We start from the raw sequence: 243,259 nt of genomic DNA, 5'->3' as shown, positions 1-243,259 counted from the left end.
GGGAGGAAAGCTGTGGGTTGAGGAATAGTAAGGGATAAGTGAACTGAAGGGAGTTATTGCCCAGGAGAGAGAATTCTACAATGAAAGTCTGGAAGTACCATGTTTCCCCAAAAATAAGTCAGGGTCTTATATTAATTTGTGTTCCAAAAAACACACTAAGGCTTATTTTCAGGGAATGTCTTATTTTTTTTCATATACAACAGTCATCTCTCCCTTCCTCTCCTCCACCCCAATTCTTCCTCTTTCCTTTCTCTATCCCCACCCCCACCCCCCATGTGCAGCATCTTTCCTCGCCTCTCACCCATCCCCTTGTACAGCAGCTCCCGAGGCCTCCAAAAACAGCGGAGCGCTTTGAACAGGCTGCTTCACACCCTTCCTTACCGGGGCCGGGCTTTTCCTCTGCAGCATCATTCTATCCCTCTCTCCCATCCCTCTGTGCAGCAGAACCCCACTGACCCTCCCACCATAAGCCTGACATACTTCCACTCCCAAAGAATCCAAAACAGCAGCAGAGGGAAGGCCCCGGTGAGGAAGGCAGCGAAGCAGCCCTTTCAGAGTGCTGCCGTTGGTTTTGGAGGCCTTGGGATGGTTGAGAGGCAAGGAAAGATGCTACACATGGGGGTGAGGGAGAGAAAGGAAAGAGGAAGAATTGGGGTGGAGGAGAAGAAGAGAGAGATGATTGGCAAATCAGGCAGCACTAGTGTCAGGGATGGAGTCGGAGAGCGTCGGGTGGCTTCAGGGATCAATCTTAACTAGGGCTTATTTTTGGGGTAGGGCTTATATTAGGAGCATCTTTAAAAATCATGCTAGGGCTTATTTTCGGGGAAATAGGAGATGTAAGAGGAATAGGGACATGCACTGGTAATGAAGCTGTGGGGAGGGAAATCAGTAAATTGAAAGGGGTTGTTGACCGAGAGAGAAGTGTGCTGTGAAAGGCTGGAAGTAACAGAAAGGAGATGTGAGGGGGAGAGGGGCTAGGTGATGGAGACATGGAGCAGGAGTGGAGCTGTGGGGAGAAGAATAGAAAGGTCCAAGAGGGGGTGAAGGGGACTGAAAGGGGTTTATGACTGGGAGAAAGAAGAGTGTGGTAGCCCTATTAGTCCAATTTTAAAGGTAATAAATAGAAATAAAACAAAGGAAAGGAAATAATTCGAGAATATATATATATATATATATATGTGTGTGTGTGTGTGTGTGGGACGGTGTAAAACATAAAAGCATTCCAATGACGGTCTCATGGGGAGACAGAGGAAGGTGACAGATGGGTGATAACAGGGTGACAAAGCAGTTATAATTTTATGGTTTAGAAATGTGATAGGTAGCCCAGATGTTTGTTAAGTCTTGTCTGGTGGGTCTCAAAATATTTCAGAATTTTAACTTCAGAAATGATATGTTCCTGGATGGTTCTGAAGTTTCTTTCTAGTATTCTCACCATAAAATAATTCATGCAGTGCTCTGGTCTGGCAAAATGCTGTCCTACAGAGGTATCACCCTGGTAAGCACTGTGGTGTTTGATGTGGTGCTGATGTAAACCGAGCTTAGTCTTAATCATTTGGCCTGTCTCTCCAGTATAGTATCCTCCGTCACATTTTTTTGTATTGAATATGCACTACTTTTGAAGATGAGCTTGTGTAGGAACCTCTAATGGCTGATGTTTTTCCTATGTGGGGTATCCTGCAATATATGGTGGCACAGTTTCCAGCTTGGTATATTACAGAGATGTGTACCATTCTCTTTTTGAGCTTTTATTGGGCGTTTGCTTTTCACCAGTGGTGTAGTGAGGGTGAGAGGCACCTGGAGCGGTGGTGCCCCTCCCCACCCCACTCCTTCCTGACCTCCCCCCCATGCCGCGCATGCCTCCCATTCCCTGTACTTCTTTTCCAGCGCAAGCAGCATTACAAACTTGCTGCCCGCATCATGTCAGCTCTCCCTCTGATGCCACTTCCCAAGTGCGAGACCCGGAAGTGATGTCAGAGAGAGCCAACATCGACGTGAGCAGCAAGTTCGTGATACAGCTCATGCTGGGAATATTAAAGAGGTACGCCACTGCTTTTCACTAAACTTTGTTTCAGATTAGGTTGTCAGAAGGCCAGCATAGATGGAGCTGGGGAATATCTCTTTCAGGAGCCAATTCTCAGAATTTAAGGCTGACATTACACCTGATTAGCTCTGGACTAGCCACTGGCATTAATCTGCGCAGAATGTTCAGAAGGCTCCAGCACAGGAAACAATGTGCCCGCCAAAGATGGCTTGAAATTGTACGCAAACGTAGTGAAACAGAAAGCCATTTGCTATTTGGGCAGAGCTTTGGATTCTTGCCCAGAAATAGCTAAGAAGAAGAATAAAAAAAAAACCCAACAAATTTTTAGATTTTTAGGTTGGGCAGACTAGATGGACCATTCAGGTCTTTATCTGCCATCATCTACTGTGTTACTATGTTATTCTCTCCGAATGCTCAGAGAGCAGCGCACAAACCCTGCCCTTACCACTCGAAACCTACCACCAGCTTGGAGCTGGTTTGGGGTGTTTGAAGAAAGGATTTCCCTTGATGTTCTGGTTACAATCTGCCCGTTTTGATTTGGTCTGAAAAAGGAAGAAAGCCCGGGTAAGACTCTAAGCGCCGGAAGTGAGAAACAAATTATGTGAGCCCGAGAAAAAAACCCCAAAAGTGAAAGCACACATTGGCACCTGTTTTCTGCACTTAAATATAATAAGCCTTTCAAGTTAAAAACCAAAAAATTGAAAGGCTTATATTTAAAGGCACAAAAGAACAGTGTTGATGTATGCTTCACTTCTGGGTTTGTCTGGGCATGCACATTAGAGCTGCGCTTAGTGTGAAACTCCTGTGCGCATGCACCAAGTACAATCCTCCCCCTTTCGGTCTCACAGCATGCATATAAGAACATAAGAATTGCCACTGCTGGGTCAGACCAGTGGTCCATCTCGCCCAGCAGTCCGCTCCCACAGCGGCCCTCAGGTCAAAGACCAGAGCCCTAACTGAGATCAACCCTACCTGTGTACGTTCCAGTTCAGCAGGAACTTGTCCAACCATGGCGTTAGTGTTGAGCATTGGGGAGCTATTTTTCTGCACTGTTCATGCGGAATGGGTCTGGCGCTGTTTGTTATAGCACCAAATAAGAATCGGCCCCTCAGTAACTCATCCTCTTGGAGTAATGGCTGTAGTTCTTTTATGATTCTTCACAGTTTTTCCAGCTCTGCATTGTACCTCACTATAAGGGACATTTTCTCTGTGGTTTTCTTTTCTTTGTACTGCAATAGGTTTTCTCTGGAGATTATTTTGGGGTTGTATCCTTTTGTTTGAGGGATTCAGGATGCAGGGTTCCACATTAGGAGTTACTGCCCAGGAAAAGGATCTAGGTGTCATAGCTGAGGATAGATTGAAACCCTCAGCTCAAAGTGTGGTAGCAGCTACGAAAGCAAATAGAATGTTAGGAATTATCAGGAAGAATGGAAAACAAAAAAGAAAATGTCATAATGTCCTTGTATCACTCTCTGGTACAGCCACACCTCAAATAGTGTGTGCAGTTCTGGTTGCCATATCTCAAAAAAGATATAGCGGAATTAGAAATGGTACAGAGAAGGGCAACAAAAGTGATAGGGATGGGACGGCCCAGGGGTGATATGATAAATGTCTATAAAATACTGAGTGGAGTAGAGAGGGTAGATGTGAATCACTTGTTTACTCTTTACAAAAATACTAGGACTAAGGGGCATGAGATTAAGCCAGAGAAAATATTTCTTCACACAGCGTGTAATTAAACTCTGGAGTTCATTGCCGGAGAATGTGGTGTAACATAAGAACATAAGAGATGCCGCTGCTGGGTCAGACCAGTGGTCCATTGCGCCCAGCAGTCCGCTCACGCGGCGGCCCTTTTGGTCAAAGACCAGTGCCCTAACTGAGACTAGCCTTACCAGCGTACGACCTTGTTCAGTAGGAATTTGTCTAACTTTGTCTTGAATCCCTGGAGATTGTTTTCCCCTATGATAGCCTCCGGGAGAGCGTTTAAGTTTTCCACCACTCTCTGGGTGAAGAAGAACTTCCTTACGTTTGTACGGAATCTATCCCCTTTCAGCTTTAAAGAGTGCTCTCTTGTTCGCCCTACCTTGGAGAGGGTGAACAACCTGTCCTTATCTACTAAGTCTATCCCTTTCAGTATCTTGAATGTTTTGATCATGTCCCCTCTCAATCTCCTCTGTTCTAGGGAGAAGAGGCCCAGTTTCTCTAATCTGTCACCGTACGGCAGCTCCTCCAACCCCTTAACCATCTTAGTCGCTCTTCTCTGGACCCTTTCGAGTCTTAATATGTCCTTCTTCATGTACGGTGACCAGTGCTGGATGCAGTACTCCAGGTGAGGGTGCACCATGGCCCGGTACAGCGGCATGATAACCTTCTCCGACCTGTTCGTGATCCCCTTCTTAATCATTCCTAGCATTCTGTTCGCCCTTTTCGCCACCGCCGCACATTGTGTGGACAGCTTCATCGACTTGTCGATCAGAACTCCCAAGTCCCTTTCCTGGGAGGTCTCTCCAAGTACTGCCCCGGACATCCTGTACTCTTGCCTGAGATTTTTCTTACCGACATGCATTACTTTACATTTATTCACGTTGAATCTCATCTGCCATGTCGATGCCCATTCTTTGAGCCTGGTTATGTCATGTTGCAGATCTTCGCAATCCCCCTGTGTTTTCACTACTCTGAATAACTTTGTGTCGTCCGCAAATTTAATCACCTCGCTCGTTGTACCTATATCCAGATCATTTATAAAGATGTTGAAGAGTATGGGTCCAAGCACCGAGCACTGCTGCACCTCACTGGTGATGCTCTTCCAGTCTGAGTATTGCCCATTCACCCCCACTCTCTGTTTCCTATGTTCCAGCCAGTTTTTAATCCACGTGAGTATTTCTCCCTCGATTCCATGGCTTGTAATTTTCCGAAGAAGTCGTTCATGTGGAACCTTGTCGAACACCTTCTGAAAGTCCAGATATACAATGTCAACTGGGTCACCCTTATCTATCTGCCTGTTTACTCCCTTGAAGAAGTGCAGCAGGTTCGTCAAACAAAATCTGCAGTTATCTTTACAGGGTTTAAAAAAGGCTTGGCTAATTTCCTAAAAGAAAAGTCCATAGGCCATTATTGAGATGGCTTGGGGAAAATCCACTGCTTATTCCTAGGATAAGCAGCATAAATCTGTTTTACTACTTGGGATCTAGCTAGGTACTTGGGACCTGGGTTGGCCACTGTTGGAAACAGGATACTGGACTTGATGGGTCTTCAGTCTGTCCCAGTTTGGCAATTCTTATGTTTGGAAAGTTATCTTTTTCTGCAAAGTGGTCAATTGTGAATTTTGTGTATTTAAAAATTGTGAAATTGCTTCAGAATCTCTTGAAATCATAAAAATATAATCAATATACTGGTAGTATATTAGGGGTTTAGTCTGATGGGGAGAAAAGCTGGGACTAGCAGTTCTGCCATGAAAAGGTTTGCATAGGAGAGGTATAAAGGTGCCTATGATTAGTGGAAATATCTGTATATTATGTTTTATGCTGTTTCTTTTGTTTTTATCTTATGATTGTTTTTCTGTAATCTGCTTGGATATAAGTGGAATACAGTATAAGTTTTTAAAAATAAACAAATAACTATTAAAATGGAAATAGTTATGATTTAGAATAGAGTTGTTTAATTTTGTAAGTTTCTTGTGTATTTTTGTGGTCCAGGTTGGATGTTTTATCATGTGAAACTATACCATCTGGATGGGGGAATGTTACTGTAAAGTGATTCTACAGCCACTGTGACTATAAGAATAGCTGGTGGCAGCTGCTTAAATGTTTTCCAAATAAGTTGTTTCCAAATAAATGTGAAGGACTGGAAGAGGCAGAAAGGAGCTGTAAGGGGAAGAGAGTCTGGATGATGGGGACAGGCTGAGAGTGGAGCTGTAGGGAGAGGAATAGAGTTACTTATAGAAGAAGCAAAAATGAACTATAAAGGGGAGAAGGGCTGGGTGATCAGGACAGGCATTGGTAGGGGAAGTCTAGAGGGGAGCTAGGAAGGGGTAAAGGAAATTGAAAGGAAAAGGGTTATTGGTTGGGAGAGAGAATGTTGCTTTGAAGATCTGGAAGTGTCAGAACGCTGTCTCAGGTTTGTGAATAAGGTTCACCTGGGATGCCTGGTCCCTTTAACTCTACCTCTTTTTCCTCTCTCTTTTGTCCTGTGACACGGTGGGGGTGATACAGTTCATCTCTCCAGCACTCCCAGTGCCTGCAGCTGAAATATCCTATCTGTGCAGGGCTGGTGGGTCTGAATATCCAGCACAGTCAGTGCTGCACTGATCTCATTTGAGGATCAGTCCCGGAGCAAAGAGGAACCTCTCGAGGCTGTGATTCCTTTTGCTGACCCATGAAAACCTGGCACTATATAGGGACCCCATCAGCCCTTTCCTCTGAATGCATTCAACAGAAATCAGGCATGAGACACTGGAGAATATCAGGGGCTTGTGGTAGGGCTAAACCTTAGTCATATCACCTGACAGGATTAAAATGATTAAAGATAAATTATAGGCTACTGAAGCTCTGACAGGACACTTTTTATTATTTGTTAGAAAATATCATTCAATACAAGAGAGCTATCAACTTGCTGATGCTTGCATTATAGTAGCAGTCTTAAGTTTAAAAGCTAGAGTTGCATGTGGGACTTGAACCTGTTTTATTCCAGGACAAGCAGGCAGCCTATTCTCACATGTGGGTGACGTCATCCACGGAGCTTGGATGCGGACAGCCTTGCAAGCATACTTGCTTGTAGAAAACTTAGAAGTTTCGAGTCTGCCACACTGCACATGCGCGAATGCCTTCCCGCCCATCACAGGGCGCGTCTCCTGAGTTCTCAGTTTTCTGCGGAGCTGAGAAGTCTGTCTTTGATGCTCTGTGCTGAACTTAGTTTACTTTGTGCCTTCTCTTCAGCACGTTTCATGTTTTATTTCTTTATTACCAGATCGTTGTGTTTTTCTTTTTGTTTCTAAAAAAAAAAAGTTTTATTTTTCTCGTTGACTGACTGGCGGGGCCTGCCACACGCCCGCAGTCTGCGGGCTTCGACTTTGCGGCGGCTATCTTCCCTTCTATATCCCGGCCAGTCACAGGCTGCAAGAAGTGTAAACAGTGCCAGCGTGTGATCTCCCTCACTGACCCACACCACTAGTGTCTTCAGCGCCTGGGACCTGACCATTGCCTGGAGTCGTGCATTTGCTGTGCTACTCTTCAACCTGGAGCCCTCAAATTTCGTCGAGTTCAAATGGAGAAGATTTTCAGGATGGATTCTTCTGCTGCCCCCTCGACCTCGACCTCCGACTCAGTCAACCCTTTTGCAGGGTGTCATCTGCCTCCACTACTCCGACCTCGAGTCTCATCAGACCTTCCTCATTTGGATCATCCTTGACCTCGAGTAAATCTACCAAGTCTTCTCCTGAGCTTTCCTCAGGTCAGATACCTAAGCATATGGTTCCGGCGGTGGTCTTCAAGCTGTCCAAGCACTCCAAGCCAAAACATGCTTCCTCTGCCACCATGGAGACTTTAGCCTCAGCAAGTGGTCCAGTTTCAGACTCAGATCTACAATTGCAGGCTACTATCCAGACCATTTAAGAGCGGGAATTTGTTCAGTTACTGAGCAAATACAGTCCTGCCTCGACTCTGCTTCCTGCAGTCCAGCCTGGGCACTCAGCAGTCTCACAAAAGGTCAAGTCCTTGCCTGTGCCTTGAGCTGAATCTACACAAGGAGTCGAGTCTTTGCGAATGTCTTGTCTGGAATCCTCACACTCCCTACAAGGAGCCAAATCTTTGGGAGTGCTTCGAGATTCCTCGATCCAAGCCACTGAATCTATGGGGGTTTCGATCTACAGCTTTCAACCCTATACCCTCACCGAAGGCATTGCCCATTTCAAGACACAGGGCAAAGTCTCCTTGACCTCACACGAGACCTGCTTCTAGGCAGCACTCTTGCCGCTGGTCGGGGCCCTCATCGAGGCACAAGACATCTTCCTTGTCCAAGGAAGCCTTCCTTGTCCAAGCCTTCCAGTTCTTCAAGGCCTCCAACCCCTCAATCAAGGACCCCAATAGCAGAACCTGAGGACTCAGGTGATTTCAATGCCTCGTCCCAATCTGTCTATTCACTGGGATACCAATATTCTAGAGAGGCTTCACCATCTTTTTCTACTCGAGGCGCCTTGAGGTCTTCGAGTCCCTCTCGAGGCCATGCTTTGGTGGATCAACTCTCCTTTTCCTTTTTCCTCCGGCAAATGGCTGAGGATATGGATCTCAAATTGGATGCTGGTTCTAAGTACTCTAAGGAGTATTTAGAGGAAATGAGTATGCCTCGGCCTCCTGCAGAGTCTCTCAAGCTTCCTCTTAACAGACTTCTGTCTCAAACTTTCAAACGAAACCTCGAGACTCCTTATGCTATTCCTGCTGTTCCAGGCAAGTTAGAATCGAGGTATAGAACTCTGCATTGCAAGGGCTTGGAGAATTCACAACTATCTCATCAATCCCTTCTTGTTGAATCTTCACTGAAGAGAACTCATGCTTCCAGGGTCTATGCCACCATGCCTCCTGGAAGAGAGGGTAGGACCATGGACAAGTATGGCCGTTGCCTATATCAAAATTGGATGATGGCTTCCAGAGTCCTAAATTATAATTTTATTTTTACTACTTATTTCAAATATTTGATTGATATACTTCCAGGTTTTTCAAAAGACCTTGGTCAACATAGACATTTGGAGTTTCAGCAAGTCATTGCTACCTCGGCGCAACTCAGGTTGCATCTTCTTCAGGGTCACTGCATTCTCGGTAGCGATGTGCCACCTGGCCTGCCTTCGCACCATCAATATGGATCCCAATATTCAGGACTGTCTGGCTAATATTCCTTGTGAGGGCAATGACCTCTTTGATGAGTCCATAGAGGCTGTCACCAAGAAGTTGTCTGAATATGAAAAATCTTTTGCTTCTATCGTCAGACCAAACCCTAAGCCAGCTCCTGCAAAATCTTCTCGTCCTCTTCCATCCTATCAGAGGGGTTATCCTCCAAGGGCAGCTCCTTACACTCAAGCACCTCCCAAGAAACAACAACAGCAGAAGCAGCAAAAACCTCAGCCTTCTGCTGCACCTAAGGCTGCTCAGCCTTTTTGACTGTCTCACACAGAGCATAACCTCCATCGTTCTGCCTCTATCCTTCCCTCTCCCCATAGGAGGTCTACTCCATCATTTTTACCATCGATAGGAGACCATTACATCCGACCTCTGGATGCTGTCAATAATCAGAGAAGGATACTCTCTTCATTTCACTCAGATTCCACCAGAGCTTCCTCCAAGAGAGTATCCTTCCAATCCATCCCAGACCGCCCTTCTTCTTCAGGAAGCTCAAGCTCTGCTTCATCTCCATGCCATTGAGGAAGTTCCCCTGGAACAGCAGAGCAGGGTTTTTTACTCCCATTTCTTCCTAGTTCCGAAGAAGACGGGCGATCTGCGACCCATACTGGATCTCAGGGCCCTCAACAAATTTTTGGTCAAAGAAAAATTTTGCATGTTGTCCCTGGCATCCCTTTATTCCCTTCTAGATCAGAACGATTGGTTATGTTCTTTAGAACTCAAAGAGGCTTACACTCCCTATTCATCCAGCCTCCCATCAGTACCTCAGATTTCGGGTGGGGAATCTGCATTTTCAATACAGAGTGCTACCCTTCGGCCTGGCATCATCTCCCAGTGTACACCAAGTGCTTAGTAGTGGTAGCAGCAGCTCTAAGGAGCCATGACTTCAGGTATTCCCCTACCTGGACGACTGGCTCATCAAAGATTCAACATCTCAGGGGGTTATTGTAGCGACCCAATGGACTACGTGGTTCCTACAAATCTTGGGATTCAAAATCAACTTCCCCAAATCCCACCTTCAGCCCTCTCAGAATCTACAGTTCATCGGAGCTATCCTGGACACTATCCAGCTCAGAGCATTCCTTCCTCATCAGCGTCTGGATGCTCTTCTTCAATTGTGTCACAAAGTATCTTCCTTTTCTTCACTCTTAGCGAGACACATGATGGTACTACTAGGTTCACGTGACTCCTTTTGCCAGACTTCACCTCAGAATTCCTCAGTGGACCCTGGCATCTCATGAACGCAGACTTGCGAACCTCGACACATTACAATCACTCCTTCGTTGAGACAGTCTCTCCGCTGGTGGATGCTCTCTTCCAATCTCTCCATAGGTTTACTGTTTCAGACACCCCCTCATCAGAAGATCCTCACGACAGATTCCTCAACCTACTCTTGGGGGAGGGGGGTGGCTCACCTCGACAGTCTACGTACTCAGGGCCATTGGTCCAGCATGGATCGTCAGTGTCATATCAATCTGTTGGAACTCAGAGCGATCTTCAATGCTCTCAAAGCTTTTCAACATCTTCTTCACGACCAGGTAGGTAGTCCTCATTCATTCGGACAACCAAGTCGCCATGTACTATGTCAACAAACAGGGAAGAACAGGATCTCTCCCTCTTTGCCAAGAAGCTCTGAAGGTGTGGGACTATGCAATCCTTCACAACACCTTCCTGAAAGCTGTCTACATTCAAGGGGAGAAAAACTGTCTGGCGGACAAGTTGAGTCGTCTAATGTGACCTCACGAATGGACACTCAATTCCTCGCCTCTTCATTACATTTTTTTCTCAGTGGGAAACTCCTCAGATAGATCTCTTTGCATCTCCCCACAACCACAAACTGCCTCAATTCTGTTCCAGGATATATTCTCCTCATCGCCTCGAGGCAGATGCTTTTCTGTTGGAATAGATGAATCTCTTCCTGTATGCATTTCCTCCATTCCCTCTCATTCTTAAGACTCTTGTCAAGCTTAAGAACGATCATGCCACCATGATTCTGATAGCTGCTCGGTGACTGAGACAACCTTGGTACTCCCTTCTACTTCAACTCCCTTCTACCTGTTTTTCCATCTCTGCTTACAGAGTCAAGGATCTTCATCCCAAGCTGCAGTCTCTACACTTGACAGCTTGGTACCTCTCAACATAACTCCTCTTCAGTTAATATATGGGTAGGTGTCAAGGGATTCTTTTATATTTATATATTTTAAGGATTATAAGTAAGATTGTCAATTTACCTATGCCATTTACCTGTGCCTAACAAAAAAAAGTCTTCGCAGACTCCAGCTCATCCAGAATACTGCGGCCAAACTGATTTTTGCTAAACGCAAATTTGATCACGTCTCCCCTCTACTTACCAATCTTCACTGGCTCCCAGTACTTTCCAGAATTCACTTCAAATGCTCCTGCCTGGCTTTCAAGATAATTCATGGCATCCTTCCGCCACTAATCCCTCTATCCTTCCTCGCCCTAACGCCTGCTACCACCAGATCAGCCCACAGACATAAACTATCCTTCCCCTCTCTACATGGCATCCTCCATGCAGGTAAACTGGGAAGATCCCTCCTCTCCAAAATCACGGGCCTTTGGAACGATCTCACTATCCCGCTGCGGAACCTGGGCTCCCTCCAACTGTTCCGAAAACAACTCAAAACCTGGCTTTTCTTTAATATATAACATCTCTTCTCCTGTTTACTTCCCCTCTTTTCATATGCTCTTGTAAACTCTCTCTCCCCTCTCTTCTTGTATTTTTAAGCTTTGTAAACCGTGTCGAGCTCCACTCCGTGGAGATGATGCGGTATATAAACTTAAGGCTTAGTTTAGTTTAGTTTAGTTTAGTCAAGTGATTTGTTAAAATTTTTATGATTGATTATTATACACTTGCTGTAATATTTGAAAACGAATAAAGATTTTTTTTAAAAAATAATAACTCCTCTTCAGTTTTCTCAACCTATACAAGACATTTTAGCCTATTCCAGAAAGTCTGCCACTAGACAATGCTACCACTAAAAATGGACTAGATTTTCTATGTGGTGCATTTCTCATAACAAGGAACCTAGGGATTTCTCCTTGTCTTCCGTCTTGGATTATCTTTTGCACTTATCTACCTCTGGCCTCAAGTCTACATCTATTCGAGTCCATCTCAGTGCAATTGCTGCTTTCCATCAGCTTATTGAAGGGAAACCCCTCTCCGCTGATCCGGTGGTTTCCAAATTTATGAAAGGACTTTTCAGCGTCAAACCTCCTCTCAAACCGCCTCCAGTGGTTTGGGATCTCAATGTTGTTCTTGCTCAATTGATGAAGCCTCCTTTTGAACCAATGGCTATAGAAGGAGCCAGGAAAACACAGTAGAGGGTATGAAAAGTGTAGGGATACCCTATGGCTCCAGAAAAAGGAGGACGGATTAAGGCATCTGAGTTTTACTACCATTGAAAGCAATGGAAGTAAAACCCAGATGACTCAATTCATCCTCCTTTTTCTGGAACCATATGATAACCCTTTTAATAAAGTGTCCTAATCCTCTGAGTTTATATTGTATCCCAAAGTCTCCTTATTATTTCCTTCCATCAGAGGAAAACCTCTTGGTATCCTGATCTCATGTCAAGTTTGTTTTCAGAGCTGTGCTGTCCAGTCAAACTCATTAGCTGGAGTCTCAGTCCCAGGTCCTGAACAGATGAGAGATTTGAAGTAGAGGAGCTGGAATTAAAGGAGAGGAAATGCATTTCCTGCTTCCTAACCTTACAACAGAGCTGTAAAGCTACCCAGTTCTAGGAAGACTTGATAGCAAGTCATAGTTTTGAACTTATGTCCCAAGGCATTGTGGGACTTGTAGTTCCTGATCCTAAATCAGTACTGCAGGTCTCATAAGGTCAGGCAAGGCCCAAAATCTTGGAAACTCTGTTATAAATAGCTTGGTTCCAGGGGTGTCAAACTACAATAGCAGAGGGCCAGGAACAAGTCAGAGTTTCAAGATATCCTTAGTGAATAAGCTTGATTTATATTTACATTGAAATAAATCACCTTCAGAATCATTTGGGATATCTTGGAATTCTAGCTAGTTTGTGACTTTCCCAGACTGTAGTTTGACATCCCTACAACTCTCACCTCTGCTTCCAGGGCCAGGTTAACTGTTAATCAGCCTGGGCAATAAGGGCTGCTGAAGACTTCACAGGAGACACATGGAGCAGGTCAGGAAGGAAGTGCTTCCGTATCCTAGTCACTGTGCCAGTCTCTCTTTATAGCCTATTGGCTGGAATATCTGACCAATAGGCTACAGGAGGAAGAGAGAGCTTCTGGAAGCAAGGATAAGGCACTTCTTGCCTGCAGCTGTCAGTGGGGTAAGTGAATGGAAGGGGGATCATTACCCAGGAGAGGGAAAAGCTGGAAGGAACAGAAGAGGTAAGGGGGAGAGGAAGAGAAGGGGGGTCTCTGGCTGGGAGAGAGGAGGCAGCTTGAAAGAGCTGCAGGTGGCTGAGAGCAGCTGTAAGATGGGGGCAGAGGCTGGGGGTGCAATAGGAAGGGGGTAAATGAATCACAAGAGGTTATTTCACAGGAGAGAGAAGTCTGCAAAAAAGAAGAGGTGAGGTGTGATGAATTCATCCACTGGGAGAGGTTTAGAGGAGTTAGGAAGGGATCACTGCCTGGGTGTGAGAATGCTGCAAGAAACAGAAGGGGGAGAAGGGCTGGGTGACTTCTCTATGCCTGAGTCCCCTTGAAAGTATAGCTGAATGTTTTCTTATAGTTATGAAATTTTTTTTCTTATCTTTGTTTATTGTAAACAGCTCTGACCTTTATTTTGATAAAGGGGTCTAGCAAATGTTAAAACTGTAAACTGATCAGGACATGCGCTGGGAGTGGAGGAAGAATAGGAAGGGGTTACTGGCTGGGAAAAGGAAGGCAGGAGTTGGCAGAAAGGAGCTGTAAGGAGAAAAGAAGCTGGGTGATGGGGACAGAGGATGGGAGCTGTGAGTTAGAGATAGAGGGAGCAAGGAAGGGGTAAAGGGAACTGGAATGGATTATTGCTTAGGAGCCAGAATGTTGCTGGAAGTGTCTATAAGTTTAGGAATAAAGAAGGCTCACTATTACTACTATTAATTTTTTTCTATAGCGCTACCAGACACATGCAGCCCTGCACAGAATCACAAAGAGTAAAAAAACAGTCCCTACTCCAAAGAGCTTACAATCTAAATAGGCAAGACAGACAAACAGGATGTCATGGATACAGTTAAGGGGAATGGTTAATCAGCGGGCTGGGTTGGAGGGCAGAGGAGTAGGGTTAAGGATTGAAAGCTATATCAAAAAGGTGGGTTTTCAGTCTGCTTTTAAACAAGGGAAGGGGCTTGACGGACAGACTCAGGTAATTTATTCCAGGCATAGGGGGGAAGCTAGATGAAAGGAACGAAGTCAGGAATTGGATGTGGAGGAGAAGGGTAATGCTAAGAGTGACTTATCTGAGGAACGGAGTTCTCTGGGTGGTGTATAAGGAGAGATATTGAGGGGCAGCAGAATGAACACACTTGTAGGTCAGTAATAAGATCTTGAACTGTATGCATGACAGATTGGGGGCCAGTGAAGTGACGTAGTGAGTTGTGCAGCTAGGTTTTGCACAGATTGCAAGGGGGAGAGGCGACACTGAGGGATACCAGTTAGGAGTAGATTGCAGTAGTCTAAGCGTGAGGTCACAGGGCACCTCATCCTCTTTTTTTTTAAAAATAATTTTTATTGAGCAGAAAGTAGTGAACATACATAACAAGCAACAATGCACAGGCAGTATGTGGAGACAAAATTACCAAGTACACATCATACAAGCTAGAGAGAGTGAGGCCGAGGCCCCTACGTACCCCCTCCAGGGCCAGTCCCAACAACCCCAAGAGTAGAAAACCGGTGGCAAATAGCAGACAGAAAACAGACTGTTCAGTACCTTCCATTTTTAAGAGGGAGAAAAGAAACAGAAAAAAGTTCCTCCAAAATAGAACATCCAGTCAACCCATCCACACACATCCACACCCACGCATACAATCCCACTGAACCAACCCCCCCTTCCAATTCCCCCTCTCCCCTCCTGAGTGATTGGGCACAAGGATGTATCTATCACAAGGAACTGACCTCCAGCAAGGTCGCCTCCCAGAGAGACCGATAGAGGCGGTGGGAAGAGGATATAACCCCCCCTAGCACTACGAAGTTCCCAGCGGGCCACTTCTGCAAGGGACCGCTTCCATCCCAGCACCTCAGGGGCAAGTTCGTCCATCCACAGCCAGAGCACTCCCCACTTGGCAACCAACAGGGGAATATAGAGAAATCGCCAATGCTCCGTCCCCAAGCCTTGATCCAGCACCTCTCCCTCAGAGCCCAGCACAAGGAGCAGATAGGACCACTGGAAAGACACTCCCACTATCCGAACCAGTAAGCACTTAGCATCGGACACTCAATCATCATATGCGCTAAGGTCCCTTTCATACGCTTACACTTGACACACTCATCTGAATCCCAGAGGCCCGCCTTCACCCCCCGATCCCTGGTGAAATATGTATTGTGTAACAGCTTAAACTGTAGCTATTTTGGAGAAGCAAACAGCAGAGCCTCAACACTAATGGGCTCCCCCAGCTCTGCGGTCCACTTAGAAGCACCTCTACTTCAAAAAGCTCACTGGCTGCCAATATCATACAGGATTACATACAAAATAGCTCTTTTAGTCTTCAAGACAATAAAAACAAATACTCCTGCATTCATAGATAGGCTTCTGATTCCATATAGTTCGTCTAGAGTTCTTAGATCATCCTCTCAGTCTACTCTAAATGTTCCCTCTTTAAAAATTATCGGAACACGCCGTGCTTCTATCTTTTCGGTTACTGCCCCAACGATTTGGAACTCTCTTCCTTTATACTTAAGACTTGAACAGGATTTGCAAAAATTTAAGAAAAGTTTAAAGTGCCTTCTTTTTAAAGAAGCCTTTAACTGATAGTTTACTTTCTCGGAAAAATCTTATTGTTTCCAACCTCCCTTAACTTCAGACTACCAATATCCCTCCCTATTGACCTTTCTTCTGTCCCTAATTCTTTTCCTCATACCCCCCTAATGTACTTCCCTTTTATGTACTTTTTCTTTAAAAATTGTATTTCTTCCCCTCTTTCCTACTGTTTCTAGTGGTTTTTAAAGTTGTTACCCTTGTATGTTTGGTTAATATTACATTACATTACATTACATTACATTACATTACATTAGGGATTTCTATTCCGCCATTACCTTGCGGTTCAAGGCGGATTACAAAAGGTTAATTTAGAAATACAGAGTTACATTGATTGTAGATTTTATAAACATAAACGGGTTGTTGAGGGTGAGGTGGTTTGTAAGAGAATTAATAGTTGGTCATAGTGGAGGTTCTTTTGTTGTTGTTAGAGCAGTAATGGGTAGATCAGATGTCGGTTTTAGAGTTACTAAGAGGTCGTGATGTTATTGCTGTTTCAGGAATTTCTTGAAAAGTGTGGTTTTTATTTCTTTTCTGAACGTCCTATAGTCTGGAGTGGTCATCAGAAGGTTGGAGATCTGGTTATCCAGCCTTGCGGCTTGGGTGGCTAGGAGGCCGTCGTGTAGTTTTTTTCTTTTTACTTCTTTGATTGGGGGGGGTATGAATGGGGAGTGTGTTTTTCTGTGTCTGGTAGTGGGTGCTTGGATGAGGCGATTGTTCAGGTATGATGGGCTGTCTCCGTGTAGGGTTTTAAATAGTAAGCAGTAGAATTTGAATTGGATTCTTTCTTGGATTGGAAGCCAATGTGAGTTGATGAAGGCTTCAGTGATGTGGTCGTGTTTTCTCAATGAGTAGATGAGTCTCACAGCTGTATTTTGGATTGTTTGGAGTTGTTTAATCGTGGTTACAGGGCAGGGAAGGAAGAGGATGTTGCAGTAGTCCAATATACCTAGTATTAGTGATTGTACTATAAGTTGGAATTGTGTTCTTTCAAAGAATTTTCGGACTTGTCTCAGATTTCTCATGACAGCGAATGATTTCTGAATTGTTTTGTTTATCTGCGGTTGCATAGTGCAGCATCTGTCTATGGTCATGCCAAGTAGTTTAATGGTGGTTTGGATTGGGTATTTGATTGCGTTTATTTCTAAATTGGTTGTGGTTTGGACCTTGTCATTTTCGAGAAGGATGAATTTGGTTTTGTCTTGGTTGAGTTTAAGTTTGTGTTTTTCCATCCAGGTTGTGACTGTTTCAAGTGTTTGGTGAAGTTTGTCTGTCATGGTCGGTTTAGAGTGGTCAAATGGGATGAGGATGGTGATGTCATCAGCATAACTATAGGTGGTTATGCCCAAATTGTCCAGATGCGTTCCTAGGGAAGCGGTGTAGAGATTGAAGAGGGTAGGGGATAGTGGAGATCCTTGTGGTACGCCGCAGGGGTTTGACCAGGATTCTGACTTTTCTTTGTTTGATTTTACACTGTAAGTTCTGAGTTTTAGGAATCCTTCAAACCATGAGTATACTTTATCTGAGATGCCTATTGCGTCTAAGATCTGTAGAAGGATGTTGTGATCCACTAAGTCGAATGCTGCAGTAAGGTCCAGTTGTATGAGAAGCATTTTTTTCCCTGTACTAAGGTGTTGTCTGACGGTATCCATAAGGGAGCCTAGTAGTGTCTCTGTACTGAAGTTTGTTCTGAAGCCAGATTGCGTGGGGTGGAGTAGGTTGTGGTCATCTATGTAATTGGAGAGGAGTTTGGCTACTAGGCCTTCTATAATTTTGACATATAGCGGAATTGAGGCTATAGGTCTAAAGTTGGATGGGTGGTTTTGTGGTGCTTTTGGGTCTTTTTGGATTGGGGTGATGATGATTTCGCTGAGGTCAGCAGGGAATGTGCCTTCTGTGAGCGTGAATTGAATCCATTGTAGAATTATGGTGCGGAATTTTACACTAGAGGTGGTAAGGAGATATGAGGGGCAATGGTTGAGGTCACAGGAGGCATGGCTGTATTTTTTGTAGAATTTGTTGAATTCTGACCATTGTATGTTGGGGAATTGAGTCCAAATTCTGTCTGCTGCGGTTGCCTCTTTTCCTGTAGAGTGGATTGTGATTGCGTTTTGATGGGATGGGTTGAGGATGAGAGTGGCTCTGGTGTTGGTAATTTTGTTCTTGAAGTGTTCTGCTAAGAGGGTGGGTGATGGTGGAGGGGTGTTCGTGGTGGTAGTATATGGTTTGGTGTCTGTTAATTCTTTCAGGATTTGGAATATTTTTTTGGAGTCTTGGGTTTCCGTGCCTATGAGATTAGTGTAGTGGTTTTTCCTCTTTTCCCTTAGTAGATTTTTGTATTGTTTGTTGATTTTTTTCCAGTCGGTTTTTGTTTGATCTTGGTTCTTTTTCCTCCATTTTCTTTCTAATCTTCTACATTGTCTTTTGAGTTGGAGTAGTTCATTATCGAACCATTGGTCTGATTTCCTGCTGGTTCTGGTTTTGGTTTGTAGGGGGGCCAGGTCATCAAGGATGTTAGTGGATATCTTTTTCCAGTGGGAGATGAAGTTTTTTGGGTCGCAGTTTTGGATGGTTTCATCTACATTTGACCAAAAAATGGTTGGATCGATATGTTTGCGTGTGGTATATGTGGTTTTTTTTGATTGAGGTGTGTGTTCGGTCTTAGACCAACTGATGTTGAAGTTGTATGTGTAGTGGTCTGACCATATGGATGGGGACCATGTTCCGTTAGTAGTTTGGATTGCTGGATTAGATGGTTGGAGAGACATGAATGCAGCAATGTCTAGTTGATGACCTTTTTCATGGGTGGTTTGTGGGTTTAGGATCTGGAAGGATAAGGCTTTGAGGAAGGATAGGCAGTTATTTGCTGGTGTGGAAGTTGTGTCTTCTAGGTGTAGGTTTAGGTCTCCTAGGATGAGGTTATATTCTGCTGTTAATGAGTTTTGGTAGATGAAGTTTTCAAATTCAGGTCTCACTGTGGTCCAGTTTCCTGGTGTTATGTAGCAGAGTAAGCAGTTTAGTGAGTTTTGTAGTGTTGGGTTTGTGAGTTGACACGCTAGGAAATCCATTTGCGGAGTGGATGTTTTTTCAAGTACGTTTAGAGTTAGGGAGTTCTTGATTATTATTGCTAGTCCTCCTCCTCTTTTTTTTTCTCTGCAGGTTACTGTTATTTTGTATCCTGGCGGACATACTTCTTTTATTCTAGGGTCTGTGTCTGAGGTTAACCAGGTTTCAGTGAGGAATAGGCAGTCAAGTTTTTCTGTTTTTATCCAATTTTTTATGTTTTCTGTTTTGGGTCCTAGTGCTCTGATGTTGACATAGGCACATGTAAGGGAGGTTGTGTCGGTCTGGGGAATGTAAGTTGTTTCCGGGTATATGAGTGTTGAGGGAGTTGGATGTGATTTTGTTTTCGGGAGTGTATAAGTGATTTCTCAAAATCCTATTTTATCTTTTGTAAAACGCTTTGTAACTTGGAAAAGCGTTCAATCAAATAATATAAATAAACTTGAAACTTGAATGCCAAAGTTTGTAACTGAGAGTGTGCCCGCTACTCCCCGGCCAACCCATACCAAGTGGACAGAGAATTCAAAGAAGCAGGGAGGGATAGAAAAAGTTGGTCTACTTTTAAGAAGCTAGCTCTCAAAGGATTCCACACGCGGTGCGCGTCAAAGAAATGGCATAATTGTAGATAGGCAAAAAAAGGCAAAGCAGGTGGCGACGGAGATCATCATACGAAGGAAATATCGAGGCCCCGGTGGATGAAGGGAGACAGATATGACGCAAATAGAGACCAGAGCCAAAGTGCACTTCCACGCCTCGAGCCCCCCCAGGCCCCAGAGGGAACTCAGGGTTACCAGAGATATATTGGAGGGTCCAGTTATCCTGCCCCCTCCCCAGTCCGCCTTCTCCACCAGAGCAGAGCACGCTGCAGTGGGTCTAGCCACAACGAATTACAACCCACCTGAGGTCTCCTCCACTGTAGGATATCCAGGCACACCAGGGCACAGTGGGGAGCCAGCCACGAGTCAAAGAGACCAGCGGGGGCAAACCGCGAGCTGGAGGTGGAGAGCTCGTGCACCCAGCGCATCAGAGCGGCCACGTTATACAACCTGAGATCCGGTAACACCAGGCCCCCCCGGGCCCGGCTCTGAGTGAGCCTCCAGTAACTTATGTGCGCCTGTCGTTGGTGCCAAATAAAAGAACCGATAAAAGACTTATAAGCCCGCTCATCCGCCCCTTTGATGCAGTGCGGGATCATCTGCAAGGGATACAGTATCTTAGGCAATAGGACCATTTTGACTAAAGCTATCCTTCCAGAAAGAGACAGAGGAAGGTCTCCCCAACAGAAACAGGTGTCACAGAGCTGGGTAAGCTAAACGGTAATACCGAAACACCCTAGAACCCAAAAAATATATGGCACACAACTTTATCAAAAGCCTTCTCGGCATCTAGACTGGCCAGCAAGTCATCCCCTGCTCGGCCCCGTCCCTCACGTAGTGGCACCAGGGCTTTGAGGATGTTAGCGGAGGAGAAACGGCCAGGGACGAAGCCCACCTGATTGGAATGGATAAGAGCGGGAACCACCTGTGCCAATTGGCACGCTAGGATAGCAGTAAGGAGCTTCATGTCCTGATTGAGTAACGAGATAGGCCTGTAAGAGCCTACAAGCTTGGGGTCCTTACCTGGTTTGGGGAGCACCACCTCATGGGCATGGTTTTATTCCGGAAGAAGCCGGTCAGCGGACTGCATGTCCGCATACATTGCGCACAAAGCAGGCCCGACATGAGGTTGCAAAATCTTGTAAAACTCGGGCCCCTTGCTGTCAGGTCCTGCGGCCTTAGCGAGTTTCAAGGTACCGATGACCGTGGAAATCTCCTGACAGGCAATAGGCGCATTTAACAAATCCCGATGGGCCTCGGTGAGCTGAGGAAGAGCCAAGTCCTGAAAAAAGAGATTCCGGGCCGCAATGTCATATGTTCCCGGACTATACAGCAAAAAATTCACCCACCCCCGACGTTATCGTTCGTTATCTTTCTGCACTGCTCGAGGAGGCTTGCAATCGATGGAAGAATCACTGGTGACATTAAAGTCACCTCCCACAATAAGTTCATAGTTCGGCAACGCTATCAGATGAGCTACGATAGTAGAAAAGGAGTGAGAATAGACATTAGGGGTGTATAGGTTGCACAATACCACCTGTTTGTCAGATAATAAGCCCGCCCAAATGACATAGCAGCCATGGGGATCCCGGATAACCTTATGCATGACCGCAGTGACCCCCTTATGATTGAGGATTGCTACCCCCCTTTGCTTAGAGTTGTAGGAGGATGCGACCACTTCACCCACCCAATCTTGCGCCAGCTTTTGATGTTCGCTCACAGTAAGGTGGGTCTCCTGAAAGAAGGCCACCGAGACCTTTTCTTTCTTCAAGAAGGACAAAACATTAGTCCGCTTTACAGGTGAGTTAATACCAACCACTTTCAAAGTAACAGGTAATATCGGCCATAGCCATGGGAGGAACTAGCATGTAATATCAAAAGACTCCCAAGTCATCATACAGTCCCCAAGGGTCTCCCAGTTGGACCCCTGAAGGCACGCACAAGAGTGCCAATCACTCCCCCCATCCCCTCCACAGCCATACACCCCATACATTCACCGCACATGCATACCAACACCCAATAAAGCCACATAACAGCTAACACTCACACAGCCCCCACTTGCCAAAGCCCCGACCCTCCTCCCCCAACCCAAGCAGACATCCCCCAGATCCCCCCGCCACTCCCACATTAAGAACAAACCAATAAGATGCCCCCCTGACCCTCCCGCAAAAAAGAAAGAATAAAGAACACACCCACCCTCGCAACTCAACATCCAACATCCCCAATGCAATCAAGAACAAAAAAAATCAGAAGGGCACTTTGCAAATAAACACAGGCCAAAAGAATGTCAAAGTCATCACAGATCCAGAAGAATGGCCAAGGCCCAGGTTTTCCAGCACAAGGCACCCGCCACAGAGATCCCCTCCAGCCATGAAGGTACCACAACGATCTCCAACAAGGCAGACACCCGGCACAGAGGGCCCCATAGGCCAGTGGCAGAGCAGCAGCAGATAGTCCAAGGGCCAGGCAAAGAGATCCATCTCCGGGGAGAGAGAGACCATGCAGGGGCAAGCAGGGATAGCCAGTCCCTGAGGCCAAACAAGGCTGACAGCATTTAAGGCAGAGTAAGCAGGCCAGCCAAAAAATAGAGAGATCAGGCAATCCTGAGAGCCCCAGAGGCAGAGAGACAAAATCCTGGAGTCTCCGTCCATCAAAGCACTTCGGAAAGTCAGCAGCTGAACAATTCAGAGGACCCCAGCGGCAGCCCAGAATAAGGGTGCCGGAGCCAGAGGGGCCAGGGCTCGAACATAGGCCTGAAGAGCCTCCATGTCAGCACTCACCTTCAGTCCCCCGGCTTCAAGAATCCGCACCCGGGCGGGGTATTGGACCACAAACCGGAGACCCCGATTGCGAAGCTCTGAACAGTAGGGCGCCAGAGCGCGCTACCAGGCAGCCACCTCCGCAGAATAGTCATTAAACAAAAGCACCTTTGTACCCTTGTGCTTCAACTGGCCCTTTTTACGATACAGCGACATCAGTTGGGCCTTGTCAGCGAAGTTGAGAAACCTGGCGATAACAGGCTGGGGCCAACCATCTCCCTCCCTGCGGGGGCCCAGGCGATGGACCCACTTTACCAGGATCCGTGAGCCCGCAGGGAAGAAGCCCACCGCTTCAGGGAGCCACAGCTCTACAAGCTCCTGCAGCTCAGCCTCTCGGATGCTCTCCGCCAGGCCCACAAGGCAAATATTGTTGCGGCAGCCGCAATTCTCCTGATCTTCAAGCCGCTCGTGCAGGGTCGCACACTGTGCCTCTAAAGTGCAAAGCTGCGTCTCCATGGCCGACGAGCGATCCTTCTGGGCGGCAATGCGGGTTTCCACTGTTTGAAGCCACTGGCCATGATGCTCCAAACAGTCTCGAATGTCATCCACGGTGGCTTGGAGCTTAGTAAGCCTTTCATCTATTGCCGCGGAGATATTCATAGTAAGTTCCTTCACTGCGGCATCTTGCAGCAACACTCTGGGTGGTGGAGAAGGAGCAGACGCCATATTGGATGCCCTGTGCACACGCTGAGCCCAAGCCGGCTGCGGGGTCTTAATGGGCATAACTCGGTCAAATGCCTCCAAAGGGTAAAGCAGCTCAGCCCACTGGATCGCAAAGCTGTCAGCTCCGCCGGGATATGAGTAGGAAGCGGGATCAGCACAATTGAAAGGCAATAAAGCAAAAATTTAGACGCAAGAGGATCGGAGCCAGAGCAAGGAGCCGCCGCTTAGCTGTACGTCACCACGTGACCCCCCACTTCATCCTTTTACACTATCCTGTCTCCTTCTGTCTTGTGAGTCCCAGGAGGGTAATATGGTCCTTCTCTCCAGGACTCCCAGTGGCTGTTTGCAACTGAAATCTCCCATGTGCACAGAGCTGTGTCTAAATCTCCAGCATAGTCAATGCTGCAGCAATCTCAGATCTCATCCGCAGCCACCTTTCTCTTGTCAAAAGGAATTTGCACTTAGATACATTGAAATAGAAGTTCCGAAAAGCTCTTGATGTGAAAGCCTGGCTGGCTCAAGCGTTGAGTGCTGGGTTAGTAACAGGAGGTTGTGGGTTCAAGCCTCAGCTAAGGAGTAGGGGCTGATACTGCCCCATGTGAAGAGATGAAGGTAGTACTAGGAGACATTTTTGTGTCAACTACTAGGATTTAAGCTCAGAGAAGGATAAATATAAGTTCCAAAAAGCTATTGATGTGAAAGCCTGGCTGGCTCAAGGGTTGAGTGCTGCGTTAGTAACAGGAGGCTGAGGGTTCAATCCTCAGCTAAGGAGTAGGGCTGACACTGCTCCAAGAGAAGAGGGTAGTAACAGGAGGTTGAGGGTTCAAGGAGAAGAATGGGTTGATACAAGAGAAAAAGGTAATTTTATTCAAATTTAGTCCATTTTTCATTGTAAAAAGTAGCATAATCTCCATTCTGCTGGTGGCTCTTGCAAAAAGGGTAGTAACAGAGGTTGACAGTTCAAGTATCAGCTAAAGAGTAGGGGCTGATACTGCTCCAAGTGAGGAGAAGAGGGTAGTTTTACTCAAATTTAATCCATTTTCATAATAAAAAGCACAATCCCCAGTTGCTGATGGCTCATGTGGTAATTAGGTTTCATGCAAAAAACCTAGATTGTAGGTCTACCTAACCCCCTCCTTTAATCCACCCTCTCTATCCCCCCTCCTCCCAATCTAACCCCCTCCAACCCACCTGGTTAGTCTAGCCTCCTTCAACCTATCTGTTCCAGTCTTAGCTTGCTTCTGCCTAAGCTGGACTTGAACCTCTGATCTCCTATATTGAATCCAAGCCCTTTAGCCACTGAGCCACCAGTAAGCCAGACCCTAGGTGTTTTCGGTTTCTTCCCTTTATACCTTTCATTCTTTGATTTTGCTTAAAAATTCAAACATCCTGTCATGGGAGTTGAACCCAGGACTCTTTGATGGAAGGTAACAAACCTTTCCTCTAGTCCACCACTGGACAGATAAATACTAACTCACTTTTCTCCCCCTTATACTTCTCCTTCCTTGATGTGTATTTAAAATTCAAACATCCAGTCAGGGAAGTTGAAACCAGGACTTTTTTGGTGGATGGTAACACACCTTTCCACTAATCCACCACTGGATTGATGAAGATTGGATCACGTTTTCTCCTCCTTATACTTCTGCATCCATTTGGGTTTAAAATTCAAAAACCCTCATCAAGCAGAGGATTTAAACCCATGATCTTTGGGTACAGAGCATGTACACAACCACTAGGCCACAGGCTACTCCATATAATGCTTTTCATTTTTCTCCCTCTTCTACCTCTCATTCTGTGATTTGGCTTTAAAATTTAAACAGCTTTCCAGTTCTAGGAAGACTTGGCAAGTCCTGGTTTTGAACTTATGTCTCAAGGCATTCTGGGTCTTGTAGTTCCTGATCCAAAATCAGTACTGTAGGTCCCATAGGGTCAGAAATCCAGGCCAGGCCCAAAATCTCCCTCCTGGAAATGGGTATCTTGGAAACTCTGTTATAAGGAGCTTGGTTCCAGGGGTGTCAAACTACAATAGCAGAGGGCCAGGAACATCTCAAGGTTTCAAGATATCCTTAGTGAACAAGCTTGCTTATATTTACATTGAAATAAATCACCTGCAGAATCATTAGGGATATCTTGGAATTCTGCCTAGTTTGTGACCTTCCCAGACTGTAGTTTGACATCCCTACATATCTCACCTCTGCTTCCAGGGCCAGGTTAACTATTACTCAGCATGGGCAATCAGGGCTTTGAAAGCTCCACAGGAGACACATGGAGCAGGTCAGGAAGTGCTTCTACTGCTCCCGCCTCCCTTTATAGCCTATTGGCTGGAATATCTGACCAATAGGTTACAGGAGGAAGAGAGAGCTACTAGAAGCAAGGATAAGGCACTTCCTTCCTGCAGCTGTCAATGGGGTAAGTGAATGGAAGGGGGATCATTGCCCAGGAGAGGGAAAAGTTGGAAGGAACAGAAAAGAAGAGGTGAGGGGGGAGAGGAAGAGAAGGGGGGTCTCTGGCTGGGAGAGAGGAGGCAGCTTGAAAGAGCTGCAGGTGGCTGAGAGCAGAGATGGGGGCAGAGGCTGGAGGTGCAATAGGAAGGGATAAGTGAATTGCAAGAGGTTATTTCTCAGGAGAGAGAACTCTGCAGGGAAAAGCTGGAAGGAACAGAAAAGAAGAGGTGAGGGGCAGAGGAAGAGAAGGGGGTCTCTGGCTAGGAGAGAGGAGGCAGCTAGATGGGGGCAGAGGCTGGGGGTGCAATAGGAAGGGGTAAGTGAATTGCAAGAGGTTATTTCCCAGGAGAGAGAAGTCTGCAAAAAAGAAGAGGTGAGGCGTGATGAATTCATCCACTGGGAGAGGTTTAGAGGGGTTAGGAAGGGATCATTGCCTGGGAGTGAGAATGTTGCAAGAAACAGAAGGGGGAGAAGGGCTGGGTGACTTCTCTATGCCTGAGTCCCCTTGAAGGTATAGCTGAATGTTTTCTTATCTTTGTTTATTGTAAACAGCTTTGACCTTTATTTTGATAAAGGGGTCTAGCAAATGCTAAAACTGTAAATTGATCAGGACATGCGCTGGGAGTGGAGGAAGAATAGGAAAAGGAAGGGAAAAAGAAGGCAGGAGTTGGCAGAAAGGAGCTGTAAGGAGAAGAGAAGCTGGGTGATGGGAACAGAGGATGGGAGCTGTGAGTTAGAGATAGAGGGAGCAAGGAAGGGGTAAAGGGAACTGGAATGGATTATTGCTTAGGAGCCAGAATGTTGCTGGAAGTGTCTATAAGTTTAGGAATAAAGAAGGCTCACTATTACTACTACTATTAATTTTTTTTCTATAACGCTACCAGACGCACGCAGCCCTGCACAGAATCACAAAGAGTAAGAAAACAGTCCCTGCTCCAAAGAGCTTACAATCTAAACAGGCAAGACAGACAAACATGATGTCATGGATACAGTTAAGGGGAACAGGAGTGGAGGGGTTAAGGATTGAAAGCTATATCAAAAAGGTGGGTTTTCAGTCTGCTTTTAAACAAGGGAAGGGGCTTGACGGAGAAACTTGGGTAATTTATTCCAGGCTTAGGGGGAAGCTAGCTGAAAGGAACGAAGTCTGGAATTGGATGTGGAGGAGAAGGGTTACGCTAAGAGTGACTTATCTGAGGGACAAAGTTTTCTGGGAGGTGTATAAGGAGAGAGAAGTGAGGAGAGATATTGAGGGACAGCAGAATGAACACACTTGTAGGTCAGCAATAAGATCTTGAACTGTATTCGAAGGCAGATAGGGAGCCAGTGAAGTGACTTAAAGAGAGGAGTGACATGAGCGTAGCGAGTTTGGTAGAAGATGAGTCACGCAGATTGCAAGGGAGAGAGGCGACACTGAGGGATACCAATTAGGAGTAGATTGCAGTAGTCTAAGAGTGAGGTCACAGGGGCACCTCATCGCCTACACTGTCCTGTTTCCTTTCTTCTGTCTTGTGAGTCACAGGAGGGTGATATGGTCCTTCTCTCCAGGACTCCCAGTGCCTGTCTGCAACTGAAATTTCCCATCTGCTCAAAGCTGTGTCTAAATCTCCAGCATAGTCAATGCTATAGCAATCTCAGATCTCATCTAGGAATCAGTCCTGGAGGAAATGGGAACTTCTCTAGGTTGTGATTCCTTTTACTGTCCCGTGAAAAGCTGGCACTGAATAGGGACCCCATGAGCCTATTGATCTTAATACATTGAACAGAAATCAGCCATGAGATACCAATTGCCTTTGTAATATGGGGGTGGGGGACACACCAGACACCAGAACATATCAGGAGCATGTGGTAGGGATCATCCGACAAGATTAAAGAAGAGTTAGAGTCTACTGAAACTCTGATTATAGAAAGCTTTTTGCTATTTAATAGAAAAAGTCATGCAGTACAAGAGAGAAACAGAGACTAGAACCCACAACCTCTTATAGTTGGGCAAAGCACCTAAGTTGCTGGGCCACCAGTCAGCCAGTTACTGAAAGTCCTCTTTTTCATCCCCTTATACCTTTCCTTCTTGGACTCAGTTGCAAAACAGGTGTAAATGGGGGATTCAAACCTAGGACCTCTCCAACATAGAGGTTATTCACTTCTCTTTGAGCCACCAATCAGCTAAGTAAGATCAATTTACTTTTTCTTCCCTTTATACCTCTCCTTCCTGGACTTAGATATAAAAAGGTGGGTATGTGGGATTCAAACCCAGGTCCTCTCCAACAAGGGAGCTACATACTTTCCTCTGAGCTACCAGTCAGGTAGTTACTGCATGTCTGATTTTTCTTCCCTTTATACCTCTCCTTCCTGGTCCCAACTATAAAATACATGGGCATGTGGGATTCAAACCCAGGTCCTCTCCAACAAGGGAGCTACATACTTTCCTCTGAGCTACCAGTCAGGTAGTTACTGCATGTCTGATTTTTCTTCCCTTTATACCTCTCCTTCCTGGTCCCAACTATAAAATACATGGGCATGTGGGATTCAAACCCAGGTCCTCTCCAACAAGGGAGCTACATACTTTCCTCTGAGCTACCAGTCAGGTAGTTACTATATGTCTGATTTTTCTTCCCTTTATACCTCTCCTTCCTGGTCCCAACTATAAAATACATGGGCATGTGGGATTCAAACCCAGGACCTCTCCAACAAGGGAGCTAATACTTTCCTCTGAGCTACCAGTCAGGTAGTTACTGCATGTCTGATTTTTCTTCCCTTTATACCTCTCCTTCCTGGTCCCAACTATAAAATACATGGGCATGTGGGATTCAAACCCAGGTCCTCTCCAACAAGGGAGCTACATACTTTCCTCTGAACTACCAGTCAGGTAGCTACTGAATGCTTGATTTTTCTTCCCTTTATACCTCTCCTTCCTGGACTTAGATATAAAAAGGTGGGTATGTGGGATTCAAATGCAGGTCCTCTTCAACAAGGGAGCTACATACTTTCCTCTGAGCTACCAGTCAGGTAGTTACTGCATGTCTGATTTTTCTTCCCTTTATACCTCTCCTTCCTGGACCCAGCTATAAAACATGTGGGATTCAGACCCAGGACCTCTCCAACAAGCGAGCTATACACTTTCCTTTGAGCTACCACTCAGGCAGTTATTGCATACTTAATTTTTCTTCCCTTTCTATCTCTCCTTCCTGGACTCAGCTGTACCATAGATGCTATGACAGATTTTAACCCCAGGAACTCTCTGATACAGGGAGAGACCACTTTCCTGTGAGTCACCACTTATCCACAAGTAGAATTGAAAAGGGTTGGCTACCCTCAGGCCAGCCTTAACAACCCAATCTCAGCTCCCTAAACCTGGTGTGTTAAATATCTTCATGGTAGTTTATAGGTGACTGATATAGGGCGGGTACTTAGAAAACTAGGGAACCTTTACCAGAACCAGAAGTATAGATGGAGCTAGTGTGAATGATAAAAGTGTAGGCTAGGGTTACCATATGGCTCCAGAAAAAGAAGGACGGATTAAGTCTTCCGGGTTTTACTTCCTTTGAAAGCAATAGAAGTAAGGAGGACAAATTGAGACATCTAGGTTTTACTTCCATTGAAAGCAATGGAAGTAAAACCCAGATGACTCAATCCGTCCTCCTTTTTCTGGAACCAGATGGTAACCCTATTAATAAAGTGTCCTAATCCCCTGAGTTTATATTGTATCCCCAAGTCTCTTTATTGTTTCCCTAAATCAGATGAAAACCTCCCTAGTATCCTGAATTCACTTCAAGTTTGTTTTCAGAGCTGTGTTGTCTAGTCAAACTCATTAGCTGGAGTCTCAGGCCCAGGTTCTGAACAGATGAGAGATTTGAAGTAGAGGAGCTGGAAATAAAGGCGAGGAAATGCATTTCCTGCTTCCTACCCTTACAAGAGAGCTGTAAAGTTACCCAGTTCCAGGAAGACTTATTGGCAAGTCCTGATCCTAAATCAGTACTGCAGGTCCCATAGGGTCAGAAATCCAGGCCAGGCCCAAAATCTCCCTCCTCGATATGGATATCTTGGAAACTCTGTTATAAGGAACTTGGTTCCATGGGTGTCAAACTACAATAGCAGAGGGCCAGGAACATCTCAAGGTTTCAAGATATCCTTAGTGAATAACATTTAAATAAATCACCTGTAGAATCATTAGGGATATCTTGGAATTCTGGCTAGTTTGACACCCCTAAAATCTCACCTCTGCTTCCAGGGCCAGGTTAACTAACTGTTAATCAGCCTAGACAATCAGGGCTGCTGAAAGCTCCACAGGAGATACATGGAGCAGAACAGGAAGGAAGTGCTTCTGTCTCCTAGTGATTGCTCCCGCCTCCTTTTATAGCCTATTGGATGAGAGAGCTACTAGAAGCAAGGATAAGGCACTTCCTGCCTGCAACTGCCAGTGGGGTAAGTGAATGGAAGGGGGATCATTGCCCAGGAGAAGGAAAAGCTGGAAGGAATAGAAAAGAAGAGGTAAGGGGGAGAGGAAGAGAAGGGGGTTTCTGGCTAGGAGAGAGGAGGTAGCTTGAAAGAGCTGCAGGTGATTGACAGCAGCTGTAAGATGGGGGCAGAGGAATAGGTGGAATAGGAAGGGGTAAGTGAATCGTAAGAGGTTATTTCCTAGGAGAGAGAAGTCTGCAAAAAAAAAAAAGAGGTGAGGCGTGATGAATTCATCCACTGGGAGAGGTTTAGAAGAGTTAGGAAGGGATCACTGCATGGGAATGAAAATGTTGCAAAAAACAGGTGGAGAAAGGCTGGGTGACTCTTCATTTATGCCTAATTCCCCTTTAAGATATAGCTGAATGTTTTCCTATAGTTATGGAATTATTTTTCTTATCTTTGTTATTTATTTATTGTAAACAGCTTTGGCCTTTATTTTGATAAAGGGGACTAGCAAATGCTAAAACTATAAACTGACCAGGACATTTGCTGGGATTTGAGAGAGAAGAATACTGGGTTTACTGCCTGGGAAAATGAAGACAGGAGTTCGCAGAAAAGAGATTTAGGAGAAGCTGGGAATGGGGTCAGAGGATGGGAGCTGTGAGTTATTGAGGGAGGAAGAAAGGGGTAAAGGGACCTGAAAGGGATTATTGCTGTAAAGAGCTGGAAGTGTCTATAGGTTTAGGTATAAAGGCTCACAGGGACACCTCATCGCCTTACATTGTCTGTCTTGTGAGTCACAGGAGGGTGATATAGGCCCAGATTCAATGATTCAGTCGCTGTTGGCCAATTCTCTGGCCAATTTTGAAACAGCAATTGATTCACTATCTTGTTTGCTTGCAGATGATTTGCATGGAGGTGCAAATCATTTGCATGCAAACTCCCCAACTCAATCGGTCAGTGAGCGATTGAGTTGGGGCAGCCCTGACAGTAATGATAGGAGAAGCAGCTTCCTGTCACTGGTGTCAGGGCTTCTGCCGGGGTTGGTTTTTTTCATTATTTTTTAATGGCACAGATATTTTGTGTGTATTACACGCAAAATATCTTGCCAATAAAAGGAAATAGGGGAAAAAAATGCCCCGTGACAGTGCCCCCTCCCAGCAACTCAAAAAAAATTACTGGAGGGATGCTGCCGCTGCTGTCTACCCGTTGTACCCCACCACCGGTACCTTTACATATGGCAGGAGGAATGCCCACCTCCAGTGTCAGACTGCCCATTGGCACCTTTGGTGTGGTGCAGGGTTCCCCTCCAGCTAGCTCCTGTTTAAGGTTAGCCTTAGGGCATCTATAAAATAAGTGAATACATGGGATTCAAACCCTGGACCTCTCCAACATAGGGGCTACTTACTTTCTTCTGAGCCACCAGTCAGCTAGGTATGAGCTGTTCTTTTTTTCTTCCCTTTATACCTCTCCTTCTTGGACTCAGTTGCAAAACAGGTGGGAATGTGGGATTCAAACCCAGGACTTCACCAACATAGGAGCTAATCACATTTCTCTGAGCCACCAGTCAGCTAGGTATGAGCTGTTCTTTTTTTCTTCCCTTTATACCTCTCCTTCTTGGACTCAGTTGCAAAACAGGTGGGAATGTGGGATTCAAACCCAGGACTTCACCAACATAGGAGCTAATCACGTTCCTCTGAGCCACAAGTCAGCTAGGTATGAGCAGCATGCTTTTTCTTCCCTTTATACCTCTCCTTCTTGGACTCAGTTGCAAAACAGGTGGGAATGTGGGATTCAAACCCAGGACTTCACCAACATAGGAACTAATCACGTTCCTCTGAGCCACCAGTCAGCTAGGTACGAGCTGCTCTTTTTTTCTTCCCTTTATACCTTTCCTTCTTGGACTCAGTTGCAAAACAGGTGGGAATGTGGGATTCAAACCCAGGACCTCACCAACATAGGAGCTAATCACGTTCCTCTGAGCCACCAGTCAACTAGGTATGAGCTGCTCTTTTTTTCTTCCCTTTATACCTTTCCTTCTTAGACTTAGTTGCAAAACAGGTGGGAATGTGGGATTCAAACCCAGGACTTCACCAACATAGGAACTAATCACGTTCCTCTGAGCCACCAGTCAGCTAGGTACGAGCTGCTCTTTTTTTCTTCCCTTTATACCTTTCCTTCTTGGACTCAGTTGCAAAACAGGTGGGAATGTGGGATTCAAACCCAGGACCTCACCAACATAGGAGCTAATCACGTTCCTCTGAGCCACCAGTCAACTAGGTATGAGCTGCTCTTTTTTTCTTCCCTTTATACCTTTCCTTCTTAGACTTAGTTGCAAAACAGGTGGGAATGTGGGATTCAAACCCAGGACCTCACCAACATAGGAGCTAATCACGTTCCTCTGAGCCACCAGTCAACTAGGTATGAGCTGCTCTTTTTTTCTTCCCTTTATACCTTTCCTTCTTGGACTCAGTTGCAAAACAGGTGGGAATGTGGGATTCAAACCCAGGACTTCACCAACATAGGAGCTAATCACGTTCCTCTGAGCCACAAGTCAGCTAGGTATGAGCAGCATGCTTTTTCTTCCCTTTATACCTATCCTTCCTGAGCTCAGCTATAAAACAGGTAGGTTTTGAACCCTGGACCTCTCCAACATAGGGGCTACTTACTTTCCTCTGAGCCACCAGTCAGCTAGGTAATAGCAACATGCTTTTTCTTCCCTTTATACCTCTCCTTCTTGGACTCAGTTGCAAAACAGGTGGGAATGTGTGATTCAAACCTAGGATCTCACCAACATAGGAGCTAATCACGTTCCTCTGAGCCACAAGTCAGCTAGGTATGAGTAGCATGCTTTTTCTTCCCTTTATACCTCTCCTTCTTGGACTCAGTTGTAAAACAGGTAGGAATGTGGGATTCAAACCCAGGACCTCACCAACATAGGAGCTAATCACGTTCCTCTGAGCCACAAGTCAGCTAGGTAATAGCAGCATGCTTTTTCTTCCCTTTATATCTTTCCTTCTTGGACTCAGTTGCAAAACAGGTGGGAATGTGGGATTCAAACCCTGGACCTCACCAACATAGGAGCTAATCACGTTCCTCTGAGCCACAAGTCAGCTAGGTAATAGCAGCATGCTTTTTCTTCCCTTTATATCTTTCCTTCTTGGACTCAGTTGCAAAACAGGTGGGAATGTGGGATTCAAACCCTGGACCTCACCAACATAGGAATTAATCACATTCCTCTGAGCCACCAGTCAGCTAGGTACAAGGAGCTTACTTTTTCTTCCCTTTACTCTTCTCCATCCTGGATTCAGCTGTATGAATCAAATCCAGGCCCCTCTCCAACATGGGGGATACTCACTTTTATCTGATCCACCAATCAAGTATTTACCCTGTGTTTGCTTTTATTCCCCTTATACCTCTATTTCCCCGATTCAACTGCAAAACAAGTATAAGTGAAGGATTTGAGCACAGAAACGCTCTAAAACACATTAGGACCATGTTTCTCTGAGCCACTACTCCTTCGCTGAGAGAAAGTGATATTTTACTCCCCTTATATTTCTCTTTGCTGAGCAGAGTTTGAAAACAGACAGTAGCAGACATCCCATATGGGATTTGATCCTTAGAATTTAGCCACATGATAGCAGAGATTTGCACTTCTGGTTTGCTAGTGCTTTAAGGAGACAAGAGTCACATATACCATAATAACTGCAGTGGTTTAGTTAACCTCACACCAGCCTTAAACAGCCCAACCTCAGCTCCCTAAGCTTGGTGTTTGGTAGTCTGTAGGTGACTGATACAGAGCATATATTGAGAAAATAAAGGAACCTGCACCATAGCAGGAGACAGACTGATTCAGGAGAACACTTCAGAGCATAGTAGAGGGTGTGAAGTAGATTGCCCTAAACCTCCTGAGATTAGAGAGTATAAGGAAAACGGCCTTGCTAGAAGTTTTAAAGGAAAGTGTCATAACCTCCCGAGCTTAATATTCCATCCCTTGATACTGTACAAATTCTAATGGAAGAGAGGGGTTCAGGGCTGCCCAAGTCTGGTCCTCGAGATCTACTGGCAGGCCAGGTTTTCAGGATATCCACAATGAACATGCATGAGAGAGATTTGCTTGCACTGCCTTCTTGGGCAGCCCTGGCCCACTTTAAAGGGTCTCTTTAATGTTCCCTCCTCATGTGAAAACCTCCTCAGTATCCTGATCTCTATGCTATTTCTGAACCCACTCCAAGTTTTCAGATTTGTTCTGTCTATTCAAAGTCCTTAGCTGGAGTCCCAGACCTAGTCCCAGGTCCTAAACAGATGGGAGGTTTCAGATGGAGAAGCCAGAATTTTAGTCTCAGGATAGGAAGTCCTGGTTTTTGAAATGGCCTAAGGCAGTGTGGAATTTATAGTTCCTGATCCTACCCATTGAAATCAATGCTGCAGGTCCCATAATGCACCACAATAGGGTCAGAAATCCAGGACTGGCCCCAAATCTCCCTCCTGGGACTGTGTATCTTGGGAGCTCTGAGAAGCTTGGTTTCAGGGATGTCAAACTTCAATACCAGAAGGCCCTAAACCAGTCAGATTTTCAGTGAATATGCATCAATATATATAGTATTTGCACACAAATAAGATTCATTGTGCAATCATTAAGAATATCCTGAAAACTTGGCTAGTTTGCAGTAACTAGTTTGCAGTAACACTTCTACAAATCTTAACCTTCACTTCCAGTACCAGATTAACTGTTAATCAGATGGGTTGTCACTTAGGGCAGACCTTCTGAAACCTCTCCTAAAGACACTTAGCAAAGCAAGATGGGAAGTGGTTTTGTGTTCCAGTTAGTACACCCATCTCCCTCTATATCAGGGGTAGGGAACTCCAGTCCTCGAAAGCCGTATTTCAGTCGGGTTTTCAGGATTTCCCCAATAAATATGCAATGAAAGCAGTGCATGCAAATAGATCTCATGCATATTCATTGGGGAAATCCTGAAAACCCGACTGGAATATGGCTGTCGAGGACCGGAGTTCCCTACCCCTGCTCTATATCCTATTGGCTAGAATATCTGACTAATGGGCTTCAGAAGGATTGGCTCTAATTGGAGGAGAGAGCTGCTGTAACCTGCCTGCAGCTCCCATGGGGGGGGGGGAGCAAACGACACAACTTTATTGGCAGGACAGTTTGACATATGTTGCCACAATAGCAATTAACAGAGCTGCCAAGGGGACCCAATATTTGAGACAGAGATTTCAAGACATGGCCATGACAATCTCCCTCCATAATATATATATATATATTATTTTAAATAAGTAATGCACAGGTTACTACCATTTACAGGCAAAATACTTCAAAATGCTTTAACACATTTTGATGTAGTCTGTTGTTTTGCAGTAATCCTGCATCGAAGGTTTGCATCCATTAGTAAATGAATCCCTTAAGTAAATAAATGGAGTCTTATTTTTTTGGGCACTTCTTTTTGGATAGAGAGACGCCAACGCGTTCACAGAGCTTTTCAAGTTTTTCTATGGTGGACAAGATTCATTGTAGGAAATTGTCCCCTGAGGAAGGCGATGATATAGCTGAAACTTGGATCCTAGTTGGGACCTCATTGTTTGTTTTTGGAACTTTACTTGTTATGAAACTTTGATACAGGCTGTAAATAAAGGCTCAGGCCCTGATTCTACATAGTGCGTCCCGATTTTAGGCAGCTGTAGGCGTCCTACAGCTGTCTAATCAGCCAATCGGGATGCACGTTTTTTTAAAAAAATGCTCCCCCGGCAGGCTTTCTATATTGAAGGCGAGGCCCGCAAGACACCTAAGCTCGCCTTAGGCGAACCTAGGCGGCCCTACGCATCTCCCTAGTAGAGGAAGAGATACTTACAATGTAGACCAGCATTTTGTTGGCCTACATTGTAAGTAGACGCAGCCGCTATACTTATTGCGGCAAGGGATCTCTCTGCTGCTATAAGTATACCGACCGCCCCCCCCCCCCACACTACCGATCGCTGGCAGGAGTGTGCCCAATCCCTCCTGCCAGAAGATGCCCCCCCCGACACTACCGACCGCTCCCCCCCCCCCCCGACACTACCGATCGCTGGCAGGAGGGTGCCCAATCCCTCATGCCGGAAGACGCACCTCCTCCGCACCCCCCCCCCCCGCGCTAACAGCCCTCAAACCTCCCCCCAACCAAACTAACCTTTCCTTGTTGGCCAGACGACACTTGCCCATGCAGCCGGCAGGCCCGTCTCGTCGAAATGAGGCGAGCCCGCCCCTTCCCGGCCCATCCTTCCGAAGCTTAAGGCCTGATTGGCCCAAGCTCTAGAAGCCTGGACCAATCAGGCCTTAGGCATAGCGGGTCCGCCCATCCCCACTTAATCTAAGGTCTGATTGGCCCAGGCTCTAAGGCGCCTGGGCCAATCAGGCCTTAGACTTAGTGTAAGTGTCGGGGTGTGTGTGTAAGTGTCGGTAGTGTTGGGGGGGGCGGTCGGTATACTTATAGCAGGAGGGATTGGGCACCCTATGTTCGCCTAAGGCCCTTAGGCGAGCTTAGGTGTCTTGCTGGCCTCGCCTTCAATATAGAAAGCCTGCCTGGGGAGCATATTTTTTAAAAAAACGTGCATCCCGATTGGCTGATTAGACAGCTATAGGACGCCTACAGCTGCCTAAAATCGGGACGCACTATGTAGAATCAGGGCCTCAGTGTCCACAGGTCTCCAGTGCCTCTCTTTGATTTTGCTTTGCTTCGAGACCTGGTACCTTCTTTCCTCTTCCCCTATACTCTTATTGTGTGTCACATGTGTGTGTTTTTGCCGGCTTCGATTATGGATGCAGAATGGGAAGAAATTCAGAAAAAGCACCGGCGATAATGGAGGAGTCTGGTTAGTGTGTGGAAGGTCCATGGGGACACTCAGTTTGACTTATCACCTGCTCAAATTTGCAGACACCATAGTTTTGGAGTTAATGGATTGACACAGTGTGGCTTCTATTCTGTTTGCTCAGAATAGTGTCTCCAACTGTGGTTTTAAGAAGGTTTCTGAGATCATTTTTCCTCTCAGAGAGTGGTAGAAATCTGGAATGCTCTTCCGGAGGCTGTTATAGGGGAAAACACCCTCCAGGGATTCAAGAAAAAGTTAGACAAGTTCTTGCTGAACCAGAACGTGTGCAGGTAAGGCTAGACTCAGTTAGGGCACTGGGCTTTGACCTAGGGGCCACCGTGAGAGTGGACTGCTGGGCACGATGGACCACTGATCTGACCCAGCAGCGGCAATTATTATTCTTACTAAAACTTATTATATGTTGCATGGAAGATTTTATGTGCCAGTATAAGGGTTTTGAAAAGCCGTCCGGACGCACGGACATGCCCTGACGTCTGGTACACCTACAGGAGGTGGATAGCTGAGTTCTGCACTAGTTAGGCCCATTTTTAATAGTTTCTCTCAAGCAACCAGAAACTACATTTATCCGTCATCTATCAATCCCCATGGGTGCCGGTTAACTGAGAGTCTACTGTATTAGGTAGGATTTGGCAGTTCAGCTGATGCGCAAGGATAGTGGTAGGAAGCAGAGTTTAGGGAGGATTTGAAGCAGGAAACCAGGATCAAGGTGGAATACAGTTCTTGGTGTCAGGATATTCTCTTGGATAAAAGTGTGATAGCCAGAAATGTACCAAGCCAGAATCACACTCTGCCCCACCCACAAAGAGGAGGTAATGAACAGGTAGCAATTTTGTACCCCTACTTCCCTTTTGCTCTCTGTGGCTGCAACTCTTGCACATCCCTGGTGGTATTCAATTTAGTCCACTCAGGCAGGAATGTGTATTCAGCAGTTTGAACCTATAGCAGAAGGTTATCTCTCATTCCTCTTCCTCCCTCTGCATCTTGTGCAACACCCCTTGAGCCCATAGGAACACAGCTGAATGCATACTCGACATAATCACCTCATTTGCCAAACCAGCCATCTCCTTAACAAGTGCCCCCAGGAAATGCTCCGAGTACCTCTCAGCCCCCTAAACCAAGTGTTTGACTCAACAGGACAGCTTGTGTGTCCCAATTTTCAAAATCAGGGTTTCTAGCACGGTCTTTCCCTGAAAGAGTGTGTGCATGCAGACTAAGAAGTGAGAGAGGCTAGCTCAGGACACCACTATGTGCGATGGGCACTAGACCAAGGTTTTTGTTTGGGGGATGGCTATATCAGAATGTTTTGAGGCTGAGGGGGGCATTAAAAGGCTATAGCTTGTGGAGCAGATATCTATCAAAACAGCCCTTCACTGGTGATGGAGGAACTTTTATGGATATACCTAAAGCATGAATACAGTATGGACAGCAGAAGATAAAATCTATATTAGAGCTCCAAGCAGGCATCACGCTGAAAAATGTAAAACATGAATACAGTACAGGCAGCTGAAGAGCAGATTGTATGTAAAGCACGTATACAACAGCATAGACAACTGGAACTGATCTTTATTAGATTCCCATGCAGGCATCATTTTGTTTCCTGTATATTTTTGTCCTTCAATACAAAAGGAACCAATCAAAGATCGACCAGACAAAAGAATCCCAGGCAATAACTACTCATTCCAATGTGTTTAATCTATCTAGTAAAATTTTTACTAATGTAGAATTAGATCTTTTGGAGAAGGGCCTGGCATATGTCCCTGTTGTCAAATATAATCCTTTAGACACCCTTATAGGATTATTTAAATTCATTCGTAGACTAAAGTTGAAACATTTCTTCAGTTCTCAGCAAGAGGCATCAGATATCCAAGATGAGGAAGTGGGGCATAAACTACTCTCTAAGAGGCTCCGATCCAAGTGGTGTCCCCTGGGTCCTGTAGACCCACATATCAAAGTATTTGAACAGCTTGTAGAGAGGGATATCACAACATTGGAAACGCAACATACATTTATAAAGGACAATCTAACTGCAGCACAAAGAGTTGCACTAAGATCTCTAACAACTGATTCCAGCATAGTGATTCGTTCTGCAGATAAAGGGGGAGGGGTAGTAATTATGGACGCAGTTTCTTATGAACAAGAAGCTTGGAGACAGTTGTCTGATACAACATACTACCAGCCAATAGATAGAGACCCCACTGATGAATTACAGGAAGGCATTTCCCATATACTGGTACAAGCTTTAGAAGCAGGCACCATCACGGATGGCGAATATAAATTTTTGAGATGCCAACATCCTATCATTCCCGTGATTTATTTTGTGCCTAAAATCCACAAATTGTTGGAGGTGCCCCCGGGACGCCCCATAGTGGCGGGTATAGGCTCTATTCTTGAACCCCCTATCCGAGTTCTTGGATCTACAATTGAAGAATGAGGTTCCTTTAAGTATCTGATACGTGAAAGACACAGGCTCTATGATTAAACACTTGAGTACTTATCAGGATATTCCAGATCATGCTATGTTAGTGACTCTCGACATCACCGCGTTATACACAAATATTCCGCAGGAGGCAGCCATAGCTATTATTCGACAGCATTTGGAAAATATGGGATTGTCTTCTAAAGCATTGATTTTTTGGTTATTATTGCCCACATAGCTTTGAGCAAAAATTATTTTGAATTTGATCACTGGTTCTTTTTACAAGTCCGAGGCACTGCTATGGGAGCTAAGATGGCCCCCCACAGTAGCATGCCTCTATGTGGCTAGATTCGAAGAAAAACATCTGTATCCCTCTGTTCATTTTTCTAAATTACTTTTATGGAAACGATATATAGATGATGTGTTTGCAGTCTGGTTGGGCACGAAATCAGAATTTGATACCTTTTTGGTTTGGCCTAATCAAGAAGATCTCAACTTGCAATTCACAGCTCAATCTAATACTCAGTCCTTACCTTTTTTAGATTTTAATATATCTTTAAGTGACGGCAAATTCCATACTACAATTTATAAGAAATCCACAGATCGTAACAACCTTCTGAGGTATGAGAGCTACCATCCTAGACATCTCCATAACAACATACCTACAGGTCAATTTTTAAGACTTGGCAGGCTGTGCTCTTCCAGAAGTGATTTTGTGGTTAAAGCTGAAGATATGAAAGCAAGATTTAGAGAAAGGGGATATCCAACATCTATTATTAAAAGAGCTTATAAAAGGGCACTTTAGTCTAACAGGGATAAGAACATAAGTAGTGCCTCTGCTGGGTCAGACCACAGGTCCATCACGCCCAGCAGTCCGCTCCCGCGGCGGCCCAACAGGTCATGACCTGTCTGAATCACCCCTTGGTTTCTCATCGAAGTCCTATCTTCCCATCAAATTCTTGACCCTTTGTCCCCGCACCCCTTTCAGTACCCTACGATCCCTTTGTCCCTCAGGAATCTGTCCAATCCCTGTTTGAATTCCTGTACTGTATTCTGCCTGATCACTTCCTCCGGGAGCGCATTCCATGTGTCCACGACCCTTTGGGTGAAGAAAAACTTCCTTGCATTTGTCTTGAACCTATCCCCCTTCAGTTTCTCCGAGTGCCCCCTCGTACCCGTTGTCCCTCTCAGTCTGAAGAACCTGTCCCTATCCACCCTCTCTATGCCTCTCAGGATTTTGAAGGTCTCTATCATATCTCCCCTGAGCCTCCTCTTTTCCAGAGAGAAGAGACCCAGCTTATCCAGCCTCTCAGCGTATGGGCAGTTTTCCAGCCCTCTTACCAGCTTCGTTGCTCTTCTTTGGACTCATGTCCTTCTTGAGGTGCGGCGACCAATACTGAACGCAGTATTCCAGATGCGGGCGCACCATCGCCCGATATAGTGGCATGATGACTTCCCGCGTCCTGGTTGTGATACCCTTCTTTATGATGCCCAGCATCCTGTTGGCTTTTTTCGCCGCTGCTGCACACTGTGCGGATGGCTTCATTGATGCATCCACTAGCACACCCAAGTCTCTCTCAAGTCCGCTGTCTCCCAGCAGTGCTCCCCCCATTTTGTAGTTGAACAACGGGTTCTTATTTCCTATATGCATGACCTTGCATTTCTCAACGTTAAAGCGCATTTGCCATTTGTTTGCCCAGTCTTCCAGCTTGTCCAGGTCCCTTTGCAGGTCCTCACACTCCTCCCTGGTCCTAACTCTTCCGCAGAGTTTGGTATCGTCCGCAAATTTTATAACCTCACATTTTGCCTCCGTTTCTAGGTCATTGATAAATATGTTGAAGAGTAGCGGCCCTAGCACCGATCCCTGCGGCACACCGCTCGTGACTCCCCGCCAGTCTGAATATTGGCCCTTCACTCCGACCCTCTGCAGTCTACCTGACAGCCAGTGCTTGATCCATCTGTGTACATCCCCTCCCACCCCGTGGTTCCACAGCTTCTTAAGCAGCCTTTCATGTGGCACCTTATCAAAAGCCTTTTGAAAATCGAGGTAAATGATGTCCATGGGTTCCCCTTTGTCCACCTGACTGCTTATTCCCTCAAAGAAGTACAGTAGGTTCGTAAGGCATGACCTTCCCTTACAGAATCCGTGCTGGCTTGTTCGCAGTAAGTCATTTTTCTCGATGTGTTCGCAAATGTCCTTGATCATCGCTTCCACCATCTTCCCTATAACTGAAGTCAGGCTCACCGGCCTGTAGTTCCCGGGGTCACCCCTCGATCCCTTCTTAAAGATAGGTGTGACATTCGCCAGTTTCCAGTCCTCTGGCACCTCTCCTGTTCTCAGGGATAGGTTGCAAACATGCTGGATTGTGCCCGCTATTTCCTGTCTTAGTTCCTTTAGAACCCTTGGGTGGATCCCGTCCGATCCCGGTGATTTGCCGCTTTTTAGCCTGTCTATCTGTTTGAGGACATCCTCCTGACTTACCTCTATATGCTCCAATTTTTCGGCCTGTTCCCCCCTCATGAGCTCCTTTGAGTCCGGTATATTGGATGTGTCTTCGCACGTGAAGACCGACGAGAAGAACGTGTTCAACCTCTCAGCTACCTCTTTGTCCTCCTTAATCACTCCTTTCCTATCCCCATCTGTCGGGTAATAAACATAATGACACAGATGTAGTATGTGTTCTTCCACACTCCCAACATGCCTTTAAAATCAAACAAATCATCAGTCAACATTGGAGTATTCTACAATATCATGATGTTTTTCAAAATCCTCCAAAATTTGCTTCTTCGCGTGGGTGGAACCTTAAACAGCATCTTATCAAAGCCCAATACCATTCTGAGACATCCAACCGTAGTTCAACAGGAATTCATTCACCATGTTCTGCTTGCACTATTTGTCCATATAGTGTGAGGTTAACAGACATTAATGTCCCCGAATGGGTGAAGAAACGCAAATCTTTAAAAATGACCAACTGTAACACTAAGGGGGGTAGTATACATCATAGAATGTCCATGTTGGACATACCATGAGGAGTATTCGAATTAGAATAGGTGAACATATGAGCAGAATAGGCAAGGAGGTCTTAGAGGCCCCCTTGACCCACCATTGGATTGAAGCTAAACATCCTGTCTCCTCTTTGCGATTCTCCATTTTGGACGCCTCCACTCTTCCCAGAGGCGGCGAACTTAAAGCCAGATTACACTCTTTAAAACAAAGGTGGATTTACACCCTAGGTTCTTTGTCGCCCCAGGGCTTAAACAGCGAAATAGAGTGGAAAGCTTTTGTGTGCATTTTTGATACCTTTTCATTTTTTCAAGCTTAACAGCTCCTTTAGTGTTAGGTGTGACAGTGTGGTTAATAATATACATGCGTTTTAGTTTCCGGTTTTTTCCCTCTCTTGACTACCATACATTTTTTTTTTTTAATATACTAGCTGATACCCCGGCGTAGCACGGGTATTTAATTATAGCAATAACACTGTAAATGGATTCAAATAAAGATACTTTATAGTGGTGAATGAAAGTATTTTTTTACAGCTTAATAAAAAGTACAATATTCAAATTATAAAGTGAAATATTTGACAAAATGAATACAATACAACTAACGCAAAACGTGATTATAAACAACAATTTTAGTTTCACCTCCTGGAGCAAGAACATATAAATTCTTGGGTGAACCCACCCTTGGGCAAGCAAAATAGAGTTGTGGGCCGTGAGACCCCCAGAACATATCACCCCAGGTAGTGAGGGATCTGCATACCAAGTTTCGTTCAAATCGGTCACAGTGAGAATGGCAGCTTTTTACATTTTTTCCATTGACATGAATGGGTGAAATCTGATTTTCTGTTTGTAGCTCCGCCCACGTGTGCAGGAAGGCCGCGAGACCCCCAGAACATATCACCCCAGGTAGTGAGGGATCTGCATACCAAGTTTCGTTCAAATCGGTCAAGCCGTTTGTGAATTACTGTGAGAATGGCAGCTTTTTACATTTTTTCCATTGACATGAATGGGTGAAATCTGATTTTCTGTTTGTAGCTCCGCCCACATATGCAGGAGGGCCGCGAGACCCCCAGAACATATCACCCCAGGTAGTGAGGGATCTGCATACCAAGTTTCGTCCAAATTGGTCACAATGAGAATGGCAGCTTTTTACATTTTTTCCATTGACATGAATGGGTGAAATCTGATTTTCTGTTTGTAGCTCCACCCACGTGTGCAGGAGGGCCGCGAGACCCCCAGAACATATCACCCCAGGTAGTGAGGGATCTGCATACCAAGTTACGTTCAAATCGGTCAAGCCGTTTTTGAATTACTGTGAGAATGGCAGCTTTTTACATTTTTTCCATTGACATGAATGGGTGAAATCCGATTTTCTGTTTGTAGCTCCGCCCACGTATGCAGGTGGGCCGCGAGACCCCCAGAACATATCACCACAGGTAGTGAGGGATCTGCATACCAAGTTACGTTCAAATCGGTCAAGCCGTTTTTGAATTACTGTGAGAATGGCAGCTTTTTACATTTTTTCCATTGACATGAATGGGTGAAATCCGATTTTCTGTTTGTAGCTCCGCCCACGTGTGCAGGTGGGCCGCGAGACCCCCAGAACATATCACCACAGGTAGTGAGGGATCTGCATACCAAGTTTCGTTCAAATCGGTCAAGCCGTTTTTGCGTGTTCGCGGCACATACACACACATATACATACCTCCGATTTTATATATTTAGATTGTAGTCTGATTATTAATCATTTTGGTTAAGTAGGGATGTTTGTTATCTCCAGATGCCCTGTATATAAGGAGGGTGGTGTATTCCGGGGTGATGTCGGGTTTTACACTGACGTAATTACTGACAGAATGAGTGGGTTAGAAGTTTTAGTGTAATAGTCCTACGTGCTGACGTATCACGCTTTTTGGCGTGTGATAACCTTTAAATAGTTCATTCGGCATGTATTTGCCGTTTGCACCAAGAAGAAATCAATTTTGGACGGCTTGAGCAAAACATTTATTATCTTTAGTGGTGAGCACCTTCCTTTAGATTGAGTCATGCATAGATTTTAACATAATAAAGTGAGTTTTTTAACCATTTTTTGCACCAAATATCGTAGTTTTCATGCATACCTATTTTTGTTTCAGAGCTTTCACCTCCAGTTTAACTGCTTTCGCTTGTCGGTTCCCTGATGCAGGACCGAAATGTGGCACGTCGGAACCAGCTACTTTTCTAAGTTAAGTGAAAGATTTTTTGACATTCTACACTTTCCATCAAAGGCTAAGCATAGCTTTAGTAGCTAGCAAAATAACAGTTACATTTAAACCTGGAGCAATTCGTATTGAACACTGCAATGATTGGGTGGCGAGGCGGAACATTATGCCTCTGAGCAGAGTTTCATTCGATATGCATACTGACAAGTATTATGTATAAATTTCATGATTGATTTTCATGAAGTGAGTTTTTCATGAAATGACTTTCTCATACTCAAGTACTTTTCTTTAGTCACTCAACAGTATCAGTTTAATGGTTGAGTTAGTTACCCCTTCAGTATTTTTTGTATATTAATAAAGGCACTTGCCTACTGGTCATCCCAAACATTATATTGTCACTGCTGCTGATCTGCAGGGTTTCTCCCTTCTTTTTGTTTCTTCAAAAGTTTCAGGTGTGCTCTGTCTTTTGGCCCTGTCCATGGTCTTGTTATTTATTTATTTATTTTTTTTTTTTTGCAGGAACGTCTTGAGTGGAATTGCATCCTTTGCAACATGCTCCAGAAGACTCGAGGTGGCTGTACCACAGTGGACAGGACAGTTCTCTGGGACATGTTGCAAAGTGCGCAGTTCTGCTCAGAACGCTCTTGCAACAACAAAAATAATAAGACCAGGAACAGGGCAAAGAACAGAACACAGCGATTAAGCAAGCCTTAAACTTCTGAAGAAACAAAAAGAAGGGAGAAACAGTGACAGTAAAACAGAGGATGACTAGTGGGCAAGTGCCTTTATTACTTACTTAGGGAAAAAAACCAAAAAAGGATTAGGCACGGGGCCTGTGTCAGGAGTACAAACACAATCTGTCAAGGGACTGAGCAAATCACAGACCCACTGTGAGCAACCTAACCTTGTTTTATAACCTGAATCCCATCTCCCTCGTGTCCTGTGAGGTTGCACTGACTGTGGGACAGACCTGATTTTTAAACATAGTTTTCTGTCATAGTGTTGGTATACTTGGGTTGTTGAACGGATGAGATCGCTCTTCTCTCTGCTCCTAACACTTGTGCGGTTTAAATATTATAATTTCTTTTTATTCTTTTAGCATATTTGTTGTGTAAACTGCTCTATTATGGTCCTTAGCTTGAAGAATGGGATATGAGGGTGGTTTGAAAAGTTTGGTTAAAAAAAAAAAGCAAGTTAGTATACACTTAAGAGTCCTTTTACTAAGGCGCGCTAATCGTTAGCACACACTAAAGTGGTTAGCACGCCTTAGTAAAAGGACCGCTAAGTCCAGTGAGTTTCCATTTTTTCTATGATACAAAAAAAAACCTGGAAACTCGCTGGGCTAATAATGTACTCGTGTTCCTTCTAGTCAAACTGGGTTACTATACCGGGCCTACTGTGGTTCTTCAGGAACTTGGTCTCCAGCATTTTCACCTTCTCCAGGTAGGCAGCCAGTTGGTCATTCATGGTACAGTGATTTTCTTATTGATAATGAAGCTGTTGTCGATGCCAAGATGACCTGAGCCAGGACATAATTGTGCTAGAAATAATGGAACTGTGGTGGAGGAAGGAGATTAGGGCCACCAAGTAACCTAGTTTCAAGAAGGCAGACATTTTACCCTGGCTTGATTTTGAATCTACATCCCAAAGCACTGTGGGAATTGTAGTCTCTGATTCCACCTTGAAATCCAGGACTGCCAGCAAAACAGCCCTTTATATTTTTCATTTTGAGCATTAAATTTCTATCTCAAGACACCTGTATGCAGCTCTACTAGGCTTTCCTATAGCAGGTTCTGATGTTCCGGAGACAGGTATGTACGTTATTATTCTGATATTCGTGGCAGTGTGAGGGGGTCAATGATTATTGGGGCAATGTGTGAGGGTCTTTACATTGTCTCTGGTTATTTTAGATACCTTTTTGGCACGTATACCTGTTTTTACATCGTCTTAAGTCACAACGTATAAATTTCGTACAGGAAGTCTCGTGAAACATTCAATTATCCTTGCTGGACGACTAAGTCTAGGTCTGCCCACATCCCGCAGTAAAAACTCCTCCAGATACGCCCCTTTCAGCTCTGGGCACACAGCAGCATTCAGAGGCCTAAAAAGTCCCTGGATACATCCAGAAAGTTGGTTTGATTATCGGCACTTGGAAGACCTGTCTTTAGTTCGTCCAAGTGCTGACTTGGACAGGGTTTTTAGATGTGTTTAAGTTTCAATTATGAGCCCCATATTGTATATACACATACCAAAGCCAGGGGGAACACACAAAAACACACACCTAAAGAGACAGAAAGGAAGAGACACACACAGAAGGATACGTACCTAATGAAAGAGACAGGAGGGATACATTTTCCAGTACAATATTTCCAGTGTTCAAAGCAGCCATGTGTCAATGAATAGCCCATGGTTATGGCATTTATTAGGAAAACACCCCATGCGTTCTCCTGTTAACTACAATTTTATTAAGAACAGAGACTTTACAGTTTTAAAAATCTTATATGCCATGTTTGAATCAACAAGACTAGAACGCTTTCTGTACAAAGTTGTCTGGAAAATCTAGTTGTTTAAAACAGATATTCAAAATAATAATAAAAAAAAAATAAAGTGTATTAAAAAAAATAATATATATATTTATATATATATATATATATATTTATATATATATCTAAACTTGTCCTAGTTAAGAATGGTCAACTCAATGGATGGCCCATCTCTCACATTGGTAAAAACATCGCTAACAGAGGATACAATTAAAAAATTCAAAGGAAAACATTTTAGTGGATAAACTAATTTCCAGCCACAATGGTTTCCTTCTCATTACTACAATATATTTACACAAGAGAACCCATTTACAATTCGGCAATTCCTTTTTTTTCCACTTCAGCTGAAATGTACAAAAAGTTATCGCAGAGTTTTCATTGCTTAGAAAACTGCAAGGGGAAAATATAACCAAACATTTAAAACAAGAAAATAAAAAGGTGCCCTTCCCCCTCATTCCTTACCTTTCAAAGATCTCAAAAACCATCCACAAGCATTTCAGTCTTCTGTATAGCTTCAACCCTTAGAGTGGGGCGGGGGAATGTTGGCATGTTTTCTTGACGAGAATTACCGAATGAAGCCAGTCATGAAGGTAGACTTTTGTCCGCTCCTGGGTTTAGAATTTTTGAATGGGGATGGTGGTGGGGTGAGGGAGTGCATCAAGAGATATAAAAATAGCAATGTCTTCATTTAGAGTCATTAGCGAGACCCCCTACATGGAAAAGTGTGGAAGTGGTTGTAGGGTAAGCGTATTCAATGGAAGTAAAACCAGAACTGGATACGCATGTCCCTGATGACTTGGGATCATTTAGTAACCTTAAGACAAGGGCTACCACTATGGTTCGGGGAGTACAATGCAAATCCTACCCCCAGAGGCGTCAGGAACTTAAAATATGCTTGGGGGAGAAAAGAAAAAGGTTGGGGTGGACTATTAGTCATGCATTTGCCAGCTGGATTCAGATTTGCTTGACAGGATTGATCCAGTCCTTGGTCTACCCCATTGCATGCAGTGGCTTATGGTTCCGATTTCCCCATTGCAATTTCCTAAGAAAAGCAAGACAGCGAGTCCCTGCGCGCAGTAGGGTAAACCCAGGACTGGATCAGCCTGGTTGAGCAGATCTGAATCCAGTTGGCAACTTTACTGGCAAGCCTCCATGAGAAAAGAAATGAAAAGAAACTCAAAAGATGGAGTCCGGTCAGGGTTAACCCTTTGGCAAGCTTTAGGCACACAAGTACAATGTTCCTGCCCCCCCTCCCCAATTGTAATATAAATAGGATTCTGTGCTTCCAACTGCAGAAATAATCAAAAAATGAACACAACTCAAAAAAAGAAAGAAAAGATGTCAGTACTTCAAATGTCCCCATGTCCAAAACTCATGGCTTGGTTTCAAGGACACAATGGGGAACAAGGGTTATCGTCATAGATCAAAAACCCCTTCTTTTTTTATATTTATATGTGTGTGTGAAATTAGTGAAAAATATAATTTCTAATCTTTAAATAATGTTCAACTAGTTCACAGAATAATTCTTGTCACAGTCTAAAAATTTTAAAGGCTGCATTAATATAGAGAAAAAAAATCCCTAAAGCAACAAAAAAACACACAGGAACTCAGTCTCAAACAAACCGTTCCATCAGCAGAAATGAAGAAATTGTTTCAACCAGCCATGGAATAATGAAAAGCACTTAGCTTATATCCCAACAGAGGCCTTTAACCATTTCACCCATCAGCTTCTTCAGGGGATAACTTAAGATGCTGGTAGTGGAAACGCTGACAAAAGAACCACATATGTATTGTTCTGGAAATATTTTGATCCATTGAGCTGGTTAATCAAGACGGCAGAGTTTTTTTCTCAGATTCGTCTATCCCCTGAGAAAAAACTCTGCTGTCTTGATTAACCAGCTCAACGGATCAAAATATTAATTCAGCCTTTCGAATTTTTAGACTGCGACAAGAATTATTCTGTGCACTAGTTTTCTTTTTTTGAGTTGTGTTCATTTTTTGATTATTTTTGGTGGACACAACATTGCCTTCACTTCTTCCAGTGTCTTCTCACTGCAGAAAAATGCTGACAGAAGAAGAAGAGGCTGCTTGCAGCTACCACTACCCCCTGCTGACTGGCAGTGCACAGGCGCTAAGGAATACTGATTTCTGTGAGCAACAGTGCCTTTGCCCCCTCCCAACCCAACTACCTCGCTCTTCTTTCTGCTAACATTATTCGGTCTTGGAAACCACTGATCTTAGCACATCTGAAAAGGCCCCCTCTAAACATATATGCCCTTGGCCTAAACCTTAATCCTGCCATGACATGCTCAGGAATCAACCTTTATTGGGAGGGTGGGAGGATGTCTAAAATATTCATTAAGAGAGACGAGAACCAGCTCTGTGTCACCGTTTTTCTCGCCATCACCTCCCTTGGGAGCACATTACAGGTACAGAAAGGATGGTGGATGCCCGGAATGCGCTCCCGAGGGAGGTGGTGGAGAGAGAAACGGCAAGAGAGTTCAAAAAAGCATGGGATGAACACAGAGAATCTCAAATCAGAAAAATTTAAGGCCAGTACTGGGCAGACTTGCACGGTCTATGTCCGTATATGGCTGTTTGGTTGAGGATGGGCTGGGGAGGGCTTCGATGGTTTGGATGGGCTGGGGTACCAAGCAGAGCTTTGGTTTCTGGCCCAGAAATAGCTAAGAAGAAAGAAAATTCTTGGGCAGACTGGATGGACCATTTGAATCTATATCTGCCGTCATCTACTAGTTACTATGTAAGTCAAGCATGCTTGGGACAGACACAGAGAAAATGAAAAGGCAAGAGAGAGAGGAAGACAGCCCAGAGATTGTGTTAGACTTGCAATAATACAGTAAGACAAGAGTAACTGGGTGGGCCGAGAGCTCTTTGTCTCTGGACATGGGAAAGGAGGATTGGGGGTGAGTCAAAACTCAGGAATGGACAAAAGTCTCTTAGTATAAAGGAGATGGGTGTAGAATGATGTCCTCAAGGCGGGGTGGCGTGTTCCTCCCCTTCTCCCTGCTGGAATGTGGCGCTGCCTTTAAATTGTGCAGCAGAAAATAACAGCATGACTTTTGGAGTATGGTATAGTCCCCTGGGAAGATAGGGAAGCCAGGAGAGACCCCCGTTCTCCAATTACAAAAAAAAAATCTCCCCGCTTGATGCTGCATTATGCCAATGCTTCTGACATCTTTAATGCAAGCACCTAAAATCCAAATTCTACAGTATCCACTTAAACTATGCCATTCGTTTCCACTTGAACCAAGATGATTTGTGAGCTTTGTAAATTAAAAAACAAAACCACCCACTCTGAAAAACTGATACATGGAATTTACTGATCTTTTGAAAGAAAGGCAACAAACAGTTTCAAAACTGACATAAGACAGAAACTCTAGTTTCTTATGTTAAAGGGAAATCTTTATACATTTTTACTTTAAACGTCTCTGGTTTTCCCCCTTTCTAAGTGAATAAATTACATTTTTTGGAATGTGTTGAAGTGCCCAAAGAGATACTTAGGGAAAGGAAAGGAGTGTTACAAAATCACAAATGCTGTGATCATTTTTAAGCCTCAGGATCCTAAAATACAGAGGACAACATTTATATATATAGATATATATTTATATGATCAGTTACAAAAAGAAATTAAAACAGAATGGATGAAAGTCCACAATGGCAACATTGGCCGTAATGGTCCATTGATCTTTTCTCTCAAAGTATGAGTCCATGGTGGAATCTCCTCTGCAATGAAATTGGTCAAATGATGGCAGTTGAGATCTCTGGCAAAGCGAGGGTGAATTTAGCTACTTCCTTAACTTTCCTCTCAATGAGAGCAAGGAGGGAGTCAGCAGGGGCTGGTAGCCTTGCCAAACCAAACCACAATTGTCCAAGGGTCCTTCCACAGGTCATGTGATCCCGTACACTGGAAAAACCCTTCTTGTTGACATTAAAAGTCACTTACCAACACGTATACCTAGTACACAACAGAACATAACAAGGGCGCAACAGCCTCTTCAAACATACTCCACTGTCTACCAACATGGTTTGACCCATTGCTTCCAAGCAAGCACCAGCAGAGACACTTCTCGGCTTGATATTGCTAGATCTTGAAGCAGTGTGGGAAGTCCTCCTGGCCTACCTACATTTCACACTTGTAAATTATACATTTGGTGTACACAGGAGAGGAGGGGTTGGGGAGAGGTGCTAGGTCCTGCACTATGGCACTGGATTCTGTACTAGATGGCAGGGAAGGCAGCATTGAGAATTTGCAATTTCGGAAACTGTTGGGATTTCCCACCTTCTGTTCAAAGTGGGAGAAAAGTGCTTTCAAATTTGTAGCAGTTGCTATATAACTGGCACATTTAATTGTGCATTTTAGGTGAGTGAGACACTACAAGGGACTTACTCAAGGTTACAAGCGCCAACAGCAGAGCCAGGGAATAGGAATGGAGACATAGGTACGTCAAGAGATTTAGATCTTGGTCTACAGCCCAGGCATTCTGAACTCCAACATACGATCTATAATCCTTATTACCTGTTGCAGAAATCAGGTCAGGATGCCTTGTCTTTGCTGGACAGGAGCCAGGATGATTAGAGGTACAAGAGTGTCAGCAAAGCTGTACTCAGGAGAGCAGGAACTGACTTTGGCAGTAATAACCGGGAGATTTTTGGCAGGTCAGCACTCAGCAGGCACAGTTTGAGCACTTGTGAAGCAGCTCCCGGCAGGCCACAAACTAGATTTCTGGAAGGAACAGCCACAGACTCCCAGAAGTGCCTGTCAACATGGGCTCAATAACAAAAAACCTCAGAGCACCCACCCCCTAACCAAAAACCAGCATGACAAGAGCTTTCATTTATCGAATATGTCCTCTCTACCCCTCGCTCCTGCTGTTTCGATTCTTCGTTGTGACAGAACCTGAAGACTACAATTAAATTTACCATTTGTTAAAACAGCTTCTTCTTTGATGAAAAACATTTTCTGTAAAAGTTTTAACATATATATATATATATATACACATAAAAAAGTATAACCACGAAATACATGTTTTTTTAGAATTCCAACAAAGAACGTGATTGGGAATCTCCAGGCATTTTCTTTACACACTGGCTGGTTTTATCACTCATCTCCGGTGGAAAGAAGGGGGGGTAGGGGGAAGGGCAGTGTGAAATCACTGTTTTAAGACAGGGTCTCCCCCCCTCACCACAGCCCTTCATCTTTCTCGGTCCCTCTTCAGAGAGTCTTAACTTCATGCTCAAAAGGAAATTTAAAAATATATATGTGTCCATCTTCAAAAAAATACTCCTCTACAACAAAAAAGCCTTGCTTTACTTCCTTTGTGTGTGTGTGTCCAAGGAAAGAGCATTTTTGTGTTTTTTCTTTCTTTCTTTTTACATAATATAAAAACAGTACATTCATAGTTTTTCTTCTTCAAAAGTTTAAGCCTCCAGGTCAATAAACTTGGGGTGTCTAAAATGATCGTTTTACTTCATGAAATACCTTCTTGGAGATAAAGGTCAAAAACATTCTCCTTTAAAAAAAAAAATCAGTTTGAAAAAGAAAAAGAAACATATCTTTCTTGCAGCTGGGAAGAAGGATTTTGTGTGAACCCCCCTTTCCACTTCTACAAAAAGCTCAAAAATTGGAGTCCATCGTGAAAGAAGAAGAGGGGTGATGCTGTTCTTCTTGCGCTAGGGCCTACTTCATGCAAAGACCTGCATTTTGGCAACCTGCTCTGGCAGATGTGGAATCTTCGTCTGCGAGGGTCCCACCACAGCTGGACTAGGGGTGGAATCTGACCAGTCTGACATGGAATGGGGTGAGGCTGGGCTGCACCACTGCTCTGGGGACTCTGGGGAAGGGGTCAGGTATGGATGTTCATTAGGCACATGCCGACAGTGTTTGGGAGTGCCATCTTGCGCTGGTGCATAGCTGTGCTGAGAAGGGGGTGTGGGATAATCTTCCATTCCCTGGTTACCACCACCACTCTGTGGCTTGTAGTACTGCTGTCGGGGTCCTTGTGGCTCCTTGGGTGAGATGGGCTGACTGCTGTTTCTCTCTGGTAGGCAACTGATGTTTTGCTGGATGGGGTGTGTGCCGGCAGGCGGGGGAGGTGGAGGCGGGTGCATGGGTGGGCCCAGTGCCACAGGCGAAGGCTGAGGCTGCTCTGCTATTGGTGGCTGTGCCTTGATGGGACTCTGCTGAGCCACTACTTGGGATCCGTGAATCATGGAGAGGTGGTTTTGAAGCAACAAACTCTGCTGGAAACTGGGAAGCTGCTGCTGATGGAGGTTGGGATGGGAGCCCCCTGGGTGTACCACATTCAGCACTGGATTGCACTGGGATGTGGGGATCCTGCCGTGCCAGTCAAAGGGCATACTGACTGGGCTGACCATGCCCAGGCTCACCCCCAGGCTGCCTGCGTTGACAATGCAGTTGGGCTGGTGGGCGAGGGTGGACATGGAGACGCGGTTTTGCAGAGCATTCATTGACAGAATGGAGGCAGCTGCGTTCTGGGCCTCGTTCAAATCGCTTAGATGGGCCAGCGACACAGTAAAGGGCCCGTCCATCATGCCACGAATGATGGGCGTGGAGGGCACAGACATAGATGGAGCAGCAGGGTGAAAGACTCCTGGTGATGTCATGATGGGGGAGGTAGGGTTGGTCACATAGGCACTCCGAGGAGAATCCAGCGAGTCAACAGGTGAGAGGGTAACCGAACTCTCAATCAAAGATCCCTGGCAATCCAGTGCCAGCTTCTTGCTGCGTCCCTTGCTTTCCTTGGTCTCCCTAGCGAGGCTGGCCGTGCTGCCTGTCGCACCATTCTTGGCACCAGGCCGCCGATTCTTCTTGCCTTGCGGCGTCTGCTTCAGGTTGGACATGAAGCCATTGGGAGGACACATGAGAGGGGAGAGGGTGTGGCCCCCAATAGAATTCCCAGGCCCTTGGGGGCTCCTGACAGTGTTGTATTCGTCAAGCAACTGCACAATATCATGGTGCATGCGCTCCTGAGCAATGTCCCGTGGCAGCCGGTCCATGTGGTCCGTGATCTCCCTGTTAGCAAAGTGATCCAGTAAGATTTTGGCTGCTTCGTAGCTTCCTTCTCTGGCAGCCAGGAAGAGCGGTGTCTCCTCCTGAAATAATATGAAGAAAAAGCGTTAAGTTAGGGATGGGTTCTCACTGGGGAATGTGCAACACAGTAGTGTAAGCTTCCCTCAAGCACATTACCCGGCACAAGGTACAATTTATCTCTCACCCCCATCAGGCCCAATATTAAAAGGGACAGGGATGGTGCCACTAAAAGGTCCAGAAGATGATAAAGTGAGGACAAATGGAAACAACCACAGCGACTGACATCCTCACTGCTCGGATTCAACACCAGGATGGCAACAAGGCTTTCAAAGTCATTAATGTCAAAGCATCCACAACTGTACGTCTGGCTTCAGCTCATTTCATTGCCTCCTTGTGTGGTGTAGCTTGTCTACTTTTGTATTATTGATCCAGAAATAAAAACTAGTAGACAGCATAAATTATTTTTATTTATCGTTTTATTGTAGTGTCTCTATAGCATGCCCCGACAGGACCCGTTTCGCCCAAAAGGCTTTCTCAAGGGTTCGTGGAGGAGCTCTAAATAATACAAAAATGTTGTTTATATAACTAATTAAAACATACACCACAAACATCCAACAGACTGTGTTAAAAACTTCCAGTACCATAATGTGTAACAATCAATTTAAATACTGTAAGTATATTTCATACAAAACATGAAATTTTTTTTAAAATCCAATACCATAATATATAACAATTAGTTTGAATACTGTAAATGTATTTCATACAAAACATAAAACATTTATTATTAAACTTCAAATAATTAACTTATTAGCTATATGTTCACTATCAATACACAGATATATAGATCATTAAATAATTTCAATGAAATGTTCAATTTAGTAGGCTTTACTGAATTATTTCAATCTTATAAGATATAAATAAATCCTTAATTACCAATCGATTAAAATCTTAATTCTCAATCAATTAAAACCTATTATCTAATAATGAAATATTCTTTAACTTTATAGACACCCTAATTACCATAAACTCATACTTTAATTAATAAACCTTTAAATAAAGACTACTTTTTTAAAAAAACTTTGAAATGATGGGACTCCTAGTGATAAATTATTCATGGCACTGACATACAACAATTAATATAACACACAATCATTCATACCCATTCAGTAATAAATTAACATGAATGCATCTTGATAATTAAAAACTTTCACCACATGTGCTCTCAAGATTATATTAGTTAACTAAATATTCAGCTAAAACATGATTACATTAATTCACAATTAATAGTTCTTCATTTTTGTGAATACTTTTTAATTAGCTTAAAATTTCTAACTTGTACTGTCTAAAACTGCGTTTTTTAACTTTCAAATTCAAACAGTGATCAAACCAAAAAATGAGCAACTGATTATATGTATCTGACTAACTAAAGAATGAGTTAACTATTTTATGAGAAATCCTTCATGTTTTAAAACTAAATAAAGTCAAATTAATCACCACATTTTAAAACTTATTTCTCTTAAATAAAGGGTTGGTTACCAAGTTTTAAACGCTTCTTGCTCATGCGCAAAGAGTTAACTAATCGAAATCATTACAAAACTCTTAAGAAACCTTATTTAACCAGTTACATCTTACTCATTCACTATTTATGTAATTTAGAGTAAAATACTCTTAATTCTATGCTGCTCTCCTCATAGTTTGACTTACCTTTCTCATTTGGGGTTAGAGCAAAACTGCTTACCCACCATACTTATGTTACGTCTTTTTATAGTCATTGCACATGCGCAAACTTTTAAATTGAAGCACAAATTTAAATGTTTAATTTATGGTTAAAACAACCTTATCTTTTTACATGAATGATTTATTTAAAGCCTATCAACTATATTAATTTCATTGATTTGAATTTTTATTTTATAAAGGAAACGCTAAAGATCGTGAAAATTAAGCGCATGTGCGCTACCCCTTACTTGGCCCATATGTGAAGTATACTAACCATTCATTCATATACTATCAGGATTTAAATTATTTGAGCTTCAAAATACTATATTGCAAGACAGTACAATTCATTTCACCAGTCTACAGTGCAGTTCTAACTCGTTTGTACCTATTCTTGAACTTTATATTGTAAGCACATCTTTATATATCTATTGCGCATGAGCTAAATTGGCGGATCAGACATTTAATCTACTTTTAGAATCATACTCTTTTCTTAAAAATATCCAACCTCATTACAAAACCTATCGACTTATTTTGACTTATGTAATATACACGGAAAATTATGTTACTAAACACCTTGGATACCAAATACACACGCATTCAAGTTCATTTAATGAGTTTATGGTAATTAGGGTGTCTATAAAGTTAAAGAATATTTCATTATTAGATAATAGGTTTTAATTGATTGAGAATTAAGATTTTAATCAATTGGTAATTAAGGATTTATTTATATCTTATAAGATTGAAATAATTCAGTAAAGCCTACTAAATTGAACATTTCATTGAAATTATTTAATGATCTATGTATTGATAGTGAACATATAGCTAATAAATTTATTATTTGAAGTTTAATAATAAATTTTTCATGTTTTGTATGAAATATACTTACAGTATTTAAATTGATTGTTACACATTATTGTATTGGAAGTTTTTAACACAGTCTTGGATGTTTGTGGTGTATGTTTTAATTAGTTATATAAACAACATTTTTGTATTATTTAGAGCTCCTCCACAAACCCTTGAGAAAGCCTTTTGGGCGAAACGGGTCCCGTCGGGGCATGCTAGAGACACTGCATTAAAATGATAAGTAAAAAGAATTTATAATAATAATAATAACTTTATTCTTCTATACTGCCACTATCTTGCGACTTCTAGGCAGTTTACAATCAAGAGTCTGTCTACTAGTTTTTATTTCTGGATCAATAATACAGAAGTAAATAGACAAGCTACACCACACAAGGAGGCAATGAAATGAGCTGAAGCCAGACGTACAGATGTGGATGCTTTGACATTAATGACTTTGAAAGCCTTGTTGCCATCCTGGTGTTGAATCCGAGCAGTGAGGATTTCAGTCGCTAAGGGGATAGTGCCCCCCAAGTATCTTGGCAGAGCAACTCAGCACTATCTGGATATTGGGTGGAGCATGAGCAGTCCTCAGAGTTATCTGGAGTTTATAAAATCAGAAGTCTGAGTGGAGTGCAATGGGTAGACTTGGATTGCTTGTTTACACTTTCCAAACATGCTAGGACCAGGGGGCTTGCAATGAAGCAACTAAGCAATAAATTTAAAACAAAGCAGAGAAAATATTTCTTCACTCAACGTGTAATTAAACTCTGGAATTCGTGGCCAAGAGAATGTGGTAATGGTAATTAGCTTAGCAGGGTTTAAAAAAGGATTGGATAACTTTCCTAAAAGAGAAGTCCATAAGCCATTATTAACATGGATGTGGGAAAATCCACCGCTTATTCCTAGGATAAGCAGCATAAAATCTGTTTTACTCTTTTGGGATCTTGCCAGATGCTTGTGACCTGGGCTGCCCCATTCTAGAGATGTTTACGTTCGTTCTTATGTAATGATTGTGGATGTTCTGTGCTGCTCACAACCCAGAGAATGGTGCCAAATAACCAGATTTTATTTAAATACTACAGCTGCATTTTAAGTATTGACCTATATGTTTTCAGTAACTATAGTGCCCACCTCCAGCAAGGACATGTTTATCTGGGAGCCCCGCCCTTCCTCTAATCACGGGATCAGGCTAACTTCCTTTCCACTTGATGTGTGCAAAGGGGCATGAACCTATGGGTGCCTATTTAAGCCTTAGCTTTACCGTGAGCACCCTCACTGCCAGCTTATATTGTGAATTATGTGGGGTAAGTTGAGAGGGTACCTTCGCCGGGATATAGTGAACTGTGGTAGTGTCTATACCCACTGTCACATTCCTTTACCCCACCTGCCCAAAAATAGAAACCAACGAATATCATCTTTATCATAGAAATACCAAGATAATGCTTCAAAAAAATAGCTCATGATAAAGATGATATTAGTTGCTTTCTATTTTCAGTGAAGTGATACAGAAAGCCAACCAAATGATTGGTGACAAAGTTTAATTGATTTACCTCAGCTGCAGCATCTTACCTTGCTGTCCTGCATGTCCTTGTTCGCTCCGTTCTTGAGCAGCGCAAGCGTGGCTTCGATGTTGTTCACCGCTGCCGCCCAGTGCAAGGCTGATTTCCCTGTAGTGAAAGATGTCCACAACTCAATATGAAAGATAAACCAGAGTATCCTACGTGGCCGCAGGACTGGCTGTGAGGTGGCAGGGGGGGTGAGCAGTGTTCCCCACACGGTACTGTTCCCCCAAGATAGAGAGGGTAGGTTGAGGTGTTTGGAGACTCTACAGCACTCCAGGTTTGAGCTGTGGTAAGTCGAGTTGTTAGGAAGTCATCTGACGCTCAAGTCTAAGGTCGATTCATTGTGGCTGTTTCAGCGCTGAATCAGCCGCAAATGACTCGTCCTACACCCCAGCACGGAATGGGATGATTCATGCCTCATTTGGGGGGGACAGTGCCCCTCTCCCAAATCAAATCTTAAACCCCACTGTCCCCCAGCCAGGATCGGAGCCCGGGACCCTGCAAAAGATGCCACATCCAGCAGAACAGGTCGTTTCAGCGTGGCTGCAATGATACGTCCCATGATAAAGTGGCTGAGATGAATCATCCCATTCTGATGACGCTCCTAGTTCGCTTGTCCTGTAGGTTTCCTGGGCAACCACCCTGTTCACCCTAGCCTAAATCTACACTTTGTCTTTACCATACTAGCTATTTTTTCCTACATCCTACTGCTTTTAAAGCCAATGGGCTGCCTGCCACACTGAGTATACGGAGGGATACAATGCTAGCCTTAGATTTTTTTTAATGAATTCTCCTTTCCATCACCTAGTGGAACTTTCTGTGTAATACTCAACTGTATTTTCATATGCCCATGATAATCTGTGAGTAGTGGCAGTGACCATACAATGAATATAACAAGGGCCTCAAAACTCATAAGGAACTTTCACTCTATAATGGGAACACTGTTTCCCTTAATGAGTTTGAATTATTCTCATTAGCCTGTTTTTTCCCAAGCTATTGGGCCAATGAGAATAATTCAAACTCATTAAGGGAGACAATTTTCTCATTATAGAGTAAAGGTTCTTTATGGACAGTACATTATCCCAGGACAAGCAGGCAGCATATTCTCGGAGCCTGGTGCAAACAGTCTGACAAGCAATCTTGCTTGATGAAACTTTCAGAAAGTTCGCAACTGCCACACTGCGCATGCGCGAGTGCCTTTCCGCCCAACGTAGAGCGCACGTCTCTTCAACATCTCCTCAGTTCTAGTTTTTCTGTGGAGCTGAGAAGTCCCTACTTCAAGGCTCAGCGTGTTAAATTAGTGCCTTCCATCCACAGCTTGTGTTTTCTTGCTTGAGTTCTTCTTGAATTACGTGAGTTTTTTTAGTTTAAAAAACAAAACAAGCCAGTTCGGTTTTTTTTGTCCCGTTGCCTTTTGATGGCAGGGCCTATTCCGCGGCCTCAACCTTCGGACTTCAATTTGGCTGAGGCCATTTTTCCCTCAAAGTCCCGGCCGGTATCTGGTTTTAAAAAGTGCACCCACTGTCAGCATACCATCTATATTACTGACTAGCATAAGTGGTGCATACAGTGCCTGGGGCCAGATCATCGTCCCGGTTCCTGTGTCTGCTGTGCTACCTTACAAAAGCAGTCTCTCAAAAACTGGCAGGCCCAGCAGGAGAAAATCTTCAGTATGGAGCATGCCTCCTAGAAGTCTTCATCACCGGCTTCGATCACGACATCGGTGAGGAAGATCTCGACCAAGACATCGTCCTCGGGGAAAGCTCCCACATTGAAGACATTGACATTGAAGTCGTCTTTGTCGCCCGTTGTCACCGACTGCAGGTAAGCTAGCTAAGAAGCCACCAGTTTTCCAGTTGGAGTCTCTGGCCATTCAGGCATCGAGTGAAGTCATGCCGGCCACCAAGAGACCATTTAAGCGGATTGCCTCCACGATTCGAGGTGCCTCATCTTTGAGGTCACCCTCGCTGGAGCACACCGCAGTACCATTGACACAGGCTGTATCAGCGGTATCGGTACCTGATTTGACTCAGATGATGGTCAACATTGTCCTGAAGGAATTGGCCCAAACTATTTCCTCATCGGTACCTCTATCAGCAGACCAGGCTGTGCATCGTGCTTCTTCAAAGAAAGGTAAAAGTCCTCACAGCAGTCTTGACATCGATCCTCTTCAACTCAAATCACACATCAGAGATCTGAGTCACTGTCGAGGCAGTGTCAATCCTCGAAAAGGCATTATCTTATACATTGAGGATCGCAAAAGAGATCGACATCGCTTCGGCATCGAGGATCAAAGCAGAGATCTACATCACCTCAGCATCGAGGCTTGCAGCATAGATTGACATCGCCTCTGTACCGGGGCTCGGAATGGGAGTTGACATCACCCCAACATCGACTATCAGGGTGCGAGGCCCTGTCCTCCAGACATAGGTCTTCTTCGACTGACCGTCGCAGATCCACATCGAGACCTCGACCATCAGAGTTCAAGTCATCTTCTTGATTTTCCTCAAGACAACAAACTCCAGTCTCGCATGTAGAGTGCTCTCAACAGTTGGGACGTGAGTCATCTTTTTTACCTCATCACTCTGGCAAGCAGATTTCAAAATCAAGGCATTCTTCTACAACATGATCTCTGAAGAGAAAACATTCTCAGTCCACTGTCACTTCAACACCGTAACGTTCTAGGGGTCGATGGTCATCTTCTTTACCTGAAGACTCAGAGCTTCATTTTCAATATGACCCTGAAGTTTCTCCGTCTTATGAAATGCCAGAAGGTTCTCCTAGACGAGAAGAGTCATCTTTTGATTTAGTATCTTTCACCAGATTTCTCAATCAGATGACTAAAGATCTACAAATTGCACTTGAATATGATTCTAAATACACTAAAGAATATTTAGCTGAGTTGGAGCTACCTCAGCCTCCTAAAGTCTCTTAAGTTACCTATGAATGGTATTCTTAAAAATACCTTTAAACAAAATCTTAATACTCCATATTCCATCCTGGCAGTGCCATCCAAAATGGAATCTCAATATAGAATGGTTCAGTGTAAAGGTTTTGAGAAACCACAACTCTTACATCAATCTCTAGTGGTTGAATCTTCACTCAAAAAATCCAATCCTTCTAAGATATATGTGGCAGTTCCTCCTGGTCGTGAGGGCAGGACAATGGACAAGTTCAGATGTAGAATCTATCAGAATTCCATGATGGACAGCAGAATTCTCAACTATAACTTTGTTTTTACATCTTACATGAAGTACTGGATTAAGACCATGCCTTCCTATTTTAAAGATCTACCCTCTCATTGTCTGGACAAATTTAAACATATGCACCATACCCTACAATAGCTTAGAGTACATATGGTCAAGGCAGCGTATGATGACTTTGAAATATCCCCCAGGGCCACAGCATTCTCAGTGGCTATGCGAAAGCTGGCATGGTTGCGGTTGGTGGATATGGAGCCTACTTTACAGGACAGATTAGCAAATATTCACTGTCTAGGTGAAGAAATGTTTGGGGAATCCATACAAGAGGCCACCAAACATCTCTCTGACCATGAGAAGCATTTTGCCACACTGCTTAGGCCAAAACCCAAACCTTTGGCTAATAGGGGTTTTAAGCCTTCTTACCAGAGGCGCTACCTCCCTAGATCTACTCCTTATTCAAGACTTTCACCAAAGTAGGCCCAGCAGCAACAGCGTCAGCGAAAGCCTCAGACACCAACTACAACAAAGCCTACACAGCCTTTTTGACCATCTTAGTCAGAGCATAACAACTATCTGCCTCTGCCTTCTCCTCTTCCCATCAGAAGGCGCCTTTATCACTTTTATCACTGGTGGAAAATCATCACTTCTGATCTCTGGGTACTTTCTATCATAAAAGAAGGATACGCCCTTCATTTTCTACAGATTCTACCAGATCACCCTCCAAAAGAGTGTCCAAGTGTCCAAGTCCCTTCTTCTCCAGGAATTACAAACTCTGCTAGCTCTCAATGCCATCGAGAGGGTTCCTTTGGAACAGCAGAGTACGGGGTTTTTACAACCTTCCTTGTTTCGAAGAAGATGGGATCTCAGAGCTCTCAACAAATTTCTTGTCAAAGAAAAGTTTTGGATGCTCTCCCTGGCATCTTTGTATCCCCTTCTGGATTGCAAAGATTGGGTATGCTCTCTAGATCTCAAAGAGGCTTATACTGTACTCATATCCCCATTCATCCAGCCTCTCGCAAGTTCCTCAGATTTCGGGTGGGAAATCACCATTATCAGTACAGAGTGCTACCTTTTGGCCTTGCGTCATCTTCCAGAGTTTTCACCAAGTGCCTGGAAGTGGTAGCAGCAGCTTTATGAAGTCATGGCCTTCAAGTTTTCCCATACCTGGACGATTGGCTCATAAAGACTCCATGTTCCAGAGGGTTAATGTAGCGACGCAACAGACTATTTCCTTCCTACAAAATTTAGGATTCGAAGTAAATTTTCCCAAGTCTCAACCGCAGCCGTTCCAGTCTCTGCAGTTCATTGGAGCCATCCTAGACACTGTGCAACTCAGAGCATTCCTTCCCCAGCAACGTCAGGATGCTCTCATTCACCTTTGCCAAAAAGTGTCTACCCTCTCTTCACTCTCAGTGAGACACATGATGGTTCTTCTAGGTTATATGGCCTCACTGTTCATGTGATTCCTTTTGCCAGACTTCACCTCAGAATTCCTCAGTGGACCCACTCTCTCAACACATTACAGTGACTTCTGCTCTACGGCAATCTCTTCAATGGTGGATGCTTTCATCCAACCTTTCCAGAGGGTTGCTGTTCCAGACGCCTCCTCATCAGAAGGTCATCACAACAGATTCTTCAACCTATGTTTGAGGGATTCATCTAGGTCTCTGTACCCAGGGACATTGGTCCGCCATGGACCGTCGGAATCACATCAATCTGTTGGAACTCAGATCGATCTTCAATGCTCTCAAAGCTTTTCAGCATCTTCTTCACGATCAAGTAGTGCTCGTTCGTACAGACAACCAAGTAGCCATGTATTACATGAACAAACAGGGAGGGACAGGATCTCTCCTTCTTTACAAGGAAGCTCAGAAGGTTTGGAATTGGGCAATTCTTCACAATGTGTTTCTCAAAGCAATTACATTCAAGGAGAAGAAAACTCCTTGGCGGACAAATTGAGCCATCTTCTGCAAACTCACAAATGGACACTCAATTCAACATCTCTCCGTCATATCTTTTTCTCAGTGTGGGACTCCTCAAATAAATCTGTTTGCGTCTCCCCAAAACTACAAACTGCCTCAGTTTTGCTCCAGGATTTACTCCTCTCACCCCCTTGGAGGCAGATGCTTTTCTTCTGGAATGGACGACCAAGCTCCTCTATGCATTTCCTCCATTCCCTCTCATTCTCAAGACACTGGTCAAGCTCAAGTACGACCATGCCACCATGATTCTGATAGCTCCTCGGTGGCCCAGGCAACCTTAGTTCTCCTTTCTACTTCAACTCAGCAGCAGGGAGCCCCTACTTCTACCAATTTTTCTATCTCTGCTTACAGAGTCACGATTCTCTTCTTCATCCCAATCTCCATTTCCTACATCTGACAGCTTGGTACCTCTAGAGATAACTTCAAATCTACAGTTTTCTCAATCTGTCAGAGACATCTTAGAGGCTTCCAGAAAACCTGCCACCAGACAATGTTATAATTAGAAGTGGACTAGATTTTCTGCGTGGTGCACTCTTCATCACAAGGAGCCTCAATCTACCTCCTTGTCTTCAGTTCTGGATTACCTACTTCATTTATCTCAATCTGGCCTCAAGTCAACCTCCATTAGGGTCCATGTCAGCGCAATTGTGGGGAGCTGCAAAGAGGTCTACATCTGTGGCATTCCCCACTGTGAAAAAAATGTGACGAAGAGGCGAGGAATGGAGAGTCCATTCGTGAGGTTGCAGTAGACGACTCAAGTTGTCCGCCAAGCAATTCTTCGCCCCTTGAATGTAGACAGCTTTGAGGAAGGTGTGGCGGATTGCCCAGTCCCAAACCTCCAGAGCTTCATAATAAAGGGAAGCAGCCCTGTCCCTCCTTGTTTGTTGACATAGTACATGGCGACTTGGTTGTCCGTCCGAACAAGGACTACTGTGTCGTGAAGCAGATGTTGAAAAGCATGGAGAGCTTTGAGGATCGCTCTGAGTTCCAACTGATTGATATGACACTGATGATCCGTATTGGTCCAGAGGCCTTGAGTATGGAGATCATCGAGATGAGCGCCCCAAGCGTAGGTCGAAGAGTCTGTCATGAGGACCTTCTGATGAGGGGGTGTTTGAAAGCACAAGCTTCTGGAAAGATTGGAAGAGAGCATCCATCAATGGAGAGACTTCTTCAAGGAAGGAGTGACTGAAATGTGTCGAGAAGGAGGGTCGCAAACTTGCGTTCATTGAGATGCCAGGGTCCACTAAGGAATTCTGAGGTGAAGTCTGGCAAAAGGATTCACGTGTACTGTGGAGGCCATGTGACCCAGAAATACCATCATGTGTCTCACTGAGATGGAAGAGCGGGAAGACACTGTATGACAGAGTTGAAGAAGAGCTTCCAGATGTTGCTGTGGAAGGAATGCTCTGAGTTGGACAGTGTCCAGAACAGCTCCAATTGGCTGGCCCAGAACTTCCTCTCCGACATCAGAATTGATGTCAGAGGTGAAGTCTTGTGGGTCCGGCACTTGTATGTGCCTGGCCTGGCTTGGGGAGGAAGAAAGAGCAAGATCGCAAAGGCAACGCAATCGACTCACGTTGCCTTTGCGATTTACTGGTCAATCGTGATTGACCATTTGGGCACTCCGGAATAGAATATTGTTTCTTTTTATACTTTAAAAAAATAAGTTCAGTATAAAACTATTTGAGGCTTGTGTGGATGGGATCAGATGTAGAGAATGACAGGGGGGTGGGGGCTGTCTTTCTTTCTTTCCTCCGGAGTCCGGTTGAGCTGATCACAAGGGAATCCACAATCAGCTGAGCCGGCAAGACTTCGCGAAGCTGCAGGCGAAGCAGTTTGTGGCTTCCCTTGTGATCAGCTCAACCTGACTCCGGAGCAAAGAACGCGGTTGAGTATGCAGTTCTTTCTCCTGTATATCCATTAGGGATACCTTAAAAGCTTTACCTGTTTGCAGTCCTGAAAGACAGAACGTGTACCCCTGCTCTAAGTATAATTATTAAGATAAAGAAAACAGGCTCTGTGTACTTAGCTTATTTTTCTGTCTCTCTGGACTGTGCCTGTGCTAGGTAAAATCATATTTCAAGGAAGGAATAAGCTAAATATTGCAGTACTGAGGCTTGTATGGATGCTGCGGGGGATGGTGGTCACGGGGATGGGTCGGTGACAGGGACGGTGGTTGCGGGGATGGGGACAATGGTCATGGGGACGGGGTGGTGACAGGGACGGTGGTCGCGGGGATGGGGCAGTGATGGGGACAAATTTTTTCCTGTGTCATTTTCTATGCGGTATATAAAAATTTTAATAAACATAAATTCATTGCATGATCACTAGCACTACTCACAGATTATCGTGGGCATATGAAAATAAGGTTGAGCATTTAAATCGATACCTAGTTCTCTGTTATTTTTTTTGATATTTGATACTTTCTGTGTAATGTCAGACTCTCTCTTCTAGCAGTCCTGGATAACTGGAACTAGAACAGGAACCAGTTCCTCCTCACCCCCCCTCCCCCTTAGCGACCATCAGACCATGCCTGGACCACCATCTAATCCTAAAGTTAGATGCAGAGATGTTAACAGGGAGAGAAAAGAGACGTACCCAGCTCATCCACAGCATTCACGTCCGCGTGGCAGGCAATCAGTTCCTCCACCATGCCCTCTACCGCTAGCCGAGCAGCCAGGATCAGTGCTGTGGAGCCATCCAGCATGCGGGCATCCAAGTCTGTGGAGCGGTTCCGGATCAGAATCTGAACAAGGGCGAGGGTGGGGGAAGAAAAAGGGGAATAAATCATCTTTTTGATGAATGGTTGAAGTCAAGCACTGAGAACTCACCCTCCCCCCTGACATAGCATCTTCCCAGCCATGGTTACCTGGCACATAGGATTTCTACCTTACTTCCCTCCCTCCCCTCCCCTCCTCCCTGTCTGTGCAAGATTTGGTTTGCATGGCTAAATACTTCAGAATATTTTCTTTTCCTGGAGAAGCAGAAATTAAACCTTTGGTGGGGGGAATGGCTATATTTTGCTTCTAATTCAGACTCAGCTCTAAATGTGACTAGCTCCAGCGGTAATGCAGGACTCATTTAAGCTGAATTGTTTCAAGCAACATCAATATAATTCCATGCTTATTAATAACAATGAATATCCAGTCTTCCCGGGACTTAGGATTTTAGGGTTAAACTTAGAGAGAAACTTATCGCTGGATCCTCATGTGAATTTAGTACTAAAAATCATATACAATACAATACAGTGTCTTATACAGAAGAGCATGGCACAGTGGTTAGAGCTACAGCCTCAACACCCTGAGGTGGTGGGTTCAAATCCTGTGCTGTTCCTTTTTTTTTTTTTTTTTTTTTAAATTCTTTATTCATTTTCAAATCAAAACGACAAGTGCACAAAAATACATCATACAAGTAATTCCAATATAGCACTATAATATCTAACACATAAAATCTAATAGTGTAATAACCCCACCCACCCATCATCACATTTTCAACTAAAATAGAATATACACATGTTATATACCATATTATAACATGTCTTGTAAAATTACTCCCCAACTCCACCCTCTCCCTTGAGTGTGCTAAATACAGCTAAGAGAGAAAAGGAAAAGAAAAGAACTGATGACTATTCATCGCAATGTAGGGTCATGAAATAGTTAACTGTTGTTTAAAATATTGCTCTGGCCTACATAGCTGAAAACAGTGTATAATCTATTGACTGCATCTGCCTAAAATGTATGTCCCTACCTTACCACATTGTAAGCTGAATAGATAAAGAGTTTGAGCCATGATGTACCCTGCCCTTCTGTACATTTAACTGCAAGAGTTAGATAGGTGTCCTGCTAGTGACCTGCTAGTGTGAGCTTAGAACCAATGAGTGTTAAGAAAAGTAACACGTGAAAAGCTTTTTCTAGAATTCAGTTGTATAGCCAGAAAAATGAATAAATATCTCTGTAACTTCCTGGTTTCGGCACTTCTGAGCCAGCTTGAAGCTCAGGGGTCCAACATGCATGCTGTGAATAAATTTCTTTTACTTTCTTCACGCCTCTGACTTTGTGTATCCAAGTGACCTTTCATTTGGCGCCCGAACAGGGACTTGAAGGTCTCTTGACCACTGGTTACTCGATTGGTCACTTGTTTCTGGTCCTACGGCTGATATGTCTGCTTAGCCGGCTGCCTTCCTTTTGGGGGGTTGGCAGACCTCAGGACGTTGGACCGCTTCAACTGACTTATCTAGTCTCAGTTTAAAGTACAAGAATCTGTATCTGTATCTGTATCTGTACCTGGAGTGGCCACTATCTGGTAAGTGGGGATTGATCATCCCTATCCTGTCTCTCGTCTCCTGCCTAGTAAGCCACGTGATCTGTCGCTGAAAAGTTGTGGGGAAGGATTCTAGGAACTGTTATTTTCTGGTTGAGTAACTGAACTGAAATCTGTTGTGTTTTGTGTGTTTGAGAGTGTTTGAGACGTCCTTGAGGACGAAGCGAGTGTGGACCTGTTAGTACTGCGTTTCCCTAGCCCGGAGACGGGCGGGGCCAGGAATACAGGGAAGTGTTTTTGTCCTCCATTGCACAATGGGGGGATGTCTGTCTACCTGTGGGGATCCCTTGATATGTTAGCTAATTTTAAAAAAGGAATTTGTCTTTGATTATACTTAACAAATCAACCCTTATTTGTCTGTGCCAGTTAGAATGGCCGATATTTGGTGTGGGCTGGCCCCCTCTGGCTCCCTGGAAGAGGACATAACTCGTCAGGTTTTTATGCATTCGTTTGCTGTCAGTTCCTCTTCCAGTCAGCCAATTTTGCATTCCAATGGGAAAACCCTTCCACTGGACAAACCTCCTAAGTAACCTGGACCCGTCTACCCCAGGGCTTTAAAAATTCTTCCCTTCATCTGATTCCCAAGTCCTGCAGTATCCCGGGTTTTTTATGAGTTCTGTCTGTCCAAATGTATTAGTGAAGTTTAAACTGTCAGTTGTTCACAGCATGAGAGGAGAGTACTTTTCCTTTTGTGCTGATAAGGGCCATGAAGTGTGTAGCACTTCCAATGTGGTTTCTCCTGAAACAGATAAGTGGTTTTGCATTTGAAGTTTTTGGCTATGTTATAAAATGTATATGCATATTCAGAAATGCATATAAACGAAAAATATGATTTCTGGAACTTATATTCCATGCTAAAAAGAAGTTCTTTGTCCAAATTTAGTAGTTATTTGTCTAAATTTAAAAGTTCTGAAAAGGACTACATCTGTAATTTGATCTCTTTGATCTTTAAGCAACTCTCTCTCCTTTGTGAAATTCTGTAGGAAGGGGGAGTAAGTCTCTACTGAGACCCATGTTGATTGTAAAAAAAATTAAAAATGAACAATGTTTAAACTTGTGAGTACAGTAAAACTTTGGTTTGGGAGCATAATTTGTTCCAGAAGTATGCTTGTATTCCAGGGCACTAGTGTACAAAAATATACATACTTGTATTGCAAGCCCTTGCTCGTTTGGAACAGTCACTGCATTCCTGCAGCGTCATATAGAGAGGAACCATTGGCTCAGTTGTGAAAATGTGATGCTTCTATACTGTATGTACGTGTATTGCAAGACGTTGCTGGTATAGCAAGTTAAAATTTAATCATTGCTTGTCTTATAGAACACTTGCAAACCAAGTTATTTGCAATCCAAAGTTTTACTGTATATTCCAATCTTTGTTTTGTATTTCTGTATATAAAAAATGTAAGTTTAGGTATAACAATGTAATTTTTAGGAATGCTTTTGTATTGAAGTAAATATTTTTGCCAGTCAGCTGATAGTGAAGGGACTGCTGCTTTAGAGAGCGCTTGTGTCAGACTACCCTGCTTAGTGGGTGGATCCAGAACTGCATTTAGCTTAATTTTATAAGTCAGCTCTTTGGGGTAGGAACCTGATATAGAATAGGGATTGAGAACAATTCTTATGTGTTAGTACACATCTTAAGTTCAATTATTTTGTACCTTCTCTAATCTTTTGTAAACCACATAGCTCTTCACGGTATTGTGGTATATAAACTGTTATTATTATTATTTATCTGAGTCTTTCAGATAGTGGGTCTGCCTTTTAAATTTTCCTGTGGCCATATTTACATTGATTTCAAGTATGCCTTCCTCGTGTCACCTACCTTGGCTTTCAAATCCAGGTCCCTTCCTACTCCGAGGTCTAGGCTGTCTGTAGTCTCCCTGTCCCTGATAACTGCAAGGCTCTGAGCACCTTTCTCAGTATTGCAGGATACTGTCCCATCTGGATCCCTGATTTCTCTACTATTGCTCGTCCTCTGTATGATTCCACCAAAGGCGCTGACTCAGCCCCTTTTGTCTGGACCCAACTTCAGGAGCGGTCTTTTCGCTGCCTCCAAAAACTTCTGACTCAGGCCCCTGCCTTCTGGCCCTTCTGCCCAAGAAGCTGAGCTTTATGCCCTCACTTCTGCCCTGCGCCACTCTGCCTCTCAGTCTTGCAATATATATATACTGACTCCAAATATGCTTTCCTTAACTTGCATTCCCATAGGGCCATCTGGAAACATCGAGGTTTCTTTATAGCCTCCGGCCGCCTGATCCATCATGCTTCCCTCATTCTTGACCTTCTTGAGGCCATACAACTACCCTCATGTGTTTCTGTTATGCACTGCCATGCTTACAGACGCGTGATGGACCTTGTCTCTCGTGGCAATGCCCTTGCCGACCGCACAGCCCGAGCTGCCAGTCTCTGCCCCCTCTTTCGGCTCCTCTGTATACAATCATTCCTTTTCTGGATTCCCTTACACCCCAGTACGCTTCTCAGGAACAGACTTGGGCATGCATTATTTTGGGCTAGTCTGTCCTGAAAGGGGGGTGGATACAAAATGCGCCAATTCAAGTGCCAATCCAGACCCACACACTGATACTTCAAACGCAAGCACAGCGGGTACCCTCATATTCATTCCTCAACACCTGGCCCTCACGATTGTCAAAAGATGCCATGATCTGGCACACTCTGGAGAACCCGCTATGAAAATTGACTCTCAAGAGACATTTCTTTATCAATCACCTTGATCAGCTAGTCCGGAATATGGTCCGACAGTGTGTTGTTGGTTCTAGAATAAAATTCCCAATCAGATGACTGCCACCTCTTGGATACCAACCTATTGGAACATATCCAATGCAGGTTCTGTCTGTAGATTTTACCCACATGCCCATTTCCCGTTCCCTCAGTCACTTCCTAGTCTTCACAGACACCCTGACTAGATGGGTCAAAGCCTTCCTTACTTGCACTGAACGCGCCAGGGAAGTAACCAAACACCTCCTGAATAATTCCGTGCTTTGGTCTCCCTGTTTTTATAGGCAGTGACAATGGCCCTGCTTTCATTGCCGATGTTGTCCAACAAATTGCTCAGGCCCTCCAAATTGAATAGAAATTATATGCTGCTTACCATCCTGAGAGCTCTGGTCAGGTCGAAAGAATAAACAGAACTCTTAAGACCCTTCTCACAAAATGAATTGAAGAAACTAATCTGTCCTGACCTGTCCTGCTGCCTTCTGTTCTTTTTCAGATTAGATGCATCCCATCTAAGCCCCATTTGAGCTCATGTCTGGCCGGCCACCACCCATTGTGAACCCAGATCCTGGTTCCTTTGCTACTCTGGGATCAGATATCCTCCAGAGTCAGGTCCAGTCTTTAGCTAAAGCCCTTTAAGAGCTCCACAAATGGGTCCTGGAAAGGGCCCCACTATCGATAGCTACACAAGTCCATGGGTATGTCCCTGTAAATACAGTATGGCTAAAACTTGGAAGTCAGATCCCCTGAAACCTAGGTGGATAGGTCCTTTTACTGTCCTAATTTCTTCTCTTACAGTTGTAAAGGTGTCCGGACATGAAACTTGGTTCCACTACAACACGGATCTTCAGCTGAAGCTTTCTAAGACCTCAAAAGTTCTGAATATTTACCACTGTACTTATCAGGTGTTCTGAATATAATTCTTTATAAGTGTTTGAGTTTAATTGACTGCCTGTGGTTCACACTGCCTTTAGCAAGTGTCTTGAGTATAACTGTTTGAAGTTTTCTAAGTTGTGCCTGAAAGAAAAATGAGCTTCCTATGTTAGTATATATAGATATGATATTTGTGTTGCCCTCACTTATGTTTCTTTCTTCTGTATTTTGTACTTAACAAGTGCCCCTAGCCCTTTGCCTGATGTTTGTTTGCATGAAGGAGTTAAGTACAGAAAGTGTCAAACATTTGAGGGTATTTTCTGTTTCCAACCTACTGGTGATGAAGTTTAAAAGTGGGCGGAAATCTGCATTGATGATGTTGAGGGTCCACTTATCAACTAGACTCTTATTGTAGACCCCACTCGCCCGGTGTCTTTGTATTGTGATACATGTGTGCTATTTGATGTTTCTCAAGGTCATGGTACTACCCCTAATTCAGTTTTGTGTGGCTCCCTAGATTGACAGCGTTATTATACCAAATGTGCTAAGTATATAGGTCTGTATAACCTGATGCCTTTAAGAACTGCCCCTATGAGGAAACCTTCACTAATGGTGGAGCCTGTCCTTTATGAGAAAGAATACCCCATCTGCCTCCCTTACTATAGGTCCTAGCTCCAGCCCCTTGTGTACTACAGGCTACTGTAATCCCATGGTTTTCACTATCACTGACCCATATAACTGGAATGCCAATGTCCAAGTCCAGAAGGCCAGAGACTGCATGGCATTGTATATTGATGGTAAAAGGTGAGACTCAGGTACTGATGTATATGTCCGAATTGTATCCCACTCATGTGCTCCTGTCTATCACTCTGTGGTGTTTCCCCAGTTTTATGAAATTATGAAAGTAGATACTGATATCCTGTAATCACTAGAAATCTGTTTATATAGTTTGCTGAAACTATAGGTCAGACTCTTAATGTTAGCAATTATTTTGTATGAGGAGGGACTGGTATGGGAGAACAGTGGCTATGGGAGGCAATGCAGCTGGACATGTTAAACCTGACTTCACAGACCCTCACTTTTACGTTAGGTCCACGACCTTCACGATGGGCCTTGTGAACCTCCATTGTTGCTTCCCACTGTCTTCAGCCCTTCAGACACTGCTTAATGGAACTTCCTATGAATTATGGTCAGCTCCTGATAGTTGATATTGGCTCTGTGATCTGTTTGCCTACTCTTGATTGCCTGCTAACTAGACTGGTACATGTGTGCTTTGCATGATCCGTCCCAGCTTCTTCCCGATGGTGAACACCTGGGAGCCCCTGTATTCAACACTAGAGGTCGCCAAAAGCAGTCTACTTCCACCAATTCCCTTAAAATAGGTGAATGGGGTGATGACTGTCCTGCAGAACGGATCATTGCTGCTTATGGACCTGCCACATGGACCGAGGATGACACCTGGGGCTATCGGACCCCAATCTATATGCTGAACTGCATTATTTGTCTATAAGCTGTACTTGAACTGATAACCAATGAGACCTCCCGAGCTTTGAGTACCATTGGCAGAGCGAATGCTAAAATGCGCACTGCTATTTATCAGAATTGTCTAGCTTTGGACTATTTACTAGCTGCTGTGCCTGTGATAAATTGAACCTCTCCAACTGCTGCCTTGAACTTGAGTAAAGTGATTGAGAACGATGTGGATCGTATCACCAAACTGGCTCATGTTCCTGACCAGACCTGGCGTGACCTTACTGCAGACTGGATCTCTGGTACCTTCAGCTCCTGGTTGCCCTCTGGTTCAGCATTGAAGATCATCTTGCTGGTTGCTGCCCTGTCTTCTCTGCTCCTTTGCTGCCTGCTCTGTATGGTCCCCATAGCCATAAAGCTGCTCCACTGAACTATGGACTCTGTTGTCAAACGTTCCACTGCTGCATTGGCCCTCTCCCAGTATCGTCCCTTACCCACTGGGAACCCCGACTTTTCTGACCCCTAACTTTATTTTGTCAGGCTTGGCTCCTTAGGTACGCCAGCCTGAAAGGGGGGAATGTAGGGTCATGAAATAGTTAACTGTTGTTTAAAATATTGCTCTGGCCTACATAGCTGAAAACAGTGTATAATCTATTGACTGCATCTGCCTAAAATGTATGTCCCTACCTTACCACATTGTAAGCTGAATAGATAAAGAGTTTGAGCCATGATGTACCCTGCCCTTCTGTACATTTAACTGCAAGAGTTAGATAGGTGTCCTGCTAGTGACCTGCTAGTGTGAGCTTAGAACCAATGAGTGTTAAGAAAAGTAACACGTGAAAAGCTTTTTCTAGAATTCAGTTGTATAGCCAGAAAAATGAATAAATATCTCTGTAACTTCCTGGTTTCGGCACTTCTGAGCCAGCTTGAAGCTCAGGGGTCCAACATGCATGCTGTGAATAAATTTCTTTTACTTTCTTCACGCCTCTGACTTTGTGTATCCAAGTGACCTTTCAGCAATACTTTGCCAATGGCCCCCATATCTTTACAAAGTTATTATATGTCCCTTTTTGTATCACTATTGCTCTTTCCATCTTATAAATATGGCATAATGAATATCACCAGAATGTGTGATTAAGATTCTTGTAATTTTTCCAATTATTGGTAATATGTTGAATGGCAACCCCTGTAATGACTAATAAAAGTTTGTTATTATACGGTAATATTTGACTCTTCTTTCTCATAGCCATTCCGAATAAAACAGTATCATAGGAAAGCGCAACATGGTTTTCCAATAAAGAGTTTACTTGAGACCAGATTGAATTCCAAAATAACTTGATATAGGGACAATAATAAAGTAGATGATCTAATGTCCCTGGTTCCTGCGCTGCTCCTTGAGACCCTGGGCAAGTCACTTAATCCTCCACTGCCCCAGGTACATTAGAAAGATTGTGAGCCCACTGGGACAGAGAGGGAAAATGCATGAAGTACCTGTATGTAAACTGCTTTGAGTGTGGTTGTAAAACTACAAAAAGGCGGTACACAAGTCCTAATCCCTTTCCCCTTCCCTATCTCACAATTCTCTACAAGCTATGTAGCTTACAATAAGAATTAGATCAAGGTTTTTGAAGTTACATTTTTTGGTCAGTTCTTGTGGTCATAAGAACATAAGTAATGCCTCTGCTGGGTCAGACCTGAGGTCCATCGTGCCCAGCAGTCTGCTCTCGCCGTGGCCCAACAAGTCCTGGACCTGTGTAGTAATCCTCTATCTATACCCCTCTGTCCCCTTCTCCAGCAAGAAATTGTCCAATCCTTTCTTAAACCCCATTACCGTACTCTGCCCTATTACGTCCTCTGGAAGCGGATTCCAGGTGTCCACTACACGTTGGGTAAAGAAGAACTTCCTAGCATTCGTTTTGAATCTGTCCCCTTTCAACTTTTTCGTTAACGGGAATAGGTGAGAGTTTCAAGTTTCTTAAAAATTTGATATACCACCTTATCATGGATTTCAAGGTGGTTGTAAAAAGACTTCCAAACAGGTACAAAAGGGAAAAAGGAGAACTACAATGTAATTTTAGGAAAGAGAAGAGGTTAGGGAAAAAAAACAAGTGGGTGGGGTAACAACGTGTAGGTCCAAAAGAAAAGGACCAAGAAAAGTTTAAAAATTCTTATAAGGACAGTCAAACTTGAAAAGCGTTCTTAACGAGTTTGGGTCTGAATTCCAAAGGGTGGGAGCAACCACAGAGAAAATAGTATTTCTCCTAGGGCTCCTTTTATGAAGCCGCGTTAGCAGTTTAACGCACGTAACAGCGCGTCAGAGGGAACATGCTACCATGTGGAGAGCGGCCTGCGAGGTTCGTTACAGCCGGCCGCGAACTTCAGCAGGCCGCTTTGAACAGGAGCGGTAGCGGTTGTTGCGGGAAGGGGGGGAGTTTTAACAGGATTAGAATTTTAACAAGAGGAGTCGCCGAAAAAAAACCTTCAGCCGCAGCAGGCCAGCACATGGGAAGAGAAGGGGGAGGGGCCGAATGGAGCAGGGCAGCTCACGGTAAGAGAAGGGAATGGGGGTGGGGGAAAATGCTTCTACTGCTTTTGCAGGGACCTGGAGGGGAAGGGGCTGCTGCTTCTGCAAAGAAAAGTGCTGGGGGGAGAGAAGGGAATGGGGGGGGGGGGGAAATGCTGCTACTACTTCACAGGGATCTGGAGGGGAAGGGAAATATCACTGCTGCTTCTGCAAAAGAAAGTGGGGGGGAGAGAAGGGAATGGGGTGGGGTGGGGGAAAATGCTGCTACTGCTTCAGCAGGGACCTGGAGGGGAAGGGAAATACCGCTGCTGCTTCTGCAAAGGAAAGTGGTGGGGGGGGGGGAAGAGAAGGGAATGGGGGGTGGGGGGAAATGCTGCTACTACTTCACAGGGATCTGGAGGGGAAGGGAAATATCACTGCTGCTTCTGCAAAGGAAAGTGGGGGGGGGGGGGGGAGACACAGAAAGAAATACAGACAGACAAAGGAGGCTAGGGAGAGAGACAGACAGAAATAAAGACAGACAGGGGACCAGAGAGAGACAGAAAGAAAGACAGACAGACAAAGGGTGCCAGGGAGAGAGAGAGAAAAATTGCAGGAGGGAGAGAGACAGAAAGAAAGGAAGAAAGAGACAGGAGCAGGGAGAGAGACATAAATAAAGAAAGACAGACAGCCATATATTCTAGCACCCGTTAATGTAACGGGCTTAAACACTAGTATTTAATAAAGCTTCATTGTTTCTAACAAGCCAAAATATGGTTTAAATTCTTTTGCTTAAAATTCATCATGGAGAATCACCGATTTACATGACTTGTTTACTTTGCTTTGTGAGAGGAAGCTCTTGTTACCTCAATCAAGCTCTCCATTCCAATTCCCAAAGGTGAGAAGAAAGAAATATATTAGACTATTTACTGCAACTTTTGCATATCAAGTGGCAAAAATCATAGACAAATTTGCCAAATATTGTTACCTCTGAGCCTAATTATGGCCCTCTTTTTCTAAGCCGTGGTAGAGGTTTCTTCCGCAGCCTGAAGCGCTAAATGCTCTGATGCTCATATGAGAGGGTATAAGATTTTTTGAAAGTTTTAGGGGGGAAGGGGAATTGTATACAGCCTTTCTGTAGCTTTGGTATTCAAAGCGGTGGGCACTGGAGGATTAATTGACTTGCCTAGGGTCACAAGGAGCAGCACAATTAACAAATATGGTTTTAATTTTGTTATTCTGGAGACTGTCTCCACTTTTATAATTTGTAAACTGCTATGAACTTGCGAAAGGTATTTGTGGTATAGAAACAATGACTGTATATTGTATTGTGAGAAGAAGGGTGGTCCTCTCTGCCCAACTATAAGCGCATGCTCACCTGGAAGACACCCTGTGCATCGGCAGCTACAGCTGCATGCAACGGGCTACGCCCCGTGTTGTCCTGCGCATTTGTGTCAGCTCCGGCATCCAGTAGGCGTTTAGCTGCGTCAGCACGGGCATAGCGGGCAGCCAGGTGCAGCGCCGTCTCCCCCGTACGGTCCGTCTGTGCCCCGAGGTTGGCGCCCTGGCAGATGAGATCGGATATGATGCTGGCAGAGGAGTCCTCGGCCTCGTCATCTTCATTCACATCCAGCTCCATGCCTCCACCACAGAAAGAAGCCAGCATCAGTGGGGTGAAACCATCTGCAGAGGGGGCAAGGGGTGAGACCGGGGCAGAAATGAATCACTGAAAAGGGATAAGAGACAACCCTCCACAGGGATCCTTTATTAACAAAAGGGGAAACAAGGCAAGTACATCAAACACAGGATCTGTCATCAGAAATCATTTCTGTTGTTCCCTGGCTGCCATAGAGATGGTCAACTGTAAAACGAGAGCTAGAGGGGATGCATGCAGTGGCTTAGCAAAGATGAGGCGTCCCCCCCATCCACTCCTTCCCAGTCCCCGTTCCCCCGTACCTCTTTAACGTTCCTGGCTCTTCCTCCAACGTTACTTCCTAGACGCGGGTCCAGGAAGTGATGTCAGAGGAAGAGCAGATGCTGGCTGCTCGCGCCAACAACGTAAGAGAGGTTTGGGAAAGGGAAGGGGCACATACATGCATTAGTAGGGGCAGGGAAGGATGGGTACTGGCGCCTGGAGTGGACCACCTCCCCCTTACTATGCTACTGGATGCATGCCGGTGCACAGACATACCACAGAACAGCTACATGTGCGGTTACATACCGGGGCCACGGACATTTACATCCATCCCATCCGTATCAAACTCCCCTTGTGGAGGGGTCAGTGCCATGGATGGGGGCATTCGGATATCAGCTGCAGCAAGGTGATGCTGGGTCCACTGGCGACAATCCACAGGGTCTTCACTATCTGATACGCCGTGTTCTTCCACCTGTAGTGGGAGGGGTGGGGAAAAGGGAGGAGAAGAGCCAGACCTACCATGAATCCTGCACTCTACGTCACAATCTCCTATCCATCTCTTTGAACCTTCCAAACTGGACAAGCCAACCTGTAAATATCTGATTCATTTCCACAATCAAAAATGCCAGATCTCACCCTCACCATCGTTAGGACAGGGCTATTAGGAAGCTGTCTGTAGTGCGATGCCAGAAGAATGGATATAGGGGCGAAGGGGAAAAAGGTCTTTACCATGTATGTGTTTACTTGAGGATGCCAAGAAGACCTGGGGAAATCCTCCTTCCCCAAATCTATGAACCCACTAAGACTGGACAGGAGCTGGCATTAAATACTCAGCACAAAAAATGTATAATCTTTTGGACAATGTTAAAGCCAATAAAGTCCAATCACTGGTTCAGAGATCCAACATGGCCGCGGTCGTGGTTTACTGAGCAACCGCCCGCAAGCCTTACCTGCTAAATATTTCCTTCCGGCGGTTTTTCACCGTTGTTGACTGTGATTATGCTGAAGAGGAGAGGAAAGGGAGCCTTTGCAATCTCGTGATGCTCTGGTGCAGTCTCCTCCGGCAACATTGAGGAGTTGCTGAGGCGGATGCAGGGCGCCATTGGAACGTCGGCGTTGCCACTGCCTGAGACGCTTCCGGGAGACGGAATGGAGGCGTCGTTTCGGGCTCATGAGATCTCGTTGAGCTTCGACGTGAGAGTCCCTCCTCCCAATCCTCGTGCCGCCAGTTCCCCGGGGGTAGAGAGGCAGTCGGAAGTTGGCATGCTGTCTCCCCCTGAGGTTGCTGGGGACGGCAAGATAAACAACGACTCAGGCTCCCAGAGTTTGCAGCAGAGCCTGAATGTACACGAAGATGGTACAACGCTGGGGTCAGTCCCGACCCAGGAGGAACGGGGAGGAGAAGGTCCTTTGGTTGGTGAGCCTAATTTTTCACTATCAGATTTGCAGACTTTTAATATTGTAAAGCCCCAAGAAGTCACATTAGAGGCTTTGTGGGATCTGACTGCCAATTTGGTCAGAACAGTGAACACTAATTACTTTCAGATTGAGGGGAAAATAAAATCCCAGAAGGAAGTTCTTCAGATAAAACAAGACTTGGGTGAATCAAAAGTAGACATTCAGAATATTAAAGATCAACTTAAGTCTTCCAAATTGCTTCAGGAGATATTAATTAAGGACAATGTCAATTTAAGAAGGAAGATAGAGACATTTAAAAATTTCTCTAGGAACAATAATCTTAGATTGATTAATTTTCCCCGAATTTTAACAGTTACTCCAAGAGAAATGTTAAAACGCTATTTGTTGGAGATATTGGAAGTACCGGAGATTCATTGCCTCCTTTCACTCAGGTCTATTATTTACCGAATAAAAATCAAGATTACCAGGAAAGAAACCAAGGACCAATTGATGTATCTGCTTTACTTGAAGGTTATCATGCCGCTGTACTGGGCCATGGTACGCCCTCACCTGGAGTACTGCGTCCAGCACTGGTCGCCGTACTTGAAGAAGGACATGGTACTACTCGAAAGGGTCCAGAGAAGAGCGACTAAGATGGTTAAGGAGCTGGAGGAGCTGCTGTACAGCGAAAGATTAGAGAAACTGGGCCTCTTCTCTCTCGAACAGAGGAGATTGAGAGGGGACATGATCGAAACATTCAAGGTACTGAAGGGGATAGACTTAGTAGATAAGGACAGGTTGTTCACCCTCTCCAAGGTAGGGAGAACAAGAGGGCACTCTCTAAAGTTGAAAGGAAGTTCTTCTTCACCCAGAGAGTGGTAGAAAGCTGGAACGCCCTTCCAGAGGCTGTTATAGGGGAAAACACTCTCCAAGGATTCAAGACAAAGTTAGACAAGTTTCTGTTGAACAAGAACGTGCGCTGGTAGGGCTAGTCTCAGTTAGGGTGCTGGTCTTAGACCAGAGGGCCACCGCGTGACCAGACTGCTGGGCATGATGGACCACTGGTCTGACTCAGCAATGGCAATTCTTATGTTCTTATGTCTGATAAAGAAAACGCTATACCTGCAACATTGATTGTGACCTTGGCTATTACACTGGATAAAAATTGGCTTCTGAGATTATTCTTCAAAAATAAAGAGAAAAAGTTTCTTGACTTTAAGATACAAATGTTCCCAGATTTGGCAAAAGATACACAAAGGCGTAGAAAAGAGATTCTATTATTAAAACCTGGAGTTTTGGCTCTTGGGGGAACTTTTTACCTTCGTCATGCCTGCAAATGTATAGTACAATATAATTCTCAGAAATATGTTTTCTTTGAGCCAAACCAGCTGACGGCCTATCTTTCTTTGTCCCTCCTGGAGAAGGGAAAGAAATGAGGGCTTTAAGATATTAGACGCCTGAATATCAGTTAACCACGTACCACATATCTTTAGTTAATATTTCCTTGTTATTCCATTTATATTACATCATGGATCTTATAGTGGACTTGAGAGATTATGCAATATTTAGTTCTTATACAAAATTAGTGAGATTTTTTGTTTTCCTTTGCTGTAATCACTTTCTGTACAAGTGTATCTTGATTTGTTATTTGAAATCTATAAATAAATAAAAATAAATAAAGTCCAATCACAAATCCAACCTATAATTGGCTAACAACCTTAATCCCTTGGAGAGAATGCTTGAACTAGGAAAATGCAACAATTACTAAAGTTCTTTAAATAATAGACATCAGTATGAGCCCTTGGTATACAAACGAGGGAATATGGGCAGGGAATATGAGCTTGGGTAGTAACTCATAGGTGACCAGCACCATACTTAAGTCTAAATGAGAACTGCCCCATACATCATTTAGTCCTTTTTGATATTATCAATCTAATCACAATCCCATTTAAGTCATAGTCCAACATTCACACCAGGGGAAAAAGGAAAAAATACAAAATAAATAAATTCCCGAGAACCATTACACCAGGGGTGCCCAATAGGTCGATCGCGATCGACTAGTAGATCGCCAAGGCAAAGTGAGTCGATCGCGGAGCCCATCTCAGGCTCCGTGTTAGACTCACTTTGCCTTGGCGATCTACCGGGCCGATCAGCCTTCCTCTCCCCGACGTCAATTTTGCTGTCGGAGAAGTTCGGGCCAGCCAATCGCTGCCTGGCTGGGACGGAACTTCCTCTCTGACTGCAGAATTGATGTCAGGGAGAGGAATGCTGGTCGGCCCGACGCAGGAAAGTTTGGGGGGCGGCGGCTTTGGGGCCTGTTACCCGATGGCGGCGGCGGCTTAGGAGCCTGTTCCCCGATGGTGGCAGCAGTGGCTTGGTGGAGGGCAGGGAGAAAGAAAGAAAGAAAGGGGGCAGGCAGGGAGACAGAAAGAAAGAAGAAAAAGAAAGGGAGGCAGGGAGAAAGAAAGGGCAGGGAGTTGGGGGAGGGAATGAAGTCTGGAGGAGAGGAAGCATACAGGCTGAAAGAAGGGAAGAAAGATTTGATGCACAGTCAGAAGACGAAAGTGCAAACAGAGACTCATGAAATCACCAGATAACAAAGGTAGGAAAAATTTTTGTATGGTTGTTACTGAGGTGACAGTGCATAGAGTCACATTTCTTGACCTCTTTGAAAAAAAACCCAGAAAAGGAATGATAATTAACATTTTCTATGCGTACAGTGTGCTTTGTGTTTTTTTAAAATTTTATTGTTGGTAGATCATTTTGACTTGGTCATTTTAAAAGTAGCTCGCAAGCCCAAAAAGTGTGGGCACCCCTGCATTACACTATCACAGTATCTAAAATAATTTGGTGTAAAGTGCAGAGTGCAAAAGTAAACATTTTGGAAACTAACTACTGTATTTGCCGGCGTATAAGACGACCCCCCAACTTTTACAGTTAAAATATAGAGTTTGTTATATACTCGCCGTATAAGACTACCCCTTCTTCCGCACACCTTCTGCACAACCTTCTGCCTGCCTGTCCCCCCCTTGAAGGTCTGCACCCCCCGAAGGCCTGCACCCCCCCGAAGGCCTGTCCCCCCCCTTGTAGGCCTGTCCCCCCCTTATAGGCCTGTCTCCCCCTTGAAGGCCTGCCTGCCTGCCTTTCCCCCCTTGAAGGCCTGTCCCCCCTTGAAGGCCTGCCTGCCACCCCTCCCCCTTGAAAGCCTGCCTGCCTGCCCGCCCGCCCCACCCTGAAGGCCTGATGCCCCGACCCACCCCGAAGGACCGCTCGCCCCACTGACCTTCCTGCACCACCTGTGAAGCAGCCCGCAGCAGGATCGCGAAGTCAGCGTCAGCGATCCCTGCGCTGCTTCCTGCGCCACGGTCCCGCCCCTCCTCTGACGTCAGAGAAGGGGCAGGATCGCGGCGCAGGAAGCAGCGCAGGGATCGCTGACGCTGACTTCGCGATCCTGCTGCGGGCTGCTTCACAGGTGGTGCAGGAAGGTCAGTGGGGCGAGCGGTCCTTCGGGGTGGGTCGGGGCATCAGGCCTTCAGGGTGGGGCGGGCGGGCAGGCAGGCAGGCTTTCAAGGGGGAGGGGGTGGCAGGCAGGCCTTCAAGGGGGGACAGGCCTTCAAGGGGGGAAAGGCAGGCAGGCAGGCCTTCAAGGGGGAGACAGGCCTATAAGGGGGGGACAGGCCTACAAGGGGGGGGGGACAGGCCTTCGGGGGGGTGCAGGCCTTCGGGGGGTACAGACCTTCAAGGGGGGGACAGGCAGGCAGAAGGCTGTGCAGAAGGTGTGCGGAAGAAGGGGTAGTCTTATACGGCGAGTATATAACAAACTCTATATTTTAACTGTAAAAGTTGGGGGGTCGTCTTATACGCCCAGTCGTCTTATACGCCGGCAAATACGCTACTCTAGACTACTTTTTCTTGTCAAGTTTATACATTATGCATTACATTAACTGTTAACTGAGTCGAGCTCCTTTTGCTTGATGACCCGGTCTATAAAATTAAGTTTTAGTTTAGTTAAGTTTAGTCTACTAAACCCTTTTTTTTGTTCTCTGGACTCTCTGTCCTGAAATACTATTGGTAATTATGGATGAAAACCAGTTAATCAAGATTAATTCAATACCTAAGTGCTGTGAGGAGTGAGATGTGATACTATTTCCTACCAACCTTGAGTCTTTTGGCCTCGGGGCAGTCTGTATCCAGCCAGTCCTCAGAATGATCACCAATCAGACTTTCACCCTTGGATATACTCCTGGGAAACAAGCAAGGGGCACTGGTTAGAACAGGCAGGGATGGACAATTGTATGGCATCACCCTCCCTTTGCATGGACATGTTGACAAAGTACCACACATAGAAACATAAAAACAAATATGATGACAAATAAAAGCCCAATGACCCATCTAGTCTGCCCATCCGCAGCATCCACTATCTCCTCCTCTCCCTATTGGCTAATGCTCTTTACAACTGCATTGTGAGGTCAACTACAAACTACACTTTGCACTAGAAACAGTGTCAAAATGGATGAGAGACCACAAATTAAAACTGAACCAAGACAAAACCAAATTCTTATTTCTAGAAAGAAATAAAACCCCAACCATAACAAACCTAGAAAGAAACTCCATCACATATCCCTTACAACCCAACTTAAAACTTCTAGGAATAATGATAGCCAAAGGCTGCACCATGCAACTTCAAATCAGCAAAACGATTGAGAAGGCATTCGCAACCATGCGCAACTTAAGACAAGTCCGAAAATACTTCAACAACGAACAATTCAAACTCATAGTACAAGCGCTAATCCTAGGACTCTTGGACTACTGTAACATACTTTACCTGTCATGCCCCACCAACATGCTAAAACAATTACAAACAGTCCAAAATACAGCCCTAAGATTAATATGCTCGCTGAAAAAAATACGACCACATTACCTCAGATTTCCAAGACTCACACTGGCTCCCCGTACAAGCGCACATACAACACAAATTCTACTGCATCCTATTCAAAGCCCTAAATGGAAATGGACCAAGCTATCTGAACAACCGCCTAATCAGAAAACACACATCAAGACCAAGGAGAACTCAAGCACACTTTACCCACCCCTCAATCAAAGTTATGCAAAGCAAAAAAATATATGACGGTCTACTAGCTACCAGAGCAGTAAAAATAGACCACCACCTCTAAAATCTGCTGACCACAACGCCCAACTACAAAACATTCAGGAAAGAACTGAAAACCATACTATTCAAGAAATTTGTCAAATGATCTAACCAAACTGTATCGACCATTCCCAGATCCCAACACATACTATAGCTGTCAACCTTGTAATCTCCCTGGGAATGCCCAGGCTAATTTCTTGTTGTAAAACGCCTAGAACTGAAAGGTATTGGCGGGATAGAAGACATCAATGTAATGTAATGTCATAATCTCTCTCTTTAGGCTAAGGCTCTTTACACTTGCTTTGTGAGGTCATAGAGCTTTATGGTTATGGAAACATGACAGCAGATAAAGGCCAAATGGCCCATCCAGTCTGCCCATCTGCAGTAATCAATATCTCTCCCTCTCTACGAGATCCCACATGCTTATCCCAGGCTTTCTTGAATTCAGACACATAGTAACAGTACACACATGGATTACACACATAGCAACAAGAGAGATCAGAAATGCCTACAGTACTAACAGACAGACATCCCACGCACAAAGGAAGATGAAAACAGACAGTCTCTCTCACTGGGAGTTGGCTCTTTCCTAATGACTGGGCATTTTAGCCATCTGGATAAACTCTTACTTCATCCCAAGTGAGTCCTGACCCAGAGGCTCCCGGCGACTCTTCTTGCTGCTTGCCTTCTTCAGGGTGAACCCTTCAGGGAACCAGAGGTGGCTGTTCTCACGCTTCCGACGAACTACCAGCACGCCCAAAACCAAGATGACGAGCAGAATGACTGCCGCCACCACCACCACCACGGGCAGCACGTTTGTGGTGTCCGGTTCAAAAGGCTCACCTGTCCAAGAGAACAAGAAGCAACTTAAAAATCCCTCTTCCCCATTGACGGACAGAGAGATCTCGAGGCTAGATACAGAAATAACCCTATCAACACATGCAATCAAACATGAGACAAAACCCAAAACCTCTTTCACTGTTCATGGCAAGTCTTCATTCACAGAAAACTTGTATTTCTCTCTCCCTACTACATCCTTGTTGCGGCCCTTTCCCAGAAGACCTAACCAGAGCTGGGAATGAAGTCCAAGTTCCCTGATCTCAATAGTTTCCCTAATATGGGAAGCTGAATCCAGAGCTTGGAATGGAACTCAGGACTCATAACCTAAGCAGTGCTCCCAATCTGAACAGCAAGAGCCACAGCTGAGAATGGAACCCAGGTTTGGCATGATCATTCCCTTGCTCTCCCACACTGACTCACCACGGACTTCTCTAATGGGATAGGGGAATTCCAGCCTCTCCACGGCAGACAGTGCTGCCAGGTAATCTGCTGCACTTTCAGCATCAGGGAAGCATTTGTCCGAGGCCTGAAAGCACAGGCGGTTGTCAATCTCCAGGTTAACCGTGGATCTGAAGAGAAAACAGAGAGCGAGAGTCAAGAGTCAGAGGATAACCGAATTCAGAGAATTCTTCACACAACCAAAATAGAAGCACCACCCATTTTCATCTCAAGCCTTCTCCAATGGTCATGGGGTACGTCCGATCTTCCAGGCTCTAGGTTTGGCAAAGATCATACCCCCTTCTACCATAAGCCAATATAATTCACAAATCATGATCCCCCTTCCCATAATTCCCTCCTCCAAGACTTCCAATTACAAGGACCCCTTCACTTGTCTGAAAGGTTCTCACAAGTCATAGCCCACAAGTGCCTATCCCTGGACACAAGTCTGCACCAAAGAGTGTGGATCCCACCCCCCTCCCTGTCCCAAAGAATATCTGACACAAGGTTATCTCAAAGTCCCCTCTCCCTAATTTAATCTAAAGTTGAACAAAGGTTATAGCTGCCTTCTTTTCCAAATTCCCTAACCAATGTGCTGTGTGATCCTTCGGAAGGATGTGGGTTAAGGGTGTCTATGTGTTGCCCATGATCCCCCCAGGCTCACCCAATGACCTCTTTGTCCAGCTCCCGTTTCTGCAACCTTGAGGTGGGACGATAATAGGGGTATATCATGTAGTTGCCTTCCTTGTCAATGCGAAAGCGCACGGAAGTGTGCAAGATAGCACTCAGCTTCTGTAAAAAGGCTGCACCCGTCCGCAGCAACTCTTCAGGGGGCAGCAGCACCACCAGCACCAGCACCCCCTTTGCCAAATGCTCCGGCACCTCGCCAGCACAATCCAGGCCATCCCATCCACACTCCTCATTGTTACAGCCCTGGTCGCACCGTCCATCCTGGAAGTGATCCGTGCAATATTTCTCGTACACAGGGCTATTCCAAAGTGGAAAGGAAAAGGAGAAAAAAGATGAGGGCAAGGGGCGATAGGGAAATAGAGGGAGATAGGAAGAAAAAGCAAAAAACACACAAATTAAAAATCTACAAATAATACAAATTACTGTGCAGCTTCAGGCCTCCAAGGCTGAAAAAAATCACAAGAAAACACAGTAGTATACTCTCACTTGAATCTCTTCACCAGGAGGACATGTTCAGCTTGTAACCAATACTGCTAAAGCTAAACTCAGAGGCTGGAGTAAGAGAAAGATGAGGCAGGGATAGAGCTCAGGAAGCCACTGAGAATCAAAGAAAAATATGGTTGAAAGGGTCCTCAGAAGGTCACATAAAGTTTTAGAAAGACAAGGTTGAAAGGACCTCAAGTGGTCATCTAGAGTCCGAGATGGGATTGGGAGGAATCTAGAATCAAAGAGGTACAGATTGGAAGAGCCTCAGAAGACAACTACAATTATAGAAAATTAGGTCTGGATGGGAGCTTAGGAGGTCTTCTACAGCCAGAGATAGGTCTGGGAGGTACATTATGAGGTCTACAGCCAGAGAGAGATAGGACTGGGTGGGACTCATGACGTCTTCTACAGTCATAAAGAGATAGGGCTGGGTGGGACCTCAAGAGGTCTTCTACAGTCATAGAGAAAGGGTTGGGAGGGACCTTTTATAGTCAAAGAGAGATAAGGTTAGGAACGACCTCAACAGGTCATCTAGTCCATCCCCTACCTTGAAGTTGGAAGCCCTGCTTCTAATTCATCCCAGATAGAAGTGTGCCCGTCCTACTCTTGAACCTTTCAACCATGGAGATTTTACTTCCTCCCAGGGTAACTGGTTACTTCACTCTCAATATCTAACTTAAGTCTTGCCTACTGTAAATTAAACCCAAGGAACTGCTAACCTGTCTCCACTTTATATATCTGAAGGAAGTTATCAGTTCACCAACCTGTCTTCCCTTTCCCTGGTTAAATAGCCTCAATTCTTTCACCACAAACCAGATCTGAATCTCTCATTTTTGCTGCTTATCCCTGGACTTCTCCAGCCCCATGAAGCAAAGGACCCAAAATAGAGTGTTCTGTGGAGCAAAGTCCACTCCACAGTGTAGAAAGCCTGATACACAGATTAAGATGATGCAGAGAATGGGCTCGAGGCTGCCTCATCATTCTATGCATTATTTGGCCACATATCCTTCTCCAGACCCTTCCATGCCACCTAGAGGCACTCACTTGCAGCTCTTCTCTTGGCTCTTGCAGTCAAAGTTGTCGTACAGGCACTCAGGAGTGTTGCAGGCCTCATCACAGCGGCTGTTGTTGAAGAAACGCCAACACTGCAGCGCCTCACACTTCTTCCAGGGGTCATCCACAGTCAAGGAGCAATCCCCACCATCCCACTGGCAGGCCGGAACATTGCATTCACGGTCACAGTAACGGTCACCTGCCTTGGTCCTGCAATCCTCCCGTAAGCAGTGATGAGGTGCTTCGGGAGGCAACGGTAAAGGCGTGGGGCGGATGAAGCGCTCACAGCGGCCACCTGTGAAGGCCCGGTGGCACGAGCACTGGAAGTAGGGGAAGCGCTGGGTCTCCCGACAGGTGGCACCATGGTAACAGGGCGCAGAAGCACAGCTGCCATTGGAATGGAGGCGGCAGTCAGAGCCCAGAAACCCTGACGGGCAGGTGCAGTGGGCGCCCAAAGGAGTTTGGCGGCAGGAACCACCATTGTGGCACATCAGCTCCCTGCAGGACAAGGCATTTCGCTCACAGTTTGGGCCAAAATAATTCTAGGAATAGCGGGAAAAAATGGAAGAGGTAAGAAATTACTCTAGTGTATTTATGGTACCTGAATGTACATCACTTCAACAACTTTGGGCTTCCAGGTGGCGTATAAGAAAGAAAAACATTTCACAAAATTTTTATCCCACGCTATCTATAAAACTTAAGTGGCTTATAATCAAAATATGTATAAACTTAAAACAAAATAAAATCACATGTCATCAATATAAAAACAAATCATCAAAAACAATACATAAATAAAATTAATAGATACCGTGTTTCCCTGAAAATAAGCCGTAGCATGAATTTTTTTAAATGTTCCCAATATAAGCCCTACCCTAAAAATAAGCCCTAGTTAAGATCGAGCCCGCAGCCCACCCTGAATGTCCCTGACACTTCCCAACTCCATCCCTAGTTTAAAAAAAAAAAAAAAAAATCCAGGCTTCTATTATTTCAGGGCTGCTGCCCACCATCAGAAGTAGGAGGGAAAGACAAATGCTTACCAAAAAAAATCAGACTCATCGATTCAGCGACCCTCACCCCGGTGAGACCTGACATACCTCCACTCCAAGGCCTCCTAAAGCAGCAGCGGCAGCAATGCTTTGAACGGGCTGCTTTGCGGCCTTCCCCCTGCAGCATCTTTCTATCCCTCTCTCCCATCCCTCTGTGCAGCAGAATCCCACTGACCCCCCCCCACCCGTGAGATTGACATACCTCCACTCCGAAGCTTCCAAAAACAGCAGCGGGGGCAGCGCTCTGAACGGGCAGCTTAGCAGCCTTCCCCACCGGGGTCTTCCCTCTGCTGCGTCACTGATGACATCATTAGTGATACAGCAGATGGAAGGCCCCAGTGGGAAAGGCTACGAAGTGGCCTGTTCAGAGTGCTGCCGCTGATTTTTGATGCCTCAGAGATATGTCAGTCTCATGGTGGGAGGGTCGGTGGGATTCTGCTGCACATGGAGATGGGAGGGAGGGATAGAAAGATGCTGCACAAGGGGGAGGGGAGGCGCAAAAGGAAAGAGGAAGAATTGGGGTAGAAGAAAAGAAGGGAGATACGATTGTTTTACATGAAAAAAAGATGACATCTCCCGAAAATAAGCCCTAATGAAATTTTTGGAGCTAAAATTAATATAAGACCCTGTCTTATTTTCGGGGAAACACGGTACTCCCAGAGAGGGCTGCAGGGAGTGCGAGACCCTCACACAAAGACCTGGTAATGAAAGTGAAAGCTCTGAGTGTCTAACAGTATATTTTTGTCCCCTCCCTGGAGAACTTACCGAAAGACACCTGCAAGCATAGCCCAAGGGTGTGTTCACTGCCACCTTGCACTCCCCGTTGTTCTGACATGGCTGTGATTCACAAGTGTTGATGATGCTCAGACACTGGCGACCTGTGGACAGAGAGCAGAGAAGTCTGCATAAAAAGTTGGAGGAGGGGGGAGTTATGTACAGCGCCCTCTCTAGTCCTTCCTGCATTCAGATCTTAGCACTGGGTCTTTACACGCACACAAAGGTATTTGGATGTTTGCCGCTAAAGGTCTTCTATGTCCTACTCCTATATACGCGCTCAAACACACTTAGGCAATTATCACTGTCTTCTAGCCACAATCTAGCTGATATTCAAAACAATTTAACCAGCTGGAAACGGCCACTGACCGGTTAAATTGTTTGTCCGCGGCTATTCTGTCATTTTCGGCGACATTTAACTGGTTAGTTTTGCTGAAATGACTGGTTAGCGCCAAATTCAAAGAAGCTAATGTGGACATTCCAGGGACGGAGTCAGGTTAAAAAACGATATTCAGCCCCTCACCACATTGGAGGGGAGGAATGGCTAGAGCTGCTGCCTCAGCATCATGAGGTTGTGAGTTTGATCTCAGCCTGCTCTTTGCGACTTTGGGCACTTAACTCACCATTGTGAGCCTGGTGGGACAGATAGGGGAAATGTTTAAATGCACTGCAAACTGCTTTGGTCAAATCTCTTCAAGTTTCAAGTTTAATGGAGATTTGATTAATCGCTTAATCATAATTCTAAGCAATGTACATAATAATAAAATTACAAAATGTGGGGAACAATACAATAAATAATAAAAATCAGGTCTGACAAGAAAAGGCAGTCAATAAAGCCCAATAAATAGTTTCAAGTTTATTAAATAAGTAAATTAAGCTACATAAATAACAATTCTGTCTTTAAGCGACTTGGATGTCCAGAAATAGTGCTCAAAAGCCACCACTAAACCAGATTAATGTCTTAAAGTCAAACTCACTTATAAATAATGACTACATTGAATAAACAATTGTCTTATTCTGAAAATCTTAAATCTTTTTGGAGCCCTCACAAGTGGCACTCTTAACGTAAAAACTCTCCGTTTGCATAAACACTTCTGTACTTCGTCATCGGCTCAATTTTTAACCTTTTCTTCAAATAAACATCTTCAACACATCTTCATAATTCCTTGGGGGGTTTTCCTGTCATATTTAAATTTAGATAGCTTTCTTGTTTCCAGGAATTCAATGGATCTACTGATTTTTGTGATGTGTTTTCTATTTTAGTTCCTGGTCTTTTGCTATATTTTGCTTCTCAATAATAATTAAAAAAAGGTTTGAAATAAATATATCTATTCAGAGCGGTTGCACAAATAGCAGCCATAACTTTAGAGAGACAAATTATCGGCTTATGTTTAAGATTAAATACCGGGCATAAGGATAAGTGGATGGATTGCCTGCTTCTCTTATTGCGGGGATGGCAGCGTGTCTGAATATTGCCTCTGAAGTTCTCTTCCCCTCACCTGTAAATCCCGACTTGCACACGCAGTGGAAGTCATTAGAGAGCTGCACACAGTCCTGAGAGTTCTGGGGGTCACACGGGTTTGGGGAGCACTCGTTCACGTCCCCCTCACAGCGCTCTCCAGTGTACCCTGGCGGGCAGGTGCACCGATAGCCTCCCACCTTGTCCACACATGTCCCGTTGTTCAAGCACTTGGGGGCCCGGTTGCCGGGGGTTGTGGTGCAATCGTCTTCATTAATTTCACATAGGACTCCTGTTGGAGGGAGAGGAGAGAACCCAGGAGAATTCACTGCCGGTGCCACAGGAAAGTTACCAGGACTGGAACAGCTCACCCTGCAGAGAGGGAAGCTGACAGCGGATACACTCCCCAGCCCTCACAGAGTTGGGACCAGTGGCAGAGTAAGGGGGGGTGCTGGCACTCATCCTCCTCGCTGCCCCTTCCCACTCCTCCCCCTGCCACACGCACGCCTTCACTTCCTCTCACTGTACCCTCTAGCTCTTCACCGGCGTGAGCAGCAACTCCAACCTGCTGCCTATGCCAGCGTTGGCTCTCCCTCTGACATCACTTTGGGTCCCGTACCTAGGAAGTGAGTGATGTCAGAGGGAGAGCCGATGTGGGCAGCAAGTTGGTGATGCTGTTCACGGTGGGAAACTTAAAGAGATACAGAGAAGGGACACACGCATGCGGCGGGGGGGGGTGGGGGGAGGAGCAGAGAAGAGGGTGGGGGAGGGACGCCACTGCCCTGGGCACCTCTCACCCTTGCTACACCACTGGTTGGGACTGTCCTAAACTCACCAGGTCAGCCAGTTGAAGACCCTGTATTGCTGGGAAAGGCTAAGGGGGCCAAGTCTACTCTATATCAAGCCTTCTCAATCCAGTCTTGGGACATACCTGGCCAGTCAGGTTTTCAGAATACCCAAAATGAATACGCAGGAGACAGATGTAGAATGGAAGTAGTATATGCAGATTTATCTCCTGTCTATTCATTGTGGATATCCTGAAAGCCTGACTGGATGGGTGTGTCCCGAGGACTGCGTTGAGATCTCTAGACTAGGACTTTATATTCTCAAGTGCTTATTAATGTATCTGTCCCATCTCTGTCTAAGGCAGGGATGGGCAAACATGGTCTTCGAGAGCAATAACACAGTCGGGTTTTCAAGATTGATTTGCGTGTACTGCTTCCACTGTATGCAAATAGATCTCATGCCTAGTCATTGCAGAAAATGTGAAAATATGCCTGGGTTGTGGGCCAGTGGTGAGGGTTTTGAGGAGATTCTGTGAATCCTCAGCTCTACAGCCCTGCTTTTTTTTTTCATTTTTCTGTTTACTTTTTGCTTGATGCAGTTTGATTAGTTGAGTAGGCAGCCTGCTCAACCAGTCAAACTGCATCAAAGTCCCAAATACCTAGCTAGATCCCAAATAGTAAATCAGACTCCACGTTTCCTATCCTAGGAACAAGCAGGGCTCTTGGGCTGGGGATTCTTTGAAGCTCCTGAAGACCCTGACAGTACTGATTTGGATTTGATTGGCTGAACAGCATCTGTCTGTTGCCTGTTGAACCAATAAAATTCAGAGCAGTGCCCTCAGGGCCTTTAGAGGGTGAGGCTGGTCTACAGCATGGTTGCATTATTAGTTGTGAAACAGGTTTTTTTTCCTCTTTGCTCCAGTATTGCGGAATGCATTGCCCCTTTAATAATAGCACATTTGTAACCCACTTAACCAATCACATAGCTCAAGGCGGGGAACAAGCAAAACAAGAATACATAAAGAATACTTTGCCTTACAAAACAAATAAATGCATTCACAAGATCAATAAACAAGCAGAAAATAAAAAAAAGAAATGCACAGATAGTAAAGATAATATTATAAATTACAAAATGACATTTCTTAAACAACTAGGCAGTGACATAGCGAGGGTGAGAGGCGGCCCACCCTTGTCTCCACCCTCCCCGCTCCTTCCCCATTCCCGCCTGCTGTACGCACCCTTCCCTTTTACCTCTAGTTGAAGTTGTTGTTCTTGGCAGTTAACAACGTGCTCTTCGTAACCTCATTAGTTCTTCCTCTGATGTCACTTTCTATGTGCAGCATAGCGATGGGGTTGTTGACCGCTGCGAACAACAACTTCAACTAGAGGATGGGGGAAGGGAAGGGGGAGGAATGGGAAAAGGGAGGGGAGGGGCAGAGAGGAGAAGGAGGGGTGCCGGTGCCCCCACCAACATGGCACCAGGGAGGACCGTCCCCCCATACTTACTATGTCACTGTAACTAGGTCTTCAGAGTGAAACTGGACTACAAAAAATGTAAACATGGACTTAAAACTCATTTTATCCCACTGGTGTTTCCAGAAGATGACTATTAAGAATAATCTTTTTTGTAGGTTATTTTCATATTGTAAACCACTCTGGTTTTATGAAGAATGGTTTTAGCATCATAACCATAAAGACAGGAGGCAGAGAGATGCACATCTGGCCTGCTTGCTTCTGCACTACAATCCCATGACAATTTAAATGATGCAAATACACCTCCAGTTAACATCTCTTTAAGACTTGAGCCAGGGCTTACCCAGCGTTCCCGGTGGGCAGGAACACATGTAGCGCCCGATCAGGTCAACACATGTGCCACCATTCTGGCAGGGCTGGGATTGGCACTCATTGATGTCATTTTCACAGTTCTTGCCCTCGAAGCCTGGCGGACACTGCGAACAAGAAAAGGCAGAACCAGGAGAAGAGACAATGAGACAGGAAATAGTACTTTATAGACCCCCCACAGGAATACACCCTGGGGTCTTCAATCCACTCTTACACCAGTGAGGGCAAATTACACCCTCCAAATGAGTGCAGACTGCCTGATCGTGGATGTAGTATAGGATCGCAGAACCACTTGGAAGGAGATAAGCTTCCTTTTACGATCAAGTTGCAACAGTGGTCTCAAACTCGCAGCCCGGGGGCCACATGTGGCCCGCCAGGCCCTGGGCATATTTATCATAATCACAAAAGTAAAATAAAAGTTTCTTGATCAAATGTCTCTTTAGCTATAAATGACAAAAAGAAAGGTTTATAAACTATAAAGAATTTTACCTCATGCAAAATTGTCATTTCTTAAATAAGACATTAACTATTTTTTTCTGAGGCCCTCCAAGTACCTACAGATCCAAAATGTGGACCTGCAAAGGGTTTGAGTTGGAGACCACTGGGTTACAAAGAAGCTGAAATACAGAGTTTAAGCTCCTGAATTGAGAGATGGTCCTAAATTGACCTTGTTAAAAATTCCTAGAGCTGAGTGCCTCAGTTTAAGCTTCTGGATATGTCTAAAAAAGTGGGTGACAAAAGGAGAAGATTTAGTGCTTGGGAAAAAACATTAGAGGCTCCCGAGCTGGCGTTAGTTTTTGGCGCGTAACGCGGGGTTAGCCCTGGGTGTTTTACATCAATTTTCAGCACTAGGTTCATAAACCTGGGAAATGAATGACAGGCCTAATTTTTTAAAAAAAATTTTTAATATCAAATCTCATGAACTAGGGTAGGGTTACCATATCTAAAGCTGTAAAATCCCAGATGCATGGCTCTGCCTTGTTCCACCCCCCCAGCCCCGCCCCATTCTGCCCCCAGACAGCCTCGTCTCTTCTTTCCCACTGGGTCTGGAGGGCCTTAAGAGCATACATAGATGCATGTGATGTCATCCGCACATGCTCAGAGTCCCTCCAGACAAGGCGGGGATTTCCAAAACCCGGACAAACTGCCAGGTTTTGGAAAGTCTGTCCGGGCACCCAGAAAGTCCCAGACATCTGGTAAACCCTAAACTAGGGTAAACAAGGGTTACCAGACATCCGGATTTAACCAGACATGTCTAGATGTCCGGACAGCTTTCTACACTGTCCAGGATATGCTCCCCTGTCCCCACCTACCTCCTCCAAATCCACTGAAATTTAATCTTCAGGCCAGCTAGCAGCAGCAGCCTTCTCTCTGGAGTGATCCTATTTCTGCATACCTGGCCAGCTAAACAGCGCTATTGGGTGGATTGGGTCCAGAAAGGCAGAGCTGAGCTGTGCAGACCCCACTCCCCTTGCAATATCCTGGCCAGTGGGGAGGGCAGAGGGCTAAAACTGAGCTGGGTGTAATCTGCACTCACCTCACACAAGTAGCCACCCACATAGCCGCGGCAGGTGGCACCGTTTCGGCACATGTTCAGCTCACAATGGTTCACCTCCGTCTCACAGTAGCTGCCTGTGTAGCTACCTTTGCAGATACATTTGTGTGTGTTGCCGACGCTGATGCAGGAGCCCCCAAAGCGGCACAGCTGGTCCACCCTCACCCCTGTCCCCAAGAGAAGAGGGAGGGACAGAGAGAAAGAAAGAGTGAGCTTTGTTAAAACAGAAGTCCCCAAAATAAGGCCCACTGACCCATTTACCAGGCCTGACAAATAGTTAAGCTGTGGAATACATTGCCAGAGGTTGTGGTAAGAGTGGATAGGTAGCTGGTTTTAAGAAAGGTTTGGACAAGTTCCTGGAGGAAAAGTCCATAGTCTGTTATTGAGAAAGACATGGGAGAAGCCACTGCTTGCCCTGGATGGAATGTTGCTACTCTTTGGGTTTTTGCCAGGTATTGGTGACCTGGACTGGCCATTGTAAGGCTATTCTTATGGTTTTATATCTAGAGTTGGCAATGACCAAGTGCCACTGCCAGAGCGCACCACCGAGTTATGTACTTGTGGCCCCGTGGCAGTCTTGTCACTGTCTTCTCTCAGAGCAACAGCTTCCAAATTTCAGCACAACGGCTGCAGGTAAAATGGCAGGCAGACGGAGTACTCAGGGACGCACCCTTTCTGCATCCTTGACACACACTGCTCCTAGAGGTTGGGAAAGGAAGCAACGTGATAGTGGCTGGGGGTGAAGAGCTTTTGTGCACAAAAGAGGTGTGATCACATGCAGTGACCTTTAAGTGGCCAAACAACTAGTAAAGTGAGTGGTAAAAGCTAGAAGGCTACTTGGGTGCACGGGGAGAAGAATGGCCAGTAGGAAAAAGGAGGTGATGATGCACCTTCCAGGATGGAGTCAGTTCAGAGGGCGGCTATTAAAATGGTCAGTAGTCTTTGCCGTAAAGCTTTTGGGGACAGATTTAAAGATCTCAAAATCTGTAAACGAACTGGGGTCCATAAAGCTCTATGCAACAAAAAAAACCAAGTCTGTCTCATAGATGCTGCCCTTGTAGTTTTTATTCTCCAAGATCAAAAACGTGGCCATTGAGAGGCAGAAATTTGGTGCCCAAGCTCAATGCTCCAAATATCCCTAAGAACAGTTTTTTGTTTTTTATTCAAATATCCATATAACAATTTATACCACTGTGCGGCTTGGTGACCCAAGAAATCCGCCTGAAAGCACAGGAATTCCAAACTATACTGAGAATTAAGAACTTTCCATTCAGGGAACCCTTCTTGAATAGCCTGCTTCAACTGCAACCATTTAAAACTTTGTGATTTATTTAAACCAAATTTATGTTGCAATTGTGAAAAACTAAGCAATGATCCATTTATAATCACATCATTTAAAGTCCGTATACCTGCAATAATCCAACGCTTCCAAACGATTTTAAACCCGCCAAATTTGATCTTGGAGTTTACCCAAATGGATTGATTTAACGATTTAGAAATTGGGTCTGGTGATAAATTACTAATATAACGTAAAGTCTTCCAAGTATCCAACAAAATTCTATTATTTCCCTGAATGGAAAGTTCTTAATTCTCAGTATAGTTTGGAATTCCTGTGCTTTCAGGCGGATTTCTTGGGTCACCAAGCCGCACAGTGGAATAAATTGTTATATGGATATTTGAATAAAAAAACAAAAAACTGTTCTTAGGGATATTTGGAGCATTGAGCTTGGGCACCGAATTTCTGCCTCTCAATGGCCACGTTTTTGGTGTTGGAGAATAAAAACTACAAAGGCAGCATCTATGAGACAGACTTGGTTTTTTTTGTTGCATAGAGCTTTTTGGACCCCAGTTCGTTTACAGAAGTTCAAGGATAGTTCAAGGTCCAATAGATGCTGGCATTGTGGTTTAGAGGCTGGGACATTAGATCATTTGATATTTTTCTGTCCCTATATAAATACCTTTTGGAAGTTAATTTGGCCCCAAATTAATTCTTTGTTAGAAAATAATGTTGGCCTTTCATATGATACTGTATTATTTGGTACATCAATGAGATTTAAAAGCCAAATTTCAACGAATAATAATAAACTTTTATTAATATTAACAGGGGTTGCCATTCAGCAGATTACAGGAAATTGGAAAGATTATACTAAACTAAATTATATTTTTTGGTGGAATTCAGTATGCCATATTTATAAAATGGAAAGGGAGCTTGCTATGCAACATGGTAATTATAATAAGTTTAAAAAGATTTGGGGGCCATTGATTATTTATTCTAATGATCAGACATCTTAAAACACCAGAATATTGGATAAGATAAGGGGGGTGGGATTATGAATGATAATAATTGATAATTGTTAATTATTAGTATATGGGAGGGAGGGGTGGGATTCTTTTATATTTATGTATTTGGAAGATTACAAATAAGATTGTCAAGTGATTAATTAATATATTTCTGATGGATTATTGTACACTTGTTGTAATTTTTGAAAACGAATAAAGATTTATTAAAAAAAAAAAAGAAAAAGATCTCAAAATCTGTACTTTGGAAGAAAGGTGGGAGAGGGGAGACATAAGAAGGGGCATTTAAATATCTCGGTGGCATAAATGCACAGGAGACAAGTTCTTACTTCTCTGAGCAGCTGCAGTCTCACAGGACACGCTAGGGATGTCGCAGTAGGACCCGGTCCAGCCCCCAGGGCACTCACATTTGAAAGTGGCACCTGTCTGATGGCAGCGACCCCCGTTCTGGCAAGGGGACTGGCTGCACCAATCCAACAGGTTCTGCAATGGGAGAGGGGGAGCAAAGCACATGGTTAACGCCAAGGCTACCACACCCACCCCGGCTGCTGTCCTCCTCCCCCCTCAACTCTGCAGACAATGCAGCAACACACCGACAACCCTCAAGCATACCCTTGTGGCCCCCTCCCCCCCAAATCACCTAACACAGATCACATTATATCTTTTATCCCAGGACAAGCAGGCAGCATATTCTTGACTGATGGGTGACGGCACCGACGGAGCCCCGGTACGGACAATTTTAGAGTGATTGCACTCTAAGAACTTGGAAAGTTCTAGTAGGCCGCACCGCGCACGCGCGAGTGCCTTCCCGCCCGACAGAGGCGCGCGGTCCCCAGTTTCTTAGTTTCCGCGGAGCTAAGAAGTCGCATTTTTCAACGGCTGTTGAAAACTTTTCTTATTCGCCTTCCCGCTCGCGAAACCTTTTTGGGAAAATTTTTTCCTTTATTTCTTTTCTTTTTTCTAAAAAAAAAAAAAAAAAAAAAAAACCGAGTATTTTTCGTTATTTTTCTTCATTTCGGTTTTGCACCGGCGGGGCCTGCTGCCACCATCGAGGCCTCGGCCTTCGATTTGGCAGAAGCCGTTTTTACTTTCATGCCCCCCCCAGCCAGGTTTTAAAAAGTGCCAGCGGTGTGCACGGCCTATATCCCTCACGGACCCGCACAACTGGTGCTTACAGTGCCTAGGTCCTGAGCATCAGGCTTCCACCTGCACCCACTGTGCCACGTTAAAAAAAAGTACCTTAAAAAATCGCCAGATACAGCAGCGCTTGCTTTTCGGTGCCGATATGTCCGATCATGCGGCATCGACACCGGTATCGGCCCCATCTCAGTCGGCACCCACTTCGTCGACACCACGCGATACTGCGCCGGCGTCGCAACACCCAGGTAAGCCGGCTAAGAAGCCTTCCCCGCTGGAGCGCCCTCTGGTCTCGATTGCAGCGAGCCCAGTCCTGCCGACCCTGAGGCGCCAGCGGAAGCGCTCCGCCCCTATCGAGGTGAGTCCCTCGACTTCGGGCTCCTCATCTCCGGGGCGTCGAGCGGCACCGCAGGTACCGCAAAAGAAAAAGGCGGTACCGGTGCCTTCTTTGGATGAGTGCATTGCAGCCGTCCTACAGGTGCACCTCAAGGAGCAGTTACAGCAACTCCTTCCTGCTCTATTGGCACCGAGCCTTCCAGTCCCGGTCCGGTCTGAGCCACCGGTACCGGCAGTGGAGCAACCTCTATTGTCTGCATCCACTGCTTCGGTACCGGTGCACTCTGCCTCATCGATATCGATGCCACTCCTCGCACCGGAACCGAGGGCCCAGCATCAATCGGTGCAGACTTCGGCACCGTTACAGTTGGTAACATCACCCGGTACCGTATCTATGCGGTCTGGTAAGTCGGCTCGCAAATCCCGACACCTAGAACCATCTACTCCGGAGTCTCGAGACCGTAGCTCCCATATTAGGGACCCTGATCTGTGGGGTGACTCCGAAGAGCCTTTTCTTTCTGAGGGTGAGTGTTCCTCGGATGAGGATGATCCTGCTGCTCCAGATCCATCCTCAAAACAGGATTCTACATCTTTTACTTCCTTCCTGAAAGAGATGTGTGAATCTCTTTCCATTCCTTTGGAGGCTGAGTCTAAAAAATCCAAGGCCTTCCTTGATGCCCTTGACTTCGATCAGCCTCCAAAGGAATTTTTGAAACTCCCTCTTCATGACATCCTGAGGGAAACTTTCTATAAGAACCTAGAGACTCCTTTGACCATCCCAGGAGCTCCCCGTAAATTAGATTCATTATATAAAGTAATCCCTATTCCTGGATTCGATAAGCCACAGCTTCCACATGAATCTCTGCTTGTGGAATCTACACTTAAGAAGTCCACGGGAGCCAGTGTATATGCTTCTGTCCCTCCTGGCAGAGAGGGCAAAGCCATGGACAAATTCGGTAAGAGGTTATACCAGAATGCAATGTTAGCTAATAGATCTGGTAATTATGCTTTTCACTTTTCTTTTTATCTCAAGCATCTCCTTACCACCATGGCTTCCTTTGAAAGGTACCTTCCTCAGCGGAAACGACAGGCTTTCCACCACTGCTCGTCTTCTCTTTTCCAACTCCGTAAATTTATGGTAAGATCAATTTATGACACGTTTGAGCTTACCACTAGAGCCACGGCCATGTCTGTGGCCATGCGCCGCCTTGCCTGGCTTAGAGTATCCGAGCTTGATGTCAACCATCAAGATCAGTTGGCTAATGCCCCATGCCTGGGGGATGAGCTCTTTGGGGAATCCATGGACTCAACCACCCAAAAGCTCTCCGCCCATGAGACTCGCTGGGACACTCTGCTCAAAACGAAAAAGAAAGCTCCACCGGCACGACCTTTCAGACAGCAGTCGGCCTATCAACGCCGTTATGTGGCTCGTCCATTGCTATCAGCTCCCCAGCAACCTAGGCGTCAACGTCAGCAACAACAACAGACTCCTAGGCCACAGCAACAGCAACCTGTGTAGCCACCTCCACAGCAAAAATCTACGCAGCCCTTTTGACTTGATTCTCCAGGACATAGCCAGCGTCCAAACATCTACCCACCTACCTCAACCTATAGGTGGCCGTCTCACTTTTTTCCTCATCCGGTGGGAAGTTATCACTTCGGACCAATGGGTCCTCAACATCATCCGCCACGGCTACTCTCTCAACTTTCAGACCCTGCCTGCCCAAAGTCTACCAAGAGAGTCTGCTTCGAACACTCCTCAGTCTTCCCTCCTTCTCCAGGAGGTTCAATCCCTCCTCCTTTTGAACGCCATAGAGGAAGTTCCTCTAGATCAAAAGGGACATGGATTCTACTCCCGTTACTTTTTAGTCCCCAAAAAAACAGGAGATCTCAGACCAATTCTAGATCTTCGCGATCTCAACAAATGCTTAGTCAAAGAAAAATTCAAGATGCTTTCTTTAGCCACTCTCTACCCTCTTCTCAATCAAGACGACTGGCTATGCTCCCTCGATCTCAAAGAGGCATACACTCACATACCGGTCAATCTGACCTCCAGACAGTACCTCCGTTTCATGATCAATCACTGTCATTACCAATACAAAGTGCTGCCCTTCGGCCTTGCCTCCTCTCCACCAAATGTCTGATTGTGGTGGCGGCCTTTTTACGCTCTCACCACCTTCAGGTCTTTCCTTACCTGGACGATTAGTTGATAAAGGCCAATTCATCTCAGACAGTACTCCTGGCCACCAACCAAACCATCCTGTTTCTCCAACTTCTGGGGTTCGAGATCAATCTACCCAAATCTCATCTCATCCCCACTCAGAAACTTCAATTCATTGGAGCGGTGTTAGACACAGTCCTCATGAGAGCGTTCCTGCCGTCCAACCGTCTTCAAACTCTTCAGTCTCTATGTCAGCAGGTGCTTCCACAACGTTCCATCTCTGCCAAGCAAATGATGATACTCTTGGGTCACATGGCCTCCACAGTTCATGTCACACCCTTCGCACGTCTTCACCTGCGCACTCCTCAATGGACCCTAGCTACCCAGTGGTCCCAAGCGACGGATCCCTGCTCACGACACATATCTGTGACATCGTCTCTTCGTCAGTCTCTACAATGGTGGTTGATATCCTCAAATCTCTCCAGAGGTCTTCTGTTCCATCTACCTCCTCATCAACTTGTCATCACCACCGATGCCTCCCCTTATGCCTGGGGAGCTTATTTGAACGAATTCCAAACTCAAGGACTTTGGACAGCCCAGGAAATGAAGCATCACATCAATTTCCTGGAACTCAGAGCGATGTTTTATGCCCTCAAGGCCTTCCAACATCTTCTCTTTCCTCAAGTCATCCTGCTGTGCACAGACAATCAAGTTGCGATGTACTACATCAACAAGCAGGGGGGGACAGGCTCTCGCCTCTTGTGCCAGGAAGCCCAGAAGATTTGGGCTTGGGCCACAGATCACCAACTTTTTCTGAAAGCTATCTACATTCAGGGAGAACAGAATTCTTAGCAGACAAGCTCAGCAGAATTCTTCAGCCTCACGAGTGGACACTCGATCCTTTAACTCTACAGTCCATCTTCGCTCAGTGGGGCACTCCTCAGATAGACCTCTTTGCAGCTCCTCACAATCACCATCTGCCCCTATTCTGCTCCAGACTCTACTCTCCTCACCGTCTGGCAGCAGATGCATTTCTCCTCGATTGGTCCAATCTGTTCCTGTACGCTTTCCCTCCTCTGCCTCTCATGTTGCGAACCTTGTTCAAGCTCAAGAGGGAAAGAGCCACCATGATTCTGATTGCTCCACGGTGGCCCAGACAACATTGGTTCTCCCTTCTACTTCAACTCAGTGCCAGGGAGCCTTTTCTTCTTCCGCTGTTTCCTTCTCTGCTTACGCAACATCAGGAGACACTTCTGCATCCCAACCTTCCGTCTCTGCACCTGACAGCTTGGTTTCTCTCGGGCTGACTTCTCATGATACTTCTTTGTCTCAGCCCGTTCGTTCCATTCTGGATGCCTCCAGGAAACCGGCCACTCTGCAATGTTACCATCAGAAGTGGACACGATTTTCTTCCTGGTGTCTTCTTCATCAACATGATCCCACTTCCCTTGCTGTGGAGACTTTGTTGGATTATCTACTTTCTTTGTCTGACTCTGGCCTTAAGTCTACTTCCATCAGAGTCCACCTTAGTGCTATTGCTGCTTTTCATGAGCCAGTTCATGGAAAACTTCTCTCGGCTCATCCCTTGGTGTCCAGATTCATGCGGGGTCTTTTCAATGTGAAACCACCTTTTAAAGCCCCTCCTGTAATCTGGGATCTCAATGTGGTTCTTTCCGCCTTAATGAAGCCTCCATTTGAACCTTTGGCTACCACTCCTTTCAAGTTTCTCACTTGGAAAGTACTTTTCCTTATTGCTCTTACCTCTGCCAGGAGGGTCAGTGAGCTACATGCACTAGTTGCAGATCCACCTTTTACGGTCTTTCATCATGACAAGGTGGTTCTGCGTACACATCCAAAGTTTCTCCCTAAGGTTGTCTCTGAATTCCATCTCAACCAATCCATTGTTCTGCCTGCCTTCTTTCCGAAACCTCACTCTCATTCTGGAAACATAGAAACATTGAAATAGACGGCAGATAAGGGCCCACGGCCCATCTAGTCTGCCCACCTTAATGTCCCTCCCCTACCTTTGCCCTGTGAAGAGATCCCATGTGCCGATCCCATTTGGCCTTAAAATCAGGCACGCTGCTGGCCTCAATCACCTGTAGTGGAAGACTATTCCAGCGATCAACCACTCTTTCAGTGAAAAAGAATTTCCTGGTGTCACCTCGTAGTTTCCCGCCCCTGATTTTCAACGGATGCCCTCTTGTTGTCGTGGGACCCTTGAAAAAGAAGATATCTTCCTCCACCTCGATGCGGCCCGTAAGATACTTGAACGTCTCGATCATGTCCCCCCTCTCTCTGCGCTCCTCGAGCGAGTATAGCTGTAATTTGTCAAGCCGTTTTTCGTATGGTAGATCCTTGAGTCCCGAGACCATCCGGGTGGCCATTCTTTGCACCGACTCCAGTCTCAGCACATCCTTGCGATAATGCGGCCTCCAGAATTGCACACAGTATTCCAGGTGGGGCCTCACCATGGATCTATACAATGGCATAATGACTTCCGCCTTACGACTGACGAAACCCCTTCGTATGCAGCCCATGATTTGTCTTGCCTTGGACGAAGCCTGCTCCACTTGATTGGCAGACTTCATGTCCTCACTGACGATTACCCCCAAGTCTCGTTCTGCTACCGTTTTTGCTAGGATCTTGCCATTAAGGGTATAAGACTTGCATGGATTCTGGCTGCCCAGGTGCATAACTTTGCATTTTTTGGCATTGAAGTTGAGTTGCCATGTCCTAGACCATCGCTCCAGTAGGAGTAGGTCGAGCTTCATGTTGTCGGGCACTGAATCTTCGTCTGTTGTGCATTTGCCCACTACATTACTCAGTTTGGCGTCATCGGCGAATAATGTTATTTTACCTCGAAGCCCTTCTGCCAAGTCTCTTATAAAGATGTTGAATAGGATTGGGCCCAAGACTGAGCCCTGTGGTACTCCACTAATCACCTCCGTCATTTCGGAGGGGGTGCCGTTCACCACCACCCTTTGGAGCCTACCTCCAAGCCAGCTCCCAACCCATTTCGTCAATGTGTCACCTAATCCTATAGAACTCATCTTGCTCAGTAACCTGCGGTATGGTACGCTATCGAATGCTTTGCTAAAGTCCAGGTACACGATGTCCAGGGATTCCCCAATATCCAGCTTCCCCGTTACCCAGTCAAAGAAGCTGATCAGGTTGGATTGGCAGGATCTCCCCTTAGTAAATCCATGTTGTCGGGGATCCCGTAGATTCTCTTCATCCAGGATATTATCTAATTGGTGTTTGATTAGAGTTTCCATTAGTTTGCTCACTATCGATGTTAGACTCACTGGTCTGTAGTTTGCTGTCTCCATCTTTGAGCCTTTCTTGTGGAGTGGAATGACGTTAGCCGTCCTCCAGTCCAACGGGACGCTGCCTGTACTAAGGGAGAGGTTGAAGAGCGCGGACAGTGGCTCCGCCAAGACATCACTCAGCTCCCTAAGCACCCTGGGGTGCAGGTTGTCCGGCCCCATTGCTTTGTTAACCTTGAGCTTTGACAGCTCACCGTAGACACTGCTGGGCGTAAACTCAAAGTTACTAAACGGGTCAACTGAGCCAACCCTTGTCTGTAGCTGAGGGCCGAGCCCTGGCGCTTCTCGGGTGAAGACTGAGCAGAAGTATTCATTTAATAGTTGGGCTTTTTCCGAATCCTTTTCCACATAGTCTCCGTCTGGTTTCCTAAGACGTACAATCCCGCCTGAGTTTTTTCTTCTATCACTGATATACCTGAAGAAGGATTTATCTCCCTTCTGGATGTTCTTTGCTAGAGACTCCTCCATGAGGAATTTAGCCTCCCTGACTGCTGTTTTGACGGCTTTTGATTTGGCCAGGTAGTCTGCTCTAGAGTCCTGCTTCCCTGATTGTTTGTAAGAGATGAATGCTTTTTTCTTCTCCTTGATCAGGTCTGAGATCTCCGCAGTAAACCACTGTGGCTTATTGTTCCTTCGCCGTTTACTTACTGATTTTACATAGCGGTTTGTTGCTTCTTGTATGGTTGCTTTCAAAGTCAACCACATGTCTTCCACGTTATCGGTTTCTTCTTGGCTTTGTAGCGCCTGGTGAACGAAGTCTCCCATTTCTTTGAAATGGAGAACAGGCTCTACATACTTTGGACTGTAAGAGGGCTCTAGCTTACTATTTAGAGCGTACTAAGCCCCACAGATCAGCTCCCCAACTCTTTCTGTCCTTTGATCCGAATAAATTGGGACGTCCTGTTTCTAAACGTACGTTGTCTAATTGGCTGGCAGCGTGCATTTCATTCTGTTATGCTCAGACCGGACTGACACTGGAAGGTTCTGTCACGGCCCATAGAGTTCGAGCTATGGCAGCATCTGTAGCTTTCCTCCGTTCCACTCCTATTGAGGAAATCTGCAAGGCTGCCACTTGGTCCTCAGTTCATACTTTTACATCTCACTATTGTCTGGATGCTTTCTCCAGACGGGATGGACACTTCGGCCAATCTGTTTTGCAAAATTTGTTTTCCTAATGGCCAACCTTCCCTCCATCCCTCTTTTTGTTAGCTTGGAGGTCACCCATCAGTCAAGAATATGCTGCCTGCTTGTCCTGGGATAAAGCACAGTTACTTACCGTAACAGGTGTTATCCAGGGACAGCAGGCAGATATTCTTGCGTCCCACCCACCTCCCCGGGTTGGCTTCTTAGCTGGCTTATCCTAACTGGGGACCGTGCGCCTCTGTCGGGCGGGAAGGCACTCGCGCGTGTGCGGTGCGGCCTACTAGAACTTTCCAAGTTCTTAGAGTGCAATCACTCTAAAATTGTCCGTACCGGGGCTCCGTCGGTGCCGTCACCCATCAGTCAAGAATATCTGCCTGCTGTCCCTGGATAACACCTGTTACGGTAAGTAACTGTGCTTTCTGGCAACCCTCTCGATACTGTTCTTCTGACCCCCCCCCACCCCCAGCTTACACCCCTCTTCCCACACCTGGCATTGGGTGCCTGTGTAGCCCTGCGGGCAGGTGCAGCGGTATGTCTCCACGCCATCTATGCAGATACCACCATTCAGACAGGGTCGGGATTCGCACTCATTAATCTCGTGCTGGCAGTTGAAGCCGGTGAAACCAGGCTGGCAGCGGCAGACGTAGGTGTCTAGGCTGTCAATGCAGGTGCCACCGTTGAAGCAGGAGCTGATATAAGTGCGAGACACACGAGAGAAGAGGGTTAGAGGCACATGTGAGAAGGGAGAGTGAGAAAACACCAACTGTGGCACTAGTTCAGGTTAATATGACCGACACAGTGCAAATCACCTCCCTCTACCTTCTCATCCTTACCTATGGAAGGCAGATATTCAAAGAGCGGGTTTTAGATGGGCAAATCTGCATATTTTAATGAGCTAAAGCAGTGCATTGCAAACTGTGTGCTGTGTGAGATTTCAGGTGTGTCGCAAAACGCCGGGGAGGAGGAGAGGCACCTACAGAACATGCCTCTCACGGTCAGCCATCACCAGTGCCTCTCCTCCTCTCCGCGCCTCTTCTTTTACAGCAACCCCTCACTGGCGGCTCAGGGTCCCGTCTGGAGGGTGTCCGTGCATGCGCGTACATCAAAGTGATGATGTCACATGTCCGCACACTTCCGGGTGCCCTCAAGCCATAGCCACCAGTTTAGTGTGTTGCAGCTTGTAAAGTTTGCGAGATACTGAGCTAAAGGCTTAAATTTTCTCTTGAATATATGTTAATTTTATTTTATACTATTCATGAGTTTTTATATTTTGTTGTTGTGTATTTTATGCATGTTTATATTATATAGTTATATTTCGTATGTTTGCATTTTTATTTCATGAGAACTTATCCTTATGTCCATTACACTCTGAGTGAAATTGGCAGACTTAGCCAGATATGCAAGTGACCCCCCCCCCCAAACCAACTGGCTGAAATCTGCGTAAAAATAATTAGGTTTCAAGTTTTTATTAAGTTTTGATTGCTTATTTTATTTTAGTAAGTAAAATACAATTGATAAAAAAGCATAAAAGAGACATAAAAATTATAATATGAGAGTAATCCATAAGATGAACCAAACAGACATACAGACTAACTGGTAGAAGGGGTAGAGCTACAATCTGCTTTTTAGAGGTAAAAGAGGTAACATATATGGTGAGCACGATAAGGATAGGGTGGGAAAAAAACAAAAAAGCGTGAAATGTTATCTTTTTAAAAGAAATTATAAACTGTATGCATCTTTAAATAAAAAACTTTTCCAGTTATTTTTGAAGCGTGTCAAATTTTCTTCCTCTCTAAGTATTTTGGCATAGCATTCCAGAGCCGCGGCGCAGTCACGGAGAAGACGTTTTGTCGTCATGTCCCTATTATTTTTAGAAAAGGGACTGTTAACAACTTTTGATCCATAGACCAAAGTGAACGCGAGATAGCGTACGGAATGAGTAATAAATTGTGGTTCTTTTGAGGACAGAGCTTTGAATGATAAAAATAAAATTTTGACTGGGAGCCAGTGAGATTTTTCTAATGTACCCAGTTTCCTTTACATGCTCAAAGGACTTTGGAGATTAACTAAAGTCCTCAACAAGGGAAAAATCCCCACCACCCATCTGTGCACAGTCTGAGGGTGGTGCTCGATACATAATGCCCAGGAATGTGTGTTGTGGGGAGAGGGCTCACGTGTACCAGACCCATCACCCGCCACAGTACTTGAGCGAGAGGTGACTGACATGCACCAGCTTCATCAACCATCCCCTCGTACACTGGCGCAACGGCTGCCTTACCTCTCTGTGCAGTCCTGAATGTTCTTCTCACAGTGGATGCCTGTGTAACCAGCCTGGCAGGTGCAGGTATAGCTATTCACGTAGTCCGTGCAAGTGGCGCCGTTGCGGCAGGGGCTGCTCAGGCACTCGTTGATCTCTTTGGTGCAGCGGGTGCCCGTGAAACCCGGCATGCAGGTGCACTGGAAGGCATCGATGAGGTCCTTGCACGTGCCTCCATTTCGACAGGGATCTGCAGCGCAGAGGCGTGAAGAAAAGAAAAACAGTCACAAGCTGGTCTTTGAACTGGCTAGCCCCCAACTATGTGCTGTGGTCCTCGAAAAGCCCACTGTTGACAGTATAGGGCATTTCCCCTTCCTTGACACCCACCACCCAGGAAAATCCTAGCCCTGGCAGCATGGGCACCGCACTCACTGGGAATGCAGTCATTGAGGTCTGTCTCGCAGTTGATACCGGTGAAGCCAGGGCGGCAGGAGCAGGTATAGGTGCCAGGACGGTTCGTGCACGTGCCGCCATTCTTACAGGGGTTCAGATCACACTCGTTAATGTCTGTGCTGCATTTCTGACCTGCGGTGAGTGAGAGATATGGATGTGAGTACAAAAGGGGTGCAGTTGGCACACTGGAATGAGGGCGCAGACATGGCAGTAGAGGGAGAGGAGTGTGGAGCACAGAGGGGGGAGAGAACAAGGGAATGGAGGGAGGAGGATGTAGGTGGGGCAATCAGGGACAGGGAAGGTGGGGGGAGGGGAGCAATACGGCAGGGGGACAAGGGGATGGAGCACAAAGAGTTGAGGGGGAGAATGGGGAGTCCTGCGAGGGCCTGGGAGGCTCTTGGAGCTTTTAACAGAAAGAAAAGAACTCTTCCATCCCCTCACCCCATAGCATGCAGACTGCACTAAGGCCAGATGCAATAAGAAATGAGATAAAGAATGGGAAAAAAAAAAATCCCCAGGTCCTGATCAGATTCTCTTCGGTGGAAAAAACTGAGGGCTGCAGCAAGGCTTCCCCATGGATTAAATTCAGAGAAACCTATTTGGGAAAGGACCAGAATTCTCTCTCTGTCTCCCTGTAACTCTAGTCCACCAAGGCAGATGGGACAGATACAGTCATCAGCCACCAGAGGGTGCTAAATTCAGAGAAGGCACAGCAAAGTGGTGCTGACGTCCTGTGGTGGTGGCTTCTTCCCCATCCCACTCCCTAAAGAAAAGCTAGTAGCCAAAACAGAACAAATGACTCCAGTACTTGTGCGCGTGTGTATACAACACCAAATCCAAATCCTTCCATCCCTCATAAGAGAACCATTACACCTGCCGGACATCTCCTAATTCTGTCTCTTCCACCATAACATGCATGGCCTCTCTCCTAACTCAGCCTTCTCTGCCTCCCAACAGGGGAACCAACGCACCCCATGGCTTCTCATCTTCCTCCAATACTATCTGTTACATTGTCACAAAAAAGCAAGGTCAGACATCCTCACCTTGCCAGCCAGGGGCGCAGTTGCAGATGAAGCTCTCATAATCTGGTGTGTGATCACAGGCTCCACTGTTCTCACAGGGGTTCGGGGAGCAGGGGGTTAACACATTCTCACAGTTGCGACCTGTCAGAGAGAAGGAGGGTGACAAAAGAAAAGGGGGGGAAAGATTGGTGGAAGCTTATGCTCAGATTATATTCAGACCTCACCTCCACTAGAGACCCCCCCAGACATGACACCCCTACATTCATGCTTCACCTTCATTAGACTCCTCCCCACCAGCCATGATACCTCTACACTCATGCCTATCTCCACTAGAAACCCCCCAACCCATCAGCCACAAGACCCCTTCATTATGCCTCATCTCCACTAGAGACCCCCCTCCACCCCAGCAGATACAACACCCTCTGTACCTGTGTAGGGAAGGTTGCATAAGCAGCTGTATCTTGCTATACCATCCACACAGGTGCCCCGATTCAGGCATGGGCTGGACAGACAATCGTTCACGTTGATCTGGCAGTAGGTCCCTACAGAAAGGAAGCAGAAATAATGGATGAAACCTTGCAGAGAGCCAGCTACACCTTTTAATGCAATACAAGACATTTGTCAGACCACGATACTGAAAACCTCAGAATGCTGTGCCAGAGAGGACAGGAAACCAATGAGAAAAACCCTGAAATTAGCGCTTACTCTCTCTTCAAAGCCATCTCGTTCAACACTAAGATACAGTGCCAGGAGAGGCTGGGGGTGCCAGATGGGATAGGGACTCCTGGTGCAATTCTGCACAACTGTGCAACGCAGAATTTTGGCGGAATTGCACAGTTGTGAAGAATCCCCCTTTTCCCACGCATAATCTCCTTTTGCGATGGTGTCAGCTTCATCAGATCGCAGTATCAGAATCAATTCCCACATGCTGCCTGCTGCTAACTCCAAAGCCTCTCCGTGGCAGAGGTGAGACTTCCATAGTAGTGGCAGGCAGCATGTGCGAATCACTGCCAAAACCGCAACCTGCTGAAGCAAGACTTAGAAAGAGAAACAGAGTAAATGGGAGGGGTGGAAGGAAAGATGCTGGCACGGGGAGGTGAGGGGTGAGAGGAAGGAAAGAGGCTGGCATGGGGGAGGGAAGGGAGACATGCATGGTGAGGGGAGAGAGTTAATGTTGCACATGATAATGCTGGAAGTGGTGTTAGGCAGCCTAAAGTGCCTTCGTAAGTACGATTCACATCATAAATAGGCACCAGAAATGTTGGCCAGGAAAATCCTGGCCTACATTTCCGGCACTTACCTTTGTCGGAGACGCGATTCTGTACACGGTGCTGTCTCGTGATTGACACGATTGGCGGCCGCCAAACATGGCGGAGGTTACAGAATTCGGGCCTTAGTGCTTTGATGGTCCGAGGGGATATTCAGTGGCGCTTTCCAGTTTAGTACTGTGAAATATCCGAGCATGGCCAGCTCAACAAGGATTAATTGGGCAGAAGCCTCTCCTGCCTAATTAAACCCTTTAGACCCCCTAGCTTTTAAGCTTCTAAATTAAGATGAATTTTCAGCTGAAAACAGGGCACAAAATTTAGATGCATACATTTAGAAGTTTAGCTCTTTTAGAATACTGTATAAGGACTCTTTATTCCTGCTACAAGCGAGTGAGGTTCTTCCCTAACTCCACCCCTCCCCAGTGGATTCATTTTCTTCCAAAGCACGTATGGCCGTCTGCACAGTCTGTTAAATTAAATCCTAATTCTGCAGTTTAGGGTTGCTCTGGTTCAACTACAGTGGTCGTGAAGAGTGTGAAAGACAAACATGAGGGATCTTCACCTTTATTTTGTTAAACACTATTTATTAAATATCTCAAAAGCAAATTGCATCACTACCTGCAAAGTGAGCCAGCTTGCCTGACTGACCAATCACATGACATTCTACGACATGCCCTCTTACCACTTTTCCCGCCCCAACCATTTCCCTCTTCCATTACCAACCCTAGCCCACACACCAAAGGGTCACAGACCCTATCGGACCACTTCTTACCATGGAAGCCGTCTTTGCATCTGCAACGGTAGCCATTGACCAAGTTGGAACAGGTGGCCCCATTCTGGCAGGGGTTGGATTCGCACTCGTTCTTGTCCACAGCGCAGTTGGGGCCAGTCCAGCCTGGCTCACAGTCACACTTATACCTGTATGGTGAGAGTAAGGGGATGGATAGCAGTGAGATTTTTTTTATTCTATATGGAGCTCCAGGAGAGGGCAATGCTGGAGACAGAGCATGCAGGCCAAGGAGGAGTGGATGAGTTACGCAGAGAACAAATAGAACTTGTAGTCCTGGATTCTACAATCGCTGGAGTTGCCCAGTCTAGTTCAGGATGAAACAAGAGTCCAGCAGGCCCGCATCAACTATGTGAAGATCTCACTCTGCTCATCTAATTATGTTGTAGTGGTGGAAGGGGGGGTGAAATGGGATTCCTGCAGCTGGGAAAGGAGATGGGTTGAGGAAGGAAGAAGGGGAGGATCCTCAATATGTGGGGAGGGGAAGCATGAAAATGTGGGGGTCGAGGATTGGCAACGAGATGGGGAGGGATACCTAATGAGTCTGTATAGCTTGGATGCCTTGATGAGTCGCGGTGAAGGGAGAGTTGGGCAGATAGCAAGGGAACGGTGGGGAGCGGGTGAACTTGAGGTATACACGAAGGGGAAGAGATGTTCATAGACGAGATGGAGAGGAGAATCATACGTGAGGTGGGATGGGGGGGAGGGGCATCCATGACATGGCTGGGGAAAAGCAGGGGATATATACAAAGTTTTCTGTTGGTTACTGTGATGAGGGTGATGTGGATCCCCTCTATTTCCTTTGATGGAGCCGACTACGGTGAAACCGGGATCCCACCTGGGTTTTTGTATGGTGACACAGAGGACTTTGTATGCTATAAAGAGCACCCAGGATACATTGCAGAGACTCTTAAGCATAAGAGGAAATGAGAGAAAAGACAATTCAAACCGATAAGTGCACTTTATCCTCTTTACGTCTTTTTGAGATGATTTGGAATTGAGATCTCAAAGAGTGACATCGTGGATTGAAAATGGGTGCTTCCCTTTATTAGTAAAATAAGCTACTTTGGCAGCCATTTTCTGAGCAGTATATATAATCACGAAGTTTTCATTATTTAAAAAAATATATATATATATATTTTATTTACAATTAAGAATGTTAATAAATAAGTATTACGAAATTTTAAAAAAATCAATCCAGGCATGAGAGATTTGTGATACACAGAGTTGCCAGGAATGGCCAGAGGCACAGATGAGATAACCAGAAAGCAGTGCTGGGTGTATGAGGTGGCTAAAAGCAATGGGGGGAGGGTGCAGAAGGTGGGTGGGGGTGAAAGGTGTCCTACATTGCTACTATTACCCGTTAATGTCATCCCTGCAGGTCCCGTGCACGCAAGGGTTGCTGCTACACTCATCCACCTCAGAATAGCAGTGGGGGTCATGGAACCCTTCAGGGCACAAGCAGGTAAAGCCGTTCTCCTTATCCACACAGGTACCGCCATTCTTGCAAGGGTTTGAGGCGCATTCGTTGATCTCCACATTGCACAGTGGCCCTGGGGTGGACGCAGACACAGGTCAGGCAATGGAAGAGTTGAGAAGGCTAAGAGACCATCCATCACCTGCCAAAATCTCCAACAGTGTGCGACCATCCCACCCCCCTCCCACTGGCCAACGCTGAATCTAAGCTCTTAACAGCAGATGTATACAGACAAGCACCACACCGTAACTTACTCCCCAAGAAAAGAACTGAGCAGGGCAATAGCATCTGACGTTCATCGTATGCAAGTCAAGAAATCCAAACAAAAAAAGAGGAGTGGGGGAAGGGACAGATACGTTTATTGAAAATCAATTTTTTTTTCAAATTCTTTATTCATTTTTCCATCTTACATCAAGTACACAATATTACATCATTAAAAACTTGTACATATTACTTGAATTTCTTTCTTTATCATCTTAAATACATAAATTGTATACATATATAAATAAAACAAAACGTGGCAGGCATGTAAAGTCGTTTGATCGTGTCTGTCTATCCATATTATGCTAGGCGGCAGGCATCTTTGTGAACTTTTCTACAAGTAAACTCAGTTTGACTTTATGTCATTTGGCGCCATCTACTGGGCTACTTTTACACCCCTGAGGAAGGCCCCTGTGACCAAAACAGACAGTCAGAGAGGCCAAGCTTAGAATAGAAGAGAACCTAGCAAAGAACATTAAGAAAGGGGATAAATTCTTCTTTAGGTATATTAGTGATAGAAAAAGAAACACAGATGGGATAGTACGCCTTAGGAAACCAGACGGGGATTATGTAGAATCGGATTCCGATAAAGCCGAACTACTAAATAAATACTTCTGCTCAGTCTTTACCTGCGAGGCGCCAGGGTCCGGTCCACAGTTGCAAGCAAGGCAAAGCTCGGAAGACCCGTTTTTGAATTTCAAGTTTACACCCGGCAGCGTCTACTGCGAACTATCAAGACTCAAAGTGAACAAAGCCATGGGACCGGAAATCTACACCCCAGGGTGCTTAGAGAGTTGTGTGATGTTCTGGCAGAACCGTTATCCGTACTCTTCAATCTTTCCCTGAGTACGGGAAGAGTCCCCTTGGACTGGAAGACAGCCAACATCATCCCACTCCACAAAAAGGGCTGCAGGACGGAGGCTGCGAATTACAGACCATCCATAGTGAGTAAACTCATGGAAACACTAATTAAACATAAAATAGATACGATCCTAGACGAGGAGAATCTACGAGATCCCCACCAACATGGATTCACCAAGGGAAGGTCCTGCCAATCCAATCTAATTAGCTTTTTTGACTGGGTAACAAGAAAGCTGGATGTGGAGGAGTCCCTAGACATCGTGTACTTGGACTTCAGTAAAGCTTTTGATAGCGTCCCACACCGCAGGTTATTGAACAAGATGAAATCGATGGAATTAGGAGAGACATTAACTGCATGGGTCAATGATTGGCTAAGCGGTAGGCTTCAGAGGGTGGTGGTAAACGATACCCTCTCCAAAACATCAGAGGTGATCAGTGGAGTGTCTCAGGGCTCGGTCTTGGGCCCGATCCTATTCAACATATTCGTAGGTGACCTGACTCAAGGACTTAAAGGTAAAATAACATTATTTGCTGATGACGCCAAACTATGCAACATAGTAAGTAAAAGCACTTTGCCCGACAGTATGACGCAGGACCTACTTCTATTGGAACATTGGTCCTCAACTTGGCATCTAAGCTTCAATGCTAAAAAATGTAAGGTCATGCACCTTGGCAGCAGAAATCCGTGCAGAACTTACACACTAAATGGGGAAACCTTAGCTAAGACTAAAACAGAACGTGATTTAGGAGTGATAATTAGTGAAGACATGAAAACTACCAATCAGGTGGAGAAGGCTTCATCAAAGGCTAGACAAATGATGGGTTGTATCTGTAGAAGCTTTGTCTGCCGGAAACCCGAAGTCATCATGCCGTTGTACAGATCCATGGTGAGACTTCATCTGGAATATTGTGTACAATTCTGGAGGCCACATTACCAAAAAGATGTGCTGAGAGTTGAGTCGGTTCAACGAATGGCCACCAGGATGGTCTCGGGGCTCAGGGATCTCCCGTATGAGGAAAGGCTAAATAAATTGCAGCTGTACTCACTCGAGGAACGTAGAGAGAGAGGAGACATGATTGAGACGTTTAAATATATCACGGGCTGTATCAAGGTGGAAGATGATATCTTCTTTCTTAAAGGACCCTCAACCACAAAAGGGCATCCGCTAAAAATCAGGAGCGGGAAATTTCATGGCGACACCAGGAAGTATTTCTTCACCGAAAGGGTGGTTGATCATTGGAATGAACTTCCACTGCAGATGATTGAGGCCAGCAGCGTGCCAGATTTTAAAAGTAAATGGGACACGCATATAGGATCTCTAGGGGGGTAAAGTCGAGGGGGGTGGGTCATTAGAGTGGGCAGACTTGATGGGCTATGGCCCTTTTCTGCCGTCATTTTTCTATGTTTCTAGACCATGTTGGGGTCCAGTATATGCTCTATTATCATAAAGGACTTTACAGGCCTACCACGTTTTGTTTTATTTATATGTATACTTGTGCAAATTTTAATTGATTTTCAATATTTTCAATGAACGTATCTGTCCACACAGTGGTTTGACCAATGTCCCTTCCCTACTGCTCTTGTTTTGTTTTTATAGTTTGCCCGTGGGGTTGTATTTTCCCTTTGTATTGTATGATACAAGTCAAGAAATTCACCATGCCTCACCCATTCTCCAGCCAGTAAAGAAGTAATAATAATAATTAATTTTCTTATATACCGCCCAACCAGAAGTTCCGGGCGGTTCACAGCAAGAGAACTGACTTATATCAATTAGCGAAGACACAAAATACAGTAAAATTCAGTGAAATACAATACAGTACAATACAATACAATGCAATGCAATATAATACAATGTAAAATCCTCGCATAGATTTACCAAACAAATATGCTTTCATTGATTTTCTGAACTCATAGTAAGATTGGGATTGGGCAATTAGAGAACACATCCAAGAGTTCATTTTCTCTGCTTGGCGAAGCAAGGGTAGAAGGCGTCCAGACCAGTGGTACCCCCCTCTATCAACTTCTCCACACCCCACACTGCCACACACGTAACATAGAAACAGAGAAACATAGAACTAGACGGAAGATAAGGGCCACGGCCCATCCAGTCTGCCCACCCTAATGACCCTCCCCTACCTTTACCTTGTGAATAGATCCCACGTGTCGATCCCATTTACCCCTTGCCTTACCCCATACCTCTTTTTCACTAGCATGAGTGTCCAGGAAGTGACATCAGAGGGAGAGCTGAGGCAGGCGCGAGCAGCTGACTGGAGGTACTGCTCGCACCGGCAAAGAGTTAGAGGCACAGGGGGGTAAGGGAAGCCACGCACCTGGCAGGAAAGGACCAGGGGGACTGAGAGGAGGGGAGGTGCTGGCGGCCCCCACCAAGACGGTGCTTGCGGAGGTCCACCTCTGCTCCCTCTTACTATGCCACTGGGCTCCACAAAAAGAAAGGTGAGAGACTACAGCAGCAGGGGAACCCAGGAGAGATGGGGTTGGCACTCACCGGTAAAGCCTGGCTTACAGATACAGTCATAGCGGTCAATACCATCCCGGCAGATGCCATAGTCGCAGGGGTTGCTAGCGCAGTCATCATGGTTCACCTCACAGTTCACGCCTTATGAAAAAGGTACAGAAAGCAGACAGTTACACAGTGCAGAAACAAGGAAACATAAATGAGGCCCCTGGAATTGGGTGCAAGAATGCCTCTAAATTCCAATCTTCCACCCCCCCCCCCCCATTTACAAGAACTTACACACAAGGAGAATGGTGAGGTAACAGTTTAGGGTAATATTTAAGTTTAAAAGACAATAATTTTTTTTTTTTTAATTCTTTATTCATTTTTACATCTGACATCAAGTTTATAAATAATTGACATTTAAAATTGAGTACATCACTTGAATTTCTATCATTTTAACATTAATGTATAAGATTTAATCGCTTCCCTCCCCCTCACAAAACATGTGCAATCAAATATATCATATAAGTATTCTTTTCAAATGCAATAAATACTTAATAGAATTTAGAATTCCCCCACCCCACCCCTCATTTACAAATGTACTTTTAATGGAAAATTGTATCTAATCATTATAATAGTTTGTCAATGGCCCCCAGATCTCTTTAAATGTATTATAATTCCCTTTTTGTATAGCTATTATTCTTTCCATTTTATAAATGTGGCACGAGTTCAATACATTTAAAAAAAAAAAAATTGTACAGGTTTTGGAAAGCCCTGGCAAGCTCCAGCCGCACCTGGAGGGCCTCTTAAGCATGCGTGGATGATGTCATGCATATCCACGCTTGCTCCAGGCCCTCCAGACACGGCAGGAGCTCGTCTGGAAGGAGAGAGGAGGCTTTGTGTGGGGCGGGGCTTGGGGGTGGAATGGGGCGGGGCTGAAGGTAGAACAGGGTGGGGCTGGAGGAAGAATGGAGCAGCAGGAGAATTGCGCCTCCATAGGCAGTTTAGGCCGCCTAACGGCACTGTGGGCATGGCTTAAAAACTAAGTTGATTATATAATTCTTTAAAAGTTTTTACTATCGAAAAATAGTAAATGAAATAAAAAATTTATATGCATTTATTTGAAAGTAAAAGTATAAACGTGTTGATTGAGCAAAGAAATATTTAAAAATAATTCACACACGATATATAGGGGGGAGTCAGGAGTGCTGCCACACTATGAAAATATCATCAGGGTGGCATTCTGAGAACCCCAGAGTGTGGAGAAGAAGAAAATATATTCAGCATTATGTGGAATATGCTATAGTAACGCTGGAAGTGGCATTAGGCGGCCTAAAGTGTCTAGAGGCGCAATTCACATCAAAGGTAGGCCTGGAAAACTCTGGCCTACCTTTGCCAGCAGTGCAATTCTGTACCCGGTGCCGTCGCACCATTGACATTTGATTGACTTCTGCTTTTAAGGCGGGCACCAGTTAGAGATTCTGGGCCGAGTCGGTGAAAAACGGAGATTGGGGGAGGGGGGCTGCAGCTCGCAAAGGTTTGGGAGACTGTCTATATTGGGGTGGGGGGAGGGGGGACAGGTAAGAGCATACCCGAGGTGCCTCGCTGGCATTTGCAGAGGTACTTGTTGACGAGGTCCATGCATTTGCCCCCATTCTGGCAGGGGCTGCTGTGGCATTCGTCGATCTGGTTTTCACAGCGGTAGCCCGTGTAGCCAGGAACGCAGGAACAGGTGTAGCCAGCAATGCCATCTATGCAGGTGCCGTGGTGGCAGGGGTCCGGAGAGCAGTCATTGTGGTTCTGGTCACAGAGGGGCCCCTCAAAACCTAGGGGAAGAAATCAGGGGTGGGAATAAGAAGAGCATCACCATTGCACATCTTTATCCAACCTCCCCACCCCCCCCAACATGTGTTAAGGTTTTGCAGAGGCCTTTGGGAGAAGCCAGTAATGGGACTGACCTCCCATAACTGGATGTTCCTTCGCTAGAAAAAATTTCTAAAGCTGTTTTGGGTCAAAGAAAATAACATCTTTTCCACAAAGCATTTCAACACAGCAGGGACACAGGTAATGTAACTTAACAGCATCCTGCACGTTATGCAAATAAGTGCGACCCCCTCTGAATTACCACCCCCACTTCCCAACCAGTCCCCAAAGCTTCCCATACTGGGGCTGAAAGTTCAGAGGTTGGTTCCTCAGGCAGAGCAGTCTTGGAGGGGCAGACCCAAAAACCGAAATGCAAGTTACATACCACTGGGTCAGCCTCCCCCTTTGCCACACCCCAAAAACAGAATCCACAGGGAACAAGCAGAGGTGGCCACAGCTAGTGAAAGGTCCAAAGGTGACAATGCAGTCCCCACCTCAGAAGAAAATGGTGAATGGGCAGTAACTGGAAAATGTGATGAAAGCAGTTAGCTTAGCAGAGTTTAAAAGAAGGTATGGAAAACTTCATAAGACTCCATAAGCAATTACTAAGGTGTGGGTAAATCCACTGCTCATTCCTAGGATAAAATATGTTTTCCTTGGGATCTTGCCAGGTATTTGTGAACTGGGCTGGACTCAGTTGGAAACAGGGTACTGGGATTGATGGACTTCCAGTATGGTAGCTCTTATGTTTTTATGGAATGGCTCTTTGTTACCTCTCCCCACCCCACACACAAAACAACATTTCCTCAACGGGAAGTACTCATGTAACCCAACCAGCGGCTTGGCACATTTGGACAGATACAGGAAAGAGGGGATGTCCAATGACTGAGAGGGGAACTTTTGTCTCTCCCTGCTGAACCCTCTCATCCTTCGGCCCCACCTCTGAAATAAGTGCGTTAATCAGGGAGATTATCAGGTCTGTATTCAAACAAGACTTCTCGTTGCACTGATCTCGCCCTCCGCCCCCTTCCAGACTAGGTGGGCCACTCACCTTCTGCACAGCGACACTCGTACCCATTGGGACGGTCCACACACTTGGCACCATTCTGGCAGGGGGTGCTAGCGCACTCGTCCACATCGGTCTGGCACATGTTGCCAGTAAACCCTGAGAAAAAAAAAAGACAGAAGGGGTTAAGGCGGGGAGAAGGGGGCACTGGGCTAGGCCACAGCTCAGTGATGTCCAGTGGGAGTGACGTCTAGATACCACCAGCACCGACTAGCCCTGGCCTAAACATGCACAAACACACACATGTTAATATAGGGAGTAATTCTGATGAGATTTCCTAAAGTGAGTGCACTAAGTGTGAATTCTATTATGACACATAAGTCAAATAGTAAAATACTGCTTCTACAAATTGCGCATGATCAGGTCATTAGCAAAGGTGTTGGATCCGCCAGCTGTTAAGATTCTTATTCACTCCCTCATTATTTCAAAACTCGATTACTGTAATTCATTGTTAAAGGGCATTATTCAAAAACAAATGAGACTACAATTAATCCAAAACACTGCAATAAAAATCATAACAAACTCAAAAAAGTATGATCATGTAACACCGCTTCTAAAAAATGCTCACTGCTCGTACAAAATTGCATTACTATCATTCAAGATCCGCCAGGCTAATCTTCCCACTATCCTAGAAAGACTATTGATACCATACACTCCTTCCAGATCCCTGAGGTCAACTGTACCTTCCCTACAGATTATCGGCACGAGACAGGCATAGATTTTTTTGGTCATCACACCACAGTTATGGAACACACTCCCTGGATATATTAGAGAAGAATCTGTACTAGACAGGTTTAAAAGTTCATTGAAAACTTTTCTTTACAAAGATACTTTTGAAAATTAAAATCTTTTTCTCTGACAATATTACTGCAGCCCTCCTTTCTACTTTTTTATTTTAAACACTCTGCTCTTTTCTTTCTTCCCCAGCCTACTATATTACCCTTCTCTAAAATTTTGTAGTTCTACCCTCTTCCATCCTGTTTCTGTAAGTTTGTCCGCAGAATTTGTCTTTGTACGTATAATTATGTGTTTTTTGTTTCCCTGATTTTATTATATGTAATTCGCTTTGAAATTAATATTATAAGCGTTTGCATCAAATTTGAATAAACAATAAACATTACAGTTAGATGCCTAATTGCCGTTATAGAACACCAGTATAAGTTTGCAGTTCCATGCCTAACCCTAGGCGAGTTCTTATGCTAGCTTAATGGCTAGTGTAAATTCTCACGCTTAACAGTTGTCAGGAGCCTAGCTGGCAGTAACCTATAACCTTAGCACGTAAGTGCTAGACACGCCCTGCCCATGCCCCTTCCACATCCCCACCCCTATCAGTTGTGCGCTAAAGGAATTAGGCGCTAAGGTTACAGAATCCCAAGTACAGTTGCACGCATAACTTTAAATCATCACCAATTAACTTTTGATTCTTAATGCCAGTTACTGCCTAATTTAACAATTAAGTTATGCTCGTTAATGATAGTATTCTATAAACCATGTGTGAAATTTTGCACAATAAGTGCAGAACTGGGCTTGCAAGAACGAGGGCGATAAGATGCCGTATTCAAAAACGGTTAGGTTGGTACCCCCTGGGGCTAAGGAAATACCTTCCACACTTGAACGTAACTCGCTCTGAACTACCAGTGGGAGGCACGAGCTAAATACTAAGACCCGTATTCTATAAATGGTGCTGGTTTTTAGGCACCGAAGCTAGGTGAAAAATGCCATTTAAATGACAGTTTTAAATTTATTTTCAAAGTGCCTATAAGATAGCACTGGAATCATACCTCTGTCAGCGCTTTATGGCCTCTAATGCCACTGTAGGCGTAAAGCGCCTATGGAGACACAATTCACGTCAAAAGTGGGCGCCAGAAATGTAGTCCTTTAAAACCATGGCCTACATTTAACTTGCACTGGTTGGGATTGTCCAAGGTTACTCAGATAACGCCGGGGTGGTCCAACGGCAGAGAGCAGTCGCAATTAGGATATTCAGTCCACCAATCACATAACCCAGTGGTCCCCAAACCTGCCCTGAAGGACCACCAGCCACTCAGGTTTTCAGGATAGCTCTAATGAATATGCATGGGGCAGATTTGCATGCCTGGCACCTCCATAATGTACAAATCTCTCTCATGCATATTCATTAGGGCTATCACGAAAACCTGACTGGTTGGTTGTCCTCCAGGACGGGGTTGGGGGATCACTGATATTACCAACTGGATGACACGAGGACAGCATAAAAATTCATGCTGTCTGCGATCAGAATGGTGGCTCAATATCACCATTAGCTGGACAGCGACGCCAGTCAGTAATACATTTGGATGTTAATCACCAGCCACCATCTAGATACTGGTGCTAATATTCCGATATATTTCAGCCTCGGCAGCTGGCGCTTAAAGCAAAATGTTCACTGCTGAGGCTGAGGCTGAGCATCGGTGGGACAGATTCTAGAAAGAGTCTGTTTATAATAGGCATGGTCATACCGCAGAGATATGGGATATCAGACCTATGACCCTTCATCCTTTATACCAGTGTATTACAAATTGTGTCCTGTGGCGAGATTCTTGGTGTGCTACAAGGCGCCAGCACCAGCTGACTGCCTACAGAACGTGTCTCCCAGCGAGAGGCAGTCAGCCGGCACCCACGCTTCTCCTCCTCTGCTCCAGCACCCCCCATCTGGAGGGCCTTCGCGCATGCGCAGACGTGATGACGCATGATGTCATCACATCGACATCCATGCATTTCCAGGTGCCCTCCAGTCGCAGCCCGGAGTTTACTATGCCGCTGAGTCAAAAGGTTTGCGGGACACTGCTTTACACATCTGAAAAACACACACACATACAAGCATATTCATTCACACCCAGAAGCACACATTCATAGACACCACACACACATACAGTATTTATGTACAGAAACATACACCGATATGCACAGAAACACGCCCACATTCCAATACACACACACACATAGAGCAAGAAGCATACAACCACATGCTCTCTCCCTCTGAGTTGCTAGCTCTGTGCGTTTGGCAGAAAGAGCTGGGAAGTCTGTACAATACACAGGGCAGGATTATGTTCTGCCTGCTGCACGGTGTCGGCTGAGAGAGCCCGAGGACGATCCCAGCACGGCACTTCTGAAGTTCGTTGGGAAGGAAACACAGAGCTTGGCCTGGGAACCTGGCGCGTCTCCGACATTTTTGCAGGTTCTCAGGTTGTTTGTCTTAGGAAGGTCGCTGCGCTCACGGGCGACAACAGCTCTAACCTGTAATCACATGGCGGGAGCCCAGCTCATGCCAAGAAATCAGCCCTCTCCCCACAGCACCCGGTTCTCATCAGGGACATATCCCACACAGCCCTCTCCCCACAGCACCCGGCTCTCATCAGGGACACATCCCACACAGCCCTCTCCCCACAGCACCCGGCTCTCATCAGGGAATCATCCCACACAGCCCTCTCCCCACAGTACCCGGCACTCATCAGGGACATATCCCACACAGCTCTCTCCCCACAGCACCTGGCTCTCATCAGGGACTCATCCCACACAGCCCTCGCCTCTCATTAGGGGATCATCCCCCATAGACCTCTCCCCACATCTGAGTCTCATCAGGGAATCATTCTACACATCCCTCGCCTTTCATCAGGGGAACATCCCACACAGCCCTCTCCCCACAGCACCTGGCTCTCATCAGGGGATCATCCCATATAGCCCTCTCCCCACAGCACCCGGCTCTCATCAGGGACATATCTCACACAGCTCTCTCCCCACAGCATCTGGGTCTCATCAGGGAATCATTCCACATAGCCCTCTCCCCACAGCACCCAGTTCGGATTCAGCCAATCAAAAAATAGAAATTAAGAGTTCTGTACAGAACTCTTAGGACGCCTAATGACATTTAGGCCCTCCAATGTCTAATGATGCCTGAAAAGTAGGTGTGGCTAGGGGGTGGCGAATAGGCATGGCTGACTCAGGCATCTGAGATAGGCACCGGTAAATTAGGCCAAGTAAAACCTGTCCCAATGCTCCAATAGCTACCTTTAGGACGCCTAGCTAGGTGTAGGCGCCGCTAGGCATGATTCTATAAGCGGCACCTAGCGGTTGATTGACAACCACGCCAAGCGGAATTGGCGCTATTTATAGAATCTGGCCCTGTGTGCTTAATGTTGTTGTTAGGTGCCATTGACTCATGCTCGAGTTCTAGTGACTTGATGAATTGTGGATTTTTGATGAATTGTGGATCTAAAAAGAAATCGGTTGTGTGCTAGTCCAGAAAGGTCCTCCAGCATCATCCCCATGGTTGTTATCAACGTGTCCAGCCATCTGGTTGCAGGTCATCCTCTTCGTCTGGTTCCTCCGATCTTCCCAAACATGAGGTCCTTCTCCAGTGATCTCTCTCTTCTAACAGTATGACCAAAATAAGACTTCAATGTTTGGGTTTCGAATGACAGAGCCGGTTTGATCTCTTCCAAAATTGATTTGTTAGTGCTTCTGGTGGTCCACGACATGCATAAAATCCTTCTCCAGCATCAAAGCTCAAATGAGTCAATCCTCTTTCTGTCTTGTTTCCATAGTGTCCAGCTTTCGCATCCGTAACTGACCAAATGAATGCATGGACAAGTCTGATCTTCGTTTGGAGTGTTACCGCCTTGCCTTTGAATACTTTGTCAAAAGCCTTTGTGAAGAGCGACCAAGTGCTATTCTGCAGAGTATTTCCTCCCTGCTAGTTGCTTCTTTGTTTACGAAAGAGCCCAGGAGATTGAAATTCTTTACAACTCCTGTTCTATCACCTTCAAGCTCAAAATTTCCCGTGTTCATGATCTTCGCCTAGTTTATGTTCAGTTTTAATCCCATGTTATGACTTTTGGCTTTGGCTTTTCTCAGTAGATACAGCCATGTCTTCTTTGCTTAATAAGTCAGCGATATCTTGTACAGTTGTGGTGTTCTCACACATGTACAGCGATGGTTCAATCGGAATTCTGAAACACGCAGGTGCTACCACCTCCCCACTTGCATTTGCAAGAACACAGACACACACATGTATGAAAAGGATGCAAAGCACAGTTACTTACTGTAACAGGTGTTATCCAGGCAGATATTCTCTACATGTAGGTGACGTCACCGACGGAGCCCCCTAGCGGACGTTTTCGCAAGCAGACTTGCTTGAAGACCTTCAAGCTTGGGATTGGACTGCGCATGCGTGAGTGCCCCTCCCACCCGACCTAAGGCATGCGTCTCCTCAGCATGGCCTCAGTTCAGATAGCTAGCAAAGAAGCCAATCACGGGGAGGTGGGTGGGTTGCGAGAATATCTGCCTGCTGTCCCTGGATAACACCTGTTACGGTAAGTAACTGTGCTTTATCCCAGAACAAGCAGGCAGCATATTCTCTACATGTGGGAGACCTCCAAGCTAACCAGAATGGGATGGTGGGAGAGTTGGCAATTTAGGAGAACAGATTTTGCAAAACGGACTGGCCAAAATGGCCATCACGCCTGGAGAAAGTATCCAGACAGTAGTGAGAGGTGAAGGTATGAACCGAGGACCACGTGGCAGCCTTACAGATTTCCTCAATGGGAGTCGAGCGGAGGAAAGCAACAGACGCCGCCATCGCTCTGACCTTGTGGCCTGTGACTCAACGCAGGGGGAGACCAGCCTGAGCATAACAGAAAGAGATACAAGCGGCCAACCAGTTAGAAATGGTCTGCTTAGAAACAGAGTGACCCAAGCGATTAGGATCGAAAGAGATGAACAACTGGGGAGCAGAACGATGAGGATCGGTGCGCTTCAAGTAGAAGGCCAGCGCACGCTTACAATCAAGAGAATGCAGAGCCACTTCTCCAGGGTGAGAATGGGGCTTCGGAAAAAAAACAGGGAGAACAATGGATTAGTTGATATGAAAATCCGAAACAACCTTAGGCAAGAATTTAGAATGGGTATGGAGAACCACCTTATCATGATGGAAGACAGTGAAGGGTGGGTCCGCCACCAAGGCCTGAAGCTCACTGCCCGATGGGCAGAAGTGAGAGCAATAAGGAACACAACCTTCCAAGTGAGAAACTTCAAGTGAGTCCGCGCCAACGGCTCGAACGGGGGTTTCATCAAATGAGCAAGGACCACGTTAAGATCCCAAACCACAGGAGGAGGTTTAAGGGGCGGATGAACATGGAAAAGGCCTTTCATGAAGTGGGAAACCAGAGGATGAACAGAGATAGGCTTCCCGTCAATAGGCTGATGAAAAGCAGCAATGGCACTAAGATGAACTCGAACCGGACTTGAGTCCAGCGCCAGACAAGTGTAACAGATAATCCAGTACAGCAGATAAGGAGGCAGATAGCGGCTCCTGCTGCCAAGTAGCACATCAGGAAGAAAAGCGGGTCCACTTCTGATGGTAACATTGGTGAGTGGACTCCTTCCGAGACGCCTCCAGGATGGCCAGCACAGGCTGGGAGAACTGGAACGAGGGCATTAAGTCTTGAGGAACCAAGCCGTTAAGTGCAGAGACTGTAGGTTGGGATGAAGTAGAGAACCTCGACTCTGCGTAAGCAGAGAAGGAAAAACAGGCAGAAGAAGAGGCTTCCTGGAACTGAGTTGCAACAGAAGGGAGAACCACGGCTGTCAGGGCCACCGAGGAGCTATCAGAATCATGGTGGCATGTGTGGACTTGAGCCTGCCGAGAGCCTTCCGAATCAGAGGGATTGGAGGGAACGCATACAGAAACAGGTTCGTCCAATCCAGCAGAAAAGCATCCGCCTCGAGCCTGAGACGGGTGTAAACCCTGGAGCAGAAGCGGGGCAACTTGTGATTGAGGAGGGACGTGAAAAGATCGACATCCGGAGTCCCCCAACGAGCAAACACCTGACGCAGGGCCAAGGAATGGATGGACCACTCGTGAGGCTGCAGAAGACGACTCAACTTGTCCGCCAGACAACTGTGCTGGCCCTGAATGTAGACCGCTCAAAGGTTGCGGCGGATGGCACAATCCCAGAGCCGCATCGCCTCTTGGCACAGGGACAGGGATCCCGTGCCCCCTTGTTTGTTGATATAATACATGGCGACCTGGTTGTCTGTGTGGACCAGCACCACTCGGTCGCGAAGCAGGTGACAAAAAGCTTTCAGGGTGAGGAAAATCGCTCGAAGCTCCAGCAGATTGATGTGACAAAGGCAGTCGGCACTGGACCAAAGACCCTGAGTGTGAAGACCGTCCAGATGAGCCCCCCCAAGCATAGGCCGACGAGTCTGTTGTGAGGACCTTCTGCGGAGGAGGAGCATGAAACAGAAAACCTCTGGAAAGATTGGAAGAGAGCATCCACCAACGGAGAGACTGCTTCAACAAAGGAGTCACGACAATGAGTCGAGAGACAGGATCCTGATCCTGGTTCTATTGGGATTCTAGAGTTCATTGAGGAATACGGAGGTGAAGTCTGTCAAAAGGAGTCACATGAACCGTGGAGGCCATGTGACTTAGTAGGACCATCAGGAGCCGAACCGAGCCGGGGCCAAGGACAGATGGGCCACCCTCTGGCATAAATGAACAAGGGTCTCCTGACGAGGCCGATGCATGAAGGAGTGGAGACAAACTGTATCCAGGACCGCTCCGATGAACTCTAGAGACTGGGACTGACAGAGGTGAGACTTGGGGAAGTTCACCTCGAAGCCGATACTCTGAAGGAGCAAGATGGTTTGATTCGTCGCTCGCAGAACTTCGTGGTGAGAGAACGCTTTGATCAACCAGTCGTCGAGGTAGGGAAACACCTGCAGGCTACGGAAATGCAGGGCCGTAGCCACAACGATTAGACATTTCGTGAAAACCCTCGGAGAGGTTGCCAGGCTGAAGGGAAAAACACGATACTGGAGATAGAGATCCCCCATTCGGAATCTCAGATTCTGGCGAGAGGCCGGGTGTATCAGAATGTGCGTATACGCCTCTTTGAGGTCCAGCGAGCACAGCCAGTCCCCCTCGTCCAAGAGGGGGTACAACGTAGGAAGGGTGAGCATTCTGAACCGTTCCCTGACCGTAGAGCATCAAAGACAGACTTCTCGGCTCTGCGGAAAACTGAGAAGACTCACCCTGTGCTGGGCGGGAAGGCACTCGCGCATGCGGTGCTGCAGACTCGAAACTTCTGAGTTTCTACAAACAAGTCTGCTTGCGAGGCTGTCCGCATCTGGGCTCTGTGGATGATGTCACCCATATGTGAGAATAGGCTGCCTGCTTGTCCTGGGATAATCTTGCTTCCTCTTTGAGATTCTGGAATGTTGCTACTCTTTGGGGTTCCGGAATCTTGCATCCTCTTTGAGATTCTGGAATGTTGCTACTCTTTGGGGTTCCGGAATCTTGCTTCCTCTTTGAGATTCTGGAATGTTGCTACTCTTTGGAGTTCCAGAATCTTGCTTCCTCTTTGAGATTCTGGAATGTTGCTACTATTTGGTTTTTTGCCAGGTACTAGTGACTTGGATTGGCCACTATGAGGACTGGCTACTGGATCTTTGGTCTGGCCCAATAAGGCTATTGTTATGTTCTTAACATTACATCTGCTCTCAAGCACACGCAATGTCCGCACCTTCAATCCAGGCATGATTTCTGCAGGATTTGTAAAACAGTAACCTAGTCATTACTGCATCGGGCTGAGAATCTGAGAAACTGGGTTTGATTCCCATTGTGACTCCTTGCATCCCTGAGCAAGTCACTTAACCCTCCACTGCTTTGGGTACAAAACTTAGATTGTGAACCCATTAAGGATGGAGACCCTTAACCTCACAGGTGTTTCTGTGTCTTTGTATAACAGATAAGAAAGAGGCACCTTTCTACCCTATTAACCCGTATGCTCTGTTATAAAGGTAGCCTCAATTTCTCCACAGCAACAGATGGACAAACAGACATCTCTCACTGCTGAAAGAAAAGCAGACCTAGCCAAAGCTGCTTTGATCCTGCTTGAGTGTGAGAACTCCTCTGAAGGAAGCTGAAGTGGATTTTCTATATATCTGGATTTGTACAGCCAGGAGGGGGAAATCTCTCCCCTCCTCCATCCCAAGGAGCATGCGTCACCGAGCTTTTCGTCTGCACATTTCACAATGGGAAGAACTTAACAAGCTTTCCAATAGATTAATTAAACTTTTATTTATAAAGATGCCAGTTTGGCAGAAGGCCAGGAACAGCACCTATTGTTAGAGGGAGTCAGCCAGCGTGAGTCTGAGAACACCCCCAGCTGCTCCCCCCTCCCCTCGCTAACTCCCCCCTCCACTCACTAACTCCATGGGAAAGCAGGTGAGTCCAGCCCACAGCAGGGATGGCCTCCCCTCCCCGGGTGACAGAAGCCAGTTTTTCAGGGGCATGTTACATTTCTCTTCTGCACTGCGACAAGTTGTTCCACGGCCAAATAATCAAAAATTCTCTCAGTCAAGGGCAGAGAGGGTGGGGCAGATGCACTCAGGGGTCTGTGGGGAGGGGGATGTTAACATTAAGAAGAGACAGTGGGACTGCAGAACTCCTAGACCCACCCTCTTGCTCTCAGCAATGCTGCCCCCCAACACACACACTATTATCTGTACTTAGAAATGTGCAGAGACCAATAATTATGTCCCTAGCAGTGACATTTTTACAAGGAAGACCAGCAGCATCTCCCCACCCCAAAGCTGTTCATATCTGTACAAGGCTGGGCGCCTCCCCCCCCCAAGATACTATTCCTACTTATATAAAACATTTATAGACATTCAGAAATGTGAAATCTGGCAGGACCTGGTGTAATCTTCAGCTTTTCCCTAAAACAGTGACCCTGTGTACTTCTCCCAGGAACTGGCCGTCCCCCACCTCCTCTACCAGAACACTGTCTCATGTATACTACCTCTTCCCCCCCACAACTCATGGTTCATTCTGCTGTAATTTCATTTACTTTTTCATATTCCACTCCACCTCTCTTCAGACAGCCCACCCAACAATCCTGACACAGCTGGTGTGAGCAACAACGGGCTCCTGTACTGCTTCTGCCCGCTCCCAGGGTTAATTCGCCTCCTTGATTCTTTCATTTCTATCCACCTAAAGTCTCCTAGGGATCTCTCCCCACCCCTCTCTCTCAAACCCAAGGCTGGTCAGGGCCTTAGCATATGAAAGGAGCAAACTGTATGCATGGAAATTGGGAGGGGATGGGTGAAAGGGGGGTTGCTGACATTTGCATGAAAGAATCCAAACTACATTGTAATATTTTAAAAAAACACCAACCTCTGGGAAGAGACTGTGGTGGTGGAGGTGGGGGGGGGGGGGTTAATGCTGGGCAGTGCATAAGAATGTGGAAGCAGGCACAACGCATCTGTCTAGGAGAACCATCAGGGACTGGGGGGAAGAACGGTGTCACTGGTCTACTCTAGGTCCCAGGAACTCAAGAAAGTGAAGAGGGGCTCTTAGGGCTGGGGGAACCAATGTCTGCCCCACATGTAAATCGGGTTCAGAAGAGCCATTCAAGGAAAACTTTCTTCTCAGGAGGCCTGGGGGGGGGGAGATGAGACTAGAAGGTAACAAAGGACATATTGTTTCTGGATTCAGCAGTGAGAGACCAGGCTGCTCTTTGTTAGCTGCTGTAGCCCCTTTTCCTTCTCACCCACCCCCAACCAAGGGAGAGCCTTCCTCAACCAGTTTGAAGAAAGGCCCCTGACCCCACCCATTAACCCTTCCCAGAGGAGGATAGTGGGGGAGTAGGACAAAGCTCACAGGCACTCACACAAGTACAAAAACATATACATATGTGTATATACACAGATACACAAAGAAACAAACACATGCACACACAAATGTACACACAAACACCCAAAACACACACACACGAATGTACACACAAACACCCAGACACGTGTACATACACAGAAACACACCCCATGAAAATAATAAAAAAATCTCTTACTCCCTCCTCCCTTTATCTTATCCCGCATTATTACAGAGGCCAAGAATCCAGTACAAAGCTTTCTCCAAATTGCCAGCTGTCGAAATGGAGAGGGGCGAGGCAGCCATACATGGGAAGGGGGGGTCCTTCCACCGCTAGAGCTGGAGGGAAAAGCTGCAGTTGAAGAATGGGGGGAAGGGCTTGTCCACTGCCAAAGTTGAAGGAAAGTATATAGCTAAGGGTCGCCAGCCTACACATGGGTCAGCAATAATTTCATAACACAATTCATGTGCGATGAGGTATGGAAAGGTGGTTCAGGTTTTCCTTCTGTGCAGCAGGTTTGGCAGCTTGCAGGGTTTAAGTCTGGTGAAACGAAAATCCCATGTTAATGTTCTACATACATCAGCTATATTGGAAAATGGAACTTTGTCTAAATGTAATTATGAACGGAAGGGAGCACAACATCAAAAGGCCATTTAACCCGCTATCTGAAAACTGTCTTTTTGTAAAACGCAAACATTTGTTTTTGAAACTGGTGCAGAGGCCGAGGGTAGAAAGAATGTGGAGTCTTTCCCCACCTCTGACATTTTGAAAATGGCACCTGTAATGTATGGTTAACAGAGAAAGGATGAAATTTCAAAATCTGATGGGGTTGATATTCGAGTGGCTCCTACTCAAGTATGCACTGGTGCCAGCTATGGATTTTTCAAGGGTATTATCTGCTTGAAAATTGCCCCTGACCACCTTAGTTAGGTACTGGTACTGGTCTGAATGTTGCTGGTACCAGATAAACGCCAATGCTCACTTTATACCTGGATATTCAGTTCAGAGCCAAATATTTAGCATTAAAAAAACATGGCAACAATCACTTTATAGAACTCTGACTGCTGTGGCCTGAATATTGGAAGGGAGGTGTTTTTAGGGAGCAGATTATATATATTGTTTTTTGTTTTTTTTTTAGAGACCATTTCTTGCCAGGGCACTGCCTCTCATGCAAAACTGCCTGCCAGGAATCTGTCTCCTAATTGATCACCACATCTTGCACCAAGCCTGCTTCCTGCCAAGGCCCCGCCTCCTGCTACAGCCCCACATCTAGCACCAAGCCCGCTTCCTGCCAAGACCCCCACTTCCTGCTAGAGCCCCGCATCTCATATCAAGCCAGTTCCCTTTCAAGACTCTGCTTCCCATCCCCTTTCCACTTGCCAATACTAGATCTCCGAGATTCCTGCTCTCTCCTCCTCCGGCCCACATTTCTGAGCACCCAGAACAACGTGAGGCTCACCAGAGGGGCAGCTGCAGGTGAATCCATTCACAATGTCCTTGCACAAGCCTCCATTCACACACGGATTGCTGTCACATTCATTGACGTTGATCTCGCAGTATGTGCCTGTGAAACCTGCAGAGAGAGTTAAAAAAAAGTAGCAAGTGTGAGTCAACACCTCATGCGGCTGTTTTGGGAAAGGTGTGGACTTTGCCCCTCTCCAGTGCCCGGAATCACTCATCAACTTTGAAAAGCACAAAAGCTGATAACTCCCCCAAAGTCTTACCTTTGCACCTAGGCCTGATGGAATATCGCACTGGTTGGAGGACCAAAGCATACCAATCTCTAGCCCTTCCCTCAGGTTCTCTAGTTGCCAGTACTATGGTGGGTAAAATACTGGACAGCGCAGTACCCCACCTCATTCTACTACTCATGTCTGCATCAGTTGAAGCTGCTGCCCTCAGTGACTCCCTAGCCTGGCTTCATGGTTGAGCTATCCCTGGTGGGGCCAGATTCAGCTGTTCCTTATACACATTCACTATGATTTCATAAGGTTCTCAGTTCTCTTTATTTTGGATTCCTCGCACAACTTTTCACTGGTAGCTCAAGTCACCTATTTTCAAGTACATAAGGTATTTCCCTATTTCCAGAGGGTTACAGTCTACGGCTCTGATCACTTTCTTTACAGCTAGGTTTACTAGGATGAGGGGGTAGCCTGATGGTTAAAGCAGTGGATTGAGATTACTAAGAATTAGACTTAGCAATGTTGGTAAATCTAATCCTGAGATAAGAGAAGGTGAAATTACTTGCTCAAGGTCAGAACAGGCTTGGAGTTCAGCACTTGGTAACCCAGGTGCTTGCCCAGGGCACTAGATTTTGAAGGAGCCAAACAGCCAGGCCAAAGAGCAGCCTTCCCCCACCTACTTAAGAACATAAGAATAGCCATACTGGGTCAGACCAATGGCCCATCTAGCCCAGTATCCAATCCAGGACACAAGTACCTGGCAGAAACCCAAATAGCAGCAACATTCCAGAATCTCAAAGAGTAAGCAAGATTCTGAAACCTGGGCACCGGCACCCTGAGGCTTCAGAAGTGCTCCGTTGGGCTCTCTAAAGCCTTTTTTTGCTCATAACATTTATCAGTTTTCAGTGGGGCCTGAGGCACCTCCGAGTTCAAATAATCTCCTTTTACTAAGAGTTCAGAAAAATGTATTGAAAGAAAGATGCTCGACTTCGAGCAGGATGGCATTCTACCTGACCTCTCCCCATCCAATACTGCAAACCATCCTGTGACCCCCCACTTACAAAAATATTCACAAGTTTATCCCCTCTGTATGCCATGCTCACTTTTCAAACCGATTTACAACAAAGGGTAGCCATTTTCTCTCCATCTTTCCACAACCAGGAGGGAGCAGAGAGAAAAAAGAGGCAGAACTGGGGGAAGAAATGACAGGAGGATGGGTAGAGTTTATTCTAAGTGTTTCACCCCCCCCCCCCCCACCCGCAGTCTTTAGATTTTTTTTTTTTTCCACAAAATTAATGAGGGGCAGGAGAGATTTCTATGCCTTGAAGAGAAGAAAAGCACTGTACCGGGACCTTCTGCACCGGGGACATTAATATTCCAGACACAGCGTCTGGGAACTCAAGCTGTCTGCAGCTTGTTACAAAAGTCTGCTCCTCTCTTCCCCCAACCCTAACTTTCTCCTGAAGTGCCCATCTGCAGGGCGGTGAATCAACTTTCAGGGCAGCTGGAATTTCCTGGCAGTACTCTCCCACCCACCCTCCCTAACTTGCTCCCCACCCACAACCTCTATACACAGCACCCTGGTTTAGGAGATGCCTTATCAGTACATATCCTGACACAAGTTTCAACAATACACTAGGGTCTGGCCTGTATTGATGTGCGAGATGTCCCACAGAGCGTTCACGTCCCTTTGTGAACATCTGAAGCAACTGTGGGACAGATTAATGCTTGGAAGAGGGAGTGGGCAAGAAACCGAGGCGTGTTCTGGGTCGCTAACAGGGACCATGCCGATTTTCTTGTAACGAAGGGCTTCCCAGGTAGAGGAGAGGGAGAATATTTAGCAAGGCAATCATGTGCGCCCTTCCTTGGCACAGTGTATATTTAATCAAAGGAACATCAGAAACAGAAAGGGAGGTACCTCAGTAATAAGCTTTTTGGGAGTGGAGGAGTAACTTGGCAGTTAGAGCACCAGCTGCCACCGCTAGTCCCTGGTGATCTTAGGCGAATCCCTTAGCCTTCCATCGCTTCAGGTACAAACTAAGAGGAAATAAACCTATAACTAGGCACCACAATGAAGCTTGCTTCGTGTCAGTTCTAACACATAACTTAAGCTGTTAGAGAATAAGGGCCTGACTCTGCAAATGCATGTCCTGATGGTAAGTGGTGGAAGGCGTCCTTTCAGCCAATCGGGACCCCTGTTTTAAATCTTTTTTTAAAAAGGGGGAAGGCATGTGTCACGCGTCTATGGAGATGCATAGGGATGCTTAAGCATGCCCAAGGCGGGGCGTGGTTTCACCCAGAAGTGGCCTTGGGCATGCTTAAGCATCCCTACACGTCTCCGTAGGTGCAAGACAGGTGATGATTTGGTGTAGGATTGGCCTGGGGAGGGCATCGATGGGAACTCCACTAATTTGGAACATGAGGATGTTACTGGCCAGACTTTAGAGAAGATATCTTGCAAACAGGATGGTTGGATAGGCTGGAGAGAGCTTGGACGGCAACTTCAGCATTTGGAACCTAGGACGAAACCAGGTGGACTTTACAGTCTTATGACCCAGAAATATCAAATAAGAGACAAGTTAATCTAATCATGTATTTTTAATGGGTTTAACTAATGGGCAGACTGGATGGACCGTTCAGGTCTTTATCTGCTGTCATTTACTATGGAGTCCTTTTACTAAGGCGAGCTAGCCGATTCATCGTGCGCTAAACGTTTATAGAACATAATGGCACGCTAAATCGGCTAGCACGCCTTAGTAAAAGACCCAGTATGTTACAAGCCCTTTGTAAATTTTGTGTAACAGCTGAGAGTGTTCGAGAGAGAGAAGAGGAGAGAAGGAGCGCAGGCAGGGTTGCGGGTGGCAAATGCCTCACCTGACATGCAGATGCAGGTAAACTCCCCAATGCGGTCCAGACAGGTGGCATCGTTCTGGCACGGCATGGACATGCATTCGTTGATATCCGACTCGCAGCGGGGGCCGGTGTAGCCCTTCCCGCACTGGCACTGGAAGGAGCCCTCTGTATTCACACACTTTCCAAAGTGCTCGCACGGGTTGGCGCCTGGGGGTGGGTAGGGAGAAAAAACACATAGAAAAAGCTGACATCAAATACTTCTGTCAATGCCTCAAAATGGCACTACCACAATTGTCGAAGAGGCAAAGGATAAGATGCATGGAAACTCCAAGAAGGGAAACCGTCTTCTATCAATTAATGAACTGCCCAAGATAATACTGATCTAAGGACAGGACCCCTCCCCCCAACAAATATTCTTTGAAAGAGTCCATCATTTCCCCATGATTTCAGGAAAAAAGGGGAAGAATTTCATGGAAAAATATTGTGCAAGAAACCCTCCCCCACCCAAAAAAATAACCATGCATAAAGAGAGCTCAGGCAACTTTTGCTCTCAAGGATGAAATTTTAAAGAGAGGGTAAGTCAGCCAAAAACTAGCGTTACCTCTCTCCAAACACTGAATCAGCTGAAAAATCACACCACTGCAAAAATGCACTTCCAGAGTCCTGGCATATAGTTACTTAAGTTCTAATTTCTACTGGCAATGGGTTATAGACTGGGGCTTTGTTCTTAGGAGATTAAATCCTGGTTTTGATAATTGCTTTGTACTTGAATCTTCTCTCCCTCTTTGCTCCTCACCTACCCATCCCGTTTCCAACTTTGCTTATCAGAGCCATTAGACAACTGCAGAGCACAGAGCTTCCAACACAAATGTAATAAGAAAGCTTTGCCCATCAATGCAGTAGGCTAATCATATCCAAATTTGAAGTGTGTGGAACCTGTGAATTAATCTTAGAAAGACTGCCAGATGCATGCGCCATGGGCAGCTAGTACTATGTATTATGTCTTCACCAAAATGTCTTGCACTAATCAACTACAGTCGATTCAGAACTCAGCTGTTAGACTGACAGTGTCCGCCTGCACGACATCCTGCAGCAAGAACAGATAAAGAACTGGGAGCCTCCTCTCTTTGTGTAGAGTCCAAAAGGCTCCGGAACACGAGAAACCTCATTTGGCTCAGCCACCAATCCACGGTGGTTGAATCTGCTCTCAAAAAAGCCAAGAGTTCTAGAACTCACACCTCGGCACCATTTATTGTAATACGCTGTGCATGCATTTCCAAATTTATTATTTTCTGTGGCACACTTCTCGCATCACATGGCCATTAATGCACGGATGTCTTACTAGGCTCACGCTTCTACCTGTGCTAGCTTAGATGGAGAGTGACCTAATTCCTGCAGCTTAACCCACCCGAGTTTGTTCTTCCAAAACCTGTCTTTAATAATAATAACTTTATTTTTTCTATACCGCCATAATCTTGTGACTTCTAGGCGTTTTACAGTGAAGAGAGCTGTACAATCAGCGAATTACAGGGTAAGAATAGGTAGGATGTCACTGAGTGATTACAGGGTACAAATAGGTTACAATATAATCTTAACATGTTACATCGAAGGGGCTGGATGGTCAGCGAATTACAGAATACAAATGGTGAGGAAGACACTGAACAGTCGAGTGAAGAACAGAATACCGTTAGTGAAGAAGCGTAATAACAGCATGAAGAGAAAAGCTTTCAAAAACGGGGGGGCGTTGTCAGGCTAGGAAATAAATCTATTGAACAGAGCGGTCTTGATTTCTTTCCGAAAGGCACCGTAGGTTAACCTGGCTCTGTCAATGAAGTTGCCTAGCCAGGTTTTCAGCTTGAAACTTAAAAGTTCTATCCAGAAAGGTTCTGTATTTGCAACCTATGATCTTCGGGTAAGCAAAGAGGTTGCGATTTCTGGTTGTCCTTATGGGGGTGTAAAGTTTGAAGTGAGGTAATAGATAAATTGGGGCCATTCCCCACACCAGTTTATAGCAAAAGCAGGAGAACTTGAATAAAATCCCTGCCTCAATTGGCAACCAGTGTAGCAGTTTGTAGTAGGGACTAATGTGATCACTTTTCTTTAGTCCGACTATTAGTCGGACGGCCGTGTTTTGCACTATTCTTAATTTTCTCACGGTTTTTTTAGGAATACCCACATAGATGATATTGCAGTAGTCCAAGGTGGATAGGATCAGTGACTGTACCAATAATCTGAAAGATAGAGGCTCGAAATATTTTTGATGGTTTTTAATTTCCAAAGTGTGGAGAAGCACTTTTTAGTCACCGAGTTCGTGTGTTCGATCAAGGTCAGGTGGGTGTCTAAGGTGACTCCTAGTATTTTTATAGTTTTAGATACTGGATGATCATGACCATTTAGGTGTATTGTTGTTGTAGTGATTATGTCTTTTGGGCTTGCCATGAAGATTTTTGTCTTTTATGAGTTTAGTTTCAGTTTAAAATTAATAGTCCATTGTTCGATTTCGGTCATGATATGGGAGATTTGTTTTGAGGTGTCATTGGTCATGTTGGTCACTGGGATTAAGATAGAGATGTAATCGGCGTATATATAGTATATTAGGTTTAACTGTTGTAAAAGATGGCCTAAGGATGAAGTATAGATGTTAAATAAGGTGGGAGATAGGGTGGAACCCTGAGGAACTCCCGATGGACTTTTCCAAGAATTAGAGTATTTCCCGTCGTAGACCACTTGATACGATCGTTTTGTTAAGAAGCCCTGGAACCAGGTCCAAACTCTTCCCGAGAGGCCAATTGCGTCTAGGCAGTTCAGCATTAATTCATGATCCACTAGGTCAAATGCGCTGCTGAAGTCCAGTTGTAAGATCAGGGCACTGGTACCTTTACTGAAGAGATCATATAGGTGGTTGAGGATAGAACCTAGGACTGTCTCTGTGCTGAATCCTTTTCTAAAACCAGATTGATGTTCGTTGAGAAGGTTGAATTTATCTAAGTGATTTACTAGTTCCAGGTTGACCAACCCTTCCAGTAGTTTGGTGAATAAGGGGGTACTCGCTATGGGTCTATAATTGGACGTCAATGCGATTGAGTTCTTCTGGTCTTTGGGGATGGGTGTGATCAGTATGCGTCCCATATCTTCATGGTAAGACCCACTTATAAGAGTGGATGTTGTCCAGTTAAATAGATCCCTTTTGCAGCTTGCAATACTCTAATTCAAAGCCTTTTACATGTATGTTGTCTGCATGTCACTGGTGGTGTGCATGAAAAACAAATTGTGGTTTGTTATGGGACCATTTTGGGATGTTTTAGATCGATTGGTTAAATATTTTTCAGCTCATTTTAAAAATGTGCATATTTTCTTTTTTTTTAATTAGAAAATGGTTTGGGGTTTTTTTCCAATTCTTTATTCATTTTTTCATTCTACACCAAGTGAACAATATTATATCATTTAATTCCTATACATCACTTGAAAATTATTTCATATTATTATTTCAATACATATTTTAAATCCCTCCCACACCCACCCTCAATGCAAATCAAACGTATCATACATGTAATGTGTTCAAAATAATAATAAAACAATAATGAATCAATATATCCCCCCTTCCCCATTATTCTAAATATACTTTAGTGTACAAAGGTGCCTACTCATTACAATATGTTGTCAATGGTCCCCAAATTTTTTTGAAATTGTTATAATTTCCTTTTTGCATGGCAATTGTCCTTTCCATTTTGTATATATGGCATAACGAGTTCCACCAGTAATTAAGTCTGGTATAATCTTTCCAATTTCTAGTAATATGCTGAATGGCAACTCCTGTCATTATTAATAAAAGTTTATTATTATTAGATGAAATTTAACTTTTTTTCCTCATGGACGTTCCAAATAGAATTGTATCGTATGATAAAGCTACATGATTTTCTAATAAGCCATTAATTTGGGACCAAATTGATTTCCAAAAGGCCATAATACAGGGACAAAAATAAAGTAGATGATCTAGAGTCCCTGCTTCCAGATTACAATGCCAGCATCTATTAGACTTAGAGCAATCCAGCATATTTTCATTAAACGCAAGCCTGGAAGGGTCTAGTAAAGACCAGGCAGAAAATAATCCAGGGATTATACCATTCCACCTTTAAGGTATGGTACCCTCAAATGCCTTCCCTTGATTCAAATATCTGGTGTTCACAGTGGGGCACACTTGTCTCACACTGATCCCTAACAAAGCAGTACCATCTGCCCCCCCCTTACCAATTGAGCACTCATCTACGTCCTGGTCACAGGCGCCACCAGCAAAACCTAGGGGGCAGGTGCAGATGGCCCGTCCGTTCACCGGGTTGGTGTCGCACATGGCATCTTCATGGCAAGGGTTACTGACACATGCATCGTCAAGATGGCAAAGGAGACCTAGAGAGAGTGAAAGGAAGGCGTTAGAGAGAACAGCGTAGCGGCTTCTTCACATCCAGAGAAAGCAGGGGATGGGAGTCAAGGAGATCGAGAGCAACTTCACACTGCCAGGATCCCCCTGCACCCCTGAGGGCTTCTCACCAGTCTTTCCCATAGGGCATTCGCAGTAGAAGGAGGCTACACGGTCGTGGCAGGTGGCGCCATTAAAGCAGACAGCGGTGGCGCAGTCATCGATGTTCTCGCTGCAGCTCTCGCCTGTCCAGCCATTCACGCATATACAGGTATGTCCGCCAAGAACGTTGAAGCAGGTGCCTCCATTGTGGCAAGCGTTTGGCTGTAGCTGGCACTCATCCACGTCTGTCATGCAGAACTGACCTTTGGAGGCAGGAAGATTGGAGATATTAAGTTTCTCTAAGTGGTGAAGGGATGATAAACTCAAGGCCACCAAGAGACAAAGACAAGCACAGGGCAAACAATCACATCCCCCCCATGCCTCCCCTCTTGCTTGAGACAGTAGTTTCCGTGTAAATTAAGTTGAAGATAAAGTTCGCTAGTAGCTGTAGCTGACTGCTCACTCAGTCTCCTGCTCCTGGGCTGGTTATTGTGTTAACTGTACTGCTGACCAGGAGTAGGGTTAACATATTTGGAGCCTCACGAACCCAGATGCATGGCCCTGCCCCATTCCCACCTTGTTACGCCTCTAGCCCCACCCATCCCGCCCCTCAAAGCCTCTTCTTCCCCAATGAGTTCCGGCCGTGTCTGGAGGGACTCGAGCATGTGTAAATGTGTGCAGTGACACCCGCCCATGCTCAGAGGCCCTCCAGATGCAGCCAGAGTTCGCTGGGGCTTTCCAAAACCAGACAGTCTTCTAAAAAGAAGCATGTCTGGGTTTTCTTAGACATCTGGTAACCTTAACCAGGAGTCCTTCCAGCTGCGCCACCTCCCTCCTAAGAGGAAACAGGAAATACTTCATACAGAAGGCAGGATGCAACAGGAAGAAGGACCCATGGGTACCAGCAGAAGAGTTAACACGATAACTGGCACAGGAGCAGGAGACCAATCCAGTGGAAGCCTGAAAAAAGCGACTTTTCTGTTGACAGTGACAGGCTCCCCTTGGAGGCTTGGTCCATAGGAATTTTGCCCCCCCACTCCCCTTTTAGTGGCTCTGGATAAACTAGGAAAAGCCCCCAAACCCACCACTACCTTTAAAAAACTCAATGGTGTAAAAACATATAGCTAGAAATCAAATCATGGCCCCTGTGAAACAGATTGTGTGTGGAAGGATTACCCCCTTCCCTCTCCTCCCTTGCAAGGGCACGCTCCCTCCCCCCTTTGAAATTTCTCTGTGTTTGACTGCCTCTGTATCTGTGCCAAATGTAAGGTTTGCATAAAAATAAACAAAAATCTCCATCTTTCAACTTTATTTCTTGATTGTGCTTGATATATCTCAATGGGTCAAAAACTAAACATCTATTTAGTTTACACAGAATTCATTACATTACATTACAGATTTCTATTCCGCCATTACCTTTCGGTTCAAAGCGGATTACAAAAAGAGTTATGGAAGAAGGATTACAACGTTAGATCAGAGAAGGTTTCCAAGAGAGGGAAAAGTAGGATCTGGGGTTAGGGAGGGGATGGTAAGAGGGGGGTTAAGCTTTATCATGGTATTAAGCTTTATTAAGGGATTTCTTGAAGAGTGTAGTTTTTATTTCCTTTCTGAACATCTTATAGTCTGGGGTCGTTATTAATAGGTTGGAGATTTGGTTATCTATTTTTGCTGTTTGAGTGGCTAGTAGGCCGTCGTATAGTTTTTTCCGTTTTACTTCTTTGATTGGGGGGTAAGTGAACGGGGTGTGTGTTTTTCTATGCCTGGTAGAGGTAGTTTAGATGAGGCGGTCATTCAGGTAGATTGGGCTGTCTCCATTTATAGTTTTAAATAATATACAGTAGAATTTAAATTGTATTCTTTCCTGGATTGGAAAGAGGTAGGAGACCTGAGGGAGGATTTAAGAGACCTTTTTTCTTTTTTTAAAACATCCCAAAAAAAACCCACAAGAGTGATGTGGCTCATTTGAGGCTATCCATTTCTGAAATGGTGCAGGGTTTTGTCCACCATGAAAACCATGACAAGAACACAAAATCCAATGGAGAAAAAAAAAGAACAGTGACCTTGGTGCTGAAATGCTCCTTTGTGAGGGTGCTTTGTAAGGCATTACTGAGCGGTCATCTGCTGTCCAGTTACAGTCATAAATTGTGGAGTTGGCAAGAAATGTTTCCTTTTACAGTTTTAAACACTTTTATTGATGACAGATACATTGCACAAGAAACAAAACATCTCAGTGCGAAAACGATCCAATTACGGTAACCCAGCAAGGAGATCGAAATCAGAAGTCATCAAACATTTTAACCCACCGCCCTGCTTCCCACCTCCCACAAATTAACCCTCCTCCCTAAACCCTAGATCCAGACCCCACCAAGGACTACACCACTGGCTTGGTGTGCCCCTGAAGACTGAGTTGAAAACCCCTGAACTAGTGCATGCAAACTGATCTCAAGAATATTTACTGTTAGTACTCAAAAACCTGGCTTGTTGTGGGATCCTTGGAAGGTGCTTGGGAAACTAGACTCTAGATAGAAGACTTTGCATTATCTGTTTGTCTGTCTTTCTCTCTCTCTCTGGATCCCCCACCCCACCCCCTCTTTGTACCTGTCCATTCCGGGGGACACTGGCAGTTGTACGTGTTGACACCATCCACACAGGTGCCTCCGTTCGCACACTTGTTTCCTGGGCAGTCGTCTATGTTGATCTCGCAGTTGTGTCCCTCAAAACCTAGAAAAGGAGAAGAGGAGGAGAATTAGGCCACTGCTTGCGGCCCCCGGCAAAAGAGGTGGAAGCAGGAGCTCGCACAAATTAAGTCCCTGGCACGAACGGGACTTGGCCACTCTAGCAGACATGGGGCTGGCGCACTGTCCCGCACGCCACCAGGGGTTCCATGGCCAGAGTTTGTATTCTACACAGCTGTGTGCCAAGGAGGATACTTAGACGACCTCAAGCCAGAAGTGGGTGAGAAGGTAGTGGAGCATGCAGAAATGAGTTTGCTCTCATCAAGTTCATAAATTTCTTTGCAGCTCAAACAGGACTCTGAGAGACCCTTATGGTGACAGAAGTCAGCCCGTACAGTCCCTCCCCCCTCCCTGACAATAACAATTTCATTCTCCGTGCCTCTTTCTTTTCATTCAGTCCCACTAAAACTAGTCTAAGTAAACTAGAGATAGGAAGTGGTATAATAAGGGAGGGCAGACCGCCTTGGGCACCATCTTGGTGGGGGTTCCAGCACTTCTGTGCCCCCCATGCCATGCTACCCCGTAGGGCAGCTCTCCATTGGAACCCCATGCCAAAGTATGAATACAGCACAGAGAACTGAAGAGCTTGTATCACTGCCTCAAAAATTAGCAGCAGGAGGAAGCATGCAACAGATCACGAATGCGCTTAAAATGAGAAATAATGAAGCATTGACTGCACTGAAGCAAATCATACGTGATTTAGCAAGACAGCACTAGTTTGGTGAAAGGAGATCCTCACTGGGAAGGTATTATAACATAACATAACACATTTATTTGTATATCGCAATACTCTGTTTTTTTATTTTTATTTAAAAATTCCTATAGTTCTGTGCAAGTTACAACAAAATTAAACTAAACCACAATGGAGCATAAATGTAATATTACAAGAATTTGACAAATCAATAAGTTTTCAAAGATCTCCAAAAAGTGCAGTCGTCTTGTCTCTTTACCGCATCTTTATAAAGTACATCAGAACGAATCTAAACAATGTCCACACTTTATGTCAAAACTGAATATGTATTTGGAATAGGATTATGGGCGGTGTTTGGCCTGCGATTGGTAGTGAGTCATCCCTGGCAGCATAAACACAGTTATTACAATGGTGGACCTTTCCTCCGTTATAAATTAAACAACAACGCTGAATTTGAAATACGAAAAATTAGATACGTCGTTGGGGCAGCATCCACTGTCTTGTCTGGTTGAGAAGTTACCAAGTTTTCACCTCCAGGATCTTTTTCTGGCCATTTTGGCCCTCACAGCACTTCAAAAAGTCTTACTTTCAAAATTATTTTATTGGCCAAACTAAGGAAACCAAACACATGTGCAAAACATTAAAAAAAAAAAAAGTCTTAATAAAACCCCCATTATCCCACTGCACAGTGAGGTTAGTAGTCATACTACCCAGCAAATCAGCCAAATTTAGAGATTTCTAATCTGGAAACAGGTTCTCCTATACTTTGTTGCCTCTTACGTTGGGTTTGATTCTGAGTCTCCCTTTAACTGGTTTCAGTGGTCCCAGCATTCACCCTCTCCTCAGTGGGAAAGGATTCCTGGCGACAGATAAGGTGAACACTTTTAAGCATGAGCAGTCTAAGTTGTCTTATGACGTACCCGCTGTCAGTGGCTTCCATGGCACAGCTGGAGGGGGGAGGAGGGAGGGGTGCAGCCTTAAAACTGGCCCTGGTGCTTGCAAAAGGCTGGATAAGCAAGTTAAACCAGTGTGAGTCACAGTTCTTGGAGGGAGTGAGGAGGAGAGAGATCCAGCAAGGCAGAGACAAGAAAGGGGGAGGGGGGGAAGTCCTTTCGTAACCCAGAACAGGAGGATGAAAAAAATAAAAGCAAATGTTTCCAGAGCCCGAGTTGCATCTGAGACACAGATGTTCTCAGCAGCAGGAAATGTGTTATAGTTAGCCAACAAGTTATAATTTGGGAGGAATAGCAGTGGTGTGGTTAGAGAGCAAGGATAAGATGAGAAAGCCTCAGAAAGAAACACTGCTCCTCTGCTAAGGGCAACTTGGCCCAGGACTAAAAAGCCCATTTTGAAGCTTCCATGCTATCCCCCATGAGCTCCCACAACTGCAGCACTGCTTGCTGACTCAGCTCTATCAACACACCTCATTCCTACCCTAAGGCACTGCCTGCTATTCCAGTACCAAGGCCACAGACACATGTCTACCAGTGTAGTGCACTCTGGCTCTACAGTGTAATCTACAGGCGAGGTGAAACGTCTTTCCCCATCACAGACTTTAGGGCTGGTCCACACAGCAGCACTGTGTCTTACTGGGTCAGACCAATGGTCCATCAAGCCCAGTAGCCCATTCTCATGGTGGCCAATCCAGGTCCCTAGTACCTGGCCAAAACCCAGAGTAGAAACATTCCAGAATCTCAAAGAGTAGCAACATTCCATGCTACCGATCCAGGGTAAGCAGTGGCTTCCCCCATGTCTTTCTCAAAAACAGACTATGGACTTTTCCTCCAGGAAATTGTCCAAACCCTTCTTAAAACCAGCTACGCTATCCGCCCTTACCACAAACTCTGGCAATGCGGTCCTGTACTATAGGAAGCTGTCGTCCCAAGACTTTCTTCCAGATAAATGCTGAGGAAAATGTCCCAGGTGGGCACCACTGGAGGTAAAAAATCTTCTGCGTATCCACAAATCAGGAAAATATGCCAATTAAGTTTAAGATAAGGTCTTTGCACAGTCAACCAGTGAAAGTTAGGGAAGAGGGCACGGTGCCAGGGGTCAATGACTGCAGGAGAATTTTTGATCTAGCTGTAAGGGTCCCAACACGTGTGCTAATCTAATTATCTGAATTGTTTCCTTCCTGGCTCCAAAGCGTTTTCTCTGGGGAGGGCTCCAGGAAGTCCCTTCAGGCTGCCGTCCCGGCCTCTGGCTTTGCTGAACATCCTATGAGTTTCCTGTCACAGCTGGCGTGGTGTCCAAGTTGAGAGAGGGGCATAAGCGGGATAAAGGGCCAGGCAGAGTAAGAAGTTTTACAGCGCCAATATCAGGACCACAAAAAGCTCTCCCGCACATATGCATCAAAATTTGGGGGTTTCCTTGTCCCTTCCCTTATCCTCACTCCAGCACTTTTAGGAGTTGAAGATTTTACAGAAAAGCAGAGGTCAGCCAGGCTGGGTGAGATTTGCCACCACAAAGAAGGTTTCTGATTTGATCCTTCGTCAAAAATTCCACTCCCAGGTATTTGCAGGCCCTGGGGTTTAGGAAAGGGGAAAAGGAGATATGGGCCTTGCCCAGGGTGGCCGTATTCAAGGTCCACAATGGCAGGAGAGAACCTTGGTGCTAAGTCATGAATGAAGGCTAGTGGTGCCAGATCCCGGCTAAGTACAGAAGGAAAATAAAAAATGGCAAGAGACAGAATCCAGGGGAACATAAACAGGACCGGCTCAACACATTCCCAAGGACCTGGATCGGTTTGCGACCTCTTTGTTACCAGATTTCCCTCCTTCACTATTCACTAAGGCCTATAGAGATCTGATCCCAATCCTCCCATGCAAATTAGTAAAACCCCATGCAAAATAGCCAAGCGATTGATTCACTAACAACTGCTTAGCTATTTTGAATTGGGTTTTACTATTATCAAACCCAACTGAGTTACCGACAGGTCTGCAGGTTTTTTGACAGGCCTGCCTGTCTTTTCATTTTTATTTTTTTTTATGGGGCAGATATTTTGCCCCATTAAAAAAAAATATGAAAAGACAGGCAGGCCTGTCAAAAAACGACCGAGGGCTCCCCCCCAACAAAGGTGATCCTACCCCGTTAACCCACAAATAGCAGCCCACGCAAATATGGCAGGAGGGATGCAAACTCCCTCCTTCATTGCCACCAACTGAGTCACCCTTTCCCCCCCCAAACACACGAGTCATCCCTTGGCCCAGCCCACCCCCAGACCGGGCTACTGCACCACACCACCCCGACACCTCCCCTGTACCTAAAAGTTGTGAGCAGGAGGGGTGCTCAGTCCCACCTGCTCTTTAGGTCTCCAGCACTGATGTCTTCTAGAACAGGAGGAACCGTAAAGTCTGTGAATGTGGTTTTAGGCCCCGCCCCGGTGCACATGTGATGGAGCCTGAGCCAATCAGGGCCTTAGGCTCCTTCCTGTGCAGCACATGTGCACCAGGGCGGGGCCTATGGCCCACATTCAGGTGCGCAGGAGGAGGAGAAGGAGCAGGAGGACTTTGCAGTTCCTCCTGCTCCGGAAGACAGCAGCGCTGGAGGCCTAAGGAGCAGGTGGGACTGAGCACCCCTCCTACTCCCAACTTTTAGGTATAGGGGAGGTGTCGGGCCAGTCCAATCAGGGGTGGTGCGGTGGGCTGGGCCAGGGGGTGACTTGCGTGCCTGTCGGGAAGGGGGGGGAAGGGGTGACTCAGTTGGTGGCAGGGCAGGATGGAGTTTGCATCCCTCCTGCCATATTCACGTGGGCAGGGAGGGCAGCGTCAGGTGGTGGCAGGAGAGAGTTGGCATCCCTCCTGCCTTTTGTGGAGCATTGGCGCGGGGGGGCATTTTTTAGGGGTTTCAGGAAAGATGAGGCACTTCGGGGAGGGAGGCTTTTTTATTTTTTAACCGAGCAGCTATTTTGTGTGTGTAATACATGCAAACTATCTGCCCGATTTTTTTAAAAAGCCAGCAGAAGCCCTGACAGCAGTGACAGGAGGCTGTTTCTCCTGTCACTACTGTCAGGGTCTACGCAGGCTCCAAGATCGCTCTGTAGCAATCCGTGCAGTGAGTGTGGGGGGGGGGGTCAACGATCATCCCCATTTGTGAATTCTTTGGCTTGCATGCAGTCCGGAATGGCTCAGAGACACAATTGGGGTTTAGTGAATCTAGCCCAATAGTTGTTTAACTGTGAGTAAGATGACAACCCCTGTTTTGCCACCGCAGCCCCTCCTAAACTATATGAGGGAGAGCTCACTACAGGAACTTGATAATCAGGGTGGGAGCCTACATGGTAAAATGTGGGCCCAGGCCTACATTCCCACAATGCACCATGACAGAGGGACCAGTCGCTACAGGAGATGCCTGTGTGACTGCAGCACTGCGTCCTAAGGGAGACATGGCGAGGGATGCATTAGGAGGGGAAGAGAGAGGCGTCGAGGGGCTTCTGATAAAGCCAAGCTAGGCCAGGCCCAGAGAGGCTGGACTGATGACCCTATCACCATGGCAACGCTCCATTCTCACTCTGCCCTGGGACGACTTTCTGACCTTTGCCCCCATTGGGAAAGGGAGATGGATGTGTTTCGATGGCCTATCCCACCAGAAGCCTATGCATAAAACAATGAATTCCAATACTCACAGCCCCCCCTCCCCACACACACTTACTGCCCCGAGCTCAGTCAGCCTCTGACATTTCTCCCAGACATTACCTGCTTACTTTCCCTGCCATTATAATACTTGGGGACCACACACAGAGCTGACAATGCACCTCCTGCCTGTACGACAGCATTACTGGCTAATCCTGAACCCAGATGAGCCCCTCACCCCTCCTCCACCTTAAAGCTCTATCAATGTACCTCACTCCTACCCTTTAGCACTGCTAGCTATTATAATATTGACACCAATGACAAAAATGTACTAGTACAGCTCACTCTTGCTCTATCCTACAGGATTGCACCTGCTACACATATAGCTCTGACAAAATACCTTATTCCTGCCCTGCAGCACTGCCAGATATTCCAGTACAAGAACACCCATGCACACCTCATTTCATACCACAAGGACACGAAAGAGATGTGCAGCAGCATTTTTGACAAGTACAAAGGGGACTTGAGTTATCCAGGTTGGGACATCTCAAGTTCTGCTAGAACCTTAGATGAGGATCTACAGGGAAAAATGGACTTTCATGTATGAGCTACATGAGGCAAAAATGTCCTTTTCAGAAAAATACATAGCAAAAACATCAACAGGACAAAACAGGAAACATGAACAAACCTCTGGAAGTTCACGCTCTGAAATGACAATAGAAATGTTTATGTCAGATGTTTTAGAAACTTAAACGTTTATTCTTCCCGAAGGTGTTAAAGAGCCCTAAGAATGTAAGAGCTGCCACACTGGGATAAGCGAAGGTCCATCAAGCCTTGCATTCTGTTTCCAATAGTGGCCAACCCAGGTCACAGGTACCTGGATAGATCCCAGGTAGTAAAACAGTTTCTATGCTGCTTAACCTAAGAATAAGAAGTGGATTTTCCCCCAAGCCATCTTAATGATGACCTATGGACTTCTCTTTTAGGAAATTAGCTAAACCTTTTTTAAACCCTGCTAAGCTAACTGCTTTCACCATATTCACTGAATACTAATTCCAGAGTTTTAATTACATATTGGGTGAAGTAATATTTTCTCTGGTTTGTTTTAAATCTACTCCTTAGTAGCTTCATCGCATGCCCCCTCCTATTTTTGGAAAGCCCTATATTCCTTGCCTGTTTCATGAGCCACTGATGGATTACCAACTATAAAGATGCGCATGTAAATTCAACTTATTGTCAATTAGCACCAAGTTGATGGTTAGCACCCAATTACCAGCGCCAATTGGGCATGGGTAATTTTGTGTGCCATATATAGAATTAGAGGATATGAGTTTAATTGGCAGTTTATAGACATCTAAACATGAATTAAGTAAGCACCACGGAAAGAGATGGAGCAGGTGGGACGAAGGAGGAGACAAAGAAAAGAAAGCTAAATAAACTAATACTTCATAGTGAATGAGTACAGGTCTCCCTTCATATTCACAGGTGTTAGGGGCACTGCTCCCTCACGAATATTGAAAAATCACAAATAACTTTAGGGTCCCCACTCTGACTCCCTTCCACCTCACCTTTAAAGCCCTGGCGGTCTAATGGCGATTTTCCTATGCTCCTGCCCTGTGCAGATCCATTATCAAAAATGGCTGCCTCAAGTTCTCACGAGACCACAGGAACTCATGAAATTGACGTGGTAACTTGAGGCAGCCATTTTTGATAGCAGATAGCTCCTATCCCGCTTCAACATTAGTCCACCAGGGCTTTAAAGGTAAGCTGTGGAGGGATCTGGGAGGCAGGCATGGTGGTAGAAACTCACGAATAACCAAATCTGTGAACCCTAAACCTGCAAATATAGAGGGAGTGTAGTAATAAAAGTTACCCCATCTCTGATTTTATAGTACAAAAAGGGAGTATTAAAATGTGAAGTTCAGACCCTGCTCCCACCTCTCCTCGTGGCAGGACACAGTGGTGCTGAAGTTCGTACCTGGTAGACAGGCGCACTCGTATGTCAGGTCCCCAGTCTGGCGGCAGGTTCCCCCATTCAGGCACTGGGAGGGGGCACAGGGCACATACAGATTCTCACAGAGGGGTCCGGTGTACCCACTTTCGCACTGGCACTTGAAGGAGCCGGGGGTGTTCAGGCAGGTGCCACCATTCTGGCACATGCCGGGAGTCCGGCACTCGTCCACGTCATTCCGGCAGTTCCGGCCCTGGTAGCCCAGCGTGCAGGTGCAGTTGTAGCGGCTGTTCCAGTTGGCACAGCGGGCGCCGTTGGCGCAAGGGTTGCTGGCACAGGCATCAATCAGGGAGCAGTCCTGACCTGAGCAGCAGAGAAAAAGAAAAGTTACAATGCAAAAAAGAAGAAGGTACGAGTGCGACAGGTTGCAAAGCACAATTGTTATCTGCCTTCTATCAATGCACAACACAGACACACACACACTGTCTCGCTCACACTGCCCCACCACACACACACACCAGGAGAAGTGCAAGTTTCATGCATACACACGTGCTACACTTTCAGATTGTCGGTCTGAACTTTGATGTTGGAAAACTTAGACTACTGTAATATCATTTATGAATGCTGCTCAAAAACATACGATTAAACAACTGCAAACTGCACAAAAATACTGCAACCCCTCTGATCTATTCGGCTCCTAGACACAATGCAGTGACCCCTTTCCACGTCCAATTGCATACCACTCTCTTCAAAATTCCATATGGTACTGCTTCTCCATATTTAATTAATTTAATATTCCTTTTTCTGCAGGGTAATTGTTATAACACACGTAACCAGCTTTAGTTACGTGTTCCGGCTATTTATTTTTTTTTCCAAATCTTTATTCTTTTTTATTTCTTACATCAAGTGAAATATATGTAATACAATCAGTTATAATAAACACTTGAAATTACTAATAAATGTTCTTTCATTGTAAATTAAAGAAATCCCTATATCAGAATTTTATTACAAAAATTTTTCCCTTCCCATCCCCCTTATATGTTCTATACATGTGTTATGATGTCTGATCTTTAGAAAATTTAGTCAATGGTCCCCAAATTTTATTAAATTTATGAATGTATCCCTGTTGTAATGCCATCACTTTTTCCATTTTGTATATATGACAAATTGAGTTCCACCAGAAAGTGTAATTTAATTTAGTGTAATCTTTCCAATTCTGAGTAATTTGCTGAATGGCGACTCCTGTCAATATTAACAAAAGTTTATTATTGTTTGCTGATATTGGACTCTGTGTTCTCATTGCTGTTCTAAATAATATTGTATCATATGAGAGTCCAACATGATTTTCTAATAATGTGTTCCGGCTATTAAAAAAAACCATCCATTAGGATTTTGAACTCATGTTTTATCTTGAAACGCTTTACCTAGTATCATAAGATTGATTAATGGCGACCAACTGCAAATGCTTTAGTGTGATAGATATTCTGAATCATATAGAAAAGTGTTTTCTTTTTATTATCAAACTTGTATGTACTGTCCAATATTTATGAATGTTGTTATGTAAACTACATAGGATTTAGACTGTATATACATTTTTAAATAAAGAAATAAACTGTTTTGTAAATAACTTAAAACTTTTCTTTTTTAAACATATGTACTTCAGAAGGAGTGACACAGCTTGTCGTATTATAACATTCACTTTGTTAGTTCCTGGTGGTATCGTTTTAACTCGCTGAAAAAGACTAACATAACATAACATCACATAAAACACAGCACAGGTAGGAGAAGTGCAAGATTCACAAACACACAAGGCACACCCACCCACACCACACCACCACAGAACAGTCCCTGCACAGGAGGGAGCAGTGCAAGATTCACATTCACACAGCAATGTCTGTGCTGCCTCTGAACGCGACTACACCGAGTGCTTACATAACTGAAGCCTGAGGAAATGGATCCTCTTACACTACGCACACAATTTCATCTCGAACAGGCGGCAATTGCCCTGAAGCCTAGTACTGGTTTATAACCGGCGGAAATGGCAAACACCCTGCCAAAAAGTAACAAAGCACCAGGCCCTGGCTCCACAAGCAAAAAGCTACAAACCTTGACACCTTCAGGCTTAACTCCCTTCAATTTAGAATTGCCCACAGCTGACCCAAAGGCCTCTGGAGCAGCCGACTCGTCCACATTCCTTTCTGCTCCGCACAGCCTCCCTCTCCCCCCATAAAGTCAACAGGGGCTTTTCAGAAATAACACAGCTGCTTCACTTCCACAACTGGAGATAACTTCTGACAAATCTCTCCACCAGATCCACCCTCCCACCAGTCTACTTTTCTCTGGTCTCTCCGGCAGGCCACAGCCATCCTCAGTGGGGATGTAGGCACAAACTCCAGCAGGCCAAGTTCACTCAGCTGCTGAAGCTCGTGCTGAGAGAGACCAAGGACAGCCTGGCCCCCAACCAGAACTTCAGCGTCAGAGTGAATCCTTCAGCATGGGAGTTGTAGGACATGTTCTATAATGATAATTGGATCAAGGTTGGGTAGCTTGCATCCTTACTCAAGTGCAAGAAAAATGGCCGGCTCACAAGGGCTTGTCACTATTTTCTCAGTGGTTTGAACTGGAGGAAGATGGCTGATGCTACTCTTGGCCACCACTTGTGGCCAAGGAGTTTAACGTAGGAGCTTAAATTTAGGAGCTCACCTTTTTCCAATATGGCGCCCTATGCTTATAAATTTAGGGATGCCTTTCATTTACAGAAATCCAGGATCCTAGTGCTCAATATTTAAAAAAAAAAAGCTGATGGGTTGATATTCAAAGTGAGTTAACCAATAAGAAAAGGCGCTCATTGTTTCACTCACACTCACCAAGCCCCGAATGGAATATTCAGTGGCAATTACCTGGCTAGTACTGCTGAAATCAGCTATTGTGTGGGCAGAGTCAGTTCGTAACCAAACAAGTGCCAATATTCAAGTACTGCAGAGGAGAGGACCAAAGTCCACGACAATAAAAGAAAGGCAAAAGAGCATCAAGGGCCGTCAAGTATGGGATAATCTGTAGTCCTGCGTTGGTAAACCCGACACGGGCTGTGTTTCAGCGTCAGAACGCATACATTAGGGGTGAAAACAGCATGGATTATTGGAAATCCACATTACATTAGTGATTTCTATTCCGCCTTTACCTTGCGGTTCAAGGCGGATTACATCAGAATTGTTAAGATATTAAGAAGTACTTAAAGAATAGTTTGAACATTATCTAATTTGCTAAGGAATAGTTGGTAATTGCAGGAGGAGTTCGGAGCATGTTTGGTTGTGTTATATTGGTTTTATGTATTTTTTGAAGAGTAGGGTTTTTGTTTCTTTTTTGAAGGTTTTGTAGTCTGTGGTCGAAGTCAGCAGATTGATGAGTTGTCATAAGAACATAAGAAGTGCCTTCTCCGGATAAGACCTTCGGTCCATCTAGTCCGGCGATCCGCACACACGGAGGCCCTGCCAGGTGTACACCTGGCGTAATTTTTAGTCACCTATATCCTTCTATGCCTCATAAGAACATAAGACATAATAAGTTGCCTCTGCTGGGTCAGACCAGAGGTCCATCGCACCCAGCAGCCCGCACCCGCGGCGGCCCAGCAGGTCTATGACCTGTCAGGTGTTGTTCCTTGACTTAGCCCTATGATCCCCCTTTTTCTTTTATCTATACTCTTCCTAACCTATCTCTACTTTTATCTGTACCCCTCAATCGGTCCAGTTTCGCTGGAAGAGTGAGAAAGCAAGCAACACAACATATGTGGGGAAGTGAAAGTTGATAAAGCCCTGAAGAAATGGTTGTATATCATGAAACATTGGCTAGAATATTGTATTACTTATACCTTCACAACATAAAAAGGCAGCTAGTCATCTCAGTCCTGCACATAAGTTTTTTGCCGATGATATGGGTGGAGGAGGTTTGAGCATTCATGCTCTACCATGATAATTGGAAAATTGGATGCTAGACCACAAACTGAAGCTCAACCTGGACAAAACAAAATTTCTATTGCTTGAAAAGGACAAAACCCCATCTATAATCGAGTTAGAAATAAAAGCCACCAAATACCCCATACGGCCCATTCTTAAACTCCTCGGAGTTTTTCGTCAAAGATAAATACAGACTCATAGTCCAAGCCCTAGTCCTGAGTCTAGTGGACTACTGCAATATCCTCTTCCTACCATGCCCCACATATTTAATAAAACAACTACAGACTGTACAGAACACAGCCCTCAGACTGATCTACTCACTTGGAAAATTTGATCACATCACCAATGCCTTCCTAGATTCACACTGGCTACCTATACAAGCCCGCATTCAATTCAAACTATACTGCCTACTATACAAAGCAGTAAACGGAACTGCACCCACCCACCTAAATAACCGCCTAAATCGGAACCTCTCATCCAGGCAAAGGAGAACCCAATCTCCATTCACCTTCCCCCCTTTCAAGGGAACTCAGTGCAAAAAGATGTACGACCACCTACTAGCAACACAGGCAGCAAAACTGGACCCCTACATCTCCAACCTGCTCATAGCAACAACTGACTACAAAACGTTCTGAAAAGAAATCAAAACCCTGCTATTCAAAAAATTTATCCAGTTAGCTTAACCCCCTTCTCCTCCCCTCTTGCAATCTCCCCCCTCCCACCCTCTACCTGTATTATCCCCCAAAGACTCAACAATGTGACAGTTTCTACTCTTTAACATCCTCGTAATCTTCCAGCATCATCCGACACTTTTCCTATTCTCTCTACCTATCTGGTACCCTCGTCTCAAAACTTTATTATGAACCAGCTCCTTAATTGTAACTTTTTCCTGGAAATGTCCAGTTATCTTCTGATGTAATCCACTTAGAACTGCAAGGTACAGGCGGAATAGAAGTCAGCAATGTAATGTAATGTAATAATACCTGAGGCTTTTTCTTCCGTTGAGATAGTTCTCTTAAATTAATAAGTGGAGCAGTCTTATTTATTAATATTTATTTACCCACTTCCACCATTTTAAATAGATTCCCATTTTCTTTTACAAATTAACGGCCATGTGCTAATTTTGACATTAGCCCGTGAGCTTCTACTACTGTCTGTTATGTAGGTGGTAACGGCTCAGGTGATAAGCACACGCTAATCGGGTCGCACGCAGCACAGATCATGGCCACCGTCCACCCCAGACACATCTCCTGTGCCAAAAAAAGAATAAAAATTTTACTTTTTATTACATGGGTAGCACGCGTACATCCCCAAATTACAACAGGATGCCCCAGTGCGCCCCGAAATACACCATGTGTTAATGCAGCTTAGCCCTTAAGGGCTAAGATTTCAGCTGAAAATTCGCCTTAACTTAGGAGCTTAAAGTTATGTTTATAAATTAAGGTCTAATACCAATCGGGGTGAAAATAAACACATCCTTATTTAACAGGAGGAAAAAGCCTCAAAGACCCCAGTGCATTGCTCACTCCCCCTCCCCCCGTTTACTGAACCGCAATAGTTCAAGTTCAATTTATTTAATATACGACAAATATAAAACCAGAAGGCAAATCTAAGCGATTTACAATAAAAACTGTAAAATTAAAAAAAACAAATTAAATAGGGTAAGAACAGAAAGAAGACAAAACATAAAGGACAACAATTGAGAACATGGGGAAAGAGGGAATCAGGAATAAAAATAAAAAAGCTGGAGAAAGGGATGAACAATGTGGTAAGGGAGGGAACAAAAAATTTAAATCTGTACCTTCCCTTTACTAAACCACAATAGCGATTATTAGCGCAGGAAGCCGCGTGGAGCGTGCTCCTCCTGACGCTCATAGGAACTCTATGTGCGTTGGGAGCTGCGCGGAGCTAATAATCACTATCGCGGTTTAGTAAAAGGTTATTTTTGTTTGTCTCATGCACTACTTAGGGACTAACTTTCATTCATTGGCAAAAAATCTCCTGACAATTCAAAACAGTGTATAGTATATTCACTTTGTACACTGTTTTGAATCATCAGGAGGAATGCGCTTCCAGAGGGCGTAATAGGGCAGAGGACGGTACTGGGGTTCAAGAAAGGATTGGACAATTTCCTGCTGGAAAGGGGGATAGAAGGGTATAAATAGAGGATTACTGCAGGTTGATTTATTACACTTTTGGTTTAATGATACTTTTAGCATTGTTGTTTTAGTTTGGTTATGTTATATGTTTGTAAGTCATTTTATTATGTATGTTAGGCTGTTACCCGCCTAGAATTGTGGGATATGCGGGTTATACATTTTTAAATAAATAAATGATGATATCAATTCACCAAACAAATTACTGAAAAAGTATTTGTTTTATAAGTTAAAATATGGGAATTGAAGCTTTAATATAATTGTAGGCGCTGGTTGCTGAAATGTTTTGTTTGTTTGATTTGTTTAATTGTATGTGACTTGATAATATTATGTAAGTACTTTTTGGAACCGGCTTTGTATAAAGTGGGATAAAAGCCAATAGACTATAAAGGCCTGGCGTGTTGTAAAAGAAATATTCGCTTAGCGCTGTTACAGCATAGAAGTCAATTCTATTGTTACACCACCTCTCAATTGGATTGATTGGCTGCAAAAGGTCATCATTTTCTGCTACCATTTTTACTGACTTCTATGTTTTTTATGTGAGCTTCCAGTTCATCTACTCCACTTTGCCATTTTTTTTTTTATTTCTGGCTTTTTGTTTTGTTAGAACATTATTATACGGTGTGCCCATCCCACACAGGTAACTCACCTCGGAAGCCCCTAGGGCATGTGCAGCCAAACTGCACGGTGCCATTCTGAAGAGAGGTTGTGCAGACTCCTCCACTGAAGCAGGGTGAGCGGTGACAAGGGTCCTGGAACTGGCATCGGTCTCCTATCAAGCCCGGGCGACACCTGGAAGACAGAAAGAGCACCGAGCAAACGTTAAAAAGCAGAGGTGTGCTGCATTCCTTTGATCGCTCAGAGTCTTTGGGATGAACAGGCCTCTTGCTTTCGTATGCGTCAAACACAAGGGCCACTGTAAGCCCCTTATCCTACTGCCTGTACCTGCTCAATTGCCAGCTGTACCAATTCAATTCTCATAAGAAAGTCCCCAGGCCTGTTGCTTTCGGCTGCATTAGTGGGCAGGTGTTATAATCAGTTGTCCAAAGTGGGAATCAAGAAGCACAGAACTGCAAATATTTTGTCCTCTTTATAAGACTGAGCGCTTACGGTGAAGTTAACATACCAGTGGTTAAAGCTACAGCCTCAGCACCCTGGAGTTGGGGATTCAAACCCACGCTGCTCCTTGTGACCCTAGGCAAGTCACTTAATTCCCCCCCCATGGCCCTCAGGTACATTAGATAGATTGTGAGCCCACCGGAACAGACAGGGAAAAATGCTTGAGTATCTGAATAAACTCATGTAAACTGTTCTGAGCTCTCCTGGGAGAACGGTATAGAAAATTGAATAAATATAATAAAAATAAATAGTTGCCACATACCGCGATACTTAGTTATGCAATAAAAGTATACAATGGTGTGTCAATATGCAAGAAGGTAAAATTGAAGCATATTGCGTATTGACACACCATTGTATACTTCTACTGCATAACTATCGTGATATGTGGCAGCTGGATCCCTGAAGAAGGCGTTCAAAGCCAAAACATGGACCGTTGCAGGGTCCGCACCACATTACATTGACGTTTGTTGTATGGATTGACATTGTCTGCACCATTTTGAATATTTGTGAAGAATTACTATAAGAAGGGAATGTATAGAAAACTGGAAAATAACTGGAATATTGCAGAACAGAAAAGGAAGAGGGATTACTCAGCCAAAAACTCAATGCTGCTTTAAAGACACAGAATTTGGGTAGCAAAAGCCCACCAGCTACCTGATATCCAAAAAAGACTTTTCAGGAACACATCCTGAGCTTTATACGTCACTTTCACTCTGCAGTAACCAAGTGCATTACAAAATCTGAGCTCCTAAATTTGTGCCCTTTTTTTCATCCTACTTAGGAGCCTAAGGGGCCCTTTTACTAAGCTGCACTAGAAACCAACGCGTGCCTAAAAATTGACCTAACATGGGACAAGCTAAAATGCTCTGCATTAGCTTTGCCATTTGCGTGCACGATAATTATTTTGCCTTAATTTTTTATGAGGGAGCGTATCAGGAGCAGAGAGTGGGCGCTCCTCTGCCAACCAGCTGACGCAGGAGCCCTTCCCACATCCTAAACAGGTTTATTTATTTTAAAAATTTAGAACTCGCACTTATCACAGCTCAAGGCAAGGAACAAGTTAACATACACAATTTTGTTTCAAAAGCATCATTTGACACGCTCTTTACGTTCTGCTGATAAAAATGGTACTGGAAGTAAAATCCTTTAAACTTAATCGACGATCAATGTTCTCAATCCGGGGCGTTTGTCTGTGGAATGCTTTGCCAATGGAAGTTAGATCGCTTTCTGGGGTTTTGCAATTTAGAAAACTCTTGAAAACAGTCCCTTTTGAACATAGCTATCAGTAAATTTTATATCTGGAATTTATCATTTATTTTGTTTAATTAGGTCTCATCGTGTGATTTACCCCACCCCTTTTACAAAACACTGAATGCTCTGCGCTACTCTGACGTTCAAAGGACCATTGGAGCCACGCAGAGCATTCAGTGCGCCGGCTGGCGCTAAAAACCTCTTGCACCGTTTTGTAAAAGGTGGCGAGGGTTAATGTATGTTTAATTGTATCCCACATAGAACTGGTGAATGTAGCAGGCTATAGGTTTTAAAATAAATAAATAATTGCTACAATAAAAAGCATACAATACAAAATGCAGAAAAAGAAGTGCACCCATGGTATTTTTTTTTCACGGCCACCTGCCAATGCTAACATTAGCAATAGTCATATATTGAAAGGTCGTGGAAGAAATGGTCAGAGTGGGACACAAGAGACAAAGAAATGTCACCTTAAGCTGCACTTTTTCTAAAAATAAAAAGCAGTTAACTTTCTGGGTTCCAAGATCCTGGTTTTTCTTGATGTATCCAGAGCCTCTCGGCAGTTGCTTTTTCTGGCTCTGAGATCAAGAGTAATTGATTGCCTCAGGTGCTACTTTTGCATTGAGATTGTCTCGTTTGTGTTTGGTAAAGATTAATGGAGTGAAATATATACTCTATGAATTCAAACAGATAAATAAATTCCCTCCAACACAGAATTCTGCTTTGTCTCAACCGTCATCTGAACGTTACCTTCGGTTCTCATTTTATTTCCTTCTTGCTGACACCCACATTTGGGGGGGATTATAGAATGGGGGTATTTACACGACTGCTGTTCTTATTCCAATTCCTAATCCTAGTGTCATCAATGAATTAGTTATTTAGAACTATTTTAAAGGCGACTCTGTAACAAGGTGCTCATGACTGCACATCATCACTTGTGGAAAAGTGCATACTTTTGCAGATGAAGCAGCATTATATAGTCAGGGCTCACGTTAAGTGACACGAGAGGGCAGTCTGTAAATAGCGCTGAGATTTTGGTACTAGAAAATAATTGGCATGGACCGCTATTCTATAAATTGCCATTGAGTGCCATTAAAAGAATAGCGCTTAAGAGCCCAATTCCAAGCTAAAAGCTGGGCTGAAACCGGGCATTTTGGCATGGAAATGGGGCTATTCTTTAACCTTGTACACAACTTTTAGAAATGCTCAGCCACTCCCCTGACCACCCCTTTTGAGTTGCGAGCAGTGGCATAATAAGGGGGGGGGGGAGTCCACCCCAAACACCGTCTTGGTGGGGGCGCTGGCACCCGTCCTCCTCTCCACCACCCCTGCTCCTTCCCACTCCCCTTCTGTCATGCACGTGCCTTCACTTCTCCCCCACCACACCTCTAGCTCTTTGCTGGTACGAGTAAAATCTCCAACCTGGCGCTTGTGCCAGCTTCGGCTCTCCCTCTGATGTCACTTCCGGGTCCCGCACCTAGGAAGTGATGTCAGAGGGAGAGCCAACGCGGGCAGCAAGTTCAAGATGCTGCTCGCGCCGGGAAGCTAAACAGATACAGGGGAAGAGAAGGGGCATGCATGTGGCAGGGGGGGGGGGGGGGGCACCTCCCACTCTCGCTAGGCCAGTGCCTTTACCTATTCAAGGTCAGATTACAGTACAAGAGGTTGGGTCAGTTACCCAGAAAGTTCCAGTGGACAGTCTGACACAGACATCCAATATGGTTGCTAGTATAGGTAGGTCAGTACAACTAACGTGTCCATTATAGTTAGCGTTTAGCGTGAGCTAAAACGACTAGCACGCCTTAGTAAAAGGACCCCCTAAGAGGTTATAGTTACAAATACCTAGTTATAAGGTTGTATATATAAAAGATTCCTTGAAAGCGGGTAAATGGAATAAGAGTTTTGATTATGACTTCCCCTTCTTACCAAGATTTTAGAAAATCATTGAAAACCTATCTGTTTGGTAAATTTGTATAATGTCTTGTGATTTTATTAATAATGTAACTTGATGTATCATTGCTGTAACATAGTAACATAGTAACTGGATAACCAAATCTCCAATCTTCTGCTAACAATCACCGACTACAAGTTGTTCAGAAAAGAAATAAAAACCATACTCTTCAAGAAATCCCTGAAAAAGTCTTAACATCATGAATACCCTCCTTCTTCTTATCTTTTTCCTGACTCTCTGAGACTACCTGACCTAATCTTTTGTAATCCGCCTTGAACCGCAAGGTAATGGCGGAATAGAAATCTCTAATGTAATGTAATGATGGCAGATAAAGACCCGAATGGTCCATCCAGTCTACCCAACCTGATTCAATTTAAATTTTCTTCTTAGCTATTTCTGGGCAAGAATCCAAAGCTTTACCCGGTACTGTGCTTGGGTTCCAACTGCCGAAATCTCTGTTAAGACTTACTCCAGCCCATCTACACCCTCCCAGCCATTGAAGCCCTCACCAGCCCATCCTCCACCAAACGGCCATATACAGACTCAGACCGTGCAAGACACAGACACAGTTTGTATTGTGGTCTACAAATAAAGTTATTATTATTATTAAGTATAGTGTGGAGTGCCGATTTCAGTGCCCAAATTTGGATGCAAAAACATACCTGCTGAAATCGGGATAATTCCCACTTTGGATGGGCTTCGCCATTACTCTAGAAAACTGCATGCACATTAGGAACAGCCCTGGTTTATTACGTTACCTGCATCACTGGCAGTATTCTATAACCAGTCTGGGCATTCTTGCAGGCTAAACCAGGATTAAATATTGGTAGAAGCTAGAGTCCTTTTTAAGTTTGGAGGTATTAAATTTAAAGTACTGCATGGTGCTCCAGAATTGTTCTTTGCATAAGACATCTTTTTTCAAATTCCCTGCAGTTAAAAGTTGTTCCCAATTAAGATTTAGAAATCTAGCAGCTCTACTACTACTATGAATTATTTCTAGAGCGCTACCAAACATACACAGCGCTGTACAGAGTCACAAAGAAGACAGTCCCTGCTCGAAAGAGCTTACAATCTAAACAGGGTGTCATTGATATAGTTAAGGGGAACGGTTGGTCCACTTGTTAAAAAGTCTCCTACTTATATGGGTTTCAGAAAGTTTTTAAAGACTTATTTGTATTCTAAATATGTTTGAGATTTTGCGACTTTTTTTAAAGTATTTTATAGGTAATCTAATTGTAATTCACTGATATTGTTCAGTTATTTCTTATTGTATATCACATCGAACCATAAGTTATTGTGATTCAGAAATAAATGGTTATGTTATGTTATCCTAACCCTTTGCTCTAACTACAAAGCCACTTACGCTGCAAACACAAGAGATAACTTAAATTCCCTCCCCCTTCCCCCCCCCCCCCCAAAGTGCATCTGTTCATGGTGAATTTAAGAGAGGAGGTGACCCTATTCTCATGTACTCTTTCTCCAGAGGATAGGGAAAGTAGCATTTGAGGCAGAGTTGCATGGGTCTAGGATGGTTTGAAGGTGTGGAGGGGAGGGGTGTCAGATCCTGTAAGGGTGGGTGGGAATGAAGAACAGGGATCACGATAGACAGTAGAGAATGACATGGTAGACAGTAGAGAATGACAAAATTCATCACCATTCCCGTCCCCGCGGATAACCGCGGGAAATAATCCCATGCCATTTTCTAGTGTCTATTTCAACCTCAGTCCTTCTACACCAGCATTCTTCAAAGCAAAGCTTGCGGGTCAGTGGTTGTGGCCATTCATACTCTGATTCTTCCCTCTCTCCTTAAAGAATGACATGAAGATGGGGACGGGAACGGTGATGAATTTTGTCACCGTGTCATTCTCTAATAGACAGTAACCAGAATGGTGAAGACAAGAAGGGGTAGAAGATTTGAGCTTTAGGAGAGATGGAGATAGAGTGTGTGGGAGCTGCACTTAGAGAGGGAGAGGGGAGGATTTGTAGCTTCCTGAGAGACAGTGATGGGGGAAGAAAAAAGAGAGAGACGAGATGGGAGAGGACAGAGTAGGAGGGGAAACAGAGTTTGCAGTTATGGGGGGACAGTAGGGGAAACAGGTTACACATCGCAAGTTTAAAGAACTTGGATTAGAATAAAAAGGGCTGCAGGGAAGAGAAAAATGAGATAATTAGTAAGGATTTCCTCTATACTTGACACCAACAGCTGAACTAATTTGGAGATTAACCCGGGCCTTGCAGCAGAAGTGGCAGGTGCAGAGCTCAAATATATAAGCACAGAGTGAGACTTCCAACAGGGAAAGTATAAGAAGTGCAAAACCAGGCTGGGGCCAAAGAATCCATCAAGCTCAGTGATACTGGCTCCAACAGAGGTGACTGGGAGGGGAGGGCAGCCAGCAGGAACTCAGAGCAGGGATCTAATCATCTAAGGCAAGACAGTTGTTAGGTTGCATCCGCAGGAGTTTCATCAGAACCATGGTGAGGCCTCATTTGGAATACTGTGTGCAATTCTGGAGGCCACACTACCGAAAAGATGTGCTGAGAGTAGAGTCAGTGCAACGGATGGCCACCAAGATGGTCTCGGGGCTCAAGGATCTATCGTACGAGGAAAGGCTGAAAAATTTGCGGCTGTACTCACTCGAGGAATGTAGGGAGAGAGGAGACATGATCGAGACGTTTAAGTATATTACCGGCCGTATCGAGATGGAAGAAGAGATTCTCTTTCTCAAAGGACCCTCAGCCACAAGAGGGCATCCGCTCAAACTCAGGGGCGGGAAATTTCATGGCGACACCAGGAAATATTTCTTCACCGAGAGAGTGGTTGATCCTTGGAACGAGCTCCTGGTGCAGGTGATCGAGGCAAACAGCGTGCAAGAATTTAAGAGCAAATGGGATGCCCATGTGGGATCCCTTAGAGGGTTAAGCCAAGGGAACCTGTCACCAGGAGTGGGATATAGACTTGGGGGTGGGTCAGTAGAGTGGGCAGACCTGATGGGCTATGGCCCTTATCTGCCGTCATCTTCTATGTTTCTATGTATATCCCTCCTCCCTCCCAGTATCCTGTAGATATGGTTGAGGGGTGCACTGAGCCCAGAGGTTTAGTAACCTGTAAATGATCTACAGCAGTGTTTCTCAACTCGGTCCTGGAGTACCCCCTTGCTAGTCAGGTTTTTAAGATATGCTCAATGAATATGCATGAAAGAAATTTGCATATAATGGAGGCAGTTTATGCAAATTCAGTGTGGATATCCTGAAAACCTGACTGGAAAGGGGGTACTCCAGGACCGAGTTGAGAAACACTAATCTACAGTACCTTTTCCCTCCATAAGAACATAAGCAATGCCTCTACCGGGTCAGACCTGAGGTCCATCGTGCCCAGCAGTCCGCTCACGCGGCGGCCCAACAGGTCCAGGACCTGTGCAGTTATCCTCTATCTATACCCCTCTATCCCCTTTTCCAACAGGAAATTGTCCAATCCTTTCTTAAACCCCAGTACCGTACTCTGCCCTATTACGTCCTCTGGAAGCGCATTCCAGGTGTCCACCACCCGCTGAGTAAAGAAAAACTTCCTAGCATTTGTTTTGAATCTATCCCCTTCCAATTTTTCCGAATGCCCTCTTGTTCTTTTATGTTTTGAAAATTTGAAGAATCTATCTCTCTCTACTTTCTCTATGCCCTTCATGATCTTGTAGGTCTCTATCTTGTCTCCTCTGAGTCTCCGCTTTTCCAGGGAGAAGAGCTCCAGCCTCTCCAATCTTTCAGTGTATGAAAGGTTTTCCATGCCCTTAATCATTCGTGTCGCTCTCCTCTGGACCCTCTCAAGTATTGCCATATCCTTCTTAAGGTACGGTGACCAATACTGAACACAGTACTCCAGGTGCGGGCACACCATTGCCCGGTACAACGGCAGGATGACTTCTTTTGTTCTGGTCGTAATACCATTTTTAATAATACCCAACATTCTGTTTGCCTTCTTCGCGGCTGCTGTGCATTGCGCCGTTGACTTCATTGTTGTATCCACCAGTACACCCAAATCTTTTTCAAGGTTACTTCCCTCTAATACTAATCCCCCCATTTGGTAGCTGAACATCGGGTTCTTTCTCCCTATATGCATGACCTTGCATTTCCCTACATTGAATTTCATCTGCCATTTATTCGCCCACTCCTCCAGTTTGTTTAGGTCCCTTTGTAGGTCCTCACACTCTTCCGTAGTTCTAACCCTTCTACAGAGTTTAGTGTCGTCCGCAAATTTTATAACTTCACATTTCGTCCCCGTTTCCAGGTCATTAATAAATACATTGAACAGCAGCGGTCCAAGTACAGACCCCTGCGGAACTCCGCTCGTGACTTTCCTCCAGCCCGAGTAGTGACCCTTCACTCCAACCCTCTGTCTCCTGCCTGCCAACCAGTGTTTGATCCATCTGTGTACGTCCCCTTCCACCCCGTGGTTCCACAGCTTCCTAAGTAGCCGCTCATGGGGTACCTTGTCAAAGGCCTTTTGGAAGTCAAGGTAAATATAGAGCATCTGAATCCCTATTTCTACAGCTCAGTAAACCTCTCCAACAACAACAACAACAAAAAAAGACAATTGAAAAAAAAATCTTAAATCAAAAAATAATTTTAATGGATCAGCTTTAAATATGTCTGGCAAGTCTCTCTAGCCCCACTCCTTCCTGCAGCACGGAAGAAAGTCAATGCCCACTGGCCAGATAAAGAGGGGCGGGATCCTAAAGAAGGAGGCAATGCAGCTGGCTCCAGGTCATCTGAACAAGCTGGGCGAGCCTTGTTCTGGTTTTAACCCCCCCCCCCTTAAGAGTAGCGCATCTCCCTGCATGCAATGGAGAGATGCGGAGGATGAGGTTTAGAACCCTTGAGTGATTGGACTGGTTAAGGGGTGCTTTGGGATGGGATGGGAAGGAGGGGAAATGGAAACAAATGAAGGGAAAGAGAACCTGAAGAGAGGAAGGGGTAAAGCACCAAATAAAGATATTAAAAAGAAGACTTTATTTTTATATACCGCCATACCACAAACAGTTCTAAGCGGTTTACAAGGGAAGAGACTGTATACAGACAGCGACATTACAGCGAACTTTCGAATTTACATTAGCTTGTTAAGTTTAGTCAGGTTTATCTGGAAGTGTATTGAAAGTGCATCAGGTTGAGGTGGGGTCAGAGAAATTTGTCAAAGAGATAGGTTTTTATTGACTTTCTAAACGTTTGGTACGAGAGTGCGTTTGAGATGAAGTCGGTTAAACATTTGCTCCATTTGACTGCTTGGAATTGTAGTGTTCTGTCGAGGTATCTTTTGTAGGTGCTGCCCTTTAGGGATGGAAAAGCGAACAAGTAGGTACTGCGTGTATTAGTTGTGCCTGGGAATTCGAATTGGTGAGACAGATAGGTTGGGGATGAACTTGTCATGGTTTTGAAGCAAAGGCAAGCAAACTTAAAAATGACCCTTGCTTCCACAGGCAGCCAGTTTAGTTTTCTGTAATATTGGTTTACATGGTCTGATTTCTTGAGGCCATAAATGAGACGGACATTTTGGACGACTTTCAGTCGTTTGATGGTTTTTTGAGAGATCCCAAGTATATAATGTTGCAGTAGTCTAAGGTACTTAAGATCAGGGATTGAACCAGTAGTTCGAAAGGAAAAGAAATCGAAGTATTGTTGTAATGGTACGAAGTTTCCATGGAGTGAGAAAGCATTTTTTGACTTGAGCATTAGTGTGATCTTCAAACGTCAGGCTTCGGTCCAAGGTGATGCCAAGGATTTTGGTTGTGGGATTAATTGGGTAGGCTGATCCGTTTAGTCTCAAGGAGGTGTTCACGATCTTGTTATTGGGACTTGCCAAGAAAATCTTGGTTTTTTTGGGATTTAGTTTTAGTTTGGAGTGCATAGTCCAATGTTCAACCTTGGTAAGGACGGATGAGATGAGTTGTTCTGTCTCTTGGGTCAATGAGGTTATGGGAATAATAATTGTTATATCATCCGCGTAAACGTACGATTTCAGTTTTAAGTTGGATAACATATTTCCCAGTGATGCCATGTAGATATTGAAGAGTGAGGGGGAGAGTGGGGAGCCTTGTGGCACTCCGCAGGGATTGGACCAAGCTTGAGAGTAGGTTCCTTCGCTGTAGACCTGGTATGTTGTTTTAGGAAACGCTTGAACCAATTTAGTACCTGTTTGGAAATGCCTATGGAATCAGGGCACCTAAGCAGGAGGTCATGATCGACAAGGTCGAAGGCACTGCTCAAGTCGAACTGCAGTAGCAGTGTACTTTTTCCCTGGGAAAACAGATGGAAAAGATAGTCAGTCATAGAGGCCAAAACTGTTTTGGTGCTGTAATTTGTTCGGAAGCCAGATTGGAAATCATGTAGGATGTTGAACTTCTCTAAGTATTTTGTGAGGTCGATGTTAACCAGACCTTCCATCAGTTTAAGAAAGAATGGTATGTTGGCAATGGGTCTGTAGTTGGCCGTCAAGGAAATGGACTCCTTTGGGTTTTTGATAATAGGAGTCACAAGGATATGCCCGAGATCCTCCGGGAATTTACCAGTATGCATGCATGAAGAGACCCAGCTAAAAAGTTCAGCCTTGAAGGAGATAGGAGCTGTTTTCATAATGGTTGGTGGGCAGTTGTTCAATAGGCAATTGGATTTTACATATTTTGAGTAAAACTCGAGGAAGTGGCTCCAGTCTGGGTTTTCAAAGTGGTTCCAGATCAGGTCAACAGCTGTACCTTCTTTGTCTAAGGCAGTAAGCGTGATAGATAAATCTATGTTTGAACTTGTAAGGGACAATCTCAATTTGTGGATTTTTGTAGCGAAAAAGTCAGGTAAGATCACTGCAGAGGGTGGGGAGTCTATACTGGAGCGCTTATGGGATTCAATATCAAACAAAGAATTGACTATTTTGAAAGGTTCGTGACTGTTTAAAGTAGGAAAATTATTTTTTTGTGAGTAGTGTTTGCTACGCTTTTCTTTGATCATTTTGTATTCTTTAACCTTTAGTCGCCAAGTAAGTCTATCCTCATCTTTCCCTGATTTGCACCATGTTCTTTCCAATTTGTGTAATTCTCACTTTAAGGCCATTAAGCTGGTGTCGTACCAGCATGTCTGATGAACGTTGTCTTTTTTATGTTTTTTTAAAGGGGCTATGTCATTTAAGATCTGATCAGTAAAGTTTTTCCATCCTAAAATGAAGTTAGGGTCAAAAGTTGGGTTAGAAATTAAGCTAGACTGCGTCCATAATTCTAGTGGGTTCAGCTGTCCTCTTGTGCAAATAGTTTTCTCTTTGAAGTTGTTCCTTGGTTTTGTTTTAAGTTGTCTTTTAATCCAGCATAGTTCAAAGTTGCATAAGAGATGGTTCGACCAGGGAGTACTGGACCAGGTTTCACCTTTGAGACTTATACTGGGGGTCGTTGGGGCATTAGAAAGGAATGTGATGAGATCTAGGTGGTGACCTAGAAGGAGGTGTGCAAGAGCTGGAACGGGTGGGAAAGGCAGAGCGAGAGGGGGGGGGGGGGGGGTTATTCGCACTGCAGCAGCAGCTTGTTCTCATCCTGCCTAGTTCGGGCCAAGGACAGCTCCTATTTCAATCCTGAGAGGAAACCAGGGGGAGGATTTTCCCACATACAGTCTTAATCTCATTCTCCCCCTCCTATCCAGCCGCCACCAGAGGTTCTCACAGGTTGTCTGTCCTTCCTGCCCCTTTATCCTGGCACCTACTAAAGCATCATACCAGCCCTAGAGGTGTGAGATGGGGAGTGAGAGGGGCAAGAGAGAGCAAGGACAGACGGGAAGGACTGAAGAGTTAATGAAAGAGGCAGAAAGAAAGGGGGGGACACTAGAAAAATGAGGGAAAACAAAAGGAAGGAGCAAGAAGATATAGGGTATAGGGAAAGACTGGAGAGGATGAGAACACAACAAAGACAGAGGAAAGTGCAGGGCAAATGAAAGCGAGTGGAAAGGCATGCGAGAACAGCACTCTAGTCCAATGGTTCCCAACCTTTTCCTAGAGGACACCCAGAGCTACATATAATGGAGGTGCCAGGCATGCAAATCTGTTCCATGTATATTCATCAGGGCTAGCCTAAAAACCTGACTGGCCTGGGGGTCCTCCAGAACAGGGTTGGGAACCACTGCGCTTTACCCCCGAGCTGATCAACTGCACAGTACCAAAATCCCCGAGCCCATGACGTAACCGTCAACTAAAGACAAACACATCCTCAGCTTTGTAAGTCACTTTCGCTCTGCAATAGCTAAGTGCATAACAAAATTAAGCAAAGTGAATCACCGGTAAATAGAGAGACGTCAAAACAGGAAGATTGTAGATGGTTTTTTCCAGTGCCATTAAAGGCATGCGGTATTGATCAAACAGCCTGTTAAATGATGCAAAGAACAGATGCACTATTGGAGATCAGGGTGCACAACTAGCAATAGTGAACATTAATGGGGAATAAGGTACACTAATTGAAAGGAAACTCCAGAGTGAGAGAGTATGAAGTTAAGAGGTGATAGGCTCGGGAGTAACCTAAGGAAATACTATTTTACAGAAAGGGTGGTAGATGCATAGAATAGAGGTGGTGGAGACAGAGACTATGTCTCAATTCAAGAAAGCACGGGATAGGCATGCGAGATCTCTTAGGGAGAGGAGGAGACAGTGGATGATGTGGATGGGCAGACTGGATGGGCCATTTGACCTTTATCTGCCGTCATGTTTCTATTGAGAGGGGGGGGGGGGAAAAAAGAATAAAGCTAAAACTCCTTAAAAGGACACAAGAAACTAATCAAAGTCAGACAGTTTTGGGGTGTATACTTCTCTTTACACAGGTAAGTGTTTTCAGCCCCTAACAGGATGTAGTGACAAAGGCGATGAGGTGGACCTGTCATCCTTATCGGTACAGTACAACCAGTGTTGGTTCCATTGTGAACTAAACTGGCTGCATGGTCACTGAATCGTTTCCTTTACCAGAATAAGTTGGGGGAAACGGTGCTCACAGACTGACAAGTCGTCGCCACTTCCCCTTCAATCTGATCCCCACAGGCTGAGGGGAGAAAATGATTCCACACTGAATTGGTTTCGTTAGACAACTTATGTACAGCTTTATACAACTAAACCTGCCAAGGCGTGAGCAATTCTTGGGACCAAGAGAAACAGTGGAATTTATGATCAAACAGAGACATTTCAGCAGACAATGTTTCTATGTTGGGGAAGGTTTGAGGGCTTCCTTCTTAACCTCACATGGTTGACTAAAGTGAATCTCAGCACCCAGTAGAACCTGTAACGTCCTGGGCTCTCGACCAACCTAACATTAACCGTCTTCCTTGGTGTGAACAGGAGATCTTTACACACAGCCTGAGGCTGCACCAGCCCTCTATCCTGTGCCAGCCTTTCGGCACCTCCACACCTCCCCATCTGACTCTCATATGCAGCCATTGTGCGTGGGAGAAGGTTCTAGTACACCCTGAGACTCACAAGAAATTCATTCATTGCATCCAGCCCTTTTCAGAACTTTCTGGACATCCCCTTCTCCCAAATTCCCATAATCTCCCTCCCTAAGTGCAGCCCGAAGCGTCCTTCTAACCCTCCCCCAATCTTATTCTCAAAAATCCCTCCGGCAGGTATTGCAATTAAATCTCGCTCCACTGTTACAGAACACGCTTCACTAGGTCTGAAGGTCATGCATCCTTAATCACTCCAGCCTGTCCTCTCTCAACACCCGCAGACATCCAGTTCTGCACAGACTTAAATAATTACACAAAATGTCACCATCTCTCAATACCCCCCTCCCCTTCTCACACACACTGAACATTCCCACATTCTCAGTAACCCTCCCCCCCCCTCCCGGCCCAGAGTAGGATAAGCACACTGATTTCCTTATTAAAAAGGTCGTTGCCATAAATTTGAAAGGGGAAACTGAAATTTCCTGCCTCTCTTACAGGGTAGCAACGCTTTAAGGATTATGCCTTAGACCACATTTGTTTGGGCCAACAGGAAAATGAACCCCAACAAAACCAGATTCAGTAACTAGCACCATGTCATAAGGAAAGACTAAGGCAGTCAACAGACACCCCCCTCCCACACACACATCTTTTCTGATCACATTCCTCAATTCCTTCCAATAGTCTTGAGTAAAGTGGGAGATTACAAGGATGCAGACGGGCTGGCATAGTCCCCATCCACACAAACGGGGCCTGCCAGTGACCGAAGCCCAGGCTGAAAGGAATGCTGCCTCCCGGCCGCCATCTTGGGAGGAGGAACACTTCTCCCATGGCAACCCCTGAAGCGAAGGATCAAAAGGTCACCTCAAGAAGATCAATAAGCATGTCAGCAGAGCAAAGAGCCAAAACCCTCTCCCTCTATCCTCCCTTCCCTCCCCCGCCAACTATTAAAAAGACCTTCCTGGCCTTCTCTGGCCCCATTTCAAATCTCCTCTTCCTCCCCCTTCCCAGTCAACGCCAACGTCAAGAACAGCAGAGCAAAGTTTTTCTAGGCCGCAAGCCCTGTAGTCATGACAACGTCACAGGCGACCAGGCTGACCTGACAAAGCTACCAATCAAATGCAGTAAACGGGGGATGGTGGGGGAACGGCTGCAAAGTTTGGTCCCTCCACAACTATTTATCTTCCCATCATCCTATTGGGTGGGTTTCAAAACCATACAATGTCTGGAATTTGAACATTTTCAAAATCCAGAAGCTGTGTATGGAGCGGTCGGTAGAGAGGCGCTGGAAAGCGAGAGAAGGGGGGAGGACAGGACTTGGCCTGTGTACAAACCACCAGGAGATCTGTGGTAACCTAGATATATGGGGAAAGAGGGCGATCAGATACTCCCTCCCCCTTAATAAGAATATCTCCTCTCTACTCCCTGTGTTCCTATGAGTTGGAGTGAGAGAAGAAGTGATCTTCATTAAGACAAAGTTCAATGTATAAAAATGCTTCCGTCTTCTCTCCCTTCACACACCCATATACTCACCCACAGTCCTTTAAGAAATACAAAGCGTGCCACTGAATATGAGTGCAGACTCAGAGCCCTCTACAAGCAATTAAAGCGTAATTCCTTACTACTTGAGCAGCGGGTTTAGATTCACCCTTTTTGGCCTGTTTGTCCGTCACAAGTAGATTGTAAGCTCTCTTGAGCAGGGATTGCATCTTGCACATTAATGTACAGTGCTGCATGTGTCTGGTAGCGCTATAGAAATACCTAATCGACCAGGAGCTTTGAACATCAACCCCATAGCTTTATTTAGTGTAGACCAAATGGAGACAATGTTCATAAGCCATTTAGATTAACTGTTCCCCTTAACTGTTTAGCTAATATAACTAGAATGTAGGACTAGATTAGGGTTTTCTACTAAGCCCTATGCTTTAACTTTCTGTTTTTTATTTCTTCCCCCTCCCTAATGTTGTTTTGCCCTTATATGTTTCCTTTACTATTTTTTAAAATTGTATTTCTTTACCTACTCCCTTCCTTCTGTATCATTAATTTGTCGTCAGTCGTATTTACATTGTCTATTTCCCTTCAACTATTGTAATTTAATATTTTATACTTTGTACATCGCTTAGAATGTTAATAAGCGATTAATCAAATATTTAATAAACTTGGAAACTTGTCTGTTTAGATTGTAAGCTCTATCGAGCAGGGACTGTCTTCTTCGGACCTCCTCAGAGATGTCACAATGGCTTGATTGTCCTGTACTCCTCTCTGCCCTCCAACCCAGCCAGCAGATTAACCGTTCCCCTTAACTGTATCTATGATATCCTATTTGTTTGCCTGTCTTGTCTATTCAGATTGTAAGCTCTTTGGAGCAGGGACTGTCTCCTTCGTGACTCTACAGCACTGCATACGTCTGGTAGCACTATAGAAATATTCATTAGTAGTAGTAACTGAGTAAAATGGGATATTTGGAAGCTCTTACTCTCCCTGTGCATAACAATACATGATGGTTCTTTGAGATACCAGGGCCACCAAAACCGCAGCTTTGCACAGATCGCAACTACTGTAGAATCCAGCCCCTCTTCATAAGAACATAAGAAATGCCTGCACCGGATCAGACCTGGGGTCCATCCAGTCCGGTGATCCGCACACGCGGAGGCTCAGCCAGGCGTACCCTGGTGCATAGTCACTCGTATCCCTCAATGTGTCCTGCAAGAAGATGTGCGTCCAATTTTCCCTTAAATCCTAGAATGGTAGTTTCCTCCACCATCTCTTTCGGGAGAGAGTTCCAGGCGTTCACCACTCGCTGTGTGAAGCAGAACTTTCTGACATTTGTCCTGGCCGTGTCCCCTCTCAGCTTCAGGCCATGACCTCTGGTCCTAGTCTGGGTCTGGGTCACATTCGCCAATGTGAATAAAGCTATTTCTTGCTCTCTATCCTTTCCCCCTGCTGGTGAGTGAGCTTGCTCCATTTTGTCGATTCCTTTTAGCAATTTAAAAGTCTCTATCAGATCCCCTCTCAGTCTTCTCTTCTCAAGGGTGAATAATCCCAGTTTTCTGAGGCGATCCTTGTAGCTCAAGTTCTCCATACCTTCGACTAGCTTCGTCGCTCGCCTCTGCACCCTCTCCAGCAGTGTTATATCCTTCTTCAGGTATGGAGACCAGTGTTGGACACAGTATTCCAAGTGTGGTCTGACCATTGCTCTATAAAGCGGCATTATGACCTCCCTTGATCTACTCCCCTGATCTACTTCATTCTCACACAATGCTCCAATAGAGCTGAGGAAGGTCACATCATCCAGGTTTCAAAGCATGCCATAATTCCACCCTTCTATTCTGTATTTTCTCAGATATGTCACCAATTTAGAAATAACAGCATTATTTTGTATAACATATATGCATTTGGTGCCAAACTTCTGTATACTGTTATTGTTACATGATGTTCATTATTTCTGGTTTTCTCATTAATCAATAAACAAATTGAACTAAAAAGAAATCACAGCATTAAAAAGCACCACAGGCCTCTAGGACAGCGATAGCAGACCTTTATTATGAGACCCAACATGGGCCGTGTTTCGGCATATGTGGCTGCATCAGGAATCAATTTAGTTTAAGCCACTCGATACACAATTTGTATCCAAAAATAGAACTGCAGCAAACCAATATGCAACATTAATTGAAATTGCATTTTTGTCAGGTTTGGATTTAACTCGCTGCTGACAAACGCCTGAGCAGCGTGACGCCTTGATGCAATATGGGTTTGCTGTAATTCTGTTTTTCAATAACATTTGTGTACCAAGTGGCTTAAACCACACTGACCCCTGACACTGTCACATATGCCGAAGCATGATTCATGTCAGTTCTCATAAGTCCTGCTATTCCTATTCGGGAGGACCTTGGAGATTTTTCACTGATATTCTCTACCATGTGCTTTGTTCTCCTTCTTTTTACCGATTCAGAAATGTCATGTTCAGCTTCCTGAAATAGGATTTTCTTAGGGGGAGGGGCGTGTGATACTTTTGGGAGGTTTTGTTTTAAAGAATGCTTATGAAATCACAATTACAAATAAATAAATAAAATAAAAACAAACCACCCCCCAGTAAAACAATATGTTTATTAAAAACTTTATATACCGCATAACAGCCTTAAAAGGATCCAAGCGGTTTACAATTTATAATTAACATTCATTAAGAAAAGAACTCCATTTAAAAACTGGACAGGAAAGAATAAGAGCAAAAGTTAATTTCTTTTTTTTCATAAAATACTATAACAATCAAATTTCAATAAACCATAACTAATACATACAACTAAAAATTTCCATAATAGAAATTAATCATTGCATAAATACAGATTACAGTCCCAGACTCAATTATTCAATTTGAGAAACCCAATTGAAAAAAATATGCTTTTAAAGGTCTTTTAAAATTTATATATGATTCTTCTTTTCTCAAGCACAGTACCGGGTAAAGCTTTGGATTCTTGCCCAGAAATAGCTAGAAGAAAAAATTAAAAAATTTAAATTGAATCAGGTTGGGCAGACTGGATGGACTATTCGGGACTTTATCTGCCGTCATCTACTATGTTACTATATTTGCAAGTTATTCCATAGACGCGGAACTAAATGAAAGAACGCACAATCTCTAGTTGAAGCAAGATGTGCCTTCGAGATATGAGGAATGATTACCCTATTGTTATTCAAAGATCGTCATAAACGCCTTGGGGCATAAAATAACACCACGTTAGAAAGATATGAAGGCTGTAGCTGAAATAATGCTCTATGTGCCAACATCAGGATCTTAAATTTGATCCTAAATTCCATTGGTAACCAATGGAATTTTAAGTACAAAGGTGTCACATGATCACGAATATATACACGGTTTAATAATCTAATAACAGCATTTTGCACTGTTTGTAAGCACTTCAGCTGTCCTGACCCAATACCTGCATATACTGATCATTACACTTCCCCTCTGCCCCATATCGTAATGGAAGAACATGAACGTATACAGCAGAAAGAAGAGTTGAAGAACAGAAAACCAGAAAAAAACACCCTTTGTATTTGTTCAATAAACTTTGTTCCAGAGGAGGCGTGCTCAACCAGTTAAGCCAGGAACTCCCACCCCTCTTCCCTGATCCAGAAGCAGCTTCCAAATTTCTCCAACACTGCAACCGTTTTCTTGTTATGTTTGAGTTAATTACTCCTGTGCTTACGTATTTCTTACCCACTGGATCCAAGAGTCCCGAGGGGGTACAGTAGGACTGTTCCAATGATTAGTAACGTCTGCTGCTACCAGTGAATGGATACCTTTTTTAACTGGAAAAGGGACCCGCCCCTCTACGTACCCCACATGTGGCATTCAGGGCAGCTTCTCTGCCCTGGAGATCTAGGGCAAGTGTTCCTAATCTTTTTTGGTTCCTGCACCCCCTTTAGCGATCAATGAAACCCCTTTGTAAACCACATGTCCACTAGTGACTGTTAGACTGGGCGTGTTTCTTTTCCACCAGTCTGGGCAAAGTTTTTTCATTGTGACGTCAGTATTTTAATCTTTGATACTGAACTACAAAACTTTCTGACCCCTGATGCAGGTGGAGACGCTGAAACACGGCCTGCGTTGGGTCCATTATTAATGCAGAATTGCCCAGAACTTGAAGGCCCTTTGTGCTTTTTTGTGTTCCTCACTAGTGACAACTGACAGCTACATACTGTTAACCACCAACATTTCACTATAATTACAGCAGTACACAGTTACACTGCCAATAACTGTCTTAATAGCTTCATTTACTCAGGTTTAAGACACTACATTACATTAGTGATTTCTATTGCGCCATTACCCTGCGGTTTAAGGCGGATTACATCCAAACTAAAACAAAAATTGCATTCAAAATTTGAAGGAATAGAATAAGCGATGACATAGAATTTTTAAGGTAATATATGTTGGGTAAAGAGTTACCAAAGGGAAGTGGAGGTCTTTAGGAGATAAGAATAGGGTGAAATTATGGGTTTTAGATAAGGTTTGGTAGATAAAAGAGTATTAGAGAGATCTAAGGGTAAATAGAGTGTTGGATATTGGGTTGGGATTGGTTGTGCTGGATAGGTTTTATGTGTTTTTTGAAGAGTATGGTTTTAATGTCTCTCCTGAAGGCTTTGTAGTCTGTAGTCGAAGATAACAGAGTGGTAATTTGTCTGTCCAGTTTAGCTGCTTTGGAGACTATTAGGTTATCCTAAAGTTTTTTTCGTTTGACATCTTTGGATGATGGGTGAGTGAATAGTGAGTGGGATCTTCTGTGTCTGGAAGACCCTTCTCTTCAACCTGTTTGACTTGTTTCCTAAATCTTGTGTCCATATTTTGCCGTTAGCTGCTGACAGTGCTAACAACTAACACATTGTTAAAATTATAGTGGTACAGTTACACTACCAGTAACCATCCTTATAACTTCCTTCACTCTGTCTAGAAAATTTCTTTTTATCGGAACGAAATGCTTTTTCAAAAGATAAAGTCACAAATATGAACAAAGAACAGAGCAGGAAGAAAGGCAATCAGGTGAGCGCAGAAAATTCCCACCCCCAACTCATCAAAACCCCAAGCTGCTTCTCTTACAACAAAGATCTTTTCCACACTTTCTAGCAGAGCTTGCCAACTTATGATATTTCAAAGCTAGTAGTTTATAGAGAGTCTAGAAAATTTCAACAGACTTAAAGATCCTTCTTGGCATCCCATTTGACCTCTTCCCATATCACTGGATAAGAACCCTGATCCAGCGCAGTGGTTTTCAACCCAGTCCTCAGGGACCACCTGGCCAGTCAGGTTGTCCACAATGAATATGCATGAGAAAGATTTGCAGTACATGCCAATCTTATATCCTGAAAACCCGTCTGGCTAGGTGGGCCCTGAGAACTAGTTTGAAAACTACTGATCTAGATGAGCAAGTAGTGCTACTCTATGTGATATAAGGTTAGGGTTGCCAGATGTCTGGGTTTTCCCAGACATGTCCTCTTTTTGAGGGAAGCAGTAGCAGAAAGAAAGCTTCTGGGTCACCGAAGGCAGCATGTTTGCTTCACTCACGCTGCCTATGGCCAGAGAGTTAGAGCAGCACCACTGGGAGAATGGTGAGCAAGCACTGGATCCCACAGTCAGGGGTGGGGGTGGGGAGGAATAGCTTGGGGAAGGTAAGAGATGCTGGACCGCAGGGATGGGGAGGAAAGATGCCAGACCTCCAGGGCAAGAAAGGGAAGGGGCTGATAGAGATGCCAGACACGGAAGGGTGAGGAAGGGAAGGAAAGAGATGTTAAGACCACCTTGATGGTTAAGGGGGGCAGGGGGAAGAAAGAGATGTCAGACCAGGAAAAGGAAAGAGAAGGGAGGGGGAGGGGAAGAGAAAGACAGAGATGCCACACCAAAAAGGGGGGAGGAGGGAAAAGAAAGAGAGGAGAGAGTTGCCAGACTAAGGGAAGGAAAGGATAAAGATCCCAGACCATAGGAGAGGGAAAAAGGGAAGACAATTGTCAGACCAAGGCCAGGTGTTCTGGTAGAAATGTGTCATGGCCCCAAGTAGGAAGATATTTGTTGGCAGTTTGTCCAGGTTTTGGAAGGCCTTGAGCTCGGGCCTACGTCTGGAGGAACCTCTGTGCATGCATGGATATTGACATAATATCATCACACACGTGTGCGCATGAGCGTGATGTCATTGTTTCAACGTCCATGCATACACGGAGGCCCTCTATACATGGCCTGAAGCTCGGGGAAGAAGACACAAGGTGTGTGTGTGGGCAGGGCTGGGATGGAACGGAGAGGGCAATGTGTCCTCTTTTTTAAAGGTCCCTCTGCCACCTAGGCTCAAACAAGAATAAGGTTTTTCACCTGCCATCTACTTAAGTCTCCTAGAGCTACAGTATTTATTTGTTCAGATTTAGATCACACTTTTTTGTGTGTAGTTCAACATGAATTATATTCAGATACAGTAGGGATTTCCTTGTCCCTGGAGGGTTTACAATCTAGCAGGGCAATTCCACAACTGGGCAAGTGCAGTTACATGTATTTTGCACATGTACGTTGTATTGTACTTGACATTTATGCATGGATAAACTACATGCCATTCTGTAAGACAGTGTGGAAGTGCCTTAGTGCATACTGCAATAGGGGGGGGGGGGGTTACATGGAAATAACTTTAAAAGAAACAGGAGGAAATATTTTTTCACTCAATGAATAGTTAAGCTCTGGAACTTATTGGCAGAGAATGTGGTTACAGCTGTTAACGTAGTTGGATTTAAAAAAGGTTGGGACAAGCTCTTGGAGGAAAAGTCCATAGTCTGCCATTGAGATGGTCACATGGAATCTTGCTATTCTTTGCGATTCCGGAATTTTGTTTACTCTTTGAAATTCTGGAATGTTGCTACTATTTGGATTTCTGCCAGGTACTTGTGACCTGGATTGGCCACTGTTGGAAACAGGAAATGGATCATTGGTCTGACCCGCTACAGCTATTCTTATTTTTTATGTTTGTATACCTGGGCAGAGCATGGGAGGGACATGGTTGTCTCCAGTTTACATATACAGTGGTACCTCGGAATCCAAATGCCCCAGAACTCGAACAACTTGGAATCCGAACTAAAAATTCAAGCAAATTTTGTCCCAGAATCTGAACTCTGCTTTGGAATCCAAACGTCCTGCACCGACTCCGGGAACTGGCAGTATTTCTCCCCCCGAGGCCACCGACACTGCTCCCTTCCTTCATGATCGCCTCCTCCCCCCACTGACTGGCCCTGTCCTTACCCGTGCGCTGCCGGTGTTAGAAAGAGCCTGCCGCTGGTTTTCTGCTGGGCCATGAGTATCTGCGCATGCTCAAGGCCTTCTGGATCTCACCCTCTCCAAAATTCTCGGTGAGGGTGAGATCCAGAAGGCCTTGAGCATGCGCAGATGCTCAAGGCCCAGTAGCAGCCCAGCAGAAAACCGGCGGCGTACAGGTAAGGACAAGGCCAGTCAGTGGGGGGGGAGGGGGTGGAGGATGAGGCGATCGCGAAGGGAGGGAGCAGCACCAGTGGCCTTGGGGGGGGGAGCATGGGAGTCGGGGTGAGTCCGGCAGGAGTGGGCCAGCACCTGAAAGTCCCGGTGGAGGGAGGGTAGTGGCATCCAGGGGAGGGCAGCGTCTGGGAGCGGCAGGGCCAACGGTGCCTATCTGGGCTCAGTGACGGCAGCAGCGGTTTGATTTACAGCTAGCACCCTGGAGCTGGGACGCACCATCACCACCCGCAGTGACATGAGCACCCTGCAGTACAGCCTCCACCAAGGTACCACTGTATTTGTTAATCTTGTACCTTAAAATCCAGTGTATTTCTGTTACAATTTCCGTTTGTGGGACCCAGGAACGGATTAATCCAGTTTCTATTATTTTCAATGGGAAAAATTATCTTGGAACTCAAACGGGGTTCTGGAACAGATTAAGTTTGGATTCCAAGGCATCACTGTATTCCGCATATTGCATAGCATGCTTAAGTGTACCCATTTACACCTGTTATTGACCTGGTATAGTCACAACTAAATGTAAATGTGCCAGTTTGGTTTTCGCTAATATTCTCAGTGATTGTCTGACTTCTTCCAGCATGATCCGCACTGAACCATGGAATTTGGAAAATGTGGAATATAAGAACCACATTGTATTGTACCAAAAGGCTGCCACCCCCTCTCCAATTCCATTCAGCAGAGTCTCATTCTATTTCTAAGCAACATTAGTTTGGGGATTAGTGACCCATTTGATGGATAAAGTAGTTTTGTTGCCATGTTAATCTATTTAAAGGTAATAAATAGAAATAAAACCAAAAAGGAGAATAAGGGGATACCTCTTTTTATTGGCCTAACCCAGGGGTAGGCAATTCCGGTCCTTGAGAGCCGGAGCCAGGTCAGGTATTCAGGATATCCACAATGAATATGTATGAGATGGATTTGCATGCACTGCCTCCTTGAAATGCAAATCTATCCCATGCATACTTATTGTGCATATCCTGAAAACCTGACCTGGCTCCGGCTCTTGAGGACTGGAATTGCCTACCCCTGGCCTAACCTAATATATTTTTGACAAACCTGCAAAAGCAGATCTAACCTGATGAAAAGGGCTGCCCTTCAAAAGCTTGTCAAAAAGTATATTTTGAAGTTAGTCCAATCAAAATAGTATCATCTTATTTTCCTTTCATTTTATGTCAGTGGTTCCCAACCCTGTCCTGGAGGACCACCAGGCCAGTCGGGTTTTCAGGCTAGCCCTAATGAATATGCATGAGAGAGATTTGCATATAATTGAAGTGGCAGGCATGCAAATCTGCTCCATGCATATTCATTAGGGCTAGCCTGAAAACCCGACTGGCCTGGTGGTCCTCCAGGACAGGGTTGGGAACCACTGGTTTATGTCATTTGAAGAGGCAGTGCTGGATTTCAGGCATGGACAGACAGATGGATGGATGGATGGACAGAGAGGGGGGGGGGAATGTGTCTACAGCAATGGTAGTGGATTCTGATTAACATAGCAGAACACACAGACCTTTGGCAGGCAGATTGTTTGATCTGGCAAGGGATCTCTGGCCTGCAGCCAGTTCTCAAAATGTACTGCAGCATAATTGCCTTCCAAACAAAAATAAATAAATAAACGAACAAACATATAAAGAACTTTTTCTCTCAGAGCCAAGATGGTCCCAAGCACTGGAATGGGTGGCGAGATGGAAGATGGCTGAAGCCAATTTAGGGGCTTACCTACTAAACGTTTCCCCCATTCCATGTTTATGGGAAAATGTTTAATTTGGTGACAATAGCAAGACAGGTGAGGACAGCAGAGAGGGTGGGAGGGGATAAGTGTAAACCCAAACAGTACCAATAGCCTCAACCGATCAGTAATCATCCAAGGAGTAGAACGTGTCAAGTTTCAAGTTTATTAGGATTTTATATACCGCCTATCAAGGTTTTCTAAGCAGTTTTTACAATCAGGTACTCAAGCATTTTCCCTCTCTGTCCCGGTGGGCTCACAATCTATCTAACATACCTGGGGCTATGGAGGATTAAGTGACTTGCCCAGGGTCACAAGGAGCAGCACGGGGTTTGAACCCACAACCCCAGGGTGCTGAGGCTGTAGATCCAACCATTGCACCACACACTCCTCCATGTCGGGTACCATCAGGGCAAAGCTACCCTCACTTCTCATTGATTCTTCGGGGTTTCACATGCACATTGTCCCACCAGGCTGCTCCCCTACCAACCTGACACCACACAGCACAGCAGTGCAAACTTCCCTCATCACATGATAGGTATAGCACGGACAGGAGCAGTGCAAGTTTTAAGCACACACACACACAGTAACAGGTGTAGCACAGGCCACAGACAGCAGCAGTACAAGCTTTCCCTCACACTCAGAGACAGCTACAGCATAGGCAGCAGTAGTATAAGCTTGAAAGGCACCTCTCTTCTGAGCAGGAACATCCATACTGAGTGGCTCATGAAAATTGTCAGCCCCGTTTAAAGCCAGAGCCGTATAGTCGTTGAAATCCTGTATCCCTGTGCCAGACCTTCCCAGTACTTACTCCGAGCAACTACAGTTCCCAAGCTAATAGTCACATATCTATAAAGAGCAGCTGTGTGTGAGTTGGAGCCCACAGGCAGGACCACTTCAGTCTTGCTCAGGTTCATGGATCTTTGAAAACAATGTTTGACCCTGGAGGAATTCAGATCGATATCTGGAGGTGTAGGGAGGGAGAAGTGATTTATTAATGCACACACACAGTCTCGCAGTTAGATTAGATCCACGGGACACATCTAACCAGTCAGGTTTTCAGGATATCCACAATGAATATGCATATGAAAGATTTACATAAAATGGAGGTACTGCATGCAAATCTACCTCATATTTATTCATTGTGCATATTATGAAAACCTGACTGGCTGGGAATGCCGCAAAAACTGGGTTGAGAACCTCTGGATGAACAGTGAAATCCCTGCATGGTCAACCCTCCTAAATGCTCACTCCAGAACCTTCAGTCAGTACACCTACATATTGGGTTTCCAATTGACACTCTAGCAGGTGGTGGATTTCAGGGTAATCTGTTAGACAAACGTGCACATATTTATACCAAGCATATAAGTGATGAATATTCATTGAGGATGTGCCGAATGCCAGACTTGTTAGTGGCTCTGGCTGAGAAATGCCTGTCACTAAACCCAAAGACTCAACACTACCTGCACTAGAGACTTAACAGCTGGGGGCTGTAAGAGGAAAGGAAAATAAGAGAGAAACTGAAAGTACCCCCCCTAATCAGAGAAAAAGAGGAGCATCATGCCCACACATGTTCTTGGTGATACACCATCAAGCTTTGGGCTCAGTGCCAGTCTGGGTCAGGCAGGGGAAGCAGTACACTCCTCTCTGACTCAAGATTGAGGAATCACCTCGAACCAACAGCGTCAACACACCATCATAGAGCTTTAATAATCACCACCCAGCTCGGCTCCCTTCTTCCTCCATCCCTGCCTTCCTACTCAGCAGCATAAATTTGGGACTCCTGGGTCCAGAAAGGGTGAGAAGGTGCCACATAACATCCATAAAGATCGTGTCGAGGGCTAGAAATGGGCATCTCTCTCCTTCTTCCTCTCCAACCCCAGGGCAAGACCAACAGAGCACAATGTGCAAAGACCACATAAAGATTTCCATAACAGTCTCATGTCCCCTGAAAACTTCCTGCCATGAATGGGCAGAACTGTGAAAAGTTGGGTGTTCCATATACCACATTTTGCGATGCCTAGACATGAGGAGACGTGCCCCCGACCCCCCCACCCCCCAGTATCAATCCAAACCAGGGGACAACGAGGGCCATTTATTCCCACCAAATTACAATCTAGATTTTGGATCTAGGCCTCAGCCACGAATGGTTGAATCAGGGCTGCATGCCGGTTTCTTGGAACCTGACCGAAGAAAGTGGGTTTTCAAAATTTTCTTTTTTTCTCTCTCTCTCTAGATTTGTTTTCTTTCCTAGTGGGAGCTGGGGAGTGGTGGTGGTAGGGGATCTCTCTTTCCTGAAAGCAATGCCAGATCGATGTTGTAATTACACTAACAACCCTCTCAGATGACGGTCATGTATGCATGGGAAGAGGGGGTGCTCCAAGAGGTGGCTTTTTTGTTGGTTTAATTGGAAGAGGTGAAATTGTTTTTTTTGTTTTGTTTAGTATCATACAAATGATAAAAACCCACAAAGTCCCTGAAACATCTGCCATGTTCCAGGGATGGCACAGCCAATTCACACCACACTGCTCGTTTCGATGCTAATAAACTAACAGGTTTGGCTTATAACGAACTCTTTCAGGCCGATAGTGAGCATTCCAGCAGGCTTTCCCATGCAGAATTTCAGAAACATGCATTTACGGCTCTCACACGGGTTGAAGAATGGGCACATAGACAGAGACTGAGAGTGCTTGGGCAATTTGAGAATATGAAAGTGTGTGTGTGTCTGTGCGTTTGTGTGAGAATCATTTCCTTCTGTCTGAATCTCAGTATTAATCCTCAGCTCTGCCACTAGGTGTGTGGCCTTATTCCCCTGGATCTCAACTCTTATCCCCGTCTTTGTCACAGGCTATGCGAAAGTGTGTATCAGGCTGGGATGAGTCATTTTTCTACATTATGTTGGTGCTAATTCATGGCTCTGCCAATAGGTGTGTGACTTCACAATTATTCCCTTTATTCCCCTGCAGGTTCCAGGACTGCAGAGATAACATCTCCAAAATCCAACACTGGTCTACAGGACAATGCCAGGCGGTCTCGGGTCTCTTTCACAACCAACTGGGGTTGAAATCTGGGGGAGGAAACACTGGACATCCAATCGAGAATGACTAGCGTTAGCATGTGGGCAAAAGTCACTGTACGCCTTTGACAGGCCAGAGAGAAAAATTATGTGTGAGGGGTTGTGAGATGGTGACTCAGGATGGATTGATAACCAACCCAACCCAAATACGCTGCATCATCGATCAGGAAAAATAGTACCAACAGTCCTGGGCCTATCCTCCAACATATGGAAAGCAAGGGTCTGTGTTCACACCTTCTGTTCTCGCTTCCCACTACCATCTACGCTTTGAAAGGACTCAACTACAGTCATGACCCTACAGGTTATGGAGGCCTCCATCTAAGAAGAAGCCCATGACAGGGACTAGTATGAGGCATGCAGAAATGGTGACCCGTCAAATGCACGAAGGACATTGGTGCGCCGACATTTGCATGCAGGATAAATGCACGCTGCCCCCCTATGCCTTCCCATTTGTGCTCTGAGGGGGGGTTTGGGGGGAACATCCCCAATACACTCGCGCTCTCCATGAGGGTGTGTGTCTGGGGGAGGGAACCCCCAGTATACTTACAACTCGCGCTCGCCTCCCAAAGCCTTCCGTTTCCGCTACAATTGTGCTCTCATTGAAGGGGATGCCGATGTGATGTCAATTTGAACATTGCCGCAAATCCCCCCTCCCCACTACACTTACAATTATTCCCCGAAAATCCCGCTCCCTTCATGCGTGCACTTGTCAGTGCACGCATTTGATGGAGCGGAATTGTCGGGGCGCAATTGTCCTGCGCGCTATTGACAGTGGTCTTTAACCAAATTTCCGACTTTGTAGAAACCACCAATGCCTTGCATCCTAACCAAAGTTCTCCATGGATGTCATCTCTCTCAAAGGGAGGGAGCAACAACCGAAAAGATGGAATTTCTCCTCGTATTGATGTGTCTGAGTGATGGAACTCCATGGATTTAGAAAACATCATTCTACTGAACTTTCCCTCATTGGTCTTCTTACTAATATCACTTATCACAACTCAGTCATTCCCATTTCTTTAGATTTGTCCTTGGCTTTTGACACAATTGACCATCACTTTACTCATTCATCAATTACAGGAAATAGGAATATCAGATCAAATATTAGACTGGTTTGTCTCATATTTTAAAGATCGTTCTTCAAAAGTAGCATTTAATGGCTCCTTTTCTGAATCTTATCCAATCAACTTTGGTATGCCTTAGGGAATATTTTCCTTGCTCCCCTGATTACCCTCGGACAATCAATTGGCTTCACTATCTATACCTACGCCAATGATATCTAACTAATTCATCCCATTAACTTGGATAACCTTGAAGGTATCTTCAATATCAATCAAAAGCTGGAAAAAATAGGTGAATGGCTTAACACTAATATGTTATCAGTTAACATCAATAAAACCAAAGCTATGGTTTTTCCAATCAAGAAAGGATCTTCTCTGATCTCCCCAATTAAATTTTATTCTGTTCCAGTACAATTAGTCAAATCTATTAACTCTAAGGAATTACTTAGATGAGAACCTCAACTTTCACGACCATATAAGCACAGTACTTCGAAAATGTTTTTATCGCCTCCGGATGATTCGTTCTCTAGTTCAGTGTTTTTCAACCGCTGTTCCGCGGCACACTAGTGTGCCGCGAGATGTTGCCTGGTGTGCCGCAGGGCCGCCGGGCCCGGAGCTGACAGGGGGCCCGAGGCAGGGGCGCCAGTAGCTCGCCAAGGCAAAGTGAGTCGATCACCCAGGACTCACTTTGTCTTGGCGATCTAATCTATCGAGCCGATAAGTCTTCTTCTGCAGTCGGAGAGGAAGTTCGGGCCAGCCAATCGCTGCCTGGCTGGGCGGAACTTCCTCTCCGATTGCAGAACAGACGTCAGGGAGAGCATGCGTTGGCGTCGGCTTTGGGGCCTGTTATCCATTGGTGGGTCCTGTTCCCCGATGGCAGTGGCAGTGGCTTGGGGAACGGCAGGGAGAAAGAAAGAAAGGGGGCAGGCAGGGAAACAGAAGGAAAGAAAGAAAGGTCAGGGAGAGAGGAAGAAAAAGTTGGGGGAGGGAATGAGGTGTGGAGGAGAGAAAGCATACAGGCTGATAGAAGGGAAGAAAGATTGGATGCACAGTCAGAAGAAGAAAGTGCAACCAGAAATCACCAGACAAGGTAGGAAAAATGATTTTATTTTAAATTTAGCAAAGTGGAGGCAGTATTACCACAGTTTTCAAAGGAATTTGCCCAAATAACTTAATAGTTAACTGGGTAAATTCCCAGAGATGAAAACTTCCCTTCACTTACTATGCACAGTTCTGAATTTATATCTGCTGTCTATATTTTACAATATGGTCACCTTTTACTAAACCGCAATAGTGGTTTTTAGCGCAGGGAGCCTATGAGCGTCAAGAGCAGCGCTGGACATTCAGCGCAGCTCCCTGCGCTAAAAACTGCTATTGTGGTTTAATAAAAAGGATGGAGGGTATATTTGTCTATTTTTGTATGCTATAAAAACCAAATACAGAGAGAGACTGAGAGCTGTTGACGAAGAGCTACGTGTGTGTCTTTCTTCGATTTCAGCCAGAATATCAGCTTTGTGTTCAGCCAAACAGGCCCAGGTTTCGCACTGAATAAAGTATTTTATAATTTTTATTTCGTAATAAAGTAATTATAAAATACTTTCTTTGTGTTTATTTGATTCCTATTCAAGAGAATTACTTTATATATAGTCAATATAGGCACAGAGTTAAATTTTTTAACATTTTCTAATGGTGGTGTGCCTCGTGATTTTTTTCATGAAACAAGTGTGCCTTTGCCCAAAAAAGGTTGAAAAACACTGCTCTAGTTAACCTCCTTGATAATTCTTCTCTAAATATTCTTTTTTTTTTTTTTAAATATGTTTATTGATGAGTCAACAAGAGAGACCAAGAATACAAAGAAAAAGGAAAATAAAACAATGATCATTGAAAATACAATACAATAAGCAAAATAGAAGCGCAGAGCGCAACCAGTAAAAACTGCAGCGCATAGTCCAAAGCAGAGATGTTATGGCCCTCAGGTCAACCCCACCAAAATTTTGTGTTTTCATACACATAACAAACAAGCAAACCCCTCAAGAATAATTCCCAAACCAAGATCTAACTAAACACCTGCACAGGCATACCAATCTCACACACAAACATACTCTACTGCCATACCCCCATCAGCCAGACCCCCCCCGAACCCCCCGTGCTGGAAACTACAGGCAGCTGTAAATAAACCCGCCAAAAGGCCAGGTAGGCCAGTACCTCAGGGTTGTTAGAGTGCTTGTAATAACCAAGCTCAAAGCGGGCTAACTCATGCATTTGATGTATCCAACAATCCAGGGGTATAGCCCCTGTCTGAGTCCAATATTGCAAGATCAAACATTTAACGGTCAGCAACGTCAGGTAGATAAAGCGCCTCTGAGGAACCGTAAGGCCCTGTTCTTCCAACAGGGTCTGATCACCGAGCAACAAAGTCTTATAATCCCAATCGATAGTGCGTTGGAGGACCACCCGAAGCTGCGCAAAGGAAGAGTTCCATAAAGAAAGCTCAGGGCATTCCAGAAAAGAATGGAGGAATGTCCCTGGGGCCCCTCTGCACTTAAGACATGTAGGTTCCTCCCATAGACCCATCTGAGCACCCCTGGCTGCAGTAATGTAAGCTCTATGAAGGATTTTGAATTGGGTCTCCTGCCAGGCCGCAGATTTCACGAAAACATGAAGGGTGCGAAACAGCATCAAGAAAGAATCAGGGGTGTAGTTGGAGGCCAAGTCCCTATTCCAAGCATCGCATAACAAAGTCAAATGCTCCTGAGACGCAGACGAGCGTACCACCCGATACCAGAGCGCGAGAGAGCTCAGGGCAGACGGGATACGTAATAAGTACCCATCAAGGGGTCCACAAGACCATGTCGCGCCATAATGCGAGCAAAGACTTTGAAAGTAATGGCGAGCCTGTAAGTAAGCAAAGAAGTGAGTTTTGGGTACCTTCCACCTATCCTGAAGTTGGGCAAAAGAATCAAATACCCCCGTATCCGCATCCATCAGATGTGCAAGCGTCAGGGCCCCCCGAGCCGCCCAATCGGCAAATGGGGAACCCCTGGCCCCCGGTAAAAAGTCCGGATTACCCTGCAGTTGCAGAAACGGCGAAGCCCGGGAAGATCTCGTCTGCGCCTGACACCACCACCGCCAAGCCTGTCGAAGAGGGCGCAAGAACCGAATTTTAGAAGCCAAGTCAGCCCGCAATCCCCCCGGGGAATGCAGAAGGTTCAAGAAAGTGTAAGGTGCGCTCCAACCCTCCAGCCACCCCTGCGGAGAAAATCTGGCCGATCCCGTCACTCCCTCATGAATAAAGCGCATTAAAGCTGCCATGTTATAGGCACGGATATCTGGAAGTCCGAGCCCTCCCTCTAGTTTAAAAAGGTTCAACTTAGCATATGCAATACGTGCAGTCCGTCCACGCCAAAGAAATACAGAAAAAAGAGAGCGAAGCCTTCGGACATCACGCTGTAGAATCCAAAAGGGCACCGTTTGGAGAGGATACAGTAGCTTAGGCAGTAAGATCATTTTGATGAGCGCCGCTCTCCCCAAGAGGGATAGCGGAAGTTCCCGCCACGTGTGACATAGAGCCTGAATCTTATCAAGTACAGCCAAGATATTACTCTGGTACATCACCCCAGGGTCTGGGTGCAGGTAGATACCCAAATATCTCATAGGAGCAGTCACCGGAGGGATCTGCAAGCCAGAGTGCCAAGGTTCCCATCCAAGCCCCGATAGAGGTAACAATTCCGATTTTGTGCAGTTCACCCGGAGGCCGGAAAGAACATCAAACGCCGATACCAACTGCAACGCCACCGGCAAATGAATGGGGGCCTGGTCCAGGAATAGCAATATGTCGTCCGCAAATAAGGTAATATGACACTCCGACCTACCTGTGCGGATGCCCTGCAGGGCATGGCCGGTACGAATCTTAATAGCTAGCGGTTCTATAGCTAAGACAAACAGTAGGGGAGAAAGGGGACAGCCCTGGCGAGTGCCCCGGCAGAGTGGAAAGGACTGTGAGAGGCTGCCATTAATTAGAAGCCGAGCCCGCGGTTCCGTATAGAGCCCTCGAATCCAGGCAAGGAAAGTCCCATCTACGCCATACTCCTGCAACACCCAAAAAAGGTACTGCCAGGAAATGCTATCAAAAGCTTTTTCCATATCGAGCCCGACAATCGCGGATGTACCCCCTCTCCCCCTATGCTCATGGATCGCCGTCAATATCTTCAAAAGATTCATCGATGCATAACGCTGAGGAACAAATCCCACCTGATCATCCTCAACGAGCTGAGGGAGAAACACATTGAGCCGAGTCGCCATGATAGACGCCAACAGCTTAACATCTTGATTCAATAAGGAAATGGGCCTATATGAGCCAACCTGCGAAGGAGCCTTTCCCGGTTTCGGGAGCAGAGAAATATGGGCAAGATTATGTGGAACGCCCGCCGATGTAGTGGGAAGGAAGTTGAAATAAGCACCCAAAGGCTGTTCAAGCAAATCAGGCAAAAGTTTGTAATATTCCGGACCAAAACCATCGGGACCAGGCAATTTAGCAAGTTTTAATTTTTTAATCCCCAGCCGGATTTCCTCCAGCGAGATGGGAGTGTTCAGCTGCTCCGTCTGAGCCTCGGACAACCGCGGAATGGGCAAATCCCAGAAGAAGCGATCCCGTTCTTCTATCGTGAAGTCCCTCCTCGCATACAGTGCACTATAAAAGTCAACGAACTGCGCTCGGATTTGAGAGTTTTGAGTGAAGGTCTCTCCCTTCGAATTCTTAACCACACGGATAAGTTGCTTCTTCCGGTGAGGCCGGACCAAATTCGCCAAGAGTTTGCCCGCCTTTCCGCCCCATCGATAAAGGTGAAATTTTTGATAATAAATATCCTGTCGAGCCCTAGCATCCAGGATCTCATTAATTTGAGAGCGCAAAGAACGGATCTGCCGGCCGTCCGGTCCCTGTAGTGTCGCACGGTGACGCTTGCGGAGCTCAGCCTAATTGCCCCGTCAGTGCAAGAAGTTTCTCCCCCTGTTGTTTCCGCCGCATCGCCACATATTGGATAATATGACCCCTGAGCACAGCCTTCGAGGCCTCCCAAAACACCACCGGATCTATATCCGAGGTATTATTATACAAGTCATAGTCCACCCACCTGTCTCTCAGATAGTCTCGAAACTTCTGGTCGCTGTAAAGAGAAGCCGGGAATCTCCAAGATTTATCACCCCTACGCTCCGTGACCTCTATGGCCACCAAGACCGCGGAATGGTCCGACAAGACTGTATCCTCAATAGAAGCTCTGTCCACGCGGTAAAAGAGGGTTTGTGATACCAGGACATGATCAAGTCTAGAATACATAGAATGGGGATGAGAGTAAAATGTAAATTCCTGATCAAAAGGGTGGAGGACTCTCCAAGTATCCACCACCGCCAACTGAGTACATAAGAAATTCACACCTCGCTGCTCGTGATTTTGAGGCCTCGGCCTGGCAGGAGAACAATCAACCCTAGGATCAGCTGTTACATTAAAATCACCTCCCACAATTAGTTGGTAAGAAGGGAATTGTGCCAGGATACCCAGCAGCCCAGAGAAAAATCTATGGTCATAAACATTCGGGGCGTACAGATTGCAAAAAAGAAACTGAAAACCCCAAAGGTCCCCAGCGACCACTATATATCTGCCATTTTTATCCTGAATTGTCTTGTGAATGTGTAACGGCAAGTTTTTATGAACCAGGACAGCCACCCCTCTCTGACGGCCATTATAGGCTGAATTCCTCACATCCCCGACCCATTCCCTGCGCAGCTTCTCATGCTCAGCACTCGAAAGGTGCGTTTCTTGAAGGAAAGCAATATCTATCCGACGCTGCCGAAGCCACGTAAGGATTTTCTTTCGTTTAATAGGAGAGTGGATACCATCAACATTAAGAGTCACCACTGTCAAATTAACCATAACTATGCAGCATACAGAGCCACCGATAGTGCCGCAAGGTAGACATAGAAAATGAAAAAAGAGACCAGACCCCCCAGCTGGGCCCAGCCCCCATTGGTGAAAGTACCCATAGAATCCAGCAATCCACTACTCTCCCCCCTCCCCAACACACACACACCAGCCAAGCACACCCCCACACCCACATACATACCCTATTCACTTCCCCCAACACTACCCCCCTCCCACCACCCCCCTCCCTCTTCAGCATGCCCATCCCCCCAACATGCACTCCCAGAAACAGATCCCCAGCCTACCCGGAGACCCCCCTCCCCGACCCCCCCAACTGTGTCCCCCAAACACCAAAATGCAGTAAAGTCAAACAGGTAAGTGAAACAAGCAATATTTGCAAAATATGTCTAGGCTAATGACAAATATAAAGGGTTCAACTAGTTCCAGAAGTAAGAAACCTCAGCGGGTGGGATAGGTTGCAATGCAGGGTCAAAGGTAAGATGTGCCCTCACTGTCCCCATTTGTTAAAGGACTCAGAGAGAGAATTAGAAGAAGGGCAATAATCAGGTGCACCAAAGCCCCCCCCATTCACCGCCATCCAAATATCTGAGCAGGAAATCCAGTATGTCCAGAACTGTCAATCTGGAAAAGCTATCCCAGACCCAGCAATACGAGTCCCAGGGCAAATATCGCCAGGCAGTCCAACAGCCCCAGAAGAACAGCACTGGAACAGGCAGGAATACCATGTCAAGCAGGTAGTTTAGCCAGGAAAGCCCGAGCCTCTTCCACCGTTGTCAAGGAGTGGGTCTGACCTTCATGCCAGACTCGCAGGCGGGCTGGAAACATCAAAGCAAATTTGATCCCCCTGTTGTGTAGATCAGTGCAGCAGGGCGACATGGCCTTCCTCAGAGCTGCCACCCGGATAGAGTAGTCATTGAAGGCTAGCACTTTGGATCCCTCATATTCCAGGGCCCCTACCTTCCGAAACGCTCGGAGCAGCGAATCTTTCTCGCGCCAATTGGTGTAGCGGGCAATAGCCACTCGCGGTCTCCCGGCCCCAGCAACCCGCGCTCCAACGCGGTGAGCCCGTTCACAAGCAAATTGTGGGGCAGCCCCTTCCATTCCCAGGGCAGAAGGCAGCCATTTACTGAAGATTTCATACAGTGCAGCCTCAGGGACAGATTCTGGGACCCCGACCAACCTCAAGTTGTTCCTTCTGCTGCGGTTTTCCTGGTCGTCTAGTTGTGCAGCCAGCTCTTGGGTTTGCCGTTGTAGTGCCGACACCTGCGCCGCCATGCTCACGCACGTGTTTTCCTGGTCGGACACGCGCTGTTCCACTTCGTTCAGGCGCCGGGTATGGGAGTCGAGTTTTTCGTTCATTTCCTCCACCGCCGATTGGATTTTATTCAATCAATCTGCCAGAGCAGCCGAAAGTGACTGTGTTATGTCAGTTATCCAATCTCCGGCCGGAATTGTGAAAGTGGCCTGGTCCGCCGCCATCTTGGAGGGGGTAGACAACGATTTTTCCCGGATCCCCCGTGCCGATTTTATAGGCATGCCCGGTGTGCAAATAGATCCGATGCACCCAGAGGGGAGCGGCAGCTTATGCTCTGCAAGCCACCCGAAGAAGCCTCAGAGGAAAGCCGGAAAGCAGGTAAAAATGCCGATTTGAGAGGGGACGGGGCAGGAGCTCTCCGCACAAACGTCCTCCTAGGTAGGCTGCATCACGTGACCCCCCCTAAATATTCTTATTCATTTTTTGGTTATCTCCTGCCTGGACTATGGTAACTCATTGCACCATGGAATTACAAAAAAAGAGATCAGACGTCTTCAGATAATCCAAAATACTGCAGTCAAGATCATATTTAATGCCAAGAAATTTGACCATGTCACTCACTTCTTGATTAAAGCCCATTGGCTCTCTATCGCCCACCATATCACTTATAAAACATTACTGCTGGCATTTAAAAAAAGAAAAACCAGACAGCCGGAATTTATTAACAAACTTTTGATTCCAAATTCCCCTTCACGTACCCTCCAATTTTATGATCAAAATTTATTAGGAGTTCCATCACTCAGACACATCAATACGAGGAGAAATTCCATCTTTTCGGTTGTTGCTCCCTCCCTTTGAGAGAGATGACATCCATGGAGAACTTCAAATCTTTTCTTAAAACATTCCTTTTTAAAGATGCATTCCAAGTTTCATTGTTCTTTTAAGGATTTTAGCCCACTTAAGTTGGACTGCTATGTGCTACCCTTACCTTTTGTATTTGCCTAGACCTCTTTCTTTCCTTTATTTATATTGTAGTTCTTCCTTTTTTCCATTCGTTTCAGTATGTCCTTTTGTCTTATTTGTCCACTGTCTTAATTGATGATGTCTTTGTTATTATTTGTCCTCCCCCTGATTTTATTGTATAACCACCTTGAAACTATTGATAAGGTGGTATATCAAATTTTAAATAAACTTGGACAGTGTACCTGCAGAAACTATATCTCACCCTCACCCATTTCTTTCCTAGATTTGGCCACCCCAAGAAAGCTCAGTACAGAGAAACGGCAAAACTATGGAAAAGCAAGAAAAGCAACAGTCTGAATCTCTACCTTCCCACCCCCAACCCAACCCACATCTAATCCCTGATCCTTCTCACAAGCCCTCAGTGCTAACTCCTGACGCAATAACGCAGCCTTGAAAGCCTCGGCTGCCTCTCCTCCTACTTTACAAAGTTGGAATCACTATGGTGATAAAATAAAAGAAGTTGCTTGTTCTCCAGCCCTGAAAACTGAGCACTGGTTACACGAGATTCCCACTGGAACAATGCATCGAAAATCAAAATGAGTGGAGGCCAGAGAGGGTAGAAAGCAGGGAACTGTGCCATGTCTCACAAGACAGGGTGCATATGCATAACTTGGCAGTCCCTTCACCACCCCCTTTTAGGTATGTTGCAACCAAATGGCAAGAATCTATTTTATAAAGGTATCTGGGCATTTAGATTCTGCTATAGAACACTAGCATTGGCATCATTTACATGACTGGCATAACTACAGGTATCTTAATGCATATTCTGTACGTTGCATGTGATGACGGCTTCACTCAGGCCCATCCAAAGCCAACCCCCATGTAAATGACTCCCTCCCATTTACATGCTTACCCAGTGGCTTTGTAAGGGAGCGGTCCGTCCCAGGCGCCATCTTGGTGAGGGCGCAGGCACCCATTCTCCTCCCCCCGCACTGCTGCACGTGTATGTCACTTCCCTTCCTCCATACCTCTCTAATGTTCCTGGCATGAGCAGCAACCCCCAACCTGCTGTCGTGTCAGCATCGGCTCTTCCTCTGACATCTCACTTCCTGGACCTGCGCCTAGGAAGTGATGTTAGAGGACAACAGCTTTGGGGTTGTGCTCGCACCAGGAACATTACAGAAACATGGGGGAAGGGAAGCGGCAAGAGGGGGCAGGGAAAGGCGTGTGTGGAGGTGGGGGTAAAGAAGAGGCCAGGGGAGGGGCGCCTCTCACCCTTGCTATGCCACAGATGCTATCCCCAAATTCTATTTATTTTGCCAAAATTTAGACACAGATCCCAGAACCATGCACAAACTATGACGTTAACAATCAGAAAAATTGACGGTAATTGGCATTCATTTGGCTTCATGTGTGGATCTGTCCTGCGCCCTATTCTATAAAATATGCACCTAAATTTTATAATACGCAATAAAAAGTGGGCATGGTCACAGGCAGGTCAGGGATGTTCCCAGAAACTAGGCACAATGTACAATGGAGTCATTAATGCACCCCAACTGACTTTAGTCGTGTGCCAGCTTTTACACCAGGCCCAATGTTAGGTGTGTGCGTAGACTGTGCTAAACTAGAATTCTATAAAAGGTGCTCAACAAAGACCTTCCTGATGGCTAACTTTGGGTGCCACCTATAGAATTTTTAATAAACAAATTAAAAAAAAAAAACCCACAACTGCCCCCCAATGTGACTTATGCACATCTTTACAGAATCAGTCGCTTTGCTTTCACTTATGTGCCTTCGTGGCATGAAAACACTCAGTTATGGAATTGATCTTCCTGAAAATAACAAGGTGACAGAATTTGTCACCGTCCCCATAGATAACCACAGGAAACCATTCCGGGTCATTCTTTAGTGTCTATCTCAATCTCAGTCCTTCAATTCAAGGCTTGAGAGTCAGTGGCTGGAAACCATCCCGTGTCATTCTTTAGTGTCCATCTCAACCCCAGTCCTTCTACACCAGCATTCTTCAATGCAAGGCTTGAGGGTCAGTAGCTGGAAACCATCCCATGTCATTCTGTAGCATTTATCTCAACCTCAGTCCCACACCAGCATTCTTCTATGCCAGGCTTGAGGGTCAGTGGCTGGAAACCATCCCGTGTCATTCTTTAGCGTCCATCTCAACCTCAGTCCTCCTACACCAGCATTCTTCAATGCCAGGCTTGAGGGTCAGTGGCTGGAAACCATCCCGTGTCATTCTTTAGTGTCCATCTCAACCTCAGTCCTCCTACACCAGCATTCTTCAATGCCAGGCTTGAGGGTCAGTGGCTGGAAACCATCCCGTGTCATTCTTTAGTGTCCATCTCAACCTCAGTCCTCCTACACCAGCATTCTTCAATGTTAGGCTTGAGGGTCAGTGGCTGGAAACCATCCCGTGTCATTCTTTAGTGTCCATCTCAACCTCAGTCCTTCTACACCAGCATTCTTCAATGCAAGGCTTGAGGGTCAGTAGCTGGAAACCATCCCGTGTCATTCTGTAGCATTTATCTCAACCTCAGTCCCACACCAGCATTCTTCTATGCCAGGCTTGAGGGTCAGTGGCTGGAAACCATCCCGTGTCATTCTTTAGCGTCCATCTCAACCTCAGTCCTCCTACACCAGCATTCTTCAATGCCAGGCTTGAGGGTCAGTGGCTGGAAACCATCCCGTGTCATTCTTTAGTGTCCATCTCAACCTCAGTCCTCCTACACCAGCATTCTTCAATGCCAGGCTTGAGGGTCAGTGGCTGGAAACCATCCCGTGTCATTCTTTAGTGTCCATCTCAACCTCAGTCCTTCTACACCAGCATTCTTCAATGCAAGGCTTGAGGGTCAGTAGCTGGAAACCATCCCGTGTCATTTTGTAGCATCTATCTCAACCTCAGTCCCACACCAGCATTCTTCTATGCCAGGCTTGAGGGTCAGTGGCTGGAAACCATCCCGTGTCATTCTTTAGCGTCCATCTCAACCTCAATCCTCCTACACCAGCATTCTTCAATGCAAGGCTTGAGGTCAGTGGCTGGAAACCATCCCGTGTCATTCTTTAGTGTCCATCTCAACCTCAGTCCTTCTACACCAGCATTCTTCAAAGCAAGGCTTGAGGGTCAGTGACTGGAAACCATCCCGGGTCATTCTTTAGCGTCCATCTCCAACTTCAGTCCTCTTACACTAGCATTCTTCAATGCAAGGTTTGAGGGTCAATGGCTGGAAACCATCCCGTGTCATTCTTTAGTGTCCATCTCAACCTCAGTCCTTCTACAGGACCTAACGAGACTGGAAGAATGGGCAAAAAAGTGGCAAATGAGTTTTAATATAGAGAAATGCAAGGTCATGCATGTAGGGAAAAAGAACCCGATGTTCAGCTACAAAATGGGGGGATCATTGCTAGGGGTGAGCAACCTTGAAAGAGATCTGGGGGTGATGGAGGACTCAACATTGAAAGCATCGGGACACTGTGCGACAGCATCAAAAAAAGCGAACAGAATGTTGGGTATCATTAAAAAGGGTATCACGACCAGGACGAAGGAAGTCATCATGCCGCTGTATCGTGCAATGGTGCGCCCACATCTGGAATACTGTGTCCAGTACTGGTCGCCGCACCTCAAGAAGGACATGGCAGTACTTGAGGGGGTCCAGAGAAGAGCGACTAAACTGATAAAAGGTATGGAAAACTTTTCATACGCTGACAGATTGAAAATGCTGGGGCTGTTCCTGGAAAAGCGGAGACTTAGAGGAGACATGATAGAAACTTTCAAGATCCTGAAGGGCATAGAGAAGGTAGACAGGGACAGATTCTTCAGACTGTGGGGAACCACAGGTACTAGGGGGTCACTCAGAGAAACTGAAAGGAGACAAGTTTAAAACAAATGCTAGGAAGTTCTTTTTTACCCAGAGGGTGGTGGACACATGGAACGCGCTTCCGGAGGTTGTGATAGGCCAGAACACAGTACAGGGGTTCAAGGAAGGTTTAGATAGGTTCCTAAAGTTTAAGGGGATTGAAGGGTACAGATAGGAGTAGAGGTAGGTTATAAAATTGGTCAGGAACTACTTCACAGGTCATAGACCTGATGGGCCGCCGCGGGAGCGGACCGCTGGGCGCGATGGACCTCTGGTCTGACCCAGTGGAGGCAACTTCTTATGTTCTTACACCAGCATTCTTCAATGCAAGGCTTGAGGGTCAGTGGCTGGAAACCATCCCGTGTCATTCTTTAGCGTCCATCTCAACCTCAGTCCTTCTACACCGGCATTCTTCAATGCAAGGCTTGAGGGTCAGTAGCTGGAAACCATCCCGTGTCATTCTGTAGCATTTATCTCAACCTCAGTCCCACACCAGCATTCTTCTATGCCAGGCTTGAGGGTCAGTGGCTGGAAACCATCCCGTGTCATTCTTTAGCGTCCATCTCAACCTCAGTCCTTCAACACCAGCATTCTTCAATGCAGGCTTGAGGGTCAGTGGCTGGACCTATTCATACTCTGATTCTTCCCTCTCTCCTTAAAGAGCTGTAAGATTCCGGAACTCCAGCAAGTAGCAACATTCCAGAACTTTATAAGAATATGCAAAATTCCAGAATCCCAAATAGTAGCACAGGGACAGAATTTGTCCCCTTCTCCGTCCCTGCGGATAACCATGGGAAACCATCCCGTGTCATTCTTGTGTCTATCTCAACCTCTTCAATGCGTTATCACCTTCTGATCACCCATTTGCCTCTCCATGTTTCTTAGTACTTCTGTATCATTCCCTACAGCATGTCCTGCTGAGATCCCAGGAGCTACCAGTGCCCTGCACAGCGAATGCTCTTGCATCATTCCCCACAGTACCTCTTGCTGGTAGAAGCTGGGACTGCAAGAACCGTGACACCCACCACCCAGAACTCAGTGCTCTTGCACCATTCCCCACAGTGCTTCCTGCTGGGAGAGGCTGGAACTGTGGGAGCTGCGACATCTACTGCCCCACCCCCCAGACCCAGTGGTCGTGTATCATTCTCCTCAGCGCCTCCTGCAGGGAGAGGCTGGGACTGTATGAGCTATGAATTCTGTAATTAATGGGGTACATTCAATGGGGAGAGAAGACTGTGGGGATGAGAGGAGGGCTAGGGGCTGAGGGGAGGAGAAACAGGCAGGCTTAGCCTAAGCAGAAATTGTTCAATTTCATGTCTGGTCTTGTCTGGAGATCTATTTTCTCACCAGCACCGGCATGTTTGGAGAACTGGTCTACTCCATGCTGATGCAAAGACCCAGGAGACTGACAGAGACACTTGTAATTTTATTTTAATAACTGTTGTTATTCTTATCTATTCATTCTTTTACTCCCTTAGATAGGGTTCGGGCAACACATGTACAGACACTTCAGCCCTGAAGGTTTCCTTAATCTGAGCATGTGGGATTATTCATATCCTGCTTTGGGGTTAGCTGGTGCTGTTTCTGAGTCACAAACACAACAGAAGCTGAAAGGTAATAACTGAAACCTAACCCCCTGTAGAGAGAGACAAAGTGGTAATCACCCCCCCCCCCCACCCGACAGAGAACCATAGAGAGAGAGACAGAGATCAAGAGAGAGAGTGAGAGATTGAGAGAGATCATGAGAGAGATTGAGAGAGAGAGAGCGCGAGAGATCAAGCGAGATCGAGAGAGAATGCGAGAGATCAATCAAGAGAGATCGATTGAGAGAAAGCGAGAGAGAAATCAAGAGAGACTGCAAGATTAAGAGAGACAGGTACACAGAGTAATAACCAAAACGTAGCCCCTTACCGAGAGACACAAGGCCACCCTGGGCGCCCCTCCTCCTCTTCACCTTCCCGCCTCTTCCCACTCAACTCGCCACGCATGCGCTCCCCCTTCCCCCGTACCTCTAGCTGTTCACCGCTGCGAGCAATAACTTCAACGTGCTCCTCGCAATGGCGTCATCACTTTGCGAGGAGCATGTTGAAGTTCTTGTTGCTCGCGGCGGTGAACAACTAGAGGTATGGGGGAAGGGAAGGGGGCATGAGTGCCGCAGGGGACATCGTGGAAGGAGCGGAGATGGAGACTCGGGCAGGGGAGGGGTGCCACCGCTCTGGCCGCCTCTCACGCTCGCTACGCCACTGCAAGGCAGCAATCAAAGACACCCACTAACTAAAAAAAAAAAAAAAAAAAAAATACCCAGATATTCTTTACCCTCTGAACACCAATCTGTACGTAACTTTCCCTTCTACACTATTGTATTATATTTAGACTCATTGTATGGTATTGTATTAAGACTTAAGTATTGTATTGTATTTAGATCTATTATATTGTATTGTATCTAGACTTGTTGCATTACATTGTACTGTATTGTACATAGACTCATTGTACTGTATTATATGTTGACCTATTGTACTGTATTGAGACCTCTTGTTATTCGCTGAATGTCCAGCCTTCTTGCAATGTAAACCGCCTAGAAGTCGCCTGACTATGGCGGTATAGAAAAATAAAGTTATTATTATTATTATTACAATAAAGAGAAAAAGACATGTACATGACCTGAGAAAGAGACATACCTCCCCCCCACACACACAGAAAGAGAAACACACGCGCACAGACATAACTAGAGTGAGACATACAAAGCCATAGAGACACACACTCAGAGAGCAATATAAAGACACACCATAAGCACTGGCAGAAAACTAGAGAGACTAGGATCATACTCCACATGCCCTGACTTAGGAATGAGATTCATTTCTGTCCTCCTAGGCATAAAACTAACCCTTTAGAGAGAGGCATACAGTCAGATGTATAAGTTTATTAATGTTTTGTTATACTGTCTATCCCAAGTATCTAGACGGTTTACAATAGATAAAAATAGTAAAAGTAAAAAAAAAGAGAGACATACCGCCCCCCCCTCTTCCACACACACACACACACAAATCTAAAGAGAGACACACAGAGTTACACACACAACCATACAGCAATCTTGAATATTCACACACATCCTCACACCTGCTGTCTCCTCTTTTCTCCATTCAGTAACATCATTTCTGCCTCAGGCACCAAAGCATTTTACCTGTCTAAGAAACTCCAACCCACCCAAATAGGGAAAAAAAACACAACAAACCCAGCCCGGCCCTCCACATAATTAAGTCAGTCATCTACACCTGTTGAGCAACGCCAGGCTTTGAGACACCAGTGCAGGGGAGGTATCAGGTCAGCTTCTCCACCCACACCCAGTCAACCCTGTGAGAGATAGCTGGAGCCAGTACAGGAACAGTCTCAAGGAGGAGAAGGAGAAAAGGGTATGGAAGCAGGAAGAGAGGACCACAGAACTCTGCAGTCCAAAATCTCTCATCTCAGCCCTGCATCTTTCTCCTCTTCCGATGCTTCTGCTACTACTATTTAGCATTTCTATAGTGCTATACATTTAGCATTTGATAGATGGTCTCTGCTCAGAAGAGCTTACAATCTAATTTGGACACTCTCTAGTAGAGTTCAGCACATACCAGCACCTTCATTGGCACACGTGAGCTTCCTAAGACAAATTATGGGAATAAACAGTCACCTACCCACAGAATTAGGCCTTCTTTGTACCTGCCTACACAAAAACCTCTGTACTGCTGGCATCCTTAACTCAAGACTACAGGCCAACTGGTAATAGAAACTAAGAAAGAATTATGTTCTGTTGACCTTCATAATAGCCCAGTGACCCTCTGGGTATTCTCCCCCCCCCCACACACACACAAAAAAAGGCACCAGCCTTCAATCCATTCCCAAATATGACAAAAGACACAAGCCCACTTCCCATTGGAGCCCAGTCTCATAAGCAAACCAACCCTACACCCCTTCTCCCCAAAATTGCTAAACAGATTTAAACTAAGTGTTCTAAGCTCAACTGCTTCTGTACTAGAACTATTACACCATTTCTGCGCTCCAACCTAAACTGAAAACTGAAGACTAGGTAGAGGGAGGGGACGTCCTTTGGCAGAAATGTGGAGTCATCAAAAGGGAGGAGGCCTGGGCTCCCAGGGGCCACATGACGTAATCAGGTGTAGGGTTACATCTGGGTCTTATCCTCCTGTCTCAAAGAAGTCTCTTGTTTCCCTTCTCAAAGGAACGCTCCTTGGCCATGGGCGGGTGGCCTCACCTTCCCAACCTGTCTGTCCGGTTCCAGAAACTATTCCAAAGAGACGAGCAGAACACAGCAAGCTGGTGCCCCACTCCACCCTCCCCAGACACAACCCAATCCAATCCTTCCCTTGGCGCGGTAAGCGATCTCTCACTCTGCATGTTTCCACAGAGTGCCAAACTTCCCCTAAGCTTCTACTTGCGTCTATGGTCTGGGTAGGCTGCCCTAACCCCCTCCCCTCATTACAAATGCCCCTTGAAGTGACAACCAAAATAATTCCTGTAACGTACCAAACTGCCTTTTAGGAAAAGATTTCACCCCCTCATCAAAGCCGGCCGTGAGATGAGGTCACCCCAGATGCAACTATATGGTGAATTCAGAAGTATGACCAAAAGCAAACTGGTTTTGCCAGGGCACAGTCACTCCGTAAGAGCCCTTTGTTCTCTAAAAAGAAAGTACACGGAGTCCCAGGGGAGCCCAAAGCAAGGAGAAGGGTGGACAAAAGACCTAAAACTGTCCTTGATCCACTAACAAAATAATAATAATAATTGAAAACCATCTTGTTTTATAAGCTTGGGAATATAATTTGGCCTTCTCTGATGTTAAATTAATTTTTTTTTTTTTTTTACATAAGGTAGTAAACAAGCATTTCAGATACTGCTCTGTAATTAAGCCCGTGTGGGAGGATCTTTGGTACAAGATACACTAAAATCACGCCTGCAAAATATTTTTTTAAATCCACTTGCTTGTATGTAGTTCCTTCTGTGTTACTAGCTGGATACAGCCCAGGTTTTCGCTTACACACTCTTCAGCCTAACTACTGAAGCAGCTGGGCGTGCCCTGGAGGGTGATTCACCTGTTCTGAGGCAGGCAGATCCACCTGCGGCGCTGCTGGTGTTCTCGCTGCAGAGCGTGCGTAGGAGGAGACGGAGTGAACCTGTCGTAATCTCTCAACACCTGATGCCTGGGCTGTGATTACAGCCTGGCAGAAGTACAAAACTTCCTCTACACAGCATTCCCTGAGAAAGTTAGGCAGAGGGAATTGAAAGCATACATGTCAGAACGCACACGCATCTCTCACTTATAATAAAAAATAAACCAGGGCGCACAGTGAAGCCATGTTAAAATGATTTTCTGTCTGATCTGAGTCTTTGAGAATCTAGGTCATTTAGTTCCCAGCTAGAAGCGCCTCTGTAAATAAGAACATAAGAATAGCTTTACTGGGTCAGACCAATGGTCCATCAAGCCCAGTAGTCCGTTCTCAGTGGCCAATCCAGGTCCCTAGTACCTGGCTAAAACCCAAGGAGTAGCAATATTCCATGCTACCGATCCAGGGCAAACAGTGGCTTCCCCCATGTCTTTCTCAATAACAGACTATGGACTTTTCCTCCAGGAACTTATCCAAACCTTTTTTAAAACCAGCAACGCTATCCGCTCTTACCACAACCTCTGCCAATGCATTCCAGAGCTTAACTATTCTCTGAGTGAAAAAAAATATTTCCTCCTATTGGTTTTAAAAGTATTTCTCTGTAACTTCGAGTGTCCCCCTAGTCTTTGTCATTTTTGACGGAGCGAAAAATCGATCCACTTATACCCGTTCTACTCCACTCAGGATTTTGTAGACTTTAATCATATCTCCCCTCAGCCGTCTCTTTTCCAAGCTGAAGAGCCCTAACCGTTTTAGGGTTTCTCAGAGTTATCCCAGAGGTTCCACAGCCAATCCAGTTTTCAGGATATCCACAATGAATACATAAGAGATCAATTTGCATGCACTGGAGATTCAGTATATGTTAATTGATCTCATTTATATTCATTGTGGATGTCTTGAAAACCCAACAAGCTTCGGGGTTCCCAGGACAGATTTGGGAATCCTTGCATCCCGTGCACCGTTCCCTCTAAATTGAGTGGGAATTCTCCAATTGCATTAATAACTGTATTTTCAATCACTAGGAACAGGCAGGTTCCTTGAAATTCTGCAGAGTTGGCCTGTCCCTTACTTGAAAATGTCATTTCCAACTGGCAGGACTCCCACTCAGAGGAAACAGTGGATGTGTACCTAACCCAGTGTTTCTCCAAACAAACACATGAATTGCATGTGAAACCCCAGCTAATAAATCATAATACAGTGTGGGCTTAGTGCTCTCCGAAGCACTGTTAACTCAAATCTCCAGAGTCCATCGGGGATCTTGTATTTAATTTAAGGCAGCTTACTCCTCATGTCTATTCATAATCCTATCCAAATAACAGTACTGCTATGCATCTCCAAGTCCATCCAGGTCCCTTCAGCATCTCAACAACATATTATAATATCTTGAGTCCATCCATCCAAGAGCATTAGCACATCCTCATTATTCGCTGCTATTCCCTTCTATATCTTTGCGCTGATTTGCTCCTCTTCTGGTTGAAAACACAAAAATGTGACAAGGAACTCTGTGATGGGGAATGACACCTTTGTTGACAGCCAAGATAACAAAGGTCTAGAATGGAGAACGACCGTCTTCTCTAGAAAACAAGTGAGATTATAACGCTGACATCATTAAGTGACATAAGGTGTCCAGAAGAGGAACAGTTAAGAGAGAGAAGGTTGTGTCTTCCAAAAAAGGGAAACCAACTTAGGACAAGCAACTCGTAAGACAACTCAGAGCTCCCAGCGGAGATCACTGAATGTCTTAAGATACTCCATGAGTATCTCACAATATTTCATGCTGATGAAGGTGTCAAAGAACAATTCTACTCCGGCTTTGGCCACGTATTGACTAGCAGTCCAAACAAAAATACAGGTCCTTGTCGACTTACGACCTAGACTTTACGATGCATTTCCCCCATCTCCCATTCTAGCCCATACTAACTATTTTTTACCCCTCCCCGCGTACCTTTTCCCTGGTGGTCCAGTGGTGTATCCCGCACTGAACCCCTCTTGATGTCAGCAGTCAGATGCCAGCAGCACACCTGGGCTGGCACACCCAGGATTGAGCTTTTGGAACTCCCACTACGCCCTGCGCCGCTCACTGCAACACTGCCGCCAGTTCTCACGGGACTTGCAGTTCTCGTAACAGCCATTCAGAAAGCTGCTTAGGGCCGGGCAGGAGCTCCAAAAGCTTGCTCCTGCACGTGCCGGCCCGGGTGCACTGCTGGCTTCTGACCGCTGACATCGGCAGGAGGGGCTCAGTGCAGGATACTCCACTGGATCACCAGGGAAAAGGTACGCGGGGAGGGGTAAAAAATAGTTAGTATAGTTAGTTTTATAAATTATTCATTTAACTCACCAATCCTGCACAATACTAAGTTAGTTTGATAAAAAGAGGGTAAGAACATAAGAAATGCCACTGCTGAGTCAGACCAGTGGTCCATCATGCCCAGCAGTCCGCTCAAGCAGCGGCCCTCTGGTCTAAGATCAGCACCCTAACTGAGACTAGCTCTACCAGCGCACTTTCTTGTTCAGCAGAAACTTGTCTAACTTTGTCTTGAATCCTTGGAGGATGTTTTCCCCTATAACAGCCTCTGGAAGAGCGTTCCAGCTCTCTACCACATACTGTATTAACATAGGCCGACTTACGTCCAGATCAACTTGCGACCTGTCAGTCAGAACAAGTTGCGGTCGTAAGTCGACGAGGACCTGTACAGTCTTTGGTGATTTCAGTGCTGGAATTGGACATGACCGAGAACTCTGAAGTAGTATCACCGTTCTAACAGGCATTTTACTTCTGATTAAATGCACAATGCATGGTCTTCTCATCACAAATACCTTGTTTAGAGCGACAACTATAAAACCACTTGGAGAGATCCTACCTTCAAGCAGGGGTGCCTCCTTCATTATGCCATCAGGATCCATGATCGAGAAGATCATATCACAAGTGTAACAAAACAAATAATGACTGTCAGATTGACTTGTCAATTTTGTTTTTAATATTCGTTTTGCTTGAAAACACCAAACACATCCAAAAACAGCACGAAAGACTTTCAACATTCAGGAATCCTCAAGACCTAAAGATGTACACGCATATCTAACAGCATGATAGAATCTTTGCCCTGCCAACAAATGTAGTCAACAATGAGCATCTCTGAAAGAAGATTTAATCTTTCTCTTTTGTTAAGGAAGGCCTAGTGGTTGTGAGTTCAAATCTCACACTGACCCTGAGCAAGTAACTTAATCCTTCACTGCCCCATGTACATTAGATAGATTGTGAGCTCACCAGGACAGAGAGGGAAACCGCTTAGATAACCTTAATATATATATCAATAGCTAATATATATATATATATAGGCTACATCATCAAAACTGGTTCAATTAAAACACTGGCAATATTAAAGTTATTACTGACTGCTAGGCAAAGAGTCCAGTCTGCCTGGTAAGACAAAGAAAAAGGGAACAAAAAGACAAGAAACCTAGGTCTTTGGGCTACTCTCCTCATTGGAACGATCTGTAAGTGTTGTGGCCATGTTCAAATTAAAGAATGACATGGGGAAAAATTTTTCCCTGTCCCCTTAGGAACTCAATTTCCCCATCCCATCCCTGTGAGTTTTGTCACTGTCGCTGTCCCTGCCCCATTCCTGTAAGCTCTGCCTTAACCACACAAGCCTTGAACACCTATGATTTTCAAGTGTTTGAGGCTTACGCAGATGAGGATGGAGTTTGTAGGAATGGGGCAGGGGCAGGGACAGCGACAAAACTCAGAGAGACGAGAATGGGAGATTGAGTATCTTTGCAGGTGGGCAAATTAGCTGATGTGATGACTTCAGGCCCAAGATTTGTTGCATGACCATCCCCTTTCCATTCCTGTGTTGGAAGGCTAAGAGTTAAAGCAATGGCTCTAAAGTCCCAAGTAGTCTCCATCTACTCATCAACATCTAGGGGGCCTTACCTCCCCCCACCCCCTTCTCCAGCAGGTTTTTGCTAGGCCCCATTCCACCTAGGGTCAGCCCTTTCTCAATGTTCCATCCAGCTTCTGGTTCTAGGTAACATAGTAACATAGTAGATGACGGCAGATAAAGACCCGAATGGTCCATCCAGTCTGCCCAACCTGATTCAATTTAAAAAAATTTATTTTATTTTATTTTTTTTAATTTTTCTTCTTAGCTATTTCTGGGCAAGAATCCAAAGCTTTCCCCGGTACTGTGCTTGGGATCCAACTGCCAAAATCTCTGTTAAGACTTACTCCAGCCCATCTACACCCTCCCAGCCATTGAAGCCCTCCCCTGCCCATCCTCCACCAAACGGCCATACACAGACACAGACCGTGCAAGTCTGCCCAGTAACTGGCCTAGTTCAATATTTAATATTATTTTCTGATTCTAAATCTTCTGTGTTCATCCCACGCTTCTTTGAACTCAGTCACAGTTTTACTCTCCACCACCTCTCTCGGGAGCGCATTCCAGGCATCCACTACCCTCTCCGTAAAGTAGAATTTCCTAACATTGCCCCTGAATCTACCACCCCTCAACCTCAAATTATGTCCTCTGGTTTTACCATTTTCCTTTCTCTGGAAAAGATTTTGTTCTACGTTAATACCCTTCAAGTATTTGAACGTCTGAATCATATCTCCCCTGTCTCTCCTTTCCTCTAGGGTATACATATTCAGGGCTTCCAGTCTCTCCTCATACGTCTTCTGGCGCAAGCCTCCTATCATTTTCGTCGCCCTCCTCTGGACCGCCTCAAGTCTTCTTACGTCTTTCGCCAGATACGGTCTCCAAAACTGAACACAATACTCCAAGTGGGGCTTCACCAATGACCTGTACAGGGGCATCAACACCTTCTTCCTTCTACTGACTACGCCTCTCTTTATACAGCCCAGAATCCTTCTGGCAGCAGCCACTGCCTTGTAACACTGTTTTTTCGCCTTTAGATCTTCGGACACTATCACCCCAAGGTCCCTCTCCCCGTCCGTGCATATCAGCTTCTCTCCTCCCAGCATATACGGTTCCTTCCTATTATTAATCCCCAAATGCATTACTCTGCATTTCTTTGCATTGAATTTTAGTTGCCAGGCATTAGACCATTCCTCTAACTTTTGCAGATCCTTTTTCATATTTTCCACTCCCTCTTCGGTGTCTACTCTGTTACAAATCTTGGTATCATCTGCAAAAAGGCACACTTTTCCTTCTAACCCTTCAGCAATGTCACTCACATACATATTGAACAGGATTGGTGACCAATATGTATGTCACTCACATACATATTGAACAGGTGACCTTTTGAAGCTCCTTCTATGATGTCAGATGATTACTAAGATCCTGTCCATCTCTGTCTTTCTTCGACTCTCAATTACCTCCTGAGGTTCCTTCCAGCAAGTTCCTCTTTGAATTTTGTTCTTCATATCAGACAACCTCAAAGGGTACGCTGCAAGTTGCAAACTGATCCTCTCACCCCTGACACTTCAGTCTTTCTTCTATAAGTTAAATTTCCCTCTCTGAAGCTTTGAATTACATCCTCCAGTCTCTTCCGCATTACTCCATGTAAACATACTGTCTACCTGGTCTACAGACTGACCTTTGAGGTATCTATAAACAATAAATTATATCACCTTGGCCGCCTCCTCTCCAATGTAAACATTTCTGGTCATTTGCTTCCTCCACCAGATCCCCCCCCTATACTCCAAGCCTGGGAAGCAGCCAGCCTTCGCCCTCTCATGGGATACGGAGGAACCTCATGTATTTGCTGGCTTTGCTTTCACAAGTCGGTAATAGCTTTTAAATGCTTGTATTCCAGTCATGCTTATAAATAAATTCAATTAAACTGTCATGGAGTTTGGGGGGGGGGGAAGAACAGTGAAAAGACTCAAAGAACAAGAGAGATGGACACACAAGTCACAGGCAGGCAGGGATACTTTTGCAAGGTCTACACATTACTGTATTAATTAGAGTTTCTCAAGCCTGAGACATATTCAGGTAAAATCACCTCCAGAGAAAGGGAGAAGCAGTCCGAGATAAAGTAGGCCCTTAGTGAGTCCCCCTAAGCCAGCTTTGTGGATACAGAGCTGGCTTCCCAGCCCCTGCCTGGCCTCCTTCCCTCCCCCCACTCAAGGAGCTGCCTGCCTTTGTTCTGCGGCCCCTCACTCTCCACCCTCCCTCCTTCCAGCACTCAGAGCCCTGGCACTAATTGATCCAGGAGTGAATGCCAGAATACCCTCCACTCCGTCTCCCTGCCGTCTCGCTCCCACACTACAGCAGGAATAAATCAGGCTGACTCAGAGTGGCGGGAAAAGCAACCTCCTCTCCCAAAGCCCCCTCCCAACCCAACCAAATATTAAACGTACAATAAAGCTTGGAGAAAAGGGGGGGGCTGCAGAAGGAGACTCTCTTGTATCCCAACTGACTCTTTTTTTAACTCCTCTAAAGCACATTCAACTCAATGGGAATCCAGCTTGGCACACTACAACTGTACTGTGACCTGCATACTAATGATGCCTCCCCTCCCTCTCCTCCTCAAAAATCCCACACAAATGTAAAACACAAGACCAGTCCCTCCAAGCTGAAACCGAAGGCTTGCAAGGGATGTCAAAAGGAGACAGCTGGCGCTGACAAAACAAATACAAGAGAGATAATGGAGAAAGGTTTGCCTCTATCATTTCCCCAGGTGGTAGTTCTACCCTGGGACCAGACAGGAGATGGGAGACTAAGAATATAAGAATTGCAATACCAGGTCACCCAAAGATCCATTGAGCCCAGGATCCTGTTTCTAACAGTGGCTCATCCAAGTCATAAGCAGTTGGGAGAGTTCCAAAGAGCAGATAAAGATTCCTCACCGTTTGCTCCCCCAGGGTTAAGAGATGGATTTCCTCCAGTTCACTGGCGAATAAGTTAGCAAGGCAGAAGGAATGAAGAGCAGGATGGATAGACACAGAAACTCTGATGGCAAATAACAGCCAGAAGACCTCCTCGAGCCTCTCTACTCATTCTCCTGCCATGGTGCGATACCAATCTCCAGCTTTCCTCCTAAAACCTGGATAAGGGGCTTTGAATATCAGCCCCTTAGTTAACACAACCCTCTGTCAAACACCTTTTCTGAGAACACGGCAGTGGTGTTCGCGGAGCCATTCACACCAAGTTTTCCAGCAGGCCCACTGGAAAAAGATGCAAAGAGAGAGAGAGAACGTTCGCCCCTATTCCAGTCAAAACTTTGCGCCCTCTCCCCCATTACTATGGTGAGAAAAAAAATCTGAAGAAGATGCAGAAGAGGGGAGGAAAGATAAAAGTTGTGTAGCAAAACTGCAAAAGGAAACATTTGCAAGGGGCCGGAAGGGAGTAGGGTGGGGGCAGAAATTTAGACTGGAATATTTGTCAGTGATTAAAAACAAAAAAAGGACAGACATTTTATACAGATTCCTGTGGAAAGCACAGAATCCCATCCCAAATTGACTCTTCTCCCCTCCCCCCAGGATGCAGCTCCTTCTGGAGGTGGGGGGGGGGGAAGTAAGATGTTTTGATTCTTATTACACTGAGCTTAATTCTCCACTGTTAGAATTCTGAAGGGTGCAATTGGCAGAGTGGTGGCAAGGGAAGGGGGGGGTGCCCTTAAGCGCCTGTTCATCAGAGACGGGGTAAATCGTTTGGGGGGAGGGGGGAGTGGCCTAGTAATTAAATCAATGGTTGAAGACCAAGGAAGCCACGGCTCAAATTCCATCTCCTCCCACTTACACGATTTTGGCAGGTTGTCTCATAACCCCAGGGAGGCAAAACAGGTGAAACTATAAAACAGGATCGGCTCTGTTTCCACTGACCCGGAGTGTGCTGGATAGTCCTGATCCGAGGCACCTGCCGCAAGGGGCTGCAACTACTGCGATTCTGAATGACTTACTCCTTCTCTTGCATTAATAACACAGGCAGCATTGCTGCTAAGCCGGGGGGGGGGGGGGGGGGGGTGCGTTGAATGGAACAAGGCCTCTTGCTGGACTATTAACTCATGTTTTGCTTTGTTTCTTAATTAGAAGAGATTAATCACATTATTACATCTGCCATACATTAGCATACAGGCAGAACAATCTCATTTGAGCTCTTTATACTTATAGAACTAGATACAGTAAATGACACCCGGGCACAGGGAAAAAATGCACACTGAGGGCCGGAGTCTGAAAAAAAGCTGCAGTAAAGTTAGGCACCTAACTTAAGTGTTTTAATCGTTTTTAAATAGCGTGATAATTGACTGCGCCATTAAAAATAGATTTTAAAACAAATTGGCGCTGCTGTGAGTCTATGGCGCTTAGCGGCGTGTAGCAACGCTGAAGCCCAGAAAGTGGGTGCGCTTAGGGGCGGCGCCGGACTTCAGCATCCCTAGGCACCTTTGGCTGCGATTCTGCAAGGACCTTAGGCGCCGGAAATGTAGGCGTAGTGCCTACGGTCCTTGCTAGCTGTGATTCTGTGAGAAGCGCTTGTCCGTGCCGACACGTGGCAGGCATCGCTTACAGAATCAGCACTCAGGGGCCACAGACCCAGATATCCTACGCCAGGGCTCAGACATGGCCCGGCTCTGAAGGTCCGGATCTATTTTAGCCGGCAGCAATCAGCTACAATCTTCTGTTTTATATATGTCTCATTTTATACCCGCTGGGAGATTTAAAATGACCCCCCTTCTCCCCACCCCCAGCAAAAGTAGGAAAGGCCAGTGGCGTAGTAAGGTGGGGGGGGGCAGTGGTCTGGGAGGGTGTCAGCACCCATCCTCCTCTCCACGCCCCCTCCCCCATACCTCTTTAATTTTTCCGGCGCGAGCAGCATCATGAATTTGCTGCCCACATTGGTGTCGGCTCTGTCTGACGTCACTACCAGGTCCCCTGTCTAGGAAGTGACATCAGAGGGAGAGCCCAAGTTTGTGATGCTACTCATGCCAGGAAAATTAAAAGAGGTCTTGGGGGGGAGGGACACCACTCACCCTCCCTACGCCACTGGGAAAGGCTATTATTACAGTATTTCTATTATTGTAAACCGACCACATACCCGTGATTGCTGGTATATCAAGCTATGAATAAACTTGAAACTATGCATTTTTTTTCCAGTTGGGGCAGGGGTGGCTAGCACAGTTTCACAGATCCCCCCCAGCCCCGTCCTGTGCCACACAGTCTGCATAACTGGAAATAAATCCTCAAGAAACGTGGAGGGAGAAGGGAAGTAAACTTACACGCATGCCTTCACTCCATTCGAATACATGGTACACTTCCCGCCATTCTCACATGGATTGGAACCTTCCGAACACTGTAAGCCTGGGGAGAGAAGGAAAAAACCAAAAGCTTTACAACCAGGATCCAAAGAGTGTACCAACACATTACAGCCCATATGGCACTAAATCCAGCCAGTCCAGTGCTTCATACCCCAGGGTCCAAGTGAGCACCTATCCTCTATGTTCCAGGATGAAAGCATATCCGTTCTCCTCTCCCACCCCTCCAATCTCTATCCCAAGCAGTTTTCCACCGTAACCCAGATCAGTAATTCCCCAAATTCTACCTGAGACAGTACAAAGACAAGCAGAATTAGAAAAGGTACAGAGAAAGGCGACAAAAATTATAAAAGGTTTGGGATGATTTACCTATGAGGAAAGGCTAAAACGACTAGGGCTCTTCAGCTTGGAGAAGATACGACTCAGGGGTGATGTGATAGTGGTTTATAAAATACTGAGTGGCGTGGAAAGGGGAGATGTGAATCACTTGTTCACTCTTTCCAAAAATTCTAGGATTAGGGGGACATACAATGAATCTACTAAGTAATGGATTTAAAACAAATTGGAGAAAATATTTCTTCACACAATGTGTAATTAAACTCTGGAATTTGTTACCAGAGAATGTGGTAAAATCAGTTAGCTTAGCAGGGTTTAAAAAAGGTTTGGATAATTTCCTAGAAGAGAAGTCCATAGGCCATTATTGAGATGGCTTGGGGAAATCTGCTGCTTATTCCTAGGATAAGCAGCAGAAAATCTGTTTTACTACCTAAGATCTAGCTAGGTACTTGGGACCTGGGTTGGCCAGGATACTGGGCTTGATGGACCTTCAGTCTGTCCCAGAATAGCAATTCTTATGTTCTTATGACTTGCATGGAAGGGTGTAAAGATGACAAAAAAATCACTCTCCTATAAACTTCTTAGAATAGTGCATATATCTTCATGCTTAGTCACAAAATATGCTCAGAGACATGAAGGCTGAAACGAGGGGCTAACCCCAAGCCAAAAGTCTCACCACCCAATCATTGCATATAGTTGGACTCACTTGAAAAAAATACTCTTTCTTCGCTGCATAAGCAGTCGAAATAATTGATAACTTAAAGATAGTGAAAAAGTTCCGACATGGCCCATTTCGTTCCTGCGTCAGGGAACCGATATGCAAGATTCAAACGTTTGAAAGGTGGCGTCTGTCTCTGAAAACATCTTTACATATCTTCCTTTTATCACTCCCAGTGATACTTTACCAACAAGATTTGGCTCCCCAGTTTTGTTTTGACTGAGTTTGCATGGAAGGATAGCAGTGCAGGTGGGTGTGGGGATGGACAGAGGTGCTGGCAGGTTTCTCCCATATGAAGTGGCAGGATGGCTTGGCCATATTTCCCTTCTATATGAAGCGACCTCCTGTTTTGTTTTTTCATCTTGAGCTGATTTGTTAAGTTTTGAGCATGTAATTTATTTTCCTTCTGATTAATATTGTTTTGACATATGTGAATGATTTTACATCTTGAATTGCACGAGTGTTCGTTGTAACCTGCCTAGATATTACAGATAAAGCAGGACAGAAATTTACTAAAGAAATAAAATTGCATGGTTGACAGATAATGAAGAACTATTGCTCTAATCTTTTGCGTACAGTGTTTGAAAGAGAGCTCCCTTCACTATATTGATTTTTGGGTCTCTAATAAGAAACCGTAAAGCTATCTATTTAAAATGTAAAGCTAGCTATCCCTCTTCATAACCTCTAAATTCTTATTATGTCCATCCCTCATTTATTGAATTTACCTGTAACCGTGCCGAGCTCTATCTTTATGGAGATGATGCGGTATACAAACTTAAGGTTTAGTTTAGTTTAAAACATTACTGTTTTTATTGTCACAAGGACAAGTGGAAGTTTTATTCCATGTGCAATGAGGAGGGCTGTACTGCCACCAGCACGGATAGATCCCCGCATGGGCCTACCAGGCCTAGGAGCCCAAAGATCTGGGGCTTTGCATAATCTAGTGGTTGTGTTTTTCAGGAATGTGATAAATCTACTAGGCCCTTGTGGAAATCTATTCTTACTTATACTCTGGTCCTTGTGTGATGGATAGTAAACCTATAGAATTGGCAGTTGCAGCCAGAAAGGGGGAGGGGGGCCCTATGTGCTAGTTTGTCCAGGGGTCCACAAACCTGTGATCCATCAGTGGCCACCACGGTTTTTCATAAGAACAAAGGTCCATAAAGCCCAGTAGCCCGTTCTCACGGTGGCCAATCCAGGTCCTTAGTACCTGGCCAAAACCCAAAGAGTAGCAACATTCCAGAATCTCAACGAGGATGCAAGATTCCGGAATCCCAAAGAGTAGCAACATTCCATGTCACTTAGCAGAGGCTTCCCCCATGTCTTTCTGAATAACCGGCTATGGACTTTTCCTCCAGGAAATTGTCAAACTTTTCTTAAAACCAGTTACGCTATCCGCTCTTACCACATCCTCTGGCAACGCATTCCAGAGCTTAACTATTCTCTGAGTGAACAAATATTTCCTCCAATCGATTTTAAAAGTATTTCCCTGTAACTTCATCGAGTGTCCCCTAGTCTTTGCAATTTTTGACACAGTGAAAAAATCGATCCACTTGTACCCGTTCTACTCCACTCAGGATTTTGTAGACTTCAATCTAGCTCAATATCCTGTTACCAACAGTGGTCAATGCATGTCTCAAGTACCTGCCAGAAAACCCAAAGAACAGCAACATTCCAGAGCTGAGATTGTGATGTCATAATGTCTCATTCCACCAATGCCTAAGAGCCAACCTCATCAGTGATGTCACAATGGCTTAATTGTCCTAAACTTGGCTCACATAAGAATGCCCAAGCTGGATCAGACCAATGGTCCATCTAACCCAGTATCCTGTTTTCAATAGTGGCCAATCCAGGTCATGATTACCTGGCAGAAACCCAAAAAGTAGAATCATTTCAGAATCTCAAAGAGTAAGAAAGATTCTGGAACCCCAAAAAGTAGCAACATTCCTATCTCAATAGCAGACTGTAGACTTTTCCTCCAGGAACTTGTCCAAACTATTTTTAAACCCAGCTATGCTACTGCTGTTACCGCATCCTCTGGCAATGAGTTCCATCCAGAGCTTAACTATTCACTGAAATAATATTTCCTCCTATTTGTTTTAAAAGCATCTCCACATAATTTCATGGAGTGTCCCATGGTCTTAGGTTTTTTTTGTATGGAAAGTGTTAAAAATGTCACACAATATGTCATCTTTTCTTTTGAAGGTAAAGCAATGGCCAGAATTAGGATAACTTAGGCAGAGGACGATAGGTCAAATGTCTCTTAGAGATGAGTCAGCAGTGGCAAAGTTTTGAAAGCAATGAGAAGTGTCAGCGGTACAGCAAAGACAGATGCTGGTCCGTGTACCACGTGCAGTGTTGATCCCCAAATGCCACATCTCCTCTTCCCCTGCCCCCCACTGGATCCCGTTCTGCCCCCCTTTCAGTCCCCGTGTTGTAGGTTTGCTTGCGGTATACCAGAATCTAAAGAGCCAGCTCTTCTCGCAAGATCTGTGGCAAGCCTCGGATTCATGGATTCAAATCTGAACACGGCCAGCTCTGCCTTTTAAGCTTCTAGCAGAGAAAATGAAAGCTGGATTGTACTGAGGCGGTAAAACCTCTTTCTTTCCTTTCATGTCGGATTCTGAGTATCAGTGCTACCCGAGAACAAGAGAGCTGTTATTCCGAGCAAGACGGCAGGAAGGGGCTTGTGTGGCATCAACGCTGACAGTCTGAAGTGGGTCAGGTCCCAGTACTGAGGCCCAGCAAGAGGGGAAGTCATACCTCTTCTTGTCCCCCCTCCCCCAGGGATTTCAGAAGTAGAGCGGACCTCAGAAGTGTACCAGCAGCGGCTCTCACACGTGCCTCCAGGAACGAAATCTGCTCAAGGTGGTTTACAAAACTTTTTCGATATGGTAAGTCCCTGTCCCCAAGGGTTAACAATCTAGATCAGGGGTGGGCAATCTTGACACAATGGAGGCAATGCATGCAAATAATCTCTTGCATATTCATTGGGGAAACCTTGGAAACCCAATTGGGGTTGCGGCCTTCAAGGACCGAGGTTGTCCACTCCTGATTTAGATGGATACTAAGCAATGGGAGATAAAGTAACCAGCCTAAAGTCACAAGGAGTGTTGGATGGAGGAGTAAAATTTAAATCCTGCTTTTCCTGGATTCTGGGTGTATGTGAAAGGACAGCCTTTCCCACAAAAGGACTCATTGTTTTTTCTACTGACCCTGCCATGAAACAGCAGGAGCTATGTTGGTGTGTCGAGAGTTCACTGACCACACCCTCCTACAGTAACTCAGAATTCATTACACACTGAAACTGAAAAAAAATCTTAAATACTTCTCAACCCCCACCCACAAAAATATAATTTCACTAATTGTTAAGTTGAATCTCCATGCAAATAGCGAGGGGCTCAGGTGATTTGGTGAGCCACCACAGTTTGGGTTCAGGCCCCCCCAGCAGCACAGGCCGCTGGTAGCGGTTCCTACATGCTGATGGCGGTTGACCTGGAAGCCTTCCTTCTGACAAGTTTACATTTTGTGTCAAAGGAAGGCTTTGTAGGAGCCACTGCCAGCGACCTAAAGATAAACAAATGCTGCACCGGTTGGGGGGGGGGGGGGGTGAGAAGAGCGGAAAAGAGAGATGCCCGCACACTTTGGGCTCAGGTCTGCCCAGACTTGGTTGTCTGGCTAGGCCACTGACACTAAGTGGAAAACAGTCTGGGCTACCTCGATGGGCTTCATGAAGAAGTCAATCAGCCAGGGAATGAAGTGAAGGACAAGTGACAGGATATAGACACTCTAATTCCCAAACCCTTTTCAGGGGTTCTGCAAGCAAGGAAGTCGATGGTGTGTTTCAGCCATCAGCACCAGCACTCCTGTACACGCTCACTTCAACAGCATGAACTGAGCACAGGCGGGAGTTCTGGTGTAAGCGGCTGAAGCATTCCGCCATTTTCCTCGCTGCTGAGGCAACACCTCTTCGGCTAAACTGATGTAAAGGAGGGGGAGAAGTTGAATTGAAGGTGTGGTGGGGGGAGTGGTCTGAGAGATAAGGGGAGATGCTGGGAGGGAGAGACATTAGCCCCAGGGGAAGGGGGCAGAGACCTGAGATGCTGGACAGGAGGGAAGAGAGATGGGACTTTGTCGGGGGGTGAGTTCCTCAGGGTATAGGGGTTCCGTCATAATAAGAAGATGGGGAATCACTGCTCTAACGTTTCATAAGATATGCAAGATGTACTGAAAGAAATATTTCCAAATGCTACTCATCTCTATGCTTCATACTCTTTCATCAACAGGCTGGCAGAGCAATCAAGGAAGTGATATTTCAGTGAAAGACCGTTTCTCAATAGACCTCCACTAGCCAAATCAACAGCAAAGGCCGGCTCCTCCTCCCCCTTCCCCCATACTGCTGAGAGAGCTAGTGAGTCAAAAGGGCTGGCAAAAACCCAAGTCTAGAACCAAACAGAAGAAAGATTAGAACAACAGAGGGCCGGAAGAAGCCTTATCCTCAATGCCACCAGGAAGCCAATGAGAAACCAATGTTGTATGCCACCAGGAAGCCAATGTTGTATGCATTCCAGAACCTGGAATCTGCACATTTACTCTAAAAATTCACATATTTTGAAGTTCCAAATTCGTATCATTTTGGCCCAGTAGAGAGAAAGTGGCTGAAATGAAAGAACAATGGGGCTAAGGACCAGGGAAGCCAAGGTTCAAATCTCGGTCCTGCCACCAACACTCTTGGTGACCTTGGGGAATTCACATTAGCTCCTATTATCGCAGGTATTCAAATTGGATTGTCAGATCTCGGAGGTAGGAATGAATTGTATTTATCACCATTGTATAGCATTATGATCAGGGACTGCCCACAATTGAGAAAGAAAATAACACTCAAGCAGACAAAAGCAGAACCGGAGAGAAGCCCTCTCAGACACTGCCCAGTCCACTTGGGACAGCCAAAAATTGGCAGAGATCAGTACCAGAACAGACCTCTACAACCTCTTTCTGTGTTAGCAAATCCAGAAGTCAGCCAGGAGGAAAGTTAGACAGAGTTGGGAAGAGATGAAGGCACAGTCCAGGACTTAAAACAAACCACACAAGGCTCTGTTCAACAGTCACGGCCATCAAGCCAGTGTGTAAAAGTGTCCTGGAATTAATCTGTCTCGTAAGACAAACATGCTCAGCAGACAAAGACAAAACAAAGACACCAGGCCTGCCTGGCATCAGCTCACACTCCTCCTTTCCCACCACCTATCACAAGCCTGATGACCTTCAGTCTCTCCTTTGCCAAAGGCCCTCGGGCCTGTCCCCAGTTTAAGGGCCATTTAACACACCCACCACCACCCTTTCTGTGAAGAAATATTTCTTAACGTCCCACCTCTCTCAGGGGCTTCATAAGGCAACCCCTTGTTCTTGAATTTTCTTCCAGCTTCCTTTCATTATCTCCCTTTGTCCTCTAGGCAACAGGTTCTCTTGCCACCACTGCCCATCCTTCCACCTGGTAGCTACTTCACCTGAAATACTGATCGACTTTGAGCCACCTAGTGTCCCATAAAAGCAGCGATCGGGTGAAGAGCATATCAGCTAGGCCTTAATGGAGAAGTCGGTTGATGGTTAGTGCAGTGGACTAAGATCCTGGATAGCAAGTCACTTAACCCTCCATTGCCCCAGGTACAAAAAAATACCAGACCGTGAGCCCACTAGGGACAGAGAAAGCCCCTGTATCTAATGTGTACCAAACTGCGTAAACTTAAAACTATACATAATCCGCAAAATAGGTAGATAAGACTAGTGTCTTCCAATCTCATGCTACTGGGGCTCAGCGTACACCCTGAAACCATGAACATCCGATGCTGGGAGAATATGATGGGAATGGAGAACCCTGTCACTTAGATACCTGCTGTTTGCCCTTCTCGGAGACGGAGCCACTGGACTCGATGGACCTCAAGACCCAACCCAATTCTGTTCTCTTGGGACACTCTCCGACTACTGGTGTGGGCAGATCCCTCTCATCAATGGAGCCAGCTCTGTGGGTGCTTGAGCACCCCCAGTATTGAGGCGCCGGCTGACTGCTTACAGGACAACTATTACTACTACTACTACTACTATTAATAATTCCTATAGTACTACCAGATGTACACAGCGCTGTAGAGAGTCACAAAGAAGAGAGTCCCTGCTCCAAAGAGCTTACAATCTAAACAGCCACGACAGACAAACAGGATGTCATGGATAGAGTTAAGGAGAACGGTTAACCAGCAGGCTGGGTTGCAGGGCAGAGGAGTAGGATTAAGGATTGAAAGCTATATGAAAAAGGTGGGTTTTAAGTCTGCTTTTAAACAAGGGAAGGGAAATGGCTTGGTGGACAACCTCGGGTAATTTATTCCAGGCATAGGGGGCAGCTAGATGAAAGGAACAAAGTCTAGAATTGACAGTGGTGGAGAAGGGAAATGCTAAGAGCGGCTTATCTGAGGAACGGTGTTCTGGGAGGTGAATAAGGAGAGAGAAGAGAGGAGAGATATTGGGAGGCAGCAGAATGTAGGTCAGCAATAGGAGCTTGAATCTATGCAAAGGCAGATAGAGAGCCAGTGAAGTTGTTTAAAGAGAGGCAAGAGGCACATCGTGTAGGCAGTCAGCCTCTCCTCCTCACTGGCGTCTCATGGCATATCTGGAATGTGCCCCGGCACACTAGTGTGCGATACACTGGCTTAGCGCCTTTGTGAGGGGGTGTGCACATGGCCGGATCATGGCCATTTCACCGAGCCACATGAACAACTTAGACAGTACTTACGAGTGTCGCATCGCGCACTTACGCATGCCAACTTATTCCAGTTACTGACCCGAGGTAAATTTTAGTACACCTACACAGCTTTGCATTAGATTTCTTTAACAGCTTGGGGCCGAGGTACAGAGTTGCACCCGTTATGTCTGTATCCCGTAGCACAGGTCTCGGCAAATTGGAAAGCAGAGAAGGACTAGAAAAGGGAAAGTGTCATAATTGCTGGTTGAGCTCCCCAAAACAGCAGACAATTTATCACCCCCACCAGCAGTCTGTCCCAAGGTTAAGCAAGAATGACTTTTTTTAGCAGTCTTTTTGGGGGCTGAAGTTACCAACAAAGAGGAACCAAGCAGCTGCCCTCCCTTCCAAGCAAAAACTGGCATATTTTAGGCTTTAGTTAGAAAATTATAAATAAAGTTCCAGCTGCTTCCCCCGCGCTAACAGCAATAGGAAGCAAGAGATGGTTCCCAAAATTACCTCACTTGAGCAGGGAAATCATCAGGACCAGATGGGTGGGGAAGAAAGTTTTCATTTCTTTTTCATTGAAACTTATGGTGCACGTAGATGGAAGGAGGGGGAAGTGGTTTAGGAGATGAATTCATGTTGTTGAATCATAGCTCTGATCCCAATTGAGCTGGAAGCCCAAGGGGGCAAAGTCAAAAAAGAAAAGGGAGGCTATTTAAGGAGATTCTAATTGTGCCATTGACTAAATTTAATTTACAACCTCACCCAAAAGCAGTATGTTACGTTAACAGTCTATCCTAAACCCAGACTATAAAACAGTTTTACCATTTTCCTCCTCCAGATCCTGACAAACTGTTTTTAAAAAGCACAAGTCTGAGTTAAGTGTTTTCCCTTTATGCAAATAACAATGATAAAACCATCAAAGCCAGCTCACAAAGATTAAGCAGGTGCCCCCAAGTCCCAGTAACATCATCTGTATATTTAATTTCTCGTGTGCCTCGTAAAGGGAGCAGGCTGCACTATACTACTCTGGCAAACCATGGCAGATCTGGCGATTTTGAGACACAAACGTGTGCAATTTGTCTTCATAACCGAAGAAAGACTATGCACTCACTTTCTGTGTGTTGAATTTATGCATTTAGGGGAAATTCTGAAAATGGCGTCTAAAATGATAGGTACCTATCCAGTGGCATAGTAAGGGGCGGAAGGGAGGCAGACCGCCCCGACGAAGAGCTAATGCCGGCGCAGGCAGCAAGTTGAAGATGCTACATGCGCTGGGGAAGCTAAACAGATATGCGTGGCGGGGGTGGCGCCACCCACCCTTGATACGCCAGTGCAGCTTTCTCTTGTCAATCACACTTAGGCACCTATTACATAATCATACCTATCTTAAAAACTTAGGCGCCTGTAATGTAGGCCAGGGTTTTAAAGGCCTACATTATAGGCGCCTAAGTCCTTCTCCACCCTTAAACATGCCTAATTTGGAGCTAGGCGCCATGCGTCTATCTTTTGTAGAATCATGCGTAAGAAGACAGGCTCCTATCACCCGATTTATTTATTTATTTTTTCAATTATGAGCTTGTTAATGACGCAGGTTTTGTAATCCAGGCCTCAGTTCCTAAATCTTAGAAAACAGCAGTGGTTAAATTTATTTTGAAAAAAAACAAACAAACCCCACTTTAGATCCAAATGTGCCTAATTTTAGACCACTTCCTAATAAGAACATAAGAATAGTCGTACTGGGTCAGACCAATGGTCCATCAAGCCCAGTAGCCCATTCTCACGGTGGCCAATCCAGGTCCCTAGTACCTGGCCAAAACCCAAAGAGTAGCAAGTAGTGGTTTACCCCATGTCTTTCTCAATAACAGACTATGGACTTTTCCTTCAGGAATTTGTCCAAATCTTTCTTAAAACCAGCTACCTTAACCGCTCTTATCACAACCTCTGGCAACGCGTTCCAGAACTTAACTATTCTCTGAGTGAAAAAATATTTCCTCCTATTGGTTATAAAAGTATTTCCCTGTAACTTCATCAAGTGTCCCCTAGTCTTTGTAATTTTTGATGGAGTGAAAAATTGATCCACTTGTACCTGTTTTTATCTAAGATTCTTGAGAAAGTGGTTTTAAATCAGCAACTTGATTTTGTAGATAAGCAGAATATATTATCTCTTTATCAGTCAGGTTTTAGGAGGTTTCACAGAACTGAAACAGTTTTACTTGATATAATTGATGATTGTTGGAAGTACTTGGATAAAGGAGATGATGTGTTCCTTGTACTGTTAGATTTGAGTACTGCTTTTGACACCCTTGATCATAACACTTTGTTACCCAGATTGTCTGGGATCGGGATTAGTGGAACTGCATTGTTCTGGCTCAAGACTTTTTTTTAGATCAGAGACTACAATGTGTATTAGTTAATTCCACAGTCAAAGCCTAAAACACTAACATATGGGGTTCCTCAAGGACCCATTGCTCTTTAACTTGTATAATCAGACCAGCTATTGAAGTTGCCTTGAAGTATGGAATCTATATTCACTCATTTGCAGATGAAATCCAGTTGTACATTCCATTGGGTTTTAGATTGTTAACATGCAATTGGAAAAATTGAGAATGTGGCTGACAGAGATTAAAGACTGAACGACTTTCAATAAATTACAGTTACGGTAAATTCTTCCAAAACTCGTCCATCCCTTAATTGGGAAACAACTGCTCTGGTAGCTTGTGTATTGTGTTAAGAAGCTGGTCTTACCCTAACTAATCATTTATTACAATCGGTTTCTACTTCTTATACATCAACTGCAAAGACTTTGGGTGTATTTTTCCGAATCGGATTTTGCTCAATTGTTGTATGCATTTGTATCGTCAAGTTGGATTAGTGCAAGGGTCTGTTTGTTGGGCTGCCAGACAATGAGTTATGTCATTTGCAGAAGATACAAAATGCTGCTGCAAGACTCTCCTTTTGATTCTACCTCTTCTGCTTTAACTACTGTACGTTGGCTTCCGATTAACAAAAGATGGCTTTTTAAAATTTTAGCGATGGCTTTTAAGGTTTTTCTAATCTAATCTAGATTTCTTAATCGCGCTTTTCCAGTTCAAGTTGATTTACAGGAAAGAAGCCCATGCAGCTTCATGGGAAAATAGTTACATTACACTGAAGAAAAAGGTTATACTGTTACCGGGGGGGGGGGGGGGGGGGGGGGGTGTGACGACAGATATAACACATTCCATAGGAACATTACATTGTAGCAAAAGGAAAGCAGGTATTAATGTACTGAGGGGACTTGCACTGTTAAGGACAGAGTGCAGAGACATTAAGTTAAAAGGAACTTGTCAACTAGGTAGGTTTTCAGTCTTTTCCTGAAGGTGAGGTAGTTTAGCTCAGTTCTTATGGATGTGGGGAGGGCGTTCCAGGTTCTTGTGGCGTGGTACATGAAAAGGGTGTTTTTCATGATATGATTCCAACTTACTATATATGCTGGAGAAGCTACCTACATATTTTTCCAAAGTGGTCTCTACGTTCACACATTTTTGTGTCTCTTCTGTAAAAATACTCCATTTAGAGTGTATGGTAAATGAGTTTACTCACAGTTTGGAACTAAGTTATGGACTCAACTACCTTCTGGTGTTCGATCGTTAAGACAACCTGTTGTTTTTTTCGGAGAGCTGTGAAAACTTATCTGTTTCGTTTTTAGATCAGATTTTGGGATCATTGTTTTTGAAGAGCTGTTTAACTGGTCCAGGCTGAAATCTTAAATTAGATTTTAATTCAATAAAGATGTGGAAATTTAATTTTTTTATTTATTTATAGTGGCATTATCGTTTGATATATTTTGTTTATATGTTTTGTCAAGATAAATATGGATGTGTTTATGTAACCCGTTCTGGACTGCCCCAAGAGGACGGGCTAGAAATCTAAAGAAAGAAAGAAGGGCGGAACCCAGCAGATTCAGATGAGCTGATGCTCAACAAGACCCAAGTGACTTCACCATGCAAGCCAGCATCCACCTTACAACCTCATCTAACTTATACCAAAAAAGGGATTTCACCTATCCTTTCCCCAACCCAAGCCTCTCTCTAGGGCTGAGACAACAGTGACGTCATAATGCCTCATTCCGCCAATAAGAGCCAACCTCTTCAGTGATGTCACAATGGCTTGATTGTACTATGCTTGGTTTCCATTTCTAGAGACATTTCATTTTTCTTTAATTGAGGGGGGAGAGTTATCAACGTGGGCTACTGTTAAGATGAGTTATTTTACTGTTAACTCCAATTTTAGGGCAGTTTAAAATGTTTTCTTTTCAAAAATGCCATTCTTGATATATTCCCATTTTTATCTTACCCCCTCCCTTCCTTGATGTTTTTTCCTTTTTTATTCTCTTTTTCTTCAAAAATGTAGTTCTCCCTCCTCTCCTGTTTTATTATCCTACCCTGTTATGTTAGTTGGTCTGTGGTAAGTCATGTTTGTTTTTTATATTAATTCCCCCTTTTTTTAATTGTCACATATTATTTTAATGTACAACGCTTTGAATTTTGTGTTTAGCATTTACTCAAATTTTAATAAACTATTAGTAACTAGATTTTGTTGCATAAATGGGACCTATACTAAAATAACCCCCTCTTAACGGTAGCCCATGATGATAGCTTTTCCCCTTAGTGTGAAGAGTTTCAGTCTCTGGTAACCAGAGCTGATGCTGTGATGTCATAATGTCTCATTCCACCAATAAGAGCCAACCTCATCAGTGATGTCACAATGGCTTGATTGTCCTATATGTGGCTCACTTTTACTACATAATCGCAGTGATTTCAATTTCTAAAGACTTTTATTTTTTCTTTAAAGGGGAAGTTATCAGTAATGGGCTACTGTTAAGACATGTTATAAGTAACCAGGTCTCACTGCATAAAATAGCACCAGTTAGTGGTAAAATAACCTGTCTTAACAGTAGCCCAGAGACTGATGACAAACTCCCTTCTTTTCTAACGAGCTTCCCAAACTGTTTAAGAGTGGTGACCTGACTAGCCACTCCATAGGATGTCACCTGCCTGTGTTAGCCAGAGGTCACTTGCTTTCGGCACCCTAGTAAACTGGGGCTATGGGCAGAGAAAGATTATTGTTGGATCTTTTTAAGATTTACTGTTCAGACTCCACTTGGCCAAATGTTGCTACTTGTGCTTTTCTCAAACAAAATGCACTGGCAATCAAATATGAGTTTAAAGTCAATAAATAACTGACTCTTTGAGCAAATGGAAGATTTGAGACCGGGGTTAACCACGTGGTGAGCCCTGCGGACACTACTTTAGCTAAATAAACAAGTCTTCTTAAAGGGAAGCAGCAAAAGAACCACCACCAAACGAATTCCAGTTTCAACAGAGCAGGGTAGACGCAGGTATACAACATTTCAACATGTGTTCCCTGGTACGTCAAACACCATGGCACAGATTCAGGTTTGACCTCCTTAATAGGGTGCTACATGATTCAAACATATACCCTAGGTCAAGAATCTCAGCTTTTTAGATCCTTTTTCCATCTGTAAATGTGCACATATGGAAAGAAAAACTTCCTTAAAATGGTTCCCCCTTCTGTGGGGACAAGAATTTGAGAAGTTGGGAGGGGGAGGGGTTCTGTATGGCTTCATTATTTCAGAATCTGTCCCCTGAAGCAGACCTTTTCCATGTCGAAACAGTCAGTTTTTCTTTTCTAAATATTGAAGTGTATCTTTGCACCAGTTCATTCTGATATATGTTAAAGCACTTTTAAGGGGATACAATTAAACTTATTTATGAACTTAGGGCTCCTTTTACTCTGGTGCGCTAGTGTTTTTAGCGTGCGCTGATGATTAGCGCATGCTAACCCCCGTGCTAAGCGTAAAAACTAATGGTGGCGTTGGCGTCTAGTGTGCGCTAAAACCGCTAACGCAGCTTAGTAAAAGGAGCCCTTAAAGTTTTCAGGGGCTGGGCCAGCAGCGGCGAACTGGATTTAAACTCGGATCAGTCAAGGACAACATCCCCAAAATAGCTAGTTTTCACTTAGGTAATAATGCTAATTTTCAGTGGCGATAACCAGTTAAGGGTCGAATTAATCAACAAGTGATAACCACGTTAACATGCACTAAATGCTAAAGATGTCCAATATATTCCTATGGGTGTCTACAGCATTTAGCGCATGCCGATAAATTACCCCTTAGTGCTGCTGAAAAAGAGCAATTTTAAGTGGTCAGCCGCCATTTGTGGGCTGGTTAAATTATTTGGAACATTGACCGGCATGCGTATGTTCAAATGATTTTTATTCAGCCAAATTTACAAAAATACAGATGGGCTACACAAGGCTCTGAGTTATCAAAGAAAGAGAAAATATCTCGCACAAAAAGAACCCAAATCCCCACCCAACTCCGGAGTCCCTCGTCCCCAAAATAAAAGATACAATACAAGGCAAACACAAAACAAAACCTCAATCAGCAATGTAGAATGCAGCTGCGCGCCAGACCGGCATGCTTATAAATTTAGACTTGCCATTAATTTGCCCAGATGTAAGAGCCTAATTTATAAGCCTAACTTCTTTTCACTGCCCAGTACCACTCACTTTTTATGCTCTTACAAGAAAGAGTGTGGCGTGTCCTTTTAGAAAGGGGAATTGAAACATTCGAGTCGGGACATTTCAAGTTTCACTAGTACCTTAGAACAGGATTTGCTGATTAACAGCCTCTTCTAAAATTCATGGAGACATGCCGGCCGATAACATTTAACCGATTAAGTGCTATTTAACCAGTCGGTGTCGTTTCTGGCTGGTTAAGCAACTGAGAGTAAACAGTGGAGTGCTGCAGGGGTCTGTACTGGGACCAGTGCTATTTAATTTAGTTATAAATGATCTGGAAATTGGAACGACGAGTGAGGTGATTGAATTTGCAGATGACACTAAACTATTCAAAGTTGTTCAAACGCATGCAGATTTTGAAAAATTGCAGGTGGACTTTAGGAAATTGGAAGACTTGGCGTCCAAATGGCAGATGAAATTTAATGTGCACAAATGCAAAGTGATACACATTGGGAAAAATAACCTGAATCACAGTTACTGGATATTAGGGTCCACCTTGGGGATGAGCGCCCAAGAAAAGGATCTGGGTATCGTCATAGACAATACGATGAAATCTTCTGCCCAATGTGCAGCAGCAGCCAAAAAAGTAAATAGGATGCTAGGAATTATTAAAAAAGGGATGGTTAACAAGACTTAAGAATGTTATAATGCCCCTGTATCGCTCCATGGTGTGACCTCATCTGGAGTATTACATTCAATTCTGTTCTCCTTATCTCAAGAAAGATATAGTGGCACTAGAAAAGGTTCAAAGAAGAGCAACCAAGATGGTAAAGGGGATGGAACTCCTTTTGTATGAGGAAAGGCTAAAACAATTAGGGCTCTTCAGCTTGGAAAAGAGACGGCTGAGGGGAGATAGGATTGAAGTCTACAAAATCCTGAGTGGAGTAGAACGGGTACAAGTGGATCGATTTTTCACTCCATCAAAAATTACAAAGGCTAGGGACACTTGATGAAGTTACAGGGAAATACTTTTAAAACCGATAGGAGGAAATTTTTTTTTCACTCAGAGAATAGTTAAGCTCTGGAACGCATTGCTAGAGGTTGTGGTAAGAGCGAATAGTGTGGCTGGTTTTAAGAAAGGTTTGGACAAGTTCCTGGAGGAAAAATCCATAGTCAGTTATTGAGAAAGACACAGGGGAAGCCACTGCTTGCCTGGATCGGTAGCATGGAATATTGCTACCTTGGGTTTTGGCCAGGTACTAGGAACCTGGATTGGCCTCCGTGAGAACGGGCTACTGGGCTTGATGGACTATTGGTCTGATCCAGTAAGGCTATTCTTATGTTCTTATCAGCTGGATGGACTTTAAGCATTGGTTCATGTAGCAAGAACGTCCAGTTTAGAAAAAAAATAAGTGTCTGAAACATCAACAGGGTGAAACAGGAGCATAAACATCTCTGTGACAGCAAAGGGAACATTTATGAGGGTGATTTGAAAAGTCTGGCAAATTTCCATGAGATGCCGCCAATGAGTTGGTTTTTTTTTTTGCAGAGTTTGACAAAACCTATTGCTCCAACGACATGAAAAACCCCCCTGGAAAGTCACTGGGCTAAGCGTATAGCCCTTGACGCAGAATACATTGTTTCACTTGCTTTTTACCAAACTTTTCAAACCACCCTTGTATGTTATGAAATAACAACATAAATGTTTTCGTCAGCCTTTCTAGAAATATAGGAAGCCCTTTTATTAACACGCGCTAATCGACTTTGCGCACGTTAAATGCTAAAGTGACCAAATCCATTAGCACGCCTTAATAAAAGGACCCCATAAACATTTAATTTTCTCAGAGCTGTCATAGAGCTCCCTATCCCTTGCATGTCTCGCTTTCGGGAGGTCATCAACCATTCAGGGATTAAGGAGATGACCTCCCCTAATTTGTTCATTGGATATGCTGCTCGCTAGCGGAACCTAATGCCGGCACTAGAACCAATTAGCGGTAGGCTAGCGCTGACGTTAATCTGCGCAGAATATTCATGGGGATCCAGCACAGGAAACGCACACTAAAGATTAATGCAAACAGTATTTAAATGTAGTCAAATGGATGTTAATAAGGTCATTTCCTACTCCCTCTCCATGCTCAGTGAACGGCGCACCAAAACATAGCCGCCCTTAACACTGGAAACTTAACGCCAGTTTGGAGCTGGCACTGGAGCGTTTGAAGAAATGATTTTCCGTGATTTTCTCATCCCACCCTTTTACAAAACAGCGATAGCGTTTTTTAGCGCAAGGTGGCACACTGAAAGCTGGGATTGTTCACCCTCGAAAAGAGGAGACTGCGAGGGGATATGATAGAGACTTTTAAAATACTAAAAGGATTTGACAAAATAGAGCAAGAAACATCGTTATTCACATTGTCAAATGTGACATGGACAAGAGGTCATGGACTGAAACTGAGGGGCGGCAGGTCCAGGACAAATGTCAGGAAGTTCTGTTTCGCACAACGAGTGGTGGACGCTTGGAATGCTCTCCCAGAGGAGGTTGTGACAGAGACTACCATTCTAGGATTCAAGCGCAAGTTGGATGCACACCTTCTTGCAAATCACATTGAGGGATACGGGTAATCAAGGTCTCCATAAGGGAGCACCAGGCTTGGCCTCCACGTGTGCGGGTAGCCAGATTAGATGGACCTAGGGTTTGATCAGGTGAAAGCGTTTCTTATGTTCTTATGTTCTCTGCGCTGCTCCCAACACTCATAGAGTTCCTTGTGAGCATCGGGAGCAACGCAGAGCATTGCATTCAGCTATTGCAGTTTTGTAAAAGGGGAGGGGGATAAATTCTGCTGGTTTTGACTGACGCCTGTTTTCTGCTCTTAAATATAAGCCTGCGTTGAAAATTTTTTGAAAGGCTTATATAAAAAGGCACTAATGTATGCTTATTTCTGGGTTTGCCTACTGCATGTGTGCAAGAGCCGGCACATTCCTCCACCTTTTAGTCTCACAGCACACATATTTTTGTAACCGGTAGATGGACTGGTGTGAGCTTTCACGGAGACTTCAGTAGTTGGAACCTAAGAACAGAGCTTTGGATTCTAGCCCAAAAATAGCTAAGAAGAAGGAAAAAACCAACACATTTTTAGATTGAATCAGGTTGGGCAGACTAGATGGACCATTTGTGTCCTTATCTGCCATCATCTACTATGTTACTATGTTTTGAATATTGGGTCTGAAGTTTCACTGTGCCGAATCCAGGCTGTGGTTCTGATTTAAACTAGAAAAACTAAAGGAGCAGAAAGAAAAAGAAATAAATCAATGAAACCTAAGAAAAAAAATGGTTACAATGAATTCTTGCTGTCACTGGAAAGACTGGAGAGCTGAACAGTGTTACACTCTATTGGGTTTAGCTAAATATTTGCAATGTAACACTTGTAGCGGGTTTTTTTTTGAAGCTCGAGGAACTGAGAAAAGTTATGGGTTAGCCATTACTTGGGCACGTCTTTAGGTTAATCTCTGTGCAATGGCGAGTGCCATAATGCCAGTGGGTATCAGCACAGCCAGGGGTCAGTAATTTTCAGAAGAGAGGGTCGCATGGCGACTGCCAGTCATTCACACGCCTCCATCTCCTCCAGTTTAAGTTTATTAAGTATTTTATATCCCACAAATGCAAAAAAAGGTCAAAGCAGCTTACAGTAAATAAAATAAAACCAGGGCTGTGGAGTCGGTACACAAAAGCTTCCGACTCCTTTACTTATATATCTATATAGGAGTGTGTGAGGGCAGGGATGAGACCAGAGCTAGCAGGGACTTAGAGGGGACTTAGAGGGGACATGATAGAAACCTTCAAGATCATGAAGGGCATAGAAAGAGTAGACAGGGACATTCTCTAGGTGCTACTTTCACTAATAAAAATATCATAAAATATATAACATTTTATAATCAAAGAATTTGATATCAAAATATATTCTATAAGTAAAACTTATCCTGAAACAAATGGGTTAATCAAATTAACCCTGTGAAATAAGAAATGTAAGCATTATAATATTTGCACAACATACAATGGTTAGAGCTACAGCCGTGGCACCCTGCGGTTGTGGGTTCGAATCCCGCACTGCTCCTTGTGACCCTGGGCAAGTCACTTAATCCCCATTGCCCCAGGTACATTAGATAGAGCAGTGGTTCCCAACCCTGTCCTGGAGGAACACCAGGCCAATCGGGTTTTCAGGCTAGCCCTAATGAATATGCATGAAGCAAATTTGCATGCCTATCACTTCCATCATATGCAAATCTCTCTCATGCATATTCATTAGGGCTAGCCTGAAAACCCGATTGGCCTGGTGTTCCTCCAGGACAGGGTTGGGAACCACTGAGATAGAGTGTGAGTCTACAAAATCCTGAGTGGAGTAGAACAGGTACAAGTGGATTGATTTTACACTCCATCGAAAATTACAAAGACGAGGGGACACTCAATGAAATTACGGGGAATTATTCAGAGAATAGTTAAGCTCTGGAATGCATTGCCAGTGGTTGTGGTAAGAGCGGATAGTATAGCTGGTTTTAAGAAAAGTTTGGACAATTTCCTGGAGGAAAAGTCCATAGTCTGTTATTGAGAACGCCACTGCTTGCTCTGGATCGGTAGCATGGAATGTTGCTACTCTTTGGGGTCCAGGATCTCGCTTCCTGTTTGGGTTTTGGCCAGGTACTAGTGACCTGGATTGGTCACCATGAGAACGGGCTACTTGGCTTGATGGACCGTTGGTCTGACTCAGGCTATTATTACGTTCTTATGTCCACAGCCCTGAATAAAACAAACATTCTTAAAATGAAAGGAACACCTTGCCCCCCAGGGGACACAGTCTACTTTTGAACTTGTTATGATTAGATCTAAACTTTTGCAGATTGGATTTACCTTTGCTATATTTGCCTGCATTGGTGGTGGTTTTGTACATTGCCTTGTATTTCTTGCTGTTGGGGATTCTTTTGTCATAGGGAGGGGGGTGCTGGGGGGAGTTGGGATGTAATAAGCTACAAATGTTTCATGACTATAGCATTATTGTTATAGGTTGATGCAGTCTGGCTGTATTGCATACTGGATGCCATGATTGTTGTACTGTGGATATCTTTTGTCATCGATAAAAATTGTTTGAACATAAAACGAAAGGAACTCCAATAGCAAACAAAAAAGAAAAAGACCACTCAACCAGAATGAAAAGAATAGTCATACAGGAGACGTAAGAATCTATCCCCTATTGCTCTCCAGTCATGGGATAGAAGAAAGGGATTACGGTACTCTGCAGGGCAAGCGAAGGCCAATTTGGGAAAAAAATACGCTTTCAGTAGGGCTTTGAATTTTGGAAATGATAACTTAGCATGGAACGGCAAAAGGGGCCACAGAGAAAAACAGAACAGGGAGAAAAAGAAAATGCAGCGATCCCTTTTAACTCCCTTTAGCCCCGATATTCTGGAGAGCAATTCTATAAACTGGCATCAGAATGGGGCGCGCTCAGCGCCAACTCTAGAATGACTTCTAGATGTGCCAAAGCTGTTACATAATACTAACACAGAGCCGCCGTGGTGCACCGAAGGTTAGGCACACCAGCTTATGTTGTATTGACGGCTGGTGCAAGTTATCACACCTAAGTGCAACTGATAGTATTCTAGCCCCTATGCGGGTAACTTTCAATTCCAGGCGTCAATCGCATGCAATAAAAGCCAGTACGCTGTAACACACTTGCTCCTGATGCTTGCATTTAGGTATCCGTTTACAGAGTTGCCTTTTCTATGTATGACTATGTCCTAGTGCCTCACTTTCCTGTCAAGAAGGGGCAGCAGAAGCAGTAAATGCTCTTTATCTGTGGAAACCCTGCAGAGCCAGAACCACCACCAAATCTGCTAGCCAAACTCTCAGGACCACAGATGGCTGCAGGACTGGTCTTTAGTGTGGGCCAAGCAGGACATTCAGGATGCCATGCTACAAGGAGCTCCAAGCACACATAACCAGGAGCACCGAATGCCATCCCTCTCCCCCCCATCTATAGTGTGGGTGGGCACCACCATTTGGCAGGGGATATCATCGATGCGTCCAATAATGAGAGGAAGAAGGTGCCATCAACGTGGTCATCAACACCACCCACTCCAAACAGGTTCAGGGTGTCATCTGAAGCGTTACGGATGCCCTGTGCGGGCAAAAGACTCCGGCGTGTTAACAGAGCAGAACACTCCTGGTCACAGCTCAGAAACCAAAGCCGAAAGCACCAACCAGCCCTCACCGCTGGAATCATTTTGCTGCACCAGGTCGATCAGGAATCGGCTCCCTGTTTTCAAGGAGGAAAGCCCCCTGTCACACTCCAAATGCAAATACTGATATGTAAAGAGATGTGAATTGGTTAGAACACTAAAATCCTCTTGCTGCAAAGAATTTCTCTCGGGGAACTTCTCCCTGAATAAGCTGCTTCTAAGAGATAGGGACCTGCCCGTGCTGGGACATGAGCAAGCCTTCAATTTATTGATTCAGTTTTCTATACTGCTCTCCCAGGGGAGCTCAGAACAGTTTATATGAATTTATATTCAGGCACTCAAGCATTTTTCCCTGTCTGTCCCAGTGGGCTCACAATCTAGCTAATGTACCTGAGGCAAAGGGGGGATTAAGTGACTTGCCCAGGGTCACAAGGAGCAGCGTTGGCTTGAGCTTTAACCACTGCACCACACTCTTCCCTATTGGGAGGGCTTTTTTAGCAGCATAACATCTGCAGAAGGGATCCCCCATGCGGTCTCAAAAGCCAATCCCCTATAAGCCTTCAAGCAGCATGGAGAGGGGAGTCAGAGGGTGGTGGAATATGATCGATGCTCTGGAGCAATCCATGTGGTTCAATGCCAAGGAGATGCCACACAGGATTCATGCCAACATCACTTCATTCAATGCCTACCTCTCCTATCCATTCCTCTACACCAGGAATTCTGGGGGCTCACTAAGCCAATGAGGCTTTCAGGATACCCACCGTGAATAGGCATGAGAAATCTGCATACGAGCTGCATGTTCATTGTGGGTAGTCTGAAAACCTGACTGGCTAGGTGTGTCCCGAGAACTGGCTTGAGAACCCCCCTGTTCTACATAAAGTTCTCTAGTCTGAAGATAAAAAGCACATCTCCCATCTGAAGCCTCAGTCTTTGTCCTACATCCGCCAAGAAAAACTGTACAGATCTCATTACAATTTGTCCTAATGAAAACCAGAGCAGAACCAGGAATGCACGCCACCATCATCAGTTGCAGGACAGCTGAAAAAAATAAAGATCCGTCTCTAATGTGCATCAAGGACTATGGTGAGGGCTCAGCAGTCGTCCCCTGCGCTTTCCGGGCTTCCCGCTCAATCAGAACAAGCTTTGTTGGGCTACGGCATCGGGAGCTGTCATCTGCAACTACCTGGAGAGTTTTCCTCTATTTTACGATATGTTTTCCTCCCAGCTCAGTCAACCAACAGAAAAGAACCCAATATAATCCACAGTAAAACAATGAACCAAAGCAAGAGAAACTGTGGAGACAGATGTTCCTGGCACAAACTTTATTCAATCCAGATGTGTATAAGATGAAGAGGACCCAACACGGTCCGTGTTTCGACTAACAAGTCTTCCCCAGGGGTCCTACGGATATGAATGTATAAACATAAAAATATGAAATTGATATGTTATGAAATGTGAATAGAAGAAAGTTTGATGGGTTTTATTAAAAATGTGACTTATTTAAATAGTGGATAAATGCTATCATGTGAATATGAGTAGACTAAAATGATGGTGCTTAGGTGATGAATAAAAATATCAAACCAGAGTGAGAAGACATCAGAAGAAGGTGATTCAGGCCAACTTTCACAAGAATGAAGCAACAGCACAAAAACTAATTAGATTTGTCTTGTAGTTGAAAAAACAAAACTTACATACCTAGAACGAGTATGCTTATATTTCAAAAAAGCAGAAAAGCATATGTGGATGTTATAATATAAGCCCTTGGGAGAAATAAGAACAATATAAATAATTGAATGTAAAGATTTAAAAAAAAATAATAATAACCATCATTTTAGTCTACTCATATTCAAATGACACCAAATTTCTATTCCCTAGGATGCTGCCATCAATAACCTCAAATCCCAGGTGATAGATGAAGTCCCTGGGTACTCACCTTCACAACAAACGTATACCCAAATCCCGCCACTGCTTGACCTCACTACTGGAAGCCAGAGACCGACTCTACAACCTTCCCAGAACCAGAGGAAGGGATTTACACCACCAGTCTGTCTCGTAACTCACTGCTATTGAGTTTCTCCTCTAACCCTTAGCTGTCGGATTGCCCATCGCCAACTATGACTCCATGAGAGACAAGTTCTACACGAAACTCAGGTTTGCTGTAGTATTGTATTCACCATCTGCCTAGATTTGCATAATCTGATTCTCTATGAGGTACAGTGGCAGAAAATCAAAAGGCAGAGAGAGCCCCTGCTGGAGGACTGGGGGAGAGAGCTAAACACAAACCTGCCCTAATCCTGTAGTATCAAAAACCAAAATCTCCTGAGCCCTGTCACAATACCGCTAAAGCTCAGCGCCCAGCGTTTTAATACTCCAAGTCTGTCCTGGGAGAGCAGTTTGTTAGGAGAAGCCATGTCAGCATTCATCACTATGTAGATTGTAAGACCACAAGTGAGCTCTTTACCGCCATGTGACCATTCTCCAGAAGACCCACGTCAACCTCACATGAACAATAAAGAGATGTTGGGGAGCAATTTGGGGGGTCCCCATAACCCATCTTTTAGCATTTTCAGCCACTCAGCTCCTCTATGCCAAGTTGAATGTAACTAGTCCAGAAGGCCATCTTTCAGGTTACACAAAGTATGAACTTTTTGAGAGTGTGTATGTGTGTGTGTGTGGGGGGGGGGGGGGGGGTTAAAAACAGTGATATAGATTGAATATGCACGATTGACCACTTCTCCCATTGGATTTCGTGTCGCTAATCTGGAGGAAGAACCTCAAGGATTCTGAGAAACACAGGCCCACCATTATCTTGAAACGGTCTATGCAACGTGAAGACCTGTGTGGTCCATCCAGCCTAGTCTACCCAACAAGGTAGCCAGAGTTGGACCCAATGTTCCATGCACATTACACCCCTCTAGGCCCTGTTTGAACCCGCGGAGGCTCAGCTAGGTGTTCCCTGATGAGGACCTTGGTCAGGGAACACCTAGCTTCTAGCTACAGTGGTATAGCAAGGGAAGCTTTTACCCGGTATAGCCAAGCTGTGCACTGCCCCAGGCATCATCATGTTGTGCACCCCACTTGCATCCTTCTCCTCTTCCCCTCATCCCACCCCTATACTTCTTCAAACATTCGATGGCCATGAGCAGCATCTCTTACCCACTGCTCACACTGGTTTCATTCTTCCCTCTGATATAATTTCCTGGCCTCCGCAAACAGGAAGTGATGTCAGAGAGAGGAATGAGGCTGGTGTGAACAGCAGGTAAGATTTGAAGAGATACCGGGGAGGGGCAGGGAAGAATGCATGTGGAGGGGAAGAGGAGACATGCTGGCACTCCCTCCAAGATGGTGCCCGGGGCAGTCCACTCCCCCTTACGATGCCAGTGTACCTAGTCATATTATTTCATCATCACCCCAAAGTCCCTCTCCTGATCAACCTTTTGTCCCCTATCACATACAGCTCCTTTAGATTTCAATATTCAACTAGGATGTTACTTGGAAGTGGGGGGAGAGGGGAGAGAGAAACCACTCAAAGATTAAGAGGACATTAGAACCCCATTCGTCGTCTCCTCCCTTCCAACTCCCAGAGCTTCCCTGGTCTAGTGTTGATTAAAGACCGACTGTATCAACCAATTACTCCTCTTTTGATAAATTTACATTGGTTGCCTATACAATCACAGGTTTAAATATTAAATTCTCTGCTTAACATTTAGAGCCTTGCATTTGTCCAATCCACTATATCTAGCAACTATGACAATCCCCTACACTCCTTCACATGCCCGTCAATCATTAAGACTCTCAGAGGTTAGTCCTTCATTCCTGAAAGTTGCTCATTACAAATCAACTCGTAATTCTAAAATTTTTCTTTTTGTCGCCATTTTTATGGAACGATTTACCACCATTTTATTCGTAACAAACTTTCTTTTCCAAAATTCAAAACTCTGTTAAAGGTGCACTTTTTTCAGTTGGCATTCAATATCTCACCAGAAACTTAAACAGTGTTTCTAGAGAGGAGAACTGTATTCCAGAGACCACAATGACGATTATGTGATTTGTAATTTTCAGACAATGACCTCTTTTTTATGTGTGGTGTGCATGTATATTTAGATCTTTTATTTTCTTTATGATTTATGGTGTTCTTTTCCTAACTTGAGCTGTTTTAGTATATTTAAGTTGATTATAAGCCACACTGACCAATTCTATTTTGTGGGATAGCAAAATGTTAATAAAGAAACATCCCTTCTTAACTCCTAACCCGGGAAAGGCATTTTATTCGTAGCCAGGAAAGAAATTATAAAGCGACTATGGATTACCATCCATTGCTGCTGCCACTTTAAAGTTTGGATGAGAGGAGAGAGATGTGGGAAGCTTCAGAGAGAAAGAAGGACCGAACACATGGCTAAGGCTTACCGCAGCTCAGTTTAGCTACCTTGTACTGGATGAAGAATTTTCTTAGACTGGGATTACCACAGAGGCAGCCACCAGGCGGGTGTGGATTTCTTAAGATCTCCTTTTTCGACATGTAACTGTGTCACTATATAACCAAACTGTAAAAAATATTTCCCCACCCTTTTTCACAGCCCAACTCACTTTAACAACAAAGGAGTCCTTTTACTAAAGCTTAGGGTACTCTAAATGCTGTACATCTTATTTTTATATCTATGGGCCATGTGGCACTTAGCACATGCTGTCTGTTAATGTAAACTTGCCCAGAAATAGCTAAGAAGAAAAACAAAAAATTAAATTGAATCAGGTTGGGCAGACCTGGATGGATGGACCATTTGGGTCTTTATCTGCTGTCATCTACTATGTTACTATGTATACTATTTTAAGTAGTGAACAGATAAAAACATAAAATACACCAATAAAGCAAAACAAAAAAGTTATAAAATACAGTACATCCTATCCATTGCCAATATCAAAACTGAGCCAGAATTAGCCCAGCAAAAAGACTCTGTGTACCCAGAAAAATGCCAGTAAATACCGGAACCTAGCTGTGGCTAACTGAAATTCAGCCAAGCCCTTACATTCTAGGTCTTAAATAACCTACGAAAGCCCATCTGCGGAATCAGTAAAATCTACAACATTTTAAAATAAACACGTTACATTTTAGAAATACGAGGACATTATTTTCCAGTCTAATATCTCTTGGTAAACTATCCCACAGGGAGGGAACCCACAGCCCAAAAGGTTCTAGACCAGGGGTTCTCAATCCAGTCTTCGGGACACACTCAGGAAATTGAATATCCCTAGCAAGTTGTGTTGGCAGGTTAAGCTCTCGTCAAGGAGTGCACCTGAAAATACTCTGCTTCCCTGAAGATCTAGACCAGGGGTTCTTAACACAATCCAGTCAGGTTTTTAGGATGAATAGGCATAAGATTCATCTGTATGCAATACCTCCATTTCATGCTAATCGATCTTATGCCTATCCTAAAAACCTGACTGTCTAGATGTGACCCGAAGACTGTGTTAAGAACCTCTGGTCTAGATCCGCAGGGAAGCAGGGTATTTTCAGGTGCACTCCTTGACAAGAGCTTTACTCTCAAATAGGTATATGCCAGCACAACTTGCTAGACATACAAGGTAGACCACTGCCTCGCTGCATATAAAAAGCCAGTGCTACAAAGTTGGAACCTGGCTCTTTCGTTCTCCAGTAGCCCATTAAGTTGGCACAAAAGTAGGCATGCTGATGAGGAATTGGATAATGCCTAGAACTTCCATTAACCAACCTCACAATCAAACTCTGAAGTTCCTTGCAAAGTGACATAAGAAAATAAGAGTTGCAGAAACCCAAAGAGTAGCAACATTCCAGAGCTGAGATTGTGATGTCATAATGCCTCGTTCCACCAATGCCTAAGAGCCAACCTCATCAGTGATGTCACAATGGCTTGACTGTCCTAGACTTGACTCACATAAGAACATAAGAGTTGCCATACTGGGACAGACTAAAAGTCCATCAAACTAGTCTCCTGTTTCCAACAGTGACCAACCCAGGTCCAAGTACCTGGCAAGATCCCAAGTAATAAAACAGATTTTATGCTGCTTATCCTAGGAATAAGCAGTGGATTTCCCCAAGTCCTTCTCAATAATGGCTTATGAATTTCTCTTTTAGGAAATTATCCAACCCTTTTTTAAACCCTGCTAACTAGGTGGGAGTCCACATACAGTACATTGCAATAATCTGACTGAGATGTGTCTCATAGATGAGTGACTATTTTCATGGAAATCAATATTCAAAAGATGATGGGGCAGATGTACAGTAAGACAGACTGCTGCTACTACCAGTTTCTGGCTTTTGAGGCTACTTAAATTAGGACTTCATCAACCATGAGCACAATCTACATAGCCTTCAGATCTACAGTACAAGATCATAAAACCTCTTGCAGTTGGTTATAAAGAGGAAGGGGAAGCAGAAGACGTCTGTGAGACGATTCAGAGTCCTTGAATACTGCTCTGTCCCATTGCATCTTCCCACAGGGCTGCGGAATCAGAGCCACAGTCATGGATTCACAGTCGGAAGCAATCTTGAGTAGAGTCAAAGTTATATCCTGACTCCAGCTTCAACATTTTCTGCTTTTATAGAGATATCTTTGTCTTGGATCTAACGTTCCGTTTGCCAGGACTTTAGATCCAGAACAAAAATTTAAATCCTAATTTCAGGAGGCGTTGGAACTGGAGTCACAGGAGAAAACCAGAGGAGTCGAGAAGTTGAAGGCTTGGTGTACCGACTCCACAGCCCTGCCCTCCCACTCATAACCTCCCAGTGCAACAATGCCAGGGGAAAATATTTAAGAGGATATTCAACTGTCATTATATTTCCTTTTCTTTTTTTTTTTTTTTTTTGGGGGGGGGGGCAGCAGCAGAAATAACATTGTTTGCAGTAGGTTCATTAGTCTGTGTTTTGGGACGAAAGAAACCACACTGCACTTGTGTACTGAAGCCGAGTGCCACCATTTGCTTGATGCCTTCAAACAGGAAAGAAAGCCAAGCCCCCTCCTCACCAAACTCAATGCACCCCCCTTTACCTTAAAGTTCATATCAAAAGACATCTGCACCATTATTTTTAATCTGTCGGCTATCCTCCAATCCATTACAGCTTGCTGCCCCTCCTCCACCATCTCTCGTCGAGCTCAGCCAAGTCATCATAGACTCTGATCGACAGGCAAAAGACCCCCGATTTCCCTTCAGACCTCCAGTACAACTGTACTCTTAACTAGCCACTAGGTGTCACCACGGAGCAAATGGTCAGGGCTCCCTACTTTCACGCCCCCAGGTGGAAGAGCTGATGGTGAGCGCCATCTCCACAGCTCTTTCCTGCCTGAAGAATCAAATATGATGGGGGGGGGGGGGGTTCACCACCCCAACACACTTGTCTCGGGGACACTATAAGGCAATTCTTTAGGTTGGCATTCAATGTTAGATGCCAACTTTATGCAGCGACTATAAAATACTAGCATTTTATGCACATCATTGATGCTAGTAATTGACATTTGTACACATAGCAGCACTAGGTTATTCAATAAATTACGCACTACATTTGCGTAGCTCATATCTGTGAGGAGTGCGCAAATGCAGGTGCAGTATGGGTGGAAACAAAAAAAGACAAGGGAGATATCTTAATTAACCAGTACGAGATCTTTATTATGAAAATGTCCCAACAAGAATCCGAGTTTCAGCATCGACAGATGCCTTCATCAGGGGACACTCGGACGTGCTCACAATGGAGTATGGGAATCGGGTCACGATAGCGTATGCCGAAACTCAGATCCTTGTTGGGACATTTTAATAATAAAGATCTCATACCGGTCGATTAAGATATCTCCCTTGTCTTTTTTTGGTCTTAGTTTGCTGTGGAAACAAAAAAAGCAGACATGACCAAGTAATCAAACTGGTGAATGAATTTTAGTCAAAGTCTAATGCATCCACACACACACAAAAAAATAAATAGTGGAATAAGGACCCAACACGGGCCGTGTTTCAGCTAGGTTACCTGTATCAAGGGTCCATAACAAACTCAATGTATTCCATTAAACCAGTGTATCTCAAACTGCGTGCCTCCTGAGATTCCAAGTGTGTCGCGGCAGGAGGAGGTAATGAGGTGCCTGCCAGCTGACTTCCCTACGCAGTACAGCGCCAGTGCTGCCTGATTTTGCCAAAGGCCTGCATGTTTCCCCCTTGTCTCTAGCATCCTTCAGCTTCCCGCCCTGGCATCCCAGTCTCACTTTTAAAATGAATCACAGCAACCTGCAGAGGATCGCTGGTAGGTAAAATGATTTTATTTTCAATGTGTCAATTTTGAGAATTTATATCTGCTGTGTAATATTGTGCATATATGAAAAATGAATGGAAAAAATTGCATTACAATCAGTAAAGGAGATAGGATCTGGGGCAGAGCTTGGCTGGGCCTAGGGAGGTCTGTGATTGGGGTACTCAGTTGATATTTGTTAGACTTAGGGGGTACTTAGTTTGAGGCAGTTGAGAAACTGCTGTAGGCAATCAGCTGGTGCCAGTGCCTCTCCTTCCCTGCTGGCACCCCCTACTAGCGTCTCAGGGCCCATCTGGAGGGCCTCTGCATATGCGTAATGTCATCACGTCAACGTCTGCGCCCTTCTGTGGCCACTACCTTTAGTGTGCCCCGGCTTGAGAAAGTTTGAGACACTGCACTAAAGCAATGATTCAAATTTGTGTAAATAAATATAAGCAATTATGTGCAGCATTCTGCAAGATTTACAACGCCAACTCACAGAGAGATGCAGAGCCAGACCGTGACTCAGGAGTAGAGAATGACACGGGAACAAATTTTTTCCCGTCCACGTGAGTTTTGTCGCTGTCCGTCCCATTCCTGTAAGATGTGCCTTAATCGCACAATCCACAAACACTTATGGAGGCATGTGCAGTTGAGGACAGAGCTTGCAGGAATGGGGCAGGGACAGGAAAAGAACTCGCCGGGATGGGAAAATGAGTTCCCACAGGGATGGGGAAAAATTTGTCCCTGTGTCATTCTCTACTCAGTAGCATCGCAAACAGATTCTTATGGACCCCTGATGCAGGTAACCTAGCTGAAACACGGCCCATGTTGGGACATTATTCCACTACTATGTTTTTTGTGTGTGTGTATGTGGTGGACTTTGATTAAAATTCGTTCACCAGCTTGATTTCTTTGTCATCTTTGATTTTTTTGTTGTTGTTTTCTGAGATATTTGGTGCAGATCATTCTTCTCCTTTATCGTACCATAGTATGGGTGATCCAGGGACATGTTGTCTAGAGACATGCATAACTTATAGAATATTATCAATTTCGAGGGTTGCATGGTACATTAAGTGCACCAACATACCACCCACTGACCTGTCCTATCTGGGCATACCTGCGCTTTGGTACACCAGCATGACTTTGCATTAGAATTAAATAACAGCTGCTACGGAGGTGATTCTAAGCATATCCCATTGTGGGGCCTGAATCTTGGTGTCAACTTATAGAATTAACCCGTAAGGGCCTAATTTATCCAAGGCTCTCCCCAAAGACCCAGAAAGGCAAGAAGCACCTTTGTGAATCCAGCCTTCAGAATCAGAGAGTAAAAGGGTATAATGTTCATCTCCATCCGCTTTAAATTTGTTTTAAATGATTTACTAAATTCTAACTTATTTGTCTCGGGGCATCATCTATTAACTAGCCACCAGAAGTTTTTGCAGCTCAGGAAAGGAGTGATTAATACATAGCATTCGTTTTCTTCCACCAAAGATTGGCTTACTGATCTTTTTTTTTTTTTTTAATATGTTGAAAGAAGAGAGTAAAAATATCTTAACGTGTGAAAGAATGAATATGGAGGAAAAAAAAATATGTGCTCCTCTAGTCCTTGGCACAGCATCTGTCTCCCTCCAGAGAGCTTTTGTGAGGAATCTGTTTCCCCCCCCCCCCTCAGTCACAAAATCTGTCCTCCCCTCTCCCTTCCTTCCAAAGGAACTATCACTACAAACTGCAGCCACAAGAAAAAGCCCCCATCCCCTCCCCCTTAAAAATCAATGATTTCACAACTGTGTCAATCCGGGGGGGGGGGGGGGGGGATATAAAGAGAGAGAGAGAGAGAGAGAGACTGAATGGAAAAGTTCTTCAAACATCCATCAACATCTGGCTTTTGGCCCTTTTTTTGGTTTAAGTATTTATTGAATTTCTTACTTCCTCACTACAACTGCCAGAACTATACATAAACAAACCTCTCTCTTCTCAATTCCTTTCCTCCCTGCAAGCCTCCCCTCCCTTCCCCACTGCACAGGCCTCCTTAGTAAGTGGAGGGAAGAGATTCCTATGGAGGAGGAGGCGGCAGATCACAAGTTCCCCCAACAGCTGCTCTCACTCCAGGTTTTCTAAGAGATCCCTGCTGCAAAGGCCTTCCACTAAGTTTACCTACATAAATTACACAGCAGAAAAATCGATCCTAGTGTACAACAATCCAGGCATTGACAAGACAATAAAAAAAAAACCTGACAAGAGGACAAATGAGGTTCCATACAAGTAATCATACCGAGGGATAAAACATTAGAATGGGGTTTGTCGTCTAGTTAAGGTACACTTTGAGCCTGTGATTAAAATGATTAATTATTTTGTGAGACACAGAGAAACATTTCCCTACGACCCAATTTCCCAGAGGAGGGAGACAAAAAAGGGCTCTCTCTCCATGGAAGGAGGGGAAGAAATATCAAGTCTTATACCCTTCCCCACCCCTCCATCTTATTTTACCCCTGGTTGGTTTGGTCGAGAGAGAAAAAAAAAAGCAGGAGAGGAAAGGAGAAAAGGGAGGGGGAGAGAAAGAGCAGAGGAGAGCGTGGGAAAGAAGTTTGGCTTTCTCGAGCCCTGCAGAGAAAGAATGTGGAAATCGCAGCCCAGGAAAAGAGAAAACTCCCAAAAGTCTTCCAAGAGAGCGCGAGAAGGCGCAGCCTCTCTCAGCATAAATTAAAGAGAGTTTGCAGAGACAGAGGGAGAGACATCTGAAATTCAAAACCAAATACAATCGCTTCTCGGAGACAAAACTAACAAAGTTTGCAACACAAGTGAAACTTTGCAGAGACCGAAAAGCCTTTCACAAAGAATTCTAAACAACACAAATTAGCATCAATTAAAGAGTTTTCAGAGATCCAAATATAAAAAAAAAACAAATAATTCTCAACATCAGTGTTAAAAGTTTTCATTGGCCCAAACAAAAAGTTAGCAGTGCCTAATTACCCCAGCCAAAGAAAGAACAAAAAGCAAAGCAAGAAGAAAATGTGTTAAACAATAAACAATTGAAAACGAAACGGGAACGACTTTGCCCAAGTTTTATAATGCTGAAGAGAAGAGCTCAGATTGCAGGGACGGGAAACCAGGGCTCAGCTAGGCTTCTGTACCCCGACTTACAGAGCGCGGGGTGGGGATTAAGGGGCGCCCATAAGCCTCTGTCTTGGGAGGCACGAAATCAGGGGGGATCCGGAGCAATCTGGGTTGGGAGAGGAGAAAAGTCCTGATTTTTAGGGAGGGGAGGGGTCACAGTGCTTTGTGATCTCGTTTACAGCTGAAACACTGATTTTCGAAAGGGGGGGGGAACAATGCAATCTGATTCTGGAGGAATCTGAATTTTCGGGGGGGGGGGGACAATGCAATCTGATTCTGAATGGAGGAATCTGAATGGAGGCATCTGAATTTTCGGGGGGGGCAATGCAATCTGAATGGAGGCATCTGAATTTTCGGGGGGGGGGACAATGCAATCTGATTCTGAATGGAGGAATCTGTATTTTCGGGGGGGGGGACAATGCAATCTGATTCTGATTGGAGGCATCTGAATTTTCGGGGGGGGGGGGGGACTGGATGATGCAGTGCCCGCCGATCCCTCATTTTTCCGGGGAGGGGGGGGAGAATTCAGAAGCTTACCTGCTCCCCGCTGCATCAGCGCTGTGAGGAGGGCGAGTTGCAGCAGCTGCAGGCAGAGTCCGCACCGGGGCTGCCCCATGCCGCCGTCCGTGCCCCGCTGCCCTCCGCCCGACTTATACATCCATGGGGGGGCCCGACGGCTCCCGATCTCTCCTCTCTTCTTCCCCTGGCGCCCGATCTCCCCTCTCCACTCCTCCTCCCCAGCCCCGAATTCTCTGCTCCAGATCTCGCCGCAAAAAAACAAAAAAGTTTCAGCAAAAACTTTCGTCCCGGTGCCGCGAGGCGCCGACCCCGCCCCTCCCCCTCTCAGAGCCCCGCCCACCGGCGAGGGCGTGGTACCGTCTGGACCCGCCCCCTACTCCTCCCCTCCTCGCTTTCTTTTGCTCCTTCACGCATTCCTCCCTCACTTTTTCTCATCGCCTTCTTTTCATCTATTTATTAAAAAGTATAAACCGTCTTATTCCAAGCTTGAACATAAAAACAAACATAATTATCCCCAAACCAGAAATCTACAAACTCCAGTCTCTGTCTAGCCTGAATTTCCTCACTGACTCTCTCTCCTCTCAGGCCCCCCAGTCTGCCTCCCTACTCTCCACCCCTTCATCTACCCTCTCTCCCTTTCCTCCATTCCTGACAACCTCCCTCCTTCTGTCTTCTCACCTTCCTCTCAATCCCCTTCCTCCCTCCTATTCTCTCAGAGCCTTGTCATTCCCAATTATTGACTCCTTGATTCCTTCTATCTTAATTATTCTCTTCTCCCTCCCTAGTTTTTTCCTTTCTTCTCCCAATTCTCTTTACTTCTCTCCCACCCTTAAGTCTTCCTTTTCTCCTTCCCTTCTCTTTCCCTCTTACTTTACTCTGACTCCTTCTCCCTTGCACCCTCCCCTTCTCTATCCTACTCAGTCTCTACTCCTATCCCTTAATTTGTCCATCTCCCTTCTTTTCTGCTTTAACTCCTCCCTAATTCCCTATCTCTCCCTCCTTTCTATCCTCTGCCTGCAACTAAAATGGTTAAGGGGCTGGAGGAGTTGCCCTACAGTGAGAGATTAGAGAAACTGGGCTTCTTCTCCCTTGAAAAGAGGAGACTGAGAGGGGACATGATCGAAACATTCATGATAATGAAGGGAATAGACTTAGTAGATAAAGACAGGTTTTTCACCCTCTCTAAGGTAGGGAGAACGAGAGGGCACTCTCTAAAGTTAAAA

General features: G+C 45.1%; 1 protein-coding gene across 1 annotated transcript; it reads right to left on the bottom strand.

Moving 5' to 3' along the window:
• Positions 1-46,801: 46,801 nt before the first annotated feature.
• NOTCH3 (notch receptor 3) lies at positions 46,802-242,292 on the bottom strand. The gene is made up of 34 exons (XM_033923748.1): positions 242,055-242,292; positions 209,583-209,664; positions 155,227-155,369; positions 148,496-148,831; positions 141,119-141,241; positions 138,550-138,783; positions 138,253-138,408; positions 134,026-134,211; positions 130,929-131,042; positions 118,776-118,889; positions 117,454-117,687; positions 115,910-116,020; positions 112,164-112,356; positions 110,789-110,934; positions 109,177-109,290; positions 108,770-108,889; positions 107,706-107,858; positions 107,295-107,523; positions 105,504-105,705; positions 97,240-97,393; positions 94,595-94,779; positions 93,032-93,164; positions 90,471-90,722; positions 88,963-89,075; positions 87,143-87,693; positions 85,587-85,910; positions 84,905-85,053; positions 84,274-84,487; positions 82,654-82,738; positions 77,404-77,569; positions 76,561-76,865; positions 65,882-66,029; positions 58,103-58,200; positions 46,802-54,036 (listed from the first exon to the last, which is right to left on the bottom strand). Exons 1-34 carry the CDS (start codon positions 242,173-242,175, stop codon positions 52,606-52,608), a joined length of 7,419 nt encoding a protein of 2,472 aa, XP_033779639.1. The 5' UTR covers positions 242,176-242,292; the 3' UTR covers positions 46,802-52,605.
• Between the last annotated feature and the right edge of the window lie 967 nt (positions 242,293-243,259).

The sequence above is a fragment of the Geotrypetes seraphini genome, chromosome 16 (genome assembly GCF_902459505.1).
Source record: "Geotrypetes seraphini chromosome 16, aGeoSer1.1, whole genome shotgun sequence".
Lineage (NCBI taxonomy): Eukaryota > Metazoa > Chordata > Amphibia > Gymnophiona > Dermophiidae > Geotrypetes > Geotrypetes seraphini.
Note: the sequence above shows the minus strand (reverse complement) of the source record. Positions and strands in the feature narration are given on the sequence as shown.

Coding starts and splice junctions, on each gene's coding strand:
- NOTCH3 (XM_033923748.1), bottom strand. CDS start 242,175: ATGTATAAGTCGGGCGGAGGGCAGCGGGGCACGGACGGCGGCATGGGG. Junction 155,370..209,582: donor AATGGAGTGAAGGCATGCGT/GTAAGTTTACTT, acceptor TCTGTCTTCCAG/GTGTCGCCCGGGCTTGATAG. Junction 87,694..88,962: donor ATGCTTGCAGGTGTCTTTCG/GTAAGTTCTCCA, acceptor CGCTATTCCTAG/AATTATTTTGGCCCAAACTG.